This window comes from Antechinus flavipes, chromosome 3 (genome assembly GCF_016432865.1).
Source record: "Antechinus flavipes isolate AdamAnt ecotype Samford, QLD, Australia chromosome 3, AdamAnt_v2, whole genome shotgun sequence".
Classification (NCBI taxonomy): Eukaryota; Metazoa; Chordata; class Mammalia; order Dasyuromorphia; family Dasyuridae; genus Antechinus; species Antechinus flavipes.
In genome coordinates, this window is record NC_067400.1 from 585,473,704 (window position 1) to 585,717,496 (window position 243,793).

The 243,793-nt window shown below is 41.2% G+C and overlaps 4 protein-coding genes across 8 annotated transcripts; 2 read left to right on the plus strand and 2 right to left on the minus strand.

Annotated features, from left to right (window-relative positions):
* Nucleotides 1-47,833: 47,833 nt before the first annotated feature.
* RNF186 (ring finger protein 186) lies at nt 47,834-63,565 on the plus strand. The gene has a single exon (XM_051988385.1). It carries the CDS (start codon nt 59,503-59,505, stop codon nt 60,400-60,402), a length of 900 nt encoding a protein of 299 aa, XP_051844345.1. The 5' UTR covers nt 47,834-59,502; the 3' UTR covers nt 60,403-63,565.
* Nucleotides 63,566-93,896: 30,331 nt separating this feature from the next.
* Nucleotides 93,897-201,592, plus strand: TMCO4 (transmembrane and coiled-coil domains 4). Of its 3 annotated transcripts, none has more exons than XM_051988367.1 (14): nt 93,898-94,010; nt 109,830-110,007; nt 111,105-111,279; nt 112,717-112,744; nt 123,490-123,622; nt 127,750-127,847; nt 128,505-128,648; nt 131,681-131,800; nt 142,415-142,579; nt 144,331-144,467; nt 150,699-150,783; nt 185,071-185,188; nt 194,342-194,459; nt 200,291-201,592. In XM_051988367.1, the coding sequence occupies exons 2-14, from the start codon at nt 109,838-109,840 to the stop codon at nt 200,696-200,698; spliced, it is 1,899 nt and encodes a 632-aa protein (XP_051844327.1). In that variant the 5' UTR covers nt 93,898-94,010; nt 109,830-109,837; the 3' UTR covers nt 200,699-201,592. The 3 variants fall into 3 exon arrangements, with proteins under 3 accessions (XP_051844329.1, XP_051844327.1, XP_051844328.1); XM_051988368.1 differs by lacking the exon at nt 93,898-94,010 and adding an exon at nt 94,019-94,183; XM_051988369.1 differs by lacking the exons at nt 185,071-185,188; nt 194,342-194,459; nt 200,291-201,592 and adding an exon at nt 170,192-170,315 and having other exon boundaries at nt 93,897-94,010.
* Nucleotides 201,593-201,697: 105 nt separating this feature from the next.
* HTR6 (5-hydroxytryptamine receptor 6) lies at nt 201,698-213,224 on the minus strand. The gene is made up of 3 exons (XM_051988400.1): nt 212,486-213,224; nt 205,947-206,108; nt 201,698-203,932 (listed from the first exon to the last, which is right to left on the minus strand). Exons 1-3 carry the CDS (start codon nt 213,203-213,205, stop codon nt 203,507-203,509), a joined length of 1,308 nt encoding a protein of 435 aa, XP_051844360.1. The 5' UTR covers nt 213,206-213,224; the 3' UTR covers nt 201,698-203,506.
* Nucleotides 213,225-220,218: 6,994 nt separating this feature from the next.
* On the minus strand, nt 220,219-240,414 carry NBL1 (NBL1, DAN family BMP antagonist). Of its 3 annotated transcripts, none has more exons than XM_051988395.1 (4): nt 240,236-240,414; nt 223,691-223,879; nt 223,271-223,382; nt 220,219-221,829 (listed from the first exon to the last, which is right to left on the minus strand). In XM_051988395.1, exons 2-4 carry the CDS (start codon nt 223,858-223,860, stop codon nt 221,599-221,601), a joined length of 513 nt encoding a protein of 170 aa, XP_051844355.1. In that variant the 5' UTR covers nt 223,861-223,879; nt 240,236-240,414; the 3' UTR covers nt 220,219-221,598. The 3 variants fall into 3 exon arrangements, with proteins under 3 accessions (XP_051844355.1, XP_051844354.1, XP_051844353.1); XM_051988394.1 differs by lacking the exon at nt 240,236-240,414 and adding an exon at nt 239,837-239,922; XM_051988393.1 differs by lacking the exon at nt 240,236-240,414 and adding an exon at nt 233,394-233,479.
* Between the last annotated feature and the right edge of the window lie 3,379 nt (nt 240,415-243,793).

Sequence of the window (243,793 nt, forward strand, 5' to 3'; positions counted from 1 at the left end):
CTATACAACACATCAGGACTTGCACAAAGAGTGGGTGGGGGCCATTCTTTCTCCAAGCTTATATATTAATAGAGTATGGTCCAATTACTATTTAGCCTCATGTGCTTGGGACCTCAGTGCATCAACTCAAGCCTCAGCCCATTAACCAAGGACCCTACTTTCACTGAAGAAGTCTCCAGTGACCAGGAACTTAGGTGAGTATAAGACAAACAGGGAACTTATTTTCTTAAAGACTAAAGCAGTAACTTTTTGGCTGAAATGGGACAGATCCTAGGTAAAGATTCTCCATCCCCCACCCCAAACCCCCCACCCCCAGCCCCACGTTGGGCGCCAAATGTAATGACCGCGTATTTAAAATCAGCCGGAGTCAGGAATTCAGGTTAAGGGAAAAATCTTTAATATTTATTGAAGTGAAGAGGTGAATAAAGATTGCAATAGCAAATATAGGCAAGAAAGATTGCGATAGCAAATATAGGCAGTTGCGACAAGAAGGCAGCTAAGAGAGAGAGACGCGAGCCAAGCCATGGCAATGGCAATCCCAAAAGTCTCTCCTCCCCTTCCTTTTCCACTCCCCTGCCTTCACCCACCAAAATCGTCATTTCCTATACAACACATCAGGACTTGCACAAAGAGTGGGTGGGGGCCATTCTTTCTCCAAGCTTATATATTAATAGAGTATGGTCCAATTACTATTTAGCCTCATGTGCTTGGGACCTCAGTGCATCAATTCAAGCCTCAGCCCATTACACTGGAAGTACCTGATCTTTCTGTTTCCCTATACGTTTATCTTTTTGCATCTGGATAATTCATTTGGAATTTAGCCCACTTCAATTTACATTATTACAATTATAATAAAAGTCTCTCTTGACTTGGAGATAGATCCAAGCCTGCAAATTCTTTTGAGACACCTTGCAACAATGGTCAGGAACCCCAATCTTTTGGGGGTCTCCTTTGAACCTCAAAATTTGATGGTCTCCTGGCCTCACCCCTCTTTGTCAAGTTAAGTTCTCCCCCCTATTCTTTTCCCCCTCTATCCTATAGCTGGGACACCCTGAACACCCAGAAAGAATTGTCTGGGTCATCAAGAGTTCCATATTCAGGAAACTTTCCTTGACTGAAGACATCTGGTCTTGGGAATTCTTGAAATTCTTGGCATAATTCCCTACTAACTAGGGGACCTCTACTATCTTCACCTTCCCTGGGATGTCGAAGGAGGCAAGACACTATAGGGATAGAAATTTTATGGCTTTTGGCAACTGTCTGAGAAGAATCCAGGTGCCCCTGGCAGCACCAAGCATGGCACTGTGAGATAGGAAAACCAGTCAGCCTCTGCATTTGGTAAGCCCATCGTTCTCTGTTGTAGTTGTAGAAATGTATTAGCTTTGTAATTTATGGCAAATGATTTTATCTCTGTCCAGTTTTCTGATTTGCAAAGAGAAATAATAATGGTTGTTGTGAAGATCACATGATTGCAAGAGTACTTAGCATAAAGCAAATGCTATGTGAATTAACTGTTTTATAGGATTGTAATTTGATAGCATTGTATGGGTTTTTAGATGAGATCAACATACAATGCCAATGTTGAGGTAAATGGTGTGTGTGTGTGTGTGTGTGTGTGTGTGTGTGTGTGTGTGTGTGTGTGTGTGAAGTAATTTGGAAGCCAAATTCAACTAAATTAAGATTGCCACTCTGGCCTCTCCAGGATTGGGAGAATAGTGTATAGAGTAAAGAGTCTCCTCCTTCTTCCCCTTTCCTTCCTTCTTTGACTACAGCAGAGATTCAGGGGTGGAGAGGAGAGAGAGAATATACTCAGTCAAAAGTAGTTTTAAAGGAGCTTTAATCAAAGCTCCCTAAAGGGATATATAAATTGTAATCCATTTGTACTGACAGTGTTAACAGAAGATTTAAAAGTTTGAGAAATTTAGGAAAACAAAGCAGTTTCCTTCTACTTTAAAAACTCTGGCAACAGATAGTCTTCTTTTTCATGATTGGGGGTCAGACTTCTGGGGACCCTGTCAGTAAAAACTGGCACCTAACCCTTTCCTGGCTCATAAAAAGAGAAATGGTTTGTATGAATTGGAAAATAACTAAATGATACTTCAGTTTGATCAGAACATTTAATTAGAATTTAAGGAATCTTATAAACTAAAATTGATTTTAAAATAACTTTTTAAAGTCATATGTATATTAAAATTGGAAACTTGACTATAAATTATATGAGAGTTCTATTCATTCTTCCAATTATATTCTGTTCTATATCAATTTTAAGAACCGTCTTGTTTTCTCCATAAAGCAAAAGAAAAACTTATTTAAGGGAACAGGAAGGAAAGCCAGAACCTTCCCTGAGAACTTCCAAAGCTGCAGCAGCTTGGGAACAGAATAAACTGAACAACTAAAAGGAGGTAGAAAGTTTATTTATTTCATCAGCCTTGAAATACAATTTAGGGAATTAGGTATGTCCACTTTTATTAGAAAATTAAAAGGAAATTACAGCTAAGACTATTTAACGATTATTTATGAAAATTCTAAGATTGTTAACTAAGTTATTTGGAATTATCATCATCTTGTTAAACCTAAAATTGGTAATTACTGTGTATGGAACAAGAGTGATGAGGTGAAAGCCTCATCAGTTTGCTTTTAAGTATGAGCACCGTTTTCCCCCTTCATAGAGTGAGGGGAGGTATCAAAAAGCACAGCCTATGAAAGTCGATAGTGGGGTGGGCAACAGCAAGTTCAGCACCTTCTCTGGGGTCTTTGTCAACTCCCTTTAATTTGTAAGTTTGCCAATTTTCTTTAAACCATCAATGTAGGCAAGTCATCAGTCCTGAGAAATGAGCTTGTTTGGGATGTATAGTTCACAACAAGAAATGTGTATATTAAGAATCTATAAGTTTATTTATTATATATAAATGGTTGATGCTTTTACCAGGATGAGTTTAAACTCAAGAAAAGAAAAATATGTTAAAGATGTTAAACAAGATCTCCTATGTGTATGAATCCTGGTGAACTTTAATTGTTTATTGAAACTTTATAAGAGCAAAAATAATGTATCTAGCCTAAGCTATGATTAATAGAATTTATATAAAGGGCTCAAACTCTGAATAGGTGCACTGGAATCAGACAACTGAGCACTTAAGGCTAATTACATATTGGACAATACTCTGTTAGCATATGCTTGGAAAATTGGCTCTTCTCACTGTTCCGGGCTGGCTTGATCTTTTGGTGTATACATATAATCGTAGGAGGGATTCGGGGGTGGAGTAAGACAAGCCAGAGTCACTTTGAAGGAGAATGAGGTGAAGGGAGGTCAGTGGAGAGCTTGTGGCAGTTTTGTCCATCCCCTTCACTTCTCCCCCTTTTGCTTATCCTGACTCTGGCTGATTTTGAGGCTTCCAGGGAGCTAACCCAGACTTCACAAATTTACATTAGAGAAAAAAATCTCTTGGGATAATAAATAATATTATTTTGAGTTTTGAATTTGGGTATGATTGTCTGCTGGATCATTAAGCCAGTAATACATCATTCAACAGAAATGCCATAAATTACTCAGAGGGATGCCATCTTGAACTGTCACAGGTAGACATCTATATGGACAAGAACTAGGAGGATAACTGTGGCCTCTGCTCAAGATCAGATTCTTCTGACTCAGTTTCCCATTTCTTTTTTTTTTTTTTTTTTGCTTATTTTCCCACCTAATTTTTCCTGAGTCTGGCTGAAGTGGAATTGTTACTGTGATGGGTTGTCAACTGTGATCATTATCTAAAAGTCAAACAGAGGATGCTTTATCCTGGCATATATGGACTCTCAGGCTGATGTCTGAACTCTGTTTTGATGCTATTATTATCATGTCCCTTCATTTTCCTCTTATAGCAAATTTCTATAATTGGAGCAAGTGGTCAGTAGAAGCCTTGAGCATTATACAAGTACATAAGATTTTACTGTTTTCAATCTGAAAATATGTAGTCATTATATCCTAAATAATTAGGCAAATGAGAATTTGGCCTAATCATCTGCCTATTACTAGATATATGTCTGTATGAAATTAGGACCCTAAAGTGATACATTGTTTATGGACCTGTTGTTCCATTGTTTATTGAAAGAAAATCTGAAACATCTTCAGTTTAGAGAAAAGAATTTTAGTGCAGTTTTCTTAGAAGGATATAACTTAATGGGATATTATAAATGACCCTCCCAAGTTTTTAACCCTAGAAGTACAGAGCCTCTACTTGCAAAGATGTTGTTACTCACATTTCCATGCCAAATATTATTTAACTTTTTTCGTGATCTTCATCTCTTTTAAGCTCCAAGCCAGGAACTTTTTGTTCAACCTAAATATCTCTGGCTACCTAATTTAGAGATTCAGCACCTCCTGGATGCTGCTGCCACAGCTCTCTTCATCAGTCTGGACTCAGCTAGGCAGGTCCAGCTCTACACTTTTTATCAGCCTGAAGCAGCTCCCGAAGATGAGACCTTTGTCCTTTTGCCCCAAATGAATTTGGGTCCTAATTGTTGAGGAAAGAATGATATAATGAAGCTTCTAGGGAGGATATAGCAATAACCCTAAGACTACCTGGCCTAAACCATAAGGGTTTAATGTTATTAAATGACATACTTGTTTTAAAATGAGTTCCAATTGATATAGTGTAGTTCCTAGGGAGGATGTAGCAATAACATAAGGCCACTTGGTCTTTCGAATCCTATAGTTCCATAAACAATACTGGCTGTCAGATAACAATCTGTTGATCAGTAACATAAAAAGTTTCTGAGACAATCTAAGCCAGGGGTCCTCAAACTACGACCCGTGGGCCAGCTGAGGACGTTTATCCCCCCTAACCAGGACTATGAAGTTTCTTTATTTAAAGGCCCACAAAACAAAGTTTTGTTTTTACTACAGTCTGGCCTTCCAACAGTCTGAGGGACAGCGAACTGGCCCCCTATTTAAAAGGTTTGAGGATCCCTGAATTCTAAGCCATAGAATTCAATAATAGGTTGCAACTCCACCTCTAAGACCACTACTCAGTTCTACTTCTAAGCTATAAATTAGCATATCAGGGACATGAAGCACCTGCTCTTTCTTTTTCCTATAAATTTATCTTCTTGCTTCTGGTTCTTTGTTAAATTCTTTTGGAACTTAGCTGTTTTATTTGGCACTACAATTACAATAAACTTTGCCCCTTGACTTGGAGATGGGTTTGAACCTGAAAAATTTTTTGAGACACCTTGCAACACTACTCTGGGACTCCAGCCTTTCTGAGTTCTCCTTTGAATCCCAACACAATAACATCTACACACAGCTGAAATGAGGACCACTAGTTAATCCATGTTCTTTCCCTTAGTGCTCCAGACGCTTGAGTAATTGATCCATTAAAAATAATAATAATAACAAACCATGATCATAACTTGATGCTTGATTCTTTTGTTTTCACCTCTTGGAGAAGAGTTAGTTATTAAATGTTGAGTGTCAGTCAATAAATATTTATTCAGTACCTACTATGTGTCGGGCACTGTGCTAAGTGATGAAAATACAAAGGCAAAGTCTTTGTTTTAAATGAGCTCACAATCCAATGGGAAAGACAACAAGCAAATAAAATATGTACAAATGCTGTACAAGAACTGAGTATCATAAAAAAAAACTTCCTATAATACATGGGGTTTTAGCAGGGACTTGAAGGAAGCCACAGAAGCCAGGATGCAGAAATGAGAAGGGAGAGCATTCCAGGAACACTAGTGAAACTGCTTGAGTTTCTTGTGCAAGGAACAAGGAAGCCAGTGTCACTGAATTGCAGGCTATGTGGAGGCAGGGAAGGAGGGCAGCAGAGAACAGGGAAAAGTATGAGAAGACTGAAAAGTTGGAGGGGAGGCAGAGGTTATGAAACACAAAAAAGTGAAGTCTCTATTTCTTCCTGAAGTGATAGGGAGGAAGGGGAAGATAGGATGATGGAGAAATGCAGAATGCAGTCTGTCAGTAGACAGAGACACCTAACCTGGTCACCCTCCTTAAATGGAGGTTCTGTGAAGAAACTTTTCCCATCCACTTGGAGAAAGGAGTTGTAGAGACATGAGGGTATACAAAACAAGGTCTCCCATTGCTTAAGCCTCTGTTACATAAATTTTCAAGCAAATTTTTTTTTTAATTGTGGCTTTCTTTCAAAGTATTCCCTATAAGTGGCAAAGTCTTTTAGTTGCTCCTGTTTGTGGATACCATGTGTTTATTGCATAAATCTACAAGACATTGTTAAATTCCCAGAAGAGATTTCCAGTCACTCAAAGAAGCTTGACCTGACCATCTACCTGATGTGGGTGTGGTCCCTTCAAGAATTGACTTATTCCTTTCTTTCTGATTCCCAACCCCTCCTCATTAATCAATCATTAATCAATCAAGTACCTTTTGATTCACAAATCCTGGTCCCTTTGAATTCCAATAGAAGATCAGGGCCTGTCCCAGCCCCACCCAGATCTGAGCCAATTTGGGACTCCACCCACAGACCCCTCTAGCTAAATCTCCCATTATAAAAGGGCCAAGCTGGGACTCCCTCTTTGCAGAGGTCCCAAACATGCCAGCCTTATCCCTGGTAAGTCAGGACACTCTGTCCACTGGAACTCTATTTCTGGTGTCCTTCTTATCTCTACCTTCACCTATTTCCTTAACTATACTTATATATAACCTTACTTCCAAACCTCATAATAAATCTCTTATCAATCTAGCTTTTGGGCCCTATAAATTCTTTTATAGGGGACCCTCGCACCACCACTAGACTTCATTTAACTCAGTATCTTTGCACCAAACCCAAGGGGGTTGCAGGGGAGCTCTATTCGACCCCTATAGAATTGGGGAAGCTTTGAACTTGTGTTGTGATCGGATGGGTCAACCTCCTTTCTCCATTTGTAGAGATTCATTCTCCTTTAAGCTGTCTTTTAAGGCGGAGACACATTGGGTTTGAGAAAAATACCTCAATCTCAACACCTGAACTCCAAATGGATTAGCTGAATCCCAGTCTCTCTCCACCCCCAACTCTCTGGACAGGTCCATCCTTTAAAGTGCTTTTTTTTTTTTTTTCCCCCACGAATCCTAGCACTGATTAACACTTGTTCCCTCAGGCAAAAAGCGGGGATCCAAAACACACCCAGCATGCTTGTCTCTTTTAAAGCTTAAAAACTCAACCTAATGAAACCTAGGACCCACCCACCTCTCCAATTTTTTCCGAGGTCCAAAACTTGATGTTTCTTCCACTCTGCTGCTAACGCCTGTTGGTTTCCCTTTAACTCTCTACCCTGAGACTCTCAGCTCTTCTCAGGGCAACTTCTGCCTCCTGGAAAAAACACTCGGTGCAGAGACGCCTTTTAATAGAAATCCCCATAAGTGCCGCGGAAACTGTCTGAGGAGACCCCAGTCTCTGTCCTGAGCTCGAGCAGGAGGAACACTAGAGAAACTACATCAGCGAACACTACAGGGGTGAACTGGCCTCCGGCATCCTGCTCCCTGGTGGGGAATTGGGGTCTGGCCCTATTTCCCCTTTTATCCCAGGACAGTCCGAACACTTCAGGGGCCAATAAACTGGATTGGCAGTGCTGAAATACTTTGCACTTCCTCTGACCCCTTCCACCCCTTCCACCCCTCCCCACTAAGAGTGCGGAAAGCAGGAGGGAAGGTTTAGGATCTTTACTTATTGAGGAACCAACTCTTATTTTTTAAAGAAAGGCAGCACAGATTTCTAAGAGCTTAAACTACATTCTTGACTAGCTATCAAGGCCTCCTGCCTACCCTGACTTCTTAGTCCACATCCTTTAATCCCTACCCTAGGAGAAATTAGCTTTCCTGGAAATCAAGAGTGAAAGGGCTAAACGCTAGGCTACTTAATACTTTTTTACTATAGACAAATAATCTTTTGCTCCTACTTCTCTTTGATAGATGGGCCATCAGCATTCTTACAGGCAGCCCACAGAAGGGACCTGATGCATTTCCTGCCAACTGCTCCATTCCCGAATGTCACCATCTCCACCCTGGATGACATCCCAGTTTTCACTTGCTTCCGAGATCTGGGCTTCAAATTTTGGATTATCAACTGCCCTTCAGCCTGGAGAACATGGGACAACTGACTGGGACAAACGCCCCTTAGATGCCCTGCTGCCATCCCCAAACCCCACACCTCACCTCCGGGCACAAACCCCCAAATCTATACAACCCTTGCCAGCTAGAAGCAGTTAAGAGGAGATTGTTGCCCCTGTTCCCACATGCATTTGGAGGTGATTGCTTGAGGTGAGCATGAAGAGGGGAACCCTGAACTTGGAAAATTCTTGAAGGAGAAAATCTTCAATTCTGACTCAATAAGAGACTTTGCCTCTTGTCTTCTTAAATGAATTTAAGTTTCAACAGCTTGAGAGGGGGAAATGATGTGGGTGTGGTCCCTTTAAGAATTGACTTATTCCTTTCTTTGATTCCCAGCCCCTGCTAGTTAATATAATTATCAATCAAGAATCTTTTGATTCACAAATCCTGGTCCCTTTGAATTTCAATAGAAGATCCGGGCCTGGGACAGGCCCACCTGGATCTGAGCCAACTTGGGACTACACCCACAGGCCCCTCTAGCTAAATCTCCTATTATAAAAGAACCAAGCTGGGACCCCCTCTTTGCAGAGGTCTCAAACATGCCAGCCTTACGCCTGGCATGTCAGGACACTCTGTCCACTGGAACCTTATTTTGTAATGCCAGAGAAAGTGAGCAAGACAGAGATTAGAGACCAATTTAATAGTTTATTAAATGGAGAGATGTATTGGGACCAAATGGATCCATGAGGTCCCAGGGCTGGACAAGAATATCATCTCAAAGAATCCAGCATTGAGCATTAGACAGCAAGACTCTTTTATAGGATAATAAGAACAATGACATAATGGGGAAGGTACCTGGATGGGGATAACCTAATGTCACCTAGGATGACACAATGGAGGGAGGTACTGGAGAGGTTACTGATATTCTAATGACATCTAAAATTGATAAACCTTTATCCTGTCAAACATTAACAAGGAATGATTATAACCGATATAAATAATATATCCGATATTATATAAATATATAATTATATAAATAACCAATTAAAAAAAACCGATATAAAACCTTTCTCATCAACCATTTAAGAAGGAATGATTATAGCCTGGGGTTTTGGGGCAGAGCAACTAAGCAACCTTTATTTCATCAAACATTAAGAGGGAAAGGTTATAACCTAAGGTAGAGTAACTAAATAGGACAATTAGGGAAACTAGGTCAGGACATCAAAAGGGAACTATGGCACAACAATTTCCAGTGTCCTTATCTCTACCATCACCTATTTCTTTAACTATACTTTAACCTCCAAACCCCATAATAAATCTTTTATCACTCTAGCTTTTTGGGTCTATAAATTCTTTTATAGGGGACCCTCGCACCGCCACTAGACTTCTTTTAACTGGGTATCCTTGTGCCAAACCCAAGGGGGTTGCAGGGGAGTTCTATTTTGACTCTCTGTACCCCAAATCTGCCACTAGATCTCAAACTCTAATTTTATTTAGGTACCCCATATCTAGACCTCATCACACCCAAGAAAGACCAAGTGGATGAAGAATGCCTATTGTCTGGATTTCAACATTTAAATGAATGAATAACCTATAAAACTTGTCTAATAGTGTGAATATCTGGGACAAACAATACAAAAGGACAATGAATTGAACCCAAACTTGAAAACGAGAATAGTAGGTTATATTGCTTTAGAGAAATAACAAAATTCTTTTATTGACCCTAAGCTTCCCATGAAAGCAATAGATCACCTTTACAATAAACACATTTTATTAGTATTGCTATATGACAATGAGACTGAGAAGAGTTAATGATAAATTATATACAGAAGAAAATGGAAAGTGATGGGCATGAAAGAAGTCTAACATACAAAATGCCTCAAAAGTCTTAGTGCACTTTTGATTGTTAAAATGCATATAATCAACAACTCCACAAAAATGACTAAGGCAAAGAATGTCATCAAATTGAAAGAGAAATAGGCTGGCCCTGTGGTGAGGGAGAAGAAAAATTGATGAGGTTTAGATTTAGAGAATCAAAATGAAATTAGGGTTTCTGGTGGTCAGGGAATTAAATGATAAAGTCTAGTTACAGGTTCTGAGTTCAGTGAGCCAAATGGAGAGTTTTGGCTCCCATGCAACCCCTTGGGATTCGGTGCAAGGGTAGGGAGTTTTGAGGACTCCCTTCTGGCAGCACAGAAGTTCTCTGTAAAGGAATTCACAGACCCAAAAACCTAGATTGATAAAAGAGGTTTATTAAGGGGATTGGAAGTAAGGTTAAAGTCTGGTTAGGGAAATAGGTGAGGGTAAAGAGAATATGGCTCTGGAAAGAGTATTCCAGTGGGCAGAGACCCTTGGCATGCCAAGCATAGCATAGCATGGCATGTTTGGAACCTCTGCAAAGAGAGAATTTTAGTTTGGCTCTTTTATAATAGAGGGCTTTGGCTACAAGCTGAAGGGGGCTCGTGGGTTGAGTCCCAAGTTGGCTGGGTTTCAGCTTTGAGCTAGAATTTGAATTGAATTCAATGAGTTTCAGGACTGAGCCAACCCCACCCAGACAACAAGGAAACTGTCCCTCACTGAGGCAGAGTTGGAGATTTTCTCCTTCAAGGATTTTCAGAGTTGCGGGGTCCCCTCTTCATTCCCCCCTCAAGCAGTCAAAACTTAAATTCATTTAAGAGAAAAAGGACTTAGGACAGTGTCCCTTTTTGAGGCAAAGTTGAAGGAGCTTTTCTCCTTCAAGGATTTTCAGACTTTCGGGATCCCCTCTTCAAGATGACAAAGGACCAGAGTAGCACTCTATCCATTATGGCATTCCCCTGTCACTTACCTGTGTGATCTTGAGGATACTTCACCTCTCTGGACCTCAGTTTCCTCATCTATAAAATAAGAGGGTTGGATGAAGTGACCTAAGATACCTTCTACCTCTAAAGCTATGTTTATAGGATCTCACAGTGCTCTCTTTCATGCAATGTGTGCCATCTAAATTGGATCTTTTGCCCCCTTTTCTTTCATTGTACTTACCTTATCTTTGGTTTTGCTCATGCAGTTTCTCATATCTGAAATGGACTCTTCCCTCCCTGCCCCAAACTCATCTCTATTCACTCTATTTACAAGGTCCAACTCAAGTGAAAACTTCACTGTGAATTATGATTCTTTCCCCTTTGTTCTACCTCTTCTTCAACCACAAGGGAAAACAATCCCTCCCACCTCATATCTTTTCATAAGACTTTTCCTGAATCTCTATTTTGGTCTTAACTTACTCTTCCTTTGTGCCATAGTCATTTGTGTATATATTTTCATCCTGCCTCTGGATTAAATGAAGAAATTTTGAGTGAAGGAGCTAGGTTATACTTAACTATTTTTGTAACCCCTAAAACTAACACAGTTCCTTGCACATAATAATAATAACTGATATTTATATAGCATCTTACGATTAACAAAGCACTTTTTCTCATTTGAGAAATTTCTCATTTAGAGAAATAACAAAATTCTTTTATTGATCCTAAGCTTCCCATGAAAGCAACAGATCACCTTTACAATAGACACATTTTACTAGTATTGCTACTATCATAAATGCTAAATCACAAATTACAATTTTTTATTCTCAATTTACAACTGAGTCTCAGAAACTGTGATTTGTCCAAATTAATCATTATCATTCTCTTTAACATAATTGTGAATTAGTATTATGATTTGTTTTTTAACCCACTCATTATTTAACAATTCATTGTTAAGACTTCCTTTAGGCCTATGTCTTTGTGTTCCCTAAGTCTATATGTTCCCTAAAGGGATTGCTATTTTTATTTTGCAAAGGATATGTTTACTATTTTTGTCTTTTTATATTTATTTGAATATCCCTGTGCCATAACATATAGTCAGTTTTTATAAAAGTTCTCTGTGGTGCTGAGAAATACATACATACATATATATATATATATTTTTTTTTTTTAACAATTCTGTTTGGAAGATGCCAAGTCTTTTAGCTCTAGTTTGTCCAGCAATTTGTTCAGTTCTATATTTTTCTTTGTTTATCTTTCTGTTATATTTATCCCAAACTAAGAGAAGTACATTAAAATCTTCTGCCACTATTGTGTTACTATGTCTGCTTATAGATTTTTTTAGAAATTTAGATGTATAATTTGCACATTTGAAGCATGTGATTTTAATATTGATATTGATTTTTCATATATGATTCCTTTCAGCATAATGTAATTTCCTTGTCTAACTCTTTTTATGGATGCTGTGAATGTTTGTTTTTGATTTCTATGATAGAAACTCCCATGTTGTTTTTTTTTTTATCCATTCCCTTATATTTATTATATGTATGTCCTTTTTTTAATATGTGTTTCTTGTAAGCAACAAGTGTTCAAAGAGAGATGATGAGGTGTGAGACCAGAAATGGTCCTCCGAGAGGAGTTGGGAAGCGAAAGAATTTACTAACTCCCAGAGGCTATGGCAAAGAGGAGACTTTATTGTTTAAGGAAAACACCAAGAGGCATTCTCTTAGTGGACATATCTTTCTCAACAAGAGAGATCTGCAAAGAATCATTTTTAGAAGACCTATTTTATATGTAAGTCTAGGGGAAGTTTGATAATTCTCAATTGAATGTGAAATCTTTCCTAGGATTGTGATTTCCTGATAAGCTCAATAGGAGCTTGATTTGCTCTTGAATGGCACAGCTTATCGAACTCTGAGAGCATGTGAGACCATTTGGAGTTATAGATCAAAGGGGACATGGTTTCTGTGATTTTAAATAATTTTACAGCATTACTCAGGTCATACAGAGTTCATCTAGGTCAGAGAGAACCACATTTTCACTAAATATGAGTAATGTTTTGTCACTTTAGATTAGGATCTCTTTGTAAGCAAAGCAAGGTAATAGGAACTTTGCCACAGCATGTGGTTTAGTCCAAGGATTCAGAGGACTCAGAGGAAGAATCAGTTAAAACAGGAGCTACCAGATGCCTTCCTCAAGGGAAGGGGGCAGACTGGTGGAGAGCCTTGGAGAGTTCATCAGAGGAATTAATATCCTAGTATCTCTAACTCTTCCCCCTAGGCAGTATCCACTCCCCAACTCCACATTCCTTTTGACTTGTCCCAAGTATGATTTGTAGTGCTTGTTTTAAAATTCATTTAGGCCCTCAAGATAGAAATTCCTTCTTTGAATTGATGACCATATGTTGTCAATTATGAAATCTGTTTACTGAGATACAATTTGACACAATAACCCTGTATTAATGTTATAGTTATATTGAGCAGTAGATGGAAATCTTTCTAGTAGCCTAACTCCTAAATCTTGTCAGGGGTAATCCCTTCTATTATGTTCTTTTACATCAATAAGTCAGCCAAGGGACAGCTAGATGCTGCAGTGGATAGAGCAACGAACCTGAGTTCAAATTTGGCTTCAGACACTTAATATTTCCTAGATGTATGTGACCCTGGGCAAGTCATTTAACCCTAGTTGCCTCAGCAAAACAAAATAAAACCAAAAAAAAGACACAAAAAAATCACAAAAAATAAAAACAAAACAAAAATAATAAGTCAATCAATTAGATTTTTAAAATATTTTTACTAATATAGTTGTTATACACTGAATTTGTGATCTGTCAATACAGTGTTGAAGAGTGAGTGACCAGAACCCAGACCATCAGTGAATTGACCCCAAAGTCAAGATTGTATATCTGATAAGAGCAACCATCTGTTATACCATTTTCAAAATCAAATTTGGTGTGCTTCATGCTTTGTAGAAGCTGGTTTAAGTTTGAGTTTGGTACTGGGGCAAATGATCTTCAGTATTGGGGGGGAAGCTCTCTCTGTAAATTTCCTATTACATAAGATTATGCAAAGGATAATAAAGGATGTTAAATGATTAAATGAGATTTGGAAACTAAGTGCTATTGACCGATATTGGAAAGAACACATGAAATAGGGGCTTAAGTCAATAGTATTAGAAAAAGACATGGTAACCCCTCAGGGGTACATCCTGACAGCTATGAGGGGGAGATGTGGCCTTGTCAAGGTATCTGACTAGTCAGTGAAAGTGGGATTTGGGTTAGTTCCTTTAAGGAATGTGCCATATACACATTTATATAGCCTTCTATTATTTAAAAAAAATGTCTTCACTTCTCAGGGCCTCAATTTTAAATTCATTTAATCATACATGAGACTAAATGAACTCAAAATTCTTTCCAGATCCAAGTCTTTGTCCATAGAATCACAGATTTAGAGTTTGAAGGGACCTTAGAGATTGTCACTTCTAAATCTGATTTCACAGATAATTAAACTGAGGACCAGAAAGGTTAAGTAATTTTACCTAAAGTCATCCAAATAGGAAGTAGCAGAACCTAGATTCAAATCTAGGTTCTTTGTGTGGGGAATAGAGATAAGGTGAAGAACTTAAGGAATGTATGAATTCTTTTTCTGTATTTTATTATTTCTATGTTTCTCCTATGACCTGTATAATATGTGCAGGCTCAGATCTACTTGAGCCTTGGCCAGCTAGAAACATATTTACTTAACCTGAGCTGATGACATGTATTAGTATTTGACATTCATCGATATTTCGTCTATTAGCTGGACCACTGTCTGCTTGATTAAGCCTGAAGGCCTGACTTTCTGTTTCCTAGAAATCAGGAGATTTCAGGGAAACAGAAACCTTCCATTCCAATCTCTCCAAATAGCAACAACTAATTACATGCCTCCCCTTCCCCTTCTCAATGCTCTCTTACTTGTGATGTAATTTCTTGTATAAAAGCTGTATATCTTTACTACTTCTTTAGCCCTCCTACCGCCAGCTTTCTCTTTCTTATCTCGTGATGGGACGGCTCATCCTCCAGAGGTTTTCAATAAACAACTTTTCTGTCTTCTACTGAGGGATCTCTGAGTAGTCATTTTGGGTAAGGGTCTTCTACATCCCTCACATTTGCCTCCAAATTCTTAAGTTTCTCCCAATTTTGAAGGTCAGCTAGTCAGTCAATAAACATTGATTAAACACATATTATGTGCAGGCACTATGCTAACTGTTGGGGATTCAGAAAAGGCAAAAGGAAATCTCTTCTATCAAGGAACTTACAGTTTAATGAGACTATATATAATCAATTATACACAACTAAGTAGGTGCCCTCTAGCTCTAATGTTCTAGCTCTAAGGCCCCTCCCAGCCCTGACATCCTGGGTTCTAAGGGTCCTCCCCGTTCTGACATTCTAGAATTGGAGGGAGTGGAGAAGCAGGCAGGGGAGAAAAGGAAAACAGCTATCAGTGGACCCTGTTAGGGGGGAAAAAAAGTTTCTACAACCAGTCTAGACACTCTCTAAGTGACCTTTTTAATACTTTCCTTCCCAAGTTTACCTTATAACTCCATAGTGATTATCTTTGTTTATTTTCCTAGCACTAAATGTCTTAGCCACTCCATGATTTATGTTTTTATTGTCATTTTAGCATAAATCAATGGCTCTCTAATTGCACCATCTGCACTTCAGAGCTACACTCAGTAGAAAAGATGAACTCAAATGAGATGTTGATCCTGCCCTGGACACCAGATGGCAGCAAAATGCTACATTGGATGGCTGGGTCAACAGTCAACAAGATGCCATCAGCGTTCATTGCTTTCTATGAAGTACAGAAGAACCCAAAGATGTATGTCAAAAAGGGAGAGTGTCCAAAATGGGAGGGCCCTTACAGGTCTCCTGGTTTCATAATAACAGTTCACATCATATAGTATTTCTTAAGGTTAATGAGGAAGCATGGGATAATGTAATTATTTTCCATGCTCTCTCCTCATCTGTGAATTCTTTCTTGGGAAGCCATGAGCTTGCCCCAGAGTAACAGAGTACTGATCTCAAGGGCTGTCTGATTAACCAATCAGGAGAGGAAGATGAGTCACATCCCACTTTGTAGGATAGCCAGGTATAGGGCTTGTTTCCAAAACAATCACATCTACTCTTGTTCCTCAATATTCTCCCACTCTGTTCCCTCCTTCTGCTTTGCAAACTCAAACCTTCCCCTTTCTTGGCTAGGTTTAGATCTTTGGGATTCTCAGGATTTCATAGCAATAACTGAGCAGGTGCAACGGAAAAAAAAATCTGTTTATATGTAATCTCTATTCCCACATCACCTTGTGGTTATCCTGAATTTCTATGCTCTGGGACAGTAACCAGTGACAAGAGCCCTGCCTCCCTTCTTTTGATTGTTGGCAAAGTCAGAGAGATGAACAAACTAGAATTGGTTGAAATCTGCCACGTGGAAGATCTAATTAGATTAATTTTGTTCCAAAGCCCACCTGTCTTCCAGCTGTTGAAGGCATTATTCTTCTAGGCACCCAGTATCTGGCTTTCCAGAACTCCCATATGCAATCAGTTGCCGAAGCATGTGTCCCCATATCTTTCTCATTTTTTCTCTTCTCTTTACTCATATAACCACCACCCAGGTTCAGGCCCTCTTCATTTCTTATCTGTGCTATTAAAATAACAGTTTAATTTATCTCCCTGCCTCAACTCCCTCCCTCTTCCAATCAATCTTCCCTACAAATATCAAAATAAGTCACCACCATTACTACCATGTCTACTCAGCAAAATTCATCGGCTCCCAATTACCTCCAAGATCAAATTTATTTCATCTTTATCATATCATTTTTTACTTTAATTTTTATGTCTACTTTATAATATATATGTTTAGTAGTATACTTATAGGGTAGGCAGAACAGTAATTAAAATATTGAATTTGGAGGCAAGAAGACCTGAGTTCAAATTCCACCCAAGACATTTACTAATTATGTGACTGTAGTCAAGTGATTTAACTTCTTTCAACCTAAGTTTTCATATCTATGAAATGTAAATAATAATAGCTTTTACCTTACAAGGTTATTATGAAAATCAATATGTAAAGCACTTTACAAATCTTAAGATGATAGATAAATGCTAGCAACTATTATTATATGATTTATAAATAAGTAAATATACACATGTTGAAAGGGTGTTCCACTAATTCAGTTTCAAATGATCAAAGATGGGCAGAAGCAGCTACACCCAAAGAAAGAACACTGGGAAATGAATATAAACTGCTTACATTTTTGTTTTTCTTCCCGGATTATTTATAACTTCTGAATTAAATTCTCCCTGTGCAACAAGAAAACTGTTCGGTTCTGCACACATATATTGTATCCAGGATATACTGTAACCTATTCAACATGTAAAGGATTGCTTGCCATCTGGGGGAGGGGGTGGAGGGAGGGAGGGGAAAAATCGGAACAGAAGTGAATGCAAGGAATAATGTTGTAAAAATTACCCTGTATGAGTTCTATCAATAAAAAGTTATTTTAAAAAAAAAGGGGGTGCTCCAAATATTTTTACTGATGGGGTATAAAATCAAAAAAGTTTGGAGGCAATTGGTGTATATAATTTCCAAGGTAGGATTCAGGAAGATCTGGGTTATTTAGTCACTGACACTAGCTGAGCAGTTTCCAGGGCATCATTGTATGTAGCTTAGGTTCATAGAGTAGGCAAGTCAATCAGGTTTAGATGTGCTTGATTCCCATTCTGGGTATTTTCCGCTATAATAAAATTCAGATCTTTTGAATATTCTTAAGGTTATCAAAACACTTTTCTTACAACCTTATAGGGAAAATATCATTAATTATCTTTTACAGATGAAGGAACTCATTTTAAATTTTTTTTTTTTTAATTTTTTATTTAATAATTACATTATATTGACACTCATTTCTGTTCCGATTTTTTTCCCCTCCCTCCCTCCACCCCCTCCCCTAGATGGCAAGCAGTCCTTTATATGTTGGATATGTTGCAGTATATCCTAGATACAATATATGTTTGCAGAACCGAACAGTTCTCTTGTTGCGTAGGGAGAATTGGATTCAGAAGGTATAAATAATCCGGGAAGAAAAACAAAAATGCAGATAGTTCACATTCGTTTCCCAGTGTTCTTTCTTTGGGTGTAGCTACTTTTGTCCGTCATTTATCAATTGAAACTCAGGTCTCTTTGTCAAAGAAATCCACTTCCATCAAAATATGTCCTCATACAATATCGTTGTCGAAGTGTATAATGATCTCCTAATTCTGCTCATTTCACTCTGCATTGTTTCATACAAGTCTTCTCAGTTTTCTCTGAAACTGTCCCTTTCATAATTTCTTAGATCTTTCTGCCACATTGATATACCATAAATGTACTATAGTTCAGCAGTTTCCCAATCTTTGCAGTTTCTAATTTTTGTCTCTACAAAAGTGGTAGACATTTTTATATATCTCTAGTTAGATTTCATTTTGATCGGTACTAATCTCTCCCTTACTATATTCTCCCTCAACTGAGTAGATGCCCATCAATTGGAGAATGGCTGAATAAATTGCGGTATATGAATATTATGGAATATTATTGTTCAATAAGAAATGACCAGCAGGATGATTTCAGAGAGGCCTGGAAAGACTGACACGAATTAATGCTGAGTGAAACGAGCAGGACCAGGAGATCATGATATACTTCAACAACAATACTATATGATGATCAATTCTGATGGACCTGGCCATCTTCCGTAATGAGATGAACCAAATCAGTTCCAATGGAGCAGTAATGAACTGAACCAGCTATGCCCAGCAAAAGAATTCTGGGAGATGACTAAGAACCATTACATTGAATTCCCAATCCCTATATTTTTGCTTGCCGGCATTTTGGATTTCCTACACAGGTTAATTGTACAATATTTCAGAGTCCAATTCTTTTTGTACAGCAAAATAACGGTTTGGTCATGTATACTTATTTTATATTTAATTTATACTTTAATATATTTAACATCTACTGGTCATCCTGCCATCTAAGGGAGGAGGTGGGGGGAAGGAGAGGGAAAATTGGAACAAAAGTTTTGGCCATTGTCAATGCTATAAAATTACCCATGCATATAACTTGTAAATAAAAAGCTATTTTAAAAAAAAACTATATTCTCCTAATTTTCCCTTTACTGTTATCCCCCTTTCCTTCTTATTTCTTTACTGTATGAAATGTATTTCATGTGTGCGTGTCTGTATGTGTGTATTCTTCTCTCCTTTGACCAGACCAGATTACAAGGTTCAAGTGTCAATTGCTTTTCCTCCTCGATTATGTAAGATAATTTTCCTACTGTTGCCAGGAATCTTTTTCCCCTCTCTTTCCACTCTTCTTTAAGATTATCAACATGGTTTTCTTGGTTATTTTTTCCTTTCTCATTTTCCCCTTTTGATATGATTTTTTTCTTGTGCAGCATGATAAATGTGGAGATATATTTAGAAGAACTGCACATGTTTAATCTATATTGGATTCCTTGCTGCTGAGAGGAAAGGGAGGGAGGAAAGGAGGAAGAAAAATTTGGAACACAAGTTTTGCAAAAGTGAATGTTAACAACTATCTTTGCATGTATTTTGAAAAATAAAAACTAATTTTTTAAAGATTATCAACATTATAGCGGCAGCTAGATGGCACAGTTTATAGAGTACTGACCTGTCAGTTACCAGCTGAGTTCAAATTTAGTCTCAGATAGTTAACACTTCTTAGCTGTGTGACTTAATCCCAATTGCTTCACAAAAACAAAACAAAACAAAAAACAAAAGCAAAAAACAAACAAAAGAACAACAACAAAAAGATCATCGGCATATAACAGAATCATGTCCAGTTCTTCTATCTAATTATATGCAAGATAGGATTTCCCCAGTCCCTGGGGACTGTGATCCACAGAGGAGACATATATGTCATCTCTCCATATTAAAACATAAGCAAATTATTCTAGTTTAATCCATTATGATTGCTCATTCAGGTTCATTTGACTCTTGTGCTTGTACTTCAAAGTTTCAACATAATTCTGGTCTTTTCATTAAAAATCTATTTTTCCTTTTCTAGGATTATGCTCAATTTTTCTGGGTAAGTTATTCTTGGCTATAAGCCTATATATTCTTTGCCTTCTGGAATATTGTATTCCAATTCCTCCACTCCTTTTTAGTGTAGCTGCTAAATCATGTGTGATCTTGACTATGGTTTCTTAGTAATTGAATTCTTTCTTTCTGGCAGTTTATGGTATTTCTTTCTCCTCCACAAGTCTGAGAGATAAACTATTCTATGTTCCTCTAATTTATTTATAGTCTCGTTCTTTATGCCTAGGTCATAGACCCATTTTGATCTTATCTTGGTATATGGTGTTAAGTGTGGGTCCATGCCTAATTTCTGCCATACTAATTTCCAATTATCCCAGCAGTTTTTATCAAATATTGAATTCTTTTCCCAGAAGTTAGGGGCTTTGGGTTTGTCAAACACTAGATTGCTATAATTGACTATTCTGTCTTGTGAGCCTAGCCTTTTCCACTGATCCACTAATCTATTTCTTAGCCAATACCAAATGGTTTTGGTGACTGCTGCTTTATAATATAATTTTAGATCAGGTACAGCTAGGCCACCTTCATTTGATTTTTTTTTCATTAGTTCCCTTGAGATTCTCGACTTTTTATTGTTCCATATGAATTTTGTTGTTATTTTTTCTAGATCAATAAAATATTTTCTTGGAAGTCTGATTGGTATAGCACTAAATAAATAGATTAGTTTAGGGAGTATTGTCATCTTTATTATGTTCGCTCGGCCAATCCAAGAGCACTTAATATTTTTCCAATTATTTAAGTCTGACTTTATTTGTGTGGAGACTTTTTTATAATTTTGCTCATATAATTCCTGACTTTCCTTTGGTAGATAGATTCCCAAATATTTTATGGTATCAACAGTTATTCTGAATGGAATTTCTCTTTGTATCTCTTGCTGTTGGGTTTTGTTGGTGATGTATAAAAATGCTGAGGATTTATGGGGATTTATTTTGTAGCCAGCTACTTTGCTAAAATTATGAATTATTTCCAATAGCTTTTTGGTAGAATCTCTGGGGTTCTCTAGGTATACCATCATATCATCTGCAAAGAGTGATAGTTTGGTTTCCTCATTGCCTACTCTAATTCCTTTTATATCTTTCTCGACTCTTATTGCCGAGGCTAGTGTTTCTAATACGATATTAAATAATAATGGTGATAGTGGGCAACCTTGCTTCACTCCAGATCTTACTGGGAAGGGTTCCAGTTTTTCCCCATTGCATGTGATGCTTACTGATGGTTTTAAATATATGCTCCTGACTATTTTAAGGAAAAGTCCATTTATTCCTATGCTCTCAAGTGTTTTTATTAGGAATGGATGTTGGATTTTATCAAATGCTTTTTCTGCATCTATTGAGATGATCATGTGGTTTTTGTTTGTTTGGTTATTGATATAGTCAATTATGTTAATAGTTTTCCTAATATTGAACCAGCCCTGCATTCCTGGTATAAATCCTACTTGGTCATAGTGTATTATCCTGGTGACAATTTTCTGTAATCTTTTTGCTAATATTTTATTTAAGATTTTAGCATCAATATTCATTAGGGAGATTGGTCTATAATTTTCTTTCTCTGTTTTCAGCCTACCTGGTTTAGGTATCAGTACCATATCTGTGTCATAAAAGGAGTTTGGTAGGACTCCTTCAATCCCTATTTTTTCAAATAGTTTATATAACATTGGAGTTAATTGTTCTTTAAATGTTTGGTAGAATTCACATGTAAATCCATCTGGTCCTGGGGATTTTTTCTTAGGGAGTTGATTGATAGTTTGTTCTATTTCTTTTTCTGAGATGGGACTGTTTAGGATATTTACTTCTTCCTCTGTTAGTTTGGGCAAGCTGTATTTTTGGAGGTATTTTTCTATTTCATTTAAGTTGTCGAATTTATTGGCATAAAGTTGGGCAAAGTAACTCCTAATTATTGCTCTAATTTCCTCTTCGTTAGTGGTGAGTTCTCCCTTTTCATTTTTAAGACTAACAATTTGATTTTCCTCTTTCCTTTTTTTAATCAGATTTACTAAGGGTTTGTCTATTTTGTTGGTTTTTTCATAGAACCAACTCTTAGTTTTATTAATCAATTCAATAGTTTTTTTACTTTCAATTTTATTGATCTCACCTTTTACTTTTAGAATTTCAAGTTTAGTGTTTGACTGGGGGTTTTTAATTTGTTCCTTTTCTAGCATTTTTAATTGCAAACCCAATTCATTGACCTTCTCTTTCTCTATTTTATACAAATAGGCCTCTAGAGATATGAAATTTCCCCTTATTACCGCTTTGGCTGCATCCCATACATTTTGGTATGATGTCTCATTATTATCGTTTTCTTGGGTGAAGTTATTAATTATGTCTATGATTTGCTGTTTTACCCAATCATTCTTTAGTATGAGATTATTTAGTTTCCAATTATTTTTTGGTCTACTTCCCCCTGCTTTTTTGTTGAATGTAATTTTCATTGCATCGTGGTCTGAAAAGGATGCATTTACTATTTCTGCCTTACTACATTTGAGTTTGAGGTTTTTATGTCCTAATATATGGTCAATTTTTGTATAGGTTCCATGAACTGCTGAAAAGAAAGTGTATTCCTTTCTGTCTCCATTACATTTTCTCCAGAGATCTATCATATCTAGCTTTTCTAGTATTCTGTTTACCTCTTTGACTTCTTTCTTATTTATTTTCTGGTTTGATTTATCTAATTCTGAGAGTGCAAGGTTAAGATCTCCCACTATTATAGTTTTACTGTCTATTTCTTCTTGCAGCTCTCTTAGTTTCTCTTTTAAGAATTTAGATGCTACCCCACTTGGTGCATATATGTTTAATATAGATAGTGCTTCATTATCCATGCTACCCTTTAGCAAGATATAGTGTCCTTCCTTATCTCTTTTAATTAGGTCAATTTTTGCTTTAGCTTGATCTGAGATCAGGATGGCTACCCCTGCTTTTTTGACTTCACCTGAAGCATAGTAGATTTTGCTCCAACCTTTTACCTTTAACCTGCATGTATCTCCCCGCTTCAGGTGTGTTTCCTGTAAACAACATATTGTAGGATTCTGGCTTTTAATCCATTCTGCTAACCGCTTCCTCTTTATGGGGGAGTTTACCCCGTTCACATTTATGGTTAGAATGACCAATTCTGTATTACTTGCCATCTTGTTAACCCCGGTTTATGCTTTCCTCCCTTCTTTCCCCTTTCCCCCCTTCCAATTATTAAGCTTGTGAGCACCCCTTGTTTCTCACAGCCCTCCCTTTTTAGTGTCCCTCCCCCCGCCTTAGAGTTCCTCCCCCTATCTTACCTCTTTCCCTCCCAGTTCCCGTATTCCCTTCCGCTTAGCTTATTCCTTCCCTTTCCACTTTTCCCTTCTCACTTTTCAATGAGATGGGAGAAGTTTCACCATAGATTGAATATGTCTTAAGATTTTTCACTTAAAGCCAATTCTGAAGGCAGTAAGATACCCACTATATTCATCCCCCTCCATTCTTTCTCTCAGATATAATAGGTTTCCTATGCCTCTTCATGAGATGTACTACCCCCACTTTACCCTTTTTCTGGTACAATGTCCTTTCCACATCAATTTCTAGAACAAGGTATACATGTATTCTTTATGCATCTATATAGTCAAAATATAGTTCCCAAGATTAATCTTTACCTTTTTAGATTTCTCTTGAGTTCTATATTTGTAGATCAAACTTTTTGTTAAGTTCTGGTTTTTTCATCAGAAATAGATGAAATTCGCTTACTTCGTTGAATGTCCATCTTCTTCCTGGAAAAAGATGCTCATTCTCGCTGGGTAAGTTATTTTTGGTTGCATACCAAGTTCCTTAGCCTTTCGGAATATTATATTCCAGGCCCTTCGATCTTTTAATGTGGATGCTGCCAGATCCTGGGTGATCCTTATTGTGGCTCCTTGATACTTGAATTGGGTTTTTCTAGCCGCTTGCAATATTTTTTCTTTCATCTGAGGGTTCTGGCATTTGGCCACTATATTCCTTGGTGTTTTGATTTTAGGATCCCTTTCAGTGGGTGATCGATGAATCCTTTCAATGTTTATTTTTTCCTCTGTTCCTATGACTTCTGGGCAGTTCTCTTTGATAATTTCCTGGAAGACAGTGTCCAGGCTCTTTTTTTCATCATGTTTTTCTGGGAGTCCAATGATTCTCAGATTGTCTCTCCTGGATCTGTTTTCCAGGTCTGTTGTCTTTCCCAGAAGGTATTTCACATTTTTCTCCATTGTTTGATTTTTTTGGATTTGCTTGACTGATTCTTCTTGTCTCCTCGAGTCATTCAATTCCACTTGTTCAATTCTGATTTTCAGTGAAGTATTCTCTTCACTCACTTTTTTAAAATCTTTCTCTAATTGTCCAATTGAGTTCTTTTGTTCTGTGGAATTTTTTTCCATTTCGCCAATTTTGTTTTCCAGTTCACTAATCCTATTTTTCAAGGATTTTACTTCTTTATCCACTCTCTCTTTAACTGACTTCTCCAGGCTCTTTTGCCAAGCCTCCCTCTCCTTTTCCCAAGCTTCCTTCTCCTTTTGCCAAGCCTCACTCTGCTTTCCCCATTTTTCTTCTAGCTCCCTTGTGAGAGCCTTTTTAATCACTTCTATGAGGTTCATCTGTGCTGAGGAACAGACGATCTCCTCCTTTGGGGAATCACCTGGGGACTGCCTGTTTTTAGTCTCCTCAGGATTTAGAGTCTGCTCTCTATCTGTGTAGAAGCTGTCTAGGGTTAAAGTCCTCTTCAGCTTCTTGCTCATTCTGTCTATTAATCAGAGACAAACTACCAAAGAAAAACAGAAAAAACTGGAGTCTTTCTTTGGGGGGGGGGCTGGGTGTGTTATCGAGCTTCCTCTACAGACTGCAGGTGGCAGCAGTGAGGCACTAGCAGGACTGTGCTGCGCCTGCGCTCTGAGATCCCAAAGCGTGCTGAGTCACTGAGGGGGGGGAAGGGGGGGGGGGCCAGGTCCTGAGAGACTCCAGCTGTTTGCGGTTGTGTTCTTCAGCCCCGGTGTTTTTAGCTTCTCTGCTGGGCTGTTGACTTGCTGCAGGTTCCAAACCTGTAGCGAAGCTCTCCCCGCAGAGACAGCTGCGATCACTCCCCACCCCCTCTCCAGTCTGCTCCCGTGCTCTCACTGCCGCTGCCCGCCGCCTGCGCCCGATCTAAAACCGCCCCAGCCCTCCAGTAAAGACAGACCTTTCTTGGCGGATCTCAAGGATGGCTTCTCTTGGTAACTATTTGTGGGTTTTTTTCAGTCAAGCATTGATTCAGAGGCTTGTAATGAAGTGGATAGTGAGAGAAAGCGCGGAGCTTATGCAACTGTGAGCCTCCTCTCCGCCATCTTAACCGGAAGTCTCTTAAATTTTTTTTTTTTTTTTTTTTTCGGAAAAATCTGCTTTCTCTTTTTTCTACTCTCCCCCCATTGAGAAAAAGAGAAAAAAAAAAAAATTACAAACATGTATAGTTAAACAAAACAAATTTCCAGACTGACCATGTCCAAAAATGTATGTGTCATTTTATACTCTCTGATGTCTCTATTAGGAGATAGGTAGCCTGTTTCATCAGCAGTCCTCTGGAATTATGCTGATCAAGTTCCCAAGTCTTTCAGAGTTATTTGGCTTTATAATATAGTTATCTTTGTATCTTTTGTATCCTAATTCTGCTCATTTCACTCTGCATTGTTTCATACAAGTCTTCTCAGTTTTCTCTGAAACTGTCCCTTTCATAATTTCTTAGATCTTTCTGCCACATTGATATACCATAAATGTACTATAGTTCAGCAGTTTCCCAATCTTTGCAGTTTCTAATTTTTGTCTCTACAAAAGTGGTAGACATTTTTATATATCTCTAGTTAGATTTCATTTTGATCGGTACTAATCTCTCCCTTACTATATTCTCCTTCAACTGAGTAGATGCCCATCAATTGGAGAATGGCTGAATAAATTGCGGTATATGAATATTATGGAATATTATTGTTCAATAAGAAATGACCAGCAGGATGATTTCAGAGAGGCCTGGAAAGACTGACACGAATTGATGCTGAGTGAAACGAGCAGGACCAGGAGATCATTATATACTTCAACAACAATACTATATGATGATCAATTCTGATGGACCTGGCCATCTTCCGCAATGAGATGAACCAAATCAGTTCCAATGGAGCAGTAATGAACTGAACCAGCTATGCCCAGCAAAAGAATTCTGGGAGATGACTAAGAACCATTACATTGAATTCCCAATCCCTATATTTTTGCTTGCCGGCATTTTGGATTTCCTACACAGGTTAATTGTACAATATTTCAGAGTCCAATTCTTTTTGTACAGCAAAATAACGGTTTGGTCATGTATACTTATTTTATATTTAATTTATACTTTAATATATTTAACATCTACTGGTCATCCTGCCATCTAAGGGAGGAGGTGGGGGGAAGGAGAGGGAAAATTGGAACAAAAGTTTTGGCCATTGTCAATGCTATAAAATTACCCATGCATATAACTTGTAAATAAAAAGCTATTTTAAAAAAAAACTGTATTCTCCTTCTAATTTTCCCTTTACTGTTATCCCCCTTTCCTTCTTATTTCTTTACTGTATGAAATGTATTTCATGTGTGCGTGTCTGTATGTGTGTATTCTTCTCTCCTTTGACCAGACCAGATTACAAGGTTCAAGTGTCAATTGCTTTTCCTCCTCGATTATGTAAGATAATTTTCCTACTGTTGCCAGTAATCTTTTTCCCCTCTCTTTCCACTCTTCTTTAAGATTATCAACATGGTTTTCTTGGTTATTTTTTCCTTTCTCATTTTCCCCTTTTGATATGATTTTTTTCTTGTGCAGCATGATAAATGTGGAGATATATTTAGAAGAACTGCACATGTTTAATCTATATCGGATTCCTTGCTGATGAGAGGAAAGGGAGGGAGGAAAGGAGGAAGAAAAATTTGGAACACAAGTTTTGCAAAAGTGAATGTTAACAACTATCTTTGCATGTATTTTGAAAAATAAAAACTAATTTTTTAAAGATTATCAACATTATAGCGGCAGCTAGATGGCACAATTTATAGAGTACTGACCTGTCAGTTACCAGCTGAGTTCAAATTTAGTCTCAGATAGTTAACACTTCTTAGCTGTGTGACTTAATCCCAATTGCTTCACAAAAACAAAACAAAACAAAAAACAAAAGCAAAAAACAAACAAAAGAACAACAACAAAAAGATCATCAGCATATAACAGAATCATGTCCAGGTCTTCTATCTAATTATATGCAAGATAGGATTTCCCCAGTCCCTGGGGACTGTGATCCACAGAGGAGACATATATGTCATCTCTCCATATTAAAACATAAGCAAATTATTCTAGTTTAATCCATTATGATTGCTCATTCAGGTTTATTTGACTCTTGTGCTTGTACTTCAAAGTTTCAACATAATTCTGGTCTTTTCATTAAAAATCTATTTTTCCTTTTCTAGGATTATGCTCAATTTTTCTGGGTAAGTTATTCTTGGCTATAAGCCTATATATTCTTTGCCTTCTGGAATATTGTATTCCAATTCCTCCACTCCTTTTTAGTGTAGCTGCTAAATCATGTGTGATCTTGACTATGGTTTCTTAGTAATTGAATTCTTTCTTTCTGGCAGTTTATGGTATTTTTTTCTTTGACCTGGAGACTATGGATATTAGCTATAATGTTCCTGAGAGTCTTTGTCTGAGAGTTTCTTTCAGGAAGTGAGCAATGGATTCTCTCTAGTTTTACTTTGCCTTCTGGTTCTAAGAGGGTTACATCTATAAAATGAATTGGTCATACTTGTACTTCTTAACCTGAAAATTATATCATCAATTGTGCCCTGCCAAGTTTTAAGCCTTAAGTCACTCCTACACATGTGCTATTGAACACAAGTAAAAAAGAAATCACATCCATTTGAGTGCATTTGAAATTTATATTTCATAACTTCATTTGGGCCCTCACTGCTGCTAGCATCTCCTTAATAACTTACTTTCTCAATCAACATACTGCTTCTTCCAAATCTTTTTATCCCTCTTCAAATCTTCTATGATTCCTCCTCCCCTATGCCTAAGCTGAGAACTTTGCCTTATATTTTATTTTAAAATTTTAGACCATTCACCATGAGCTCTTTCTTCTCCCCTCTTCCTTATCTCACATCCCCCAGATGCTTTCTACCATTGTATCCCCTCTTCACCCCATCTCACACAATTAGGTGATACACCTTCTTGTCCAGGCCAGTCCCTTCCACCTGCAAAAGCAAACTCATCTCATCCCATTTCCACCAAGATATCGTCCCCTCTATCATTCTCATTCTGTCACTTATCTACAATCTTTCCCTGTCCACTGGTTATTCCCCTACTGCCTACAAATATGTCCATGTTAACTTTATCCTCAAAAAACCATTTTCATTTGTTTCTTTTATCTCTGTTATCATCCCATATCTTTCAGCTCTTTTGTGGGTACACACCCATTGTAGGTGCCCCCACTTCTTTCCTCTTACTCTTTTCTTAATTCTCCATAATCAACATTCAGACTTTATCTTTCAACCAAAATTGCTTCCTCCGTGGTGATTACCAATGATGTATTAATTGCCAAAGCCAATGATCTTTTCTCAATTCTCATCTATCTTGATATCTTTTCAGGCTTTAACACTATTGCTCATCTTCTCCTTATGCTCTTTTCTTTCTAAGTTTTCAGAACACTTTTCTTTTTTGGTTCTACTTATCTGATTGATCCTTCTTAATTTCCTTTGCTGGATATGTCAGGTCAACCCAATAACCATAGTTGCTATTGATTCAATCATCATCTCTACTCTATTGATTCTTAAGTTTACTTATCCAGCCATTTCCATTTGCCTATAAAATATCTCCAAAAAATGCCTCAAAAATATCTCAAAAAAAAAAGTTTTGAAGACATCTTAAACTTAACATGTCCAAAACTGAACTCATTATATTATCCCAAAAAACCTCTTCCTTTCCAAACTTCCCTGTTACTATCAAGTATACCTTCTTTCTATTGATTATCTTCAATTTACCCATCATAGGTCTTGTTTGTATATAATTGTTTCTATATTGTTTCACCCAATTAGATTATGTGCTCCTTGAGAGAAGGGACTAATTTTTGCCTTTCTTTATATCCCCAGTGGCACAGTGTCTCATACATAGGGTGTGCTTAATAAATGTCTGACTTTTTCAGGGATTCTCATCGAATGTGTTCCCTTTCCATGTTTTCCTTTAAGTCTTTGCAGATATTTTAGAGTCTTTTGGGGTTTGTGTTTTGAGCCATATTATCATTATATTAGCAATTTATGATGCGATTTTTTTTTGTTTGTTTGATGATTCTTATATCCTACTTTCTGCCTTTAGATCAGGCTCTGTATACTCTTAGAGGAAAGGTCTGGGCTGTATTTCATGGGGGTATTGAATGCTGTGTTCAAGGATCTCAGGGACTGCTTAGACTGGGGACCTGCAAGCTTTCAATGGTCCCAAAGTTATCTGATTCAGGGGAAATCTGATCACTGCCCGGATGGTCTGAACTCTGTAAATTCCCAACCTAGGTTTAGGTCCAATTAATATTCTTGTAGACTTGTCTCCTGTGGAGTGCTGCTGGACTGAATACCTATCAGACTTCTGGGAAATTTCTGGTTCAGAGACAGAACTGCAGACTCCTCTTTGGCTTGGGATTCCTACGCTTGTTACTGTACTGTAGCCATTAGAGTAATCTGAAAACTAGAACCAGCACCTCTATCTATCATTCAATACATAGCTACCTCTTGCTTCTGGACTTACTCATTTAATACACAGCCAAGGACCTAAATCACTCCTTACTCCAATCTGTCACCCCTAGGTGCAGGTCCTCAGTCCCCTTGAATCTGTGACCCAGAACTAGATGGTAATGTTGTTATTGTTCAGTCATGTTTCTTCGTGACCCCATTTGAGATTTTCTTGGCAAAAAGACTGAAGTGGTTTGCCATTTCCTTTTCCAGTTTATTTTACAGATGAGGAAACCGAGGCAAACAGGGTGGAGTTATTTGCCAGGGTTAAACAGCCAATAAGTATCTGAGGCCAAATTTGAATTCACAAAATGAGTCTTTTTGACTCCAGGATTGCTACTCTATCCACTATGCCACCCCGCTGTTCTAGAATGACCAAAATTGGGTGCTAAGCAACAAAATTGCCATTTGGCCTCTCTTCCTACAGCCTGCACTAGTTTGAGGAAATTCTAGGATGTCTTTCAACAAAGGTGCTTCCCACCCCAGTGCAATTCCTTTTTCAGTTCAAGTTGCTCCTGACTAGATGTCATCCCCCAGTGTCCATAGACATTTTCCATTTCCCTATGCCAACCTGGGCTGGAAAAATGATTCACTGTGACTTCCTTGGATTTCTTTATCAGGATTTAGTCTTGTCCATTTTCTAGATCTCTTTGAAGGGTTTTTATGGAAAGGAGCTCACAATACTCTTCCCTGATACTTCTTTATCTTGACTGCCCAGAAAAAAAAACAAAACTTATTAATAAGAGAAAAACATTTCCCATGATCACAAAGCTAATCAGTCTAGGAACTTGGATAATATTTCAGATTTTCTGACTCCAGATTAATTATACTTTCCACTATACCAGTACTTTCCTTCCCTGTTCTATAGATAAGAAAACTGAAATTCAGTAAGGGCAGATAACTTTCCAAGGTCACAGAGCAAGGAAACAACAAAACCCAGATTAGAATTCAGGCTCCTAACTACAAAGGTAAGGTGTTTTGTATCATAATGTTCTGTTTCAATTAACTCAATTAATTTCCACTCATGAAGCCCATAAGTGTTACTGGAGGAGGGAGAAAATTCTGAGTCCTGGTCCCTGTCCTCATGAAGCTTGCTGTCTAAATTTACCAATCAAATTACTTACTAATAGTTTGGCTTCTACTATCACTGTTCTATTGAAATGCACCTTTAAAGATTTTCATCAAAACAGATCAAGTGGCTTTTTTAAAGTTCTCATTCTTGGTGACAAATCTTGAAACTTTCTCCTCCCTTGATTTGCTTGACATTACACCCACAGGTTTGATAGCAACCTATCCGGCCTCTCCTACTTTGGTTTCTTCCTTAGTCGCCTTTCCATGAGTGTCACTCTAAAGCTCCGTACTCATTCTTCTGCTTTGCTTCCCTCCCTTTTATACAAGCTTTATTTTTATTTCATTACAATTAAACAGAACTTCAGAGTTTTCATATTCTCTCCTTAGGAGTGTGCAACAGGCATTTCTAAGCAATAAAAGAATAGTATCACTGGCAAGAGGTCTCCTCTATGCTTCTCTACATTCACACTATGGTGATCCTTGAAGATCACTGACTATGGCTTAACATTCATATCTGCCAGTTCTTCCCATATCTGAGGATGTTGTTCATCTGAACCTAAAGACTTGAATTCATCAAGAGTATCAAGTGCTCTCTTACTATCTCCTTACCTGTCTAAGGTACTATCTTCCCATTGGCTATTTTTGTTCTGTCCAAAGATCATTCCCCTTAGCAGATAAAAACAAAATAGAAATCTTGGACAGCTCTGCCTTCTCTCTGTCATCGGTGATTAATAATATCCTAATTCCTGAACCAAAACGCTTTCATCTTTGATCTTCTGTTCTCCAAAAGGACTAAAAGACAAAACCAAAACAACTGTTTTGTTATCTATAGTTTTCCTTACCAACCTCAGCTCATTTGGAGTCTCTGTTCTGCTGATTGATGTCATTTTCTTACACATTCATCTCCCATCCTTTCTTTTTTGCAATATGTTTTTCCCAATGAATGTAAACTGTTTGCATTTTTGTTTTTCTTCCCAGGTTATTTTTTATCTTCTGAATCCAATTGTTCCTGTGCAACAAGAGAACTGTTCAGTTCTGCACACATATATTGTATCTAGGCTATACGGTGACATATTCAACATGTGTAGGACTGCTTGCCACCTGGGGGAGAGGGTGGAGGGAGAGAGGGGAAAAATCAGAATCAAAGTGCGTGCAAGGGATAAAAAAAAAAAATTACCCTGACATGGGTTCTGTCAATAAAAAGTTATAATTTTAAAAAATATGTTTTTCCCATTCAAATTGGATGATGAGGTCTCATTTTAGAACTCCACTTTTCTCATCAGAATTGTTTCTTTTTGTCCTGAGATGTTCATTCTTCAAAGATCAAATCCTTCCTGGCCTGGATTTTAGTCCATAGGGCCCTACTGATCCTTTCTCTGAGCCCTTTGAAATATGCTCTCCTCAAATGTAGCCCCAATTTTCCTCACAACACAATCTAAGATGATTTTTTTCCAAGGTTCCCATCATTTTGACAAAATAGTGAAATCCTCCCAGTTAGTAAGAATCAGATCCAGAATATAACATCCCTTATTTGCTCCACTTTTTGAACAATGAAATTATAATTAAAGCAAATTAAGTAAGTATCCATTGTTCTGCATTTGGCTTGGAGAGAGTACCAACATTAAAATCATCTATCTTTCTATCAAGCCTCCATGCCAGACTCAAAATTGATTTGTTTTCCAATTTCCTCATTGACTTTCTCTTGCTTTCTTTCTAGATAGTTTGCATAATACTTCTGTGATAATCTCAGGTACTAAAGAAACATGCTATAGCATGACTATTTGAAAGAACCAGAGAGGATTTTCCTGGAGAAGAGAAGATAAAGATAGACATGATACCAGTGTTCATATAAAGTTCAAATTCCCTAGCCTGGCATTCAGGGCCTTGTGATTAGACTCTAACTTTTCTTTCTGATCTTAAAGTTATTTACCATATGCTCCAGTCAAACTGAACTACTCATCATATGCTTTTCTGCTGTCTCACAGAGAGAGGAAGGAGCATATCTAAGATGTGGCTGATGCTTTGTTTGATGGCAAAGCCCAAAGAATATTCCTAGAGACCAGTGATAAAGTGAGAAGAGGGCTGGGCATGGATTCAGGGAAAACCTAAAATTCAAATCCCATCTGACATTCACTGGGGAGCATAGCAAAAGACCACCTTTCTGAGTATTTCCTCAACACTGAACAAGAATAATAATAACCTATGATACCTTTGTTTTGGGATTGCTATAATGATTTAATAGAACTATAAAGAACTTTGCATACTTTGAAACAAAATTATGCAAATGAATTAAGTCCCCAGCTAGAAGGGACTTCATTGGATATCTGCCTTGACCTATACCTAAACAAGAATTTCCTCTATATCGACCCTAACAAGCTAACAAAAGGCTGGCTAGCCTCCCAAGAAAGCCCCATCCCACTTATGAGTGGCTCATTGTAGGAAGCATTTCCTTTCATTGAGCCAGAATCTGCTTCCCCATAATTCCTACCTATTGCTCCTAATTCTACCTCTGAATCCAAGCAGAATTTTTCTTCTCCTTGACAAGCAATCCCTTAGCACTTAAAGATAGCTCTCCCATTCCCGATCCATCAAGCCCGCGGCCATTTTCACCTGGAATATCCGTCTGAAAAGTCTGCCCCCTTTTCCTTTGAGTGAATTCCTGCTGGGGCCTCCATATTGTAGAGAAACCCATGCTGGTCTTCCTTATTCTCCTTTCACCCTTCTTCTGGATTCACGGCCCCACCTCCTTCTGCTTCTTATGCTTTTCAAGTCCCTTTGGTATGGTATTACCTATTACTATTTTTAGCATATACATAGCACTTTTAAAGTTTGTAAAGCACTCTACAATTATTACCTCATTTGATTCTCATTCCCATGATACAGGTGAAGAAACAGACTGAGAAAGACTGAGTGCTTTGCCCTCAAATTACACAACTAATAAGTGTTTGAGGCAGAATTAGAGCGCATATCTTCCCGACTCCAAACTAATGCAATCTAGCCCTCATACCTTTTGCCAAAGACAATGGCAGCTCACTTAATCTCTATTTGTCTCAGTTTTTTCCTTTATAAAATGAGCATAATTTTAAATTACTCCCAGGATTGTAGTGAGAACAATATGAGATTATATTTATAACATGTTTTGTAGTATATATTATATTTTATATAATGTCTATAAAATATAGTAATATGCTTTGTTCTATATATGTGCTGGCTGGAATTATAATTTTTAGGTTCTCATCCTGTCATTAAATATATTAGCTCCCCTTCCAATTTCACATTATATGCAAATTTGGCAAGCATGTTACCTGTGAGTCTACCCAAACTGTTGATTAAAAGATTGAATCAAAGAAAAATAAGAAGACCTCAGACATTCTACTAGAAGCCTCCTCTGATTGACTGATCCATTAATTCATAACTATTATTTGGGTCTGGTCATTTGACCAATTCCTAACCTGAATTTAGTTATCCACACTTCTTGATTTTTATCCATAAGAAGATCCTGAAAAGCTTTCTCAAATGGCTTACAGTTCCAGGCAAGGCATTTCTAGGACATTGAATGTGTCTATGCTCTGTCTAGAAGTATCCCCGAAAACAAAAACACTGGTTTTTAACTAACATGAGGAAAATGGGTTCTAGCAGGTCCATCACCTGGAGGTTGTTTTGGCCTTAAACGGCAGATATCCCCATTCCTCAAGCTGGAAGAAAAAAGAATCTTGGAGAAAGAAACTTCAGAATGTCCTATCTCTACAGAACCATTCAGGAAAGGGACACAGCTATGATGAAGTGCAAATAGCCTTAGACTGAGGAAGTGAAATTATAATACTAGGTGGCTACTATAATGCACAGAGCACAGGGCCTAAATCCAGTCATAGACACTTATTGGCTATGTGATGGCAAGTCACTTAACCCTGTCTGCCTCAGTTTCCTTTTCTTTATAAAAAAGGGATGATAACAGCACTCAATTCCCAAGGTTGTTGTAAGGATCAAACAATGCCTGACACACGGTATACACAATATGTGTTATCTCTGAATCAAGCTTATTCTGCAACCTTAGTCAAGGGAACTTGGAACTGAACAAAGGAAGCTAAAAATAAGCCAATAGTTGAGTTTTGTTCTTGTTTTTTTTGTTTTTGTTTTTGTTTTTTTTTGGGGGGGTGATTAGCATCAGGGTTGTGTTTGGGTGTTGTTTGTTTGGTTTGGTTTGATTTGGTTTGATTTTGGCTTTTTAAATTGTATTGGAAAAAAGAGTATCATCAGCTTCTCCAGTCCTGTACATGTACAAAAATTGGAACGATAGACTAGGTAATTCAGCTTAAATATCTTCCCATTCCTGACATTCTAGGTTCTAAGGCATCTTCCAATTCTGACATTTTCTGTTTTAAGTTCCCTTTCAGTCCTGATATTTTATATGCCAAAGACTCTCCTAACTTGTATATTCCATAATCTTTCCTAAAGTCCCTTCCAATTCTGGCATCCTTTATTCTAAGGCACTTTCCATCTCTGATATTCTGGGTTCTTTTCACATTCTAAAGTTCTTCTAGTTCCAATATTTCATGAACTTTTAAAGGATATTTCAGACTACTTCCAGATAAGAAGACATATTTTTAATTAGCCCAATTTTAATATGCAGAGATGGATCTGGGGAAGCATAGCTGAAAATGCAGGGCCTGAAACATAGATTCTTACTTTTCAGGTAAAAGAGACCTCCAGGCCTTGATTCCAGTCATGCTCCATTTAATACAAGAATTGGCAGCTGAATTGTAAAGTCAGACTTCATTTTACTTTGACTGACCTTGGCTTTGACCCTTGTGAGCTTATGTCCCTTGTGATATTTATTTATCCAGCAGATACAACAGATTATAGACACTGTAGGCACCAGTCAGCATGAACTAAGACCATGGAGGAAATTTGACTTGTGAGAAATAATCTTTTTAAAGACTTTAAAATACCACCCAACGCAACGTTTCTTCAAGCCAATCAGGCTCGGTTATCAGATTGGGTATCACTTTGGCATTGTGAATGTGGGTGGGTCCTAACTGATGTTAACAGACTGAGTTGTTTCAAATATGAACTAAAAAGATTAGAGAAAAAGTCATCTGTACCATATGCTCTGAACCCAAAACCTGCCCTTGAAATAGCTTATCATCCAAGGGAGATAGAATGGGCAAACACAGATTGTTCGATGATGTTCTTGGTGCCATAATGGTAAGGAAACTGATCTGGGTATCAGCAAATCCTGGGTCTATTGTTAACCAGGTGTATAACCTTGAAATAGTCTCTTTCCATCTCTCTGTCAGTTTCTTCATCTATAAAACGAGAGGATTGGACTGTGTTACCTTCAAGGCCTCTCTGAGCTCTGATATTATGTGTTCTAAGCGTTCTCCCAGCACTGATGCTGTCTGTTCTAAACATTCTCCCAACCCTGATATTCTGTGTTCTAAGGTCCTTCCCAGGTCTCTCATTCTGTATTGCATGAACCTTTGATTCAGCAATATCACTACTATGTGTGCATCCAAAGAGATTTTTTTAAATAAGAAAAGAACCTATAAAGTACAAAAATATTTATAGCAACACTTTTTATGGTGGAAAAGAATTGGACATTAAGGCAATGCTCATCCATTAGGAAATGGCTGAACAAGCTGTAGCACATAATTGTGATGGAACACTATTGTGATATAAGAAATGAAAACTAATATGCTTTCAGAAAAACTTGAGAAGACTTATGATGCAAAGTAATGGGAGCAAAGCCAGGACAACATTTTTCATAATCGCAGCCATATTGTAATGATGATGAATAGTGAAAGATTTAGCTTCTCTGATCAAGACAATGATTCAATGATTCAAAACTGATAAACACTTGAGGGCAAATTGAAGCAAATTTTTTCACTTTCATTATTTTTCTTGCTTTTTTTTTTTTTTTACATTACTTTACATGTATAATTGATGTCATATTTCTTGCCTTCTTGATAAATGAGAAACTAGGAGGGAAAGAATTTGGAACTCAAGAAAAACATTTTGTGAATACTAAGAATAAATAAATCACATTAAGAAAAAAGGAAAGAAAGGAAAATGCGAGAGAAAGAAAAAGAGAGAGAAAGAAAGAAAGAAAAAGAAGCAAGAAAGGAAGGAAAGAAGGGAGAGAGAGAGGAAGAGAAAGAGGAAGAAAGAGAGAGATAGAGAGGAAAGGAAGGGAGGGAGGGAAAAAGGAAGGAAGGAAGGAAGGAAGGAAGGAAGGAAGGAGAAAGGAAGGAGAAAGGAAGGAAGGAAGGAAGAAGGAAGGAAGAAGGAAGGGAGGAAGAAGGAAGGGAGGAAGGAAGGAAGGGAGGAAGGAAGGAAGGAGGAAGGAAAGGAGGAAGGAAGGAAGGAGAGAAAGAAAAGGAGAGAAAGAAAGAAAGGAGATTTAAGGGAAATTAAAAGATTTTTGAAGAAGAAAAGAAAAACCAGTAAATTCCAACTAAAACATGAGAATGCAGACTAAACATAAAAATATATATGGGAAATATAATTTGTGTGAGGAACAACAAAAAAATCATTTTGACTCTGCCATACAATCAATGAATGAAGGATTATCATGTGTGATAGACCTGGAAAGATAGAACAGAGCCAGATTGGGAAGAGTTTTAATGTAAATTAGAAGGGTTTGTCTTTCACAGAATCACTTTTGTGGACATCTAATCTAACCCATATATGAAAAGAATCCCTCCTATCACATACCTGACACACTGACAAGTGGTTGTCCAAGTTCTACTTGAAGACATCCAAAGCTGGGGAGCTCATTTCCTCTCAGAGTAGCTTCTTCACCTTTAGGATGGCTCTCCTTGTTAGGAGGTTTTTCATGACATCAGGTCTAAATTTGCCTCTCTCTATCTTCCCTTCACTTTGTCTGGTTCTGCCCTATGAGGTCAAACAGAAACAAATGTAATACTTCCTCCTCTTAGTCTTTCAGACTCCTTGAAGACCCTTGAGGTTTCTCTTCTCCAAGGTAAATGAGTCTAGATCTTTCAATTAATTCTGATGTGACCTCCTCCTGGTTGCTTTCCTCTGGACATTCTTTAGTTTGTTCTTCTTAAACGGGGGACCAGAAATGAACATAATCCTCCAAATGAGTTCTGATGTGGGCAAAGGATAGTGACATACCCTGCATCCCATCCCTGGAAGCGCTATCCCTCTTAATGCAGCCCCAAATCCCATTACCACTATTACTCTGCCTGGATTTATTCCCCAATGGTTAGGACACTCTTTTCCTCTATATTGGCTTGACTTGCTCCATTGCTATGACTTGGAACTAGCTTTAGAGTCTTGTAGCCCTAACCTCATTTTCCATTTGGGAAACCTAGAGAGAGGAAGAAACAGAAGGTGTTTTGTCCCAATCCAGAAACCTCCGCAAAAGCCTTGTTTCCATATCTCCCTGCTGATTGAGATTGAGCTGTGGCCCACTAAATCCCTGAGATCTTTTTCAGAACATATGTTTTCTATCCATGCATTTTCACTCTCATATTTGTTGAGTTGATTTTTTTGTACCCAGGAGGTAATATGCAAACAGTTCTGTACAAACAATATACAAGATAAATTGGAAGTTATCAACAAAGGGAATTAATTAACTAGAATTAAGAGGGATTGGGAAAAGCTTCCTGTAGAAGACTGAATTTTAGTTAGGACTTGAAGGAAAGCAGGGAAGACAGGAGGAGAGGAGGAAAGGAGGGAAAGTATCCAAGGTAGGGAGCACAGCCAGAGAACATGTCTGGTGCTTGGAGATACTTTATTCATAGAAGAGTATGTAGTTGGGGGAGAGGAAAGGAGGAATTAAGGTTTAAGAAAACTGGAAATGCAATGGGGTAAGGAGATAAAGTTGTGAAAAACTTAAAAAATCAAACAGAGAATTTTATATTTGATTCTGTAGATGAGAGGAAGTCACTAGAGTTTATTGCATAGTAGGGAGTGATAGTTGAGTGCAGGACAGACTAGAATGAGAAGAGATTTGAGGTCAGCAGACCTATCAGCAGGTTACTACAAAAGGGAAAAGTCCTGCAGTGCCAGAGGAGAAAAGGGGGCAGACTGAAGAGGTATTGGCAAAATATTGAATATGGGATGGGAGTGAGAGAGAGAGAGTGAGGATTTAAGGATGACACTTAGCTTTCAACCCTGGGTGGCTGGGAGAATGATGGTGTTCTCAACAGTAATAAGAAAATTAGGAAAGGAGAAGGTTTTGGAGGTAAGATAATGGGTTCCATTTTGGACATATTGAATCCCCTGAGAAATCCAATTCAAACATCCAAAAGGCAGTGGGAGATATGAGACTGGAGGTCAAAATCTTGAGATAGATTCACTTTTCTTCCTTATTAGAACTGTGTCCCTTGGTGTCTTCAAATTTTCCCTGAAGTATCTTATTCCATAAGCTCCTGCTCATCTTACCCCTCAACTTTTTGGAATCTGCCAGACAGTGCTCTAGAGTTCATGTCAGACAATATTCATTTATTCATAATTAATGCAGGCTGATTGCCTGACACATTCTAGGATGAAATAGTTACTTCTCCCTGAGATTTTCATTATTCTTTACTCCAGAAATCATTTCCTCTTTGTTAGTGAGACTCAGATCTAGAACAGATCCTTCTCTTTGGTGGTTCCTTTATCTCCAAAAGTAGGAAATCATCAATCCAGCAAGTCAAGAAATTTTTAGATGTTCCACTTTTGACAGAGAATAAACTCCAGTCGATGCCAAAACAATGGAAGTCCACCATCACTTACTGTCTTGCCTCCGGACCAGGCTCGTGTTCTGTTCCCCAAACTCCTTATCTAGCTGGTCTATAATATAATCATAAGATAAAATCCTTGACTTTTGATCTCAAGATTGTGGAGATCAAGTGAGATAATATTTGCAAAGTCATTACATAGTACCTGGCCCATGGTGTAGGCGGTTAATAAATACTTGTTTCTTTTCCTTGACTGAATGTTCCCATCTCTCACTGGAAAGTCTGGAAATACAAAAACCTACTCTCCATCTCACTGATCAGCCTGCAAGTTTTGACTGTCTCCACTTCCCATCTAGCAACACACACACACACACACACACACACACACACACACACACACACACACACACATACTCTTCAGCTATCTGGTCAGCCTAGCCCCTTGCAGCTCATAGCTCCAGAAATGAAGCAATCCCCTAGCCCCAGCCCACCCAGAACTATTATAACAGATGTTCATTCTCCAGAATTGGCTTTTGTTATTTTCTAACGTTGCTTGAGAGCTAATATTCTTTATGGTATTTGATTTCATGAACTAAAATCCAGCTCTGATAATATGGATTTTTTTTGTTGTTTTACCAATTTTTGACTTTTTAAATTAAAAAAAAACAGTCAAGTAATATGAATGGATTTAATTGCAGCTGGACTCATGATCTAATGATGTCCCAGGACTCTCTGGAGTCCAAAGACACAGAGCAGAATTACCTCCACTAAGGTATCTCTATCTCACTTTTCTCAAATGACTTGGGATTATATATATAGTATGAATTTAATAGAAGCATCTTGTAAAATTCAGACTGAGAGGAAAATTATTTATGCTATATATTTAAAACTCTTATCATCCATCCTTCTGAAGACTACTGGCTAAGCTGGTATAGGATTTAATAGAAGTAATAAAGTGATATCTTTTGCACTGGAATAAACCACATCCAAGTTCCTCCCAGGACTTCCAAGCCAAAGGGCATGCCCTGGCTAGTTTATGGTGGGGGCAAGATTTATTGGGGAGGTTTCTGGACTGGGACAAAGTACTTCCTGCCTCCTCTTTTCTCTAGGTTTCCCAAAATGGACAACGAGGGTTACAAGACTCCTGGGCTTGTTCCAATTCACAGCAATTTAGCAAGTCAAGCTGTTGTAGACTCTGCCATCCAATTACCTGCCTTCAGCAGAATACCTTACCTGGATTCATTCCCCAATGATTTGGACACCTCTGCCCTCTTCCACACTTCCCATCTCGGTGATTCTCATCTCTGCAGAAGAGCAAAGCCGGTCCCTAGCCTCAGATGTCTGAGAGGATGTCTTCGTCCTCATCTCCATCAATCACACCCTCCCCAAATCACATCATCCATCTGCCCTTCCTTTTCTCTCTGCCTTTTAAACACCTGTTCTAGATTTTTCAAGCTTGCTTCCTTCTTCAGCCTTTTCCTTTCTGACTCCTTCCATCTTTTGGCCCTTGGCCCAGGTATCACCCTTATCTGCTTATCTGACCACCCTCTCCAGCACCGTTCACACATTATTAACTGCTCATAGTGGGGGTGATTCTTGCCCCCTGTCATCAGTTCATGACTGTCCCTTCATTGCCATCACTCAGAAGCTCTTCTCCTTTGAGTACACTCCAAGATTCTGGGAGCTGTTATCTCCTGACTCCTAGGATACTGGGATCCCTTTCTCAGGAAGCTCAGTGGCTAGCTCATTCTGATTCTTTCCTCTCTCTGCTCCTCTCTTCACTCATGTAAGGGACTTCTACAGACACGATGTTTCATTAAGTACCTAAACTCCCCAGGTCCTTCATTTATTTACACATGGGAGAATTAGGATCTGAGTCCAGGTCCTATGACATTAAATTCTCTTTCCATTGCCCCATAGTACCTCTATCATTTTTCATTTCTTACTTCACAGAGATGGATGCTCTGTGATATTCAGATTCTCTACTTGTTTAGTCATTCCCCCAAAAAATGGACAACCACTTTTATTTCTAGATCTTTCCTACCTCCAAAAAAAGTATTGCTATGAGTATTTTACTATATATTAGACTTCTCTTTATTATTTGTGGGGATGGGGTGGCCATGTATCCTGTAGTGAGATCTCAGAGTCAAAGACTATGAAAAACTTTATTCATTTTTCAAATACTTACAGAACAGTTGGACCATTTCCCAGGCACACCAACTGGGTTTTAACACACTCAGTTCTATCATTGGTAAAATTGAGGGAGCATTGAAAATCTCTACAATCATTTCCAAACTATACCACTTGTACTCCAGTTTCTCCTCTTCCCCTTCTAGTTTATTTTGCCACTGTGACTGTCCATATATTATGAACTGTTCCCAACAGCCAAGCAACTTCCCAGTCAAACCTTATCTCCTCTTCCTTTCCAATTTTGTCTCTCCTTTATACATTCTCTTATATCGAAATGTAAGCTCCTTGAGGACAGGGACTTGTCCTTTTGCTTGTACTTTTATGCCTAGTGCTTAAACCAGTATTTGTCATATAGCAAACAAAAGGCTTTTTATTCATCCATCCATCCATCCATCCATTCATTCAAAGAACCCTTCCCAGTTCTAAATCTGTGATCCTACAAACTGGGCAGTGTGATGGATAGAGTGCTGCCTCAGACACTAACTGTATAGCCCTGGATCTGGCTCAGTTTTCTCATCTGTAAAATGACGGTGATTACAATGGGAGGGATTGTTGTGAGGAACAAAAAAGATAAAGTATATGATGCTTTGCAAAGCTTAAAGAGATGTATCAGTGCTAACTCTTTCATTACTCAAATCCATATCTAAGCTACAAAATCAGTACTCTATCCTCTACACCAGACTAAGTCTTTATATTTAACATTCTCCAAGATGCCCTCTCTCCAGGCAATTTGAAACTATGTCCAAAGGACAAAAAGATAAAATATTATTTCCAAAAAAATGCTCTTCTATACCCAAAGGACTATCAAATTGTCCATACCCTTTGATCCAGCAAGGTCTCTACTGGGCTTGTATCCCAAAGAGAACTTAAAGGAGGAAAAAGGATCCCACATGTGCAAAAATGTTTATTGTGGCAAGGAACTGGAAACTGAATGGATGCCCCATCAGTTGGAGAATGGGGGAATGAGTTATGGTATATGAATGTTATGAAATATTATTGATTTGTAAGAAACAACCAGCAGGATGATTTCAGAGAGGCCTGGAGAGACTTAGATGAACTGATGCTGAGTGAAATGAGAGAATCAGGAGATCAATGTACATGGCAACAAGAAGATTATACGATGATCAATTCTGGGACGTGGCTCTTTTCAACAATGAAATTATTATCAGGTCAGTTCCAATGGTCTTGTGATGGAGAGAGTCATCTGCATCCAGAGAGAGGACTGTGGGGATTGAATGTGAATCACAGCACAGCATTTTCACTCTTTTTGTTGTTGTTTGCTTTTTGTTTTTTTTTCTCATTTTTTCTCTTTTTGATCTGACTTTTCTTGGGCAGCACGATAATAGTGGAAATATGTATAAAAGAATTGCACATGTTTAACCTATATCAGATTACTTGCCATCTAGGGGAGAAGAAGGGAAGAAAAAAAAATTTAGAACACAAGGTTTTGCAAGAGTAAATGTTGAAAATTATCTAAGCATATTTTTTAAAATAAAAGGCTTTCATGATAATTAAAAAAGAGATACCTTCTCCTCTTAGTTTATTATGGTTGATAAACTATTTGAGTTATAAGTGATCTTACAGATCAGTTAGTTCACTTTATTTTATAAATCAAGTCAACGAACATTTACTGAGTTACCTACTGTGTGCCAGGCACAGTGCTAATGATATAGAGAAAGGCAAAAGCACAGTCCCTGCCCTCAAGGAACTTACAATCTGATGGGGGAGACAGCATACAAACAATGCATGAAAAACATATCAACATGATAAAAGCCTATCAAGAAATGATTTATTCTTGGGGCAGTTAAGTGGTGCAGTGGATAGAGCACCAGCCCTGAAATGAAGAAGACTTGAGTTCAAATCTGGCCTCGGACACTTAATATTTCCTAGCTGTGTGACCCTGGACAAGTCATTTAACCCCAATTGCCTAAGCAAAAAAAAAAAAAAAAAAGATTTATTCTTGATATCCCAGTGAGTTAGGGGCACAGTTGACCGAACAGATGTCCAGACCAATCCTCTTTCTCCTATGTCACTTTTTCTCCACTAGAAGCCTCTTTGCCCTGATTCTGAACTCCCTAGAGACTCTTTCAGGCTCTTCTCTCAGTGTTTGTTCTACATTCCCCTGACTCTACTTCCCAATATCTCTGTCCCCTCCACCTCAACCAGAGGCCAATGACAGCTCATGTCAATTGTCTTATTCCATAAAATAATAATAAATCAGTCATCCTTGTGTAACACTTTCTTTTCACTCCCTTATGAAATAAGTAACACAAGTTATTATAATCCTCATTTCACAGAGAGGAAGTGACTTGCTCTCAGTCTCATGGCTAATGTGTAGCAGAGTCAGCACTCAAGTCTGAGCATTCTAATGCCAAGCTCAGAGCCTTTTCTACTCCAGCCATACCTCACTCTGTTGTGTTCAACTCAAGCTGCTGTTGATTATCCTAAAATTAGGCATTACCCATATAAATACAAAAATGATAAGTATATCTAATGTTTATTTAATGCTTAAATTTTACAAAGCACTTTCCAGATATTATCATGTCTAAGTTGGTCATGATTAATTATTATTTAATTGAAAATATTTGCATCAAAGCTTATTTGTGACATTACCCTAGAGTGCTCTTTCTTTGCTTATCCTTCCCTGGTTTGACTATTGGCCTATACTTATCTCATAAAAGGATTTTGTCAGGGTGCTTTATTTCTCAATTTTTGAAACTAATTTGTGTAGCACTCATGCTACACAATATGAATACTCATATTCATTACTTTTTAAATTTTGATTACATTCCATTAGCCCATTCCCAAACTAGATCACAGGATTTAGCCACCAGGAAAGATTACAAAAGCATAGATTTTGAGTCATAGAAAGCAACAGAAAAGTTCTATCCTCCACTCCAAAAAATTCTCTAATCCAACTCCTTCATTTTACAAACAAACATTTTACAATATACAAGTAAAAGTTCAAAGAGGGAAAAGGACTTTTCCAAGGTCTATAATTAATTAATCCCTGTGACTATAAATTCAGGATGCCATAAACTACCCCTTAAGCTGTTAGTTTTGTTATTGACATGATCAATTATGCCAATGCTTTTTCTCACATTGAATCAGCCCTACATTACTGATTTAAATCCCACTTGGTCATAGTGTGTTATCTTGCTGATAACTTGTGATCTCTTTAATAATTCTTTAATTAAAAATTTTTACATCAATATTCATCAAAGAAAATGGTCTGAAATTTTCTTTCTCTGTTTTGGTTCTTCCTGGTTTAGATATCAGCACCATATTTGTGTCACAGAAGGAATTTCCCCTTAAGCTTAGGAATGAAACTTTGTGGAAAATCTGGATCTCATGAAAGGTTGTTTTCCAAAGCAAATCTTGAATTCTATAAATTCATATTTATCAACTATTTTTACATGGAAAGCTTGTTGTATGTAAACTCAAAAGAGTTTATAGCACTAATTAATCTCAACAATCTCATTCGTTAGGGAGTTAACAAAGAAAAAGGTTTTATTATCCTCATTTCGCAAGTGGGAAAACTTCAGACTCAGAAGCAAAGACAGTGAGTCAGTCAGATCCCCCAGCCCCAGCCCTGGGACTTTTACCTTCCTGTGTCCTGATGAGATTCCATAGAAACATGATGTTTCCCAAGTAGGACAGACGTGAGGTTTCGAAGTCCTGCAGTGGGGCATAAAGAATGAGTGGGGAGTTGTCCTCCAAGGTAGCTGAACACAAGACTGAAGAACACTTGAAAGAGCTGTGGAGTGACGTGAATTTTAAAACAATAACCTGGACACACCTGGAAACATGCCTCGTCAATAGTATGTCAATAGAGTAAATACAATTTATGCTATGTGACATTTTTTGGATTATTCTTTTCTCCCTCTGATTCATAATCAGGAAATCTGGTTTTGAATCCTGAGACTTTACTAGTTGTGACCCACAAATCTCTGAACCTCAGTTTAGTAATCTGTAAAATGAAGATAAGAATACTTAACAGGGTTGTTGTAAGAAATGTCTGTGTAAACATTGAAATACTATGAAAATATCAATTATTATTATCGTTGTTATTATGATTATCATTTTGATTATTATTGTTACCCTTTCCCATTTGTGGTCCAAGTCCTGGGCTTTTGCAGGGTTCAATAGCAAATATAGATGTTCCTCATTAGAAATGATGACCTGAAGTCACGTAGTTAATAAGTGGTAGAGTTGTAACTCACAGTCAGATCTCCTGACTCCATCTCCACTATGACACATCCTACGTCAATGATTTGTCAAGCAACAGAAAAACTCTGTCCTCCACTCCAAAAAGTTCTCAAAAACCTGCTGCTATGCCTGAAATTCCACTATTTAAGATTCATCCCTTGAGAATCCTTTTTCAAAATGCAAATACTCTAAGAAAAGTTGGTTGACCCTTTAAAAGTCTTAGCTGATACCCTCTTTTTAAAATTTTAAATTAAATGCTGCACAAATTTTAAAAAGCAGATTTACAACATAAAAGATTAGTCCCTAATCTTCCCTCCAACAATCTGAAAAAATTATAGGATATGGAGCCATGTTAATTCCTAATCAAACTGAAGAAGTACTCCTAATAAATAAATGTGCAGTAAGTGTTTACTAAGTGTATTGATAACCTTCCAGGCATTGTTGTTATTTGGTTATTTTTCAGCTGTGTGGGTGACTCTTCACGATCCCATTTGGAGTTTTCTAGGCAAAGATATTGCAATGATTTGCCATTTTCTTCTCCAGATCATTTCACTGAAACTGAGGCAAAAGGGTTAAGTGACTTGCTCAGGAACACACAGCTAGTAAGTGCTAGTTTTGAACTTAAGAAGATGAGACTTCCTGACTCCATGTCCAATTCTCTTTCCACTGCATTGTTTAGATACATACAAAGACAGAATAAATAAAATAATCTCTGTTGTCCAGTTGATGAGAGTATAGGGTTTGGAACATTGTTTAAAAGTACCTTTCAAAACACAAGGAATTCCAGGGACTGATTAACTGAGGATCTGCCAAGTCTCAATTGGCCCATAAAATTATACTTTGGAGCTCACAGATCTTCAGTGCTCACTCATTGCTTTTTCCATCCCATATTTGGAATTAATTACCCACAAGACAATTCTCAAAAGTTGGTGCTGCTCAGGAAATCTTCCTTTTGAAAGGGCAGATCTATGATAATACTCCACAAGGGATTTAAAATTTCCCTTTTTCTGTGCTGGAAGTTGTGATTTGGAAACAGTATCATTGAGCTCCGCATTCAGGCCAAAGGCAAATCCATGGTCCCATAGCCATGTGCTTCTACCATAAATTGTCTTTTCTGCCTTTAGAGGAGTGGGAAGGGGGGAAGGAAAGAAATTCTTGTATTTTCTTTCTTCCCCTTCCTTGTTTCATCTTAAAACAAAGAGCAGAGGAAAAAGGCTGAGACAACCTTTAGATAGAGCAGGAGTCTGAAGTCAGTAAGACTCATCTATCCCAGGTTAAAATCTGGCCTCTGATACCGAATTCTGGATCAGTCACTTAATCCTGTCTGCCTCAGTTTTCTCATCTATAAAATGAACTGGAAAAGGAAACAGTAAACTACTCCAATATTTCTGCCAAGAAAAGCCCAAATGGGGTCACAAAGAATCAGACATGACTGAATGATAAGGAGTTCTCAAGAGCTGAGTCACAGTAGAAGAACATTTTTTTCTTTTAGAGGCTGCAAGGAAATGTCACTAATTTTCAATCAGACAATCTCTAGGAGTTTCTTGTGTCCCATAGTTGTCTTCAAACAATGGCCAAAGTTTTCAGACAAAGAAATCAAAAGTATAGTCATTGAAAAATAATTGAAATCATTGTTGATTAGAAAAGTGTAAATTAAAACAACTCTGAGATACCATCTCACATCCATCAGATTGGCTAATGTAATAGGAAAGGAAAATGATAAATATTGGAGGGGATGTGGGAAAACTGGGACACTAATGCATTATTAATGGAGTTGTGATCTGATCCAACCATTCTGGAAAGTAATTTTGGAACTATGCCCAAAGGGCTATAAAAATGCATACCTTTTGACTCAGCAACATCACTACAAGTCTGTTTCCAAAGAGAATCCTCCCAAAAGAGAAAATAATTTATTTGTACAAAAATATTTATAGCAATATGTTTTATAGTGACTAAAAATTGGAATTTGAGAGGATGCCCATCAATGAGGGAATGGCTGAACAAGTCATGGTATATGAACATAAAGAAATACTATTGTTCATTAGAAATGGTGAGCACAAGAATTTTAAGAAAAGTTGGAAGGATTTACATGAACTGATGCAAAGTGAAGTGAACAGAACCAGGAGGACATTGTATATGGTATCAGCAATATTGTATGATGAACAACTGTGAATGGTTTAGCTATTCTCAGCAATACAATAATCCAAAACAATCCCATAGGTATCATGATTTAAAAAATGCTATCCATCTCCAGAGAAACAATTGACATCATCTGAATACAGACTAAAATCTACTAGTTTTCACTTTATTTTTGTTTAAATTTTCTTGCACAAAATGACATATAAAAATGTTCTCCATGACTGCATGTGTATAACCTATGTTAGGTAGCTTACTGTTTCAGGGAGAGGGGAGGGATAGAAAGGAAGAATCAAATTTAGAGCCTAAAACTTAAAAAAAAAAAATAGCAAAGCTAAAAATTGTCTTTGCATGTAATTGGGAGGAATTAAATATAATTTAAAAAAAAAACAATGTAATCTCCTTATTTCAATTAGGGGAACTTCTTCAATTTGGTCAAATTAATGTTAGTGTCTTGTCTTCATTATCTCTAATTTATCCTGTCTATATCTTGTTTACACATGATTGTTTGCATGTTGTTTCCACCATCAAATTTTGAGTACTTTAAGAACAGGGGATTGTCTTTTCCCTTTCTTTGTTTCCCAGAATTTAAGCCCATTGCAAGACATATAGTAGGGACTTAATAAATGTTTATTGCCTATCTGACACCCTATAATCTTAACAGGTAGAATAAAGAACTCCCCAATTTGATAGAAAATTGTCCTGATCCATTTCTTTTAGAGTTATTCATCTTTTATTTTCCAAAAGGACCAATAATATCATGGGGTGGTATCTTGACTCATGAGTGGATTAAATTTAAATGATTCAGAGCTGCACAAAGTCATCAACCTCACTCTCTCTTCCAGAGACATCAAAGTCCAGTAGCAAGACAAAAGTCAGAGAACTGAAGATGGCTTGGGATGCAGGGGATGACCTTACATCTTCTGTGTCTGACCAAGCTCTTGGTACTCCACAGCACCTGCTTCAGCTGCCTTTGTGGCCATTGGAACAAGCTGTCCTGTAAGAAGAGAGGGAAGGAAGTAAGAATGGAGAAAAGAAAGACGCAGGGGATTGTATGAAGTACAACCAGAGAAGATGAAGGGATGGAGAGTTAGGCTTTTCTAAATTGAGCTTGGAAAAGAGACTGCAATGGATTGAGGCAGGAGGGAGACAGAAACAAAGAGAGTGAAAAGAGGGAAGGAAGAAGCAGAAGATAGGTAGAGACAGACCCAGAGTTAGAAGAAGATGAAGAGAAAAAGGAAAGGGGGAGAGAGGGAGGGAGGAAAGAGAAAGAAAAGAAGGGAAAAACAAAGAAAGAGAGGAAATATGGATGGAGAAAGAGAGAAACAAAAAGGGAGATAGAAAGAAAGGCAGAAAGAGAAATTGTCAGATGGATAGATAACAGAGAATGATTCAACACAAACCATCCCTATGATTGGATATCATCTTCTAGTGACATTGTACCATCGGGTAGAAAAGATTGTTGGCCTGAGATCAACAGATGCGTATTTGAGCCCCAACACTGCATGAAGTTTCCTTGGTTTAATCATCACAGCCGAGGTATAAGTCCTCCCAAATACCCAGACACGGATGCTCCTCCCCCTTTGGGGGTCCACCTTCTTGAACTGGCTCCCAGCAGCAGTAGCAGGGGCAGTGGACACACTCCAGTAAATCCATTTCAGAGGATGGGCTAAACCAGGTAGAGGGTAATTGACCCCTCAAAATCTTCAGGAATGAGGGAGATATCTGCCCCAAGCAAGTGAAGAATTCCCCTGAGGGAATGATTGGGTCAGAACAATTAGTTGCCATTGAAGGGGGGACTGTGGTACCAGTTACTTAGAATTTGGTCAGACATGGTAGATGCCATGTCACTACATCCTGGACCATCACCTAATGGTCCTTGACTTTTGATCAGTCCTGAACTTTGATGACTCTGGAAGAGAGTGAGACAGATGACTTGGTGCACTCTCCCTCATTTAAATCCAATCCACCCATGAGTCAAGACACCGCCCCATGATGTCATTGGGTCTTTGGGAAAATGAAGGATCAACAATAATCACAGCAACAATCCATATATTCCAATAAGCCAATATTCCTTTCCTTACCCACCTCCCAGAGGAACTGTGAGCAAAGCAATGTGACTGGAGCTAATTTTCAGCACTAGGTATTTTTTCCTTCTTTCTCTCTTCCAGAAACATTTCCTTTCACTTCTTGCCATTAGCAATCTAATAAACACTATCAAGTCAGCCATTGTCACTGGGATCTGATTCAGTCTTTTCTGTCTAGTCATTGGTTGCCCAGACTTTGCCATGTATTACTTGCTTTCATCTTAGATCTTAGATCATTGAGTCATCTCCTTTTCTGGTAAATTCCTGATCAATGTTCACTGACTTCACTCTGCCTTCCTATTGGCTGGGAGGAACAAAGTCATCATTCACATTTCTCCAACATTTTTAGATTTCCAAAAAGCTTTCTTCACAACCATCAGTGGAGTCAAGTGTTGTTATTCACATACAATAAATAAGGAAACGGACTCAGAGATATGGGGAGATATAATGGAAAGGCAATTGGATTTAGAATTAAAAGATCCAGGTTTGCATCTTTCTCCTTTATGTCTGCAGCTCTAAAATCTTAAATAATATCTAATAATAGCATTTACATAATACTTTAAAATTTGCAAAGTGTTTTACAAATATTTTCTCATTTTATCCTCACAACTCTGGGAGCTTCCAGCTATCATTATCTCCATTTTATAGATTAAAAAAGCAAGACAGACAAAAGCTAACTAATATACCTAATTTTTAAGGTAGGATCGGAACTCAGGTCTTCCTGATTTGAAGTTTAGTGCTATAGCAGTTGTGCCACATGAAGGTCATTACTTGCTCTTTCTCTCTCTGTCTGTCTTGTCTCTGTCTCTGTCTGTGTTTGTCTCCATCTCTCTCTGTCTCTGTCCATCTCAGTCAAAAATGTTTCTCTGTATCTCTCTGTTTTTTTCTGCCTGTCTCTCACTCTGCCTCTGTTTCTCTGTGTGTATATGTGCTTCTTTGTCTCTGTGTCTGTCTTTCTATCTTTCTCTGTCTCTGTTTCTATGTCTGTCTCTTTGGCTCTGTATCTGTCTTTCTGTTTCCCTCTATCTATCTATCTTTTTGTGTATTCGTCTGTCTGTGTCCCTGTCTATTTGTCTGTCTGTCTCTCCTGGAGTCAGCCAAGAAGATTTGTCCTTCCAAACTTGGCCAGAACATCTGGAACAAACTCCTGCCCTCTTGCTAGGCTGGGAAGTGAAGTTTCAACAATCCTCCTTCCAATTATGAGTTTTCTTTTGGGGCATTTGGGTGGGGCAGAGGATAGAGCACCTGACTGGGAGTCTGGAGGATCTGAATTCAAATTTGACTTCAGACATTAAAAAACTGTGATCCTGAGCAAAACTGCCTCCCCACCAAGAAAAAAAAAAGTTTCCTTTCACATCAGCAGGGCTTGAAAAATGCCCCAGGTTTATCTGGGGGAGGGGATAGAGGGAGGAAGGGATAAAGTCGGAACAGAAGTGAGTGCAAGGGATAATGTTGTAAAGAAATTTTTTTCAAAAGAAAAAAAAGAAAATACTCTCAAATTACAAAGTTACATTAGCGGTGTGTGAACTAGCAAACTGAAACATAAGTTTTCACTCTGAAGATTTACCCTAATTTTTGTGGCTATACTATAACATAAAGAAAAATTGTATTGAAAAAAAATGCCCCGGGCTTGATTGGAAATTCAGATTACAGCCTCCATTCTCAATTCTCTCACATTCCATGACTGTTATCTTACATAGCTCTATCTTCCCTGATTACCAATCTCTTCCACCTGCCCCCTGTCCTCCAATCACCTGCCATTGTTCTTCCATCACAAGCTCTTTCTCTTTTTTCCTCCCCTCCTTCTCCCTCCTTTCTTCTATTTCTTTTCCAATTAACCTTTACTATCCTAGACAAGTGGTTTGGAGGGTGGATGGGGAGGCAAGCACAGAACCCAAGGGTGCAATGTGTGATGTCCTTTCTTAATATCCCTCCTGCTCTCCATTCCCTGCAAAACAGTGAATCTGGTCCTCTGATATTATTACTGAAGTCATTGGGTCATTTCACTGCTGTTCCCCATATCTCCCTATCTCTGCTTCTTCCTTTATTTGGCTTTCATCAAGACTTTGGATAGAAAATGCCATCTGCATCCAGAAAGAAAACTATGGAGACAGAATGTATTTTTTTTTCATCTGTTTTTTTTTCTTTTGTAGTTTTTCCCATTTGTTCTGATTTTTCTCTCTCAAAATGATTCATAAGGAAATATATAAAAAATCAATTTTTATATCTATAACCAAAAAAAGTTGGGTTTTTTTCAAGTAACTAGGGAAAATATTTTTTTAATAAATGCTTTGATAAATGTGGAAATATGTTTAGAAGAATAGCACATGTTTAACCTATATTGGATTATTTACTGCATAGGAAAGGGATGTGGAGGGAAGGGAGAGGAAAAAATTTGGAACATAAGGTTTTGCAAAGGTAGGTACTGAAAACTACCTTTGCATGTATTTTGAAAATAAAATGCTATTATTTAAAAAATAAACAAATAAATCCTTTGATTATATTATGCTAAAAAGGTTTTATACAAACAAAACTAATGCAGCCAAGATTAAAAGGATAAAATAAACTGGGAAAACATTTTTACATTCAAAGTTCTGATACAGGCCTCACTTCTAAAATATAGAGAGAATTGATTCAAATTAATAAGAATTCAAACCATTCTCCAATTGATAAATGGTCAAAGGATATGAAAAAACAATTTTCAGATGAAGAAATTGAAAGCATTTCTAGTCATATGAAAAGGTTTTCTAAATCACTATTGGTCAGAGAAATGCAAATTAAGACAACTCTGAGGTACCATTACACACTTTTCAGATTGGCTACAATGACAGGAAAAGATAATGACGAATGTTGGAAGGCATGGGAAAACTGGGACACCAATGCATTATTGGTGGAATTGTGATCTGATCAACCATTCTGCAGAGCAATTTGGAAGTATGAGCACAGGGCTATTAATGTGCATACCTTTTGATCCAGCAATGTTTCTGCTGAGTTTATATCTCAAATAGGTCTTAAAGGAGGGAAAGGAACCCATATGTGTAAAAATGTTTGTGGCAGCCCTCTTTGTAGTGGCAAGAAACTGGAAACTGAGTGGATGCCCATCAATTGGAGAATGGCTGAATAAATTGTGGTATATGAATGTTACGTAATATTATTATTCTGGAAGAAATGATCTGCAGGATGATTTCAGAGAGGCCTGGAAAGACTTATGAACTGATGCTGAGTGAAATGGGCAGAACCAGGAGATCATTATACATGGCAACCACAAAACTATACAACGATCAATTCTGATGGATGTGGCTCTCTTCAACAAAGAGAGAATTCAGGCCAGTTTCAATGATCTTGTGATGAAGAGAGCCATCTACACCCAGAGAGAGGACTGTGGGAACTGAGTGTGGACCACAACTTGGTATTTTCATTCTTTTTGTTGAATTTTTATTTTCTTTCTCATTTTTCCCTTTTTGACCTGATTTTTCTTGTGCAACAAGATAATTGTATAAATATATATGCCTATATTGGATTTAGCATATTTTTTTTTACCACATTTAACACATATTGGATTACTTGCCATCCAGGGGAGAGGGTGGAGGAAAGGGGGAAAACTGAAACACAAGGTTTTCCAAGGGTCAATGTTGAAAAATTATCCTTGCATATGTTTTGAAAATAAAAAACTTCAATAAAAATGCTCGGTGATTTGACTTATAATTTATTAGTTTTGTATGAAACCCCAAAGATGATTTTGTACTTCTTCTCTTTCCCTGCCCCCATTTTCCAGATAAGAAAACTAGGACTACATAAAGGAAGCAAATTCCCTAAGATCACCCAGATAATAGTAACTGCCAGAATTGATGTCCTCTGTATTATATAATGTGTATGAAAATTGGAAGAATAAGAGGAAATTGGGTTATGAAAGCTTTAAATTCCAAATAGAGAATTTTCTATTTGATTCTGGAAGTGATAGGAAGCTTCTGGAGTTTACTGAATGAGGGAGATGGGGATGACATGATAAACTTTGCTCTTTAGGAAAATCACTTTGATAATTTACTCTCTCTACTATACTTCTTAAGCAATATTTATTGAATAATAATAATATTTATATAGTACTTAGTATGTGCCAGGCACATAACTGCTAAGTGTTTTACAATTTTCATCTGGTTTGAGTCTCACAACAAACTTGGGAAGTAGGTGCTATTATTATCCCCCTATTACATTTGAAGGAACTGAGGCACAAAGAATTCAATTGACTTTCCTATCAAATGGCAATCCCAATGTCACTGTGTCTAAAACTGGACTTGAACTCAAGTTTTCCTGACTCGAAGTTCTGTTTATCCACTGTGTCACCTAGCTACCTGTTGAATGAATCCCTCGTGTCTCATCGTGGAAAGACTTCTAGACTAAATAATAGTCAGAAGACTTGGGTGCAGGTCCTTATTCTGCAAAATTTAGCAGCCTTGGGCCAAAGACGACCTCGTTTCCAGTTCTTCACTTTCTAATATATAAAGCAGAGATCTAGTGAGATGTTTTCTAATGATATATATAATATGTATTTATATTTTATTGCAAAGCAAATGGGGTTAAGTGACTTGCCCAGGATCACACAATTAGTAACTGTCTGAGGTCAGATTTGAACTCATGAATCTGAGTCTTTTTGATTCCAAACCTGGTGATCTATCCACGATGGTGCTCCCTAAGTGCCCTTTCTTTTTTTTTTTTTTAATTTTATAATAACCTTTTATTGACAGAACCCATGCCAGGATAATTTTTTACAACATTACCCCTTGCACTCACTTCTGTTCCGATTTTTCCCCTCCCTCCCTCCACCCTCTCCCCAGATGACAAGCAGTCCTATATATGTTAAATAGGTTACAGTATATCCTAGATACAATATATGTTTGCAGAACCGAACAGTTCTCTTGTTGCACAGGGAGAATTGGATTCAGAAGGTAGAAATAACCCAGGAAGAAAAACAAAAATGCAAGCAGTTTATATTCATTTCCCAGTGTTCTTTCTTTGGGTGTAGCTGCTTCTGTTCATCCTTGATCAATTGAAACTGAATTAGCTCTCTTTATCGAAGAGATCCACTTCCATCAGAATATATCCTCAAACAGTATCATTGTTGAAGTGTATAATGATCTCCTGGTTCTGCTCATTTCACTTAGCATCAGTTCATGTAAGTCTCGCCAGCCTCTCTGTATTCATCCTGCTGGTCATTTCTTACAGAACAATAATATTCCATAACATTCATATACCACAATTTACCCAGCCATTCTCCAATTGATGGGCATCCTTTCATTTTCCAGTTTCTAGCCACTACAAACAGGGCTGCCACAAACATTTTGCCTAAGTGTCCTTTCTAAACTATCTGACTTCATACCAGAAAGAAAGAACAGAGTTCAGAGAGCACTGGGCTTTCAATAGGGAAAACATGCACTAAGTACATCACTTTTTGGCTTCAGCTAATCTTGAGCAAATTATCACAGGCCAGGGGCTCAGAAACTTTGATTCAGGGATCAAGAGCAGAAGTTATACATTTACCAGGCAGGTAGGTTAGTGTTGGTCTTTTAAATCACCTCTTTGGAATTTAGGACATATTTTCCCAAAGAAAAATTTGGGCTAACCTGATTCAATTCCCAGGCTAGCTCACAAAATCTTTCTTCAGTCATTTTTTACTTGTTACCCCTTTCAAGATTTTCTTGGCAGAGGTACCGGAGTAAATGTCCATTTCCTTCTCCAGTTCATTGGACAGATGAGGAAACTGAGGCAAACGGGACGGGGGGGGGGGGGAGGAGAAAGGGAGGGGGACGGTGTGACTTGCACTAAGCAGAGCTACTAAGGATTTGAACTCAGGAAGATGAGCTTTCCTCTCCATCCATGTGCTGCAGACCACACCTGAACACATTACATGATGGGAAAGTGATCATTCAACTATGAGGTTCCAGGTATAGCTAGAGTCAGGTTTATATCACTTTAAGGTTCACCCAGAATTCTCTTCATGGAAGCCCTCTGAAGTAGGATGGCTTTCAGTGCATCGATGAATCTGGATCTTTTCTCTTTGGCCCTTCCTTCCCATCAGGTCCACCCCTGAGTCATGGGGAAAAGACCTAAACATGTCACAAAGAGGTAGGAAGTGTCCTCGTGTTGCAGGTGGGAAAACTGAGGCTCAGAAAAGTGAAGGGAACTAGCCCCACATCACACAGCCGGTAAGCAGCGCAGCGGCAGATTCAGGTCCTTTGCTCTGGGTCCTAATCCTTTTCCCCTATACCCTGAGGCTCACTGGGTCCTATCTCTGGGATGGCTCAGCAGGTATTTATCAAGGAAGCTGACTGCTCCCTATTGAGACATTGGGTTGTCAATTTTTAACTTTTTTCATTTTAATTCTGATAGGCTTGTCCACCTCCTCTAGAGTTGGGGTGCCCTTGCAGAGTCTTATCTGCCTAAAGAAAGGAGGTGTTAATTAGAAAGTGTCTTTGCCACATAGATATAAAACCCTCACCAAGGAGCTCCTTCTAACTATTCTTTCTAAGACAACAAAAAGGGACTTTAGAGGTCATTTAGCCTAATCCTCTCATTTTATACCTGAGGGACTCAGAAAGGGAACCATTTCTCCCCATCCGGCTCTGCTGGTCAAAACTGGAGTAACAATGAATTCTGAGAACTCCTGGTACTTGAGTTCTCTGGAGTTCTCTGGAATATTTCCAGGGGTTAGTCAATCTATAAGGGCCTACTTATATCTACTCACATATATCACACACACATATATAAATATGTATATATACACACATATACTTATTTATAGGTATATAATTGCATACTCATGTATAAGTGAACTTATATATATAAGTACTTATTATATTAAGCATATAATTATATGTGCTTAATTATTAAGCATTTACCAGGTGCGACATGCTGAATATGCAAAGGTTTAAAAAAAAATACTCCCTATTCTCAGGGAGTTCACAGTTTAATGAGGAAGACAGCATGCAAACCACTCAAACAAGCTCTATTCAAAATAAATTAGAAGGAATCAATAGAGGAGAGATATCAGAATTAAAGGGATTAGAAAAGGTTTCCTATGGAAGGTGTGATTTTAGGTGGGACTGGAAGGAAAGTCAGGGGTGTTCCAGGAATGGGGGGAAAAGCTGGAGCAGAGAGCTAGAATGTTCTGTTCAGGAACCAGCTTCGAGGCCCTTGCCATGAATCCAAGAATACCTGGAAAGGTAGGAGACAGCGGGGCTGTTATGAAGGTTTCTTAATTCCAAGCAGAAGATTTTCTACCTGATCCTGGAGATTACAGGGAGCCACTTGGAGCTTATTGAAAAAAGGATCAACTTATGCTTTAAGAAGATCATTTTGACCACTAAGTCAAAGGATATCCACTAAGGAGAGGATAGATTGGAGTAGGGAGAGACTTGAGCAGGCAGAGCCCAGCAGGTAATGCAGTGGTCCTGGTATGAGGTAATGAGGGCCTGCTTGCCACCAGGGTGGTAAGTGTCAGAGGAAAGAAGGTCACCATAAAAAATGCTATAAAAATAATATTGACCAAAATTTTTTTAAAAAATAATAAAAATATTGACATGACTTACCAATAAATGTAATGGTGGGGGAGGGGAAGGGAAGAGTAAGGAATCTAGAATGTAACTTTCACAGAAATAGGGAACTTAGAAAGGAAGGAGAATTGGGCAGCCCTGAAGTCAGGAGGAACCTAAGTTCAAATGAAATAATCCGTAAAGAATCTAGCTGTGTGATCCTGGGCAAGTCACTTGACCCCAATTGCCTCAGCAAAAAAAAAAAAAAAAAATTGCTTCCTATCTTAAGGGGGGGGGGGGCGGGGAGGAGGGGAAGGGAGAAAAATTGGAACTCAAAATTTCATATAAAAAATAAATATGTTGGGGCAGCTAGGGGGCGCAGTGGATAGAGCACCAGCCCTGAAGTCAGGAGGACCTGAGTTCAAATGTGACCTCAAACACTTAACACTTCCTAGCTGTGTGACCCTGGGCAAGTCACTTAACCCCAATTGCCTCAACCAATATATATGTTTAACCTATATCAGATTGTTTGCTGTCTTGGGGAGGGAGAGTGAGAAAATCTTGGTACATAAGGTTTTGCAAAGTTGAATGTTGAAAACTATTTTTGTATGTATTTGAAAAAATAAAATATTTTAAAATAAATGTTAGAAACTGTCTTTATATGAAGTTGGAAAAAATAAAATATCATCTTTTGGGGAAATAGCCATTATTTATATAGTACTTGAAATTTTGCACAATATTTTTAAAAAGAATAGCTTTTTATTTTCAAAATACTTGCAATGATAGTTTTCAACATTCATTCTTGCAAAATCTTGTGTTCCAATTTTTTTTTCCTTCCTTTCCCCTACCCTCTCCCCTAGACAGCAAGTAATCCAGTATAGGTTAAACATGCTTTACACAATATTTTACAAACAGTATATCATTTCCTCCTTACAACAGCCGTGGGAAATAGGAGTCACTACTATCAGGAAGCCCTGGCTTCAAATCCCCCCATTCAAATTTTGTTTAGTAGTTTCAGTTATATGACCTTCTTTGTGATCCTGTTTGGGATTTACTGGAATGGTCTGCCATTTCCTTCTCCAGCTCATTTTACAGATGAGGAAACTGAGGAAAGAGGCTTAAGTGACTTGACCAGGGTCACACAGCTAGTAAGTGTCTGAGGCAGGATTTGAACTCGGAGAGTTTGAGCGGTCTACCCATTAGGCCATCTAGTTGTCTCCTCCTTCAGCTATCTCTCAGCCTCAGTTTCCTCACTTGAAAAATGATCATAACATCTGTAATATGTCTCAGAGTCGTGAGGTTCAAATGAAATAATCCGTAAAGAAGCTTGCAAACATTAAAAATGCTCTGTAAATAATATTTACTATTATTCTCCTCTTCAGAAGGTCCTGAGAGGATCAGAGGTGTGGTACTAAAAGGGACTTTAGAGAGCATTTAGCTTAATCCTCTCGTTTTACTCGTGAGGGACTCATAAAGGGAACCAGTCCCCCACTCTGCTGGTGAAAACTGGAGCAACAATGAATTCGGAGAGCTCCTGGTCCCCTGTCACGGATGCCCTCTGACGCCCTCAGTCCCCAAAGCCTCCAGCTAAGGATTAATTCTCCCAGGAAGGAGAACTCCCCCCCCCCAATTCCCCCCACCCGAGTAATCCCCTGCATACAGATATGATGGAGACCTGGGCCCCGTCGAGCATGACAAAGTCTCCCAGTTCTGGGTTACTGATTAATGATGAATTAAAACAACAACAACAACGTACGACCGTAAGCTGGTAGCAGTAACCGCACCGCAAGGTTGGAAGCAAAAGACTCAGACACGTGATAAGGAAAAAGCAGCCGATAAAAAGCCCTGCCCAACTTTATCCAAGGGCTACGAAGCCAAGTAGCTGCAGTCGGCGCCGTATCGGGAATGGAGGAGCTCCAAGGCAGACTTTTGGAGGGAGCAGGGACCGGCTTCCGGGACCCGGCGGCATCCCCAGAAGTCTGTGCCCAAGCCCCGGAGCAGACGGCGACGTCCCAAGCTAAAGTCCTGGGCGCGTACCCGGTGGAAGTGGAGGAGATGAAATCCCTACACTCCGCTGTTGGAGATCCGCAGGAGCCGAGATCCCCCCACTCCGTTGTTGGAGATCCGAAGGAGCAGGGATTCCCCCACTCCGCTGTTGGAGACCCGCAGGAGCCGAGATCCCCCCACTCCGCTGTTGGAGACCCGCAGGAGCCGAGATCCCCCCCCTCCGCTGAGGGAGACCTGGAGTGTCTGATCTGCTGTCACCGCTACCGCTGTGAGCGGCCGCCCAAAGTGCTGACCTGCCAGCACACCTTCTGCGCCGTGTGCCTGAAGCTCCTCCTGACCGTCCGCGAGGACTCGTGGAGCGTCGTCTGCCCCCTGTGCCGCGCGGCTACCTCCGTGCCGGGTGGGCTGATCTGCAACCTCCGGGACCAGGTGGAGATCTTGGAGAGGCTGACGAGGCTCGGCCCGGAAGTCCAGCTCTCTCCCCGATACCTGGCCCGGCCCGCGGCAGGAGAGGTGCCCGGCGTGGGGGGCGAGGCTGGCGAGGACTCTGAGAGTATCAACCGGGTGGCGGCCCGGAGGCTGGCCGTCCACCTGCTGCTGCTGGGGCTTCTCATCTTCCTCATCCTCCCTTTCGTCTACCCCAGCATTTTCGGCTGGCTCCTGGTCTCCTTCATGTGTACGGCGCTATTGCTCTCCTCAGTGTTCTGCTGCCTCCCGGGCGGCGGCGACTGCTGTAGCCCTGCCAAACCCCTCCTCCCGGGGCAGCAGAAACACAGCCATGTGGCTTCCATTGCCTGACGGCTCCCAAGGCTCCTTCCAGCCAGAGACTTCTGTGTTTCCCAAGGAATAAGAAGCAGTGGAGGTCTCCTCCGAGACAATGGAGTCCCCGTTTGCCTCCCGCCGGAAGCAAATGCTCCTCTGCCTTATTGGATCCAAACACTGGAAGGGTGTCTGGTTCCGTGGGTGTGTGTTTGGACCCAACAGCTTTTGTTTACCCACACCGGCTGACTGCCAGTCCCCGACCTTCTCGATGGAGATGGGAACCAATGGATGATGGGAAGAGGACCCCAGGGGTATTGCTGTATTTATTTTTTTTACCTTGAACTGGAACAATGATAACTAGATGGGTTTCTCACTCCATATCTATAAAATGATGATTCATTATAAAATGAAGGGTCCCTTCCAATGATAACCATCTGTGTTTTAACACTTCTAGTCTAATGTTCCATGTTCTAAAACCCTTCCCAGATTTCACATTCTATGTGCTAAGGTCCTTCCCACACCAGCTGTCCACCAGTCCCTGATCTCCTTGATAGAAATGGGAACCAAGGGACGATGGGAAGAGGACCCTATATTTATTTTTTAACCTTGAACTGGAACAATGATAACTGGGTGAGTTTTTCATTCTATATTTATAAAATGAAAGGGTTGGACTTCCACCAATTCTGACAAACTTTGTTCTGATAGTCCTTATTCTAAGGTCCTTTCCAATGATAACAATCTGTGTTTTAAGACTTCTAGTCTAATGTTCCGTGTTCTAAGACCCTTCCCATCTCTTATGTTCTATGTTCTAAGGTCCTTCCCAGCTCACTCTTAGACATTCTATCCTAAGAGCTCTGGAGGTCTACACTCTGAGGGTCCTTAGAGTTCTGACATTCTATGAATCTATAGTTCTGTGAGTCCCATCAAGAGAAGAACTAATTCATGTGTTTCCTGGTATTTGGATCCCCATTTAAGCTTTGTCATAAAGATAAGAAAAACCATAAAAACAACGGTACTTACTGCCAACCTCGCCCCTTTCCAAAGATGGTTTATCTGGAAAGTTTATGTTTAATGTTTCATCTTGGGTGAAGGCCATGGTCAGACGAAGGTCCTTAGACCCCTCTGTTGCACAAGCCTTTTGGTTGATGCCTTTTTTGTGAGTTGATTGATTTCTCTGAGTAGATAGATGGTCAAAATTATCTTATGTGTCTATATTTATTCAAGAAAAGACCTTTGTAGCCATTTTTTTTTAGCAAATATCCTCCTCAAAAAAAAAAAAAAAAAAAACCACCCAAACCCCCCCCCCCCTCCTCCCAAAACTTTAGATGTCCAAATATGCCCTCAGTACAATGGGTTTGCTGGACATGTTGGATAATGGGGCTCTCCAGAATGTTTGATGAACTTTTTTTTTTCTTATCATCTCCAAGTCAGAGCAGCTCATGAAGGGTAAGGATGTGTTGGAAAATTCTCAGCCAACTTAACAGTGTCTTTTAGGTCTTTGATGTTTTGGGTCTCTGGGGAACATGGGGAATGGGGAAAATAAGATTTTTGACATTTAACCATTGATTCCTCTTGGGAATAAATGAAAGGCAGTTACTGGGGCTAGATGAGTCTCCTACCTGTTCTCAAGATAACTCTTTATTCCTGTTAAAATGAGAGACTTGAACCAGAGGAATCAAAAAGGTTTTTTCCAGTTTTAACATCCTCTATTTTAAGGACCTTCCCAGTTCTAACCTGTTTTTTAAGGTCTCTTCCAGCTCTGACATTCTCTGTTCTAAGGGCCCTCCCAGCTCTAACATCCTGTGCTCTGTGCTTCTATGATTTCCAGCCAGAACACAACCAAGTCTTCTAGGAAAACTCAAGATTTAGAGAAACAGAATGGTGACTTCAGACCTGCACACAGTTGATTGTACTATACCTGGACCAAATCTATAAAGTTGAAGTTCCATGTGCCTTGATGATTACCATCCTTTATGTTATCAGTTGATATTTGTAGACTAAGGTCCCGTGGGGGCTCAGCACTGTGCTAGGCCAGTGGGTGCTGTGGGTTCTCCTCCAGAGCATCTTGGGGGAGAACTAAAAATGTGCCTCACTCAAAAAAAAAAAAAAAAAAAGAACAAATCAATTTTCTCAGAATGCTGAGGATGTGGTATGTGTTAAAAAAAATTTTTTTTCACTGTGATGTCCTTAAAAATTATATATTATGTACATAATTTTATATATGGAAACATATTTATATAAAATATATTCTCCGTGTGTGTGTGTGTGGATGTATTTCCAATTATCTTTTCCAGCTCTTTAGTCAGAGCACTTGTGCTTTGGACTTTCACTTTGGATGCTCACCATTGGCAATGCCTTGGAAGAAAAGAAAGCAGAAGAAAAAAAAGACTTGTAGGGAGGAAAAGGTATTAGCCCCTGGCCCCAGCAGCTGGGCTTGAGGTCCTGCTCTGCCACAAACTCACCGTTGGAGCTTTGGCAGGTCACTTCCTTCTCTGATTGCTTCATCTGTAAAAATTGCTGGGGGTTTGAAGGGAGGGAGGAAAGTGAGATTAGACTCATTAGATAAATAATCTCTAGGGCCTTTTACTGTACTGAGCCTAAAGTTAGGAGGATTATCTCAAATATTTACTAGTTATGTGACAAGGCAAGCCACTTGACCTCTGTTTGCCTCAATTTCTTCATCTGTAAAATGGGAAGCATAATAATACCTACCTCACAGGGTTGATAATGAGATAATTTTTTTTCCAAATGGTTATTTTTATCAGATTTTGTTTGAACATTAAATTTATCCTCATTTTGCAATCCAAAATAGTTACCTGAAGTTTGTTATGGGTTTTTTTCTTATGTTTATATTTTTATTTTTTTTTATTCTTTGGCACAATTTTTTGGGGCGTTCAGACTGTCACAGTACAAGTCAGGAGAGAGCTTTCCCTTTGTGCTGCCAATTCCGAGCATTTAAATTTTGGTTTGGGTTATGGGTTGTCTTTAAAGTCTGTTTTTGACAATCTCATTTTTTCCCATATCCTCTAAACCAGAGTTGTCTTTTCCCCTTCCCTCCCCCCACTTCCTCCCTTCCACATTCACAGTTGAACCATATTAGGAAAGGCGCCTAGAGATCATGAAAAGCGGCACTTGGGATGGAAACTGAACATGTCAGTGCTTTTCCCTAAAAATTAAAAATAAAGACCCTAAAGAGCGACTTTCCTCTTTTTTTTTTCCCCCTTTTTACATCTCTTGTGCTGCATCAGTACACAGAACTTCGGTTAGTTTTATGAAATGTAACGTCTAACACACACCCCCCCCCTTTTTTTTCTGGGAAAAAAAACTGCAATGATTTGAAGTTGAGAATGTGGATATCGCCTCATTCACACACACTCACTCTTAGATTGAAAAAATCCCTCACCCTCCTTTTAGCCCGCACGCGTACAGTAGCGTGTGGCAAAGGTGCACCGAAGGTGGGCTCGAGACCCGGGCTCCATATCTCCCATCAGTAGCAAAGGCCAGGCAACAAAGCACCACAGCTGAACCCAGTCCCTGTTCTCCCACACTAGTCATTCCGCTCAGCACTGGACGAAAGACGGAAAAGCTACTTCTAGACTCTCTTGGGAAGAGATGGCTCTTTCTGGCTCTCTTTTTAAAGCCCATAAATCCCATCACTTCTTTTTTCCAAGACGGCCGACGTTACGGTTTTCTACAGAATCAGTGCTAAGCTCACTAAGGGCTGCTGCTGCCGCCGTGGCAAGATTTTCAATGAGTGTGTTTTCAAGCCTCGCTCACTCATCCTCTCATTCCCAAACATTCAGCATCCGTGCACACTCCTCACTTTCGGGTTTTTCCAAAGATTGGGATGACACCCGAGACCCCCGCTGGAAATCTCCAATGGTACCAGATCAAGCTTGATTCTTCAATTTCCTCGGTTCTTTTGTTGCCCGGGTAGCAAAGGTTTTTGTTTTGTTGGTCTTGGATCTTGGTCCTTCAGTTAACAGTTCATGGATCAGGGGTCTAGCCTCTACTGATTTCAGTACATCCTTCCCAAAAGCTGTACATAAGTCTCCTATCAGTCCAGCAACACAAGCTACTACTACATCTGTGTGATCATCCCCAGCAATGGGATCAATGAAGGAAAGGATAAATTCTACTCGGGGCTGCACCGGCATTACATCCAGGTGCACATTTTCCTGGTCTCCCGTTAATCCCTGGATGATTCCGGTGTGGGCTTCCAAGCACCCTTCCCTTAGCTCATTCAGATAATCCGCCATGTCGTAGTCCGACTTGTCCACTTGGGCTTGGGAGGCGAGTATTCAATACCACCTCAAGGTACTTCTTAAACTCTCCCCCAATGGCAAGGGCAATATCGACAGTCCTGTGGACAGTTTCATTTCCCAAGTATGAGATAATAATTGAAAAAGAATTTAGGATGGTACCTGGTATATAGTAGGTGCTTAATAAATGCTTGTTCCCTTTCCCTTCGTTCATTATTGAGTCAATGTATATATTTAATTATCAGATGAATCTAAGGACATATTTTTTAAAATAGGTGTTTGAGGTTTGTCTCTGTAAAACTTATGTGAATAAACCATTATCAGATTATTGGCATCTTGGGGCCAATGTGCTTTTTTGAGGAGGGAGGAGAGACAACTTAAGTGACCTGCCATGATCACACACATGGCTGGATTTGAAGTCAAACAATTGTTTTGGATTTTTAGGCTCGCAGTGGTCCTGTGCTGTTCTTGGCAGGCTGTGTGACTCCCTCATTCTCGTCCTCCTGCCTAGCCCCTTCCAGCCCACCCATCCCACCTTTTAGCCTTTGATCTCTGACCCTAGTGGAAAGGCACAGGTTTTAGGTGTAGGTGTAAGAAATTCACCCAGCAAAGCTTAAGTCCTTACTCAGTCACTAATTTACTATATGACCTCAGGCAAGATATTAAACCTTTCTAGGCCTCAGTTTTGCCTTCTGTAAAATGAATAGGATCAACTAACTGACCCCTGAGGTTCCCTTTTAATTATTTAAGACTACATAGCAAGCCAAAGCAAAGAATACCCTAGAATGCCTCAGCACAGCCCTCAAGAATCACTGCAATAGAGACCAAGAGAGGCAGTATGGCACCCATGAAAAATGAGGCCCTTGGAAGTAGGTCCACGTATTCAAAATCAACACTATTTGAAGTTATAATTATGTAAAACATGATCATCAGTTCCAGGCCAATAGAAATAGGCAGTGCAAATCCAGATAATGGAGCCAGTAAAGGGGATTTATCATTCACACAAAGCAGGACCTAGGAAGTACCTTGGAGCTTCTCCATGTTTGACTTGTCTTCTGTTAAATGGGGGGATTGGATTAAATGGTCATTTAAGGCCCCTCCCAGCTGTGACATTCTGGGTTCTAAGGGCCCTCCCAGCTCTGACATCCTGGGTTCTAAGGGCCCTCCCAGCTCTGACATTCTGTGTTCTAAGAACTTTCCTAGTTCTCATGTTCAATATTCTATGCTTTTAGAGCTAACATTCTATCTTCAAAGTTCTCAACTCAGCTTTGATATCCTATTGTAAGGTATTTCCCAGTTCTGATACTTTGATTTTGTGAGAACTTGATGATCTGAGAATCCCTTTAAGCTTTAGACAGAGATAAGATTCTATTCTTGACAATTTTGAGATCTCAGCCATCAGAAGATTTCTCTAAGAGGACCATTCCAGAAAGAATCCCTCCTTTCTCCCACAATAGCAGCCTAATGATATAGCCTATACTACATGAACCAGTCCCAGATTCCAAGGCTCTAAATCTCATCCAGGATGAGATGCCTCTACCCCAGGCACACACCAGGAATAGGAATATTAACAATAGTTTCTAAAACACAGAAAGACAACTTTTTCCCAGATGCTGGTTAACTTCCTCCATATCCACCACCAATCTCATTTAGTTTATAAAATTATTCATTAGACACGGGAAAACTTTAGATCCGGAGCCCTAAATTTGGATCCTTGCTGGAAAGGACCTCAGAGGCTGACTTTTCAGTCCAGACATTAGAAACCCCAACCCTAGAAAAGCCAAGTGATTTGCCAGAATTCCCACAGGTATGAAGTGCCTCTGGCTCCAGAGTCCATACACTTTGCCACAGTCTGAAGAGCTGAGTTTGGATCTTGGCTATGCTACTTATTATTTTTACTCCCCTTTTACTCAGTTTCCCAATATGCAAAGTGAAGAGGATGGTGATCTTGAAGATCTCTTGCAGCTCTCAGTTCTTTGATCACCACTTCTGAATCAGCAACAAGTGATCCAATGTGACCAATCACACCATATATCAGAGGGCAATGGACCAGGGGGTCAAAGAGTTCTAGCTTATGCCCCATGAAATACCCCATACTTAGACTAACCTGCTTCTACAGCAGCCAGGGGGATTTTTTCAGACTGTACCAGAAACATTTAGTTCTCCCTTTGGGGTAAAACATGTCTGGAGCAGTTCACTGAATGTCAGGAGCCACTCTCACAAAACCTGAGAAGGTGAAACCAGGAAAATAGGTCAGGACAAGTCTGTTTCATCTTGCTCATCACCTTGTTCCTAAGGTTAATTGAGCATCTTCCCAAGAAAAGTTCAAAGCACCATGACATCAGAGATGTTCCTGACAGATGCTCTTGGGAGGCAGGACAGAAATTACTCTCCCTGCTTTGGACTGAAGGAAGGAAAGTCCAGAAAGGTATCTGTTTTCCCCCAAAATCATTCAGTGGTGGAGCAGGACCCCAAACTTCCAGTTTTTTAGTAGCTCTTCAGAATGTGGGGCCTCTCTGAGGTAAATTACACCACATCTCATGTTATTCTTTTCCTCACCCTCTCTATGTTCAGCAATAAAATCTGCCACCTGCTCTCTAAAGAGGAGGTTGTACTTCCTAACTCCATATTTTTTATCTAGGCTGTTTTCCCCAAATTTGGAAGGCATTCCCTCCTCTGCCAAAGCAGCTGGGCAACTGCTTTGCCTCATAGAATTTGAAAGGTATGATTGGCCCAATCATGCAGCAAGTTTGGGTCAGAGACAAGACTTGAAATGATCCCACTCACTCTGCTCTCACTATACTGCTGCTTGATTATTTTATGTTAATTATATTAATAAGAACAATAATAATAATAGCATTTTGTAAGTAACCCCAATTTCCATAAGCATCTCTGCTTGGTTTCTACTCTGGAATATTATGTCCCCAGAATATTATCCCCCCTCCTTTTCTTTTTTTAAAATTTATTTTATTTTTAATTCAAGGAACAAAACAAGCATCTCCCTAACACAATGCAATAAAAAAGTAGACTGCATGTGAAACTACAAATCTACCATATATAACTTGCTCTTCCCTCCAAATATACAAGAAGTTAGCATGCAATTTTCTTTTTTTCCCCTTCTTTCTACCATCTTTTTGTATATTTTTCCTCCATTAAATTATAAACTCCTTCAGAGAAGGAACTATCTTTCTTTTATCATATTAGCATCGCCAACACTTAGCACAGTGTTTAACATTTAACAAATGTTTATTGAATGGAATTAAATTAAAACAATTATACAGAACTTTAAAGTTTACAAATTATTAAGAAACATGTTTTACAAATTACCTCGTTTTTATCTTCACAATAATCCTGAGAGGTGGATGCTATTATTATTCCCAATTTACATTTGAGGGAACTGAGACAAAAAGAGATGAAGTGACTTGCTTAAGTCACATGGCAAATGTTCAAGGTTGGATCTGAACTCAGAACTTTCTTAAAAATATATATATATATATATATGTATTTTTGTATTTATATTATTTTCAAAATACATGCATAGATAGTTTTCAGCATTGACTTTTTTTATTATAGCTTTTTATTTATAAGATATATGCATGAGTAATTTTTCAGCATTGATCCTTGCAAAACCTTCTGTACCAACTTTTCCACTCCTTCCCCCTACCTCTTCCCTTAGATGGCAGGTAGACCAAAATATGTTAAATATATTAAAGTATATGTTAAATACAATATATGTATCCATATCTATATAGTTATTTCAGTATTGATTCTTGCAAAACCTTGTGTTCCAAATGTTCTCCCTCCCTTTCCCCTACCCCCTGCCCTAGACAGCAATTAATACAAAATAGATTAGCCATGTACAATTCTTCTATACATATTTCCACAATTATCATGCTACACAAGAAAAGGCAGATCAAAAAGAAAAAAAAATGATTTTTTTAAAAAGTAAGCAAACAAAAAAAGCTGAAAATGCTATGTTGTGATCCACACTCAATAGCCACAGTCCTCCTTTTGGATATAGATGACTCTTTCTATCACAAGTCTATTGGAACTGGCCTGAATCACTTCATTGATGAAAAGAGCCACATCTGTCAGGATTGATCATCATATAATCTTGTTTTATGTGTATTATGATCTCCTGGTTCTACTCACTTCACTCAGCATCAGTTCATAGAAGTCTCTCCAGGCCTCTCTGAAATCATCTCAGGACTTTCTTGTACAGTATTTGGCTTTTACTCACCGCCCCTCACTTGTATCCCCCAAGTGGAAGGTAAGCTGCTTGAGAACAGGGATTATTTAATTTTAGTTTTGTCTTTGTTTTCACTTCCCCAACTGTCTTGCTTGTAGTTTTATCCTCAATGCTTAACACAGTTCCAGATACATGGCAAGCTTACCATTCATTTATTCATTCTCTGTTGTTCAATCATATATTATGACCCTATTTGGGACTTTCTTGTCAAAGATACTGGGGTGGTTTATCATTTCTTTCTCCAGCTCATTTTACAGATGGGGAAACTGAGGCAAACAGGGTTAAATAACTTGCCCAGAGTCATCCAACTATGAATGTCAGAGGCCATAGTTGAACTCAAGAGGAGTCTTCCTGACTCCAAGTCCAGTGCTCTATACACTATGGCCTCCTAGCTGTCCCTCATTCCCAGTAGCAAGGACTTAAATACGCGTTTGTTAAACTAAAATTAGTGATGTAATAGAAAAGAACCAGGAAGCCTGAGCTCTAGATTTAACTGTACCTTCAGCTGTATGGTCTTGGATAAGGCAATTACTTTCTCTAAATCAATTATAAAATAAGAGGGGTGGACCAAATTTCTAAAATCTCTTCCAACTTTAGCATTCTGTGTTCTATGGTTTCTCCCTATTTTGATCTTTTCCATCCATAGCTTTAGACAAAACCATAAAGCAGATGAGATTTTCCTTCCCTCTCAGCATCCCAGGTCACCAGACACCCAACCCAGGTGCTCCCTGCTCATGCAGGCAGGACACGGCTCTACCATCCTCCCTCCACTGAACCTTGTGCAGCTCATGGCCCAACACGTCCCAGGGATTTCACTGGATTCAGGGATTTGAACTTTCAGCTCACCCCATCCCCCTCCAGAAAACCGGCCCAACCTTGGAGAGGGCCTGACCAAGGAACAGAATGTTCAGGTCATCTCTGCTCCCCTCAGGTCAGGTGGGAAACGTCACCCCTCCTCTGGGTTCTGCTGAAAATACCAACAACTGCTGATTAATCCAGACCTCCCCTTTTAGAGATCATTTGGATAGCTTCTGGGATGTGTATTAATGATCAAGAAATAACTTGCAAAAGAATTAATTGTGAAAACAAGATGGAAGGAGGAAGTTGGAGTATTTAATCTGTTAAGAGGAACAAGCTGTTTCCAAGTCCTTGAAAAGCTCCCAATTGTACCAAGAATTGACATATTTTTCTACTCCTTAAAGCAGGTCACAGAAGACCCCATACTCAACAATACTTTACTCATCTATTTCCAGTCATCTCGTATATTAAAAATATACCTTAAAGATACCTCAGGATATTGTAACTGTACCTGTTTCTGGATCTGCAGGATCCTTTTCTCTTCTCCCTTTATCCTATTTCCCTTGGTGATCTCCTTAGTTTCTGTACTGGTGATTCTTAAATCAACCTTTCCTGTCCTAATCTCTCTGTGGACTTCCCACCTTGCAACTCCAACTAAATATCCTTCAGACATCTCAGACTGGACTCCGAGATGTCTAGTAGGCATCTTAAACTCAACATGTCCAAAAGTGAACTCGCGCTATTTCCCCTAAACCCTCCCTCTTCCTATATTACCCATTTCTGTTAAGAGCATCACCATCCCGTCCTCATCCCCCAGGTTTGAAACCCAGGTGCCATCCTCAATTCTCCTCACTTCCCTTCCTCCCCATTTTCCCCATCATGTATGGCAGGGCTTCTTCAACTTTTTCCATTTACAATCCCTTTTCCCCAAGTATATAGTATATAAAAGAGGTACACAAATCAAACATTTTCTGATAATAGATCATCATTTCATGACTCCCACATTTAGTTACAATACTCTACATGAGGATGAAAACCATGTTTAAGAAATGGAGATTTATGACATTGCCTTTAAGAGAATTCATATCACATTTAAAGGAGCAGAGACATCTTCATCGAATAGACTTGCATTCTAGGTCAGAAACGGTTTCTGGAAGAGTACCCCATGGCAGCAAAGAAGAGAGCCAATATGTTTCAAAGGAAAGTTGGCAACTGAGAGTTGAACTGCAAAAAGAACTCCACCAAGAAAGAACATCAAGATCTTATAGTATTAGAGTTCTGACTTGCCTTGGCCACATGGAGGAAGAAATATGTGTGACTCACTATTGTGTACTCCAGGTTTGCGCCCACTGTTTCCATCGACACTGTAGATATTTGTTAGAATGTGCCCCAGGTTTGGGGAGGGGGAACATTTTGTAGGTTCAATCCTTACTGTGAAATGATGTTGCTAATTATATCTATGTCTGCCTGTTAAAAGAGGCTTGCTAGTAGAGCGATCATGAGCAGACATGCTTAAAAGTTTTCAACCAAAAAAATCTAAGGGATGGGAACAAGGCACAAGTAATTATTTCCCTATTTGAAAATGAATTGCATTATGTAAATTTATGCTTATAGGGAGATTTAAGTTTTACTATTTATAATACTATTACTATTTTTTAAGTAGCTGTTTATTATGTATAAAGTCATTATGTTAGGTGCCTGGGATACCCAGGCAAAATTCAAAACAGTCTTACCTTCAGGATGCTTACATTCTAGGGTGGAGAGAGGTATGACATTTACAGAAGTAAGTAAATAGAAATACTTTTAGGAGGAAGAGAATATCGTATTAACAATTAGGAGGATTAGAAAAGGCTTTCTCTAGACTAAGACACCTGAGCTGAGCATTAAAAAAAGCTCAGAATTCTAAGGGGAGAAAGAGTATACATATTCCAGGTGTATGGGATAACCCAGATAAAGTCACAGATGTGGGAAGCAAAACATAGTGAGCCTGGAAAACTGCAAGTAGGCTGGTTTGGCTGGAATGGAGAGTGTATAAATGTGAGAAAATAATTTAAAGTTAATCAGAAAACAGAGACCTAATGTACTTAGCATGCAAATTAAAGCAAATTTCCTTCCTTCCTTCCCCTTTCCTCCCTTCTTTCCTTCCTCTGTTCCTCCCTCCCTCCCTCCCTTCCTTCCTTCTTTCCTTCCTTTTAAAAAAATTTTTTTTATTACAGCTTTTTATTTACAAGATATATGCCTGTGCAATTTTTCAGCATTAACAATTGTAAAACCTTTTATTCCAATTTTTCCCCTCCTTCCCTCCCCCAGATGGCAGGTATACCAATACATGTTAAATATGTTAAAGTATATGTTAAATACAACATATGTATACATATGCATTCAGTTATTTTGCTACACAAGAAAAATCAGATTTAGACATAAGGTAAAAATAACCTGAGAAGGAAATCAAAAATGCAAGCGGAAAAAAAACAGAGGGAGTGGAAATGCTATGTTGTGATACATACTCATTTCCAGAGTTCTTTCACTGGGTGTAGCTGGTTCAGTTCATTACTGCTCTATTGGAGCTGATTTGGTTCATTTCATTGTTGAGGAGAGCCACGTCCATCAGAATTGATCATTATATAATATTGTTGTTGAAGTATATAATGATCTCCTGGTCCTGCTCATTTAGCTCAGCATCAGTTCATCTAAGTCTCTCCAAGCCTCTCTGTATTCATCCTGCTGGTCATTTCTTACAGAACAATAATTTTCCATAACATTCATATAACACAATTTATTCAGCCATTTTCCAATTGATGGGCATCCACTCAGTTCTCAGTTTCTGGCCACTACAAACAGGGCTGCCACAAACATTTTTGCACATACAGGTCCCTTTCCCTTCTTTAAGATCTCTTTGGGATATAAGCCCAGTAGTAACACTACTCTTCCTTCCTTTTTTTTTTTTTTTTTTTTTGGACCTGAGTATGATGTAGAAATTTGTTTGTATGACTATACATATTTATAATAGACTTTTGTTTTTCTTACGTTCTCAAAGGACAGAGGAGGGAGACAGGGAAGGAGAGCATTTGGAACAAAATAGAAAAGAATAGGAAAGTCCTTATGCTTAAAAAAAAAAAAGAGAGAGAGAGAGAGAAAGTTATTCAGGATTTAGACTTGAAGACTTTAAATATCAAGCTGGGGAATTTGTGTTTTGTCTTAGGGACAATAGGGACCCATTGAAGCTTATAAAACAGAGAACTAATAGGATCAGAACTCTGCTGTAGGAATATGACTTAGCACTTTATAGTGACTCTTAGAAGTAGGTAATTAAGGTATTATTGAATTTTACACATGGGAAAACACTCAGAGGGATTAAACAATTTCTCTGAGCTTCCAAAGCAAGTGTCAATACCAGAACTTGAACTCAGGACCTTTGATCCCACACCAATGTTCTTTACATTCTACTGACTTTTGATCAAGCATAGTAAGCAAGGGCTTCTTAAACTTTTTCCACTTTCAACTCGTTTCTGCCCAAGAAATTTTTACATGACCTTTGTACAAATCAAATATTTACTGATAATAAATGATAGTTTCATGACCCTCACAGTTATGAGACCCCATATGGGTAAAGAACCACAGTTTAAGAAGCTAAGGACTAGATAATCACTTGTTGGGCTTATTATAGAGAGAATTGGGGAAAAGGTTGGACTAGTTGATCTCTCGTTGTCTCTTGGAAAAGAGAGCAATTTCTATGATTCCATGATTCTATAATAGTTTATTATTCAAACTTTTCACTAATTCTATGATTCTATTAATCTTTATGTGGGCTCTTCTTAACATTTCACATTTTATACTGCATTACTTAAAGGGCTTCAGTCATTTCAAGGCCTCTGAAAAGGAGACAGGGCTGCCCACAGGTTACTGGAAAATGTTAAAATCCTTGTGCTCTCACAGTATCGTAGAATTTATGGCTGAAAAGAACCTCAGGAATTCTCCAATATAATTTCCCCATTTTATAGATGAGAAAGTCAAAGCCTAGAAATGCCCAGGATTCAAACTGAGCTCCTTTAAAATCCAGCTATCTAAACTGTGGTTCATGACGCTATATGGGATCTTGTAACTGAATGAGTATCACAAAATTATGATTTGTTATTAGTAAATGTTTGATTTGTTTTTACCTATTTTATATACTTATTAACCTGGAGCCATGTACAAATTTCTCTGATGAAAAGGGGCTGTAAGTGGGAAAAGTTTAAGAAGCCTTGCTTTAAAAACAAATTGTAATAGGCTTTCCACTATATGTCTTATAAGGCACAATAAGCTTGTTATTAAAGTAAGCTCTTTAGTGCTTATTCATCATTTAAATGCTTCTCTTTTCTCTAATTAGAGAGTAGGACAGGGAAAATCCTCATTCATAGCTGTAAAGTCACTCAATAGGGTCTATTTCTATTATGGTAGATCCCTGAAGACCTACTTGGCAGGACAAGTAAACAACAGGCATAGTAAAGTATGTAGTTGTGAAGTCCTTTGACTTCACAAAGTCCCTATACATACATTAAAGGATTATTAGAAGCACTTTTTGTAGTAAGTAAGAACTACAAATCAAGTAGATGCCCATAAATTGTGTTATCACTGTGCTACAAGAAATGGTGTGTGCTAATACATTGTTGGTGGAACTAGGAAGGGATCCAACCATTCTGGAGAGCAATTTGGAACTCTGCTCAAAAAGTTATCAAACTGTGCATCCCCTTTGATCCAGCAGTGTTTCTACTGGGCTTGTATCCCAAAGAGATCTTAAAGGAGGGAAAGGGACCCACATGGGGAAAAATGTTTGTGGCAGCCCTGTTTGTAGTGGAAAGAAACTGGAAAATGAATAGTGCCCTTCAGTTGGGGAATGGCTGAATAAGTTATGGTATATGAATGTTATGGAATATTATTGTTCTGTAAGAAATGATCAGCAGAATGATTTCAGAAAGCCTAGAGAGACTTACATGAACTGATGCTGAGTGAAATGAGCAGAACCAGGAGATCATTATACACTTCGACAACGATATTGTATGAGGATATATTTTGATGGAAGTGGATTTCTTTGACAAAGAGACCTGAGTTTCAATTGATAAATGATGGACAAAAGCAGCTACACCCAAAGAAAGAACACTGGGAAACGAATGTGAACTATCTGCATTTTTGTTTTTCTTCCCGGGTTATTTATACCTTCTGAATCCAATTCTCCCTATGCAACAAGAGAACTGTTTGGTTCTGCAAACATATATTGTATCTAGGATATACTGCAACATATCCAACATATAAAGGACTGCTTGCCATCTAGGGGAGGGGGTGGAGGGAGGGAGGGAAAAAAAAATCAGAACAGAAACGAGTGTCAATATAAAGCAATTATTAAATAAAAATTAAAAAAAAAAAGACTATATGAGGATCAATTCTGATGGACATGGCTCTCTTCAACAATGAGATGATTCAAACCAGTTCCACTTGTTCAGTGAAGAAGAGAGCCATCTGCCCCAGAAAGAGAGCTGTGGGAACTGAATGTGGATCACAACATAACATTCTCACTCTTTCTGTTGTTTGATTGCATTTTGTTTTGCTCCTTTTTTTTTACTGGTTTGATTTGATTCTTCTTGTACAGCACAATAATTGTATAAATATGTATGCATACATTAGATTTAACCTATATTTCTACCATGTTTAATATATATATATGGACTTGCCATCTAGGGGAGGGCATGGAGGAAGTGGGGTATTGGAACACAAGGTTTTACAAGGGCTAATGTTGAAGAATTGTCCACGCATATGTTTTAAAAAATAAAAAGCTTTATTTTTTTTTCTTTTTAATAAAAAGCTTTATTTAAAAAAGAAAAGAAAAGAAATAATCTATGTGTGAGGAATACAGAGAAGTATGGGAAGAACTATATGAACTGATGCAAAGTAAAGTAAGCTGAATCAAGAAATACAATATACCCAGTGACTATAATAATGTAAATGAAAAGAGCCTCCAAAAAACAATAGAAATCAAAAATTGCATAAAGTCGGTTTGAATGAAGACATATGAAGAGATATCCCTTTTATGGAGATACAAAATTCACAGGTGTCACACACTGCACATGTTTCTAGACTTTTTCAAATTACAAATAAATTATGCTGTTTCTTTCCAAAAAATTATATTTGTCACATAGGATGACACATTGGGAAGTAAAGGAAGAGAGATTCATGGGATATTATGGTAACATAAGAACTAGAATATATTAAAAAAAATAAAATGAAGGCTGCAAAATGACAAATAATAAGTATATGAGAACACATCTCCAACCCATCCCCTACACCTTTGCAATGGTAAAAAGTCTATTGGTAGAATAGTGCATAGATTTTCAGAGCCGGAGGTTAGAAAGGAATAAGTTTTCTTCTTCTCCTTCTTCTTCTACTTCTTCTTCTTCTTCTCCTTCTTCAAGATTTTTTTTATACAAGATGACTTCCCAGAAGGAAAAAAGGAAGTGATACAAGTAAAAATGTATGTGATGTAAAAATGAGAGATATTAATAAGAATGTTTGTTTCTTTTAAAGACATCTATGATCGTATTCTCTCTGAGGACAGAGCCATTATTGAACCCAGTGAGGGAATCAAGAAATACTTCTGCTCTGTCATTGTTCTGATCTTCTTCAAGTGACCAAAGAAAAACCATTTAACTACTATCTTGTTGGGTGAGGATTGCTTTTTTTCTAAAAACTATTCCAACCAATTTGATAGTTTAGAATTATTGAAAAAATGTATTAGGGAATATTGTAATTTTTACTATATTGACTCATCCCATCAATAAACAATTATTTTCTTCAATTATTTCTGTGTTTATTCGTGTAAACAATGCTTTGTAGTTGTATTTATATAGTTCTTGTAGATAGTAGATGAATTCTCAAGGATTTTATATATTCTATGGTTATTTTATATAGAATTTCTCTTTTTATCTTTTCCCAGCTGAGCCACTCCTGAGAGGAAATTCATGAAGGTTTTGTTAAGAAAAAAAAAAAAAAAAGATTTCTAGGAACAGGAGTTGTGAGTTGCACCTTTTCCAAAACATGTCTTTCACACGTGTACTTTGCTACCTTTGTACTTTAAATCTGAGCCCATTCTCCTCACTTGTGTGTTTAAAGAGAGACTGCATTCCAACTTTGGGAAGGAAGGAAATCATAGAATCATAGACCTGGAGCTGGAAGTGTCATTCCTAGGAGGTCTTGACTTGTCCAAGGTCACATATGAAATCAGTGAAAAAGGTAAGAATTGAATTTCTATCTTCCTGATTCCAAGTCCAGCATTCTACTATGATCTCTAGGCTTTAGAACCAATGCTTTTTCCACTATACTACATTCATTTAACTGCTCTTAATATATGATCTTAGTAAATACTCTTTGTAAAAACTAAAAAAGTCTGGCTAACTACCAAAGGGAAGCAGACTAATGGGGGCTCTTTATCAACTGTAATAGAAGCCCCATTTCCTTAGGGTTACTTGAGAAGAGTCCTGAAAGAGTAATAGTAATTAACTGTCCTCTGGGGAGCCTAACTTATGAATGTGAGTACCCAATTAGGAGGGCTTGCTACAAAAATGTAATCAAGAAATTACTAGATCCAGCTATCATCAGGAAGTAACAAAATTGCACCTCCACCAATTACTTGGACAATTTGCAATTCTCACAGGAATTAGAGGGACACTGAACTTCTAGAGGAGAATTCAAACTTGGCTACTTACATAAGCTGTGTTTTGGGGGTGAATCATTTCCATTCTCTGGCTTTTAGTTTCATAAATACTCTTCATCTTAACAGGTGGGTCAAACCTCCAATTTGAGAAGGGTAGTGGAGGTAAAGGGAATGATCCTCATTCCAACCCTGCAGAAGTGGGGAAGAAGGTAGACCAGGAGGGAGCACCTCAAAGATGGGATCCTGGGGATGATGGCCAAGAGCCATGCCAGGAAGACAGGTCATCCCAGTGCAGGTGAGGCTCCTGACTACCACAGGAGCCTAGCCCTGTGTCAGTGCCCTAGTTTCAGCATAAATGTTAGCTATTATTATAGCTACCCAATTAATCCTTCCTCCCACCTACACTGCTATGTGTCTTTAGGCAAATTACTGAACCTCTCTGAACTTAATTTCTGCTGACTGAGAACAAGTTAATATTTTTAAATTGCCCACAGTTTTTCCAGTGGAAAGTGGAAAAAATTATGATCCCGGCAGGAAGGCTGATCTAGAACATAATGACAACAGCCCCTGAAATCCTAATGGAGAAGGAGACAAGGAGGGAAGGCAAGAGATAGCAGAGGGAGTGGAAAACTAAAGCTCATCCTTCTAGGGAGAGGATTTTCCAATGGGCCTCAGGCAAATATAGAGCCAGAGGATAAAGGGCAAGTGCTCAGTGGGCCCTAGGAAAAGAAAGCGAGGAACCCAGGCGACAGCCCTGCTTTCTGAGTAGGAGGTAACCATACCTAGAGAGAGAACTGAGGGTCTGGATAAAGAAGCACTTTCATCAGACACAGGCCCTGGACTGAAAGGAACAATTCTCCAGAGAGAAGATGCCTTTTAAAACCCTAAGAGATAATGAAGAAAAAACATCAGATGGGAAATTAGGAGACCTAAGTTCTAAAACTCCTAGATATCACTAGCTGGCAGCAGGACCTCCCTAAAAGAGAAATTCTTCTAGCATCGTACTGACACAGAGAAAGTGCTCAATAAGTACTTGGTGGGATTTGAAAGAACGTTCCGAAGCACTAGTGATAACAAGAAAAATGTAAATCAAAATAACTGAGGTTTTACCTCAACCCAACACATGGATTGTAATGTCCCGGGCTGGCTTTCTGGAGGTCCTCCAGACAGGTCTTGGTCTCAGCAGGATAGATATCACGAGAATGATCAGGAATAGAGTCCAGAGTCTTTATTGTCTCCTTCACGTCTTCTTTACAGTCTGTGTCTGTCACAGTCTGACCCAGTCTCAATCTGTGTCTCTCCTAGTCTCCTCCAGCAGTCTTTATTCTGACCCAGCCTTGATCTTAGTGGAAGAGGGCAGGAGGCAGGAGAGTCATCAGGAGGATGGTCAAGGATGGAATGTCTCATTTCCAGCCCTTCAGCCCTTAAATACCCTATTACAATTACATCATTACAGCATGTTGATTATGTGTGGACTAGAGAACTATTACATCACCATGTTAAGTACTAAGTATATATGTGAACTAGAGAACCATCATTCATCAATTCCACTGAGTTAACACCTTGTTGTAAGTATCCTTGTTTCAAGTATACTTCTCCAGAGTTCCCCAATATCTGCGGTCCTCTACAATGCACAAAGATGACAAAAGGCAATTACAGTCAGAGTTGGAGGGCTTGCAGAAAGATGGACACTAATGTTTGTTGGTAGACCTGTGAATGTGTACAGTTCTGGAAAACAGTTTAGAATTATACAAATAAATAATTGTGAAAAGTATGCAAGTAAATAAAGCATCCATTCCCTTTCCACAGTTAGACAAATACCCCAAGAAGATCACTGACATATAGAAAGGCTCCAAATAGACCAAAATATTTATAACAACTTTTTGTGGTAGCAAAGAACTGAAAAAAGACCATTGACTAAAGAATAGCTAAACAAATGGTAATAAGTGGATATAAGGAAATATTGGGGCACTGTAAGAAAACAACATACATTAATATAGAGAATCAAGGAAAGACACACAGGAATGGTACAGGGTGAATTTAGCAGATTCAAGAAAACAATATGCAAAGTGACAACATCATAAATAGAAAGTACAATCAGAACAAAACAATAGAAAATAATTGTTGCAAGAGTATAAATCATGGCCCCAAAGACATATGAGAAGTCTCCTCCCTAGCTCCTTTGAAGAAGTGCTCATGAGTATGAAACATTGAATATAAAATCATATTTTTCAATGTATTAATCACTTTTGATGACTTTTTTCTTCTTTGTATTTTTGCTTTTTAAAATTAATTTTTGTGATTTTTTAATATATTCCAATAAATACCAATAACATGTAAAAAAAAGTTTTAATATTCCATTTAAAATTTTTTGAGTTCCAAATTCTTTCCTGTCTTCAAACCCCTTCCCTACCTCTTAATAAGGCAAGCAATATGATACTAATTATACATTTGAGGTCACACAAAACATTATGTTTTATAAAAGAAAACACAAATACACACATAAGACATATGAAGAGAATTTAAAATATACTTCAGTCTGCCCTCAGAGGTCTTCAGTTTTTCTCTGGAGGAAAAGAGAATTTTTCATCATTATATTCTTTTTTTTTTTTTTTTAATTTTTTATTTAATAATTACATTATATTGACACTCGTTTCTGTTCTGATTTTTTTCCCCCTCCCTCCCTCCACCCCCTCCCCTAGATGGCAAGCAGTCCTTTATATGTTGGATATGTTGCAGTATATCCTAGATACAATACATGTTTGCAGAACCGAACAGTTCTCTTGTTGCGTAGGGAGAATTGGATTCAGAAGGTATAAATAATCCGGGAAGAAAAACAAAAATGCAGATAGTTTACATTCGTTTCCCAGTGTTCTTTCTTTGGGTGTAGCTGCTTTTGTCCATCATTTATCAATTGAAACTCAGGTCTCTTTGTCAAAGAAATCCACTTCCATCAAAATATGTCCTCATACAATATCGTTGTCGAAGTGTATAATGATCTCCTGGTTCTGCTCATTTCACTTAGCATCAGTTCATGTAAGTCTCGCCAGTCCTCTCTGTATTCATCCTGTTGGTCATTTCTTACAGAACAATAATATTCCATAACATTCATATACCACAATTTACCCATTATATTCTTCAGAATTATCTTGGATCATTGTTCTGATCGAAGTAGCTTAATCTTTCACAGTTGATCATCTATATTGTAATATTGCTGTTACTATATACAATGTTCTGGTTCTTTCAGCTCACTTCACTTTGCATCAGTTCATATGAGATTTCCCGTTTTTTTGAAACCATTTTGTTCATCATTTCTTTTATTACAATAGTATTTCCACAATCATAAACCACAATTTGGTCAGCTATTCCCCAACTAATGGATATCCTCTCAACTTCCAATTCTATGACATTACTAAAAGAGCTGCTATAAATATTTTTGTAAATATAGGTCCCTTTCTTTGATTTCTTTGGGATATAGACCTCTTTGGGATGCACAATTTGAAAGCCCTTTGAGAATAATTCCAAATTATTTTTCTGTAATAGTTGGATTAATTCACAATTCTACTACATTAGTGTCCTAATTTTTTTTTTCACATCCCCTCTAGCATTTTCATTTTCCTCTTGTGTTGTGTTAGTTTATCTAATCGAGGGGAGTTCATATTTCAGATATATTTTTTCATGTGACTATTGGTAACTTTTACTTCTTTTTTATAAAAACTTATTCTTCATATCCTATAACCACTCATCAATTGGAAAATGGTTTGTATTTTTATAAAGTTAGCTCAGTTCCCTATATATATGAGAAATTAGGTTTTTATCAGAGAAATTTGCTGTAATTTTTTTTCCAGTTTACTAGTTTCCTTTTAATTTTGGCTGCATTTGATTTGTTTGTGTAAAAACTTTTAATTTTAATGTAATTAGAATTATCCATTTTATTTTATCTCTCTGTCTCTTGTTTGATCCTAAACTCTTCCCATCTAGAGATTTACTTATGTCCCCCTTCATTCCTAAATTGTCTTTATCTTGCTGTATGGTGTGAGATGTTGATCTATGCCTAGTTTCTGCCAAACTGCTTTCCAGTTTTCTCTGCAGTTTTTGTCAAATGATAAATTCTTACCCAAAAGGGACTTGTCAAACAATAGATTGCTATGGTTATTTATTACTGTGTGTTATGTATCTACTCTTGTATCTACAATACAGCTACATTGCTTCACTTCTCTATTTCTTAGCCATTACTAGATAGTTTTCACGATTACCACTTTGCAATATAATTTGAAATCCAGTATAGCTAGGCTACCTTCCTTCCAACATTTTTTTTTTTCATTGATTCCCTTGATATTCTTGACATTTTGTTCTTCCAAATAAATTTTGTTATTACTTTTTCTAGCACTATAAAATAATTCTTTGGTAGTTTGAGTAGTATGGCCCTAAATAAGTAAATTAACTTAGGTAAAAGTGTCATTTTTATCATATTACCTCTCTGCCTACCCATGTGCAATTAATATTTTTCTAATTGTTTAGATTTATCTTTATTTTTGTGAAAAGTGTTTTATAATTGTGTTCATATAGTCTCTGGGTTTGTTTTGGTGGCTAGACTCCCAGTTATCGGTATAGTCAATTATGCTTATAGTTTCCCTAATATTGAACCAAGTCTATATTCCTAGTGTAAATCCCATGTGATTATAGTGATGATTTTTATAACATATTGCTATAATCTCTTTGCTAATATTTTGCTTAATTTTTTTGCATTGATATTCATTGAGGAAACTGTTCTATAGTTTTCTTTCTCTGTTTCCCTCTTTTAAAGTATCATTTGTGTTGTAAAAGGAATTTGATAGTCAAAAGAATGAAAAAATAAGAAAAAATGTGAAATATCTCATCAGAAAAACAACTGATCTGGAAAATAGATTGAGGGGAAATAATAGAATTATTGGACTATCTAAAAGCTATGATCAATAAAAGATCCTAGACATCCTGTTTCAAGAAATTATCAAAGAAAACTATTCTGATATCCTAGACCCAGAGATAAAAGAGAAATTAAAAGAATCTACAAAGTAATCTACAAATCACCACCTAAAAGAATCTCAAAATGAAAACTCCCAGCCAAAAAAAATTATAGACAAATTCCAGAGTTAGAGAAAGAAATATTTCAAAAAATCAGAAAGAAACCATTCAAATATTGTGAAGTCACAGTAAAAGTCAGCTACTACACTGAAGAAGTGGAGGACTTAGAATATGATATTCTGGAAAGTAAAAGAACTAAGATTCCAACCAAAAATCTCCTATCCAAAAAAACTGAGATAGATTTATAAATTAATTCTACCAAATATTTAAAGAATCTCAATTGTAAATTATTTTTTAAAAAAGGTAAAGCTCCTGAAAAGAATAGGTAAAACTTCTGATGCTTCCATTGCCTTGGCCAAGTCCCACTACTGGTATACATGTAGGCTCCAGGCCAGTCTTTATAATGGTGTCATCTTTTAATTTCCTAAGTTGTCTTGGGCTGGAAGAGCATCTCACTCTGATCTCTTTTTTTGGCCAGACCATTAAGGCATTATTTTAAAGTTGTTTGAAGGAGAATGTTTGAAGAGTTTGGCAAAGTGCTTTCTCTAATCTTCTATTTTGGCTCTGTCCCACATATTTAAAAAAATTTTCTAAGTCTTTCCAAGAATCACTTCGGGAAGGGGAGGGAGAAAAATACATTAGAAAGTGTAGATAATATAAAAACAAGAAATACTAATAAAAAATATTTCTAAAATATTTGCTCATTGATTGACATTAACTCACTTAGTCATGGTTATTGTTCATTCATTTAAGTCACGTACAACTCTTCATGACTCTATTTGGGGTTTTCTGGGCAAAGATACTAGACTATGGTACAGAGTTGGATGAATAACCTGTAGAGTCAGTCTTATACATCTTAGACTCTATGGATGGATACAGATAGAATATAAGTTCCAAAAGGACATTTCATTTTTGGTGTTTGTATCCTTAGTACCTAATACAATGCAACATAGTGCTTAACTGCTGCTTGTTTGACTGGTTGACAATGAATTAAACAGGTGGAAGAAGTGAGGCTGGGTTACCTTTGGGGAACTGCGCAGTATTTCTAATGGCCCCAAGATGCTCCTTGAAATCAAAGTCCATAAGTATCCATATGATGATTCTGAATGGTCACAAGTAATGTATTAAAACAAAGATACACAGGAAGATATCAGGCATCCAGATGTGTGAGAATCATTCACGCAAAAGAGTGGTCTATGGTTGCTGTAAAAGGGACCTGCTTTAGAACACGTAGTTTTGTGTTTATCACTCAATACTGTAGAGATCTTCTGCTCATTCATTCCCACACAATTTACACAAATGTGTTGAGATCTTAACATATTAAAAATAACAACAACAAAATTTATCTCCTTTGAAACCCACAACAAGAAAAAAATTTTTTTTATCATATTAGTGAGTCTGAAGTACGTTATGAGTGTCAGGTAATTCTCACTGATCAGGCCCATTAGTGGAAAATAGGCAATACCTGGAATGAAAGTTGAAGGCAAGAGATTGTTTCATTCTTAAAAATCCCAACATTAAAGACCAATTGAATGAAATGACAGTGTCAGCTTTAATATAAGACATTGATAGAAGGTTAAGACGTATGATAACATGTTAAACATAGTACCACAGTGACAATGAGCTGAGATGGGAATTGTACATTCTAGACTTGTGACTTTTGGACCCATGATATTCAAAATTTTTTTAGGAAAAAAGGAAAAGTTCTTTAAATATAGAATAAATGAATTAATGTATCTAACCACACAATTTCAAAGCAAAGTTCACATGTGAAGATAGTACTAAAAACTAAACTACATCAACTTAACCACTGGACATCAAATAGACAATGAGCATTTAATTTAATTCATCATAATCTTCAAAGATTTTCAACCGATGGTTAGTCCAACCCCATGAATACTGACTTAATACTATCCCCTTATTTATCATCATCCAAAGGATCCCTGAAGTAATAGTGGCAAAGGCAGAGGGAGAGTCAGGTCTACATAAAAGCTAAAGAAGGCAAAAGAATTTTTCCATTACTAGTAGACTATATTAAGGCAAGCGTCTGAAGCGGCACTGAATTTATAGATACAGGTTGGCAGGCAAGTTTTGAATCTGTAGTATTTATTTTATTTTATTTTTTAATAACTTTTTATTGACAGAATCCATGCTGGGGTAATTTTTTACAACATTATCCCTTGCACTTGCTTCTGTTACGATTTTTCCCCTCCCTCCCTCCACCCCCTCCCCCAGATGGCAAGCAGTGCTATACATGTTAAATATGCCACAGTATATCCTAGATATAATATATGTGTGCAGAACCGAACAGTTCTCTTGTTGCACAGGAAGAATTGGATTCAAAAGGCAGAAATAACCCAGGAAGAAAAACAAAAATGCAAGCAGTTTACATTCACCTCCCAGTGTTCTTTCTTTGGGTGTAGCTGCTTCTGTCCATCTTTGATCAATTGAAACTGAATTAGCTCTCTTTATCGAAGAGATCCACTTCCATCAGAATACATCCTCAAACAGTATCGTTGTTGAAGTATATAATGATCTCCTGGTTCTGCTCATTTCACTTAGCATCAGTTCATGTAAGTCTCGCCAAGCCTCTCTGTATTCATCCTGCTGGTCATTTCTTACAGAACAATAATTCTCCATAACTGAATCTGTAGTATTAAAAAATTGACAATTACTCAACATCATAAAACCACAGGAAGAGGCATAATGTTTATCAATATGTGGCATGTTGACTGTTGGATGTGTAGATTTGCCACCCAGATGAATGAATAACTGGATAGATGTTTTCTCAATAAAATTCTTTCAAAAATTTTACAAAAATCCAAAGTTTCCATTTAAATATAAGTACACTTATGCTACAATAAACATGACAAAAAAGTAGTCTGAATTCTGTCCACAAAGCAAATGGATTAAGTGGTAGATATTATTTTTAAAAAGAAAATTTGTCATTGCACTTAAGCACTGACTTTTTACATTTTGAATTACTAATCTAAAAAATCCATGCAGTAAAATTGGTAAGATTAAAATACAAAATTCTCATTTGTAAATATTCATTGGCTATTCTACACAGAATATTTCATGATAATGGAATAGAATGGACAGTTAAGTATCTGATTTGCTGAGAGGAAGAACTCATCCAACACAGATCATAATTTCAATTCACAGTCATTGTATTTTTATTTTTATAATAACTTTTTATTTTTCAAAATACATGTAAAGATAGTTTTCAACATTCGTCCTTGCAAAAACTTGTGTTCCAAATTTTTCTCCCTCTGTCCCCACCTCCCCTCTCCCTTAAACAGCAAGTAATCTGATATAGATTAGATATGTGCTATTGTGCCACAGTTCTTTTTCAAAGTCCTGACCCAGTTTCCCTAATTATTCTATTCAGTTACTCTGCCTCAGCTTATAACCATTCCCTCTTAATGTTAGGATAAAGATCTTATTTCTTAGACCTTAGGCTATAATCATTTCCTCTTAATGGTTGATGGGATAAAGGTCTTTATCCATTTTAGACATCATTAGAATATCAGGAGTCTTTTCAGTACCTACCTCCATTATGTCATCCTAGGTGCCTGCTTCCATTATGTCATCCTCATCCTAGGTCCCCTCCTCCCCATTAGATCATCCCCATCCAGGTACCTCCCCCATTATGCCATCGTTCTTGTATACACGTGGGTTCCCTCCTTTAAAATCTCTTTGGGATACAGGCCCAATAGAAACACTGCTGGATCAAAGGGTATGCACAATTTGATAGCCCTTTGATCATAGTTCCAAATTAGTCTACAGAATGATTGGATCAGTTCACAACTGCACCAACAATGTATCAGTGTCCCAGTTTTCCCACATTCCCTCCAACATTTATCATTATCTTTTCCTGTCATCTCAGCCAGTAATTGTAATTTTTAAAAATCTAGCAGTCAGGGAAAGTTTTTTGCTTGTTTGTTTTTCTGTGTAATTGTCTACTCTCTCCTACCCTCAATTCTACAACTGAAGTAAATACTGGAGATTTAGCACAGGTTGGATTGTAAATGTTGGATAAAGTCTGTAGGACTTTGGTAAAGGTATTTCCAAATGGCATAGTAATGTACTGCCACAAAAAAGGTGCCCGATAACATGGACGAATGGAATAATGCCATCACTTCCGAAGAGCACAATTTCCAGGCAAGTTCTCGCAGCCCATTAATATTATTTATTGATGTTACTACAAAGGCAGGCAAAAATCCCATTGTAGAGAGAAAAAGAGCTCAACCATTTTATCCTTGTCAAGGAAGAGATACTAGAATGGTTTGCGGCTTCCTTCTCCAACTCATTTTACAAATAAGGAAACTGAGACACACGGGATTAAGTGACTTGACCAGGGTCACATGGCTGGGAAGTGTCTGAGGCTAGATTTGTTTTTTTTAATTTTAGTTAAGGCCCAGCCTGGTCCCCATCACCATCCCTCCCGCCCTCCTTTTTCCTAGTGTCCACTCCATGTTGGCTAGCTGTCTCCCATGCTCTCTCTCTACTCATCCCCCCCTCCTGGCTTAAGTCCTGCCTTTTACAAGGGGCCTTTCCCGACCCTCCTTAATTTCATGGCCTTTTCTCTGCTGATTATTTCTGCTCCACCCTGCCCCGATCTTCTTTGTCGGTAGTTACTTCCCCGCTGTCACTAGACTGTGAGCTCTTTATAAAAAGGTTTTCCACATTTCCTCCTAACACCTTCTCTCTCTGTACTCGGCCTCTTGCCGGACGACTCCTGCCCCAGCTAACGCTGCTCTCCCAGCATCCCGAGATGCTCCCGGGGACCTCCGGGCAGCCTGAGGCTTTCACTACCGTGCATCTCTCTGGACACTAGGGCCTTGGTTCCCCTGTTCTAACAGCGACTCCTCTCTAACATACGCCTCCCAACTGCTCTGGGCCATCTCAGGCCAGTCCCCGTGTCCAGGTGCAGGGAACTCAATATTCCAGGGCCATAAAATACTTGACAAAGAGAAGTTTATTCAGTCACTAAGGGGAACAGTGAGGACGCTCCCTTTGCCTCTCCCTCTGGTGCCACGGAAGCAGTGCCCACAGAGGAATGTCAGTGCCCCGGCAGCGAGAACTCCGAGAAGCCCCGGCTCGTCCCAGGCTGGCCTGTCATCGGCCTGTCACCGCGGGCAGCCAGGATGGCGCAGCCCGAACCCAGCCCCTGCCCCTGTGCCAGTCAGCCCAGGATGAGCTTCCTGCCCCTTAAAAGAGAGATCAGCCTGGCCCATAAGGCAGACGCTGCTCCCACCACACCCCATGTTTGTGAAGAAGTTAGCACAGCAGCCGGGCACCTGACAGGAGCCTAATAAGTGCGGTGTCCTCTCCCTAGGCCTCCTGAGCCTCCTCTTCTCATACTCTCTCCTTGGGGAATCTCATCCTTTCCAGAAGGTGACTACCACCTCTATTCGGTGGCTCAGGCTTCTGGCTCTCCCAGAGATCCCACCCGCAATGCTCCTCCGCTTCCAAACATGGAAAACCAGACACAGGGACAGGATCAGCAGCAGGGCCAGGAGGAGATAGACCCCAGGCCAGCCTGAGTGGGAGAACTCCAGTGGCACTGCCTCTCTGTTTCTGTCTCTGTCTCTCTCTGTCTCTGTCTCTCCCTCTCTCCCTCTCCCTCTTTGTCTCTTTCCCTCTCTCCTTCTCTCTCTCTGTTTCTCTCTCTCTCTCCCTCTCCCTCTCTGTCTCTTTCCCTCTCTCCTTCTCTGTCTCTGTCTCTGTCTCTCTGTGTCTCTGTCTCTCTCTCTCCCCCTCTCCTTCTCCCTCTTTCCCTCTCTCCCTGTCCCGCTCTTTCCCTCTCCCTCTTCCTCTCTCCCTCCCCCCCCCCCCCCCCCCTTTCTCTCTCTGAACTTTTTCTCTCCAGTGAGCTCTGGAGACCTCACTCCACACATTGATGAAGAAGGAGGGTAGGAAGGAAACATGCATTTATTAAATACGTACTATGTGCCAGACACTATACAAACATTCTCTCATTTGAGCCTCATGGGAACCCCAGGAGTTAGGGGCTGCTATTATCCTCTTTTCCCAGGTTGTAGATTGCTCATCCTTCTTTTTCCAAGAGAACCAATGGTTGATGTCTCGATTCATGCAGGAACTGGATTTAACTGAGGCAGAGTCAGCCTCCCTGCCTTTTCCAGAGTCCAGTGGCAGGACAGAATCAGGACACCTGGGGCCGGCCCAGGGGGGCGTGGATGACCTCAGCACCTGCTTCAGCTGCTCATCCACCCATTCCACCGGGAGAAGTCTTCCCATGCTTGGTGCAGACACCCCTAACTCCCTGTTACCCTCAACCTGGCTTAGCCTGTCTGCCAAGATGGTCTGACCTGGCATGGCACTAGGCACGCAATAGCTTCTCGGAGTCACAGGTGAGAGGTCAGTGGATTGGGATGGATGGACAGCCCTGAAAAAGACCTCCCACCAGAGGAGCTGGTCCTCCTGAGCACCCAAGTATCCCTGGGATGAGGGCAGTGAAATACAGAAGAAAACTGATATAAAGGAGGAGGAAAAAGCCATGACAGGGGTCACCCACTGCTATGAGAGCCAGCTCTCTCACAGCAAAGATGTGACCCCAGATCCTCCCGGTGTCCCCATACTCTCCCCCCATGGGAAGGTCATTACTCTTAGATGTTAATTGCTAGCTTCAAGCCTTAGAGTCTTTAATCAGCCTTAATGATTAAATTAACTCCTTAATTTAATTAACTCCTTAATAATTACTCCTTATTCTGAAGAGAATGGTCGTCTCTACTTGTAAAATTCCAGGCATCAGCCAGCCAACCAGTGGGGGGATTATTTGAGAGATCACAGAGAAGCCTTCCCAGAATTCCTGAAATCACTTTCTACTTATAATCATGTATGACTGTAAATATTCAAATTTTTTTTAATTCAAAATTTTTAAAGGGGTTAAGTCAGGCCTTGGAGAGCCATCTCATCCAACTCCTCCCCCACTTTATAGATAAAGAAGTTGAGTTCTAGAAATGTCATATGACTCACCTGGAATTACGGGGGTTCTAAGGAGATTGGAATCCAAGTCCTCTAACCTAAAATCCAAAGTTCCTCGGTTGTCTGGGTTCTTAGGGTACCTAACTCTCTATTCACAGCCATATTTCATATTTTACGGAGGAGGAAACTGAGGTAGACAGAGGCAAAATAACTTGCCCCTTCTCACATAGTAATTGTCTGAAACTGAATTTGAACTCGGGTCTTCCTGACTCCAGAACCAGCACTATCCACTGTGCCACCTAGTAATTTTGGAGAAGGATGTCAATGGTGGGAACTTTCCAATAAATCATTTGTAGTTTTAGTCTGTATCATCTACTGGGTTGAGGTCCTTAAATCCATCATGAGTCGAACTCATCAGAATGGGAGTTCCTTGAGATCAGGGACTGTCTTTCTTCTTTTTTCCCCCATCCCCAGCCCTTAATATAGTGTTTGGCACATAGTAGGCACTTAATAAGTGGTGACTGATTAAGTCTTGAGGAAGAAAGACATTTATTTGTCCAAAGTTTATCCCTTTCAAGTTATATGTGGGAAAGGCTGACTAGTTTTCATCAAGTAGAGAACAATTCTCTGTTTACTTTCTCTACAAACTTGGAAATTACAGACTTTATATTTTGTTCTCTGCTTTTCTTTTTCCACATTTTCGAATCAAAGAATTTTAGAGCTGGAAGACACCTTGAAACATAGACTGTCAGAACTACAAGGGACATTATAACAGTATAGCAGAGCTAGAAGGAGCCTGGGAACATAATCAGAACTTGGAGGGGCATTAGAGCACAGGATGTCAGAGCTAGAAGGAGCCTTGCAACATAGACTGTCAGAACTGAGGGCCTTAGAATATAGGATGTCAGACCTAGGAGGCATCTTAACACAAAGAGTGTCAGAAATGGAAGGGACCTTAGAATATAAAGTGTCAGCACTGGGTGAGGCCTTGAGATATAGAATGTCAGTGCTGGAAAAGACTTTAGAATATAGAATGTCACAGCTCAGAGAGGCCTTAAAGTATCAAAGCTGGAAAAGGTCTTAAAATATAGAATGTCAGACTTGTGAACTTGAACAGGGTTTCTTAAGCTGGAGCCTGTGAAGTTTTAAAAATATATATATTTATAACAATTTTAATGTAATCAGTTTTCTTTGTAATCCTATGCATTTTATCTTATGCATTTAAAAACATTATTCTGAGAAGGGATCTATAAGCTTCACCAATTGTTAAAATGATCTATGATTCAAAATAGTCCCAGTTGGGAGCTCAGAGCTGGAAGAGGCTTTAGAATATAGAATGTCAAAACTGGAAAGGATCTTAAGATGGATAAATGAATGAACATTTTTAAAGCACATACTATGTGCCAAGCACTGGAGACACAGATATAAAAATGACTCTGTCCTCAAGGAACTTAATTTTAAAAGTGAATAATCGCTAAGAGGAAGGAACTGAAGACCAAAAGGCAGGCCTGGAGTCCTTAGGATGCAGTGGGAGAGCAGAGTATCTGGAAGGAAAGGTAGGTTAAGAGTTGAATGAAGCAAAAAGGTCAAGAAAGATGATTGAGAAAATCTCATTAGATTTATCAATCCAGAAATCCTTAGTAATTTTAGAAAGAACAGTTTAGTGATGAAGCCATAAATCAGATTATAGAAGACTTAGAAAATGAAAGGAAGTGAAAGCACAAATGTAAAGTTGTTGTTGTTGTTTACAAGTTTAGCTGAGAAGGAGAGAAGAGATAGAAGATTATAGGTAATAGTCAAACAAGCAGAACCAGGAATACAGTGTACAGTAACAGCAAGACTGTGTTGATCAACTGTGAAAAACTTAGTTCTTCTCAGAGGGTTCAATGATCCAAGGCAATCCCAATCTGCATCCAGAGAGAGAACTATGGAGACAATGTAAATCAACACATGCTATTTTCACTTATTTTTCTTTTCCTTCTGTTTTTTTAACCTCTTGTGGTTTTTCCCTTCTGTTATGATTTTTTCTCTCCCAACATGATTCTTAAAGAACTGTATATTTAAAAAATTAATATGCATGTATAGCCAGAAAAAGAAAAATAAACAAACAAAAAAAGATTATAGCTAGGAGGGATGTTTGGATCTAGTCTTCAAGATGTTACAGATTTGGTTGAGTTTGTAGGTAGAGAAGAAAACAGTAGTTAGGGATGTGTGGGTCAGAAACAATTAATAAAACAATTGGATAGATCTCTAGAAGCAAAGCAAAGTTTATTTTACATTCTGGAGAACAGGGATCCCACCCGTTGAGCAGACAATTGAAGGGTTCGGGTTTTAATCCCTAATGCAAATCCCCCCTCCCACCACTGACCCTCATCCTTATTGGCTGAGGATCTTACATTCTAAATGCAGGAATTGCCCAAGAAATTGAACTTGACCAATAAGTACATAGTTGCCCATATTTGGCTGAACTTGATCAACAAGTACATAGTTGCCCACATTTGGCTGAAATAGGGAGGATAACAAGAAGGGGGCTTACGTATGCTCTTAGGGGGATAAAAGGGAGGGGATAGCAGGGAGGACACTTTAAAGTATGTCCTTAAGAAGATAACAGGGAGGAGACTTTAAGTATACCCTTAGGAGAACAGCAGGAGACACTTTTAAGTATGCCCTTGACTTACTGCTTAAAGTCCTTCAGGCCTACTCAAACTTTGAAATAGATGAAGCCTTACTCGATTTTCACAACTGTCTTGAAAGATCTCACCTTATCTCGTTCAGGGAGAGATTGAAAGTTGAGTGAAGATAATATGGGTTATCTACTGCAGAAGATAGGAGGCAATCTGATCCAGACTCCATGTAGTGACCAGTTTGACCTTGGAGAGGAAGCACTTGCCTCTTTGTGAGAGACTAGATTATAGGTGATAATAGAAGATAAAAAGTGGGGAGATGGACAGTGGAGAAGATGAGAGAGCTCAGAGGGGAAGGCATTCTTAAATAAGGGAGAGAGGACTAGGAAAAACTTCCTGCAGAAAGCAGGATTTGAGCTAGCCTTGAGTCTTGAAGGAAATCAGGGATAATAAGCGGAAGTAAGAAAGGAGTTTTTCAGGCATGGGAGAAAGATGGGGTGGATCCTCTTCATTCTGAAATACATGGAGAAGGACAAAATATAAGAAGACCGTGGAGGTAGAAGAGGCCATTTTTTTCTGCTTTAAATACCACACAAGGGATTTTTATTTTTGATCCTGGAAATAATATGGAAGTACTGGAATTTACTGTGGAGGGGAAGACATATGGTTAGACTTGCTCATTAGAAAAGTCACTTTGCTAGCTGAATGAAGGGTAGATTGGAGTAGAGAGACTTGAGACAGACACCAAGGAGAAGGGTACCTGAAAGTAAACTCAGTGGTAGAAATACTTTGTAGTCATTACTTTAAATTTCAATCTACTCTCCTCAGGAATCAAGGTATTCTGTAGAGGGAAGAAAGCTAGCAGGCTTTAGAAGGTGATTGCATCTTGGTTCCAGCTATATATATATATATATTTTTTTTCAGAAAATGTGTCTTTGATGTTCATTGGTTATCAATGATATTGGGAAAATTTTTATTGCGCAATTGTCTAACTCTTTGTGACTCTGGGATTTTCTTGGCAAAGACACTAAAACAGTGTGCCATTTCTTTCTCCAGTTTATTTTACAGATGAGGAAACCGAGACAAACAAGATGAAACGATTTGCCCAGTGATTTGAACTCAGGTCTTCCTAACTCCAGGTCCCATGTTTCTGTCCACTGAAAAAAATACAAGAGGTCATTTATCTCAGGACATTAAGGAGTGGGTGATATTGGGGCTATATTAAGTAGCCGTCTACGTTACAGAATACATCTGATGAGCTTTCTGGCTCATAGCAGGAGAAACCCATTCACAATGCCCGTCTGTTGGGGAACGTCTGAGTCAGTCATGATACCTGCATGTAATGGGATATGATTGCTCTGTAAGAAATCACGAATCGGCTGGCTGGACATTAGGGGACTTAAGCGGTGGGTTGACTTTGGGGTTGTCCGAGGCAGACCCTCAGACGCAGCCGATCAGAAGTTCCCTGGGGACCAGACTCCCCGGCGAAGTTGGAGGCTGGGAAAGTCATTTCCCAGACCCTTGATAAGGATTCTTTTTTGTTGGTTTGTTTCCTTTTGATCCTCCTGCAATTTGAAGACCTCGTTTGCTTTCAGACTTCCCAGACGAGGGCGTCCCCCAACTTCTTCCTGGGTGTCTTCCCTACACAGACGCCGAGTTCAAGCAGGGGCAGTTCGCTTCTTTGGGTGTCCAGCAGCAGGTGCTTCATAAAAGCACGTCGGCGGCTGACAAAGCGGACTCGGACCCCGAGCTGCGGCCTCGCGGGCAGCTTTGGGGCATCCCTTTGGCCCCGCGGCGGGCGGGGCACCTCGGGACAAGCCGGTGCGCGCGGGCGGCCGGCGGCCAGCCCGGGCCGCGTCATGCGCCCGCCCCGGGAGGGGCCGGCCCTGGCCTGAAACCCCGGGCTCTGGGGGAGAAGGAAAAGGAGGAGGAGCAATAGGAGGGACCGGGCCCGGCTGCCCGGGCCGAGGGGGGCGGGAAGAGCCCGGGACCTGCCGCCGGCCGCTGCACGGGTAAGGCTGCGCGTAGGCCGGGAGAGGGCTGCGGCTGCCCGCGCTGGGCTCTCTGGGGGCGCGCCCTGGCCGCACGTCCACCAGCGGCTCCCGGCGGTCCGGGTCCTTGCCCTTGAACTCTCCTCCCCTTGCCACGATCGAGTATTTCGCTGTCTTCCCCGGGGCCCGGGAGGGTGAGTGTGCCCCCCTCCCAAACCCCGACCCCACCCCCGTCCCCCAGGACAGGTCCCGGAGACCCTCCCCCAGCCTTTGGCCCCCTGGCGGCTGGGACTCTGGGCTGTTCCCAAACTCCACCCCCGGCCCGGCACAAACTTCCGCGGTCTAGACCCGCCTCCCACCGCTAGTGCCTCAGGCCATGTGCTCCCAAGCTCCCCCGGGAGCCGCCAGCCCCTCCTCGGGAGCCTCCTCAGCCCCCTGCTGTCCGGGTGCGCCGGTACCCCTCGGCCCGTGGTGTTTTCTTGGCACAGCGGTTAGTTAGCACTTCCTTCTCCCGGGGATTAAGGAGAACGGCTAACCGCGGTGGGGCTGGATTCGAACTCCGCTCTTCCTGACTTCTTCTGCTCTGTCCACTCAGCCACTTGTCCGCCTCCTAGAGCCCTTACTCACCCAGCAAAGTTATGCAACCCCAGATCAGGAAGTAATGGCCCCTAACCGACTTCCTGGAAATGGCATGGTAGAGTTAGCGTTGAGATGAAAGATGTCAGAGCCGGGAGGGCGCTTAGAACCCAGGAGGTCAGAGCTGGAAGGGCCTTAGAACCCAGGAGGTCAGGGCCGGGAGGGCCCTTAGAACCCAGGTCAGAGCCGGGAGGGCGCTTAGAACCCAGGAGGTCAGCGCTGGGAGGGCCCTTAGAACCCAGGAGGTCAGCGCTGGGAGGGCCCTTAGAACCCAGGAGGTCAGAGCCGGGAGGGCCCTTAGAACCCAGGAGGTCGGCCCTGGGAGGGCCCTTAGAACCCAGGAGGTCAGAGCTGGGAGGGCCTTAGAACCCGGGATGTCAGAGCTGGAAGGGCCTTAGAACCCAGGAGGTCAGAGCTGGAAGGGCCTTAGAACCCAGGAGGTCAGAGCTGGGAGGGCCTTAGAACCCGGGATGTCAGGGCTGGGAGGGCCCTTAGAACCCGGGAGGTCAGAGCTGGGAGGGAACTTAGAACCCAGGAGGTCAGAGCTGGGAGGGAACTTAGAACCCAGGAGGTCAGAGCTGGGAGGGCCTTAGAACCCGGGATGTCAGGGCCGGGAGGGCCCTTAGAACCCGGGATGTCAGGGCCGGGAGGGCCCTTAGAACCCAGGAGGTCAGGGCCGGGAGGGCCCTTAGAACCCAGGAGGTCAGAGCTGGGAGGGTCTTAGAACCCAGGAGGTCAGAGCTGGGAGGGCCCTTAGAACCCGGGATGTCAGAGCTGGGAGGGCCCTTAGAACCCAGGATGTCAGGGCTGGGAGGGCTCTTAGAACCCAGGAGGTCAGGGCTGGGAGAACCCTTAGAACCCAGGATGTCAGGGCTGGGAGGGCCCTTAGAACACAGAATGTCACAGCTGGGAGGGTATCTTAGAACACAGGATGTCAAAGTTGGGGGGTAGGGCCTTAGAACACAGTGGGAGACCTAGAAGAGATTTTAAAATAGGAAATAGCAGACCTAGAAGAAACCATACAACTTAAATCAGAGCTATAAGGGGTATACATAATATGTTAGAAGACAAAAAATCCTTAGAACACAGTGTCAGAGATAGAAAGGACATTAGGTATTCCAGATCAGTTCCCTCACTTTGTAGCTTAGGACATTGAGACTCACTAGGCAAAACTGACTTTTCCAAGGTCACTTGGAAAACAGAACTAGAGTAACTTTTTGGTAAAATGCAACCAAGAAATCTCAGAAATGTCCTTTAAAATATCGGATCCTAGATCTAATGCTAGGAAGTACCTCAGAAGCCTTATGGTCCATCCCTAACATTTTACAGATGAGGAAACTAAGACCTGACTTGCCCCAAATCATCCAGATAATAAGCACTTGAGGCATTTATTTGAATCCAGGTTCTCTGACCAGCAGCAATGTTCTTTCCATTTCACCACAGAACTGAGAGTATATTGAATTTTTTGTAAATTAGGATTCCTCATTCTGGGAGAAAAAAATAAAAGAGAGGAGAAATAGGCTTGACACAGACTTATTCAAATAGGGGAATGTTGTATTAGGAAACAGAAGTAAACAGAGGTTAAATGGCTTACCTAGGGTCACAATTTGAATGCGTATCTTTCTGACTACAAAGAGTGCTCTATCCACTGTACCATCTGTCTGTTTCCATTTTTTAAAAAAAAAGTCTAAGATTGAGCTGTTTGGCCATCCAGGTTGGCAAAGGCCAACCTAAATTTGGCTAAATTTGGGAGTATTAAGTTGGAGAAGGAGAGGCCAGGTGGAGAGAGCAGATCACAGTCCGGCCTTGTGGCCTCAGAAACATTGGGTCACTTTGAAATTAGGAAATGGCCATTCCGGGATCACGAGGATCTCATTCCTGTCATATGGTCCAACCAGGCTCAGAACAGATTTGAATCCATTCTGCCCTTCAGATTTCCCCTTGGGACGCTGGTTTTGGCCTGAATACACTTCTTTCTGGACATTTTTTCCTCCCTAGGATTGATGGTCATCCAGGACAGTTTGGGAAAACTCCTTCCTTCTTCCCCAGGCCCTCTCAGCTCCAAAGCCTAACCTTTGACACTCAAGGATGTCTAAAAACTAAGGAAAGGGTATTGAGTAGGTGGGACTGAGACCCAGGTCACTAGGCTACTACTCTTGGTGGACTCCCAACTTTCCCTTGTATATTATCTGTCAATTCACTAGAGTAACGTTGATTCAAACTCAAACTCACTGTCCTTTTTGCACATTCCCCACCTGTGGAGTGAGAGGAGTGGGCACACATTGAAACTAGAGAGTGGTAAAGCTCATTTTTCAAACTTACTCTTCCTTCACTATAAGGACATCTTGGGCTCCTTTTCTTCCTGTTCTTTCTGTACTGTCAAACCTCAGTAAAAAAATCTGATAAATTCCTTTGTTTTTTTCCTCAATACTCCAAAGATTTTTGTCAGCAGGAGGAAGACCCTCTACTCTGCAGGTAGCAGCTGCTCCTCCTCCCCTCCCCCGACCCAAGGTGGCCTTTGAGATTTGCCATTAACTAAAAAATGTGTCCCCCCCCTCCAGGATGAGCTTCTTCAGTCTTAGCTAAGCTGGTCCTTAGGCAGCAGATACTGTCACTAGGTTCCTACTTTAAAGCTTTTCCGGGGTCATAGACCCTATAAGGAGGAGCATCAGAAAAAGATGTGATTGCAGGAATTCAGTTTTTTAAAAAGCTAATGTAGGATTCTTTTTTCTTTTAAAGCCCTTCCTTTTGAGAGTTAACATTTTAATGGAGACTACAGGTTAAGACAAAAGGACTCAGGCACTGACAAAGAGATAAGGGAAATATTTGGGTGATAACCATCAATTTACCTCTAATTCTCAACAGAGGGTGTTGCCTCAAACTTTGCTGAGAAAACAGTCTGGCGGGAGCTGGCTCTCCTCCCTGTAAAAGTAGCCTCCATAAATCCTAGCAGCACATAGAATTCTCTTCTCATTTGCTTCAGTCTCTGATAAAGAAAGACCCTTTTCCTCACAAAGGATGAGGCTCTTGATCCCATCCCCTCCTGGCTCCTTCTCAAGTTTGCCCCTTCCACCATCTCTACCACCAGTCACCACCATAACAACCACCATCATCATAATCACCAAGATTCACCACCACCATTTTCCATTCCAGTTTACTGGCTTCTTCTCCTTCCTACAAACACACCCAAATTTCCTCCATTCCTAACAAAACAAAACAACACCCTACCCTTGACCTTCACAGGCCTTCAATCTGTTACCTATTCCTCCCCTCCCTTTCACCACGAGGCTCCCAGAAAAGCCAATTGCTTTCATTTCCTCTCTTCTGATTCAGTTTTCTGCTCTTTGCAGGCTCACTTTGGATCCCAAAACCTGTCTGAAACTCCTCTCTCCAGTGTTACTAACAATTTCTTAATCACTGAATCCAGTGACCTCTCCTCAGTCCTTGGTCTTCTTAATTGGCTCTGCAGTAGTTGGCTGTGTTGAGGACAGAGGGAGACTTTATGGGGTTTTTAAAGGGCTGTAGGGAAGAGAATTGAACTTAGTAAGAAGTAAAAAATATATAGTTCTGGTCTTGACATTGATACTGCTCTGAAAAAAAAAAATCACTTCACTTTCCTTATCCATGTGTGGTTCAGAAATGGTGAGGGGTCACCATTTAATAAAAAAAAGCTGATGAGACCTTTAGAAGCAAAGCAAAGTTTATTATACATTCTCAGGAGAAGGGCATCCCACCCATGGAGCAGACAATCGAAAGGAGGAAGCACCTTCTGGGGCAAGGTCAACACTTTTAATCCCTAAGGCAAATACCCCCTCCCACCACTGACCCTCATCCTCATTGGCTGAGGGTCTCACATTCTAAACCAAGAAATTGAACTTGACCAATAAGTACATAGTTGCCCATATTTGACTGAAATAGGGAGAAAATGATGTCATGGGAGGACAGCAGGGAGGGGACTTAAGTATGCCCTTGACTCAATCTTCAAAGTCCTTCAGGCCTACTCAAACTGAAGTAGATGAAGCCTTACTTGATTTTCACAACTGTCTTGAGAGATCTCACCTCATCTCGTTCATCCATAAAAGAATACAAAATAACATTAATAATAATATAAAATAATAACTTGCACTCTCAACTTTCATAGGGTTGCTAGTGAAGAGGGCTTAATAAAACTTAAAATGCCACGGAAATGTGAGTTGTTGCTTTTTAATTGGATGAGATCCCTTTGTATTAGCCCTAGTGATTTTTTGCCAAAGGTAGAAGGGGAGCCCTTATCTTGGAGATAATAGGATCTGGATTCAAAAACTTCCTCTTAAAAAGATTATTGTCCATGATTCTAGGCAGGGCAGGTCCCTAAGCCTCAGGTAACTCATCTGTAAAATGAAGGGGTTGGACTCAATGGCCTTTAGAGCCTTTTTCTGCTAGTTCTATAATCCTTCCCCCTTCTGTAAGTCCTTTGGTCTAACTCTTCTCTAAGAATGAAGTAGAGATAGTACTTCTTTCTACATTGTGCCTAGCAAAAAAGAAATGAATGATTAAATGGGATCACCTCTGGGAAAGTATGAGATAACAAGGACAAGAAATGCAAGAGAATTGTGAGGGAGAAGATGAAGCTAGAATCACTGAATGCTGGGTCTGGGTGGGAGTTTAATGGTTTCCAATCCAGGCCAGACTTTTATGCTCATGACTCTTACTGCTCCTCAGCCTGGAGTCTCTGGGCCTGTAGGCTAGTTCTAATTTGCAAGGTTGTTTTATTCTGTTAGCCTTTTCCTGGTGTATCGGATAGCTGGGTATGTTAGTATGGAGTTTTTTATTTATCATTTATTAAACACCTACCATGTGCTAGGCCCTGTGCTAAACACTAGGGATACAGAGAAAGCCCTTAAGAATGGGGGGAACAATATCAAAAAAACATTGTACAAATAAAATATATACAGGTTAAACTGGGGATTTAAGGAGGTCTGGGAAAGGCTCTTGCAGAACCCTTTTCAACTGAAACTTGAAGGAATCCAGGAAAGCCACAAGCACGAGACATAGAAAGACCTCAGAGATTAACCTCGCCATACCTGAATCAATCAATTGATCAATCACGCCTTTATTAAATCTGTGATGTGCCAGACGCTGCTCTAAGAATTGGTTGTTTAGTCGTATCCAAATCTCTGTGACCCTATTCAGAGTTTCCTTGGCAGAGAGATCCATTTCCTTCTCCAGCTCATTTTACAAATGAGGAAACTGAGGCAGAATGAAGTGACTTAGCCAGGATCACACAGCTAGTAAGATTTGAACTCAAGGAGATGAGGTTTCCTAATTTCAGGCCTGGGGCACTATTCACTGTACCATCTAACTACCCATACTTTGGGGATACAGAGGTAAAACCAAATTATATCTTGCTGTTAAGGAGCTTACATCCTATCAGGAAAACAAATGTATAATAAATATAAAATAAAAATGTAAGTATAAAATATAAAAAATATATAAAGTAAATAAAACAATAAATGTATAAAAAAGTAGGCACAAAATACAAATAAGTAGATTCAAAGTAATTTCTTTTATTGCAGATTCCAGTAACTGAAGGGAGTCAGGGAAAGCCTTGTGCAGGAAGTGATGCTTTATTTGACTCCTGAAGGGAGCCACAGAATCCAGAGGGAGTTCATTGCAGGGATGCCAGAAAGCCTGTACAAAGTCATGGAGGAATACCCTCAGGGAAATGAAATGAAAATAGAATGGGCTAGTTCATTTGAAAGGTAGAACATAATTGAACCTTTGGGAGCTGATAAAATCCCTCACAAAAAGCCGGGGGAGAGAAGGGGTTCCAGGACAGAACTTGGGGAACAACCTACTTTAAGAAGATAAGATGAAAAAGCTCACCCAACAAAGGGGACTGAGGAGGAGAGCCCCCCAGAAGAGCTATATTACAGAAACCCAGAGAGGGGAGCGTGGTCAGTGGGGTGTTTTGTTCTAAAAGGTCAAGAAGGATGAGAACCTAGAAATTTGGCAATAAAGAGGCCCCTGGTAACTTTGGAGAAGAGTCATGAAATCATACACCAGATTGCAAGGGGTTGAGAAATGAGAGCAGAGGAAGAGGTAGTGACAAATGTGGAGAGTTAATTGGTTTTTATTGAGTTCAGCTGGGGAATGGAGAAGCTTGAAGGAAAGGGAGGTCTGTATAAGCATCCTCTTCCCCGTTTCCAGCAAATGGTCATCTAGTCTTTGCTGGAAGACCTGAGGTGAGGGACAATCCCCAAACCATCACCTCCTAAGGAGAGCCATTCCACTGCGGGACAGCCCTAATAGTTGAGAACCTTGTCCTTTCACTGATCTGCTCCAGATCCTGCCTTAGCTGAACACGTTAACCATTCCTACATAACCTTTCAAATATTGACAGCCCTCACGTTCTTCCACAAATCTGGGGTGAGATCCTTACCTCTTCCCTTAGATCCAATCCCCTCCTGCCACTGCACCAATCTGGGGCAGATCCAAGATGAACCCATTCCAATATTTATACTGGACTTTTGAGGGGATAAAGAGAGGAATGAAGGGGAATACAAAGTTTGGATAGTCTGTCTCAGGCCTTCCAAACTTAAGTTTTAGAAAGCTGTCATGTTTCAAATGGGGATGGAAGGATTTTCTATGAACATATACATTTTTCCCTTCCAGTTCAGTGACTTAATTATCTGAAGATCTTTGGGTTTATCAGTTAAACTGTTACCGTGGAAACACAGTCGGATGCCAGAAATAACTGACAACGTTTGAATTTCTGGCTCAGTTTGTAAAGCTGAAGATCCAATGATGAGATTCTGAAATGGGATTCAGGGCTTTTTGAAGATGCTAGTGAGAAGAATGCAGATCCTTTGGGGTTTAATTTTTTTTTTTTTTTATTATAACTTGTTTTTCTCATTGAAAATCACAGTCCTTAGAGTCTTAGTCTTGAATGTAAGAGCACATGGTTCATTGAATGAATGCCAAATCAGGGAAGGAGAAAGAAAGCAGACTGCCTTTTTGGATTCATCCTCTAAACTCAGATTGGAAAGAACTTATTCAGTCTTGTGACTACAGAGCCATCGGCTGTTAAAATTGAAAGAGAATTTAGAACCCAGAATTTAGATCTGGGAGAACCCTTAGAACCCAGGATGTCAGAGCTGGGAGAACCCTTAGAACCCAGGATGTCAGAGCTGGGAGGGCCCTTAGAACCTGGATGTCAGAGCTGGGAGGGCCCTTAAAAAAAAAAACAAACACTATTAAATAAAGTAAAAATAAAACCAAAAAAAGAACAGATTATATTAAAGCCACATAGAACCTTAGAATATCAAATGTTAGAACTGGAAAGGATCTTTAAAACAGAGAAAGTCAGGTCTGTAAAGTATTTTAAGAAAAATGGCCTGGAGATAGGAAGTGATATTTACCCAAGTTAGCCATAGAGATGGGATCAGAGGTCAGGTCTCCTGAATCCCAATTGGGATTCTCTCTAGTATACAAAATTCCTTTCCCAGGAGGTTTTTGAAGAACCAGAAATAGCACCAGCACCCCACCACAATCTCCCTGGGATGTGGCTTTTCCTGAATTCTACAGCAATGAAACCCTCTAGCACTTGTTTTTATGTCTATGTATAGTCTCTTTTTGTTTTTATGTCTGTGTATAGTCTCCTTTCTGTTTCTTCGCTCCTTTGAGACGAGCACTCTGCCTTCTACAGCTTTGTCTCCTCCTAGCACAGGCTAGGCCCACAAGCAGACTTCCTTCTCATTCCCTCATTAAATGTCCTGACCAATGCATTCATTTAATTACCCAAGTATTGATCCTTTCAATAAGTGTTTAGTGAGCGGCTGCTGTGTGTAAATTGTTGTACTTTGTATGAAGCCCAGGCCCTGCCCTCAGGAGCTTACTTTTCCCATGTTGAAGTTAATCAGCCAAAGAAGCATTTATTAAACACCTACTGTTTTCCAAGCACTGTGTTAGATGCTGAAAATACAAAAACAAAAAGAAAACAGCCTTTACCTTTAAGTAATTTGTATTCTAAGGACAGTCACACAGAGAAGTATAATACCAGTTAGAGTTTAGTGGAAAAACAATTGGGCCTGGATCAGGAAAACTGGGATTCAAATTTAGCCTTAGACACTAGCTAGTCTAAGACTAGCTTAGATAATAGGTAAGTCATTAATCTCTGTCTAATTCAATTTCCTCAAGTGTAAAATGGAGATAAAAATAGCTTTTACTTACCAAGATTGTTATGAACATCAGATGGTCATGTTTGTAAAATCACTTATTGGCACAGTGCTTGACACATAGTAGGTGCTTAATCAATGTTTGTTTCCTTTTCTCCTTCCATTCCAAAATGCCATCATCTCTGATGCAGAGATCACTTTGCTGGTATTTACTTAAATGATTTAATTGACTTAAATGACTCTGTCTAAACTCCTGATCTGGTAGAATTTTTGATTTATTTTTTTTGTGTACCCAGCATGTCCAGGTCTGTTAATTGATTGGATTGATGGATGCTTAACAAATACTTGTTGAATTAAATGGAAATGGAATTAGGGGCTGGGTTCAAATTCTGACTCTGCATCCCATTTTCCTTGTCTGTAAAATGAAGGGATCTAGTTGGCTTTCAGCCCTCTGATCATGTTTCTGTCAGTCATAGTTTTATTTGTTCAGTCTTTTTCACGTAGATTGATAAAAGAAGTTTATTATGGGGATAGGAAGCATAAAGTCTGGTTAGGGAAATAGGTGAGGGTAAAGAGAAGATGGCACTGGGAAGACTATTTCAGCGGGCAGATCTATGGAAAATGGAGTTTTGCACTGAGAATGCAGTTCTCAGTGGGCAGAAAGTCCTGGTAGCTGAGTAAACCACTGAGGTCCATCTGCAAAGACCTTAGTTGATGGAAGCTCATTATATTGCTTGTCTTGGTGGAGATTGGGAAACCTGAAAGTCAGAAGGGGGGTTGGGTCAACCGGAACAGATCAGAACCCTTGGGGGCTTGGAGAGCCCAAGTTGGTTCAGATCCAGTGGGGGCTGGGACAAGCCGTGATCTCCTATTGGAATTCAAAGGGATGCTTTTGACCAGGATTTGTGAATCAAAGGCCCTGGAATCCTGAACTGAAATGCCTCAACAGGAGGGGCTGGGAATATGAAAGGAATCACAAATCAATAGGAAAAACAGTTTCTTAAAAGGACCACAACTGCTTCAATTTTATTTATTTATATTTCATTTTATTTATTTGTTCATCAGTGAGGAAACTGAGGCAACTAGAGTTAAATGATTTGTCCAGTATCATACAGCTGAGGGCAGACTTGAATACAGGCAATGGGAAGCCACCGAAGATCACAGACACCAGACCAGGAGTTGGAAGGGACTTTAGTCTAACTTTTTTTTAGTAAGTAAACTCAGTTGAAGATTTGAACAGAGGCCTCCTTGACTGTGAATCCAGCCTTTTTTCCTTCATAACTTGCAGCCTCCCAATTTTAAGAATGGATTTTGACTTTTGTTGAGAGAAGTTTTTCATTTCCCAGAAGCCACTTAGTTAAATAAGACTGACTCATCTCCCATCAGAAAAGATGAACTTTAAATGCTGAGATTAGATTTTCATTTTGACCTAGTTGGCATTTATTTGACTGGACTGTGCATGTTTATGATGAAGATTTTCTCTTTATCTTTTGTTGTTCGACCAGGGACTGGGCAACAGGAGAGATGGATGATAAATGTATGTAAATATAAATCGGTACTTCAAAAAATAAAAATAAGCTGTTGGGTTGCAGAGGCAAACTCATCATGTAGTCCGGTCCTCTCATGCATGGCCAGTACCTGGCTTTTCTAGTTTGTCTTTCTGAAAAACTCCAATCTCATTAACATATTTTATCCAGAAGGACTTCAGGAAGTTGGAAAATTCAAACCCAAAGAATAGGTAGGCAAGGATTGTAAAGGGCTGAAACTCTTAAAAGGTGTGCTTGAATCAGACAACGAGCACGTATTGGACGATAACTCTATAAGCATATGTTTGGAAAAATGACCCTTCTCACTATTCCCTGCTGTCTTGATCTTTTGGTGTATACAGATAATCGTAGGAGGGATTAGGGGGTGGAGTGAGACAAGCCAGACTCACTTGGCAGCAGGACAGAGGAGAAAAGTGTGGAGATTTTGGACTCTAGAATCAAGGAGAGATCCCTGGCAAAACTCCTGGCAGTTTTGTCTGTCTCCTTTACTCCTCCCACTAAAGACCAAGGACTTTTATTTATCCTGACTGGCTGACCCTGAGGCCTCCAAGGAGCTAGTGTGGACTTCACAAAGGATGTTAGTATAAATTTCCCTAAGGATATTGGGGGTGGATGTGAACAGTTATTTATATTTTGCTCAGAAAAAGCTGTTTTTTTTTTTGTTTTTGTTTTTGTTTTTGTTTTTTTATGTAGTCAGCATAAGGGAGTATGACCCTTACAGGCTAATTTTTCCATGATTCTGTGATGAGAAGAACATCTTTTGTTTGAGTGAGAAGGCTTGAGTCAGGAGTTCTGGGTTTGGATGACAATAATTACGGGTGATTACCAATTGAGTGAGTTGTTTGACCTCTCTTAACCTTAACTTCCTCATCTTTAAAAGGTGTTAATGGTCTTTGTATTGCCTACCTAATGGAGGATTGAATGGATTTTTAAAAACAATAAAAAAGCATTTATTAGGCACTAACTGTGTGCCAAGCATTGCATTAAGCACTGGGACACAGGGAATATCTAGAGTCAGTCCCTGCTCTTATGGAGCTCACATGAACCGGTGGGAGATGGCACACACTTCAGACCTAGAAGGCCTAAGAGTTACTGTGGGGCAAATGGCAAAACCTCAGAGATCCTTAGGTTACATTTAGAAGGCCATATGACAATATATGGAGTCTCCAGGTGGCAGAGTCTGGGAAGACTTCTCAGCAGAAGGAGGAGAGTTGATGGCTCCATTCTCTCCAAACCTTGTGAACAATGAAGCAAAAGTGGATGGGTTTGAAACTAAGGGAAAAGGGACAGAAAGGAAGAGAGGGGAAGAGTTCTGTTTTTAGGAAAGGTGCTTGCAAACTTTACAGCACTATAAAAATGGGTGCAATTACCCTTGTTTTTAATTATTATACACTTACCTCATAAAAGGCTCATCCGAGTTCTGTTAGGAAAACAGGCCACTGACCCCACCCCAAGCACTCCGTGGCCTTTGGATTGACCGATAGGAGCGGCCGGCTGGTTCTTGGGGCTCCCTGTTGCCTGTTCTTCCACCACCAAAGGGACCAGCCAGACTGGCTCTCGAAGCGGAATGGACTGCTAGCCCCTCCAGAATAGCAGGGGATTCTCTGGTGCTCCCCCCTCTCCTGCCAGAGGCTGGCCAGTTAAAGGGAGGTCAGGGCAAAGTCCCTCCCCGTCCCACCCTGCCCGTACCTCATTGGTATGCTGACTCTCAAAGCCCCAGTGAGCAGCTGGCACCCGGGCCTGCCATCTCTGTTAGATCCTGAAAGGCAGCCTTACCTCAGAGGGAAAAAGACTTCTAGTTCTGGTCCTGATATGTGACCTTGGGTGAGTGCCTTCAACTACCTCGAGCAGCAGGCATTTATTAAGCACCTACTATGTGCCACGCATTGGGTTAGGGACTGCAAACTTGAGCTGCTTCCTACCATCAAGAAACAGATCCCAAGTTTTTCTCTGTAAAATGGGATGGCTGATCATTTAATACAGAGAGAGTTAGAGCTGGGAAAGATTTTAGCCTTAGAAGCAGGAAGGTCCTTGGAATGTAGAACAGGGAAGGAAGAAAAGATCTTAGAATGCTGAATGTTGCTGGGGAGGACCCTTAGAACAAAGATTCTTTTTTTTTCCCCTGAGAGTTAAGTGACTTGCTCAGGGTCATACAACTAGGAAGTGTTAAGTGTCTGAGGCCGGATTTGAACTCAGATCCTCCTGACTTCAGGGCCAGAGCGTTATCCACTACACCACCTAGCTGCCCCTAGGACAGAGCTTTTCCCACTCATGATCCCTTTTCTCTTGAGAAACCATTATGTGATATAGGTATATGTAAATAGTTTCTCACCTTAACCCCTTGTTCTATATCCTTCCAATGGCTCCCCCTGTTTCTTCTATAGAATTCCTAGCCATCCTTTAAAACTCAAAGGCTGCCATCTCCAGGAAGCCCTCCCTGATCCTCATGTTGATAACAGCTCACCCCTGGAGATATCACCTAGCCTTAGTATCTCTCTAGGGCTCCTAGAATGTCTTAGGCAATCTTATAACTCATATCATATTATCTTATAATATATAACATTATGCTGTGTAACATGTTGTGTAATTATATAATATATATGATAATATGCAATATAATATATAATACTTAGCATATCTTATGGTTATGTTATAATTTATTTTATATATATATATCATATTATAATACCTAGCAGGTATGTTGTTATTATTTAGTCAGTTAGTCGACTCTGATACTTTGTGAGCCATTGGGGATTTCTTGGCAGAGACACTAGAGATTTGCCATTTCCTTCTTCAGTTTGTTTTACAGATTTCCCCATGGAGGCTTGTTAAGTGACTAGCTCAGGGTCTCACAGCTAGTGAGTGTCTGAAGCTGAATTTGAACTGCAGTCGTGGTGCTTTAACCACTGCACCACCTAACTGTGTGTTTTATAATATAGTTCAGTTCGCATTAAGATTCCTACCATGTTTTATATTTCAGTTCATGTCCCCATTATAATATCTAATACAATGTCTTATAGTTCAACTTTTTGATAGAGGAGGTTATGTCTTAGCCTAAATAATGTAGGGCCTTTGTTGAATAAATGAATATTGTTGTTCAATCTTAATCTCTGTTTTTGTTTTTGCTCTTTTCACACTGATTCTCCACCTCAAGTACATGGTGTCAGTGATCTGCTAACCAGATACCAAACAATCCATCTGTGGCTGCTTCCCAGGATTCACTTAATGCATCCTGGGAATCAAGAGTCTGTTTTCAAACTGCTGTGCAAACTCCTCACTTGGCCCTCAAAGCCCTCCCCAGTGATTCCCTGATTTTCCTTTATAGCTTTGTTCTCCGCTTTCCTTCCATGAAGGAAACAGTTTCCCTCTTCTTCTTTTTTTAACTTTATTTTTCTTGTTGGGGGGAGAGGGAAACTTCTTTCACAACATAATTTTTAGAAAATATTTTACATAATTTCACGTGTGCTTTTTTAATGGAAGTGACGGGTGGGAGGAAGGGAAAGAATCTGGAACTCAGAGTTTTGAAAACAATGTTTTACTGTACCTGGGGAAAATAAAAAAAAATAAACTATCATTCATGAAAGAAAGTTTAAATCAACAAGTGTGTTTTAAGTACCTACTATGTGCTGGGTGTTGTAGTAGGTGCTAGATCAGATATAAAGAATGAAACAATTCCTATTTTCAAGCTCTCAAGGATCTTGCTGTTATAATGGGGAAGATAACAAAATATAATCTAAGTCAATTCAAAATATATATGAGGTGAATATCTACAAAGTAAACAGATTAATCTGGGCAGAGGATACTAGCATGGGAGGGGGAAGGGAATGGGAAAACAAAGTACTTTTGTTCAGAATGCTCCCTTAGCCTCTAGTTATCTCCCCACTCTCTCCTAGCTTCTGTAACTGGGAATAAGTCAGTTAATAATTCTGAAGAAATCAAAAATCATTCAGATAGAAAATAGCAAAACTGAAATTTGAAAATTTCCAGTGCAAAAGGAGAGTCATAATTCTAGAGCATTCATCCAGTCCAACCTGTCCATTTTACAGATCATATCAGAGAGGTAGGTAGTTCAATGGCTAGAATGCTGGACATGAAGTCAGGAAGACCTGAATTTAAATCTAGCCATAGACTATTACTTAAATATGTGACTCTGGCTAAATTATTTGACCATTCTCTGCCTCAGTTTTCTCATCTGTAAAATGTAGCCTAGAGTAGCACTTATCTGCCAGAGTTGATATACAGATAAAGTGAGAGAGCATTTGTAAAGCACTTTGCAGACAATTTTTATTATTATTATTATCTAAAAAGCAAGACCAGAGAAGCAAAATGGCTTATCCAAGGCTTTATGGGTGGCAGCAGAGCTGAAATTTGAGCCTAAGACCTCTGACTATAAGTCTTACCTCCTTAATACTTATATCTCCCACCTCAGAGAATTGTTTTGAGGAGAGTTATTAGCTAAACCTTAAAAGGATATAGAAATGGGAACTATTATTATGAAAAAATAAGCAGAATATAAGTTTTTTCAGGTAAAAGATATCATTTTTCGGTTATCTTTATAAGCTCAGTGGCTTGTACTTTTTTTAATCCCTATCTGTAATTTCAATATTTGGAGGGACCTCACTGTATGGAAGTTTCCTCCACTAATGAGAATTAGCTATCATCTTTTTGACTTCTAGGCTTAGAGTTGCTGAGGAGGCTAAGAAGTTAAAGGACTTTTTAAGGATGGGGGCAGCATGGAGCAGCAGAAACACTGCAGGATTTGAAGTCTGAGGTCCTATTTTCAAATTCGAGTTTTGCTACTTACTAACTATGATTTTAGCCAAGTTGTCATGTGTTTCTGGGCTTCGATTTCTTTACTGATAAAATTGGACTAGATAATTTCTAAGGTCTCTTACAGTTTACAACTGTAATCCCATGCTTGTAATCCCCAGCTAGCATGGGTCGAGAGCAAGACTTGAATCTAGGTTTTCTTGACTCCAAGGTTGGTTTTTGCTGCATTTCTTGCTTCCTATGACCGCTTATTGCCTCTCACTTGATACACATGTACACACACACATATATGCATATATGTACACACATTTACATATATGTGATATATACCTATATCATACACGTGATATATACCTACATTACCCACATGTGTTATATACATAGGTTGCTTATATGTGATCTATACCTAAATTACACACATGTAATCTGTACACAGGTTACATGTATTTGTTGTATGTATAATGTATGTATGAAGTCCATATGTGCTTCCCATACCTCCAAGACTCAATTTCCTTTCACATATATTATTTGTTTTTTATCTACATATCTCTGAGCAAAGTAAATTCAGCTAGTTAAGAGAGGGAATAACAGTGTTCAAGGCCATGTATTCAGAACAGAAATCCAAACCCTATGCCCTGGACACTTACTAGGTTCAAGGGATCTCCATACAAAGGATTTCCTGTTCTACTTGTTAACATGTGCTAAATTGGGTTTTTTGTTTTTTATGGCAGATTCCAAGATGGCAACTCCAGAGGGACAGGGCCAAGAGTCTGGGGCGTACCCCGAGCCAGCCATCGAAGCACAGCCACATCTGCCCACAGGCAAGGAACTGGGAGAAGCAAGCCGTTTCGCTTATACTGCTCTCTGCGGGATGTCCCTGGCCTGGCTCTTTCCAGAACCCGAACAAAGGTGACTGTTTTGACTTAGAATCTTGGAATCCTAGATTCTGAGATCTGGGAAGAACATAGAGCATCAGACTTGGAAGGGAATTTGGAACAGAGAATGTCAAAGCTGGGAGGGCCCTTAGAACATGGAATTTTGGAGAGCACCTGGTCCAGTTTCATTGTTCAAATGCGAGAATCATCTCTGCAATGTTCCCAGGTCATGGATTAGAAAGGATTTCCCAACATAGGGAACACAGTGTTTCCATGGATTGTCTCTTTCCCACATGAAGCCCCTCTGTCAGCTAGTCTGTCGTAGTTAATTTTCTTGCCAAGAAACATAATGACTGATTTTTTTTTAGAATAGTTTGGGACTTTGTTGACAAAATATTTTGCAGGCACAATTGCTTGGATAGAAAATCCTAGTAAGGATGCTTTATCTCCTTAATAAGGAATGAATCATCTGACAAGGGATCAGATAACATTTTGGATTCATCCTTCTTTTGCCATCCCCCTTCTTCATCCATACCCCTATTCTGGAACTCTGTCTATCTAAATTTGTTCAGGGAAAAAGATCCGGTGATTGCTAATCCTCTCCTTGGCTTTAGGATATAGACTGTCAGAAGCGAAAGCAATCTTAGAAATTCACTAGTCTAGAGTACCTAGGTTTTTTCCTGGTGAAAAATTAGAAGTACCAGTAATAGACTGAGGCAGCTGGATTGCCCCAAGGCAGAGTTACAGCCCTGAAGTCAGGAATCCTGAGTTCAAACCCAGCCTCAGACACTTCCTATCTGTGTGATTTTGGGCAAGTCACTTCACCCTGTTTACCTTAGTTTCCTCATCTGTAACATAAAGATAATGATAAACACCTTCCTCTCAGGGATATTGTGAGAATCAAATGAAATCCTATTTGTGAAGCCCTGAAGATCTATATAAGTGTTAGCCATTGTCCTTATTTGTGTTGAGATTATCATGATTAAGTTTTTGATTTATCAGCCACCCAATAATGTTTTTATGAAGATGAGATTTTGAAATTACCCATGGATTTCAATTATCCCAGTTCTTCCCAGTGTTACATAATCAAGAGTCAGAAGTCTTTGTATCTGAAATAATTGTGTCTTTCAGCTCCTTTCGGACAGAATTTGTGGAAAGCCTAGTGAAATGGCTAGAGTTACCAGAAACAGTCCTCCCTTCCATGGTGGCCTTTGCCGATGGCCTGGGAGGAGAAGAGGAAGCGACATTTGCTGAGATTTTATTGAAGGATCCAGTTCTGAAGAATGATCCAATGGTGATTATTCAGGTATCCAAACCCCTCTTGAGCAGGATAATTGAAGTAGAAAATGGGATCTCTTTTCAGAGCCAGACTGGAAATGGGTTTTAAGAATTAGAAGTATTACAGACTCTTTAGCACCTATAAAAGCCATCTCTAGTATTGTCCAGCTCTGACCTCCTGGGTTCTAATGTTCCTTCCAGCTCTGACATCCTGTATTCTAAGAGCCCTTCCAGCTCTGACCTCCTAAGTTCTAAGGGCCCTCCCAGCGCTGACATCCTGAGTTCTAAGGGCCCCCCCAGCTCTGACCTTTTGTGTTCTAAGGGCCCTCCCAGCTCTGACATCCTGGGTTCTAAGGGCCCTCCCAGCTCTGACTTCCCGGGTTCTAAGGGCCCTCCCAGCTCTGACATCCCATGTTCTAAAGGCCTTCCCAGCTCTGACATCCTCAGTTCTAACAGCCCTCCCAGCTCTGACATTCTGTTTCTGAGGCCAGTTCTTATATTCTATGTTTTATCATCTTTTCCCTGAACTGATTCCTCCTCCTCCTGAAGGAAAATGGCTGGGCTACAGTACTTTAGGAACATGGATCTTTGGCAGTGTATTGAATACTCCTAAATAAGTTTTCCAAAATCTTTATGCTTTCTCCTTACCTGTGAAACAGAGACATTGGGGCAATACAAACATCATTTGCCCAAATTGATAACAATGAACTTGCTTTTTACTTCTTTGTGCCTCAGTTTTCCTATCTATTAGATGAAAGGGTTGGACTCGGTGATTTTTAATGTTCCTTCAGGGACTAGTGATCTCTGTTCTAAAGTCCCTTCCAAGTGACAGCTTGAATCATAATAGAATTTTAATCATTGATTTTATTTTATTATTTTTTTTAATTAAAGCTTTTTATTTTTCAAAACATATACCTGGACAATTCTTCAACATTAGCCCTTGCAAAATCTTGTGTTCCACATTCCCCCCCATCCCGCACGCCTTCCTCTAGATGGCAAGTAGTCCAATATTTAACATGTATGGGACTACCTGCCATCTAGGGGGTGGGGGAAAGTAAGGGAAAAGTTGGAACAGAAGTTTTTGCAAAGGCCAATGTTGAAAAATTACCCATGCAAATGTTTTGTCAACAAAAAGCTATAATAATAAAAAAAAATATGTTAAATCCAATATATGCATACATATTTATACAATTATCATGTCTCACCAAAAAAAAAAAAGAGAGAGAGAGAGAGAAACAAAATAAAATGCAAGCAAACAATAACAAAAAGAGTGAGAATGCTATGTTGTGGTCCACACTCAATTCCCACGGTTCTCTCTCTGGGTGGAGATGGCTCTCTTCATCACTGAACAATTGGAACTGGTTTGAATCATCTCATCAGAACTGATCATCTTATAATCTTGTTATTGCCGTGTATAATTAATCACTGATTTTATATAAATCCCTAGTTTCCATTTGTTTCCTAGGATCTTCTGGCCTTCTCTCTCTGGAATGGTAAGTTTGATTTCTTAAGTCTTATTTAAAAAGTTTGTGTTGGGGTGGGGGGAAGGGGGGGGTCACCCTCTCAATTCTAGGGCCATTACTCATAAAAATCATAGCTATTGAATTGGGGGTTTGGCTTATTCATAATTTCTTGTCTTTAATAGTGAGACATTTCCTTGTTGGGAGGGAACCCTGATTGGGAAGGTCCTCCTAGCTCTGAATCTGTGGCCTGTGGGCCAAGGACCATGGTATACAAATGAAAACAAATACAAAAATCCTGAAAAAGTTCATCCTCTTCAGGAACTGTTGGGTAACTGGAGGCCCTAGAACAGAGTTTGCGTCCAGGCCATAATTTGGACTTGGGACGTCTAAGCCCAAGGGGACTTCTCCCTTGCCTACACTGCAGCAGCCTTCGTGACAGTGCTCTCTCCAGACCTCCTCCCTCCTTATATCCCTGTGTTCTCCCTGAGTAAGAATGCAGGAGTCACCAGAGAGGAAGTGGGACAAAGTAAATAAATTCCAGGTCCAGAGTCTTCATCCACAAGAATAACCAAATGTCCTGTGTACATCTCTAAGTGCAAGTAATCATTCTCTCCTCTCTAAGTAGTATTACGTTCTGATAAATCCGTGAAGGGCTGATAACATCCAGAAGGTTAATCTGGTGACCCTCAATCACATTGCTGTAATTATGGGGAGTTAGGGATTCAGTAGCCTGAGAATGTTCCCTGCAGATTAGGAACTGCTTTTTAGTGAGGTAATCATTGACAGGAAGAATCATAGAATGCTGCCCCTGAAAAGGACCTTAGGATATAGAAAGTCAGAGGTGGAATAGATGTAGGCTATCAGCATGGGAACTTGGTTAAAACATAGAAGGTTAGAGGGACCTTAAAGAGTCAAAATTAGAAGGTAGAATGTCAAGGTTAGGAAAGGCTCCTAGAACACAGAATGCCAAAACTAGCAGAGTATTTAGAACAGAATATCAAACAGAATAGAGCTGAGAAGGCCTTTAGAACCCAGGAGGTCAGAGCTGGGAGGGCCCTTAGAACCCAGGAGGTCAGAGCTGGGAAGGCCCTTAGAACCCAGGAGGTCAGAACTGGGAGGGCCCTTAGAACCCAAAAGGTCAGAGCTGGGAGGGCCCTTAGAACCCAGGAGGTCAGAGCTGGGAGGGCCCTTAGAACCCAGGAGGTCAGAGCTGGGAGGGTAGAACCCAGGAGGTCAGAGCTGGGAGGGCCCTTAGAAACCAGGAGGTCAGAGCCGGGAGGGCCCTTAGAACCCAGGAGGTCAGAGCTGGGAAGGCCCTTAGAACCCAGGAGGTCAGAGCTGGGAGGGTCTTAGAACATGGGATATCAGAGCTGGTCCTTGTTCATCTCACGGGGCTCAGGATCCTGCCTTTATAGCTTTTTAAAAGCTCTGGCAGTGAACGTTAGCAGCTCTTCCTCCTATTTGTGACGTGGGGCCTCCATAGAACATGATAACCTGCAGAACCTGTTTTATGAGGCTTAACAGGACACTTTTGAGAATATAACCAGAATGGACCAGAAGAAATTTCCTCTTTGTTGAAAAGATGAGACCCACGACCAGGAAGCTTTGCTGAATTTTGAACAGCAGCTCTCTAGTATTAGCTCCAAACCACAGAAACTTCCCCTGTAAGAAATTCCTTCTGTTCTGGGGGAGCCCATATGGCTTCCCAGAGTAGAATCGGGGCTTCTTTAGATGATGTTTTTGCCTCCGGCTGTCGCTGAAGATAAATTTGGACGGCGTTAACTAGCTGGGAGAACCCAGCTCTGTGTCCCAAGGAGTCTGGCACCTGAGTTCCAGAACTTCCTGCTGGAGATGGAACGCCATCCAGACAAGTCCACGCGAAAAGGCAGGACAGGCAACTTGTGTAAAGGAGAGGAAGGGAGAAAAGCTGGGATTTGTCTCTGGAATTTTAACTACAAGTTGCAGAGCCTACTCTTTCTCCCGAGTAAGAGATCCATGGCATTGTAGTCAAAGGAAAGGGAAAAGAAGGAACAAACCTCTTTTAAGCACCTACTATTAACTACTGTTAAACACCTACTATGTGCCAGGTACTTTATGATATTATTTCATTTGATCCTCACAGCAAACCAAGGTGATGGTGCATTTATTATTCCCATTTTACAATTGGAGAAACTGAGGTAGATTTTTAGAGATTAAGTGACTTGCCCCAGAGTCACACAACTAGTGCCTGAGGTTGGGTTTGAATTCAGGTTTTCCCAGATGCCAGGACTAGCCCTCATCCTGTGCTGCGCACCCAGCTGCCTGCTTGTTATATGCACGCTTCCCCCTCCACACATCTCCTTTATAAAACGTACATTGTGGGCATGTGTGTTCGGGCTGATTTCCCTCTATATGCGTGTGTCTGTCTGTCTGTGTATACTTACACACACACACACACACACACACACACACACACACCCATGTGTATTTTTTACACTTGCATTGATGATGTGTGTATTCCTGCATATTGAGCAAAAAGGAGGCATCTAGAACAGTTCTTCTTATTATGCTTTTATAAAGTACTTCTGCTTTGAAAAAGAAATGAAATTTAGGGGAAGGGATACATGAGGAAATGCGAGTGATATAAAAACAAAAACTATTGATAAGAGTCTATTTTTTAATATGATAAAAGACAATTGGGAGGAAGGTCTGTGCTAGTCAGCAGTCATTTCTACGGCTATCCCAAGTGGCTAGAGGGTGTAGCAGATAGATTGCTGGGCTTGAGTTCAAATCTTGCCTTCAGTCACTTACCAGGTGTGTGACCCTGGACAAGTCATTTAACCACGTGTGCCTCAGTTTCCTCATCTGTACAAGTCTGATCTTTATATCCCTAGCACCTGGGAAGGGGTCCCTGTGGGCACTTATTAAATGTTTGTTGAATCAGAGGTTCCTTAGAGGTCATCTCCACCCAAGGCCCAGGGGATCACAACTCCTTCCTATAGGCTCTGTATATAGGTGAGGACACCAAGCCACAGAGGCTGACTGCCCCGGGTCACCCAGAAACAGTTGGGAACTACATCCTATAGTTCCAAATCTAGTATTCTCATCATGTTACCTAACTCTAACAATTTATATCCCTTCCAGCCCTGACATCCTGAGTTCTAAGGGCCCTCCCGGCTCTGACCTCCTGGGTTCTAGGGGCCCTCCCAGCCCTGACATCCCGGGTTCTAAGGCCCTCCTAGCCCTGACATCCTGGGTTCTAAGGGCCCTCCCAGCTCTGACCTCCTGGGTTCTAAGGCCCTCCTAGCCCTGACATCCTGGGTTCTAAGGGCCCTCCCAGCTCTGACCTCCCGGGTTCTAAGGCCCTCCTAGCCCTGACATCCTGGGTTCTAAGGGCCCTCCCAGCTCTGGTCTCCTGGGTTCTAAGGGCCCTCCCAGCTCTGACCTCCTGGGTTCTAAGGGCCCTCCCGACTCTGACATTCTGGATTCTAAGGGCCCTCCCAGCCCTGACATCCTGGATTCTAAGGGCCCTCCCAGCTCTGACCTCCTGGGTTCTAAGGGCCCTCCCAGCTCTGACATTCTGGGTTCTAAGGGCCCTCCCGACTCTGACATTCTGGGTTCTAAGGGCCCTCCCGGCTCTGACATTCTGGGTTCTAAGGGCCCTCCCGGCTCTGACATTCTGGGTTCTAAGGGCCCTTTCAGCTCTGACATCCTGGGTTCTAAGGGCCCTCCCAGCTCTGACCTCCTGGGTTCTAGGGGCCCTCCCAGTTCTACATTCTATGTTCCATGAGCCCTCTAAACTTTTTAGCCTTACTCAAGTGATAAGCATACTTTCTAGTTCTTCTGGAAATCCTCCCCAGAATGAGGGTCACACCATTTCCTAAGGTTTCTTGCATCTCTCCAACCTTGAAGGATTCAGTCTCCTATGAATTTACTTTTACTCTTTAATAACTTTGAAAGTTCAAAGTCCAAGATGCTTGAAACTGTTCCCTGACAAGGCTCTGCCCTTCCAGCCTTGGTTCACTGCAAGCCGGTGGGTTGTAGGACCTCTTTGCTCATTTAATCCCTCCTGAAGGGCAATTAAACATTAAACAAGATTCCTGAGAGGAAGTGGATTTCCCTGGGGTCTGGGGGAAAGTAGAGAAAAGAAGGGCAGTGAGGGAAGTATTACTTGTGATAAGTACAACATCTCTTAAAGGACACAGTGCCATTCCCCATTTGATAAATCGTCAAAAATATGAAATTTTCCAAGGAATGAATTCAAACTATTAATTGTATATAAAGAGATGTTCTAAATCACTAATAACTAGGAAAAATCAAATTAAAATGACACTGAAATTCTTCTCAAATTAGCAAAGTTAGCAAATAAAGGAAAATAACAAATATTGAGGAGCTGTGAGGAAACAAAAACAAGCACATTAATGTGCATTAATGCACTGTGGATGGAAGTGGGAAGTGGTCGAGCCATTCTGGATTTTGTATCCCAAAGGGTATTAAATTATGAGTACCATTTGACCTAGAAATATACAATTAGGTTCTAAGGGAAAAAAAGGAAAAGGGCCCTATTGAATAAAAATATTTATATCAGCTCTCTTTGGTGGCAAAAGATTGGAAATTGAGGGGATATCCATCTGTTGGGAAATGGCTGAACAAGTTGTGGTATGAATGTAACGATATTGTTGTCCTATAAGGAATGAGATGGGAGGAAAACTTGGGAAGACTGTATAAACTGAACAATTTATACCATAAAACCAATATTTTTAAGACAAATAAGTTTGGAAGATTTAGAAACTCAGGTCAACACCAGTGCTCAGCTATACTTCTTTTTTTTTTTTTTTTTTTACTGTTAAAAGTAGATGAAAAACTGTTTTTATTATGATAATGGTAGCATTTAACAATTAATATTAAATTGATATTAAGCACCTAGCATGATCATAATACTTACTCTGCTATATACTATTAGAGATTCTAAAATGAATACATCCTTGAGAGATTTACAATCTATAAGTAATAACAATATGAAAAGAGCAAAGTAAAGGAATGAAATGACAACTAAAAGATAAATGATAATTGACTAAGGACCATTGAAAGCTTTGTTCAGCTATACTTCTGCAGGATTCAAAATGATGCTGCCCACCTACTACTCTTTTTAACCTGACCAAAGTAGGAATTTGTTTCACTCTAACTCTGTTATGAATTTCTCAGCAGGGTTAGAGGAGAGAGGGAAATACACAGAGAAAGCAGACTTTGATTGATGGAAAAATTAATTAAAACATGAAAAATAAAATCAAAATAACAAGAAAGAAGGCCCTGGGACATATACTGTGACATGAAGTCATTGCTTAGGGGAAGCCAGAGTTCTGACAGTAGAATTGGAGACACATGTATCATTCCACATCTGGAAGAAAATGTGCTCTTTTCAAATGCCCTCCGTAACCTAACTCTTACTAAGTAACTGCTCCCGTGTCTGGGGCTGGTTTATAAAGTTAGGCGGTTCTAACATTATTATCCCCATTTAGCAGATAAGGGAGCTGAAGTCCATAAAGCTAAGATGACACGTCTGGGCTCCTGCTCTTCCTACCGCATTCACAATGCCTCCCTAAGCTTTTAATTGCCCGGGGCTCATTTAGCCTGGATTTCCAAGTGGACTCTGGCATGTCTGGAATTCCTAGAAGCTCTCCTGTATCTGTCCTTAATTCTTTTTTGGTGTCCCAAATTCCTTTGCAGTATTGCGATCCATTCTTGAAATAATGTTAAATGTACAAATCAAAACTCGTTTAATTATAACAGAAACCAATGATTGAAATACCGTTCTCAATATATATTCTCAAAACAAGTTCATAGGCTCTAGGTTAACAAATGAATCTTAATTACCACTGAGAGCTTTAGAATTAGTGCTTCAGAATTGTGAGAGATGACAGAGGTCAACTCGTCCAACCCCCACCCAACCGGAATCCCTTCTATACCATCCCAACAGATATGTTTCCTCTTTCACATTAATGCTCTTGAATACAAGTCAACATATCAGCCAACCTACCAGTCAGTAAGCATTTATTTCAATAACTGTTTTTATTATTTACTATTTTTTAAATTTTTAGCTTTTTTATTTTCAAAATATATGCAAAGATAGTTTGTGTTCCAAATTTTTTCTCCCTCTCATAGACAACAAGTAATCCAAGACAACCAAGTAGGTTGTACATGTGTAATTCTTCTAAACATATTTTTATATTTATCATGCTGCGCAAAAAAAATCAGATCAAAAAAGAAAAAAATGGAAAAGAAAACAAAAAGCAAGCAAATCACAACAAAAAAGTGAAAAAATGCTGTTGTGATCAGCACTCAGTTCCCACAGTCCTCTCTCTGGATGCAGATGGCTCTCTTCATCACGTTGTTTGAAAAGAGCCAAGTCCATCATAGTTGATCATTGTATAATCTTGTTGCTGTGTGCAATGTTCCCTTGATTCTACTCACTTTACTCAGCATCAATTCATGTTAGTCTCCCCAGGCCTTTCTGGAATCATCTTGCTTGTCGTTTCTTACAGAACAATAATATTCCATAGCATTCATATACCATAACTTACTCAGCCATTCCTCAACTAATGGGCATCCATTCGGTTTCCACTTTGTTGCCACTAGAAAAAGGGCTGCTACAAACATTTTTGCACATGTGGGTCTCTTTCCTTCCTTTAAGATCTCTTTGGGACTCAAAGAGACTCAGTAGAGACATTGCTGGATCAAAGGCTATGCCCAGTTTGATAGCCCTTTAAGTATAGTTCCAGATTGCTCTCCAGAATGGCTGGATCCATACACAATTCTACCAACAATGTATCAGTGTGCCAGTTTTTCCACATCCCCTCCAACATTCGTCATTATCTTTCCTTGTCATTCTAGCCAATCTGACAGGTGTGTAGTGGTATCTCAGAATTGTTTTAATTTGCATTTCTCCGATCAATAGTGATTTAGATAGATCAATAGTGATGACTAGAAATGGTTTTAATTTCTTCACCTGAAAATTGTCTATTTATGTCCTTTGACCATTTATCAATTGGAGAATGGCTTGTGTTCTTATAAATTTGAGTCAATTCTCTCTATTATAGAAATGAGACCTTTATCAGGTTCCTTGGATGTTAAGTTTTTTCCCAGTTTTCTGTTTCCCTTCAATCTTGTCTGCATTGGTTTTGTTTGTATAAAAACTTTTAAACTTAATATAAAAATTATTCAGTTTGCATTCCATACTGTACTCTAGTTCTTCTTTGGCCATAAATTCCTTCCTTCTCCACAGATCTGAGAGGTAGATTACCCCTTTGTTCTTCTCATTTGCTTATAGTATCATTCTTTATGTCCAAATTATGAAAACATTTCATCCTTATCTTGGAATAAGGTGTTAGGTGTAGGTTAATACCCAGTTTCTGCCATTCAGTAAGCATTTATAAAGCACTTACTCTGGACTAGGTCCTGAGCTCATTAAAGAGACTACAAAGAGAGGCATGAAACAGTCTCCAAGTGAAGATTTTGTCTTCTATGCCAAATCTCCTCAATTCTTCAGGAGATTATAGAATCATTGATCCAGCTCCTATAATCCATCATTTCCATTTACAGTTGATAAAATGGAAGTCACAGAACTTACCCAAAGATGACAAGTGGGATTGTGGTTATAAGTCTAGATCTTCGGGTATCTTGAACTTGATCTTGGGTCAGTACCTGGATCTCTCTGGGTCTCAATTTCCTCATCTTCAAAAGAAGGAGTTGGACTGGCTGCCCTCCCAGCTTCCTGCCAGCTCTCAGCCTGTAATTCTGTGACCAGTTGAAGAAACTAGCAATGTTTAACCTGCCACAGAGACTTCTGCTCAGCTATCCATGTCCTTCCTAAACTGTGGTTGGTACCCAGAGAGGGCCTGGCAAATAGTAGGCACTTAATAAATGCTTATTGATTGACTGGTCAGACTAAGGTCACTGTTCCCTCTGAACTATGGGCAGTCTCCAGTTGCTGATTTGCAAACCTTCAGGCCCTCTGTGACATGAAAATGTCCATCACCTATCTCGAGCCCTGTTTTTGTGCTTCCAATGAGTCCCAAATGCCCTAAGCTCTCCCTCCCTCTTAGGACTGGCAGGATGGGAGGTACCTTGTTGGGTGGCTGAAACCAGAGGCAGGAAGACCCAAGCTGAAACGTGGTCTCAGACCTAGTGGGGTGACTCTGAGGGAGTCTCTCTCTGCCTCAGTTTCCTCATCAGCATATTGGGGATAATCTCAACATGTACCTCCTAGGGTTATTATGAGGATTTATTGAGAGAACCTCGATACGCTGCACTATCGTTATTATGGTCATTGCTCCCCCAAGCAGCCATCCCAGCACTGGAGCATTTGGAGCATTAGTTTTGGGGCTGACATTGGAGGCCGTTGGAAAATCGTAATCACTGGAGTGCATCTTGGCCAATGTTCAGCCAGCTTAGTCACCATAACTTTGATCAGTGACACCTGTATTAATGGCAATTTATAATTCTCATCGACTAATGACAGCTGCCGAAGGTTGTTTTAGCCCCATTAGCGCTGATTATCTTGGGCTTCTGATACCAGCTATTTACTCCTAAGGAGCCGTCTAGACTGACCTAGTAACCAGAAGACCCGAGCAGTCTGACCCTCGGCACGTAGCCACCCGGCCTATTGCTGGCTGCTTAGTGCAGGTCTGGGGAGGCCAGAGAAGGGTGTGCCTGAGTGAGAGAGCAGAGGCCGGCCCCACGGGGAGCTTCCTCTGTTACCTGCTCTTTGCCTTTCAGCCTTTCTCTGGCGCTCCCTCCCTTTACCTTTTCAGCCTTTCTCTGGCCCTCCCTCCCTTTACCTTTTCAGCCTTTCTCTGGCTCTTCTTCCCCATTCATGCAGGCAGGGCTGTAGGAGTGGGGACATGAAGGCTTGCTGGCCTTCTTCACTCGGCTTTGCGGGGACAACCTCCGTTTCTCCTCTTGCTGCCTCTAAGCGCTGTGGCTCAGTCCCCCCTAAAATGGAGATGCTTGTATTTATACTGCCCAATTGGGTGAGGTTCCATAAAAATGTGGGGTTTTTGAACAAGAAATATTAGAATAATGGGCCTGAGTGTGGACTATGGGCTATCCACGCGGTTCCTGTTCTCTTGTACCTAAGGCTTCTTGGGACCCTCCCAGCTCCTCCTGCTACTCAGACCAATGTCTTCCCTGTCTGGGTCATCACTTATTCTTTCTCCTTTCCCTAGTCAGTCAGTCCACCTGCAGTTACTAAGCACCTACTGCACACTAGGCTCTGTGTTTAGTGATGGAAATACAAGCAAAGGCAGAACCAGTTCTCAATGAGCTTGACCCCACCCACCGCCAGCTGGATGGGATGAGCAGCTGGGGGACTTCTTGGGCACAGCTCTGCACTCCGGGCTGACTGCCGGCTTTGTGACCTGGAGCTAGTCAATGGAAAACGCCACCAGACTGTCCCCCGAGGAACTGGATTCAGATACCACTTTTGATGTTACTGTCTGTGCAGCTCTTGGGGAAACCACTTAACCTTGTCGGGCCTCAGTTTCCTGGACTTGATTGGACTCAGTGGCCACTGAGGCCCCTTCCAGCTCAATCAGTAATCCTGTGATCCCTCAATGCCCCTGTTTTCTCATCTGTGATTTGGTGATGATAATACCTGTTGTCATGTCAGTTGTGTCTGACTCTGGGACTCCATTTGGAGTTTTCTCAGCAAAGATCTTGGCGTCGTTGGTCATTTCCTTCTCCAGCTCATTTTATAGATGAGGAAACTGAGGCAAACAGGGTGAAGTGACTTACTCAGGGTCACACAACTAATCAGTGTCTGAGGGCAAATTTGAACGCAGACCCTCTTGACCCCAGAACTGCACTATGGCGCCACCTAGCTGCTCTGATAATATTTATTGACGAGTTAATTAACAAACATCTTAACATTGACAGTGTGTCCAGCACAATTAATTTGTGCGGTTATCAACGAAAAGCTAAAAGTCTCTACCCTATAGGCGCTCATAATGGGAGAGACCTATGTATATGGATACAAAAAACACACCCCGGTTTGTAAGGTGTTTTATACGCCCATTCAATAATCACTCGTTGAATTCTCACAACCATCTTGAGAGGGAGGGGCTGGTGGTATCTCATTCTACAGATGAGGAAAACTGAGGCAGGCAGCAGTTAAATGACTTACCCAGCTAGCGGGTGTCTAAAGCCAGAATTTGAATTTGGGTCTTCCTAACTCCTAATTTAACACCCTATTCACAGCCTTTCTTTGCAGCCTGGATTGATCCTTGCAGAGTAAGTACACAATAACCTTTTGGTATTTATTTCCATAAGGAAAAAAAAAATATATATATATATGTGTGTGTGTGCATATATGTATCTACATATATATAGATATAGATATAGACAGAGAGAGAGAGAGAGAGAGAGAGAGAGAGAGAGAGAGAGAGAGAAGGCAACACAAAAATTTGGATCCTTACTATTAACATTCATGATCCAATAGTGTGTAGCCCAGTAGGACCACAGGGATGGAATCAAAGACTCTGGGTTTGACTACTGATTCTGATTTTTTCTAATGTGATCTGAAGTGAGACTTTACTTCCTTGGGCCTCAGTGTTCCGAATGGGTTTGATCAACACACACACACACACACACACACACACACACACTCTCTACCTCACAGGGTCATGATGAGGAAAGTTTAATATTTTATTCCCTTGAAGTGCTCCAGAAGTATTTTGATTCTTGATAATGTTCCAGTAAAAGCACCTTCTTCATCTCTTACGTTTTTGTTCCATCTGAAGGCTGCTATGATGCTCGGGCCAGGGTCCTTGTGTGCCACGTCACCTGGCTGCTGAAAATACCCCCAGAGGAGCTGGAGAACCTGGAGGAGATGTTTCTGGAGAGCCTGAAGGAAAGACAGGAAGAAGAGTCGGAGTAAGGTGGCATTTGTTATTTTTCAGGAAAATCCATTCTTAGGGAATGAGTCTCAGTTTTCTCATCTATAAATGGGTGCAACGGCCTCTTTAATGCCTTCCTTCCAGGGAGTGTCATGTGATCAGCTAAGGAGATTTTTTTAGTTAACTGCAATTAACCTTTTAATGACCAAAACTAGTTTTTTTGGTCAAATTTAATCGTTCTAGCTGGAAATCATTTTAAAAAATAATTGGAAAGACAGCTCAAGATTTATAACATCCCTGTGAAATGAATCTCTACTACAGGCATCACTTCTCCCATTCCACAGATGACAAAACCGAGACTTAGAGATGAAATGATTGACCCATGGTCAATTGCTTGTTGGCTTGATTTGACAGAGCCGCCATCTTGCTTGTAGCCTGAATTACTGTAATAGTCTTCCAGTGAGAGGCAGCAAGGTGGCGCCATAGTGCATAGATCATAACAAACTCAGAAGGCTCTCTAGTAGCTGGGACACAAATAGTGCACATGAACACTTGGAATAAATTTGCATAATTATGTGTCCGAGGTAGGATTTGAATACAGGGTTTAAGTCTAGCACTCTATTCATAATCCATTGTCTCTCCAATCATAGGATGGCAAAATCTAGAGCTGGAAAGAGACACAGAATTATCGCCATCACTACTTTTGCTGCTGTTATTATTAGACAGATGAAAAAACTTCACTCTATTATAGTTACTTGCCTCTGGGTCATTTGTACTTAATGTTCGTTTTTCCGCGTTTAGCTCATTTTTGCCTTTTTGCTTGGATGGAGGACAGTCCCCTACTTGTCGGCTCCCCGTGAGGGAGTACTCCCTCTCCTGTGAGAGATGACCAAAAGGGGGGTGGGCGTCCCGCAGGGCTGAGGCTGCCAGTCGCCTGTCGTGTATGTTGGAGAGGAATTCTTCAGGTGGGGATCGGACTAAATGACCTCGAGGTCTAATTTGGAGATTCCTCGACTTCGTGATGCTGTATCCTGACTCCGAGACACTCAGCTGGCATTCGTTAAGCATCTATTTTGAGAACAAAGGATCCACAACAGCCTTGCTCGCCTCAGTTTCCCCATCTGTAAAATGAGCAGGAAATGGCACATTGCCTCAGTATCTTTGCCAAGGAAACCTCAAAATAGGGTCGCAAAAAAAAAAAAAATAGGGAATTTGTGCCTTCAGTCACAACTGAAATGAGTGAACAAAAACTATTTTGTGCCAGGAATTATGCCTAAGAATACAAAGAAAGTTAATTTAAAAAAACAATAGAATCTGCTCTAAAGCAGCTCACAGATTAATGGAGGTTCCAACAATTTCCATTATACTGGACTGCCTTTTCATAATATTAATTATATTGATAGTGATGATTATGTGTTAATATAAGCATATTAACATAAATATAATAAATATTAATATCAATGATATTGATAGTAATGATTCAGATTTCTATAGCACCTTAAGGTTTGCAAAATACTTCTTTCCCATCAAATCCTTGATTCAGGTAATATAAGTATTATACCCATTTTGTGGATAAGGAAACTGAGGCTCAGGGAATTTTAGTGACTTGCCCAGGGTCACTTGGCTAGTTAAGTTGGGGCCAAAATTTGGATGCAGATCACCTGGCTCCCCAATGTACTAAATAGGGATTGTGTCATAGAGTTGCAGAATCTTATGCCTCTGAGTCTCTGTGGGGATATGGGGATAAGTACTTTTTTATAGCGTTCAGTAATCCACAAGCTTTTATTAAGCACTGGGTGTGTACCAACCAGATTCTCTTTCTATTCATGCTGAATGGGGACTGAATATGGACTGGACTTCCCCTTAGGATGGAAGCTCCTTGCAAAAGAGATCGTTTCGTTCCTTGTTTCCTGAGCTCCTCAAGCACTGCCTGGCACCCTGCTGGGTTGGTGAAATACTTGTTGGTTGATCAAGGGACCGATCTTGGACAAGTCCCTTCCTGCAGTAAGCCTCGGTTTACCCATCTATAAGATCAAACCTCCGAAGCCCTTCCCCGCTCCACGGCTGTGGCCCTGTTGTGTTGCTGCTCCTAGTAGCAGCACTGTCATTACCACTGCTACTGCCGCCCTCTACTTGTAGTACTCCTACCGCCACAGCCACTGCGTGACTGCTACTAGTTGCTACCACAGATTGAGGGGACATCTTTTGCCCGCTTCAAGCCTCCCTTGCGTCTCTCTGCAGAGGAGGGCTCTCAGTGACCCTACTTCCCAGGTCACTCATGTTGGAGAAAGAACTCCAGTCTAGCTAATCAGCTTGACATCAATAATCACCCCGCAGGACTAGCTCTGAGGGCCGGGTGGCCCCGGCCTTTTCCCTCGGTCTTTTCTCTTAGTTTCTTTTGGGTCCGCCTGCTCTGGCAAGCCCATCAGGACGAGGCTGGGGGTCACCCCTGCATCTTCGCTTTGAGCTACACCCTTGGGATCAGCGTAGCGCACAGTGGTGGTAAAGGGGGAAGGAAGAAGAGAGCTTTTAGTGTCATGATTGGCAGCAAACAGTGAAATGTCAGGAGTCCCGAGTCTGGCATTAATTCATTTTGTAGCTTTTTTTGAGCCTGTATCCCCATCTGTAAAATGGGAGCGATCATAATTGTATTACCTACCTCCTATGATATCCATGAAGAAAGTGCTTTGTAAGCTGTAAAACGTTATCCAAACTGATAGTGTGAAAATCGTTATCATTGTAGTTAGCATCTATATAACCATTAGGTCTGCAGAGCACTTCCTACGTGGTATCAGTCGGATCCTTGAAGCAGCCCGAGGAGATAGATGCTGTTATTAACCTGTAATTATTAACAGCCATTTAAACTATTTTATAGATGGGTAAAGTGAGGTTAAGTGACTTTGCTGTCACACAACTAGGAAGTATCTGAGACAGATTTGAACCTCAGGCTTCTAATTCTAAGTTCAGCACTATCCATTCTGCCACCTAGTGACCCAGTGGTAGAGATGCATTTTTCCTTGTTACAGTTCCATGCAAAACTAGGAGTGTTTTACTTGATGTAACTTGTTTGATTCTGTCAAGTCACCATGAAGTAGGTGGTGCATATTATCATGCCCTCATTATAGATGGGGAAACTGAGGCTCAGAAAGGGTGCCCCCAGCTCTGACACTCTCTAAGGGCCTTCCCAGCTCTGACATCCTGGGTTCTAAGGGCCCTCCCAACTCTGACCTCCTGGGTTCTAAGGGCCCTCCCAGCCCTGACCTCCTGGGTTCTATGGGCCCTCCCAGCCCTGACCTCCTGGGTTCTAAGGCCCTCCCAGCCCTGACCTTCTGGGTTCTAAGGGCCCTCCCAGCCCTGACCTCCTGGGTTCTAAGGGCCCTCCCAGCCCTGACTTCCTGGCTTCTAAGGCCCTTCCAGCTCTGACATCCTGGGTTCTAAGGGCCCTCCCCAGCTCTGACATTCTAAGATTCTGATATAGCACCTAAGAATTGAGCATTGTGACTGGAAAATCTGGGTGAGTGGTCTTTCTAACTCTATTAAGCTAAAAAAAAAAGTATCTATGTACATATATGTATGTATATATATATATATATATAATTACATATCACATGTATGTTTGTATATATTATATACATGTATGTTTGTGTATTCGTGTGTCTCCTTTTCCAGTTTTTTAGGAATTTGTTTTTCAAGTCTGAACAAGTCTGGCCCAAAGGCAGTGTTCCGAGTTCCTTTTTTTCCCATTTAATAAGCATTTCTAAAGACCTTGTTTTGTGTCAACCCAGGTTGGGGAAGCGGTTTGGGGGCCGGGGAGAAGGGGGACTGAGCACAGAGAAGATCACAGGGTGTATTTCACTGGTGTTTCCAGTATATCTGTTTTTAAAACCCTTTTGTGCTTTTTTTTTCATTATTCAAACTGCAGTCCAGTTAGGATGGATCAACAGGGTAAGTATAAGCACGTACTGAACGTTATGTCCTGTTCGGCTCCTCGGCCCTTGACTATAAGTGATGAATCCATGGTGTTTCTTGTCATTGAGCCTGCGTGACGGAATCCCCACGATTGGCCCAGCATTGTGGCTGAATCTGGGGCCTGGAAGCCTCAGGGCTGCCCTCACCGCTCTTGCTTCCTCTTCTTCTTCCTCGTCTCCCCTTCCCCACTCCCAGAGCTGCTGAAGCTTCAAGAAAAAAGAGAGAAAATCGGAAGAAATGGAAGCGTTATCTCCTGATCGGCCTGGCCACTGTTGGAGGCGGGACAGCAATAGGTAAGCAGTGCTCAGGGCTCTGGGGCATGGTCCAGAAACTCCCTAATCTAATCAGAGCTGCCAAGAATGGAAAGATCGCCTAGAATCTGGAGTAAAAGTGCAAGGGAGCTCTGGCTGGCTTTAGGCCCTAAAGCTCCAGCAGGGAAGGCGGTTCCCACTCCCCTGGACTCATGACCCTAGGCCACCTCGGCGGGGCCCCAGTGCCTCGGATCCCCACACTTCTCAACCAGGCTATTATAATAACCTTATCAGTTTCATATTTAAAATGAATGAGTGAAAAGGCATTTATTTAGCATTTAATTTCTCCAAGCCTAAGAGTAGAGAAAACTAGTACTGAGCAATCAGGAAGACCTGAGTTCAAAACTAGCCTCAGACCCTGAATCTATTTACCTCACTTTCCTTATCTGTAAAATGGGGATAATCGTAACCCCTACCTTCCAGAGTTGTAGTGAGGATCAAATGAGATCGTATTTGTAGAGCATTTAGCACGGTGCCTGGTATATAATTAGTGCTATATAAATGCTGTTATTATTGTTGCTGTTATGTAAAATGTAAAATTGGACAGTCCCTGACTTGAGGGGGAGGTGGGGCTTGGGAAGGAATTCCGATGTGGAAGGTTACAGGGAACGGGTTGAATCCTGTGCTGTTCCATTGCAGGGCTGACAGGTGGCCTGGCTGCCCCTTTCATGGCTGCGGGAGCGGCCGCCATCATCGGCACCACGGGGGCAGCTGCTCTGGGCTCCGTGGCAGGGATTGCCGTCATAACCTCCCTGTTCGGAGCAGCAGGAGCCGGTCTGACAGGTAAGGTGGGAAAACTGCAGCTGGTGCTTCTGGAGCCTTTCCTCCGAGACCAGCTGTTTCCCCCTCAGCCGCAGGATGGCAGCGGGCCATTCTCTTCGGGGGGTTGTTAATTGTTTAACTTGCTGGTAATTCTGAAATGAATCATAGTCTGGCTGCTTTCAAGTTCACACCCTAATCACAAGGTCTCCTGTCATCAAATGCCAGTTCAGATAAATGGACATGGTGTAGTGGAAAGAATGCTGATTTTGGACCTGGGTTCAAATCCCATCTCTGCCGTTTCCTACCAGTGTAACCTCTCTGGGACTCAGTTTCCCCATTTTAAAAATGAGTAGGTTGGAGTAGATATCCCTTCTGCTTTCACATTATGAGTACAACAGTATAGCAATTCATGACCAAATATGACTCATGGCTAATTGTCCTTATTGCTTAAATGGAATCACTGTTGGAAGGCAGGAAGTAGGGAAACCATGGGAACCAGAGCCATATACTGGATGTCTCTGACTAACTGTCACTGTCTCTGGACCCTGCCATGATTTTCATTAACCTCTACAGATCCAAGCTCAAATCTCCAACTTAAGAGGGTCCCAAGCAGGTGGAGACTGGTAAATATTTAATAATCATCTCTTTAGGGCAAAAAAAGAAAGCACACAGGACACACTTAAAATTTAATTTGAATTATTGCCATTTTCTCCATCACTTTCTAAAGTCTAGACAATAAGCAATCAACAAAATGCTAAGTTTTTCTGAGGTGTAAATGCTCGCGTTGAAAATTTAACAATTGGCTTTCCCTCTTGGACACCATCCTCAGACATCCTCACTCTCGTTCCCATGGCAGAGCCTCGCTGGGGACTTGCACCCCGCTCTGCACCCCCTCACCCTGAGTTCTCCCTCCCCTCTCTGAGTCACAGCCTGTTCTGTATCTTTATTGGGACCATCACAAGCACCCAGGGGCTGCATCCTGTCCAAAGATGCCCAATCACCAGCACCCAGGAAAGATGCAGCTACTGAATCCGCAGCCTGCCGAGTTCTGCAATCGCGCGGTCCCACTGCTCTCCACACACACCCAGCGGTCCATTTTTACCTGGGGAGTATTTATTAACGTTGGTCATTGCCAACAGTCAGGCAGCTAGGTGGCGCCATGGTGGATAGAGTGCTGGGTCTGGAGTCTGGGAGAACTGAGTTCAAATTCCACCTCAGATGCTTATTAGTTGAATGATTCTGGTCAAGTAACTGAACTCAGTTTCCTCAACTGTAAATAAGGAGAATAACAATACCTACCTGTTAAGAGGACCAAATGAGGGTGCTTAGCACAGTGTATGTATATAGTATGTAGTAGGTGCTATATAAGTGCTTATTCCCTTATCTTTCTTCAACCCCTTTCACTATATGAGTCAGAAAGGACCTGAGAAAAAGTATGCAGGGCAGAGTGACAGGACCCAGGTCTTAACTAGCCACAGGATGCCCCGGTGTCCCTTTCTTATTGGTGAAAGGGTGTGTTGGGGTCCTCATTCACCCCCTGAATTTCTTCAAAGCACAGCTGTGGCGTCATCTTCTGCAGGAAGCCCTTCTGGATGACTTTCCCCCAACTCTCCCTTCTCACCCTTCCTTATTGCTCCCTCTCCTCTCCCCCCCCCCCCCCCCCCATTATTAGCACTCTCCTCAGAATGACTTTGTATCATGGTTTATTTGTGTATACAATGTATTCCTCTTCCCAACCCCTAAGAAGACTGTAACTCTAGAGAGCAAAGATGGTTTTTGTTGGTTTTTATCAAGTTATAGGAATAATCGGATACACATGGACTTCCAATAGCTGCCTAAGAAATTGATTTCAAGGTATCTTCCTTTTCCGCACCTAGTCAGAGTTGTGTCTAGCTTTTTTATTGTTAGTAATAGAGAAAAAAGCATTCATTAAGAGCTTACTGTATACCAACCACTCTGCTAAGTTTTGGGAATACAAACTCAAGTAACAAGATAGTTCCTGCACTCAACAAGCTTACATTCTCCTGAGAGACTATACCACGTAAAAGGAAATTGTAAATGAGGGAGGAAACATGCAGGGGCTAGCTGCAAATGTCCTGGAAGTTTAGAGTTGATTTGATTTGGCAGCAGAGCATAAGATTCAGCCTTTAATGACCTCTTAGCCACAAGGGAGATCCTTTTAGGGGACGAGAGTCATTGACCTAAGTTTGTGACCATGATAATTAACTAAAGGAAGAAAAGAGTTTGTGTGATGGTATTTATAGCAAATGGAAACTGGTGACCAGTCATTTATGTTCTATCAATAAATTGAATTGAATTGCTTTTGTAGCAGTATTGTATTGGAGAAGACACTGGTTTTAGAATCAATAAGGCTTGAGTTCGAATCTTGCTCCAGGCACTTATTCTCTGTAAAATCCTAAACAAGTCCTGAACAAATCACTTAATTGGCGGAGACTCTGTTTTCTCATCTGCAAAATGAGAAGGTTGGTGCAATTCCAGATGACTAATGATAACAGCATGCTACCTATCTCCTTATGAGATGAAAGATGGAGTGCATAATGAGACATGTATTTGTAAGTCTGAGGCAGCGAGAGGACTCCATCGTGTATAGAGTGCTGAGCCTGAAGTCAGGGAGACTCATCTTCCTGAGTTCAAATCCAACCTCAGACACTTTGTAGGGTGTGATCCTGGGCATGTCATTTAGCCTTATTTGCTTCAGTTTCCTTACCTGTAAAATGAACTGGAGAAGGAAATGGCAAATCACTTGGTAATTTTGCCAAGAAAACCCCACGGATGCTATAGTCCACGGGTTATGAAGAGTCAAACATAAATAACAACAACAATGCAGAAATTTGTTTTGTTTAACTATCTGTATTTGTAGCAGGGATTCTATTTTCCTTTTCTCTTCAAATAGAGGAGGAGGAAGTGGGAAACAGAAAACACACATTTTTGATGATTAAAAAAATAATATGATTTTTTTAAAGTGAGAAATTTGGAGTCAGTGTCTTCTAAGGTGCTTCCAAGCCCTAAATCCATGCTTCTCTGGTCTTTAGGCTACAAGATGAAGAAACGAGTGGGAGCCATAGAAGAATTTGAATTCTTACCCTTAACTTATGGGAAACAGCTTCACATAACTATTGCTATTACTGGCTGGCTCTGTTCCGGGAAATACGGTAAGAATGGGCAAAGAAGTGGAATCCTAATTTGTGTGGTCAAATTCTGAGTCAGACCATGTTTTCTGCCCTGGCTGTCACCCTTGCCTGGATACTGGGTTGGATCTGTGGTTTAATCAGCTTGACCCTTCCCTCTTATCCATACTCCCATTCTCCCCTTTCTCTTTATAAATGCCTCATACACTAGTGGTTCTTCATATAGTCTCTGCAGACCTGTTTTTAAAATATTTTGATAACTATATTTCAATATAATTAGCTTCCTTTGTAGTCCTGTGTATTTTATTTTATACATTAAAAAACCTTATTCTTAAAATGCTTCATCAGACAATAAATATACCCAACACACACACACACACACAAATGGCAAAGTAGAAAAAGCATTGGACCTAGAGTCAGGAAGTCAGGCACTAACTCACTGGACAAGTCAGTCTCTTGGTCACAAATTCTGAGTTTGAGTCTTTATTCTACCGAGAATTGCCTTTATCCAGTTCAGCACAATAGCTATTTATTTATTAAGTGGCTATCAGGAGTTAGGCACTAGGCTAGCAACACAAAGACCAAAAAAAGGAAACACTTTTTTTCCCTCAAGTAACTTAGGTTCTCCTGAGGGGATATATAACCTAGAAACATAGGAATATGTGTGATTTTTTTAAGGGCATAGAACACTATTGGTAACTACAGGGTTTGGAAAATTGCCCATGGGAACTGGCATAGGACCTGAAACCAGAAGGAAGCTGGGGGAGGGCACCTGTCTCAGGAGCATAAGAATAGTCATTGACTCTGTCCAAATGGCTTTGATATAGCATCCAGTGAAACAGGTTTTTCTTTTGAATTTTTAATATAGATATTTATGTCCTAAAGGGATTTAACTATTTATAACCTAAAGGGAAGTCACCAAATAATGTCACAGAGGACCCAGGACCCCGGTGATGGGATGTGGCTCTCCTAGCACTACTGCAGATGGCAACCCATCATTCCATTTATTAAGTACCTTCTGGATACTTATGCAAATACAAGTATACAAATACAAATGCAAAAATAAAATAAAGAAACAGAAAAATAGCAAAAGAGAGATGGATTTGACCAATGGAGGCCCTGAGGGAACAGATAATGAAACATACTTTTTTTTCTCAGTGGCCAATAGGTGGAGACCACTAGGACATTATTCTATCAAGTATGATCTCTGTTTCAGATGTTTTTGCTTAATTGTTTTTCCTTGTTACAAACTGTGATTCAGTATGAAGTGATGATAACTAAGGCTAAGACAAAAAGACATCAGTAAAATATTTGAGGTTTTTTGTGGGATTTTTGCTATAAGAGAGCCAGCTTTAGAGTCAGAGGAACTGGATTCAAATTCTGGTACTTCTACTTAGTATCCTTGTGATGATCCTCCATAAGTCACTTTCCCTTCTGTTCCATATCTGTGACCTCAGAATATTGCTACTAAAGTGATTTCCAGCCCTAATTCTATGATATTATATCAAATAATTTTATATTAATAGGCAGTATGGTGTTTGGTAAATTAGGGAGATGAGTTCAAATCCTTCTTTAGGCATTTATTAGCTGTGTGACTGGCAGTAAAGTACCTCTCTTGTCTCAGTTCTTCATCCCTAAAATGAAGGATTTGAATAAATGGCCTCTGAGGCCCCTTCCAGCTTTACATATGAATAAATAATGTCACAGAGTGAAAAGAGTAGATTTATGAGATCTGAGTTCAAATTTTACCTCAGAAACTTACTTGATATATGACCACAATCAAGTCAGTCAAAATCTTAGGCCTTCCTCAGCTGCAAAATAGCAACAATGCTTGAATTATCAACCCCATAAGGTGATGGTGAGGAAAGCAACCACAAATTGTAAAGCCCTGTGTAAATGAGAACCTCAGTTTCTCCATCTGTAAAATGAAAATAATACTAGCATCTGCCTCTTGGAATCTTTATGATGATCAAATGAGATAATATTTGTAAAGCCCTCATAAACCTAGAGAAATACTGGTTATTATGATTGTTTGTGGTTAAATTGTATTGTGGTTGAATGACTCCATTCAATCTTTTTTTTTTAATTTTCATTTTCCCCAGTTACATGCAAAACAATGTTTTTTTGTTAAACATGCACATTCATTTTTACATATTTCCTTATAAATCATGTTGAGAGAAAAATCAGAACAAAAGGGGAAATCATAAGAAAAAAAACAAGAAATAAAAAAAGTGAACATAGCATGTGTTGATTTATGTTCATTCTTCATGGTTTATTTTTCTGTGTGGATGGCATATTCCATCCAAAGTTTTTTGGGGATTGCCTTGGATCACTGAACCACTGAGAAAAGCCAGGTCTATCATAACTGATCATCACATAAACTTGCTATTGCTGTATGCAATACTTTCATGATTCTGCTCGTTTCACTCAGCAATATTTCATATAAATCTTTCCAAGTATTTCTAAAATCAATCTTTATCATTTTTTATAGAATAATAATATTCCATTGCTTTTATATACCATAATCTATTCAGCCATTCCCCAGTTGATGGTCATTTACTCATTTCCAAATTCTTTAACACTACAAAAAGAACTGCTACAAACATTTTTGCACATGTGAGGCCTTTTCCCCCTTTTATGATTTCTTTGGAATACAATTCAATCATTCTTAAACTCACTTAACTGTATTGTTGTCTAATCCACGCCTTGCCATCTCTTCCATAGGAATAATGAGAAGCTTTGTCAGCTAAAATCTAGGTTAAATGACTAATAAGGAAATGAGTTTTTCATGACTTTCCATGTATAACTTATATTATACTGCTTGCCTTCTCAAGGGGTGGAGAGGGGCAGAAGGGTAGGAAAGAATTTGGAACTCAAAATATTTTTAAAATTTACAAAAAAAAATTTTTAATGTGATTGAGAAATATTTAACAAAAAATTCTATTTATATTTATATGTGTGCATATATGTGTAAATGTATGATAGGCATATGTACACACATACATGTTGGATATATATAAATATACCTGTATGTTTATAAAGAAATGCAATTTGTTTTGTGTGGGTGCATATATGTATACATGTATACTTACACATATGTATGTGTGTATATACATATATACACATGCATATGTATATACACCCACTATATATACATATGTATGTGTGTATACATATATACATATACACACACACATACTATATATATCTATATATATAAAATGTAAACTAAACTCTTTCTGGAAGTCCCTATCTGCCAGTCCAGTAACTGTGTTTAAAAAAATGAAGTTAATCGAGTATTATTGAGTTTTTCTAAATGTTATTGTTTTTACATCAGTCATTTTCCACAACTCCCCAGTGAATGAGCCAATCCATCGATGAGCCAATATCTCCTTGCCAGCCCTTGTTCGTTACACTCTGTCCCAGCCAGAAGCCTGTCACGTCTTTATCTTAAGTCGTGGTCCAGAAATACCAGTCCCACTCTCTGACACCATCTTCTCAACCAGCTGTTCACTTCCTGGATTCACTTTTCTTCTCCTTCAGAGCCTTTGCCTCAGATTGGCAGCAGCAGTGACAAAAATACCATCTGTGCCCCTGTGGTCTTCAGTTTCCTGCCCAAGACTTTATCATCCTTAGCAATGCTTTCTAGGTTCCTTCTGGCAGTATTATATGTACTCACGTGAATCACCGGCAGTGGGTGGGAGTCAGTCATCAGGTTGGGTGAGACACAGATTTTCTGTCTCATTCAGGACCTCTGCCCAAGAAGGCAGCCCCCTCAGTGCCTCTTCAAGGAGAGTCACCAACTCTCCTCCCCAGTTCTCCTCTTCCTCTATTTCTTGCTGAGTGATCCATTATCTGACGACACCTATGTTTCCATATTAAGATTCCTCGAGAAGAAGTACCTTTTCTCTTCTCAAAGAGTACAGTTCTCCATCTAAAAGAGCTTCATTTCAATTAAACATATTTGGAATTATGGGTAGAGAGGTTTCCTATTAGAATGGCAAGAATCTGGCTCTAGAGCCAGGAGTCCTGAGTTCAGATCCCTCTTCTAACACTTACTGCTTCTCTGTTCTTACTGTTATGGATTTTTAATAGATTCACCTCCCAAGCCTCAGGGATCTCATCTATAAGATGAAGAGGGTTGATCTCTGAGGTCTCCTCCACTTCTAGAATAATCCTGAAATTCCTGATTTCTTAAGTGTTGATGCTGCTTCTCTCATTATAGATGGCAACCTCTTCTCATGAGTATCTGTGGCTGTCTGTCTGGTTGGTGCTTAAACCAGCCCATCACTGATAATATACACATGCACAAAACTTTTTCATCTTGGTAGGACCTGGCAGAGCTTATATTTTGCATAGGTTAGCCTTCAGGAACCCAGAGTCACTCCCATTTATTCATTCAACAGACCTTTATTACGCATCAGCTGTATGCAGAATACTTGCTGGGCAGAGGGGAGATTTAGAGTCTGCCCTTATGGAGCTTGCACTCTAATTAGGGAATAGGACCCAATACACATAGCTTCTTGTCTCACCAGTAAGTCTGTTGAAAATTGTATGTGTATGTGATCAAGAGGGTGCTGGTAAATGTTTAGCAATTGGCTTCATGAAAACAAAATATAATAATAATAATAATAATAAATAGCAACATCATCGTTATTATTCAATCTTTCTAGTCATCTCTGACTCTTCCTAATCCCATTTGGGGTTTTCTTGGCAAAAATACTGGAGTGGTTGGTCATTTCCTTCTCCAGTTTATTTTATAGATGAGGAAATTGAGGCAGACAGGATGAAGTGACTTAGCTAGGGTCACACAGTTAGTAAACATCTGAGGCTAGATTTGAACTCAAGTCCTCCTGGTTCTAAGCCCAGTACTCTATCCACTGAGCCACCCAATTGCCTGCTATTTAATAACAGCTGAAAATTTATCATTGAGGGAACTGAAACTCCACATTCCACTTGCCCCCTTTCCAGCTCATTTTACAGATGAGAAAACGAAGACAAATAGGGTAAAGTTACTTGTCCAGGATCATACAGCTACTAAGTGTCTGAGGCCTCATATGAACTCAGGTCTTCCTGACTTAAGACCCAGGACTCTACTGAATCACTTACCTACAGAATATATTTTCAGGTTTAATCTATAGTATTAACATTTTTTCCATCAATTTCCCGAGTCTAGACAATCAACACAACAGTAAAATGAGTCCTTATTTGTAATTCTGCTAATTTCTAAGATATAACTTCTCCCACTGAAAATTTAACAATCAGTTCTCGCAAACGGGTACAAACTAACTTCAGGACACCCCTGACTATAATATCCACTGGATGACTATATGAAGGACCTGTGATTTGTCAGCCTGGAGTACTCCCTCCTCCAGCCCAGATCACACCTCACCCAACGTTTAATAGATCAGTTAGTTAAATACAAACTAATTGTTTCCCCCTTCTAATGCAAGCTTTCTGAAAGTGGGAATTGTTCCATTCTTTCTATGTGTACTCCCAGCATCTGATCCAGCTCTTGATCCATACTAGACACTTGAGAAATTCTGGTTCATTGATTATTAAGTTTGAGGGCAATGCTTGAGGTCTGTGTAGCTTGGGACTGTATAGCCAGGTCTGCCAAGTCCCTGTTCCTCCCTCTCAGGGTCCTGGGCTTTAGATACTCTGATAGAAAGTCAGCATCACTGTAATGCTGACTTTCTATCTATCTACAGTGGATTGTCTCTCTATACCAATTAGCCTCTATTATATTGCACAATATTATATGTAAAGTTCTTGACAGCATGGCATACAGCCTGAGATGTGGGGACTTGGGGAAAGGTCAGGGGGATTAAGCTTCAGAAGAAGTGTGGGTGAATATATTGTTATTAAATAGCTTACATTCATCTCTTGTTGCTAACTGACAACTCAATATTCAAGGTAAGATCGACTTAAATCTGCCAATTTCAAGTTGATAACTGCGCATCTGGTCCTCAGACCCAATGTGGCTTTCTCATAGAAGGGAAGACTTCATATAAACACTAGAGCATGGCCCTGTTACAGCTAAAAGGGGCTTTATAGAGATCACCCCCTCCATTGCCTTTGTTTTTTTAGACCAGACCTATGATTTCATTGGTGTAAGGAATTTTGTCTACCAGTATAGAGTGGCACCTACTTGGTGACTTATGACCTTTATTTAGAATATTGAGAAATTAAGTGACTTGCTCAAGATATCAGAAAGCTAGTATTTTTCAGGAGGTAGGATTTTAACCCAGGTTTTCTTGGTTAAAAGGATGGCTCTCGATCCTCAGGGCAACATGGCCTTTTTCCTTCATGTTATAGAAACTAAAATCCAGAATGGAGCTTGCAGAGGAGGGATTTGACCCCATATCTTTTCTCCAGGCTTCTTTCCATACGTTGTGCTGCCTTTTGACCTTAGAGAGGGCCTGAGCAGAGGAATGATGGAATTCTGCAAAGTTATTTTTGACTATTGACAGAAAGCTCATGTGACTCATGAAAAAAGTCACTTTCTCCTTGGTGAGAGAGAGATTCCTACGCCCACAACTCAAATCATCTCTGATGGAAGAAAGCTGTGTGTGTAAGTCAGGCCAACACAGCCTCCAACACACCCACGAGCATTTTGCTTTGAAAAACCACATTGTGAAATGGCATCTCAATTTAAGGTTGTGGGTGCCAAGACGGGGCTTGGACATCTGGAGCTAGCCCTGGTGCTGATCAACTTCAGGGAAAACAAAGAAGGTTTGTATTTGGCACTCGACCTAATGTGCATTATCTCATTTACTCCATACAACATATCCCCATGAAGGAGGTCAAGAAGATCTGATAGTATTGGAAAGGGAAGACTTAGGCCCAAACCCTAGCTCTTTCCACTATTAGTTATGGGACTCTGGGGAAGGCACCTAATTTCACTGAGTGTCTTACCTCCTCTTTTCTCTTATTTCCTTTCAGGTTCTTTAGTCTCAGTTTCCTCATCTGTAAATGGGGATAATCGTTCATAGAATTGTAAATCTGGAGCTTAAAAGTTCCTTAAAGGTCATCTAGTCTAATTTCCCTCTTTTAGAGATATAGAAACCAAGACTCAGAAAGGAACCATCACTTTCTCACTTTCTTACCTAGAGAGTAAGTAGCCAGGCCTGGATTTGAACCCCATATCCTCTGATTCCAAGTCTCTACAAAGCAATATTTTCTGGGGATGTATAGTAAAAACCAAGGTACAAAACATCACAAACGAGAAACATCTTCTCTTCTTTCACTTTGGTCCCTGGGGAGAGTAGGCTTAAGTGTAAATAGCTGCCACAAAACATTTCCCTCCCTCCTCCCCCCTCCATTAAACTTACTTTGAATCTTGTAACCAATGCATGACTCACACTCTTGCTGGCAGGTGAAGATGTCTCAGCTACTAATTGGGTTGATTCACTAGGTTGGGTCAAGCAGGTCACTCCTCTGGGTTCTAAACTATCCTGCTTGTCACCAAAGAGGATCCCTGATGGTTTTTCTAAACTTTCAAGGTCACAAGATCATAATCTGGTCTGTCTTCTCTCTATCACTCATTCATCTGAGATTGGGAAAGACTGTAACAACAAAAGTGTCATCTATTCCCGGTCTCATGATGACCAGGTAGAGAGATAAGGCAGCTAGAACAACAGACTGATGCTGTTATTGGAACTTCTCCCCCAATCTTGAGAGCTCTAGTCATTTTTCTTCTTCCCCACTCAAAGATGACACAAAAGAGAAGGTTCATCCCTTCTAGGCTCTAGCCCTAGTTCAGGCTCAGCATCTATTAAAAGATTTTTGTTGCTATACATTCAGCTGACAGGAAACAGGATTATTGCAGTGATCTGAAGTGAGGAAGAAAAGGTACCTCTGTCATGGAAGCTGGCTCCCAAAGCTATCACATGAATATAGCCTATGTTTGCAGCAATGGGTTAGTACCCTCATTCCGTGAAGAGCAGCAACAATAGATTGGGAACTCCAGTGGGTAATGGACTATGGTTCTGTTGTTCAAGAGCCAGTCACCCCCACTGTTAAGAGGAGCTCATTGCCAAAGGGAAGACCTATCAATCACGGCCAATTCCATCAAAGGCATGGAAGCTTTGACTTTTCTTCTTGGTAAAAGGAGCTCCTATCCCTGCTTCCTGCACAAAGTCACAGATTCCTGAAGAACTGAAATATCCTATTTAACAGATGAGAAAACTGAAGTCAAGAGGCAGGAAAGTGACTTGACCATGATCACATGATTTTTAAGAGCTGAAATTTGGAATGACAACCAGATCTTCTAAGTCTAAAGGGGCTTTTTTTCTACAACACCACTGTCACATAATATAACAAAAGTCATCCATATTTTTGTAACGATATATAGTTTAGAAGATTTTTTTCCTCATGTAGTCCTCTGAAATAGAGCAAATTTTATTACACCCATTTTATAGAAGAGAAAATTGAGGACCCAAGGAGGAATTATCTATAGTTTTATAGATTTTATAGAAGATTTTTTTCCTCATGTAGTCCTCTGAAATAGAGCAAATTTTATTACACCCATTTTATAGAAGAGAAAATTGAGGACCCAAGGAGGAGTTATCTATAGTACTATATCAAGGAACTGGAAAATTTGTCAGGCTTATTGCACACTGAGTTATTCAGTGGTGTCAACTGAATTGGTCTACTTGAGAGTGATAGGACTATGTATGAAATGCCATCTAGTATCTCCTTGCCTTTGTATGGGCTGGCTCCATGTCTGGTGCATTCTCCCTCCTGATGTCCCTCTCTTTGACCTCTAGCTGTCATCCAGGCTTAGTTCTAAGGCAAATTCCTATAGCCATTTAATCAACAAGAATTTATTATAAATGAATACTGTATCCCTAGCACTGTGCTAAGTGCTGATGATGCAAAAAAAAAGGTAAAACATGATGTTTGTCTTCAAGGAATTTATATTCTAAGGGGAGAAAAGATGCAAGCCACTACATATAATTTGCATATAGATACATATATATGTATACTATGTACACATATTTGTATGTAGATACATATAGACATAAATGTCCATACATATATTTGTATGTGGACATATATATATTTTTATATAAACATACTCATATTTATAGATATACACACATATATTTGTAATACACGCATGTATATATATACATATATTTGTATGCAAACCTATATAGACACATGCAAACATTTATATGTACCCGTTTTATAATATATATACATGTTTTTGTAAATAGACATTTGTAATATTTGTATGTATACAAAGACATCTATACAGACACCTATATACAAACATTTGTATTTATACATATTTTATATAAACACATACATATTTGCAGATACAAAACATGTTTGCAGTGCACACATATACATTTATATATATTTGCAGGTATATACACAAATATATTTGTATACATATACATATATTTGTAAATAGATATATACATATTTCAATATACAAACATATTGCATGTAGCCATATATATGCAAATATTATTTTATAATCATAAATATACATTTGTAAATAGACACATTTGTTATATACACATATGTATATGTGGACATACATAGACACATAGACAAATAGTTGTATTATACATTTTATATAAACACATTTGTAAATAGACACATGTTTTTAATGCACACATATATGCATGTACATCTATTTACATATAGATACATATATACATAAACATTTGTATATACACATTTCTATTATATATATATACACACACACATACATACACAATGTCAACATATATATACAAGATATAGCTTGTGTGTACACACATACACACATGTGATATTTGCAGTGTAAATGGGAAGTAATCTCAGAAAGAAGAGCCAACACTAAAGGGATCTGTAAAGGCTTCCAAAGAAGGTAGAATTTGAGCTGAGTCTTAAAGAAAGCCAATAGAAAATAAGAGGCAAAAGTATGGAAGGAGAGCCTTCCAGGTTTGGCAAATCAGCTGATGCAAAGATATGGAGACGGGAGATGGAATATCATGTTCCAGGAAGTGTACATGGATCATAGTGTACCTGAATCATAGACTACCCAGAGAAAAGTAAACGTATAGGAAGGAGCTAGAGTTCTATAAAAGGGCTTGAAATGCCAAATTTTATATTTGATCCTGAAGATAATAAGGAGCCATTGTAGTTTATTAAACAAAGGAAGTGACCTGGTCAGACTAATTCTAGAAAAGTCATCTGCTTTGCTCCTTGATTAGAACTCCTCCTGAAATTGCTTTTTCTCTTTAAATTTTAGAATATTTTGTATTTACTTACCTCTATAAGTGTTGTTTTCCCTACTCACCCCCCTTTCCATCAATAGAATATGAACTCCATGAGGGCAGGAATCTCCAATCCCTCAAACACAGCCTAGAAGAGAGCAAAGGTTTAATAAATACTTGTTAGAGAAGCAGGACCAGGACTAGATGCTAGGTTTCCAGGCTCTTTATTCTGCCTTCTTTGCCCTCCAACACAAAGTGAAAGCATGGGTTTCTGGGAGCTGGCTCGTACTGGAGTGGGGCGGAGGGTCCTCACCAGGTGATGTGGTCTGTGGTCTCTGCAGTCCCCTTACTTGTGTTTCTGGATTAGCAATGGCTCTGTCTACTCCCTGTGTGAACCCCTGTCCCTGCCATTTCCCCCTAGGAATGTTCACTACACCTTGGGCCAGCATGGCCCGGAGCAGCGAGCAGTACTGCCTGGCCTGGGAATCTAAGTACCTGATGGAGCTTGGCAGCGCCCTGGAGACCCTGCTCAACGGCCTTGTGAATATGATGGCTCAGGAAGCCCTGAAATACACAATCTTGTCTGGTAAGACCTTCTGCAATCGAGCCTTTGCTCACCTCTCCAGCCAATTCCAACTAGAGAAGGCAGGGAGCCAAGAGATTAGAATTCCCATCCTAAGTCTGCTGCTTCTACTATGTGTGACTTTGAACTACTGTGGGCCTTCTAGTCCCAATTAGTAAAAACTTCTTTTCCCAGTTAGGCTTTGAGGTTGTTTCTAACTCTGATGCTGGCTGGCTGAAAATACCTGCTTTTTCTGACATTTGATGTTCTAAAGAGCCTTTCATCTTTGATATTCTGTGTTCTAAGGACCTTTCTAGCTCTGATGTGTTCTAAGACAAGGTTTCTTAACCTGGGAAAAAACGACATATTCATTTTCACTAGCTTCTAATTTGAATTTAACATTTCTTTTAATTATGACTTTCTTTTAAAAACACAATATGGAAAAGGGATCATGAAGAAAAGTTAAGAAACATACTGATATTCTGTGTTCTAAAGCCCCTCCCAATTCTAAATCTATGTGCTGAGACTCCTCCCAACTCTAACTTTCTGTGTTCTTACCTTCCTAGCTTTGACCTCCTGGGTTCTAAGGCCCCTCCTAATTCTGACATCCTGTGTTTTAAGGCCCCTCCCAGCTCTGACATCCCAGGTTCTAAGGGTCCTCCCAGCTCTATATCCTGGGTTCTAAGGGCCCTCCTGGCTCTGACCTCCTGGGTTCTAAGCCCCTCCTAATTCTGACATCCTGTGTTCTAAGGGCCCTCCCAGTTCTGATATCTGTGTTCTAAGAGCTCTCCCAACTCTGTGATTTTATGATCTATCTAATCCTTTTCTATTATTACCTCCTAACCTGCCCTTTCCTATTCATATATTCTATACATAAAACCAAAGACTTTTTTTTTTAACCCAAGACTTTTACTCACCTTTTTTTATTTTTTAGAAACTGGATCTCCTCACACTAGAAGTACAATAGCAGTTCACAGGCCCAATCCCACTACTGATGTTATAGGAGCTTTGGACTTGCTCCATTTCAGACCTGAATCAGTTCTCCCCTCTTTAAGCAACCTGGTAGTGCCCTGCACTCCTAGAGCTCTCATGATATTATTGCCAAATTTAACACTGACAGCTATTTACGTAGCCCACTGTAGCTTAGAACTCCAAAGCTCAAGAGATTTGCTAGTCTCAGACTCTCAGGGAGCTGGGATTACAGGAATTCATCATCATTCACCATTAATCTTTAAACCGTCCCTTTTCATTTGGGCAAAACTCAGTTCAGACTTAAGGTAGTGCCATCAACTTCCTGACCACTTTCCCCCAATGATTGCTTTCCATCTCTGATGTTTTCCCTATTTCATTTTTTTTAATTAAAACTTTTTATTTACAAAACATACGCATGGATAATTTTTCAACATTGATCCTTGTAAGACCTTGGGTTCCAAATTTCCCCCGTTTTCCCCCCACCCCCTCCCCTAGATGGCAGGTAGTCCAATACATATTAAATGTGTTAAAATACATGTTAGATCTAACTTATGTATATGTGTGTGTGTGTGTGTGTGTGTGTATTTATACAATTACCTTGCTACCCAAAAAAATCAAATTAAAAAGGAAACAAAACTGAGAAAACAAAATGCAAGGAAACAACAGAGAGAGTGAAAATGCTGTATTGTGAACCACACTCAGTTCCCACAGTCCTCTCTCTGGGTGTAAATGGCTCTCTTCATCATAAGTTCATTGGAACTGGCCTGAATCGTCTCATTGTTGGTTTTCCCTGTTTCTCACAGGTATCTTGACAGCATTGACTTGGCCATCATCCCTTCTTGCTGTGGCCAACGTCATTGACAACCCCTGGGGGGTATGCCTTCGCCGGTCCGCAGAGGTTGGCAAGCACCTGGCCCACGTGCTCCTCAGCCGGCAGCAGGTAGCTAGAAAACTTTCATGAACTGCTACAAGTTTTTTGGCTCTGAAGACAGAGCAATAAGGAAGGGAAGAAGAAGTTTTCCTGTGACATAGTCCTTTTACATGAACCTATCACAGGGATGGCAAGATGAGACTCAAAGCCCTATCATATCTTAGACTAAGAGGGAACCAGCCTCAGTCAGTCTAGGGAGGAAGGAAGGAAACAAGCATTTATTAAATGGCTACTGTGTGCAAGGCACTCTGCCAAATGATTTACAATTATCTCGTTTGATCCTCACAACAACGCTGGGAGGAAAGTGCTATCATAATCCATTTTATAGGTGAGGAAACTGAGGCAGAAATTAAGTGACTTACCCAGAATCATGCAGCCACAAATTTAAATTCAAATTCAAACCAACAAGCATTTATTAAATGCCTACTACATAGAAAGCACTATGTGCTGGGTGTGAAAATACAAAGACAAAAATGGAGGCTTTTGTGTTATGGTATAACAGAAAGAGCACTGGATTTGGAATCAGAGAAGTTGGTTTTCTTGGCTCTCACTTCCCTCATCAGTGAAATGAGGAATGTTGATCTACATGATAGCTAGCATCTTGCTAGCATAATTGCTAACAAGAGAATCTTTTATTATGTTATCACATCATCTGTATATCAGTTTATATGTCTCTATATAGAGAAATGTTTATTATCTTTATGTAGACATAATGTGTCTATAAATTTATCTAGATTATGTGTAACATGATATCTATATTATGCCTATAGTAGATATATGATAGCATTATCTCATATACATAATTATAATATCTCATTTTATGCTCAAAAGAGCCCTGGGAAGTCATCATTTGATGACTCTCAAGGTCCCTACTAGCTCTAAATCTCCAATCATTTATTTCTCAGAGTTTATGTGCTTTTTAAAGAGAGACAACATACACGCATGTAATTATGGGTGTCAGAAAGAGAAAGAAATGAAATGACAAGAGTAAAACATTAGGGAGTGCAGAACCCCCAGGCATCTTGTGGTGGAAAAAAGCAAGACCAGTGAGGAGTGAATGGGGCAATAGAATTTTCTTCAAATAAAAAAGGATTGACAGGTGCCAACAAGATATAAAAATTCAGAGAAAATGTATATAATCTGGAAACCATTAAAGAATTTCTTTATTTTCAAAAGACTTTCAAAGATTTCCAAAAGAAAATGATGGAAGGAATAGAAGATCTTTATCCAAGAGTGAGTTGGATGAGAGTCAGTCAATAAAGAAATTAAAATCCACTGATAAACCAAGAGGTTTGTCCCAAGGTCTAGATCCAGGTCTAGATTCCAGAGGGAAGAATTGATGCTGCAGACAGCAGAGGAAAATTAACTTTTCTCTTGAAGTAGAAAGATTCCAGTGAGACCCATTGAGTGCTAACAAAAAGATCAAATGTGAAGTATCCTCAGAGAGGCATACATTTCATAAAGAAAGTTGAGCTATTATTCCTGGTCATCCAGAAGCTAAAATAAAATTGTTTCCTTTGATTTTATATACATATTATACATATACATACATTCCATAAACGTGCAATATATGTATGCATGTATATAATTTCACATGTATGTATAATTATGTGCCTATAATTACATATATGTACACAAAAGTGTACCTAAATACATGTTTATACATACACACACACACACATATATACACACACAAATATATTTAATAAAATCTGAATCTCACATTCTTTGATTCAATAATCATGTGAGGAACCATTAACTTTGCATGAGAGCTTACTTAAATGAGTTTTTAAAGTTTTTCTTTTATTTGAGTTGGTTTGAGGTTTGGGGTTTAGTTTTATTTTTTTGTTTGGTTTTGGTTTGGTTTTTTGTATCAACAACACTTGTAGCCTTGAATAAGCAACTATGAGTTTTCTGCCTTAGCTTTATCACGTAACAAAGGATTTGATATCAAAGAACTATTAACTTCACATTCAAGGAAAAATGTTTACAAATATTTATTAATATCATTCACTAACAAATGTTTAACCCATATATGCCCAAATTTACCTGAGAGAATTGTCTGCCTCGGTAGAATTTGACATTCTCCTGAAATCTAGCTTGTTAATAGAAGCTACATATTGTGATTAGAGGTAAATCTACCTAAAAGGAAAGAAGACATATATGTAAATAAGGACAGGAGCAGAATTTACAGAAAGTACAGCTAGTAATCATTGATCTTAGACAAAGATTCAATCAAAAGAGAAATCTACATTATATGTCAGCCATAATAATATTGTTTTAGATACATGTTTACATATGGGTAAATGTGTGTGTATGTGTGTGTGTGAATATATGTAGATATGTATGCATGTTGTTCTATGTGTATACATATAGATAGATGTGTAGGAGGTGAATATATATGTATATATGTGGGGGCAGAGGTGTATGTGTGTGTATGTATCTATATCTACATGTATGTATGTATGTAGCATGTATATCTATGCTTAACTATAACCTGCTTGGGGAAAGTAGGGGGATGAAAGGGGAAAAAAAGAATACAATTTTAAAAGTGTGTAGAAGAGAACAAAAGGACAGCTTACAATGACGCAAAGAAAAGATGTATACACTCATGAATATAATTTCATTTACTATTATATATTCTTTCTTGAACTGAAAATTTATTGAATCTTTTGAATCCTCCCTGATGTTCTGCTAAGCACATGACAATGTTTTGTTTTTCTTTTCTGCTTTTCTTTTTTTATTGTTTTTTTAATTAAACAGAAAATAAAATTTTTTTAAAAGAAGAAACAAATAGTCTTTTAGGTAAGCTTACGATTGTCATTCAAACAACATGGCCAGTCCATCAGATTTGCACTTCTCTGCAGTACAAACACTAACCTCTTAGGAACAGACCAGAAAGATTTTTTTTTAATCTTGCTGGATGGTATAGAGATATATAAATAACTATTCTAAAAATATTCGTCATTTATTAAGGTGGGGATGAATATCTTCCCTATGGTTCCAAAGGGGGCCCTGCCTGGACACAGGTCTGAAAATAACTCCAAATTTTTCCAAGAGGCATCTAAGGAAAATAAACTTTCTCTCTAAATCCTCATTGATGATGATTCAGATGGACAGAGTTAGGATGGAAAACAACTCCTCTCTGTCATTCAGTATAAAAAGGTAGCCATACCTGTTTGCATAATCCCAAAATCTAGGTTCTCATTTGATGATGTTACCAGTCTAAAAATTTTCAATTGTAGGTTAGAAACATGGGTAAATGCTGCCATTATGATTAGAAATAAATTTTGTTTTTAAAACTTGTTTTTAAAGAAAAAAAAATGCTAAAATACAAAATCATTTTTGTGTTGATTTTCAAAGAAAATAATAGACTTCCTGATTTGGAAAATAGGAGTATTCCATCTTATTTTACTAATCAAAAGGTCTTCTCTTAATCATGGAGTTTTTTGTGAATGTAGAGGAGGTTAATAGTATCAAATTCTTTTTTGTGTGATAAAGTCAATACAGAAAGCTTGTAGTTACTTGTTCAAGCTACAAGTGTTGCTGATGCAAAAAAACAAACAACATCCCCATCTGCTGGAACCTTAATATTCTTCCAGTAAGGATAGATATTTGACAGAGTTGCATTTTTATCACTATGGGCATATTTGGGCAAGCAAATTTACCAGTATTTTATAGTCTTCTACATGAATGTTTCTCTTTCTTTATCCCAGCCCATCCTTTAAATACAAAGGACCAACCTTTTTATTATTTGGGTTTCTTAGTTCCATAGGACACAAGCAAAACTAATTTTTAGTCATTGGAATGTTTCATAACCAAATATTGTTTACTTTATTGTAAGTATTAGTGAACGATAGTCAATAAATAATTGCATATTCTTCTTTTAAAGAACCATCTAGGAAAAAGCAAAAGGAACAGGTACTTAGCCAGAAAATATTCTGAAGATTTAGTGGTCTCTAATTTCAACATGGAGCAGGTACAGTGGATAGAGCACCAAGCCTGAAATCATGTCCCCGAGTTCAAATGTCGCTTCAGACACTTCTTAGCTATGTAACCTTTGGCAAGTCACTTAATCCTGTTTGCCTTATCTGTAAAACTAGCTGGAGAAGGAAATGGCAAGCCACTCCATTATCTGCCAAATGGAGTCATAGAAAGTCACAATGAACACATACATACAAATTCAGTATGAGTCAATAATGTGTTGTGATGGCCAGAAATGTTTGGGCTACATTAAAAGCAGTGTAATTTCCAGAATAGGGAAGTAATTTAAGAAAAACATTCATAAACTGGAGAATATTCAGAAGAGCACAATCAATTTAAGAGATTTAGTCTGGAGACTCAATTTATCTGGATCATTTAGTCAAAAGCAGAGGAGACTTTGGGGAATGGAATAGCTATCTTCAAAACTTCGAAGGGTTCTCATGTTTATTCTCTTTGGTCCCAGATGGCAAAACCAGTAGCAGGGAATCAAAGTTACAAAAATTTAGGATTGTTAGGGAAAACTTCATTCCACTTGGAGCAATCCAGAAATGAAGGGACTTCCTGGAAAAGTAATGAATTGCTTCTCATCAGAGTTCTTTAGGCAAAGATTGGATAACCATTGATTGGGTATGATTATAGTACGATTCCTTTTGAGTGTAATTAGTTAAATTGTTTTTCCAACTCTAAAATTCTGATTCATTTCCTTTCATTCATTCATGAAATATCTTTAATAATAGCAGGTCCCTTGCTAAGCCTTTAACCTGCAATAACCCAGTTAAACATCTACTATATTCAGAATATTGGGTTTTTAGTAGCAAGTTTTGAGAATGGAAAGGGAATTCAAAGACTTGGTCCATACCCTTGAGGAATTCATAGTGCAAGAGGAGAAATCAAGCACATATTAAGGAATATAAATTAAAGAATGATGAGTAAAGAGAGGGGTACAGGGTATTACAAGGATTAGAGTTCAAGGTAGGGAGATAAGACTTTCAGAAGTTGGGAAAGGAGATAACAAGTAGAGCTCCATGGAGACATTTCAACTTGACCTTGAAGAATGAGTAGAATATGAAAAGGTGGACTTTTCAGGAAAGGGATGCATTCACCTGTAGGGCAGGTGAGAAACAAGAGGATGAGATATATTTAGAAAATAAGAGGTAGTCCACAATGACTGGAACATTTCACAAAAAAGGGACTAATTATAAGAATGTGCTTTAAAACAAGATTTCTTAAACTTTTTCTATTTGAGACCCCTTTTCACCTAAAAATTTCTTTTTTAAAAAATTATTTTATTATAGCTTTTTATTTACAAGATATATGCATAGGTAATTTTTCAGCATTGACAGTTACAAATCCTTTTGTTCCAACTTTTTCCCTCCTTCCTCCCATCCCTTCCCCCTGATGGCAGGTTGACCAATACATGTTAAATATGTTAAAGTATAAATTAAATATAATATATGTATACATGTCCAAACAGTTATTTTGCTGTATAAAAAAGTCAGACTTTGAAATAGTGTACAATTAACCTGTGAAAGAAATCAAAAATGCAGGTGAACAAAAATAGAGGAATTGGGAATTCTATGTAGTGGTTCATAGTCATCTTCCATAGTTCTTTCCTTGGGTGTAGCTGGTTCAGTTCATTACTGCTCTATTGGAACTTATTTGGTTCATCTCATTGTTGAAGATGGCCACGTCCATCAGAATTAATCATCATATAATATTGTTGTTGAAGTAAATAATGATCTTCTGGTCCTGCTCATTTCACTCAGCATTAGTCCATGTAAGTCTCTCCAGGCCTTTCTGAAATCATCCTGCTGGTCATTTCTTACAGAACAATAATATTCCATAATATTCATATACCACAATTTATTCAGCCATTCTCCAATTGATTCACCTAAAAATTTCTATGTGAACTGAGTATAGAGGTATATAAAAATAGATATATAAATCAAACAATTGATGATAATAGATAATAACTCCATGATTTCCACATTCAGTTATGAGACCCTATACAGGATCACAAATCACAGTTAAGAAGCTTAATTTAAAAAAAATTTGGAAGTAATAGTCTTTGTTCTGAGGGCCTTCCCAATTTGAATATTCTTTTTAAACCATCTTCCAGAGCTAAGATTATGTTCTAAGTCTTCCTTCTAACTTGATGTTCCATATTCTAAAGCCTCTTCAAAAATCTAAAAATTCTCTATTGCTGACACTCTTTGATTATATTCTAATCCATGATCTTTGCTTGTTCCTTCCTAGGGCAGACGACCAGTCACTTTGATTGGCTTCAGCCTGGGAGCAAGAGTCATTTACTTCTGTTTGCAAGAGATGGCCCAGGAGAAAGGTGAGTCTCATTCAGCTGAATACAAATGACAACCAAATCCATCTTTAAAACAACCCAGAAAGGGGCTGTGTTCTTTGCTGGCCCTGTAAGGCCCACATAGCAAGAAAAAATCTGATAGCCTTTATTTTTAAAGTATGCACACCAAGTTGCCATACAACTTTAACTGGAATTTTAGAGTGCCATTTCCAGTTCTTTAAAGCTGGAGATGGAGACTGATCAGGACATGATTCTTCTGAATGCTAGTTATAGGTACTGAATCTCGTTTGGGAGAATTACAACTTCACATAATCTCCCAAAGTTATAGAGGTTGTGAATTGTGACTCATAGAAATTAGGGTGAAAGAGCACAATTGGGGTGATGGATCAAAGGTGAGTTTCAAAAGCCCCCTATGTACCCAAATCACAGAAGAATAGGTCTTTAAATTAGATTGCATAAATTAGATGCATAAAATGCTGACATACATTTATCAAATTTGTCCTCCTTTTGTGAGATTTACACTGAAGTATATGGAACAGTGTTAGAACAATCAGATCCTTTCTCACTCTAGAGCCAGGATACAAAGTATACTCAAAAAGGAATCTGAACCATGATGAGACTTGGACTGAGAATCGGGTATCTGGGTTCTCATGATTGAGCTCAAGCCCCTATCACCTAGAAAGGTTTTTTGTGATGAACACCTAACATGACTTAAGTGATGAAGCAAGAAATACTGACAGCCTCTGGTCCATATGGAGTACAGATGGACCCATTTTTGGAATTTATGCCGAGTTGTTTTAGGGCACAGGGCATCCTGGGGAATGCAAGCATGGGATATCATATAACGTGATACTGATTCCGAAGGACTTAGGTACCAGCAGCTAATGCTGCCCATGTCATATACCACCTAAGTAATATTTTCATAATTATCATTAATCAAAAGAAGCATTTCAATATTTGAAAAAAAGCAAAATAAGAGGATTGTATATGAAAATATAAACTGATTACAGCAGAGTTTTTAAAAGTCTATATTAAATTTAACATAGTAGTAACAAAACAGCTTTCCTTGTGTCCCCTTCAGAAATCCTTTTATTTTCTCCTGTGTATTTTTAAATGTTTTATTGATGTTCTTTTATTTTTTTAATCTTTGTCTTTCATATGCCACTAAACCTTACCTCCATCCAAACAAAATAATAGCTACCATATTTTCATTATTTACCCCATAATATAATATTTATTTAATGTAAATAAATTATAAGCATTTATTAAATAACCCTTTACATATGTTATCTCATAACAAATCTGGAAGGTAAGTACTATATTATTGCCATTTTTCAGATGAGGAAACTAAGGCCAGGAAAAGTTAAATGATGTGCCCAGAGTCACACAGCTAGTTAAGTATAAGAGGCAAGATTTAAATTCAATTCTTCCTGGTTCCAAGCCAGTTTTGTATATCCTGTGCTATTTAGCTACCCTCTCTTATAACAAGTAACTAGAATCACACAAAGCAAATTACATTTTTGGCCAGGCGTATCTGAAAATACATGTCTTATTCTTTACTTTTATTCCATCGGTTTTCCTGCCAATATGTGGGCAGAATGTTTCATCATCAGTCTTCTGAATCATGATAAATCACTGCCTAACTCAAAGCTGTATCATCTTTCAAAGTTGTATTTTTGGTCATTCTGTGATATTTGTATTATGGTGATCCTGAAAATTGTTCTCCTGATTCCACTCATTTCATTCTACCTTCGATCATACAAGCCCTCCAGGTTTCTCCAAATCAGTCATATTATTGATTTCTTACAGCACAATCACATCCCTTTATATCTATATACTGTGATGTATCTGACCATTCCCCAGCTGATGGGCATCAGCTTTGTTTCCACTTCTTTGTTACAGCAAAAGAGGTTGCTATAAAATCCTATAAATATAGGTTTTTTCCTCCTGTTTTGGGTCAAGTGTATGTGTCAAGTATGCAGTCAAGTGACTTTTGGCCATAATTCCAAATAGTTTTTCAGAGTAGCCAGACCAGTTCACAGTTCCAATAGTGGAATAGTGTATCTATCCTCCTCTCACAATCCTTTCTACCAATTTTCATTCCTTTACAAAAAAAAGTTTATTTATTCGTTTTCAACATTTACTTTTATGATATTTTTATTTCCATGTTTTCTCCCTCCCTCTTCTCCAAAACTACAATTAATTTGATATAGGTTATACATGTATAATCATATTAAACATATTTCCATATAATTCTCATTTCTTTTTTTGTCTTCCTTGTTTCATTTTTTTATTATCCTTGCTAGTCTCATGGGTATGTGAATTGAAGCTTCATAGTTGTTTGAATGAATAATTAGAGAAGATCTCTAATTATTAATGAGTTATAGTATTTTTTCCATATAGTTATTGATATCATGGATTTTCTCCTTTGAAAATTGCCTATTCTCCATTCTTTAACCACTTATCTCCTAGGAAAAAGCTCTAGATCTTATATATTTTTATCAGTGTCAACCATTAATAACTCACATTTATGCAGAACTTTGATATTTGTACAATTCTTCATAAACATTATATCATTCAATGTTCATATTCTCTATGGGGGCACAGTTGTGCTGATATCTCCATTTTATAAATGAGAAAATTAAGTTTTAGAGAGCTAATCATCAACACTTAATATAGTACTTTAAGCTTTGTATATAGTTCACAAATATCTAATTTGATCTTCACAACAACTCTGGGAGGCAGGGACTGTTATTATCCCCATTTTGCAGATGAGGAAACTAAGGTAGACAGCGGCTAAGTGATTTGCTCAGTCCCATATAGTGTCATGGGTGGTATTTTTAACCCAGATTTCCCCAACTCCAGGTTCATTCCTCTTCTCATTACATGTGCCAGTGATTATACAAAATAAGGCAATTACCATTTGTGGGGAAATTTATATATAAATATATAAATTATATATTTATAATATATTTTATTTATATATAATTATAAATATATTAAGATATATTTATAAAATTGAGATAATAATAGCATCTGCCTCTCAGTAGTGTTGTGAGAATAAAATGAAAGAAAATATTATAAAGTGCTTTACAAACTTTAAGTGTTTCACTTTTTTGGTTATTATTTCTGACTTCAAATATAACATTTCACTGCACTGCCGGATTGTTAGGGAAAACTCTCTAGCAGTTAGAGTAGTTCAGGAAGGCTTTTTCTATTGTCTCTATAGAATCAATGCCATTCAACACACTTTTATTCAGGGCTGATTTGGGAAAAGCTAGGTGGCGCACTGGATAAGAACACCAAGTCTGGAGTTGGAAAGACCTTCTGTGTATCCTTAAGACAAGTCACTTAACCCCAACTGCCTCTCCAGGGAGGAAAAAAAAAAGGCACTAAATAAATCCTAAAATAAAATAAATGCTAAATGTTCATTGATTATAGAGAAGCACTAAGAAGTAAAGTGATTTGCCCAGAATTTACACCCAAAACTTGAACTCTGAAACCAGCTCTCTTGTCCTCTAAATCATGCTGCGTTTTAATTCCCTAACAATGCTTCTGAAGTGGTTGGGGGAAAGTGAGAAAAGCTCCAAATTTAGGATCAGAAGACCTGAGTGTGAATCCCATCTTTGTTATTTCCTTCTAGATCAGAGGAGTCAGACTCATGATAGTGAGCTCCAAGGGGCTCAAGAAACTCCCCAGCCAGAACCAGACGAAAATGCCATTAGGAAATATTTGACCAAATAAATACAAATATAGTGTGATATGGATAATGTTGATTTGTGATGGACCATAGGGATCCTTTCTTTTTTGAGTTTGACATAATTGTTCTAGAAGTGGGCAAATTGCTTAACCTTTCAGGTCCTCAGTCTCCTTCTCTATAAAATGGAGAGATTGGGCTCGATGACTGCTAAGATCCCTTCTTTGTGAAGATCCCTTCTGTGACCAGTGATCTTCTGATGCTCTCTTCCTGCTGAAAAGATGGCCACTTGCCATGTTGTAGTTTTGTTCAAAAAAGCTTTTATTGGTATCTTTTTTTTTAATATCATCACCATTAACTCTAATCATATCCTGAACCATCCCATATAATAAATAGTATTTTTAAGATTAAAAAAAGAAGAAAAACAACAACATTAGTGACCAATAAACTAAAAGAAGTCTGAAAATTTGTGGAGTGTACAGCACTTAGGGATCTCCCACCTCTGCAAAAAGGATGGGAATGTCTTCTCAAATCTCTTTCTTGAGCCGTGTTAGTTCTTTCTAATTTTGCAAAATTCACTTTTAGTTTGTGTGTGGTTATTCTTTCCATTTACATCGTTGTAGTCGTTCTATATTGTTTTCTTGGTTCTACTTACTTCCCTCTGCATCACTTCTTATAGATCTTCTTAATGCTTCTCTGTCATCACCTTGATCACGTACATCATTTCTATGGGACAGTAATATTCCATTATATCAGTAATTGGCACAGTGGATAGAGAATACTGGGTGGAAATCAGGAAAACCTGCATTTAAATTCCAATCAAACACTTAGTAGCTGTGTAACCCTGTTTGCCTCAGTTTCCTCCTCTGTAAAATGAGCTAGAGAAGGGAATGGCAAACCACCTCAGTATCTTTGCCAAGAAAACCTCAAATGGGGTCACAAAGAGTCAGATACAATGAAAACGTCTAAGAAACAAGAACAAACACTCCGTTGCATTCATGTACAATGGTTTGTTTAGCTGTTCCCCTGTTGAGAGTCATCTACTTTAGTTCCAATCTTTGCTATCACAAAAATTACTGCTATAAATATTTTGGCATATATGGGTACTTTCTTTTAATAATGGCCCTTCTAAGCAGGGTGTGTTCATATCGGCTCATTTAGCCAGTTGTTAAATTTTCAGTGTGAACTTTTGCACTTTGGAAATCAGAATTTGCTACAGTTCAGGATTTAATTGCTTTGTTGACTTCTAGACTTAAGAAAATCATGAGAAAAACAATAATGCAGATTAAATTTAGAAGTGTGTCATACCTTTTCAGAGTGCAATTGTAAAACGTTTACTATTTTTTTTTTTTTTTTGCTTTAGTGAGGCAGTTGGGGTTAAGTGACTTGCCCAAGGTCACACAGATACTAAGTGTTAAATGTCTGAGGCTGGATTTGAACTCAGGTCTTCCCGACTTCAGGGCCAGTACTCTGTTCATTGTGCCATTGAGCTGCCCCTAAAACATTTACTAGTACAGCCTATTAATGGAATCTCAGGATCAAAGAATATGGTCATTTATTCACTTGCATAATATCAAATTGTTTTCCAAAATGGTTACTGATTTACAATGCCACCAACTATGTATCAGTTTCCCCGTCTTCCACATCTACTCAAGCATTCATTCTTTCAATCTTTTTGTCATCTTTTCCAATTTTCTGGACGCCAAATGAAACTCCAGGATTGTTTTAATACATGCATTCCTCTCTCTCTCTCTCTTTTTTTAATTTAAATTTTATTTTATTTAATAATAACTTTGTATTGACAGAATCCATGCCAGGGTAATTTTTTACAACATTATCCCTTGCACTCGCTTATGTTTCGTTTTTTCCCCTCCCTCCCTCCACCCCCCCCCAAGATGGCAAGCAGTCCTTTATATGTTGGATATGTTGCAGTATATCCTAGATACAATACATATTTGCAGAACTGAACAGCTCTCCTGTTGCACAGGGAGAATTGGATTCAGAAGGTAAAAATTACTCGGGAAGAAAATCAAAAATGCAAATAGTTCACATTCGTTTCCCAGTGTTCCTTCTTTGGGTGTAGCTGCTTCTGTCCATCATTTATCCATTGAAACTCAGTTAGGTCTCTTTGTCATAGAAATCCACTTCCATCAGAACACATCCTCATACCATATCGTTGTCGAAGTGTATAATGATCTCCTGGTTCTGCTCATCTCACTCAGCATCGGTTCATGTAAGTTTCTCCAAGCCTCTCTGTATTCATCCTGCTGGTCATTCCTTACAGAACAATAATATTCCATAACATTCATATACCACAATTTACCCAGCCATTCCCCAATTGATGGGCATCCATTCATTTTCCAGTTTCTGGCCACTACAAACAGGGCTGCTACAAACATTTTGGCACATACAGGTCCCTTTCCCTTCTTTAGTATTTCTTTGGGGTATAAGCCCAGTAGAAACATTGCTGGATCAAAGGGTATGCACAGTTTGATAACTTTTGGGGCATAATTCCAGATTGCTCTCCAGAATGGTTGGATTCGTTCACATGCATTTCTCTTATTATTGGTATTTGTACTAGTTAATTTCCATGTACTTAAAGGTTTGTCTTTTTTTTTTTTTTTTAATAAAGACTTTCTGAAGGCATTCTACACAGTCCCACAAACTACCCTTTAGAGGAGCCCTTGAAATACATTCATGAAATGCTATCTGTTGTTTCCAAGGCCACACACTCCCCTCCTAAGCTAGCCAGAAACCATCAGACAATTTCCTTATGACTTTCTGGGCTGTTGTTTTACTAACAGAACAAATTCTTAATTCAGGTCATTACAGGCAATTAATATGAATTACAAGTTACTCATTGGGTCATTATCCCTCTGAAGCCTTTGCAGGGATAATTCTAGACATTACCCACTTGTCTTTATAGAGTGTTAGTTATAAATGACAAACTGCACAGAGCAATGCTTATTATTGGGGATTCGTGGGAAATAACTGCCTCTTGAGGCAGCCCATCGATCAGTTAATCAACATTCATCTCTTAAATACATACTGTGTGCCAGGCACTATGCTAAGCACTAGGGATACAGAGACAAAAAGTGGATGCTCTCAATAAGTTTGTATTCCATAGGAGGAGAAAGCCTGTATGTACATTTATCCATCCATCCATCTCTTTGTTTCTCTGTTTCTCTCTCTCTGTCATCTGTCTCTGTCTCTGTCTCCCTCCCTCCCTTTTCTCTCCTCTCTTTCCCTCTCCTTTCTATCATTCTCTTTTTCTCCCATTTTCTCTCTCACTCAGAGTCTCCCTCTCCCTCTGTCTCTCTTTGTCTTTATTTCTCTCTCTTTATGTGTCTTCTCTCTCTTTCTATATATATATACAAATATACACAGCGACATCTATGTCTGTGTGCGTATCCGTTTCTCTCTCTTTGTCTTTCTTTTTGTCTCTCTCTCTATACACACACATGTGTATGTGTTGTATCCATCTATCTCTCTTTGTTCATATATACACACATACCTACATATACATATATATTTGCACACATACCGACACTTACAGATAATACATAGTATTCAGGGAAAGCCCTAACCAATGGGGGTGGGGTGGGAACCAGGAAAGATTTCATGCAGAAAGCAGTGCTTGGACTCAATTTGGAAGGAGGTTGTTTGGGGCAAAAAGACCTCCCCAAATTGACTCCTCAGAGATCACTCATAGAAAGCAGAATTATTTATTAGAATCTCCAGAAGCGGACCCCACCCTGGTCTGCCAGCAAAATTCACAGCAGCAGGAGAGGGCCAGAGCCTTGAAAATGCTTACAGCTTTTATACATTTCAGACAAAGAACCTCCAAAATCCCGCCCTCTGTATGTTGTGATTGGTCACCTAAGTCTAGTGTTCCCCTAGTTGGTCAGTGGAATGTAGTAGACAAGGTGAGATACAGTTTCTTCGCCACGTAGTCCAAGCCTTATCTAAAATCCCGTGACTCCAGAGAAACCGAAACTGAGGCCTATAGGCTTGATCTACTTTAGCTAACAGTCTCTGATCAGTATGTGCTTAATCTCTTAAGTTCTTCACCCTTTCCCACACAAGGTAAAATGAGAAGAGCTGCATTCCAGGCATGGAGGATGGCCAGTGCAAAGGAATGGAAAATGGAGTCAGTCAATAGTCAATAAGCACATATTAAGTACCTTCTGTGTACCAGTCATTGTGTTGAGTCCTGAGGATATAAAGAAAGGCAAAAACAAGGTCCCTGCCCTTAGAGACCTCACAGTCTAATTAGGGAGACATCATGTAAATAATTGTTCATAGCAGGATATATATTGTGGACTGAATGGCCATGGAAACAACAGATAGCATTTTATGAATATATTTCTTTGGCTCCCCTAAAGAATGGCTTGTGAGATTATGGAGAGTGGCTTCAGAGAGTGTGTGTTAAAAAAAAAAAATACAAATGATAAGAGAAGACTCTTGAGAGCTGGGGGTTGGGGTGGGAGTGAGCCACAGGATCAAGAAATCCCTCCTGCACACAGGGGCCTTAGAGTTTAGTCCTTAAGGAAGCCCAAGAAGGCAGAGGCTGGGCTTTAAATGCCAGCAGAGGATTTTCGATTTGATCCTGTGGATGACAGAGAGCCACTATATTTTATTGAGTAGAGGAATAACATGGCCAGACCTGGGATTGTAGGAAAATCACTTTGGCTATTGAATGGAGATTGGCCTGGAGTGGGAAGAGATTTGTTGGGGGGGAGACCAGCCTGTTGCAAGAGGCTGTCAGGAAAGGATGAGAGGCTGGACCAGAGTGTGTCTGTGAGTGGAGAGAAGGAGACATACCAAATCAATCCATGACACAGCATGTATTATGTACCTTCTGAGTCCCTGTCCTCAAGGAGCACGCGAAGGAGGGGAACTGCATATAAAGAATCTTGAATAAGACAATTTTTAGATGAAGAAACCGAAACCATCTCTAGCCACATGAAAAGGTGTTCTAAATCACTGTTGTTCAGAGAAATGTAAATTAAGACAACTCTGAAATGTCACCTCACATCTCTCAGATTGGCTAAGATAAGAGGAAAAGATAATGACGAATATTGGAGGGGACGTGGGAAAACTGGGACACTGATACATTGTTGGTAGAATCGTGTACGGATCCAGCCATTCTGGAGAGCAATTTGAAACTCTGCCCAAAGGGCCATCAAAATGGGCATACTCTGATCCAGCAGTTTCTTTACTGGGCCTGTATCCCAAAGAGATCTTAAAAAGGTAAAAAGACCCACATGGGCAAAAGTGTTTGTGGCAGCCCTTTTTGTAGGGCTGTAGGGCTGGAAACTGAGTAGAGGCCCATCAGTTGGAGAATGGCTAAATAGGTTATGGTATATGAACATCATGGCATATTATTGTTCTGTAAGAAACAACCAGCGGGATGATTTCAGAGAGTCCTGGAGAGACCTACAGGAACTGATGCTGAGTAAAATGAGCAGAACCAGGAGATCTTTGTACACAGCAACAGCAAAATTATGTGATAATCGACTGTAATGGATGTGGCTCTTTTCAATAATGAGGTGAAAAAAAAGAACACAAAAAACTATGAAGTGATTTGAGACAATTCCAATAGACTGGTGATGGAAATAGCCATCTGCATCCAAAAAAAGAACTATGGAATGTGAATGTGGATCAAAGCATAGTATTTTCACTTTCTATTGTTGTTGGGTTTTTTTCTTCTTTTTGGTTTTTTGTTTTGTTTTGATCTGATTGTTCTTATGCAGCATGATAAATGTGGAAATATATTTAGAAGAATTGCACATGTTTAAGCTGTATTGGATTGTTTGCTATGTAGAGTAGAGGGAAGGAAGGAAAGAAAGCAGGAGAAAATATTAGAGCATAAGTTTTTACAAAGGTAAAGGTTGAAAATGATCTTTGTATTTAGAAAAATTTTTTAAAACTATTTAAATCCCTCCCAAAAAAGGAAGACAGACAGAGACAGAGAAAGAAAGACAAAGATGTAGACAGACCTGGTCAGATCACCTTAGGACAATCATTTTGACAGCTGAAAGGATGGATTGGAGTGGAGAGAGGTTTGATGTAGGAAGAGCAGCTGGCAGGCTATCGCAGTCATCCAAGTAGGAGCTGATGAGAGCTATACCAGAGAAATTTCATTGTCAGAGGAGAGAAAGAAGTGTATATGAGAGGCCGTATGAAGATTCTGAGCCTGGGTAACTGAGAAGATTGGGGGTCTCTGTCAATACAAGATATAGCAGGAGGAAGTCACCAGAGATTATTGAGCAGGGTAAATGACCCTTTAAGAAAACCATTTGGACAGGTTTGTAGAAGATGGCTTGTTTCCACAGTTGGACAGTTTTCATTATTAGAAAGGAGGAATAAGTTCTTTTGTAGCTCATGTTTCTGAAGCATTTGGGTTTACTAAAAACTTTTCCCACATTGTCCTTGGGAAATTATGTAGGTTTTATATATTCCCATTTTAGAGACACAAAAACTGAGGCTCAAGCTTGCCCACAAACACACCTCTGCCTACTCTATTAACTGTCTCAGAAACAAGAAACTTGTAATGTTTTAAGGGCAGAACATGGGGACAGCTAGGTGGCACAATGGATAGAGCACCAGCCCTGAAGTTAGGAGGACCTGAGTTCAAATGTGGCCTCAGACACTTCCTGGCTGTGTGACCCTGGGCAAGTCACTTAACCTCAATTGCTTCAGCAGCAAAAAAATTAAAAAAAATTAAAAGGGCTGAACATGAAACACTTGGCAACCCAGAATAATTTGGGATCGAGAGTGCTGGGTCAGTACTCTTCTGGCCTTCCAAAATGGGGAAAATGACCCATGGCTAGAATATCCGAGCATCCCATCTGGTGTCAGCCATCTAGGCATTTTCAAAAATATGAATCCCAAGTGAGATGAGCTGAGGCCTAAAATCCAAATATCTTTCCATGGCTTAGCCTGATATAATAACTTCCCCTTTCTAAAGTGGGTGGTGAGCCATATCTTCATTCATTCACCCCTCCTTCCACCTCCATCTTTGCCCTTGATCTTTGAGGAAGGCTCCCTTCTGCCGAGATAGGGATGCCTGGGGATTTCTACGCCTTCCCATTGATCAGAGCCAGCTGCAGTCACATCTGGCCGTGGCTACATCAGCAGGGATGTGAGCCCACGGCTTCCTCTCAGCATGGATAAATAACATCCTTGATCCATTTGAAAGTGCATAATTTTAATTCAGTCCTCCTGGTGGGTTTCCTAAATGGCTCCACGTGGGTTCAAAGACCTTTCTTCAGATAGCCCCCAAAACCACTTTGCATTTTCCATGTTCCGTTTTCTTTCTCGAGGAATAATTGAGTGAAGTCCTGTTGGTTGATGCAAATAGAAAAAAGCTGTCCTGCAGATGGGGGCCTGGAAGGTATTTGCTTTCTGTAACATGGGCCCCATTGACCCTCAGAGTTATGGCTACCTCCTGACAGGCTCCTGTAAAACTTCATAATATCACCAAAGTCTTTCTCATCAAAATGCATTTTAGATGGATGATGACAACCCCAGGAATCAAACAGGATGAAATGGGAATTGGGAGTGCCCCACCCCTAGTTCTGGGCTGGACCTGGCCCCTGGTGGTTTATGTTTATTTGGAACAAAATGAGGTCCTCACAGGTCACTGAACAGATAGCAGAAGGATATTTATTTAGCTGTTGAAAGAGAAGGATCTGCACTGAGGACCCCCTAAGTTGATTCAGTCAAGCAAGAATCCTGTCTTTCCATTTCCCGTTGTGGTCCAGCAGCCAAACATCAGAGACTACCTATAGAAAGCATCTTTTTGCTGTTTTGACCTCAACTGCCAGGAAATGATCTCAACCACCTGAGTCTCTCGTCCTCTGAATCAATTAAGCCAAGGATGGTTTCCATTTCTTCTGTTAAAAAAAATTTTTTTTGCATAAGGGTAGGATTAGTATGTTGCTCCCCCACACTCCCTCCACACATTTATTCTCTGTGATCGGGCGAAGGAAAGGGGAGGGGAATGATATTTTATCTGGAGAAGGACATACTTATTGGGGGAGGAAGAGAAATGTTTCTTGCCTTTAATTATCTGAAGGGTTACATAGAAAAGGGCTATTATGTGATAAGGGTCTGTACTAGAATAATGACAATCAATAAATATTTATTAAGCACCTACTATGTGCTTAATATACTTTTTAAAATTTGAATATACTTTTTTAATAGATGTAATATACTATTTGCTAAGCATTGGGGATACAAAAAGAAGCAAAAGACAATCCCGACTTTCAAGGAGTTTACAGTCTAGTGAGGAAGACAACATATAAGCAAATATATATGAAGAAAACCATAGACAGAATACATAGGAAATAGTGGCGTGGGATGTTAGTTCGGACTGAAAGGGAGCCAAGAAGGTCAGGAGTCACAGATGAGAAGAGGCTGTTTTAGGCACGGAGGACAGCCACAGAAAATGCCCAGAGTTAAGCTAAAGAGAGTCTTTCTGGAACATCCAGGAGTCCAGTCTCATTGGATCAGAATACGGGAAGGAAAGTAAGAAGCCTTGGAAGGTAGGAGGGACCTAAGTTATAGCGGACTAGCACTGGAGTTTCTTGAGTAAGGGACTGATCTGGTCAGACGTGAGCTTTAGGAAATCACTTTGGTGGCTGAATGGAGGATGGATTGGAGTGGAGAGAGACCAAGGCAGGAGACCTAGGATATGATAATCCAGGTACAGAGGGATGAGGATCTGCACCAAGTGGGGCAATGTCAGAAGAGACAAGATGCATTCAAGAGATGGTGCAAAGATGAAATCAACAGGTCCTGGTGACAGCTTGGATTAAAGGGGAGGGGGGAAGGGGTGGAGAGATTGTAAGAAGTCCAGGATGACCCTTAGTTTGGGAGCCTGAGGGACTAGGAGGATAGGGTTGCTCTCTACAGTAATTGGGAAAATAGAAGATAGAGGATTGTGGATGGAGTGAAGGGGAACAATGAATTCTGTTTTGGATCTGTGAGTTTCAGAAGTGTCCTGGATATCCAGTCTGAGATAGCAGAAAGGCAGGATTGGAGATCATCATCAGAGAGGTTGGGGCAGGATTCAAGAATCATCAGCATAGAGATGGTCTTATCCATGGGAGCTGATGAGATCCCCAAGTGAAGCAGTACAGAGGGAGAAAAGGACCCAAGATAGACCACTTTAATCTGTGGTTAAAGGGTGGGATCTGTGGTACATGGAGATAATGTCATGTATTGTTCTATAAAAAATGAACAAGCTGCTTTTAGAAAATCCTGGAAAGATTTACACGAACTGAAGCTGAGCAAAATAGGCAGAACCAGGAATACATTGTGCACAGTAATAGCAAGAATGTGCGATGTTCAACTACGAAAGGCTTGATTCTTCTCAGTGGTTCAATGATCCAAAGCAATCCCAATAGACTTTGGACAGCAAATGCCATCCGCATCCAGAAAAAGAACTAAGGAGACTGAATGTAAATCAACACATGCTATGTTCACTTTTTTCTGTTTTTTTTTTTTCCTCCCTTCGTTTTTGCCTTTTGTTCTGATTTTTCTCTTCCAACATGATTCATAAAGCAATGTTTATTAAAAATAAATTGAGAGAGAGAGAGAATGAGAGAGAGGGAGGGAAGGAAAGAAGGAGGGAGGAGGATCCAAGAGAAGGAGGACTGAGAAAAAGCCCATTGGATTTGGCACTAAGAGATCATTGTAACTTTGGAAAGAATAGTTTTGAGTGAATGGTAAGATTAGAAGCCAAATTGTAAGGGTTCAAGAAGAGAGTTAGAGGAGATAAAGCAGATGGTCTTTTTGAGGAGTTTAGCTAGAAAGAACAGGAGAGATATATGAAGGATGAAATGAGGTGGTTGTTTTTTTTCAGGCTCAGAGAGAATAGGAATGTTTGTAGGCAATAGGGAAGGAGCCAGCTGTGTAAAAGATGTATTGGGGTGGGAAGAAAGTAGAGACAAGGAAATCAATGGGGGACTTGTCAGAGAGATTAGGAACCAGACTAGTAGTTACATGAATGGAGGGAAGAGGATGAATGCAAGAGATATTATGGAATAAGACTATCAGTTTGGGGCCACTGCTGGATATGGTGGAGGAGAGAAAGGAAAGGGTCAAATATAACTCCAAGGTTTCAGATATAGACAACTGGACCCAGTGATTGACCCTCATTAAAAACGAGCTCAAACTTTTGGGGGTGAAAGTTTACAACACTCTCCCTCTCTCTCTCTTTGGCTGCCATCATCTATGTACATGGCAGAAGTATAATCCAGTCAGTTTCCCTCTTGGTCAGTATGCACTATTTAAGCTAAATAGAATATTTGAGTTAAAGGGATCTTATAAGTCATCTGGTCACATTGCTCATGCAGACGTCCTCTCTTTGTCGTCCCCAGCTGGTGGCCATCAGTCATATGCATGAACATTTCAGGTAATAAGGAGCTAATAATTTAACAAGTCCATTTCTTCCATCTGTGATTATTAGTAAGTTCTGCCTTTTATTCAGCCAAAAATTGCTTTTCTGTAACTTTCATTCATGGGTCCTTGTCTGTTTCTTCAAATATGAAAAGGCAGCAGACATATTTTCCCTCCACCTTCTCTTCTAATGGCTATAATACCCCCGTTCTTTCAGCTGATCCTCATATAGCCTGGCTTTCTTCCTGGTCTCCCTCCTTTAAGCACTCTGCAGCTCATCCATCTGCCTCTTAAAATGGGGCACCTAAACTGGAACACAGCCTGGTCAATGCAGAAGCACCATGTCTATGTTTTCTCCCATGTTGAAAACACATCTGTGTTCTCTGTTAACAAAGTCCAAGGTTGGATTTTTTTTTTTTTGGTTGTTGAATCATACAACACGTGAATTTATGCCTAGTCACACTTCCCACGTCTTATAGTTTTGCTACTGATTTTTTAAATGCAGGTATAGAACTTTACATTTATCCCTATGAGATTTCATCTTGTTACAATCTACTGCTCCGGACAGTGGAGATCTTTTTGAAACCTGATTCTGTTGCCCAATTTATAATAATAATCATACTTAGTTACTTTTAAATTTACTATTCTTTATTTTAAAATAACTTTTTATGGTTTTTTGTTTCCTTAATATCCTTCCCTTTTTCCCTCTCTAGAAGTCATGCCTTGTAACAAATAGTATTTTTAAAGCAAAAAAAAGAGAGAATAAAATCAACAGATTTAAGATAACTGATCAATATAATGAAAAAGACTGAAAATAAGTGCAATCTACAATATTGTGGACTTTCTGGCTCTTCAAAGGGGAAGGATGAAAATGTCTTCTCATCTCCCTTTTTTTGAGCCATGCTTGTTCTTTCTCATTGTACAACATTGACTTTGGATTTGTGTGTGTATTCTTATAATAGTAATTTTCCATCAAATTCATGTACCATAACCATAATTTATTTAGCCATTCCCTAATCATTAAGAAACTTCTTTACAATCACAAAATTCTTTATTTTCTTTCTTTCTTTCTTTTTTTGGTTGTTGTTGCTGAGGCAATTGGGGTTAAGTGACTTGCCCAAGGTCATACAGCTAGAAAGTGTAAGTGTCTGAGGGCAGATTTGAACTCAAGTCCTCCTGATTTCAGGGCTGTTGCTCTATCCACCCCACTATTTAGCTGCCCCACAAAATTCTTTATCATTACAAAAATACTGTAACAAATATTTTTTATTTTATTTTATAATACTTTTTGTTGACAAAACCCATGCCATGGTAATTTTTTACAACATTATCCCTTGCACTCACTTCTGTTCCGATTTTTCCCCTCCCTCCCTTCACCCCCTCCCCTAGATGGCAAGCAGTCCTATATATGTTAAATATGTGTAACAAATATTTTGATTTTTATGGGGACCTTTTTCTTCTCAGTGGCCTACTTGGGATCTCGATTCAGTAATGCAATCTCTGAACCAAAGAATATGGACATTTTAGTCACTTTACTAATAAAAGTTTAAATTGCTTTCCAAATGACAGTACCATCTGACAATTCCACCAACAGTATCCTAGTGTGCCTATCATTCCCCAATCCCTCTAACATTGACTATTTCTGTCTTTTGTCTTCTTTGTCAATTTGCTGAATGTAAGATGAAAACGCAGAGTTGTTTTGATTTGTATTTTTCTTATAATTACATATGTAATCACCTGATTCTGTTGCCCAATTTATAATAATAATCATAGTTACTTTTAAATTTACTATTCTTTATTTTAAAATAACTTTTTATGGTTGTTTTTTGTTTCCTTAATATTTCTTCCTGGATCTCAAATTCTCATGACTGTGTCTCTCATATACTGGTGGAATTGTCTCTGATCCCAAGCTGCTGGCTGCCCCAAATGCCTAAATTTTCTTCTTTGCCACTTCTACCCATTTCTCCTATTTCTACACTTAGGGCCAAGCAGATCTTAGGTACATCTGTCATTAAAACAGTATAGTAAAATAGAAAGAGTACTAAAGTACTTGGATTAAGTCAAAGGACCTGAGTTCAAATCCTACCTTTGATGCTTTCTACCTGTAACTTTGGACAAGCCACCTAATCCCTGTGTGCCTCAGTTTCCTCATCTGTAAGCCAGTATGTGGCAGACATTTATTAAGCACTTATTGTATGTCAGGCACTGTGTTGAACATTGGTGATACAAAGTCTGAGCAAAAAAAAAAAAAAACCCAACCTCACAGTGCCTGCCCTCAAGAAGTATACATTTTAATAGATGTGACGACATATACATTTTTAATAATTTATTTTTTTATTGACAAAACATATGCATGAGTAATTTTTCAACACTGACTCTTGCAAATACTTCTATTCCAACTTTTTCCCTCCTTCCCCCACCCCTTCCCCCAGATGGCAGGTAGACCAATACATGTTAAATATGTTAAAGTATATGTTAAATACAAAATATGTACACATATATTGTACATATACTTGACATATACATTTTTAAAAAGTAAATGAATAGCATTTCCCCCATCACAGAATGATATTGACCTATCAAACCTCGCAGCTAGCAGGGGTTCTGCCTTGTGAGACATCCAGTGTGAGTAGACCCAAAGGCACCAAATCCTAAGCGAGTTCTGTATAAATCACTCCTGCTAAAAGCCAAGCTTGAGACAACTGGGATTCCTGCTAAATATTTAGACCCTTAATCAAAAATAAAGACACAGAGTAAGAATTTGAGGAAAGGAAATAGATCTCTGATAGACTAAGGAAGCCTTGAGTTTCTTCCTGGAACAAGGAAATAATAGGATTAAAAGGGCACTAGCTTTGGAGTCAAGAGACCTGACTTTGAATTCTGGTCCTGTCACTTACAGACTGTGTGAGTTGTAGCACTTGGATTCTCCATTCTGAGTTACTGTCTCATCTGTGAAAAGAAAAAAAAAAGGAGAAATGCTCTCCAAGGACCTTTCCAACCTTAGAATCCAAGATGCAATATGTTTCCCGCCCCTGCCCAAGTCCCTGAGTCAGTTGTGTCTTGCAGCATTCACAGATGGCACTGGGGTTCTGAAAACCAAATTGCTTTCTTCCCCTCTATTCCATGATGCATTTACATTAAAATGGTTTCATCATTTAGGAAATCATCAGGAAGGGAGCTCAGATCAAGCTGTCATAAAAATAGACCTGAGCTGACTGAGTCAAAATTAGGTAGAGCAGGTGGCTTGATGAGCTATCCTTGCAGGAAGACAAAGAGATCCCAGCATCCTTGCTTAGAGCAGGCATCTCACACAACCTCCCACCCACACCCACCCCCAGCCGCCCACAGCTTCCCTGACAGGTGTTTTCCTAGCCTTTGCCCAAACACTCGCAGTGACAGAGAGCTCCTGGCCCACCCCAGTATTTTGCAGTTTAGAACACTGAAGTCCAAAGAGCTCACATATGCAAAGTGCTGTGCAAACCATACAGGGTTATATAAATGCTGGCGGTTATTATTACTATTATTACCATTAGCAAAGATGCTTTTAAATGCAGCTATTTCCTCTTCCATTACTGAGAGTGGTACACCTGGTCAGAAGGGTACATTCGCTTTCATGGTAGTGGAAGCTCAGTCCAGCCTGAGAGATACCTACTAATTGAGCACTAATTTGATTAGAACAGGGGTCCTCAAACTTTTTAAATAGGGGGCCAGTTCACTGCCCCTCAGACTGCTGGAGGGCCGGACTATAGTAAAAACAAAAACCTTGTTTTGTGGGCCTTTAAATAAAGAAACTTCATAGCCCTGGGTGAGGGGGATAATCGTCCTCAGCTGCTGCATCTGGCCCATGGCCGTAGTTTGAGGACCCTTGAAGCTGGGAAGCTCTTGTCAGTGGCTAAAGCTTGAGACAATTAAGTCTGCAGATGATTTTTTTTTTTTTAGGAAGAAACTATCCTATTTGTCAAAGTCTTTCCAGTGGGGCAGCCACAGGTCCAAACCGTAATTATAGTGATTTTGTTGCTGTTTTTGCTGCTGATGATTATGATGTTGGTGGTGGTAGTGGTGGCAGCTAGGTGCTGCCATAGTGCAGAGAGCACTGGGCTTAGAATCAAGAAGACTCACCTGGGCAAATCACTGCACCCTGTTTGCCTCAGTTTCCACACTTGTAAAGTGAGCTAGAGAAGGGAATGGCAAACTTCTCCACTATCTTTGCCAAGAAAATCCCAAACAGGGTCATGGAAAGTCCTACACGACCGAGCAACAATAATAGATTTGCTTCTACTGAACTATTAATAGGCCACAGGCCTACACTGAGCCCAGAGCTGTATAAAGCAGGTGCTCAATAAATGTTTGTTGAAACAACTTTGAAAGGCTTACAAATTTCCTTAACACAGTCACCAAATACAATTCCAGAGGACTCATGATGGACCAGGCTGCTCCTCTCTAGACTCTGAAGGCAGATTTTTTTATTTTAAGAATAAAAAATGGAGGAATTCCTTTTAAGTGACTGTAAACTTTTCTAGCAGGTTTTGTTTTTTCATTTCAATGGAAGAAGAAATAGGAGGGGGAAAAACACAGACTTGAAAATAAAATAAAATTGAATTAAAAATGATAATTTTTTGAATGTTTGCTGTTTGACTTCTTCATACTTATTTATAGATGAGAGAGTTGAGACTTAGGGAAATTGCTAATGAGTCACTAGATTCCAATCTCTTCCAGTCATTACTTGACCCCTTTTCCTAATTCTTATCCAGAACACTGGTCACCAGGGTTCCATTAAACCTTTCAGAGGCTCTGGAAGCTGTGGAGGGGACCTATCTGAGACAATCCTTCTCCTCTCATGGAACTCTGAATAATAATAATATAATAACACCTCAAAGAAGCCATGAGGGAGGGAGATTGACTAATCTGCCTATTCATGAATAAGCTAGCACTGGACAACCTCTTCCCATCTCAGAGTTACATTGGGACTAGGTGATGAAGGATTAAGCAAAAAAATTTAGATCTGATCTTAGAGGCACTAGGGAGCAACCAGAGTTGTTTGAGTAAGGGTAGTCAGATCTGGATTTAGGGAAAAACACTTTGGCAGAATAAAATGTCAGTGCTGGGAAAGATCTTAGAACAGAAGGAGCCTTGGAGACCCATAACTGAATAAGAACTTCAGTTACGATATTCCCAACAGATGACCATATAACCTTTGCTTAAAAAATTCCATTTGTGGGCCACCACCACCTCCAGAGGCGGCCTATTTTGGACACATCTAATCCCCTTACCTCATAACATACTTGAAGAGACTTATCATATTTCTCTCTGGTTTCTTATTTCTAGGTTAAACATTCCCAGATCCTTTCATTGATTTTTATATGGTCTGGTCTCCAGTTCTCCCATTTTGTTTCTACAAAACACAAGGCGTTCGCAATTTTAAATAAAAAACTGGGCAAGATTTCTGAGATCTGCTTAGATTTTTATATCTTTCTGACATCATTATCACCTTAACTCCATCGTGTACAAAAAGTACTGAACTCAATTACCAATCCCTGGTTTGATTCTTTAATTAATTAGTTTAATTAATGCACACACATACACACACAGATACCCTTAATTCTAGTGCCTTCCCTTTGTGGATTATTTCCAATTTATCTTGTGTCTTGTTTGTATATAGTCATTTGCATGTTTCTACCCCATTAGACTAGAAATTCTTTGAGGGCAGGGATTATCCTTTGCCTTTATTTTGTATAAGTGTAGTAGGCACTTAATAAATGTTTATTGACTGCCATATAACTTATTGCTAGCCATATAACTAACTCACTGGCATCTTGACCAAGTTACTTCCTTTCTGTGGGCCTCATTTCCCCCTCTCTGAAATAAATTGGAATTGGCTAGTTGATGTCTCTGGCCCCTTGTCCATAGATCTGTGGTTTTCATCTCAATGGGATATCTAAAAAATAGTCAAATCCTAAGCTAGAGTTAATGGGTTTTTTTTTTTTAACTATATAAAAGTTAAATATAAATGCTGCATTAGTAACAGGCCATCTGGTGGAACCCTTTTCTCACACTGAATCTATACTATCCCTGAGAATGGAGGATTCCCAAGTGTGAATTTACTCACAGAATGTTAGAGCTGGGAGGGCCCTTAGAACCCAGGAGGTCAAAGCTGGGAGGACCCTTAGAATCTAGGAGGTCAGAGCCGGGAGGGCCCTTAGAGCCCAGAATGTCAGAGTTGGGAGGGTCCTTAGAACCCAGGAGGTCAGAGCCGGGAGGTCCCTTAGAACCCAGGAGGTCAGAGCTGGGAGAGCCCTTAGAACCCAGGAGGTCAGAGCTGGGAGGGCCCTTAGATCCCTGGAGGTCTGAGCTGGGAGGGCCCTTAGAACCCAGGAGGTCAGAGCTGGGAGGGCTCTTAGAACCCAGGATGTCAGAGCTGGGAGGGCCCTTAGAACCCAGGAGGTCAGAGCTGGGAGAGCCCTTAGAATCCAGGAGGTCAGAGCTGGGAGGGCCCTTAGAACCCAGAAGGTCAGAGCCGGGAGGGCCCTTAGAGCCCAGAATGTCAGAGTTGGGAGGGTCCTTAGAACCCAGGAGGTCAGAGCTGGGAGGGCCCTTAGAACCCAGAATGTCTGAGCTGGGAGGGCCCTTAGAACCCAGGAGGTCAGAGCTGGGAAGAGCCTTAGAATACAGGCTATTATACTCAGAAATGACTTTGCAGATCATTTAATCCAGTCCTCTCATTTGAATGGAGTAGTATGCCACTATGATCAACTTGTTTAACACAAGATAAAGAGGAGCTAGTTTTCCATTAAACTCTGTGTCAAACCCTGGCATCTGAAATTGAGGAAAAGCTAGAATCTGGCTACATAATCACTCAGTTTAACCACTGCAAAAGCCATAAAGAAATTCTGTAAGGAACTTTCCTTTGGTAATTGAATTCAACATATTAATCAACTAGCCAATATTTATTGAGGATCTAGCAGTTGCTTTCATTAAACATTCCAACATTCTGTGTTTCAAGCTCCTTTCCAGTTCTGACATACATTCCATGATACTTCCTAGCTTCAAGACTCTTTTCTGTAAGTTCCCTCCTATCTGACATCCTGGGTTTCAAGGGCCCCCTGCTGTGACATCCTGGGTTCTAAGGTCCTTTGTAAAAGCCATCCCACCCACTCTTCACAGCCCTCCCAGCTCTAATATTCATTGATTCTATGATTATCAGTCTGCTTTTGGCCCTTTGTTATTATAATTGTTATAGAAATGGAATGATCACTCAGCTGAAAAGAAAGAGAAGAACGGCAACACAGAAATTATATTCTGCTGTCTTTTTCCATTAAATTAAATAAACGACACAAAAAGAACACGTGCCCTCAGCCTGCGAGGCTGCCATTCTCCTGAGACGAACCCTGACATCCTTTCAGTGAAAATAGGACGGGAGAAGGGAGCTCAGCCCGCTTGGCTTCTGGCTCCTCCCAAGGCCAGAGATGTCCCCACAGAGGGATGCCCCAGCGAGGGCCACCTGCCTGTATCCCCAGGGCTGACGAAGACACGGCATCTCAGGGGAGCCAGCTAGGCCCGGGGCCTGCTTCACTGCCCGTGAGGCATCAAAGTGTTAAGTGTCCAAAGGACCATTTTAAAAGGTCAGATCCTTGGAGGATCTTTGGATTCCTTTGGATTCCACAAGCATATATTAAGAGTCTGCTATCTACTCATTGCACTCATGTGAAGATTTTTTTTTTTCACTGTTCTAAGTGGGGTAGGCGGAAACGGGGTGCAATGGGGCTAAAAATGCAATGTCCATTTGGTCATTTCAGTCATTTCCAACTCTTTGTGACCCCATTTGAGGTTTTTTTTGGGGGGGTTGGCAGAAATAATAGGGAGTAGTTAACCATTTCCTTCTCTAGTTCATTTTACATATGGGGAAACTGAGGCAAACGGGTGAAGAGACTTGCCCAGGATTGGAAAGATAATAAGTGTCTGAGGCTGGATTTGAACTCAGAAAGATATCCACTGAGCCACCTGGCTGCTCCAGTATGTATATAGATAAGTATAGATAAATAGGGCAAAGAGCTACCAAGTGATCTGGGACAATGTTTGATCTGCAGGGGTCGGGGAGTGGGGACAATAATAGACCTAAATCAGAACATCAGAGTTCTCATTCCAGCTTTCCTACCTATTACTTTGTGACCCTTGACATCTTGGCCCCTCTTGGCCTCTGTTTCCCTAGATTTAAAATATCAAAGTTGACTTGGGTGAACCAAAGGACCCTCCAAGCTTTGACAGTCTGTGTTTGAAGGCCCTTCCCAATTCTGACATTCCATATGCTAAGAAACTGTTTAATCAGACATTCTAGACTAAAACTGTCCTAATAAAGGCCCTCTCTGGTCTAATATTCTACCTTCTGAATTATTTTTTTCTAATATGAATCTCATTCCCGAAGAGAGGAAATGGTAGAAAATATTCTCTGTGTCTCTCTGTTTCTATCTTTGTCTCTGTCTCTGTCTGTCTTTCCCTCTCTGTATGTCTCCTCCCTCTCTCCCTCTCTCTCTCTGTCTCTCTGTCTCTGACATCCTCTTGCTCTTTCTCTCTCTCTCTCATTTTGTACATCTCAGTGGGTGCTTTATATTTCTTCCTCCAAGGCATGTTGCCTGGGTCCCCTGACAAAAGGCAATTACCTCATCAGGTTCCCGGGCTTATCGCTCCCTGCAGACGCCGCCTCCTGCCAAGTAGAGAGAAATCCTTCTTTTCAGCCCATCAGAGGGTAGCTGCTTTGGCTTCTACAGACCAATAGACTCTCTGTTGACAGATCAAGGCCTTCTGGGCAATGCTGCCTTCCCAGCCTGGAAAGGAGAGGGACTGGTCTAAAGCAACCGGAGCCTTGATTATAAACACGTCTTGCTTTAAGGTGTCCAGTGTGAAAATCCACATCCCTCACAGATCAGTCGGGGCACAAGATGCTCCTGTTGGGCCCCTGACTGCCCGGTTCCATCCTCGCTTTCCATACCAGTCCCTCCCCGCCTCTAGGATCACATATAAATGCCCTTATTTGTTTTTTAATAGCCCGGGCCTCTACAGGACTCCCCTTCACGCTCCCTTCCGCCTCCACAAACTGACCGCCCATCCAACATCCCGCTTCATCTCTGGGTCTTGGTGTGATTTCTCTCCCTTCGCCTGCTTCTGTTCAGAGCATCCCAAGCCCTCCGAAGCTCAGCTCAGGTGCAGCCTTCCCTTCTAATGTCTTCCTGCTCACATCTGCTTTGTGTAATTTTTGTCGTCATTGATGTTGTTCAGTTGTTTCAGTCACGTCGAAAAATTGGGAGTTTTCTTGTCAGAGATACTGGATGGTTTGCCATTTCCTTCTCCAGCTCATTTTTACACAGAAGGAAACTGAGGCAAACAGGGAAGTGACTTGCCCGGGGTCACTCAGTGGGAAGTGTCTGAGGCGGGATCTTAACTCAGGTCTTCCAGACCACAGGCCCGGCACTGAGCTGCGCTCGGTGTGTTCATATTATCTCTCCAGGGGGAATATAAACTCCTTGAGGGCAGAACTTGTTTCACTTTTGTCTTTGTATCTTCATAATCTAGCACAGGGCTTCTGAAACTTTTCCCACTCACGAACCTTTTTGCCTGAGAAATTTTTGTGTGATCCAGATATATAGGTATGTAAAATAGGTATACAAATCAAACATTTACTCATTAAAAATCATAATTTCACAGCCCCCATATTCAGTTACAAGATACCATGGTTGCAAGTGACAAGACAGCATATTAATATATTAATAAATGCTTATTGATTTATTATTATTGATTTATTTATATTACTATTTGTTATTGATTAATAAATGCTTATTGATTTATTGGTATCAAGATGGATGGATGGATGAATAGATATATTGATACATAGATAGATAGATGATAGATAGATAGAATATTTATTAACCCTTTTTATGTGGCAGGCACTGTACTAAATGCTAGAGATACAAATGTAAGTAAGCAAGATAGTGACTTCCTCAAGAAGCATACATTCTAGATGGAAAGCAGAGTACATAAGGGGAAGCTGGACTAATGATGGAATGCTTCTCTTTAAAAAGGAGTCATCCTTGGGGATCTTTTACTGCTGCAGTAGACAGAACATATGGGCAGCTAGGTGGTGCAGCACATAGAGCTCTGGCCCGGAATCAGGAAGCCCTGAGTTCAGATCCAGCCTCAGACACGGATTATCTGTGTGATCCTGGGCAAGTCACTTCACCCTGCTTGCCTCCATTTCCTCATCTGTAAAATGATCTGAAGAAGGAAATGACTCACTGCCCTCTGTCTTTGTCAAGAAAACCCCAAGTGGGGTTCACAAAGAGTTGGATGCAATGGAAAAATATCTGAACAACAATAACAAAAAAACCACAACACTGGGCTAAGAGTCTCAGCAATGCGGAATCTCGGAGTTGGGGAGGACCCCGGCAGCCCCCTAGCCTGACCAGTACCTGAACAAGGGTTCCCTACAAGTATTTCCTTATGACCGTTGGCCTTCAGTACAGTGATGCAGACATGGCGCCAGACTTTCTCACCCCAGAAACACGTCTACGAGTACTTTGTAAACTTCCGTGTGCCCTAGAGACGAGAGCTCTTGGCGTTGGGCTCGGCCTTTTGAGCCGGAAGGAGCCCAGGAAAACCAAGACTTTAAACTGAGATCTTTTCATTTTACAGACAGGGAACGGGAGGCTCCAAGTTGGAGAGCAGGTTCCTTAGGTCATGGGAGGCGCTTTGGCGTCCTTCCTTACAGGACAAAGAGCTCCCTACCTCTGCAACAGCTCGTTCCACTCGGAGAATTATGTAGTATATACATTATATACTATCATATACATAACTATATATAGTATATATATAAGTATAGTGTATATATATGTATATATATACACAAGAATATAGCATCTATATTTATAAACTATATGTTATACACATATATATAGTATGTAGTATATAGTGTGTGTGTGTATATATATAGATATATAGATATATAGATATAGATATCTATCTACCTATGAAACTGTACTGGTATAATTTTATATACCATTTATAACTGGAGGAAATTTTTCCTTACAGCCAAGCTTCTCTTCACTTATTTTCAGTTCCCATCCATCATGACTGGTTTTATCCTCTAGGACCTAGCAGAATAAATCTCATCCTTCTTCCCTGGAACAGCCCTTTGTATATTTTAAAGAGCACTACTATCACCCCATAGCCCCCATCCAAATCTTCTCTTCTCCTTCCATGTTCCCCAAATCTGAGTTCAAATCCAAGCCGTAATTATACAAACCCGAACAAATCCTTCCATGAACCTCAGTTTCCCCATCTGCAAAAATGGGTATTGTAATAATGGCACTGCCTCCCTCCCTTAAAGTACTGCAGAAATAGATTCCCTGACGCAGTTTATTGAGAAGTGACTGCCCTGGTCTTCCTCTGTACCCCAGGGATCGGCAGGAGAGAGCTGATTTTATGTGACAGTAAACCCACTGCTTAAGGACAAAGGGTGTATTAATTCTTGGGAAGAGCCCTCACAGCATCCCTCCTTTCCTCGGAGGCCGCCAGCCAAGCGTCATCGCCGAGGCGATGCTGGACCTCAGAGCTGTTCTCCAGAAGCTACAATGATCTGTCCTAGAGAGGAAATTCGGCTCTTCCCAGATTTCCTCCCCAGATGGTTCCGCTGATGCAGGATGCGGCTGCAAATGCCCTGGACCCTAGAACCTGGCTGTTTGGGATCCAGGGAGGGATTCTGAGACAGAAGGTCAGGGGAGGGTTCACATTCCAGCTATAACTCACTGACTATCTCAAAGAGCTAGAAAATTGTTTGTCAAATGAAGAGATTGTAGTCTAAAGTCCTGGCTTTCTAAGGTCCTTTCTATCTCTTAGCTTTGTTTCCTCGTGATATCCTTGGTCTTATTGTAAAAAGAAGAAGAAACGAGAAACAAAACAAACAATATTAGCTCCTGTCCCTATGGTACACTGAAATTTACTTCATATACTTTCATATATATTTATATATTTGAGGGAAGGAGAGTCCTGGATCTATGACTTCATCAGCATAAGAAATTTCTAATGTACACACCTCTCAGATTGGTTAAAATGATAGGAAAAGATAATGATAAATATTAGAGGAGATGTGGGAAAACTGGAACACTAATATATCGTCAGTGGAGTTGTGAACAGATCCAACCATTTTGGGGAGCAATTTGGAACAATGCCCAAAGGGCTATGAAACTGTATATCTTTGACCCAGCAGTGTCTCTACTGGATCTGTATCACAGAGAAATCATAAAGAAAGGAAAAAGACCCACATGAGCAAAAATGTTTGTGGCAGCCCTCTTTTTTTTTTTTAATTTAATTTTATTTAATAATAGCTTTATATTGACAGAATCCATGCCAGGGTAATTTTTTACAACATTATCCCTTGCACTCGCTTATGTTTCGATTTTTCCCCTCCCTCCCTCCACCCCCTCCCCTAGATGACAAGCAGTCCTATATATGTTAGATGTGTTGCAGTATATCCTAGATATAATATATGTTTGCAGAACCAAACAGTTCTCCTGTTGCACAGGAAGAATTGGATTCAGAAGGTAAAAATAACTCGGGAAGGAAATCAAAAATGCAAATAGTTCACATTCGTTTCCCATTGTTCTTTCTTTGGATGTAGCTGCTTCTGTCCATCATTTATCCATTGAAACTCAGTTAGGTCTCTTTGTCAAAGAAATCCACTTCTATCAGAATACATCCTCATACAATATCGTTGTCGAAGTGTATAATGATCTCCTGGTTCTGCTCATTTCACTCAGCATCAGTTCATGTAAGTCTCGCCAGTCCTCTCTGTATTCATCCTGCTGGTCATTCCTTACAGAGCAATAATATTCCATAACATTCATATACCACAATTTACCCAGCCATTCTCCAATTGATGGGCATCCATTCATTTTCCAGTTTCTGGTCACTACAAACAGGGCTGCTACAAACATTTTGGCACATACAGGTCCCTTTCCCTTCTTTAGTATTTCTTTGGGATATAAGCCCAATAGAAACACTACTGGATCAAAGGGTATGCACAGTTTGACAACTTTTTGAGCATAGTTCCAAATTGCTCTCCAGAATGGCTGGATGTGTTCACAATTCCACCAACAATGCATCAGTGTCCCAATTTTCCCGCCTCCCCTCCAACATTCCGCATTATCTTCCGTGTCATTCTAGCCAATCTGACAGGTATGTAGTGGTATCTCAGAGTTGTCTTAATTTGCATTTCTCTGATCAATAGTGATTTGGAACACTCTTTCATATGAGTGGTAATAGTTTCAATTTCATCCTCTGAAAATTGTCTGTTCATATCCTTTGACCATTTATCAATTGGAGAATGGCTTGGTTTCTTATAAATTTGAGTCAGTTCTCTATATATTTTGGAGATGAGGCCTTTATCAGAACCTTTAACTGTGAAGATGTTTTCCCAGTTTGTTGCTTCCCTTCTAATCTTGTTTGCATTTGTTCTATTTGTACAAAGGCTTTTTAATTTGATATAATCAAAATTTTCTATTTTGTGATCAGTAATGGTCTCTAGTTCATCTTTGGTCACAAATTTCTTTCTCCTCCACAAGTCTGAGAGATAAACTATCCTATGTTCCTCTAATTTATTGATAATCTCGTTCTTTATGCCTAGGTCATGGACCCATTTTGATCTTATCTTGGTATATGGTGTTAAGTGTGGGTCCTTGCCTAATTTCTGTGGCAGCCCTCTTTGTAGTAGCAAGGAACTGGGAACTGAGTGGATGCCCATTATTGGGGAGTGGATGAATAAATAATGAAAATGGAATATTATTGTTCTATAAGAAATGACCAGCAGGAGGATTTCAGAGCGGCCTGGAGAGATTTACAGGAACTGATGCTGCGTGAAATGAGCAGAACCAGGAGATTGGCCATGACAAGAACAAGATTATACAATGATCAATTCTGATGGACGTGGCTCTTTTCAACATTGAGATAATTCAGGTCAATATCAATAGATTTGTGATAGAGAGAGCCATCTATATCCAGAAAGAGGTCCATGAGGGTTGAATGTGGATCACAACATAGTATTTTCTTCTTTTTTGTTGTTTGTTTTTCTGTTTTTTTCTCTAATTTTTTTTTCCTTTTTGATCTGACTTCTTGTGCAGCATGATAATTGTGGAAATATGTTTAGAAGAACTGCACATGTTTAACATATATTGGTTTACTTGCTATCTAGAGGATGGGGCAAGGAGGGAAGAGAGGGAGAAAAATTTGGAACATAAGGTTTTGCCAGGGTGAACTATATTTGCATACATTTTTAAAACAAATATATTGGATGGAAGGAAGGAAGGAAGGAAAAAAGAAAAGGAAGAAAGAGAAAGAGAGAGAGAGAGAGAGAGAGAGAGAGAGAGAAAGAAAGAAAGAAAAAGAGAGGAAGGAAGGAAAGAAAGGAAGGAAGGAAGGAAGAAAGAGAGAGAGAGAAGGAAAGAAAGAAAGAAAGAAAGTTAGTTCTAGTGTGGAAATTCCCTCACTAATTCATGCAATAAGTTAATGGCCTTAGAAAATGGCCTGAGGTATTGGGAGGGAGCAAGTATTAGAAGGGCAAGATTTGAATTCAGAACTTCCTAACCCCCAATTTACAATTGGGGAAACTGAGGTAGATCAAACATCTGTCTGCCTGTCTGTCTGTCTTTTATTTCTCTTCCTCTTCTCAAATAGAATAAGTTGATGTGGTCAATAGAAAATTGGTCTCAAAGCCAGAAAGATTTGTGTTTGAATCCTGTCTCTGACACCTCGTGACAGCATGTCTCTGAGTAGATCCCAGCCTCTCAGTGGGAATGCTGTGAGTGGCTGAGAAGGTATTGACTCATATTGATAGAAGGAGTTTGCCCACCCAAGGTTCTTCTATACCGATGAAATCACAAGCCCAGCCCTTTTTCCCATTCACTGACCTACTGTGCCGTATCTCTTTATAATTTAATTATATGTAACTATATAATATTAATTATCATAAAATATAATATATAATATTATCACTATATAATGTTATTGAGGTAATCTATGGTATTAATATATTTGTAATATAAATATATTGGTAAAAAAATGTAGTGGAGGAAGCTGCCGTGACACGCGGTGGGGTTGGGAGGACACCCTTACGGCTCATCCATCAGAAGTAATTACACAGAGAATGAATCGTATCCAGAACCGAACAAATGGAAGCAGGCTGCCTCTTGGAAATTGCCAAATGCCTTTAATGACCCCAATCTTCTCCCACAAACAAAAGCCCATTTTTCACGACATTCAAGGTATTATTGTGGGGCTGAGTCATCCAGCACTTCATTCTCCAAAGGGTTGGAGTTGGGGGTCACCCAGAAGGTGATGGAGATGCTGGCAGGAGACGTAGGCGAGCTGCGAGAATGATAAATTACCCAGAAAAGTGGGGACTGGAGCGTCATCCAACAGAAGAGCTGCTGCAAAGAGAATTCCTGACTGACAGCCAAGAAAGCCCCCCCAGTAATTCTGTGAGAATGCATCTTCCTCTGCTCAGCCTCAGTTTCCTCATCTGTAAAATAAAATAATTATAGTTGATGGTCTCTAAGGTCCTTTCCTTAGAGAAGGGCCTGTAGTTAGGAAGACCAGTTCAGATCCAGCCTCATTCACTGGCTGTATGATCTTAGGCAAATCACTTATGTTTGATGTGCCTCAGTTTCCCCAGTTGTAAATTGGGGGTAATAACAGCACTTCCCTCCCAGGGTCAGGATCCAGTGAAATGTGTTTGTGAAGTGTTTAGCACAGTCACCGTAGGCATCTTAATAAATGCTTGTTTCCTTTCAGTGCTTGGCCCCTTCCTGTTCTACTTAACTATATTGTAACATATTATCTATATTTGTTATATATAATATATCTTATCTACATCTGTATCTATGTTATAATATATTATATTATCTATACTGCGGATGTCCTGGTGCTGCTGTAATGGTCCCTTATAAAACTTCCCTTTTGTTCTTAACCATTTCTTCCATCTCCTTGAGCTCAATTGACTTTCATAAGGAATCCGACCCCAAATTAAACGGCCCAGGGCCCAGCACGGTGGAAGAGGTGTGATGATCAGCTTTGTGTCGTATCTTTGCTTCCAATCCTATTTTGTAATGCCTCTGCCACCAGGCTCAAAGTCCCCGTGGCTTGTTCATGAATTCTCAAGAGGGAGGTGTCCCAACAAGCCTCCCCACGCAACTTTCCCTCTTCCCTGTGGAAATCTTACCTGGCCTAGTACACAGTAGGTGCTTAACAAATGCTTGTTGGTTGATATCATAGAAGTCCCGTCTTTCTTAACTATCAAGTCCATGTCAAGTCTAACTAGAAGAAATAACTTTGGAAGCATATTATCTGGATGGATAGTGCACTGTTTCCAGACTCAATCACAGGGCTAAGAGCTGGGGGATAACTGGATATGTGATCTTGGACAAGTGACTTTCCTTTGGGCCTCAATTTCCCAATCTGTGAAATGGGAATATTAGTACTGCCTCCTTGACTGTGTAACTGATATAGACTCTATATTAGCTTCAGTGCAATATTGATGATGTGGACACTGTTTTCCCCTCCAGGGAGGAAATGTCAGAATTGGGGGCTTACAGAAGCCTCTAGAGACCTCATCCCTCTCAAGCTGGGAATGGTTTGTTACCCAGTTACCATGCTAGCCAGGGAGCTTTTTTCCTCTGACCCTGAGACACACTGGCCATCAGCACTTACTCGTTAATTTCCAGAGGGCCATTTCTAGGCCGGGGACGCCCCGAGAGTGATGGTCTTGAGATGGTGCCATGTGGGAAGGGATTGAAGGAATTATGGATGTTAAGGCTGGATTTGGAATCATATTTTTCAGGATCTGAAGAGATTGCACGTGGAAGATGTTTTAGGCCTGTTGGCTCCAAAGGGCAGATTGAGGAGCAGTGGGTAGGAGTTACAAAAAGACCCATTTCGGGGGCAGCTAGTTGGTGCAGTGGTTAGAGCACCAGCCTTGAAGTCAAGATTTCAAAAGTCAGTACTTTTGAACTGATGATTTTTCATTGTGTTGGTTGGAATCAAAGTTGTTTTTCTCTATGATATTGCTATCATTGCATAAATTGTTTTCCTAGGTCTGCTAGCTTCTCTCTGCATTATATAGAGTCCTTTCCAGTTTCCTTTGAAACTATCCCCCCTCCCCACATATGCAAAAATGTTTGTGGTAGCCAGAAACTGGAAACTGAGTGGATGCCCATCAGTTAAAGAATGGCTGAATAAATTGTGGTATATGAGTGTTATGGAATATTATTGTTCTGTAAGAATTGATCAGCATTAGTACAAAATATCTGGGAATCTATCTGCCAAGGAAGTCAGGAACCATATGAGCAAAACTACAAAGCACTCTCCACACAAATAGTCAGATCTAAGCAATTGGAAAAATATCAAGTGCTCGTGGATAGGTCGAGCGAATATAATAAAGATGACAATACTCTCTAAACTAACCTATTTATTTAGTGCTATACCAATCAGACTCCCAAGAAACTATTTTACTGGTGTAGAAAAAATAACAACAAAATTCATCTGGAAGAACAAAAGGTCAAGAATTTCAAAGGAATTAATGAAGAGAAAAGCAAATGAAAGTGGCCTAGCTACAGCAGATCTAAAACTATATTATAAAACAGCAATCATCAAAATCATTTGGAACTGGCTAAGAAACAGAGAAGCTGATAAGTGGAATAGGTTAGGTTCACAGGACAAAATAGTCAATTATAGCAATCTAGTGTTTGACAAACCCAAAGACAAACCCAAACTGTATCTTTGGGGATAAAAATTCACTATTTGACAAAAACTGCTGGGAAAATTGGAAACTAGTATGGCAGATGTTTGTTTTTCTTCTCGGGTTATTTATACCTTCTGAATCCAATTCTCCCTGTGCAACAAGAGAACTGTTCGGTTCTGCAAACATATATTGTATCTAGGATATACTGTAACCTATTCAACATGTAAAGAACTGCTTGCCATCTTGGGGAGGGAGTGGAGGGAGGGAGGGGAAAAATCGGAACAGAAGTGAATGCAAGGGATAATGCTGTAAAAAATTACCCTGGCATGGGTTCTGTCAATAAAAAGTTATTAAAAAAAAAAAAGAAAGAAAAAGAAACTAGTATGGCAGAAACTAGGCACTGATCCACACTTTACACTGTACACCAAGATAAGGTCGAAATGGGTTCATGATCTAGACATAAAGAATGATGTATAAATAAATGAGAAGAACATAGGATAGTTAACCTCTCAGATCTGTGGAGGAGGAAGGAATTTGTGACCAAAGAAGAACTGGAGATCATTATTGATCACAAAGTAGATAATTTTGATTATATCAGGTTAAAAAGTTTTTGTATAAACAAAACTAATGCAGACAAGATTAGAAGGGAAGCAGTAAACTGGAAAAAACATTTTTGCATCCAAAGATTCTGATAAAGGCCTCATTTCCAAAATATACAGAGAATTGACTCAAATTTATAACAAAGCAAGCCATTCTCCAACTGATAAATGGTCAAAGGATTTGTAGTCATATGAAAAGGTGTTCCAAATCACTACTGATCAGAGAAATGTAAATTAAGACAACTCTGAGATATCACTACACATCTCTCAGATTGGCTAAGATGACAGGAAAAGATAATGACGAATGTTTGAGGGGACATGGGAAAACTGGGACACTGATACATTGTTGGTGGAATTTTGAAGGAATCCAGCCATTCTGGAGAGCGATTTGGAACTATGCTCAGAAAGTTATCAAGCTATGCATCCCCTTTGATGCAGCAGTGTTACTACAAGGCTTATATTCCAAAGAGATCTTAAAGGAGGGAAAAGGACCCATATTTGCCAAAAATTATTTATTTATTTTTTGTAGTGGCCAGAAACTGGAAACTGAGTGGATGCTCATCAATTGGGAAATGGCTGAATAAGTTATGGTATATGAATGTTATGGAATATTATTGTTCTGTAAGAAACGATCAGCAGGATGATTTTAGAGAGGCTGGGAAAGAATTACATGAAATGATGCTAAATGAAACGAGCAGAATCAGGACATCATTATATACAGCAACAATAAAATTATATGATGATCAATTCTGATGGACGTGACTCTCTTCAACAGTGAGGTGATTCAAACCAGTTCACTGTGGGAACTGAGTGTGGATCACAATATAGCATTCTCACTTTTTCTGTTGATGTTTGCCTGCATTTTGTTTTCTTTCTCAGGTTTTTTTTTTTTTCTTTCTTGATCCAATTTTTCTTTTTTTTTTTTTTTAATAACTTTTTTATTGATAGAACCCATGTCAGGGTAATTTTTTACAGCATTATCCCTTGCACTCACTTCTGTTCTGACTTTTCCCCTCCTCCCTCCACCTCCTCCCCTAGATGGCAAGCAGTTCTTTACATGTTGAATGGGTTACAGTATATCCTAGATACAATATATGTGTGCAGAACCGAACAGTTTTCTTGTTGCACAGGGAGAATTGAATTCAGAAGGTAGAAATAACCCGAGAAGAAAAAGAGAAATGCAAGCAGTTTATAGTCATTTCTCAGTGTTCTTTCTCTGGGTGTAGCTGCTTCTGTCCATCTTTGTTGATCCAATTTTTCTTATACAGCAAGATAACTGTATAAATATGTATACATATATTGGATTTAACATGTATTTTAACATATTTAACATGTATTGGACTACCTGCCTGCTGGGGGTTGGGGGGAAGGGGGTGGGTGGGAAGGAAGGAGGGGAAAATTTGGAACAAAAGATTTTGCAAGGGTGAATGTTGGAAAATCACCCACATATGTTTTGTAAATAAAAAGCTTTAATTAAAAAACACCCTAGAATATAGAATATTAGAGCTAGAAGAAACCTTAGAACATCAAATATCATAGCTGTTTAAAAAACACCCTAGAAAATAGCATGTTAAAATTAGAAGAAATCTTGGAACATAGACCTTAGAACATAAAATACCGTTGCTGTTACGAAATAGAACACTAGCCCTGGAGCCAGGGAGGCCTGAATTCAAATCCATCCTCAGACACTAGCTATGGGACTCTAGGAGGCCTCTCCCCAAAACAATGCTGGTTCCTTGGACCTAAGACTCGGACCTAGATTTGCATCTGTGCCCTTAACATTAATCTCTCCCTGGATGGCTAACTATGACAATGTTTCCTGCCCTCAGATTGCCAAGGGATCATTGAGGACGTCGTCCTTCTGGGAGCACCGGTGGAGGGGGAAGCCAAGTACTGGAAGCCTTTCACAAAGGTGGTGTCTGGGAAGATCATCAATGGCTACTCCAGGTATGTCTAAGAGCCTCTGGGTTTGATTCCCTTGGGGTGAGCCTCCACTGACCTGATTCTGTCCTAGGTCATCTTTTAACTTGGGTTCCAAAAACTAGCCTCAGAGTGGTCCAAGGTCTAAAGAGATCTGGGTGTCTCAAAGAACTTCAGGCTTGTCAGAGTCCAATGGGAGCCAGAAGGTCTCACGGGATTGGGGGCTACATTTAGAAATAAGGAAGTAATCATCCATCTGTCCTCTGCCCCACCAGGACATGCAGGGAGTATTGTGTCTATTCTGGGTGCCACATTTTAGGGCCGATAGTGATAAGCTAGGGCAACAGTTCTCAAACTTATATAAATATTGAATTTATAAATATATATTTATATTATATAATTTTATTTATTACAAATAAAAATTATATATGTGTACATATAGTAATTTAATAATAAAAATTATTAAATGTCTCCCCAAAGAACTTTTGTTTATGTGGATTATATCTCTTGACTTTTACCATGTTTGAAATTATAATGTCAGTAGTTTTATGAAAATAATTTTTAGTTTGAGGCTTTCTGAAAGGGTCTTTGGGTCTCCCTGGAGTCCCTGAATCACACCTTGAGAACTGCTGATCTAGAGCTGGAGTGGGGGAGTCTAACCTGCATGATGAAAGGCCTTGAGTGTGTTACATAGGAAGATAGTATAAAGGAACTGGGGATGAACAGCCCAGGAAAAAGGGGGACTTTGGGGAAGGGTGAGAGTGGGGGAGGGACACATAGCATAAGTTGGGGGGAATTTAGCCTTGTTGGGAGTCCTGAAGGGTAGAAGAAGGCAAAAATGGAGAGGGGTAGGAGTGGGAGGAAATCACCAAAAAGGGATATTAAGCATGAAATCAGGAAAAACTTCCTATAGCCAATAAATATTTAGTAAGTGCCTGCCATATGCCAAGCAATGTGCAGAAAGCTATCCCCAAATGAATTGGTCTGCCTTGGGAAGTTTTCTGGGGTTTTCCAGCAAAAAACAGAAAAGATAATTGCTTTTCTGGTGGTTAATAAAAAAGCTTCATGATGTCTAGTTCTGGGTGCAATCAGAGGCCTACTTAAGGCTCGTTATATCCTGAGATTCTGTAATTCTGAGCCCCTGCCGTGATGAGAATTGGAGATGGAAGTCAGTGGGCCTGACCATGAAAAGAGAGGAACTACTCCAGAATGATGCTGTTGGGGCAGCCAAGTGGCTCAGTGGATAGAGCCCCAGCTCCGGAATCAGGAGAACCTGAATTCAAATCCAGCCTCAAACTTACTGTCTGTGTGACCCTGGGCGCCTGATTGCTTTTGTGGGGGATGGAGAGAAAGAGATTGTTAGTGTCTTGGGTATATCCTGCTGAGTCCAGGCCCAGAAAGAAGCAGCTGGGTGGATGCCCTGGGGGCAGGAAATGAATGTGTTAAGATCTCTCTCCCCCTTCCAATAGGGTTTCCACAATAAGTGACACTCTTGAAGTATATTATTGCACACATAATGGGATTGGGTTGTTTTTTTGTTTTTTACATTTCACAAACTCTAAAAGAAAAATAAAATAAAAATAAGCAATTAGAGTTTTACATTCCAAAGGAAAGCAGAGCTTTATTAAAAACATCTATTTTGTCAAGAGCAGGGTTTGAGAAGGGGTGATTTTCATATCTTTTCATATCAAATCCAAGGTCTTTTATTGTCCTCTTTATGGGAAAAAATTTGTTTTTAAACAATTACTTAACCGAAGAAATAAATAGAAATATAGGCCCTAAATTCCTCTGTTTGACCATGAGGTCACAGAAATGACTCAAATTAAAACTGCTGAGAGGGCCCTGAGAGCACAAAATATCAGAGCCATATGTCTGTAATGCTTTAAGCTTTGCAAAGTGGTTTGCACGTGTTCTCTCACTAGAATCTTACCTATGTGATAGGTTCTATTGTTATCTCTATTTTATGTATGAGGAAATATGAGAAGAAAAAGGTTGTCCAGAGTTACCCAGAGACTATGTGTCTGATGAAGGAACTGCCCCTCCCAGCTCTGACCTCCTGGGTCCTAAGGGCCTTCCCAGCTCTGACATCCTGGATTCTAAGGGCCCTCCCAGCTCTGACATCCTAGGTTCTAAGGGCCCTCCCAGCTCTGACCTCCTGAGTTCTAAGGGCCCTCCCACCTCTGACATTCTGGGTTCTATGGGTCCTCCCAGCTCTGACCTCCTGGGTTCTAAGGGTCCTCCCAGCTCTGACATCCTGGGTTCTAAGGACCCTCCCAGCTCTGACATCCCAGGTTCTAAGGGCCCTCCCAGCTCTGACATCCCGGGTTCTAAGGGCCCTCCCAGCTCTGACATCCTGGGTTCTAAGGACCCTCCCAGCTCTGACATCCCGGGTTCTAAGGGCCCTCCCAGCTCTGACATCCCGGGTTCTAAGGGCCCTCCCAGCTCTGACCTCCTGAGTTCTAAGGGCCCTCCCAGCTCTGACATCCTGGGTTTTAAGGGCTCTCCCAGCTCTGACATTCTCTGTTCTAAGGGCCCTCCCAGCTCTGACATCCTGGGTCCTAAGGGCCCTCCCAGCTCTGACATCCTGTGTTCTAATGGCCCTCTCAGCTCTGACATCCCGGGTTCTAAGGGCCCTCCCAGCTCTGACATCCTGGGTTCTAAGGACCCTCCCAGCTCTGACATCCCGGGTTCTAAGGGCCCTCCCAGCTCTGACATCCTGGGTTTTAAGGGCTCTCCCAGCTCTGACATTCTCTGTTCTAAGGGCCCTCCCAGCTCTGACCTCCTGAGTTCTAAGGGCCCTCCCAGCTCTGACATCCTGGGTTTTAAGGGCCCTCCCAGCTCTGACATCCTGGGTCCTAAGGGCCCTCCCAGCTCTGACATCCTGTGTTCTAATGGCCCTCTCAGCTCTGACATCCCGGGTTCTAAGGGCCCTCCCAGCTCTGACATCCCGGGTTCTAAGGGCCCTCCCAGCTCTGACATCCTGGGTTCTAAGGACCCTCCCAGCTCTGACATCCCGGGTTCTAAGGGCCCTCCCAGCTCTGACATCCCGGGTTCTAAGGGCCCTCCCAGCTCTGACATCCTGGGTTTTAAGGGCTCTCCCAGCTCTGACATTCTCTGTTCTAAGGGCCCTCCCAGCTCTGACCTCCTGAGTTCTAAGGGCCCTCCCAGCTCTGACATCCTGGGTTTTAAGGGCTCTCCCAGCTCTGACATTCTCTGTTCTAAGGGCCCTCCCACCTCTGACATCCTGGGTCCTAAGGGCCCTCCCAGCTCTGACCTCCTGTGTTCTAAGGGCCCTCCCAGCTCTAACATCCTGGATTCTAAGGACTCTCCCAGCTCTAACATCCTGGATTCTAAGGACTCTCCCAGCTCTGACATCCTGGGTTCTAAGGGCCCTCTCAGCTCTAACATCCTGGGTTCTAAGGGCCCTCTCAGCTCTAACATCCTGGGTTCTAAGGACCCTCCCAGCTCAGACATCCTTTGTTCTAAGGGCCCTCCCAGCTCTGACATCCTGTGTTCTAAGGCCCTCCCAGCACTTATGTCCTGGGTTCTAAGGCCCTCCCAGCACTTACATCCTGGGTTCTAAGGGCCCTCCCGGCTCTGACATCCGGGGTTCTAAAGGCCCTCTTGATTCTGACATTCTGTGTGATAAGGTCCCTTTCATCTCTGGTTCTGTTCTCTAAGGACCCTTCCCCCTTTGATGTTCTATGTCCCATAGTTGCCTCTTGGTCTAACACTTTATTCTATGTTGAAATTTTCTTCCAGACATAGGACTCTGAGACTCAGATATCACATGAACAGGCTCTCACCAGGTTAGCAGAGAGGGTAGAGATAATTCCAATTCCTTAACCTGCTGTGTAGGCCCGGGGAATGGAGCCTCCTTGGAAGCTCTATGGATAGAAACAGCTGCTGAGATGGAAATTCAATTTTACTTTCAAGTCATTTGAATGAACACCAGTGGGCTTTGCCCTGAATGCAGAGCCAGCCTTTGTGGATTATAATAGAGGATAGAAAAAGGAACAATTACATACTTTTCTTTTTGATCCATTACCGGGGGCCAGAGCTGCCTTGCTATCTCTCTCCTCAGCCCCCAAAAAACCGCTATTAGCCACTTCTGTGAATAAATGAATTGTTTGGGAGATTGAGGTTTATTGACGTGTGGCAGAGTAATTGTGCTTCCATTCAATACCCTGAAGATACTGAATTTGATAACATCAAGATCTCAGAAGACTTTCACAGCTTGAATATGCTTTAAAAAAAAATACATAATAGGGGTATTGTCCAGACAGAAGCACAGAGAGACTGATAGGAAGAGAGGGACAGAGAGAGAGAGAGAAAAAGAGAGGAGGTGAGGAAGGAGAGGGAGAAAGAAAAGGGAGAGAGGGGAGAGAAAGACAGAGCAGACAGAAGGGAGAGAGAGAGAGAAAAAGGGGGGAAGAGACACAAAGAAGAGAGGAAGGAAGAGGAGGTAGAAGAAGAGAAAGGGAGCAAGATAGTCAGAAAGAGAGAGGGAGGGAGGAAGGAAGGGAAGAAGAAACAAATAGAGGAGGGAGGGAAGCAAGAGAGAGATAAGAGACAGAAACAGAGAGACAGAGAAACAGAGACAGAGAGAGAACAAAGAGACAGAGAGAGAGATCAGGGTACCCCATCATTTTTTTTCCTTAAAACTTAGAGAGCGCAGGGTCAGGATGACACTAAGAACTGAGTGCTATCCCAGTTCTCTATAAAAGACCTTTACCAAGTCCTGCTGCCTCTAAGTCTCAAGTTTCCTTTTCTGTGAAATAAAGGGCTGTGTGTTCAACTTCAGCTCTGCCTCTAATTTCTTTGTGACTTTGATCCATTTCTGGGCTTCAGTTTCCCCATTTATAAAATAAAAGTTAGGATGTATTATTTATTTATAAAATGTACTTATTTATTTAGTCAACGTCCTCATAAAAATGAGCATTTCCCTAAACAAAGCAGAATTCTACTTGGATTCTAGGAAACCTCGAATCATTGTGGAATAGATTATTTCATTTAATGTTTTTTCTAGTTCCGATGTTCATTCCCCTAGGCTTCCTTCTAGTTCTGACATTCTGTGTTTTAAGCCCTGTCATATCTCTGAAATTCTGTGTTCTAAGATCCATTGCCTTTGTCTCCTTTTCTGGATCCTCCTCCAGATCACACTTTCTAACCATAGGTGACCCTCAGGGTTCTGTCCTGGACCCTTCAGTCTTCTTCCTCTGTACTACTTCACTTGGAGATCTCCTCAGCTCCCAGGGTTCTCTCTGCTGATAATCCCCAACTCTATCTCAGCTGTCCCAATCTTTCTCAAAGCACCGGGCTGATCATGTCACTCCCTATTCAGTAAACCCCAATAGCTCCCTATCATCTTCCTTTTAAATATAAACTCCTCTTTTGGACTTCCACTTGTAAGCCAGCTTCCTCCTAATTTCCAGGCTTTTGATGCCTTATTCTCAGATATATACTCTTGGATCCGATGATACTGACCCCCACAAACAAGACAGGGTCTTAACTGTGTATTTTCTCTGACTATCCCCTATGTCTAGAATGTTTTCCCTCTGTTCTAACTACTGACTTGCCTGACTTCCCTAAACTCCCACCTTCTTCAGAAAACCTTCCTTAATGCCAGTGCCTTCCCTCTTTTAATTATTTCCTACTTATCCTGTAACTTGTTTGTATTTATTTGTTTGCGTATTATTGCCTTCATTAGACTGTAAGCTCCTTGAGAGCAGGGACCATTTTTTTTTGGTATCCCCCAAAGATTAGCACAGTTCCTGGCACATAGTAAACACTTAATAAATGTTTATTTTTAAAATAAATTTATTGATTAATTAGTTCATATTTTATATTCCAAGGTCCCTTCCACCTCTGAAATTCTCTATTCTAAGATTCCTCCTCTCTCTGGCATTCCATGTTCTCAAGGTCCTCCCAGCCCTGACAAAATGTGCTTCCCTGATTTCACTATTCCTATTGGGAGAGGAAGCCCTTACCTATTATTATCACTTAACATTTTTATCACCTCCTTTACTGATGTTAATACTAAGTAGTCTCCCTGCTTTTGGTTCCTTCCTCACCACTCCCATCGGTCCATCACTCCTACGTTCTCTTCCTAATCCATTGGTCTGATGGAATCACTACCCTTCTCAGATTTCTGCAATAGTTCCCCATTGACAATAGGATAAAACACCAATATTGAAGGCCCTCTACCCTGAGGTTTCAATTTACCTTTAATGCTTTATTTCACTCTCCTTTCCTTCCTATACATTATTTTTAGTCAAAGTAGGCCTCCAGCAACTGTCCAGTGCCCAGGAACTGGCCTTTCCTGCTTATGTGTATCTGCTAGAGTCAGCCTTTGGGAATAAGAATTCTCCCCCTCCATCTCTGACTATGGAGATCTAAGGATTTATAGCTCTGTCCATGGATCAATCAGCTGCCGCTTCTTCAGCCAGTCAGGGGTTAAGTGCTTACTATGTACCAATGAAGGATGAACAACAGTTTTTGTTGTTGCTCCATAGTGACATTGGTCCTTTTTGAAAATGAAGGACAAGGAAAGGAGGAGGAAATTTGGAACAGAAGGTTTTGCAAGGGTCAGTGTTGAAAAATTACCCATGCATGTGTTTTGTAAATAAAAAGCTTTAATTAAAAAAAAAGAAAAGAAAACGAAGGATAAACAACATGGTCACATGCCAAATACTATGCTAAGTGCTAGAAATGCCAAGAAAGGCAAAAGGAAGAAGAAAAAAAATTTCTTTCCCTCAAAGAGCTTATATTCTAATAGAGAAGAAAACATTTTCAAATAACGAGTACATGCGAGATTAATACAGAATAGAAGTAGACAGTCTCAGAGTCTTCATTGGGAAAGATGCTGGCAGCTGAGGGCAGCTGCCAGAGAAAGGGGTCCTTCATAGAGCCTGCCCCAGTTTCCCAAATTAAAAGAGATCTTTCCCTCTTCAGATTTCTTATAACACCTCGTCCATACCTCTCCTCTGGCCTTGTCCAAGGCTGTGCTGGAACCAGCTTGATTTTTTGTTTCATTTATTGTCTGGACTTAAGAAAGCGATGGAAAAAAATCTTAATGTTGCAGATTAAACTTTAAAATGTATCATTAAAAAAACTGTTTTTGGAGTGATGAAACACTTTTTAGCAGCCTCCTGCTTACCGAAGTCCAATTATTTGTACTCATGCTATTTCTCCCTCCTGCCAGTTCGACCCCATCCAAGACTGTGAGCATGGAAAACTATGGCAGTGTTTCCTATTTTATATCCCCAGCAATAAGAACAAGGCTTCAAACAGAGTAGGCCCTTAATTGTGGAGAAAGGGAAATGAAAGCAAAAGTTAACAGTTCTAACTCCACAATTAACAAGTGCTCCGAGGTGAGAAGGTTTTATGGTCCCTCTTCCCTCTTAGGCTCCGAAACCAAAAGACTTAATTATATCCACATCTGGGAGTTTGCTGGAGCCAGCTCCATGAGAACTAATGGTTACAGTTTCACAATGATCATTCATCCTTAGGAAATAGCAAATGCATAAATCAGAGCTTGGTTTCTTGTTTTGTGAATTGTCAAAATTTAAGAAAGTGATGGAGAAAATAAATGACAGCAAACTTTTTTTTTTCTTTTTGATTTTTTGCACATTTTTATTTTTTTTTTATTTTTTTATTTTTTTAAATAACTTTTTATTGATAGAACGCATGCCAGGGTAATTTTTTACAGCATTATCCCTTGCATTCACTTCTGTTCCGATTTTTCCCCTCCCTCCCTCCACCCCTTCCCCCAGATGGCAAGCAGTCCTTTACATGTTGAATGGGTTGCAGTATATCCTAGATACAATATACGTGTGCAGAACCGAACAGTTTTCTTGTTGCACAGGGAGAATTGAATTCAGAAGGTATAAATAACCCGGGAAGAAAAACAAAAATGCAAGCAGTTTATATTCATTTCCCAGTGTTCTTTCTTTGGGTGTAGGTGCTTCTGTCTATCCTTGATCAATTAAGGCTCTCTTTATTGAAGAGATCCACTTCCATCAGAATACATCCTCAAACAGTATCGTTGTTGAGGTATATAATGATCTCCTGGTTCTGCTCATTTCACTTAGCATCAGTTCATGTAAGTCTCACCAGTCCTCTCTGTATTCATCCTGCTGGTCATTTCTTACAGAACAATAATATTCCATAACATTCATATACCATAATTTACCCAGCCATTCTCCAATTGATGGGCATCCCTTCATTTTCCAGCTTTTAGCCACTACAAACAGGGCTGCCACAAACATTTTGGCACATACAGGTCCCTTTCCCTTCTTTAGTCTCTCTTTGGGGTATAAGCCCAGTAGAAACACTGCTGGATCAAAGGGTATGCACAGTTTGATAACTTTTTGAGCATAGTTCCAAAGTGCTCTCCAGAATGGCTGCATGTGTTCACAATTCTACCAACAATGTATCAGTATCCCTGTTTTCCCACATCCCCTCCAACATTCCCCATTATCTTTCCCTGTCTAAATGACAGCAAACTTAAGGAGAGAGGAAAAGAGACTCTGTAGGCACCCGAGCAATGATGCTGTTGATTCCTAGCATTGAGGAGAGAAAAGAAAGGTATGATGGTAGAAATAGGAAGGGGAAGTTCACCTGCATTCATTTGATACAAAGTGAAATGAATTACGAGAGCAGTGACTATAGCCATATGAAATTTTAATTTTGGAAAAAAATTTGAATAAATTTGGTAAATTACTTGGGACTCATTCTTTATTATCCATAGAATGTTAGAATTTAGAATATCATTAAAATGTTTAGAATGTTAGAATTTAGAATGTCTCTCTGACGTTCTAAGGATCCTTAGAACCTGGGATATTAGAGCTGGGAGGGCCCTTAGAACCCAGGAGGTCAGAGCTGGGAAGGCGCTTAGAACCCGCAATGTCAGAGCTGTAAAGGGCCTTAAAACAGGAAATGTCAAAATTTGGATGTAATGTTAGATATATAATTTAGTTTAAATGAACTTTTTTTTTCTTTCCCTTTTTAATTTTTTGTTGTAAAGAATGACTTTCTTGGGAAAGTATTTGGAAATGCAAATATGAAAAAACAAGAGAGAGCAAGAAAAATGTATTTTCACAAAAAGCCTAAAAACTGTTCAATTATATTGAATTGAGTTGAGTTGATGGCCTCGGCTTTCCCTTGTTCCCCTCCCAGGGGAGACTGGCTGCTGAGTTTTGTGTACCGGACATCTTCTGTGCAGCTGAAAGTGGCTGGGCTGCAGCCTGTCAACTTAGATGACAGGAGGATGGTCAACATGGACTTGTCTTCAGTGGTAAGTGCCGGTTCGCCCTTCCCTGCTTGAGTGGGAGGCCGTAGGAAGCGGCTCTTTCTCTTCCCTGAGAGGGTGCTGTCCTGGGAGGCTTTCACTGAAATAGGTGATTGTTGAGCAAGAATAGTGACTCGGCAATGAAATAGGAGGTTCATGCACCAAGTCCGACATTGCCATGAAGAGCCAAGCGAGCTCTGGAAGAGGAAGGAAAGGATTGCCAGACTCAGACCGGAGCCCACTCTTTCTCCCATTCCAATTTGCCCCTTTTGGAGAGCGGCTGTTTTCTAGTATTAAGTGCTGAAGGAGGTCCCCAGGATACCCAAACACAAAGGGAGCCATCCCTGCCCCCAAGGAGCTTACTTTGTTTTGGACAACGTGATAAATAAATGGTAGCGTACAGACTGAATGAAAGAAAGAACATCTTCCCCAGATCAGGAAAGGTCTTCTGTAGGAAGCAGCCACTGAGCTAAGCCTTGAAAGACCAGGAGAGGGAAGCTACATGATAAAGCTCTGACATTCTATGTTGATAGTCTCTGAGTATGACTTGAGTTTCCTCCCAGCTCCAATATCTCTGTCCTCAGGTCCTTTTCCAGGCCAAACTGGTAGGTAAATCACTTAAGGAAAAAAAAAAAGAACATGGAAAACTTCTTTAGAGAATGGAACTGGGAGGGCCCTTAGAACCCGGGATGTCAGAGCTGGGAGGACCCTTAGAACCCAGGAGGTCAGAGCTGGGAGGGCCCTTAGAACCCAGGAGGTCAGAGCCGGGAGGGCCCTTAGAACCTGGGATGTCAGAGCTGGGAGGGCCCTTAGAACCCAGGATGTCAGAGCTGGGAGGGCCCTTAGAACCTGGGATGTCAGAGCTGGGAGAACCCTTGGAGCACAGGAGGTCAGAGCTGAGGGGACTCTTAGAACTCAGGATGTCAGAGCCAGTAGGGTCCTTAGAAGCCGGGATGTCAGAACTGGGAGGGCCCTTAGAACCCGAGATGTCAGAGCTGGGAGGGCCCTTAGAACCTGGGATGTCAGAGCTGGGAGGGCCCTTGGAGCATAGGAGGTCAGAGCTGGGAGGGCCCTTAGAACCCAGGATGTCAGAGGTGAGGGGACTCTTAGAACCCAGGATGTCAGAGCCGGGAGGGTCCTTAGAACCCAGGATGTCAGAGCTTGGGGGGGGGGCCCTTAAAACCCAGGAGGTCAGAGCTGGGAAAGACTTTAGAATACAAATTATCATAAATGGACAGGAGCTTAAAAAGAAAATGTCAGAGCCGAAAGGGACCTTAGAACTTAAGAATACCAGAGCTAGGAAGGAGAGCTGGATGAAACCCTAGGAATTATTCACTCCAGGCTTTCTATTTTATAGCTGCACTAACCCAGGCCCAGAGCTTAAAGTAATTTGTTTAAAATCACAATTAATTATTGTCAGAGCTAGATTTAGAGCTCAGGTCTCATGTCATTTACTCTAGAACTTTGGGATATTTGTAAGTTCCCCTCCTTCTTGTCCTTAGCTTCTTTCCTTCCTTCCTTCCTTCCTTTCCTCTTTCCTTCTTTCTTCTTTCTTTCCCTCTCTCCTTCCTTCCCTCTCGCCTTCCTTTCTTCATTCCTTCCTTCATTCTCTCCATCTCTTCCTCCTTCCTGGCCTAACAAAGAGCTGGCTGGAGATCTGGGTTCACATCCCAGCTCTGTGACCCTTGATAAATCATTAACCCCTCGTTGCCCCAGGCAGCTCTTGAAGACCCTAACTGCAGAGTAGGTACCCATTGATCTGAGGCAAAAAGAGTCTCCTCTTTCCCTAAATCCAGGGATCCACAGGGTTCATCTCCTACTTCCTCCTACTCCCCGACACCCCAACACACACACACATGCATGCATGCACACACACACCAGTTCCAGGGAAATGCCATGTGCAGGAACAGCCGGTGGGCCACATTAGCTAGAACATTGAGTACATCAATGGGAGGAATGGGCCAGTTGTTCTCTTTCGGCTGTGTTCAGATCCTAGCTCTGTTCCCTGCCATGTATGGGCTCTGGGGGAGCTGGCTCAGATTGCCTGGTAAGGCCTGCACACCTCTGCCTGCTTCAGTTTCCCCCCATAGAGGATAATGGTACTTTCTCCTCTCCTCCTTTTCCCTTCCCTGGCATCAGGTTCTCACTGAAATCCACCCAACCCCTCTTAAATTCTCTTAATGATTTCCTATTTATCCTGTTCATAGTGTTTTTGTACATATTTGTTTGCATATTATCTCCCTATTAGACAGCAAGTTCCTTGAGGGCAGGAGCTCTTTTTTGCCTTATTTTGTATTCCCAGAGATTAGCACAGTACCTGGCACATAGTAGGTACTTACTAAATGTTTATTGACTGACATTGCTCCCTCCTAACTGTTTACTTCACTTTGGGATCCCTAAGATTCAGGGGAGCTCTGCAGTGTCATAAGCTTTAAGAGTGGAAGGGACTTCAGAAATTACCCCATAGACTGAAAGTGAATCACAACATAGTATTTTCAACTTTTTTGTTGTTTGCTTGCTTGTTTTTTTTCTCATTTTTTTCCTTTTTGATCTGATTTTTCTTGTGCAGCATGATAATTGTGGAAATATGTATAGAAGAAGTGAACATGTTTAACCTAGATTGGATTATTTGCTGTCTAGGGGAGAGGAGAAGCAGGAGGGAAGAGAGAAAAACGTGGAACACAAGCTTTTGCAAGGGTGAATGTTGAAAACTATCTTTGCATATATTTTGAAAAATGAAAAGCTATTATTTTAATAGAAAAAAAATTACTCGCATATAAACCCTGATTTCTACAGATCAGACAACCAAGACCTGGAGAAGTTAAAAGCAATGCCCAACATCACCCAGCTAGAAAATGACCAAGACAGAATTTCAAACCCAACCGGTCCAAATCCAACACCAGTGTTGGTTCCTTCTTTCAACTACATCGTGTTCTCTGCTTTAATAGTCCCACCTCTAGTGGGCACAGACACCTTCAGTTCGCTTCCTTGAAGACATCCTGGGGCAGATTCCTTGTATTGTGACCACGGTGCACCAGGCTTATTTTCCTTCACTAGTCTATCTACGAGAGGAATCTGTGTAATACTTGACATTTTTCTTAAACTCTGTAACAAGTGTTTCAGAGCTGAAGAGAGACCTCAGAGGTCACGCAGTCCTGCTTTTACCTGAAGCAAGAGTCCTCCTTCCCATAATGTCAGTGTCCCTGACAAGAGATCACCCCCCTCCCTCCCAAGGCAAGCACTAACAGAATTCCCTAGAAGCTTTTCTAAATAGTGAACAAAAATTTGCCTCCTTATAACTTCTATGTAATGAGATGCTAGCAGACATCTTTTGGTTCTTTTCTGAAGCAGACGAGACACTGGTGAAGGGTTGGAGTGGCCCAGCAATTGGTCTTCCCTACATCACCTGCCAAACCCACTCTGCATTCCAAGCCAACAGCCCACATGGAGATTTCCAAAGGTTTCATAGTTGTCAGCCACCCAACTCACTTGCCTCAAGTAACACTGGGAAAAGTTGATGAAGAAGGAACAGATTGGGGGGCTCACCCAGCTGGAGAGAGAAGAGTCTCTGGCAAGCGGCAAACAGACAGAATCTCCCAGAGCCCACTCTTCAAAAGGGGGTGACTCAGATTCCCCTGCAGCAGTGAGTTTCTGCCTGCTCCTGTGGGATGGAAGAGCTAAATCAAGCTTAATGAGGTTTCAGGACTTCAAAATAGAGTACAAAAAGCTCTAAAGGCTTCTGAAGTCCCGGTGAGGTAGGGAATTATTCCTATTTTATAGATAAAGAAAAAGGCCCAGAGAGTTAAAGTGAATATAACCAGCATCATATACATAGAGGGTGCAAAGCTTCCCTGTAGAGGAAAGACCTAACTTGGGATGGTAAGCATTGGATTTGGCCAGTTCACATAGTGGATGCTTCAATGTAAGCTGAGATCAATGTAACCTGGGCTTGGATCCCAGATTTGCCATATCTCGCTTGCATAACCCTAGGCATTCTCTCTCTGAGTCTCAGTTTCCTCAACTTTTAAAGGGGGCTAATAATTCTTGAGCTACCCAAACTTCACAGGTTTGCCAGGTTTATCGAATGAGCTTCCACTTGATTCTTTCCCTTGACTGAAGGACATTACCCACAGTTTTCTTGAGGACAATCTGGGAGAAGGAGGTACAAAAACAAAGTAGGACCTCAAATGGGAATTTCAAAGTCCCTTCTCCTCATCTGCCTTCTCTCTAGGCTCCAACATCCTCCCATTCCCCCATCTCTTCCTGCCACATGGAATGATGAAGTCTAGGCCATTATTCATTCTGCCGAAGCCTTGGGCCCCAAGGACTTAACTAGGCCAAAGAGCATTAGCGAGTGAAAACACACATGTGCTTCAGACATGTACACATAGAACAGGAATAGACAAATTGCATTAAGGCCTGGTTTGGGTTAAATCCCATAAAATCATCTTGAAAAGGATGTGAAGCTCTTCAGATCTGTCAGACTTTTTATTATTTGTGAGTTGTGGTTATGATTGACCTGGATGCTACATCTGTCAATTTATGATCCTGTCAAGCATTTACATTTGATAAAAGAGATTTTTAAAAATTCTTTTCTGAGGCACTTACAGAAGAGCAGAGTTCTTGGTTTCATGTTCCAGGCCAGAGAGGAGAACTGAAAGAAGACTTTGGGTCAAAGACACCATCCCCCATGCCCAAGGACTAGAGATGATTATACCCATAATCAGCTATAAATTTTTTTAAATGATCAGGCAAAGGAGAAAGAAAGGGAATAGAGAAGACCAGATTTCATTTTCAGAAGAGGATACTGAAGCAAAAAAAAAAAAAAAAAAAAAAAAAAAAGCCTTTCTATCCCAATGAGTAATGTTAAAAAAGAATTCATAAAAGAACTCAAAAAAGACTTTTAAAAATCAAATGAGAGAGATTAAGGAAAAACTAAAAAAAAAAATTCAAGAAAAACAAGAAGATTATGAAAATAAAGTCAGCCAACTAGAAAAGGAGATCTCCAGAATCCTTAAAAACCAAAATTGGGCAAAGGGAAATCAACAAATTTATGAGACCAAAAAATAATAAAACAAAATACAATAAAAAATAGAAAAGAATGTAAAACATTTCATAATAAAAACAACTGACCTACAGAACAAATCAAGAACGTAAAACATAAAAATAATTGGGCTACCTGAAAGCTATGACCAAAATAAAAAGAATCTTCGTAAAATAATACAAAAGATAATTTAAAAGTATTATCAGCCTCACTGCTTCAATTAATAACAACAATATAATAGTTCATACATTTATTTAACACTTTAATGTTTGCAAGGTGCTGTACAGTTATTATTTTACTTAATCCTCACAACAACCCTGTGTGGTAGGTGCTTTTATTATTCCCATTTAACAGATAAAACTGAGAGAAGTCTCCCCCCTACACTATGTGGTCTCTTCAGGGTTGCCATAGCACAGAACATACATTTTCTCATTTTGGATCCTCACCACAAACTGAATGAGGTAGGTATTTTTTTCCTCACTTCACAAAAGGTTGAGAGAAGTTAAATGTTTTACTTGGGGTCACACAGCTAGTACATATAAATCAATACATATAGATCAATCCAGGTCTTTCTGATCCCCAGCCCAGTTATCTTTCCATGGACTATTTCTCTTATTTGATTTTCATTGTAATTGGCAGGAAGGCTAATTTTTTCTGTGTTTTTCAGAAAAAGAAACTGAGGCTCAAGCCCCAAGGGAAGTGACCTGCTATTAATATTAAGGCCTGGAGCAGGACTGGGAGCCAGGGCTTCCCTGACTCTGTTGTCCCAGGCTTCTCATTGTGCTCCTTGCAGGTCAGTGGCCACCTGGACTACATGAAGAAAATGGACACCATCCTGAAGGCTGTGGGGATTCGCACCAGAGAAGACGTTTCAGGAGACAAGATTTTCTCCATCGCTCCCAGCCTCCAGGGAAGAGAGGAGCTACAGCCGGAAACCTCAGAGCCTTCAAAAGAGAAGGCAGCCAGAGACCCCGGCTGCCAGGCCCAGGACCCCATCCCCAGCCATGGGCACGTCCAGGACAGTGGAGTGATGGACCAGCCCAGGGGCTCCCCCGAGCCTGGACCCTGCCAGGCCCAGAGCCTGGATGAGGTCGGCCATGTAAACCGCCCCACTGTCTGCAGCCACATCCTAGGCCCAAACCCACTGGGCTGCCCGGACTGTGCCAACAACAATGAGGCTGGCAGCCCTGAGTTCGACTGATCCGAGGAGAATGGAAGAGACAGCATCCCCCGGTACCCTCCTCTCGTCCCTCCCCCTACCCTCTGCCCGCTGGCAGAGCGGGGAAGGGATTGATATCTGCTCCCAGGTGTTGGGTATTCTGGGGCTAGATCTTGGGAAAGCAAAAGGAGGTTCTCAAGGAACTGGAAGGTGAGGGGCTCAAAGAAATGAGAGCTTGTCATAGGCTCGGCTTCAGAGAGCTTTTTATGGGTCAACTAATCAGACATTTGTAAGACTGTTAAGCCAATCAGACATTTCTCATACGTCTTGCCAATATCAGATGGAGGGTCCAACTGAGAAAAGTGAAGGCGATCCAGGGTCAGGGTGGATATAGGGAGAGACTAGGCCTGTACCTCTGTTGAGCCATTTCTGCTTCTCTCATTCTATCTCCTCTGTCTGTTCTTGGACAGGGCAGTGCTTAGGGATCTGGAGATGAATCCTTGGGGCAGGAAACATTTAAACAAGGAAAGGGCAATCACAGAAAACCCCCTAGTGTTGTTTGAAAACTGATGGTTAGAGAGAGTCCAACACTGTCTATATACACGGTAAGTGGGGACAAGGGATACCAGGCAAGGAGCTCCTGGAGCAGGGATGGAGGGAATACGACCTCCTCTATTCTCAGGCCACTCCTCCCTCACCGAGTGTGCTCGGAACCTCCCTGGTACCTCTTGACATCCCTGGGAGGGAGAGAGGAAGTCAGAGATGTCTCTGAACCAAACCCAATGAGACACTGAGGTCCAGAAGCCAATGGGCAACTAGGTGGAAGAGGAAGTGAGAAAGAGGGAAGGAGCTGGGTCTCGGCCTAGTCTGCCCTTCTTTCTTGGGGGCAGCTGTGGTTAGGAGGCAAATAATAAACTGAATGGCTGAAAAGTTGAAGATGTTCTGTGAACTTTTATTACCGACCTCCATGGGTCAGTGGGATATAGGACTACAGTACATGAAAGTTAAGGGAGTGCTTAGAACATAAGAGCTGGGAGGGCCCTTAGAACCCGGGATGTCAGAGCTGGGAGGGCCCTTAGAACCCGGGATGTCAGAGCTGGGAGGGCCCTTAGAACCCAGGATGTCAGAGCTGGGAGGGCCTTAGAACACAGGAGGTCAGAGCTGGGAGGGCCCTTAGAACACAGGACATCAGAGCTGGGAGAGTCCTTAGAACCCAGAGTGTCAGAGCCGGGAGGGCCCTTAGAACCCAGGGTGTCAGAGCCGGGAGGGCCCTTAGAATCCAAGATGTTAGAGCTGGGAGGAACCTTAGAACACAGAATATCTGAGCTGAGAACTTAGAACAGAATTTCAAAGCTGAGAAGGAATTAGAACATGAAGTGTCAGAGCTGGGAGACATTTTAAAGCACAGAATACATAGACCATGGGATCATGATGGAGATCACTGAAGATCACATCTTGGTGGTCCTACTTTTCACAGATAAAAAGGGTGAGGGCCTGTGGTCCTAAGTGGCACAAGACCTCAGCAGCACAGCAGGGCCTCCCACTCAGGGCCCAGGCCCAGGTTCCCTATGGGCCCCTCTGCATTTTCCCACATCTCCCTCACACTGAGAACACCCCAGCCTCTTGGCTGAGCTCCCACCTGTGAGAAACGGTACAATGGGAATGTTCCGCCACCTTAACCAGCACTTTGTGCTTTGCAAAGTGCAATCCACATAATCCTGTGAGGTAAAAGATTATTCCCATTTTAGATGAAAGAACTGAGGCTCAGAGACGTATAATCCAAGATCTGAACCCAGGTCTTCAGACTCCTGTCTGCCCTCTGTACCAGAGCTTCTGTGGCCTGCTACCCCATGTGGAATCACATAACTAAATGGGGGGGGGGGGTTTTACAAAAATGTGGCAACAGTAAAAGGTTTCTGAACAGAACAACTAAAAGTTGTCAGAATCAAGTGCATAAAGAGCATGAGGAGTTTCTGGCAGCGCTTGCCCGTGTTGCATGGCAGCCTCGGTCCTGAACCCACAACGTGGGCACCTTGGTACTGCGCCTGCACAAACGCCACCAAAAATACCTCGGCTCAGACTCCAGACAGGGGCACGTAAAAACTTCTTGGGTGAGAAGGGGTCTCGAGTGGCAAGTTTAAGAAGCCCTGCTGCCCACAGTGCCTATGCTGCCCACAGCGCCCCATGCTGCCCTCTCCCCCTCCAAAAACCCATCACCTCTGATTCCCATGAGCTCCACTGACCTGAGGCCCACAAGCCCTCCCCCCCCATGTAGCCCCCAGAACTTCCCCGGCCTCAGAACGGACCTGGGTCTCCTCGCCATGGAGCTTAGAGCCCTAGGGCCGCCCCTTGGCTTGTCGGAGCCGATCCCTCCTCTCTGGGGTGGAGAGCCAGCCCCGCCCCGTCGCCCTGTATTCTTTCTCCTCCCTTAGACCGGGGGCTCCCCGCTTCTAACTGAGCAGGAATGGCCACGGTTTCCCTCCCCCACCCCGAGTTAAGACTCTCCCACATAAGACTGAGAGGTCCCAGGGTCAGGGCCCCCTCCCTTGAGACACAGCCCCAGAGGCCTCCTGAGGGCAGGAATTGGGTTTTTTGGGAGGACATCTGAGAGCCTCGGCTACTTCCCAGTCCGTACCACTCCCCCCCGACACAGCCGAGGCTCCACACAGTGAAAAGTTCTCCGACGAGACCCCCACAAACATGTCCAGGTGAGCACGGAGGGACGGCTCCGGAGCCATCAGGAGGATGCTAGGGGGTCGGCTTGTTGTGGGCGGGGGCTGCTGGAGGGTCTGGCTGCCCTGGAAGGGAGGGGCCCCCTCAGAGCAAGGCCACAGGCCCCGACTTCCGGGCTCAGTCCGTGGGGGCGTTGAGGGGATAGAGCTTTAGCTCAGGCTCCCCAGGGTCCATGTCGAAGAGGCTGAGGGCATCGGCGCCCGTGGGCGGGGAGTGGCCGGGCAGGGCCTCCCGGGGCTGCTCCATGACCTGCAGGGTGGAGGTGCCTGAGTCCGCCTCCCCCGGGAGGGTCATCCTGGGCTGCAAGGAGAAGCCCACCTGCGAGAGGTACTGGGGGGCCCCGCTGTGGGAATTGCGCATGGAGAGCGAGACGAGACTAGTCCTGCGCTCCCAGGCCCAGCGGGCACAGGGCACGAACTTGGCCAGCGCCCTCTTGAAGTCCCTCATGAAGAGCGGGTAGATGATGGGGTTCATGGTGCTGTTGCAGTAACCCAGCCAGGTGAGGACATCAAAGAAGGCTCGGGGGATGCAGTCGCACACCGTCTGTGGAGGACAGGAGAGGGGTCACAGGGAGACCCACACACGGCCTTCCGCCAAGGGCCCCGGCTGGCAGCTCTTAGCTCAGAGGAGCCCTCAGCTTACCCCGTCTCAGCGGAGCCTTCCAGGAGCCCAGCCCCTTACTTAGGGCCAAGTTCATTTTAAAGATAAGGAAACTAAAGCTCTGACACAAAGTCAGTCAACAAACTTCCTTATCTACAAAATGAGGGGCTTGAACCCAATAGTAAGGGAGCTTCCACCTATGAAACCATTCTAAAACTTCTCCCAACTCTGACCTCCTGGGTTCTAAGGGCCCTCCCAGCTCTGACCTCCTGGGTTCTAAGGGCCCTCCCAGCCCTGACTTCCTGAGTTCTAAGGGCCCTCCCAGCCCTGACCTCCTGAGTTCTAAGGGCCCTCCCAGCTCTGACCTCCTGGGTTCTAAGGGCCCTCCCAGCTCTGACCTCCTGGGTTCTAAGGGCCCTCCCAGCTCTGACATCCCGGGTTCTAAGGGCCCTCCCAGCTCTGACATCCTGGGTTCTAAGGGCCCTCCCAGCTCTGACCTCCTGGGTTCTAAGGGCCCTCCCAGCTCTGACATCCCGGGTTCTAAGGGCCCTCCCAGCTCTGACCATCCATATTCTAAGGTCCTTCACATATCTAACATTATATGAATCGAGTCAATGACAGAACCATTATTGTTTTCTGCCAGACCTCTTCTTTTCTGGGACTCCACGCATTTCTTTTCATTCCCTAGTGCCTGGGGCTATCTGAGTTTCCAGATCAGACCTCCCCAGAAAAGACTGTTCAAATGATCAAACAGCTGAGAATGACAAGGCAAGAGCAGCAGGAAAAGACAAACTAAATACTGAGGACAAGGGGCTATTAATTAGAGTTCAGGAATCACATTAGACAGGAGCTTCTCTCATTCACCCCCTAGTGACTACCCTAGTATCAGGCAACAAATTGGATTTTGGAGACAGACCCTCAGGTTCAGTCTAGCTTAACTACCAGAATCCTGTCCAGAACGGTTCATTAACTCAGCCTAAATTAGCAAGCCCTAACACTCTAGATCCCACTACCTCAAGGAGTCTGAGGTCATCCCCTACCTACAGAAGACCCCCTCCTGCCCCTAAGCCATGGAGACTCATTTGCTGTAGGCTGGGAGAAGGAGATTCCCTAATTTCTTCTCCTGATTCTTTAGAGAAATTCCCCTAGACTCAAATAATGTCTGAGTTGGGAAGATTTTAGAACAACTTTGTATGTGGAAGATCCCTTAGCACTGGGTCCAAGCCCCTCATTTTGTAGATAAGGAGTCATCTGGTCCAGGAACATCTTCTGGAACACCTCTGATAAGTGGGCATCCATCTTTCCCTCAGCACTTCATGATAAGAAGACGCCCACTACCTCCCCAGGACATCCCATTCCATTTTTGGACAGCTCCAGTTGGTGGGAAGATTTTCCTGACCCTAAGCCTAACTCTGCCCATGTAGCTTCTACCCACAGCTACTGGTTCTGCCCTCTGGATAAACACACAGAGATAACCCCACTAATACATAAAGAAATAAGAAATAAGAAAAGAAATTTAAAAAAAAAATAATAAAGTCTTGCCTTTTCTCTTCCCTCACTTTCTTGTGTTCTCTGAGCTAAAGAAACCCCTCCCTGTTCCTTCCCCTGTTCTTATCTAGCATGTTTCCCAGAACTCAGCACCCTGGACAGCCTCCAGACCCACCATAGTTTGTTGCAATCATTGCTGGGCTTGTAGGCGAGCGTCTCCACACTCCAGATGTGGCCTGACTAGAGTAGATTACTCCATCTGTGTCAGACTTGAGCTTGTCCAGCTACCATGTCTTTTATGGGCATTTACTCAGCAGAGAACCAGGTCTCTCCATTACAACATCACCCACGTACCCCCTTACCCGCTCCAAAATTCCTGCTTCGGGATTTCTGCTCAGGAAGGAAGTCCACAGAACGTGTTTCACCCTGGCCTTTTCCTCCACAAACTTTGCCCTCGGGAAAGTCTTACCTGGATCACATTGGCTACAAAGAAGGGCAGCCAAGCCACAAAGAACATGCCCAAAAGGATGCCCAGTGTCAAGCTGGCCTTCAGAGCCTTCCTGCTGTGCTTGGAGGCAAACCGTCTGTTCTCACTGGAGGTGGACGCTGCTGGATTTGGAGTCCTCGGCACCTGCAGGGGTTACATGTCTTTGAGGCTCCTTGGGGGTAGCTGCGACTGACCCTTCCCCCTGACCACAGAGGCCCTCCCAAGCCCACCTCTCCAGCCCCGCTTCCAGACAACTAACCTTGACCCCAACCGATCATCTCAAAAATGACCTTGCTCATGAATGGGAATTTGGACAGACCGAACACTGGGGATGGAAATCCAAGTCAGAATACTGTCTGTACAAGTGGAAGCTTCATTTTCATGTCTAAGCACAAGAGTGGAGGCCCATCCAAAGTACCCTCCAGTTCTTCTATTTGGGTCAAACTGTATTTCACTGAAGATGGCTTTGAAATAAGAAGCTTGGAAATCTTTCTGATCTATAAAAACTCTCATTGTATTTGCTGTCACGGGATTTATCTGTGTGCTTGGAGATATGTTCCTAAAAAAGAAGGGTTTAATTCAAATTATTCTTTTCCATTCATTCATGCAGAACAGTGGATAGCCCTGGGCTTGGAATCAAGAGCTCAAATATGGCCTAAGGCGCTTATTAGCTGTGTGATCCTGAGCAAGTAGCTTAATTTGTATCTGTGGCAGTTTCCTTAACTATAAAATGATAGCACCTACCTCCCAGAATTGTTTTAATTATCAAATACAATATGAATGGTCCATGTTGGGAGGATAATATATTAAGCTATGCTTAGTACAGTGTCTAACATACAGTAGGCACTTAATAAATGCTTTACTCCTTTCCTTTCCCATCTAGTCCAACTACATACCTTTACTCAATATTTAGTCCCTGGGGAAAAAAAAGACCTTTGGACCATCAACTGGGAAATGATTCTTAGTGTAATAAATCTGAATGAATAGAAATGTCACCTTAAAATCTGCATAAAATTTCCTGATTATTTGTTTTCTTTTAAATGCTAACTTTTAGAGGACTTGCTTGTATATCTGAGGGAAACTTTAATATAATACAAATCATTTTATCTTAAAACAAATAAATACAAACAATTAGTGCCCAGTGCTTCACTTGAAGAACTCTGGTAAGAGCAAACCTATGTCTCTCAAGATTACCCCTTCTACTTTTGTTATTGTTCGTTGTTTCAGTCATGTCTAACCCTCCGTTGCCCCCATTTGATGTTTTTGTTGGCAAAAATATTGTAGTGTTTTCCCATTTCTTTCTCTAATACATTTTATAGATGAGGAAATTGAGGCAAACAAGTTAAGTGACTTGCCCAGGGTCACATAGCTGGTAAATATCTAAAGCCAGATTTTAACTCATGAAGATGAATTTTCAGTGCTCTAACCATTGTACCACCTAGCTGCCCCTTCTACTTTTAGTTACTCTAAATTATTTTGAAATAGATTTCCTTATGTAGAACTAATTCTGCTTCTCTGAAATTTCTTCCCATTATTCCACATTCTGAGGTCAGACAGTCCAAATCTAATCCCCTTTCTATGTACCTTTTTTAAATACTTGAAGCTTGATATCATGACCTCCACCACATCACTCTTGAGCCTTCTCCAAGCAAAACAATCTCCAATTAATGCTTATACGACAAAGATACTTTCCAGCTTATTAATAGTCTTCTTAAATTGTAGTGCCCAGAAGGGATCCAATACTCCAATCCCTTCATTATACAGGAGAAGATCAAAATGGACTCCAGAGCAGAGATCGGATCTTAAAAAAACATTTTTTTTTATTCCTCCATCACATCTATAAGAATGAGGAGGTCATCTAGGAAAGATACCTTCTCAGAATCACATAGGTACTCTTTATCAGGGACAAGACTCAAACCCATCTTGGTTCCATATTAAAATAGCCTATGAGCTATTGCTGTATAAATAACAACCAAGTTGTATGTTGCATTTTGTATGCTTATGGGCAATGTGTATGCTGGGAAAGAATTTCAGGTCAGCGAAGTGGGAAGATTGGCTGTCTCTTACCAAACTTTTCAGGGATCTGGCCAGAGATGGAAAGACTTCTTCTTTGCATTATGAATCCAATCCAACCCAATGTTGGCCAGCCCAGTCCTGTCCAATCCATTCCAAAACAAAGATAGATATCTTATCCTTTTGAGTCCAGTTCAATCCAAGTTCAACCCAATCTAGTATAGTTTAATTCAAGCCAGTCCAGGTCAAACCATACCAGTCCAATGCAGGTCAAGCCAGTCCAGTCTAGTCTAATCTAGTCCAATCCAAATCAATCCAATTCAGTCCAGTCCAGTCTCATCCAATCTAGCCCTGGTAGTCAGTCTAGTCCAGTCTAATCCAATCCATTACAAAGCTATCTTATCCTATTCTTTTGAATCCAGTGCAGTCCAGCCTAATCCATTCCAATCCAGGTCAATCCAATCCAATCCAATCCAAATCAAACCAATCAATCAGAAATGAGAGGGTCAAGAAGAAGTCATAACCAACTGGGAGAACATAGAAAAAGGAATGTGCACTAGAGACTGGGAAAAGAGGTGATTTTGTCTGTGAACAATAGAAGTCATAGACCCTCATCTCATCTCAGGGCCCACTAGTACTTCAATACTTATTGTGATACAGGATCTATAACACAGAATGCCAGAGGAGGAAATAATATTAGGTTATGTAAAGATGCAATTGGCATATACTCTTGTCAAGCCAGAGAGACTTCTTGGATACATAATCTGTTTGAACTTCCCCATTTACAGATGAGAAAACTGAGTCTCCTCAGGTTAACTGACTTGCCCAAGGAGTAGCAAAAGAAGCAGAGTTGAGGATTCCAACTCTTCATTTTTTTTTCTTTTTTGCAGGGCAATTGGGTTAAGTGACTTGACCAGGGTCATGTAGCTAATAAGGGTCAAGTATCTGAGGTCTATATTGAACTCAGGTCTTCCTGATTCCAGGGCCAGTGCTCTACCCACTCTAGGAGCCTTCCAAAGAGAGGGGTCCTGTCCGTGGTACTGAAATTTGCTCTGAACAATTTTGTGCAACTAAACCTGCTGCAAATTCTAGAACAAAGGACCATAGATCTAGAATGGGAAATCACCTTAAAAGTCATTTCCCACATTTAATAGATGAAAACATTGAAGGCACCAGAGTGCCTTGCCTAAGGTCACAAAGTGGCAGAGTGGGATTTGAATCTTATTTCCTGACATCAAACTAGATCTCCTTCTGAATCACACTGCTAAAATGTCGGTCTTGGAAGGGACACGGAACACAGAATTCCAGACCATGAAAGGACTTTAGAACTCAGAATGTCAGAGCTGGAAGGGACCTTAGGAAACAATGCCAGAGCTCAGAGAGTCCTTAAAACAAAGAATATTAAAATTTAGAACCCAGAATGTCAACATGGAACATAGAATGTTACAACTTGAAGGACCTTAGAACAAAGTAGATCAGAACTAGAAAGCATGTGCCTTCAACTCCCTGATGGGGCCAGAGAATATCCCCTCAACACCCATTCCTGTCAACACTGACAGGAATTTTAATGAAAATTCAGTCCAAACATATACCTGACCAAGACTTTCCTCTGCATCATTCTTGACATCCAGCCCTTTTACAAGTCCAACCTTAGTCCATCCAATCTAATGCAAGACAATCCAGTCCAGCCTAATACAATATGATGCTATCCTATCCAGTCCAATTTAATGCAGGCCAGTCTAATCAGGTCCAATTCAAGCACCTTGTCTCAGGGGAAAGCTGATGCCTGACAGTCCAGGAAACTCTTTCTTAAGGAAGAATGGGTTGTAGCCATTGCTATATTGCCTTGTGTACTCCTTCTTGCAATGTAAGTTAAAATGCAAACACAATATTCTAGGGCTGTAAGTGTTAGCATCCATCTTTGACAGATAAGGAAACTGAGACTCACAGATTGTGACTCACTGAGAGTCAAAGAACTAAGAAGTATCGTAGGCTACTCAAACCCAAATCAATCTTCCTGACTATAGCTTAAAAAACACACCATCCCTGTTGCCACAGGAAATCAGGGTGGGCTTTTCCACTGCTTATAGTCTCATTACAAATCAATTCAGTTCAACAAGCTTTTATTTATTAAACGCCTGCAGAGGCAGTAGGGTGCAATACAGTGATATCAACATTCAATTAGCCAGTAAATCATTCAAAAGAATCTCTGCAAGTTACATATTGACCTAGAAAACCACATAAAAATATTATCTGTGTTCTATTGTATTTTTATTTATTTTACAAAATGTTTCCCAATTCCATTTTAATCTGGTTTGGGCCCATTTGTAAATATTGTGGTCCACATGTGGCCTTCAGGATGTGTTTGACACTTTAGTGTAGAGGCTGGAGCCTGCCTTGAAGAATAAAGCAGGGGTGCAAGTTTATACTTCTATTGTGGTTTTTGGTTAACAAATATTTTCTCTAAGATAGGCGGGACAAGTACAAAATCAATTTTACAGAAGAAAACCAAGACAATAAAAATAAAAGCCTAGGATTCTGTCTCTCTCTCCCCCCTCTAGAATTCAGGAAGAGGGGCAATGAAATCAATAATAGGAGTGTTCTCATCCTTATTTAACAGATGAAGAAGCTCTTCATTTTACAAATAAGGCCTCTGAGAGGTGAAGGTGGTAGTTAGGATTTTGAATTCAGGGCAGATCCTCCCACCTAAAAAAGAGACAATTTAGCCCCTTGATAATCAGGAGACCATGTTTTGAGTATAAGTAAGCCAGGAGCTGATTCCACTCCCACCATCAATGCCAGCAGTAGAAATAATTAGAGAGCAGAAGCTTGTGGCCTAAGAAACAGGGATCATAACCAGATCTCAACCTTCCTTGAAACCGAACAAAATGGAAGAACTTAGAGCAGACTTTCTTCTGGCTTATTCCTAATGTCTTTATGTGAAAGCCTCTTCATGGAAGGCTTTGTGGTCTAATCACCAATAGAAAGCATTGGGGATCTGCCCTGAATTCAAAATCCTGACTACTGCCATCACCTCTCAGATATCTCATCTGTTAAAATGAAGACCTTCCTCATCTGTTAAATAAGGATGAGAACACTCCTGTTATTGACTTCATAAGGCCATGGGAAAAGCACCTTTGCAAACCTTAAAGCTTTGTAATAAATCTGACTTGTTATTTTTTCAGTGTTCTAGTTTCTCTTCCAATTCCAATACTCGATCTATCAATGGCCAGCAAGAGATATACAAGAAAAGCCCCTTGTGATTTTATGATTCTCTATGACCTGTGGCTCCTAAAGACGGAGCCCAGCAAGAGATATACATGAGCCCCTTAGGAATTTATGATTCTCTGTGATCTCTCTCTCCTACAGATGGAGTTCAAAAAGAGATATACAGGAGCCCCTTAGGATTTTATGATTTTCTGTGACTTGTGTCTCCTAAGAGATGGAGCCCAAAAGAGATATACCCAAGCCCTTTAGGAATTTATGATTCTCTGTGACCTGTGTCTCTGAGGGATAGAGTCCAGAAAGAGATATACCTGAGCCCTTTGTGATTTTATGTTTCTTTGTGACCTGTCTCTCCTAGAGATGGAGCCCAGAAAAGATATACAGGAGCCCCCTTATGATTTTATGATTTTCTGTGACCGATCTCTCCTAGAGATGGAGCCCAGAAAGAGATATACCCAAGCCCCTTATGATTTTATGAGTCTCTGTGACCGGTCTCTCCTAGAGATGGAGCCCAGCAAGAGATATACAGGAGCCCCTTATGATTTTATGAGTCCCTGTGACTGGTCTCTCCTAGAGATGGAGCCCAGAAAAGATATGCAGGAGCCCCCTTATGATTTTATGATTTTCTGTGACCTGTCTCTCCTAGAGATGGAGTCCAGAAAGAGATATACCCAAGGCCCTTATGATTTTATGAGTCCCTGTGACCGGTCTCTCCTAGAGATGGAGCCCAGCAAGAGATATACAGGAGCCCCTTATGATTTTATGATTTTCTGTGACCCGTCTCTCCAAGAGATGGAGCCCAGCAAGAGATATACAGGAGTCCCTTATGATTTTATGAGTCCCTGTGACCGGTCTCTCCTAGAGATGGAGCCCAGAAAAGATATGCAGGAGCCCCCTTATGATTTTATGATTTTCTGTGACCTGTCTCTCCTAGAGATGGAGTCCAGAAAGAGATATACCCAAGGCCCTTATGATTTTATGAGTCCCTGTGACCGGTCTCTCCTAGAGATGGAGCCCAGCAAGAGATATACAGGAGCCCCTTATGATTTTATGATTTTCTGTGACCCGTCTCTCCTAGAGATGGAGCCCAGCAAGAGATATACAGGAGCCCCTTATGATTTTATGAGTCCCTGTGACCAGTCTCTCCTAGAGATGGAGCCCAGAAAAGATATGCAGGAGCCCCCTTATGATTTTATGACTCCCTGTGACCTGTCTCTCGGAGGGATGGAGCGGAAGGAATGAAGGTGGGAGAAGCTGGCCCGGCATCCAGCATAATCGATTACCTGCAGGGCCTCCATGTTGGTGGCAAGGGAGGCCACTTGCACCGCCTGCTTTCGGGCAGTCACCAGGATCCGACAGTAGGTGAAGGAGATGGCCACAGAAGGCAGGAAGAAGGTAAGGCCGGACGCCACCAGGACAAAGGGCAGGCTGGCCAGCAGGCGGCACTGCCCCCCGGGGGCCAGCTCGGGCCAGGCGGCCTCGGCGGTGGCGTTGGGGGCCGGCGGGCGGCCCTGCCGGTGCCAGCCCATGTGCGTGGGCAGGAAGGAGGCCAGGGCGGCCAGGCTCCAGGCGGCCAGGATGAGGGCCAGGGCGCGGCACGGCGTCATGCGGCCCTTGTAGCGCAGCGGAGACAGGATGAGCAGGTAGCGGTCCAGACTGATGAGACACAGGTTGAGGATGGAGGCGCTGCAGCACATGACATCGAAGGCCACCCAGAGCAGGCAGAGGCTGCGCGCCAGCACCCAGCGGCCGTACAGCTCGTTGAGCATGGCTGGCGGCATCACCACCAGCCCCACCAGCAGGTCCGACGTGAAGAGCGACACGAGGAAGTAGTTGGAGGTGCTGCGCAGGGCCGGCTGCGTGCAAATGAGCAGGATGAGCAACGAGTTGCCTCCCGCGGTCAGGGCGATGATGAGACACAGAATGGCCGCCACCCATCCGCTGCCCTCGGGAGCCCCCAAGCTCGGGCTACTGCTGTTGGCCAAACCCACCTCTGAGGCCATGGGTGGGGGGCGACAGCGACGCCTGGCGGACGCCCCGATCCGGAGGGATAACCGAAGGGAGGAGGGGGAAAACGGGTGATGATGCTGAGAGCCCCGCGGGCCTGAGAAAAAGGGCGAGGGAAAGATGGTGGCCTGAACGCGGGCTGGCGAGAGGGTGGGCACTGGGAGCCACGCGGGGGTGGGAGGGGCTGGGAGGTCTAGGCCCAGAGGAAACAGATCCCGAGGGAAGCGCTACCGCTACCGAGGTGCGACGTGGCGGGGAGACGAAGGGGCATCCCGGAGTCTAAGCGAGCAAGGGGGCTGCTCCTGGCGAGGTCGGCTTTCTGTTACGATCGGTTGCCCATTTTATAGATGAGGGGGTACAAGAGCAAGAGATGGCGGTGGCGAGGTTGAGGTTGAGAAGAAAGATGAAGGTGAGAACGAGGTGCAATGTGGGCTGAAGGATGGATTTGGGGTGCACGCGCGGCGCGCCACAAAAGCGGAATTTAGGAGAGGGGATAGGAGTACGTAGAGGCATGCGGAGCGGAGCGGGAGCGCGACTCCGGGAGGGGGGACGTGGTGATGGAGAAGGGTCGGGAAGGTAAGAACCAGGTGGAACGTGGGAGGGTGGAATAGAAAGGCTGAAGGGGGAGACTGGGGCACGGAGGTCCAGAGGGACTGGGCTGGAGAAAGCCGGGAGGCCCCTCTAGTCTCAGCCCCGCAGTCGCGCTCCGGGGATGCCTCCCCTGGGGATGAAGGGGCGTGGCCTGAGGAGCGCGGGTGGTGGGGGGCAAAGGGGGGGCGCTAAGGAGTCAGCTCCCGAGACCAGAAGCTAAAGGCAGCCGCTGGTCTTGCGGATAGGTTCGGGAGCCCGCCAGTCCGCAGTGGGTCTGCAGGGAGGAGGAGTCGGGAGCTGGGGCACCGCGGGTTGGAGCTGCTGAGCGTCCCAATCTTAATACCGGAGAGGTTCTTCCTAGCCTCGCTCCCGCATGCTCCCGGTCCCCTCCCGCGTGAGCGAGTCTCTCCGCCGCCCCCTACCTGGGCTGCGCTCCAGGTCACTGCAACAGGCGCTGCCGCCCCCGAGGGCGGGGGTGGGGGCCAGGGGCGTGGATTTGGGGGGAGAGGGCGGACCTGGAGCTCCCTCCTGGCTCCGGTTTTCCTGCTCCACGCTCCCGCTCTATAGGATGAGGAGTTGGAGGCTGGATAGCCGAGGACTGCAAGCACTGGAACTAGGCACAGGTGCCTCTTCTCCGTCCCGAGTGCGGAGCCCGAGCCCTCGCGCCGGTGTGGAGATAACGGGGAAAGCCGATGCCCTATGGGGGCTGTGAAAGTTCCCTCCCCTCGTGGGGGCGGCGCCACGGGGGACCCCAGAGGCGGGGGAGAGAGAGCGGAGGAGCCCGAGCCGGGAGAGGGATGCCTGCAGCGTGCTCTGCGGGACGCAGAGCTCATAATCATAATGGACCACATTGCCTTCTGCAGGAGCTTGTCGGGGCCCAAAGAGATCTTAAGAGACTTTCTGAAAGTCAAGTTCAAGTTCTCTCAAGCAGCTAAAGAACTGTCCTGAGTACAACCCCACTGTTTGGCTGCAGGGGACACAATCAGGGTCAAGAGATGGAAACTGCAGAGAGTTAGATTAAGGTTCCTGGTAAAGAAAAACTTCCTTAGCAAAGAGAGCTGCCAGCTGGGACAGGGGAGAGTGGGGCGGGAGGAGGGGGGAGAGGGGTTGGAACGGGAGCTTTTGCAAAGGTGAATGTTAAAAACTATCTTTGCATGTATTTTGAATAACAAAAAGCTTTTTTTTTCTTCCTCATTTTTTCCCTTTTGATCTGATTTTTCTTGTGCAGCATGATCAATGTGGAAATATGTTTAATCTGGATTGGATTATTTAATGTCTAGGAGAAGGGAAAGGGAGGGAGAAAAATTTGTAACAAAAGGTTTTGCAAAAGTGATTGCAAACTATCTTTTTGTGTATTTTGGAAACACAATTAAAAAAGAAATGTTGGTGTTTATTGTTTTTCAAGTATATGATAATAAAAAAGTAAATAGGTAATTTTTAAAAATAGCCAGCATTTACATAGCTTCATGAATTATCTCATTTTATCTTCTCAACAACCCTGATGGATAGGTAGATAGGTATTATTATCATCCCCATTTTATAGATGAAGAAACCGAGGCAGAGATAGTAATTTGTCCAAATTCACACAATTAGGTGACTAAGGCCAGATTTGATCTAAGATCTTCCTGATTCTAGATCCAATGTTCTATCCATTTTACCACCTAAGTAATGAGTCACTCATCACTGAAGGTCTTCAGATTGGTCATCTGCTGGGAATATTGGAATGGTGTGGGAATCATGTTCAAGTTAAAGGTGGACAAAGGTAGGTAGGAACAAGATTTAGAACTGACGGTTCCTTAATAAAAGTCTTATTTTACAGATGAGGAAACAGGCTGAGGAAGATGCCTTGCCCAGAAGCTAGGATTTGATTTCATGTCTCCTGACTCCAAATTGAGTGAGCCACAATATTATAAGAAGGGAAGAAAAGTCCTTTCCAATTCTGAGATTTTATGTTGGAAAAATTCTGGAGACCCCCTTCCCCAGTGGCCTCCCAATCCTACTTCCTCTTCTGATCTGAGGTTTCCAATTTATTCTTTTTTTCAATTTATTCTTGCTGAAAAATCTTGGGCAGGTGGTATTTCTCATATGGAAGGAGTGATAGGTATAAAATAGGGTGTGCAGAGTCTTTTTGTAACAGGATAGTGCCAACGGTGTATCTGGATACAAATGTGCTAACCCCTTCACCTCTACACTTATAGGCTCGTTTTCTTGTTAACTCTCAGGGTTAAAAAAAAAAAAAAAGACAGGAGAAAGTATTTTTGAGATTATAACTAAAATTGCAGGTTCTTTCATTGGTGTGTGCCCATTCTCCAGATAAAATTGGAGAAAATCTTTTTTCCCTTTGAGTCATCTTTTCTTTTCAATCCTAAACTGCACACTCAAGACTTGGTTATAAATGATATTTAAAGATCATGTGTTTCAATAACATAATTAAGCAGCATAAAAACACAGATAGGAACTAAAGCAAGATATAGCAGACCGTGATAGAAATTGTGGATTAGGTCTTTCCTTTGATGCCCACTTTCTAGCAGTTGGAGGGGATGATGGGAAGAAGAGTGCTATAAGGGCTTTCTCAGACAGTCCTCTGAGTGTGATAAGTGGGGAGTTGGGGGAGAGATGGGAAACAAATGGTTTTACTTTTTTGCTTTCAGGGGCTGAAGGCCCAAAACACTTGTCAAGCTGCTGAGCTTGGTTAGAGAGGAATGGAAAGGTCTGTTATCCAAACATCTCTCTGGCTTTCCACAGTATAAAGTTCCTTCAAAGTCAAAAAAGATAATGTCTATGTGCCCGTATTCCCCCCCTAACCGAAAATTTACCTGGCCATCCCTCTGGGACAGTGGCAGAATACTACAAAAGCATTAACAAAGACAACAGTGAATCAGTTCCTCTGCTGGATATGGCTGTCCCAGCTGTTCCCAATTTCATTATCCCTTTCTGTTCCTATAAAAAGGGTTTTATTAGATGAGCTAACTGACATTAAGGGATTAAGTCATTTTTCAATGCTGCGAAGCATCAGAGAGAGAAGCGCAAGGCTTATTGTCTCCCAATCACCAAGAATATTCCTGGAAAACTGCAGCCTCTCTCCTCCCTGTTACGGTGATGGGACTGGCATTCCCTGGGAAGGGACCTGCCTGGCTCCCACAATCCCAGGGAGATAGAAGCATTCATTCCCTCCCTCCTGAGCCAGGACAAATTCTTTCAAAGCCGTAATGCCATCTTGTGGGAACAATGACAATAACAACTTCTTGGATTCTCTCCCACTTCCCAATCTACAGTAAATATATCTATATGGAGGAATATATATATGTATATATATATACATATCAATAATAATAACCTTATTTTTGAGAGCAGACAGGGATGGCCAATCAGTTACACTGGTAGTCCTCAATATTGATAAAAAGAGGTTTAAGATTCCCTGCCCAGTCTATTGAGTGGTCTTTCTGCAGGGACGTGAACAAGATGAACAAGATCACAGTCCCATAGGCATGGATGAGTGGCAATCTGCATCCCTGGAAGGGACATCTGAAATTGCAGGTCCATTTGAGTAGTTTAACACCAGATTAACACAGAGAGACAGACAGAGAGAGAGAGAGACAGAGAGAGAGAGAGAGAGAGAGAGAGAGAGAGAGGAGAGAGAGGAGAGGAGAGGAGAGGAGAGGAGAGGAGAGGAGAGAGGAGAGAGAGGAGAGAGAGAGAGGAGAGGAGAGGAGAGGAGAGGAGAGGAGAGAGAGAGAGAGAGAGAGAGAAGAGAGAGAGAGAGAGAGAGAGAAGAGGAGAGGAGAGGAGAGGAGAGGAGAGAGAGAGAGGAGAGAGAGAGAGAGGAGAGAGAGAGAGAGAGAGAGAGAGAGAGAGAGAGAGAGAGAGAGAGAGAGAGAGAGAGAGAGAGAACTCTTTCTTGTAACAAGGGAAATTTTTAGTAAAACCCAACAAAATGACTCCTACTTGTAGTCTATGACATTCTACATGTCCCTCACCTCTTTATCAAGAAAATTAGGTTGTGTTTCTTTCTCTATTATCTGGGGCCAAAAAGTATAGACCTTTTCCTCTTAAAAACACAATAAATTACTAGAGTTGATTTTTTTTTCCTGATTATGACCAGAAGTATTAAAGATAGCACTCATTACATTCTGGAGAGCAGCATGGAACTATGCCCAAAGAGCTATCAAACTGTGTATATCCTTTGACCCAACAGTGTCTCTACTGAGTCTGTATCCCAAAGAAATCATAAAAAAGGGGAAAGGATCCACATGTGCAAAAATGTTTGTAGCCGCCCCTTTGGTAGTGACAAGGAACTGGAAATTGAGTGGAGGTCTCTCGATTGGGGAATGGCTGAGTAAGTTATGATATATGAATAATATGGAATATTATTGTTCTGTAGGAAACGACCAGCAGGATGATTTCAGAGAGGCCTGGAGAGATCTACAGGAACTGATGCTGAGTGAAATGAACAAAATTCAGGAAATCATTGTATGTGGCAACAAGGTTATATGATGATCAATTCTGATGGACGTGGCTCTTTTCAACAATCAAGTAATTCCGGCCATTTTCAATAGATGTGTGATGGAGAGAGTCATCTGCATCCAGAGAGGGGACTGTAGGGACTGAGTGTGGATCACAACATAGCATTTCCACCTTTTTGTTGTTGTTTAATTGCTTCTTTCTGTCATTTCCCCCCTTTTTGAGCTGATTTTTCTTGTGGAGTATGATAATTGTGGAATTATGTATAAAAAAAATTGCATATGTTTAACCTGTGCTTGCTGCCTAGGAGAGGGGCGTGGAAGGGAGGGAGGGAGAAAAATTTGGAACACAAGGCTTGGCAAGGGTGAATGTTGAAAACTACCTTTGCATGTATTTTGAAGATAAAAGCCTATTAAAAAAAAAAGATAGCATTCATTCACAACACATGACTATCAGGGAATGCAAGGTCAGAGGGGAAATCCCATTTTAGAGATGGAAAAACTAAAGCCTTTAGTTTGGGGAGCTTCCCCAAAGTCACAGCAAATTTCCATCTTATCTTGGAAACAGCTGATTTTTTCCTCCCTGAGATTCTATTAAGAGCGCTTTTGTTCAGTTATTTCTCAGTTGTGTCCAACTCTCAATGACCCCATTTGGAATTTTCTAGGCAGAGACACTAGAGTGATTTGCCATTTCCTCCTCCAGCTCATTTTTACAGATAAAAAAAGTGACTAGACTTAGGAGTGAGCAAAAGCAAAATTACTGGAAAACTAATAGGTGGCTACATCTACTTTCATAGGATCATAATGTACAGGAAGGAACCTCAGAGACCATTTTATAGACAAAGAAATTGAGGCACAAAGAGACAAAGTATTTTCCAATGCCATACAGATAGTATGTGATTTTAGAAGGGGGAGGGATTTGAACTCAAGTTATTTGACTTCCAATCTAAGTCTTTCCAAGATATTATTTTAGTAATTCAGTTGCTAAACCTGCCCTAAATAGGAGAAATAGGGATGAACACCATTGTCCATCATCCACTGGTGAAGAAAAATTTCTAGAGCTCTCCTCCAGCTCTGAAATCCTGTTTCTCTGCCTGGTTCTCTTCCAGGATCCATTCTTGTGCTCATGAGTAGCCTAAGGTCATGTGGAAAAGTGGAAAAAATCCTGGAAGTTGCAACTCCAGAACATGACACAATGGTTAAAAGTCCTGGCTCCAGGGTCAGAGGATCTAAGTTGAATCCAACCTATATTACCTTGGGCTTCATTAATGAGGGGATTAGATGGGATGGCCTGGGAGATCCTGTTTATCTCTAAACCTAGAATCCCATGACCTGAGTTTAAGCCATGATTCAGCCTATTATTCTCCCTGTCATTTGAGGAGGTCATTTCATCTCTCAGTGACTCGGTCCTCTTCTCTGTGGGACAGAACATAGAAAGATCAACCTAAAATCAAGAAGATCCAAATTCAAATTTAGCCTCAGACATTTACTAGCTGTGCAGCCCCATTTGCCTCAGTTTCCCCATCTGTAAAATGAGCTGGTGGCAAACCACTCAAGTAGCTTTGCCGAGAAAACCCTACATGTGTCCATGAGAGGGGGACACAACAAAAGTGACATTATTATCCCCATTTTACAAATGAAAACTTAAGCCGACACACATACATGAGTTTTCCAGGATCACACTAGTAAGTAGGCATCTAGGTCTCCAAGTCCAGTGGCCGACATTACTAACAAGCCCCACCAGCTGGTCTCTGATCCACTGCCCCCCTTTTCCATTAACTAAGTTTACATTTTCTCCAGTCTGTCCGCTCTAAGTGGTCTCCTCCATTAGAATGGAAGCTCCCTGGGAGCAGAAGCTGTTTCAGCCTGTGTTTTCCCAGGACACGGTCCCCGGGCTGTATTGGTGCCCTGGCCGTTCCCAGCCACCCCCCCAAACACGCACATGACCAGCCAATGGCTCAACAAGGACACTGAACTTATTTATTTAGGAAAACCTTGAAGGAAGGAAGACAGGCTACTGGTTACAAGTTCCATCCATGAGTCATGAGGGTTGGGGAGGGGACTTTCATGGGTGCTTTGATGGAGGAGGCAATCACTTCCCTGGAAAAGGCAGTCCTGGGAAGGCCTTGGGAAAGCCCGGGCCATTTCCAGGCAGCAGGTCACTTGGACTCCCCCCACTTTCTTAGGAAACAGCATCAGCCTTTCTTGAGATTTCCACGTCCTTCACCTCCTCCCTCAGGTTTAAAGTGCAGTTGGTTAAGAAGCAGGAGTAGAATTGGGGAGGAGGGGTAACTGTACTTCTCTCAATGGGCCCCACTCAGCCCAGGATGCCCCCAAAGGCTTCTCGTTCACCCAGACTGAGGCTAATGTGGTTCCTTCTCCACCCACCGTCCCACTGGAGCAGGGTATCCTTCCCTTCTGATCTCCGCCTTTCCTCCTGGAAGGTTTCGAGGATGGGGTCCCCACTTCTAGGGGGCAGGAGAAGAAGCCCTGCTTTACCTCGGGGGGAACACCTGCCCTCCTTTCCCTAGGCTAGCCGGGCTCTAGCTGGAGAGGGTTTGGACAGCGAGTCACAGCTGGTGCCGGGGTGTCCGGAGGAGCCAGAGAAAGGTTACCCCAAAGCTTCCTCCTTTCATTCAGATGGCAAAGAAAGCCTCTCTCTGCTCCCTCTGTGGTGCATTTATAGCAAAACCAAGACTAAGACCCGGAGCTGTGCCTCCCCACGTTCAGATCTTCTCCCCAGCGAAGTAAGGAGCCCTGGGAGAGGATCTCTGGGGAGGAGGAGGAAGGTTCTCCAACGAGAGGAGAAAGCTCTCCATTTCTAGCTTCCCCACTCCGGAATCACTGCCACATTGCTGCACCCCATTCCCCAGCCCAGCCACCAGGCACTGGATCCCCTCTCCTTACTACCAGGTGCCCACATCCAAGACCCCCGTCCAGCTCCATCTGAGGCCCTGGGAGAGGGGTACGGTATCTCTGTCCAGCTCCCGGCCAGGAACCTTCATTTCCTATTTCTCTAGCCCTGAACTAGGTAACTGAAGGGCTGAGTCAACATAACCTTCAAAAATAAAAGTTGAACCCCGAGGACCCCATTTAGCCCCAACGTTCCCATCTCCCACCCCCACCCAGCTCCTCGGAATATATTAACATGTGCAGCATGGATCCCCGCCTCCCCCTACGCTCAATAATTGCCGTGACAAGCGGGCAGCAGTCCAGGTCCATTCAATGGCCATAGAGAGGGGGGTGGGGGCCCAGCCGCTCCTCTCCCCTACAGGAAAGTGGGAAGCAGTTCCAAGGGAAGGGGACTTGGGGGAGGGGAGGGGAAAGGAAAGAGGAAGTCACTCCTCAGCCCCCTCCTCCCCTGGGTGGGTGGGACCAGGGGGTTCCTCCACCTCCAGGGAATGGCGGCCAGGGTGGGAGCCAGGATGCTCCTCTCTGCCGTGCGTGAAAAAGCTCATCTCCTCGTGGCTCGCCTCTTTGCCGCAAGCCTGGCAGCTGCAGTGGACAATCTTCTCCACCAGCTTGTCCACGCGAGGCATCTCATCATGACTGGGGCAGTCCAGCGTCACCTGTGGGAAACAGGGGAGAGGGGAGATACTTCCCACTTCCACTGACGTTCCGGACCGTCATCCCATCCCAGGGCCCCCTTCCCTTCCTGGGGTTGCAGGCCCAGGAGGGCAGAAGGGGAACGGGTCTGAGAGCGGGTGGGTCGTGGCAAAAGGAGGGAGAATGGAGGTCACAGCAGTGATGAGGAAGGAGACAAGATAATGGAGGGCAGGGGAAGGGGGTGGATGTGAGCAGGGGACAGAGAGGCCCATTACAGAGGTCATCTTGTCCGAGCGGCCAGCGGCAAAATGTAAGGTAGGCGCTCCTGGTATTATGATCATCCCCATTTTATAAATGAAGAAACAGGCTGAGAGAGTCCAAGTGACTTGTCCAGGATTACGCATAGGGTCTGAAACAGGGATCCTTGTGATCCCAAGCCCAACCTTATCCACTGCACCCCCGCTAAGAACACAGGAAAATCAACGGTGAATGTTGGAAACACAAGAAATAGAGGTAACAAGTGGGAGGAAAAATGGAGACAAAGTGGACATGGAGGAGATAGAGGAGACAGAAGAGACAAAATGAGAAATGGAGGGGATGATGGAGGAGACAAAGGGGAGATGGAAGCAATAAAATGGAGACAGACGGAATTGACAAAATGAGAAATGGAGGGGATGATGAAGGAGACAAAAGGGGAGATGGAGGGGATGATGGAGGAGACAAAGGGGAAATGGAGGTACTAAACTAGAGGAGACAAAAGAGACAAAATGAGAAATGGAGGGAATGATGGAAGAGACAAAGGGGGAAATGGAGGTAATAAACTGCAGGAAACAGAAGAGACAAAATGAGAAACGGAGGGAATGATGGAGGAAACAAAAGGGGAGATGGAGGTAATAAACTGCAGGAAACAGAAGAGACAAAATGAGAAACGGAGGGAATGATGGAGGAAACAAAAGGGGAGATGGAGGTAATAAACTGCAGGAAACAGAAGAGACAAAATGAGAAACGGGGGGGATGATGGAGGAGACAAAGGGGAAATGGAGGTAATAAACTAGAGGAGACAAAAGAGACAAAATGAGAAATGGATGGGATGATGGAGGAGACCAAAGGGGAAATCGAGGTAATAAACTAGAGGAGACAAATGAGACAAACCTGAGAAATGGAAGCCACAGTGGAGGAAATAAAGAAGGGATGAAATAATAAACTGGAGGAGACAGAGCAAAGATAGTGGAAACAATGAGTTGAAGGTAAAAAAAGAACAATCAAGATGATGGATGCAGCAACAAAGGGAAGACAAAGGCCACAAGGTGAAAGACAGAGGGAGATGGCGGAGACAGGAGAGAAGGAGCCTGCAGAGGTGGGGAAGGAAGGGCGACGGGGACGGCTGTGGCTTCTGCGGCAAAAAGCCCGGCGTGGGGCGGGGGGAGGAGGAGGGGGAGGATGGCTTCCCAGAGACATACTCACAATTTCCCACATGGACTGAGAGGGCATGCAGGAGTCACAGTGTACCAGGGACTCTGTAGACTGGGGAAAGGTGTTGGGGACACTGTAGCTGAAGCACTGTCCCAGGCAGGCCCTACAGGGCAGCAGAAGGAAGGGGGGAGGGGGAGGCAGAAGAGAGACAAGAAAACTCAATCATTCTCTATGCTGCTTCTCTTGGACCCCCAGAGGGAGGCAGGGGGTTGGCCAGGAAAGGCTGGGTCCATCCTCACTTCTCTTGGACCCCCAGAGGGAGGCAGTGGGGTGGCCAGGGAAGGCTGGATCTGTCCCCGGTTCTGGAGCCTCAGCCAAGGAGGAGCTTCACCCTCCCTCATTGAGGGCCTTCTCTCCCTCCCTCAGAGCCCCCTTCCCCTTCCCCATTCCTTACTCCCCCCCAGCTCCCACCTGTTCTGGATGGATTTGGATTTGCAGCCGCTGTGCCCCACGATCTGGGTGATGTTCTTGGCTTCGCACCAGGCGCTCTTGTCTGGAAACAGAGCCAGCTTGTTGATGGGAGGGGGGGCAGCCAACAGCACCACGGGGAGGAGGGCGCCCACCAGGACCCACAGCATCATGCCCGACACCACCAGAGCCCTGCAATCGAACCCAGAGCCCAGAGATGAGGCCCTGCTGCCAGGAGGGCCGGGCCCAGGACAGGGGCAGCTCCTCCCCTGGCAACGCTGGAAAAGATCTGTGTAAGATGTCTGCAACCCCTCGAGAGCAGTGTGAGTGATGGAGTATGTTATCTCCTGCACATCGACTCCCACTCCTATCAACACTCAGTCCGTGGGCATTACCTGCCCCGCGCCAGGAAGAAACAACGAAGGTCAGAATAAGTTAGTCTGCCCTCTCCCTGAAGGAACAATACACAAAATGCAAAGAAACCAAAGGGCACGAGTTGGGGGGGTGGGGATCAGGAAAGGCCTCATGCAGAAGGCAATTCCCAAGAGAAGCTAGGAATTCTGGGAGGCGAGGGCAAGTCCATCCCATTCACAGACTGTAGCCAACGCAAAGGCCTGGATGGAGACTGGAGCTGAAAAATCTTATGTGAGAAAGGAAGGGAAAGCAAGTTCGGCTAGACTGTAGGGTGCAGGAAGGACAATGCTGAGCAACAGAGTTGGAAAGACCAAGGTTGAAGGGCTTTAAATGACAAAAAATGAATTATATTTGATCCTAGAGGTAATAGGGAGGCACTGAAGTTTGCAGAGCAGAGGAGTGACATAGATCCAGGCTTTCATAAAGTCACTGAGGCAGCTACGCACAGGATGGACTGGAGAAGGGAAAGATGGAAGCGCAGAGGCCCATGGAGGCTGCTACTGCAATAGTCCAGGCCATGGCTGTGTGAAGGGAAAGAAGGGAAAGATGAAAGAGACGGCCTCGGGGGAGAAACTGGCCTTCCAGTAATGAGGAAGAAATCAGTGAGGGGAAGGGTAGAGGGGCCCTTGGTACAAGGATGCTCCGAGCAGGAGGGACTTTAAGGGGAAAGAAAACAAGTTCTGTTTAGGAGTGCTGGATCTGAGACACCACCAAATACACGGCTGGTGAGATGGAGCTGGGAAGAAACAATGGCTGGACATACAGACGTATGAGTCTCCTGCAGAGAAATAACTAAATCTGAGGTAGCTAGGCTGTGCAGTGGCTGGAGCACCAGCCCTGAAGTCAGAAGGACCTGAGTTCAAATCTGACCTCAGACACTTAATATTTCCTAGCTGCGTGACCCTGGGCAAGTCACTTAATCCCAATTGCCTCAGCAGAAAGGAAGGAAGGAAGGAAGGAAGGAAGGAAGGAAGGAAGGAAGAAAGAAAGAAAAAGAAAGGAAAGAAGGAAAGGAAGGAGGAAGAGAGAGAGAGAGAAAGAGAGAGAGAGAGAGAGAGAAAGAAAGAAAGAAAAAGAAAGGAAAGAAGGAAAGAAAGAAGGAAAGAAAGAAGGAAAGAAAGAAAGAAGGAAAAAAAAGAAAGAAAGAAGGAAGAAGGAAGGAAGAAAGAAGAAAGAAAGAAAAATTAAATCTGTGGGAGCTGATGGAGTCAACAAGAGTACAGAGAGAAGAGCGAAAAAGACCCAGGAGAGAGCCTTGCAGGATATCCACATTTGGGAGAAGGGTGGATATGGAGAATGATTCGCTGATCAAAGGAGGCTGAGGAGCAGTCCCCCAGGATTAAGATCTACTCCCTCCTCACTGCTACTGCTTAGAATCTCTAATGCCTTCCAAATCTCATTTCTAATGCCATCTTCTACATAAGATCTCCCAGGATCCCCCAGTTTAACACCTGCCTACTACAAAAATACCCCCTTGCATCTGATTGTCTTTTGTTTGTATTTCTATTTGATTGTATTTATTTACCTATATCTGTACATGCTGTTTCCCTAGACAGAATGTAAGTTCTTTGAGGGCAGGAACTATTTCTTCCCATTCTCTAGTAAGATCCACCCTTGCCTTCCCTTCAAGCCTTCCCCAGGACTCCAGCCCATCCAGATCCCCTCCAGATCACATCAGTCATATGAGAAAGAACACATCAATTTGATTTCTTCCAGAAATGGAGGGACAGCGGGAGTCACTGTCTGCCATTGCTCCACGTCCTTTTCCCAGGCCTTGTTATCTCACCTCCTGATGTAATCTAAAGATCCCTAGGCCTTAATATATAATCTAATTTTAATCTTGGGGTCATGTGGGTCTTTCCATCTGCCCTGAAGCTTAACCTGTGTCAATGAGCCATCTCCTCCATGTAGAATATCAGGTGCATGAGAACAAACTGTCTCAGTTTTTGTATTTTTATCCACAGTTTTTACACTTAAATGATTTTTCATTCACTCATTTGTATCTCCATTGGCACTACATGGTGAATGTTTAATAGATATTTTTATTGATTTATTAATTAGAAGGAAGAATTCTAATCACTGGGAAATAACTAGTGTTTTAAAAAGGGAACACTGAGAAAACATGCTTTTAAATGCCAACCCTGTTACTTACTATTTGTGGGACTCTCTTCCTGAGCTGGTTAGTTTCCTCATCCACAAATACAAGCGGTTGGACTAGGTGCCTCTCACATCCCTTCCAGCCCTAAATTTTCCAACCCTAGAAAGTCCCTCCTGAGAATGACAGCATTTGAGTCGGAAAAGACCTCAATGTAGCAATACTGCACAATCTGTATCAAAAATGAATTACCTTGAAAACTGGAAAGCAATATGACAGAAATTGTGTTTAAACTAACACTTTATACCACACTCCGCAATATATTCTAAATGCATGTGATTTCAATATTAAAAATCAAACTATAAAAAAAATTAGAAGAGAAGCAAATTATATACCTCCCACTGCTATAGTTGGGAAGGTAAATGGGGTTGTGACTTGCTCAGGGTCACAGAGCTAGGAAGTGTTAAGTGTTTGAGACCAGATATGAAATCAGGTCCTCCTTATATGTGCAAGAATGTTTGTGGCAGCCCTGTTTGTAGTGGCCAGAAGCTGGAAAATGAATGGATGCCCATCAATTGGAGAATGGCTGAATAAATTGTGGTATATGAATGTTATGGAATATTATTGTTCTGTAAGAAATGACCAGCAGGATGAATACAGAGAGGCTTGGAGAGACTTAACATGAACTGATGCTAAGTGAAACGAGCAGGACCCAGGAGATCATTATGTACTTCAACAACAATACTATATGATGATCAACTCTGATGGACGTGGCCATCTTCAGCAATGAGATGAACCAAATTAGTTCCAATAGAGCAGTAATGAACCGAACCAGCTACTCCCAGTGAAAGAACTCTGGGAGATGACTATGAACTACTACATAGAATTCCCAATCCCTCTATTTTTGCCCACCTGCATTTTGGATTTCCTTCACAGGTTAATTATACAATATCTCAGAGTCTGATTCTTTTTGTGCAGCAAAATAACGGTTTGGTCATGTATACTTATTGTGTATCTAATTTATATTTTAATATATTTAATATCTACTGGTCATCCAGCCATTTGGGGGAGAGGGTGAGAGGAAGGAAGGGAAAATTGGAACAAGAGGTTTGGCAATTGTCAATGCTGAAAAATTATCCATGCATATAACTTGTAAATAAAAAGCTATTAAAATAAAAAAAATGAAATCAGGTCCTCCTGTTTTCTGGGCTGGTACTCTATCCACTGTACCACCCAGCTGTAGGGATATATTCTCAACTAACAAGAGATAGAGACAATTGCAAAAGATAAAATAGCTAACTTTGATTAGATGAAATGGAAAAGCTTCTGCACAAACAAAATTAATGCACTTGGGATAAGAAAGGAAATGGTTAAATGAGAAAAAAATCTTTGCATCAAATCTCCTGGTAAAGGTTTGGTATCCAAGATACATAAACAATGAACAGATATAGAGAGATAGATATGTTATACTTATAATCAAGTTATTAATTAACTATAATTAATATATGACATTTGTGAATTATTTAGGATACATAAATATAGGTATCCTAAATAGGATGCATGGAGGATGGATTAGAGATACATATATATTGAAAATAATTAAGTGTTCTTTGAGATACATATATAAGTATATATATGTGTGTATATGTGTATATTTGTATAAATGTATATACACATACCAAAAGTCATCCTCAAGAGGCAAGTGATCAAAGGAGATGAAAAAAACAATTCTCAAAAGAGGAATCAGGGGGCAGTTAGGTGGCACAGTAGATAGAGCACCAGCCCTGAAGTCAGGGGGGGAAAATGAGGAATCACAAACTATTAAAAACATGAATTATTAAAAACATCAAAATCTCAATAATGGAATATAGATCAAAGAAGCCCTGAGGATTCATCTCACTCTCTGTAAATAGGAAAGATGGCATTAGATAGAATTAGTCAATGCTGGAGGGACTGTAAGAAAAAAAGTCCACTGGTGCTTGTTGGTGGTCCTGTGAAATTGTACAATCATTTTGAAAAGTAATTTGAAATGATGCGAGTCACTAAAAGGTCCATACTCTTTGACCTAGAGATTCCATTACTGGGCTTAGACTCCAAGTCAATGATAAATATATAAATATTTAGGCAGTGCTTTTGACGACATCCAAGAATTGGAAACAAAGTAGATTCTCATCGACTGGGGAAGGGCTAAACAAATTGTGGCACACAAATATAATGCTGTGCTACTGTGCTGTGAGAAATGATGAAGGTGAAGAATACAGAAAAGCTGAGGAAGATCTACATGAACTGATGCAGAATAAAATAAGAAACAAGAAAACAATACACACAAAGACCACAATAATGTAAACAGAAATTTTTTTAACCACACACAGAAAATAAAAAGTTAACGTTGCAAAATGACAAAGAACAAAGATGGCAGGGAAAAAAAAGAGAGATTGAAAAATATTCCCACACCACCCTTTGGCAGAGGTGGGAGATCCAGGTGTTGCATATTGCACATATTTCAGATTTTTTCAGTGTATTGGCCAGTTATTCTGATTCTTTCCTCTTCTTTTTCTTTTTTTCTTTTTTTTTTTTTCCTTAAAAAATAGTATTTCTTATAAGGTATGGCTCTCTGGGAGGAGAGGGAAAGGGATATTGAAGGAAATTGTGGTGATCTAAAGAATAAGAGACATCAATTCAAGCTTATTTAATAATTTTTTAAAAAAGATCCTCTTTCCATCATATAGACAAGAAGCCATCCGAACTTCACTTTAAGATCTGCGTCGATCCCCATTCCACTGTTGGACAGCTCTAATTAGCAGGATTTTCTTACATCAAGCCTAAATTTGCTTCTTTACAACACTGAACTCAACGTTCCTGGAATTGCCCACTGTTGCTAAAGAGAACAAGTCTAATCCCTTTTCCATGAGATAACCCTTCAAATACTTGAACCACAGCTTTCCTGCTAACTTCTCTTCTCCAACCTAAACAATCCCCAGTTCCTTCCATCCTTATATGGAAAACACTCAAGGCCCTTCATCATCCTGATTATTTTCCTATGGACTCTCTCCAACTTAGCAGTGTCCTTTCTAAAATATGGTGTCCAAAACTGAATACAGTACAGATCTTGAACCAAGGCATAGCAGAGCAGGACCATCCTCTCCTGATTCCTGAAAACTGTGGCTCTCAATGCAATTTTTTTAAAAAATCACTTTTTTAAAATACCCTATCATACTATCAATTCATATTGAGCTTTCAATCCCCAAACCTTTTCCCAAAAAACTGCTATTTGTCCATGCCTTCCTCACCAAAAACTTTGGAAGTTAATTTCTTGAACCCATGTAAGCTTTTACATTTACCTCTATTGGATTTCATTTAATTAGTTCAGCTCAGTTTTCTAACCTAACAAGTCCTTTGAGGATGCTGACCATCATCTGGTGTGTAAGCCATTTTCTCCAGCTCTGTCATCTGCAAATTGGATTAATACAGCAAATACTGCCTTTATATAAATCACTGATATAAATGTAAAATAGCACTAGCCCAATCCAGCTCTTGGCTGAACCAAAGTCTACACAGCAGTAGTTGTAGGAAACTAAGGGATACCATTTACCTGTTTTAGAAAATCAGAAACCAAGAAAGGTCTGGACAAAGGACCCTCCATAAAAATTGAAATCAGAGAGCCGGAAGAGAGTACTCAGACCATACAGAATGTAAGAGAAGAAAGGGAGCTTAGCCAATCCCTTTATTTTTCAGAGAGGGAAACTGAGGACCAGATATGGGACATGATTGTCCAAGGTTGTCCTGGAGCAACTAAGGATTCTCAGCTTTCCAGATTCCAAGCACCGTGCTCTTTTCAGAGCCTCAAATAGAAAGGTCATGAGCTCATTCCCCTCTCAGCTTCTGGGCAGAATTATTAATGAATCCCTCCATCACCCCTTCCATCTCCTCTCCTCCCTCTCTTACAATTCTTCTTTCCTTTCCGCTCTCTTCTTCCCCTTTTCCTTCCTTCCCTCTCTCCCTATCTCTGTCTCTTTCCTCTCCTCTCTCTCTTCTCTGTGAGAGGGGAATTTGGGCATGGCAATGAAGCAAAAGTTTGGGCAGGTCTGCAAAACTGGGGAGACTTCTAGCATGGGCCCCAGGGACGACCTGCATGTCTGGTGTCCAAAAGCCAGCCTAGTTAAACTTGAAAAGGCTCATCGCCAGAGGCTGGCCACAAGGGCTTTTTCATCTACAAAGACCATCTGTACGGTCTGCCCGGTGAATGGAGCACCGACATCACCGAAATTCCAGATTTCATAGACACTAAAGCAATAATTATTCGTTAGACATTTTTCAGTCATGGCCAGCTCTTTGGGATCCCATTTGGGGTTTTCTTGGCAGAGACACTGTAATGCTTTGCATGTCTTCCTCTGGCTCATTTTACAAATGAGGAAACTGAGGCAAGAAAAGTAAGTGTCACACAGCTAGTAACTGTCTAAGAGTGGATTTGAACTAAACAAAATGAGCCTTTTTGACTCCAAACCCTGTGCTCTATCCACTATGGCGCCACCTAGCCACTTGGTAGCTGTTACTCTCTCGTGGTCAAAGGATTGCACCCAATTTATTCATTCACTTCTTCAGTAAACATTAAATAATAGTGTCTCCCAACCAGAGCTATATCTCTCAAACACTCTAAAATCTCATTAATATGAAATTACCTCTAAGGATGTAAATTGCAACCCCATTCACTCCTACCCTTCTCAAGCAACTCTTGCCCATGTTCTGCTATAAGACTGCCACAGGACCCACCCAATACACTGAGCAGCATCAAATAAAATATAATGCAGTGGAAGTAAATATAAAGTGCTGTCCTGGGCTCAAAAAATCAATGCACAAGTACGCAATGGGGGAGGCATGTTGGATATATCTGGGGTCTGGTTCTGGCTCTGGCAATAGCTCCCCATGTGATCCTTAAAAAATACTGAGAGTCTTGGTGAACCGAAGATTGACAAACTGGCTAAAACCCCACCCAGATAAGAGTGGAGTGGAATTTTCAAAGCAGAGCATTAATTAAGCTCAGAGAAGACAGAAGATCCACATTTCTAGGGTGAGAAAATATTTGTAAAAGTGCATAACCTGGTGCCTGGCACATAGTAAGCACTATAAAATACTAGCTGCTATTATTGTCACCATTAACAATCCTATGCAGTAAATATAGCAGCACATTTACATTGCATTTTATTGCCCACAAAGCACATTATTTCACCTGGCCAGTAGTAGCTAATAATAATAACAATAGTAATCTCTAGCATTTATATAGTGCTTTAAGATTCACAAAACACCCAACAAAATCTCATTTGATCCTCACAACAACCTTGGGAGGGAGGGAAGGGGAGGTGCTAACATCATTCCCACTTTGCAGCTGAGGAAAGTGAGATTAAGTGACTTGCCCCAGGGTCACACAGCTAGGAAGTATCTGAGACTGAATTTGAACTCAGCTCTTCTTGACTTTAAGTCCAATGCTCAGTCCACTGAGTCAAGTATTATTATCCCCTTTCACTGATGAGGAAATTGAGGTTCAGAGACATTTGCCCATGGTCACATAGCTATGCAGTGACCCAGGCAGGATTTAAATCCACAAAGCCCAAGAGAAATGAATCTTTTTGTATTGGACTCATTTCCCCCCACATTGGAGGTTAGGGGAGAGAAGTGGGGGGAAAGGGGAGAGAAAGAGACAAACAGAAACAGAGACAGTGAGACAGAGACAGAGAAAGAGAGAAAGGAGAGAGAGACAAAGACAGAGATAAAGAGAGCCAGACAGAACCAGAGTCAGAGACAAAGACAGAGATAGAAATAGAGACAGAGACAGACAGAGAGACAGACCAGAAGAGGCAGAGACAAAACCAGAAAGAAGAGAGAAAAATAAAGTTATAAAGTGAGAGAGATAGACAGAAACAGAAAGAGGAGACAGAGAAGAGTAGGGTGAGAGAGAAAGTTGCAAACAGAAACAGAATGGAGAGAATGAGAGAGGGAAAGAGAGAAGAGAGAGACAAAGAGGGAGGGAGAGAGGGAAGGAAGGAAAAGGGAAAGAGGGGAAAGGAGAGGAGATGTAAGGAGAGAGAGAGAGAGAGAGAGAGAGGGAAAGAGACAAAGACAGAGAGAAAGAAGGGGAGAGAGAGAGCCAGACACAGACACACAGAGAGAGAGAATTCGTTATTAAGGGTATGACAGTCTAGAAGAAGCTGGGAATTACCCAGTTTTGCCAGCAGATGGCAGTGCAGGGTCACAGCTCAAGGAGACTTAATACAGGTCCTATTAACCAGCAAGAATTTTGTTCTTTTCCCTGAAGATCAATTCAGTTCAACAGATGATGGCCAGTTTATCACTTGGATGACCTGGTGCTCACCCAGAGCAGAGTGTCCCTGCCCCTGCCCCTTCCTCAATCTATAAGAAGGGAAAAGGATAAAGAGAGATTCAGAAACAGAGCAAGGCTGCGGGGCAATCCACCCTTCAGACAAAGTTCTGGGAAGTACCCAAGGGGCCGGGAGTCAGGAACGCCGGGATCTAGTCCTGGTGTGACATCGGACAATCCCTCCCTCTTTCTGAATTTCTATTCCCCCTCCATCAAACGAAGGCAGGCAATGGGCAAGAATGGAAACACTACTGGATTTGATCCCCTGTGTGACCTGGCGAGAGAATTCTCTTCTCTGGGCCCCAGTCTCTGTGGACTGAGAAGATTTCATTAGCAGGTCCATAGCCCTAGGGGAATGCCCAAGAAGAGGGGAAGCTCCTATTTGGGGAGCTGCCCCGGCTCTGACTGGGGCGAATGTTGCCACTGCCAGGTCCCCTTCAGGTAGCTGAAAGTAGAGGAAACAAGGGAGGCTGTGGTTGTACCCTCGGTTGTACCGAGTTAATGAAATCAAAATAATTAACCAGCTCCTGACATGACCCAATGAAGTTCTCAGCTCTGGACTTCCTATTACCTTCCCGATCTTCCTAGCAAATGTCTGCCACTGGACAAGGCGTCTAGGCAGGAAGGAGAGTGGAGCTGGCTCAGCACAGCCCAACCTGCTACTACAAAGCTGTCTACTCCTATCACTAGCTATCTGCAAACAGTTCGTGGGATTTCAAGCGAAAGAACTCTTAGAGCTCACCCTGAACCCCTTCATTTTACCCAGAGAGGAAATGAGATTCAGAGAGAAATGGGTGTGAAGTCCGGGTTAGCATCCTGGATACCTTAAAATCAGCCGGAGTCAGGATAAGCAAAAGTCCTTGGTCTTTAGAAGTAGGAGTGAATTGGATGGACGCAGGATCCCCACTACCTCTCCTCTTCGCCTCCCGCCCAGAAGTGACTCTGGCTCGTCTTACTCCACCCCCTAGTCCCTCCTACAATTCTCTGTATACACCAATTATCCAGCCAGCATAAAATAGTGGGAAGGGCCACTTTCCAAGCATATGCTTTTAGAGTATTGTCCAATCGGTAATTAGCCTTAAGTGCTCAGTTGTCCGACCTCGTGCATTAACTCAGAGTTTCAGCCCTTTACAAATGGATGACCCAAGGTCATCCTAGTAGAAAGGAGCCCGGATCCAGGGTGCTTCCTATTACCCCCCACTGAAGGTCTGACTGATGGTGGGTCAGGAGTGTGTGTGTGTGTGTGTGTGTGTGTGACAAAGACAGAGAGAGACAAAGAGATGCAAGCTGACACAGATACAGGAGGTGAGGAATTAGCCTTTAGAGCTAGAAGGGACCTCAAAGTCCAAAACCTCCCCTCCATTTTATAAAGCAAGAAACTGAGGCCCAGAGAGACCAAGCAATTCTGCCCAAGGCCAGATAATGAGAGGATTTGAATCCAGGTCCTCTCACCCCAGGGCAAGTAGATGGTATTGTAGTGCACAGAGCCCCGAGTCTGGAGTCAGGAAGACGCACCTTCCTGAATTCAAATCTGGCCTTGAACACTTATTAGCTGCGTGACCCTGGGCAAGTCATTTGACTCTGTCTGCCTCCGTTTCCTCATCTGTAAAATGAGCTGGAGAAGCAAACAGCAAACCATTCCAGTATCTCTGGAAAGAAAATTCCAAATGGGGTCACAAAGTCAGACACGTCTGAAAAATGATCCAGCAACTTCCGACCCCAAACCCAAACATACTGCCTCACATTATCTCTTGGGTGCTGAGGAAATGGGGGGGCCCTTAAAGAACACAATCTTGCCACACAGCCTCTAGCCTTGATTATTGGGGTCCAGTCCCGCTGGGCTCGGCTCTGAGATCTTCCTGCCCTTTCCCCGTCCACGGGCTCTTCAGGAAGGGATGTTCCCAATCTCACCCTGAAACATCATCTCTTCAGCTCCAACATGGAACTGGGGCAAGAATCCTGGCTCTGATGCATTCGTTATTTGACAGCAGACAAGTCCCACCCCCTTGTGGGCCTCAGTTTCCCCAGGTGTAAAATGAGACCATCAGACAATGGACGATCCAACCTCAACCTCCCTTTCCAGATTGACTCTACGTCCAGATTGACAAATTCTATGTTCCATCCAAATGAAGCTGGAAGCTGTTTCTTACACACCATCTCCCACCCTGAACCTTTGCACAGGCTGTACCGATCCCTGAGTGCTCTCCTTTCTCACCACCATCCCTTGAGATCCTCAGCTTCCTTCCAGCTTACCCGTGTGCCATTTCCTCCACAGAGAAAGCCTTTTCCTATGCTCTGCCATATACAGAGACTCTATAAACGGCCAAGAGAAGGCAGGTTGAGCTTTCAGTCTGAGATCCTACAAATCACAGAATCTCCAAGTTGCAAGGCCAGGGTCTGCCTGAGAAGGAAATCCCCTCTTACAACATCCCTCGCCACCGTGTGACCATCTCCAGCCACTGGGAGCCGACAACTTCCCCAAAGGGCCTCATCCCATTGATGACCATCTGATTGTTGGAAAGGTCTGAATGGCACATGTTTAACCTATACTGGATTACTTGCCATCTAGGGGAGGAGGTGAGGGAACAGAAGGAGAAAAAAAATTTGGAGCACCAGGTTTTGCAAGGGTGAATGTTTTGAAAATAAAAAGCTTTAAAATATTTCTAAAATAAAGAAAAACTACATGGAGAATAAAAGAAAAGAAAACTCTTACATCAAACAGACATCTGCCTTGAGACTTCCAGCCTGCAGCCCTAGAATGGTCTTCCAGAACAAGCTTAACCTCTCTTCCACATGACAGTCCTTTAAGACATTTAAAGGCCGGGATGGTTCTTGCCCATCTCTTCCTTTATCCATACACAACATCCTGTAATTCCTTCAACCAACCCCCATATGGCATGGTGGGGGGTTCCTCCCCAAATCTGCAGAGGTGGATCACTTTCTTTCTAAAAAAGGGGTGCCCCAAATCCAGGCAAGCAGCTTTTAAATGTGTTTCTCTTTTTTCCCCCAGACCAGGAGTTTCCCAAAGGCACAGTGTGCTTCCTCCTCTGTGTCCACCCCCAAGTTTCCTAGACCATAGTCTCCCCACAGGGTTTGATTGGTTCACCCCACCACCTTCACATAACCCAAAAGTCATTTCAGGGAAGTGTGACCCTACTCTCTGATATAAATTTATATGGAGGATCACAGAAAGGTCAGGCTGCAAAAGGATCCAAGCTAGGGAGAAGGTTGGATGACGTACAGGAGAGATACCAGCCCTATTCTCTTTTCCAGACAATGTTTGGGGTCTAGATTTGATTCCTGGCTCTGTCACTAATTACCAATCAGCCACTCTGCTGAGACTCAGTTTACTCATCTGTCAAATAAAGGTGATCTTTAAAACATCTGCCTCATAGAGCTTATACAAAAAGGTCCTTTTATCATCTTTAAAGTACTACATAAAAATAAGTTATTATTTGCACTCAATCAACAATCACTTATTAAGTGACTATTATGTACTAGGTGAGGGCAGCAAGAAGACTCAGTAGATAGCGACCCATCCCAACACACATACACAGGAATAGTACAAAAACCCAGCGGGGATCTGACCTTGATCTTGGGAAGGCTCCTTATAGCCTCTATCCCTGGCCCTCCTCCCTGCCTCCCTCAACATTCTTGCCACTTTTCCCTCTTCCATCTAACAAACTTCACTTGGAAAACCTAAAGCTTGAAGAAAGACCGGAGCCAAGGGAGGTCCCAGAGAGAGAACAGTTGGATGGAAGGAGAAACCCAAAGAAATCCAAGAGTCTCTGAAATCCCTTCCATCTATAAACCCATGATCCTGTGATTATTTTTCCCGAGCCCATTTCCTCTTGTTTAAAATAGAGAGGCAGCTAGGTGGCGCTGTAGTGGATAGAGCGCAAGCCCTAGAGTCAGAAAGACTGGAGTTCAAATATGACCTCAGACTCTTTCTAGCTATGTGATTTTGGGAAAGTTACTTAACCCAGATTTCCTCCCCCAAAATAACACAAAATAAGGAGTCTGAGCACAAAAAGAATTCAAAAACCCCCTCTAGATCTAAATATTATGATCTAATAAATTTCTGTTATTGAATTGATATAATTTGGTCCACTCATTTTAACCTGAGGAAGCCAGGAAGAAATATCTTCCCTAAAGACCGAGGTGAGAATTGAACCCAGTCAAATGTTCAGTCTCTCATCTCAGAATTTTTCACTTTAATGAACTGCCTTGAACTCTAGAGAAATTTCTCAGGCCCTTTCTAAGCAAAGAGGAGATGGGAAATGAACAAGAGACCAGCTCTCCGGTTTCCTCCAACTCTCTAAGGAATTCCAGCTTCCGAAAAGATCTTAAAACTGGCACTGGGTTGGGAAATAGGGGGCACTATGTCTTCTGCTGCATTTAGGTGTCTAGCATTGTGTGGTCCTGCCATTTTGAAATATTGATGAAGTCAGCAGGGCATAGAAAGAGCACCAAATTTGGAATCTGAAGATCTAGGATTAAAAACTTGGATTCGCTCCTCAAATCCTATGTGTCTTTGGGCAAGTGAATTCTGGCTTTTTAGCCTCAATGTCCTCCTCTGTAAAATGAGAAAATTGAATTAGATGAACTCTAACTTCCTTTCCAGACCTAAATTCTGTGGTTTCTTCCGAATACCCAAAGGCAAAGGCTAAAAGGAAAACAGCTTAAAATGTTTTCTGCTAGAGGGGCTAAGATTCACAATTGGTCATCAGAGGGCTCTGGGGAGCTCCTTCAGGAAGGCTCAAACCGAGGGAGAAAGGATTAAAATCAAGATTTGAGGACAGAGCCTCATCCAGAAAGCAGAAAAGAAAAGGGGCTTCTCACACTGTTCTCCCCTAAGGCCTTAGCTTCAGCCCGCCTCAGGGTGCCTCTAAAAGCAACTGTGTGATAGTGAGAAGGCACCGAGCAAATCTGTTTTTTTCTAAAGGTTCTTTCAGTTCCAAACCCAGGGCTTATAGCTCCAAGAGTGCCTCAGAACCCCTAAACAATGAGCCCCTCTCTCCTGACCCAGCTGTAAGTAGACACAAACAGTGGGAAGACCTGGATTGTAGTCATAGCTCTACCTCCAAAAGTTCCAAATGTGAACCTGGCCAAACTCACTAAGTTTTGGTTTTATATGGATTACAATCAACATCTTCATTAAGGGTTCCTCTGAAATTCTGTGTTCTAAAGTCTCTCCCAGCTCTGACATCCCAGGTTCTAAGGGCTTTCCCAGCTCTGACATCCCAGGTTCTAAGAGCCCTCCCAGTTCTGACCCTCTCTGCTCTGAGGTCCCTTTCCAGTCCCAACATTCTATAAAATTGTCAATTCTCAGGGTGGTACCCTACATCTAAACCCCACTCCAAACACACACACACACACACACACACACACACACACACACACACACACACACCCCTTACCCAATACTTTTTAACGGTAGGCAGAGGGAACCACACCCTTCAAGTCAATGTCTTTCTACCCTTCTACCTCCAGACAGCCCTCAGAGTTGGAGGGCTCCAGCAGGGACCCCCCTCCCCAACACACATCGAGAAAACAGTCTCCAAAGAAAATTCCTAATAACAAGCCTCTGTGCTAATGCAGGGACCCGCCCTGGCCCTCACATCTGTTCAACAGAAGTCTCACTGCAGACCCTACCAGCATCTTTGTCATGTGCTCTCTAGTTCTCTCCAGCAGCAGCAGCAGGCTCCCCAAGCCTTGGGGTAGAAAGAGCTACAAGTTAAACTTAACAGACTGAAGTTTCACTTAGGAATAAGGCTGCCCCCCCCAACACACACACACACACACACACACACACACACACACCAGCACTACTACCATTTCACGGGCCCAGATATACATCTCCATTCTGAAATCACGTTTTTTTGGGGGTTCTCCTTTGGCTCTTCAGGATCCCCAAAGGAGGCTCACCAGGGATGGGTGAGAGTCACCAATTCCCAGCAATGAATGACTCAGTCTTCACCTACCTCTCTTTCCTCAGCCTCTGGGGCAAATTCTGCCTGATTCTGCATGGCGGTATCACAGAAAGAAGGGGATCAGAAAAAGAATCTAGTTATTCTGCAATTAACAAAGGGGAAAGGGGGCCCTCTGCCAGGTTTTGGGTGGTGAACAGACTTGAAGCTTTCACTCCAGTCCTAATCTCTGTTTTTCTAAAGGTTCCTTCAGCTCCAAAGCCAGGGCTTTTGGCTCTAAAAGTGCTTTGGAAACCCTAAACAATGTGCCCCTCTCTGCTGACCCCTGCCAATGTGCCCCAGCTGTAAACACACACACAGCTGCCTCCAAAGCTTCCGTGAAAGATCAATATTAACACAGAAGGGAGGCCGGGCAGGTGACCCACAGTAAGGGACCCTCAGCTCAGCTGGAGGCCTCCAGAGCACCAGAATGGATGGGGTGGAGTGGGGGAGAATTCCCTAGAATCTTGAAAGCCCTCCCCCCCTTCCCAAAGAATCCAAGAGAAAGACAAAAAGCTCCAGAACTGGGACAATCGGGAAGTTGGGAGGGAGGGCAGGAAAAAGTTCTAAGTTGGGGGAGGCACTTCCCCTTCCTAATTCAAAGCTCTTTTTATATACCCCTCCGTAGATCCCTATGCCCTTCCCGCCCCAAAACCAGATTTTCACTCCGGCGAGTATGTGGAAACGGAGGAAGAAAAGAGAGACTGAAACAGAGGGGAAGGGAGAAGAGAAGAAGAGGAAAGAGGGCATAGAAAGAGAAAGGAAGGCAAGAAAAAGGCAGGAGAGGCAGAGATAGAGAATAGGACGCAGGAAGGGGGAAAAGAGGAACACAAGAGAGGAACAGGAGAGAAAGAGAGGGAGAAAGGCAGAGGGGATAAGTAAGGCGGAGAGGGAGAAAGAGAAGACGATCGAGAGAAAGAGAAAGGGAGACGCGGAGAGAGAAAGGAGAGAGGAAGAGAGGAAGAAAAGAGGCGAAAAGGAGAGCAAGAAGAAAAGCAAGGAAGGAAAGAGAAAAATTAAAGGGGAAAGAAAGAGGAAAGGGAGAAAAGGAGACACGGAGTTAGGGAAAGGCGAAAGACCAGGACAGCGAGAAGAATCCAGAGAGCGAGAGGCAAAAAGACGGGGCACAGCGAGAGAACAGAGAAAGAGCTCGGGGGCTGAGAGGGCAGGGGACTGGCCGTGAGCCCCAGGAAGACAGATCAGGGGGGAGGCAGAGCTCCCGGGGGGGTGTAGCAGCTGCCTATCTCCCCACCCACCCAAACTGCCCAGTTCTTGCCGAACAAGTCTCCAGCGCTCACAGGTTGATTGTTTTTGTCGCTCTTCACCCCGAAATCAAAAAGCTGGAAATGGGGCCTCGAGTTCGGAAAAGGCTCGGACCCGGGCTGCGGCTGCCGCTGCCCAGCCCTGCTGCTCTCTTCCCTCCCCCGCGCCCCTTCTCTGGCTGGCCCTTCCTCGCCCTCCTCCGGCTGCAGCCAGGCCACTGCCCTGATGGCTCGGGAAGAACACTGAGGCTCCGCGATGAAGTCCAGCCTCCCACTCCGTCTAGTCCGCTCCCCGAAGCTCGTTCCTCCCTGCCCGCCCCTCCAGGCTGGGAGGGGGCTGGAGGGTGGGGGGGAACAGAAGGTCGTAATCTGGTCCGGGGCTTCAGGGACCCAGTCCCTAGGAGGGCGGACGGGGCGCGCGGGGCCAGGACTCACCGTGCACCGGACGAAAGGCTGCTCCCATAGGGCTCACGCCAGCTTCGCCCTGGGGCGCGGCGGGGACGGATTGCCGGACGGCCGCTCGGACGGATAGACGAACTGACTGCCGCTCGCCTGCCCGACTGCGGGATCCCGTCTGACGCCGCAGCAGCCCGCGGGCGGCCCGGGCGCGGGGGCGCGGCGGGGACAGCCCCACGTCAGGGGTGTCTCCTCTCCAAATAGGGAGAGAGGGCGGGGGCGGGGAGAGGCCGGGCCGGCGCGCAGAGCCCGGGCGAGCCCCGCCACCCCCGCCCCCCCCCCCACCCCGAGCCCAGCACCCAGCGCCGCCCCGAGCCCGGCCGGCCCGCCCGCCCCGAGCGCTGTCTGCTGGCCCGGGGACAGCCGGTCCACCTCCGCGGGGCCGGGGAGTGTTGGGGCCCCGGCGGCAGCCGCGGCGGGAAGGCGCCTCGGGCTCGTTCCAAACCCCTCTCCGCTCCGGCCACAGCCCCGGCTCCGGCTCCCACTCAGCTGTGCCCCAGCTCCTCCCGGAGTGGGGGGGATGGAGAAAGCAAGGAGAGAAAAGAGAAAGGAGAGAGGGAGAAGAGGAGGAACAGAGGAGAGGAGGAGGAAGAGAATGGGAGGGGTGGGGGGGAGAAAAGAGGAGGAGGAAGAAGAAGAGGAGGAGGAGGAGGAGGAGGAGGAGGAGGAGGAGGAGGAGGAAGAGGAGGAGGAGGAGGAGGAGGAGGAGGAGGAGGAGGAGGAAGAGGAGGAGGAGGAGGAGGAGGAGGAGGAGGAGGAGGAGGAGAGGAGGAGGAGGAGGAGGAGAGTCGAGAGGAGAGGAGGAGGAAGAGGAGGAGAAGGAGAAAAGGAGGGGGAATGAGGGATAAGGAAGAGGGGAGAGGAAAGGGAGGGAGGAAGGGGATAGGAGAGAAGAAAGGAGGGGGAAAGGAGAGTAAGGGGGAGAAAAAGAAAAGAAATGGGGAGAGCAGAGGAGGAAAGAAAAAGAGAGGAGGAGGGGGGAGGAGAAGAAAGAAAGGGGAGACAGGAAGAAAAAAAAAGAAAAAGGAAGGAAAAGAATAATGGGAAAGAGAGGAGAAAAGGACAGAAAATGGGTGGGGGGGGAGAGTAGGAGAAGAGGTGAAAGAACCGAGGAAAGTGGAATGGGAAAGTAAAAGAGAAAAAAGAGAGAGGAAGAGAAAGCAGAAATTACATGGGGGAGGGGGCGTAGTGGCAGGAAGTTTTCCTAAGGGAGACAGAGCCTGGCACTGCTAGTGCCCAAAAGGGCTGGAGATGAGAGGGGAGCCAGGCCCTAGAGTTGCACTTGGAGGCAAAGGCTGGAGGCTGAGGACTGGATAGAAGGAAGAGGTTGCTCTAGCTTCTACCTGCACATGAATAGCCCATCCTAAGGCAGGTTGCCTCCCAGCTGATTGTAACAGGACAAGTCCAAAGAGAAGACAGGAAAGGAACAATTTAAAACATTTTCAGAGACCTACATGAACTGATGCAAGGTAAAGTGAGCAGAATCTAGAGAACATTGTACACAGCAAACAAGATTATGTGAGGGAGTTGCCTCTTACCAATTCGGTGATTCAAGGCCATTCCAATAGATTTAGTAAAGAAAATGTCAATCACATCCAGAGAGAGAACTGTGGAGGCTGAATGTGGATCAAAGCATGGAATTTTTACTTTTTTGTTTGTTATTTTCTTTCTTTCTTTCTTTTTTTCTTTTGGTCTGATTTTTCTGGCTCAACATGACATATATCGGAAATGTGTTTAAAAGGATTGCACATAGCTACCCTATATCCATTCCTTGCTGTCTTGGGGAAGGGGAAGGGAAGGAGAAAATTTTAGAACACAAAGCCTTGTTTTCTGTATACAATATTCTTTGGGTTCTGCTCACTTTACCTAGCATCAGTTCATGTAGATCTCTGAAAATGTTTTAAATGATTGCTTTCCTGTCTTCTCTTTGAACCTGTCCTGAATTTTGAAAACTACCTTCCTACAACACTTTCAGTCAGTATTTTTTCCTAATTTCTCACTAGTTCAGAATCATGGGAAATCAGAGCTGAAGGTGCCTTGGAAATTATCTCATTCAACTCCATCCTTTTACAGATGAGGAAAAAAGGCAAAAAGGATTAAGTGACTTGCCCAGGATCACACATCTAGTAAATTTGGGAGGGTAGATTTGAACTCAGGAGGATTCTCCCTATCTCCAAGCCAGCCCCCTATCCCCTGTTGCACTGGAATATATGGGGAAGAGGGAAGTGAAAAGTTTGCTCTTTTCATTCTCACTATAAATATACTAGCACGGACAGAAGCCCAGACTACCCACCTCTCAGGGCAGCCTATCTTTTGAGGATTGTTAAGAGCAGAACAGCAAAGGCCCCCAATAATGTTGGGTGACTTTAGATCACTAAATGTTGGAGCTAAAAGGAACATTGAAGACTATCTGTTCTAAGCTTTCTTCCAGAGATTTGCCCAAGATCATCCAGCAATTTAACTGGAAAACTGGGATTAGAATTTAGGTCTCCCAACTTCCAAGGACTTCCAAATATACATTCTGTCCACTTTGCTACCAATCCTCTCTCTTGCGATTGTCCATCCCGGTTCTGGCTTTGCCGGATGTCAGGTGGGTCCCCGGTGGGAAAGGCAGGGCCACGGGGCTCCCGGCTTCCAGAGACACACCTGGTTGGCAGCAGAACTCGGTCTGCCCAAACAAGCCCGGCTGGCATGGGCCACGGGGGCCCTGAGGACAAAGCCACCTGGTGCAGATGTGGGCTGGGCCAGGACACGGGGGAGGAGTCGGAGCCCCATGGGACCTTGGGCCAGGGTGCCTGGGTCAGGAGGCCCACTCCTCGGGCTCCTTTGAAAACATCTGGCCTAAGGCACTGACCTGCAAGCCGAATGGGCAGCAGGGAGCTGTTCTCTTCCTGAGTCCCTGGAATGTGAGCTCCCACCGAGTACTGGCTGGAGACAGCTGTTTCCTCTAATCCCATCAGCCCGGGCTCCCACAGGAGTCCAAACCTCTGCACTCTGGTGGAAGAGAAAGAAAAAATAAGCAAAGTCTCTCAGAGGCTCAGGCAGCTGAGATCAGTGGAGTCGGTGCCAGGGCATTTGGAGCCTGGAGGGCAGCCGTGAAAATCCACTCCCCTCCCATCTGAGCCAGCAAGACCCAGAGTGTTTCATCACTCACCTTCCTGGCCCTGCTTTCTGCCGGCTCCTCCCTGGCAGGGAGAAGTTGGACCTTGGGGAGACAGCCTAGCCTGACACCTTCATTCTACAGAGGAGTAAACAGCAGAAGGAGAGGGGCTTCCTAGGAGCCCGACAGAAAGCAGGGGAGCTGGGATGTTAACCTCCGCCTCCTGGCTCCCCATCCAGTGCCTTCCCAAAAAGGCCATTCACTGCCCAGAAGATCACATGGCAGTTTGAGGCCCTAGCTAATGAAAGCCCACATTTCCAGAACGTGTAACACTCAGCAAACCACCTTCCTCCTCGTCCCCACTGTCCTAGTCGTAGTTTCAGGTTTCTGAAGCAATTTATGAATTTCATCTTTTTTTGAAAGCAAAGTAAGTGGAA

What these genes read in the sequence shown, in the direction of transcription:
- RNF186 (XM_051988385.1), top strand. Translation starts at nt 59,503, where the DNA reads ATGGAGGAGCTCCAAGGCAGACTTTTGGAGGGAGCAGGGACCGGCTTC.
- TMCO4 (XM_051988367.1), top strand. Translation starts at nt 109,838, where the DNA reads ATGGCAACTCCAGAGGGACAGGGCCAAGAGTCTGGGGCGTACCCCGAG. An exon ending in TTTCCAGAACCCGAACAAAG is followed by an intron (nt 110,008 to 111,104) that starts GTGACTGTTTTG and finishes TGTGTCTTTCAG; the next exon opens with CTCCTTTCGGACAGAATTTG. An exon ending in ATCATCAATGGCTACTCCAG is followed by an intron (nt 185,189 to 194,341) that starts GTATGTCTAAGA and finishes TTCCCCTCCCAG; the next exon opens with GGGAGACTGGCTGCTGAGTT.
- HTR6 (XM_051988400.1), bottom strand. Translation starts at nt 213,205, where the DNA reads ATGGCCTCAGAGGTGGGTTTGGCCAACAGCAGTAGCCCGAGCTTGGGG. An exon ending in CCAACATGGAGGCCCTGCAG is followed by an intron (nt 206,109 to 212,485) that starts GTAATCGATTAT and finishes TAACCCCTGCAG; the next exon opens with GTGCCGAGGACTCCAAATCC. An exon ending in TTGTAGCCAATGTGATCCAG is followed by an intron (nt 203,933 to 205,946) that starts GTAAGACTTTCC and finishes TGTCCTCCACAG; the next exon opens with ACGGTGTGCGACTGCATCCC.
- NBL1 (XM_051988395.1), bottom strand. Translation starts at nt 223,860, where the DNA reads ATGATGCTGTGGGTCCTGGTGGGCGCCCTCCTCCCCGTGGTGCTGTTG. An exon ending in TCCAAATCCATCCAGAACAG is followed by an intron (nt 223,383 to 223,690) that starts GTGGGAGCTGGG and finishes GCTGCCCTGTAG; the next exon opens with GGCCTGCCTGGGACAGTGCT. An exon ending in CTCAGTCCATGTGGGAAATT is followed by an intron (nt 221,830 to 223,270) that starts GTGAGTATGTCT and finishes TGTTTCCCACAG; the next exon opens with GTGACGCTGGACTGCCCCAG.